The sequence below is a fragment of the Lissotriton vulgaris genome, chromosome 2_1 (genome assembly GCF_964263255.1).
Source record: "Lissotriton vulgaris chromosome 2_1, aLisVul1.2, whole genome shotgun sequence".
Classification (NCBI taxonomy): Eukaryota; Metazoa; Chordata; class Amphibia; order Caudata; family Salamandridae; genus Lissotriton; species Lissotriton vulgaris.
Genome location: NC_141687.1, coordinates 1,365,922,034 through 1,366,210,391, shown reverse-complemented (window position 1 = coordinate 1,366,210,391; position 288,358 = coordinate 1,365,922,034). Strand labels below are relative to the sequence as shown.

General features: G+C 44.3%; 1 protein-coding gene across 2 annotated transcripts; it reads right to left on the bottom strand.

Annotated features, from left to right (window-relative positions):
- Positions 1–66,507: 66,507 nt before the first annotated feature.
- On the bottom strand, positions 66,508–265,742 carry LOC147732601 (glycophorin-C-like). 2 transcript variants are annotated; one of them, XM_086957119.1, is made up of 3 exons: positions 265,482–265,742; positions 82,912–82,956; positions 66,508–71,732 (listed from the first exon to the last, which is right to left on the bottom strand). In XM_086957119.1, exons 1-3 carry the CDS (start codon positions 265,519–265,521, stop codon positions 71,536–71,538), a joined length of 282 nt encoding a protein of 93 aa, XP_086813245.1. In that variant the 5' UTR covers positions 265,522–265,742; the 3' UTR covers positions 66,508–71,535. The 2 variants fall into 2 exon arrangements, with proteins under 2 accessions (XP_086813245.1, XP_086813246.1); XM_086957120.1 differs by lacking the exons at positions 82,912–82,956; positions 265,482–265,742 and adding an exon at positions 79,736–79,973.
- Positions 265,743–288,358: the final 22,616 nt, after the last annotated feature.

Genomic DNA, 288,358 nt, shown 5'->3' with positions numbered 1-288,358 from the left:
AAAGGAAAACAACTTCCAACCCCAATTTTTCAAAGTGTCCCAAAACCAACTCCCAAGCGACCATCCTTCCTGTTCTTGGTGAACCTCTGAGGACAGTCTGTGGAGGTGTTCGATGGCTTTGTAGACCGAAGGCGAGTTGTCTGGCACGTAGGTGCAGCAGCTGGATCCGATGATGCGGCATGCTCCTCCTCGGTCGGCTAGGACCACGTCTAGGACAAGTCTATTTTGAAGGGTCACGAGGCGGACCGCCTGAAGCTCCGCAGTGTTGTTGGCGAGGATACCAGCCGTGATGTTGATCGTTGTTTCTACTGCCTGGGTCAGGTGTCGGATAGCACGGCTGTTTGCCATTGGGCCCCACAGAGGAACAAGTCCCTTTGCTGCATCCAGGAACTGTGCTCCAGTGGAGTCGGCTTGTCCAAGGTCGTCTGCACGCCTCTGCCGGTGGTGGTTGGCAGGGGCTACATATGTGGGTGGAAGAACGAAGGCAATATAACAGGTGCCCTTCCAGCCTTTCGGGAGCCAGGTGTAAGCCTTGGTGCCACACACAAAGTACATGTTTGGAGAAGCAACAAAGGAAGGGGGGTCAGCTGAGTCCAATGTTCTGGTGATTCGGCAGGCGCTGTGACCCACCAGTTGTGTTCCCTGGCCTTCGAGACACACGAGACCTGTGACATTGATGACAGACAGGGCCACAGTTAGAGTGGCGGTAGTTTGTTTTTGCAGATGAGTGAAGGTGGTTCTGGCCGGATTGTGGAGCACCTGTACTTCGACGCGTTCTTTGGCTGGAATGTCTTTGATGAAGGTGGCGCCTGCGAGCGCAGGACACAGGGCAGCTGGAGTTTTTCCTGTTTTGTTTAGCCAGAACCCAGAGTAGAAGAGTGACACTGTCCGGCTGGAGGTGGCATTGTCCCTGTGGCTTTCTTGCATAAGGATCAACCAGGCGAGGCAAGAGCCGTGAATCGAGAAGGGTGAAGGGATGAAGGGGATGGAGTGTCCAGTGGCATGCGGGAGCAACCCGCAGATCCAACAGTTCGTAGCATTTGCAGCAAGGTTGTGTTGGTGCAACAGTTGCACGAAGGAATTGTTCCAGAATTCCCTGCGCCTTTCTCGGAGCTGAGGCGACAGAGAGATCAGGTGATGCTCTTTCAGGGGTGTTGGCTGTGCAGTAGGTAGCAATGTCTCATGAGCCGGTGTGCTCTCCTCCAGGATCCAGAAGGAGGTCATGAGGAGGAGGCAGAAGAGGAAGACAATGAAGAGTGCAATTGTCTTCGATTTGTGCAGGTTGTCAGTCTTTGGATTTCTATACTGGGTATTTCCCGTTGCTTCCATCATCTTCTTATCTGGCGCTTCCATCATCTTCTTATTTGGCGCTTCCATCACCTTCAAGGGGCTCGGTAGTGGGCAGAACCACAGACTTCGTTTAGCTTCTCTCCCGGCAACCCTTGATTGTGTTTAGGTCACCGTTCTGAGATTTAACTTAGTCCGTGGCCTACTTAGCCGAGACTCCCTCCTTTCGACGCAGGAAATACCCTTCTCTGGATGGCACAGTAGGATCAGAGAATTTCGCAAGTTCGAGTGCCCCAGTATCTGGATAACAGTCCAATATCGGTCGGTCTTTGTTCAGGAGCTCTTCTTGGGCGCTGACGTTTTTCTGTCGTGACCAGGTTTGCAGAGACTTTTCGGCAATGATGCGCGTGCAGCCAGTGCCTCTTCCCCTCCACTCGGAGCGCCGTTCGGGTGGTGATCAGCACTTGCCAGGGGCCCGTCCACCGAGGTTCCAGACTCTTGGTTCGTTGGAAATTTCGTATCAATACGAAATCTCCCGGTTGGATGTCGTGACCGGGGCCCCTGGAAGCATCGGGGATGGCCTGCTGCACCTGTTGATGAATGACAGACAACGTTTTAGTCAACTTGCACAAATAATCAGATAGTAGGACGTCTGGGACGTCATGAATGGAGGTCGGTTTGGGAGCAGTCCAGAGGTTCATAGGCCGCCCAAACACGACCTCGTAGGGGGTCAAATGGTGCTTAGTGGGAGTGGAGCGCATTGATAACAAAGCCAGTGGGAGGGCATCCGGCCAGTTAAGTCCAGTGGTGGCCACTATTTTTGCCAGTTTCAGCTTGAGTGTGGCATTGTGGCGTTCCACTAGACCAGCGGATTGGGGGTGGAAGACCGCATGGAATCGTTGCTTCACCCCCAACCCTTTCAGGATTAGCTGGATAACCTCAGCTATGAAGTGGGGACCATTGTCGCTCCATAAAATTCGGCAAAGGCCATAGCGAGGGAAGAATTCCTTCAGTAGTACTTTGGCAGTAGTCATGGCAGTGTTGTCACGGGTTGGATAGGCTTCTACCCATTTGCTGAAGGCACATACGATGACTAGTACATACTTCAGGTTTTGGCATCTCTCTAGTTGGATATAATCCATTTGAAGGACCTCAAAGGGGTGATTGGGGGTCCCAAACCCTCCCCGGGGTACTACAGTCCCTTTCCCGGGGTTGTGTTGCAGACAGATAAGGCACTGCTGAACTAGGCGTCTGGCTGAGTCAGGGATTTTGTCGTTATGCCAGACTTTGGAAATGAGTTCGATCATGGGTGCAGATCCTATGTGTGCGGGGGAGTGAGCCATTGTCAGTATGGGAATCAGGTATGAGTCGGGCAGCATCCATTTGCTTGCATCCTTCGTTCGCCAACAGCCTTCCTCATCCTTCAAACCCACCCCTGCCCATTTAGTCAGCTCGTGAGGGGTGCTGGCCGATTGTATGTCTCTGATCATTGTCCTTGTGTCACTCCATGTTTCTGCTTGTGACCTGGTCACGTACATGCGTGTCACCGTCCTATTCTCAGCTGTGGTTCGTGCAGTACTGTCAGCCAATGCATTCCCTTGTCCAACTAAGTCTGTCACCTTTTTGTGTGCCTGACATTTTATCACCGCTAATCGTTTGGGGAGGAGAACTGCTTCAATCAGGGCGGAGACTAAATCTCCGTGGAGGATTGGGGTGCCGTGGGACGTCAGGAATCCCCTCTCCCTCCACAGGAGCCCAAAATGGTGGACCACTCCGAAGGCATACTGGCTGTCCGTATATACGTTCGTGGTGGTCCCTTCGGCTATGATGCATGCTCGAGTGAGGGCTATCAGCTCTGCTGCTTGGGCAGATCGTTGTGTGATGCAGGCTGTCTCAACTACTGTTCGGGCTGTTGTTACTGCATAGGCAGCTGAGGTGGTGCCATCTGGGTGTTTGATGCATGAGCCGTCTACCCATAGCTCTCCATCGGGGTCAGTAAAAGCAGTGTCTCGGAGGTCAACCCTACTCCTAGTTTGTTCGTCCGTGAGGGTCACACAGTCATGGATGGGGGGGATGTCAGGGTCATTTTCAGGCAGGGGCAACAATGTGGCAGGATTCAAAGTCGTGCACCTTTTTAGGGTGATGTGGGGTGCAAGTAGCGTCAGTTCATACCCTGTCAGTCGTGCACTAGTCAGGTGCTGGGTCTTTGTCTGATTCAAGAGGGTGTCGACTGCATGGGGTACTAGCACTGTGAGGGAGTTGGAAAGTACAATTCCCTCGCTCTGACGGATAGAGACAGCAGCGGCGGCTACTGCTCGAAGGCAGGCAGGCAAAGCTCTGGCTACAGGGTCAAGAGTGGCGGAGAAGTAGGCACAAGGGCGCTGCTTAGGACCAATCGATTGAGTTAGGACGGACAATGCACATCCCTCCCTTTCGTGGGTGAAGAGGGAGAAGGGTTTGGAGTAATCCGGCGTTCCGAGGACGGGCGCTGAGCAGAGTGCATCCCGTAATTCCTTAAAGGAGGCTTGACACTCAGCGGTCCAAGGGAACGGGGAGGGGGCATCCTTGGTCAGTAGGGCAAGTAATGGTTTCACAATGAGGCTGTAATTAGGCAACCACTGTCTGCAAAAAGAGGTTAGGCCAACCAAAGAGCGGACCTGCTTTTGTGTTTTCGGGATGGGGGTATCTAGGATGGTTTGGATTCGGTCGGGTGTAAGTTTTCTCCCTTCTTTGGACAGGAGATGGCCCAGGTAAGTCACCTGTGGCTGGCAGAACTGCAACTTCTTTTTGGAGACTTTATGGCCATTTTCTGCAAGGAAGTGTAGGAGTTGAATGGTGGCTGTCGTTGCAAGCGGGGTGGTGTCAGCCGCCAAAAGGATATCATCGACATATTGGATCAACACCACTCCCTCTGGTAGCTGGAAGGCATCCAGCTGTCTTTTGAGGGCCTGGCTATAAATGCTGGGACTTTCAGTGTACCCCTGGGGAGCTCTACAAAATCGGTACGAACGGGATTTTAAAGTGAAGCCGAAGAGATATCGGCTGTCTGGATGGATGGGGATAGAGAAAAACGCGTTCTTAAGGTCGATAACAGTGAAGGTGGTGGCAGTGGACGGGATGAGGGTTAGAATGGTGGTGATATCAGATACCACAGGGTATTGGGGTACAACTACTTTGTTAATCTCTCGCAAGTCGATGATGAAGCGGTACGCTTTCTCATCTCCTTCACCTTGCTTCTTAATAATAGGTAGGATTGGGCTGTTGCAGACGTTGCTAACCACTTCTTCAACCACTCCTGCGTCTACCAGAGACTGAATGATCGCTACCAGTGCCTTCTCACCCTCTGGCGATATCCGATACTGCGGGAGTTTCGGGAGCATAGCGTCCTGTCGTACAGTTATGTGAATAGGATCAATCATCATTCGCCCCACATCAGAGTCATTTTTGGCCCATAGGTACGGAGGCAGGGTGTCAAGCAAGGATATGTCAGCGTCAGTTATGGTGCACATGTGTCGTGGGGGACGGGATCTGGACAGGCCTGGGTTGTCGTACAGGATGACTCGTATTCCATCTGGGGAACACCTAATGGTAGCTCGAAAATGTTTCAGTAAGTCAATGCCCATAATGGCGTCAGGGGAGTTGGAGGAGAGGAGAAATGTCGCGTCAGTAGTGTTGTTTTCTAGGTCAAAGGTAATAGGTACGGACAGGGGGTTAGTGGAGGGCGTCCCATCGAAACCTATCGACGTTATGTGTGAGCCAGACAAGGGTGCCCTTGGAATCAGTCGTTTTGATAACACACTACGTGTCGCCCCAGTGTCTACCAAGAATGGAGACTCTGTACCCAAGACCTTAGCGGTGACATAAGGACCTTGCTGGTCAACACAGAGCTCGACTGGATCCCTCCCTTGCCCCTGGCAGTCCTATGCAAAGTCGGGGGCATGTTCACCTTCGGATAGCTGATATTGGTTCTGTCGGGGACGGTCAAATGTGTTCAGTTTTCCTGATCTGTCATTATTGGTGTCGTTGGGGCTCCCTCGTCCCTGTATTCTATTCCTCGGACCACCCGCCACATCCCTGGACTCCCTATTTCTGTTCATTTCTATCAGAACCGGACACTGGTGTTTCCAATGTCCAAACCCTTTGCAGAAGGCACATTGGTCATTGCTAACGTCTCTACGTCCAGTGTGGGGTGTGGGAGAGTGATCTTTAGGAGGTAGATCTCTGGGGGTGGCTGATTGGTAGTTCCCCCTTTGATGTTCCCGTCCTAGGGCTATACCCTGTATCTGTGCTATCATTACCCTTTCCTTCAAATCTTTCTTCTTTTTCTCAGACACCCTATCATTCTCATTCTTTTGGTGCTCGTAATACTGAGCCATCTGAAGGATAGCTGCAGGTTTGGAGGCTCCCCAACTACTCTCGCTCGTCTGCAGTTTTTGAGAGACCTCTTGTGTTAGGCCTTTTACGTAATTTTGTACGAACAGGTGCTGTCCGGTTGCAGTGGTCATGTCCTGGCCACTGTAGTCGGAGAACACGGTCTCGAATCGGGAGAAGTATTCTGACACATCTTCCTGGGGTTTCTGTCGACAGGCCGTGACTATCGACCAGTCTACTTTTCTCTCCGGGACCAGTGTTTTTAATTTCTGGACTATTTTATCTGGGAGTTCCAGTATGTCCTTCACTGGTTTACTCCCCGGCTCTCGCTGTCTATCTAGTTTACCGAGTTGGTCCCAGGTATGTCCAAACAGATCCGTGTGGTCGACTTTCCGGATTTGCTTCCACACATCAGCTGGCAGGCACAACCCAAAGAACAAGTCAATATCTGCTAAAGTCATTATTGTCGAGCCCAAGGCTGTGCCTAATTCAGTATAAAATGCCGTCGGGTTCTTTCTTAAGTCGGGCAAGGTTTGCTTGAAGGTTAGGATGTCTTGTCGGTCCCATGGTTGGTAAACCCAATTGTACACAACCCTTCCCTTTGCATGTTCATTATTAATATCATCGCTCGTTCCCTGGCCCCGTGGCGGGATCCAGTAAGGAGCCGCTTCTCTGATAGGCATCATAGTATTGGCTACTTCTGCCGAGGTTGTTTCAGGGGCCGTAACCTTGGTTTCTGGTTTCTGTTCTGCGAGGTGGCGGAAGACCTCAAGCATTTGTATGAAGAGCTCCGTCGCCTCACGTTCAGTCCCATCTCCGACATCAATCTTCCTATACAGTGTTGTTAGTTTAGCGGGACCCTTACTCTGGTATCTATCTTCATACGCGTTCAGGGCGTGGAAGCTGAATCGCAAAATGAAATGCCGTCTGTGGCTGTCGGCATATGAATTATACACGCTCATTGTGTATTCTTCGCTCTCCCTTCGTTCTACCAATGTCTTCGCTATTTTGTCGATCCCATCCCGCTCATCTTTGCTTAACCTATTTAACCTGGCTGATGATTGTTTGCTAGCCTCGGGGTCGTCTAACGAAGTTGTTAATGCGGCTGGTGCGGAGGCCATGAGGGCCGGTGCACTAGCACTAGGGTCACTTTCACTCACACTCGGGGCTTGCAGGTTTTGTTGGCTGGGAGCATATGGAGGGGGCATGTAGATGATTGGGGGACCTAGCAATAACTCATCGTTTGCCCGTTGTTTGGAGGGTAGTTCAGGGTAGAGCGCAGAGGGGGTCCTAACAGGACATTGGCCTGTTGACCCTGATTCTTGGTTTTGTGTAGCTTCGTTTCTTTCTTTTATTTCCTCTTCTAGTTGCTTTGCGGCTAGGTGGGCTGCCTTTCGTAATTCTTTCCCTACTTTCGCTTCTTCTCTTTTCTTTCGTTGTTCCGTTTCTTTGCGCCACATGCCGATACTATCGAGCATGGTGGGCGTGGTCTTATTTTTCTGGAGCGCTATTTCTAATGTTTTTATTTTATTTTCACTAAAGGAACCTATCAGTGGCCACTGACTTTCAGGGTTCTTTTTCGTGTATTTATGCCATAGTCTAGTGTAGGCTATAGCGACTAGTCCATACTTAGTGAACATGTCCTTATTAGGGGTGCCCTCCAGTGGAGCTGGATGGTTCATCTCTAACAAGCGGTCCGGGCTAAACAGGCTACCAACCAGTGGGGAGAAGATAGGCATGACGGTTTACACCGGGGACAAAAATCTGCACTACCTATCTTATCACAGCGGGCAAAGACTAGGCAGAGTATTTCTATTCTCCGTTGTTTGGCGGCTGTGAATACCTCAAACGAACCAATACCGAACAATCGGCCAATCAAACAATTCAGTGGGGAGAATAAGTGGGCACGAAAAGTTATCGCTACCCACTCTTTCTCTACCTGCAAAGAGAGACCTTGTTCTTCTCTGTTTACAGACAAAGAATCTCCAGACAATAATCCACGAACGACAGTTCGGGAAACAGTGGGGGAGAAAGATAGGCACGACGGATTACAATGGGGACAAAAGTCTGCGTTACCTATCCTTCACTGTTTGCAAAGAGAGAGCCTGTTTGTTTTTCCCCGTTTGCAGACAGTGAATCTCCAGAGGGTTTCAACAAAGCGTAATACTAGTATTATCTAAACAAAAACAATTTTCCTCAATTCGTCGTGTTTACACGACCTTACCCGGACCGCATGGACGGTTTCCTGTCCTCTGGATCCAGCGCCCGATCGTCCTCTCTCCTTCGTGATGTCCGTGGCACTCCTGATGGTTCCCAGTCAGGACCGTAGATCACTCGAGAGAGGTCTGTTCAGAACTAGTGAAGGTCGGATGATCGGCTGTCAGACGAGGGTCTATCGGACATGAGCTCTTCCCGATCGTTGCAGTCGTTCACTCTGTCATCGGGACCTCTCCCACTGGATCCACGTGTCGCTGATGGGCCCCACGCTTTGGGACGCCAATTTGTAGGAAAAAAGGTAGGGCTAGGACCTTTCTCAAGTTTGCCCGGCGCTAACCGCCCTTGTACCATTCAAGTTTACCAAGCAATGAGGCAGGCGCCGGAGACCAGAAGGCAGGAAACAGAAGTTTATTCCGACGGAGCAGAACACATCAGATCAGACAACAAGGTATCGTCTCGAGGTGCTCTAACAGCCACTCAGAGGCCTGGCCTCTTATACACTGGTTTATGGCATGTGACCTTCCTTCAATACAATCACAACTTTGTAGGGCATGGGAAACGACATCCCCGTAATCCTCGTGTTAATCCCACCCCCATATACATTCACAATGGAGGTCCTCAATCCGCTGATAAGAGAGAGGGTCATCACGCAGCTGAGTGTTTCGTCGAGTCTTAGGATGTGTGCGCCTGATCATGTCACAGGGGGTGGGGAGGTCTGGATCAATAGAGGGTCCTTTGAAGGAGAGCGACCTCATACAATAAGGGCAGTAAATGATATCTCTCGGCTTAGGCAATGGCCTCGGACCTGTGTGGACAGTCGGACACGGGGTGAGGGGCCATCAATGGAGTGGTATTCATACTGTGTGGACAATCCAGCGCAGAGGGGAGGTTTATCAACAGAGGGGCATTCATGGGAGGAGAGGAGGTGTTGGTCAGGCGCTGGCGTGACTCCCAAGGACAGGGTCACGCAGAAGGGTCGTGCTCATAAGGAGGAGGGAGGGGGAGCCAGGGTGCGCGGAGGATGCTTGCTAGGTCAGAGGGGCATGCTGGCGATCGATCGTGGACAGGGAGTCCATGATATCTAAAATGGCTGCCGTGCGCGTAGTACATAGGTGACCTAGAATGGCTGCCGTGCACGTAGTGCATAGGTGACAAGCTGGCGCAGATGATGTTCAGATCGCAAACTAAAATTCCACAGGGTGCTGGGGTATTTTAAGGAGTAAGCGTGGGTTAGGATTTTGGGGTGCTGGGGTATTTTAAGGGAGCAGGGTGGAATTAGTTTTTAGGGTAAAAAGAGTCATTCCAAAAATATTATATATATATATATATATATATATATATAAAAAAAATATTTGTGAAAAAAATATATATTTATATACATATGCATTAAGTATATTTATATATATATATATATATATATATATATATATATATATATATATATATATATATATATTACCTACTGGCAATAGCCAGTAGGTATATATAGTTAGGATTTTTTCTCTATGGAACTTTTGAAAATTCTATGTCTAATAACTTTGGCGTTTGTGGACGGAATTGGCTGAAATTTTCAGGAAAATGGCACATTTTGTTTCTAAGCAGCCCCTGAAAATTTGGGGGGGGGTCGTCAAGGGGGGGCCGAGAAAAAAGGGGGGTCCCAAAACACGTTTTTCCCATTCATTTTTCCATAGGGCGGTTGGCCTCACTTTTAGCTCGAACGGCTGAATGGATTTGCACGAAACTTGGCAAAATTGTAGGGACTGTTAGCCCGATGTGCCTTTGCTAGGTCTCAATATATGTGCTTCAGTGGATTTTGAGAAATTAACGTTTAAAACAAGATATATATCTGTAACAGCGCTCCGGGCAGCGCTCAAGTTCGCGTACTTTTCGCGTAACGGAACTTTGCGATGCGAAGCTGATTGGCTCTCCGGTGTCTGTCAACATTCTAAACAGTCCGGAGCGGCCGCCATCTTGTCTCTCGGTAGGATCGAGAGACAAGAGGAGGCCAAAACAAAGGGGGAAATGAAGGAAAGGGGGCAAGGTAGACCCCTTCTGACCCCCTAGGATTGATGAGGGGGATATTATAGAGCCACACGGGCCCAAAAAAGAAAAATCCGATTTTTTTCGCCATAGAGACGCGTCTTGGTACGCGAACCGGGCAGCTAACCGGGCAGCTAACCGGGAAGCTAACAGGCAGTGTAACGGGAGTCTGAGGAGTAGCTGATTGGCTGTCAACATTGTAAACAGTCCGGAGCGGCCGCCATCTTGTCTCTCTGTAGGATCGAGAGACAAGAGGAGGCCAAAACAAAGGGGGAAATGAAGGAAAGAGGGCAAGGTAGACCCCTTCTGACCCCCTAGGATTGATGAGGGGGATATTATAAAGCCACACGGGGCCAAAAAAAAATGTAAAAAAAAATCCGATTTTTTCGCCGTAGAGACGCGTCTTGGTACGCGAACCGGGCAGCTAACCGGGCAGCTAACCGGGAAGCTAACCGGCAGTGTAACGGGAGTCTGAGGAGTAGCTGATTGGCTGTCAACATTGTAAACAGTCAGGAGCGGCCGCCATCTTGGCCAAAACAAAGGGGGAAATGAAGGAAAGGGGGCGAGGTAGACCCCTTCTGACCCCCTAGGATTGATGAGGGGAATATTATAGAGCCACGCGGGGCCAAAAAAAAAAAAAAATCCAATTTTTTTCGCCGTAGAGACGCGTCTTGGTACGCAAACCGGGCAGCGAACCGGGCAGCTAACCGGGCAGCTAACCGGGAAGCTAACCGGCAGTGTAACGGGAGTCTGAGGAGAAGCTGATTGGCTGTTAACATTGTAAACAGTCTGGAGCGGCCGCCATCTTGTCTCTCTGTGGGATCGAGAGACAAGAGGTGGAAAAAAAAAAGGTGTAAATGAATGAAAGGGGTAAGGCAGACCCCTCCTGAACCCCTAGGATTGATGAGGGGGCTATTAAAGTTCCCTGCGGGGCAAAAGAAAAAAAAATGCAATTTTTCGCGGTAAAGGTGCTTCCCGGTATGTTAACCGGGCAGCTAACCGGCAGCGTAACGGGAGTCCGACATATTGTGTTTTTTGAACGTTTGTGATATGTGCACGTGTGGATTTTGTCTAATTAAGGTTAAAAAAATAAATATATATCTTTAAGCGTGCTCTGGCGCGCTTACGTTTTGGGTTTGGTTTGCGCTGCAGAGAAGATACGTCACGGTTATGCGCTGCATCATGAGGCGTCTCACGGGCTACGTGATACGTCACGTAATAAAGAATATATTTTACAGCTATAGATATTAGCTTTTAAAAAACCAATGAAATTCACAGAAAAAACCATAGGTTATAGACCATATATAGTTAGGAATTTGCATTTATAAAACCTTGAAAATTCACTGAAAAAACCATAGGTTATAGACCATATATAGTTAGAGATTAGCATTTACAAAACCTTATTTTATTTGCACAAAACCATTGAAATTCCATATATAGTTAGTTGCACTAACTATATATCGCGGACCCGCAATCCACTGCTAATGATGTCACATATTACATCATTCATGACATGGTCAGTGACATCACTGATGACATCACTGATGACATCTCAAATGGCATCACTGATGACATCACTGATGACATCTCAGATGACATCACTGATGACATCACTGACATCTCATTTGACATTACTGATTACATCACTGATGATATCATTTATGTGATAATACATCTTCAGACTCTAATATAACCTTAGATACACTCAGTGTAAACAGGCACTCACAGACTGTCACACATCCATGGAGTTACTCACACACCTAGTCAGTCATGCAAAGAATTAATCACATCTCCATTTCCTCAACTATACAGTTATACACACCTTACTTATTCAAACATATACTAACACATATTTACTCTCTTATACAATCCGTGATACAAGTTCACAATGATTCATACAGCCACTCTCACATTCACTGGCTCTTATGTTCAGTTATTTATATATGTCAACTCTCACATGGACTGTGTTTTACATATGTACTTACTTTTACATGTAGCACTGAGATATCCATTTACTCACCAATACACTCATGCACACAGTCAACTGTCCATACAGCTGTTTCTACATGCACTTTTGAACCCATACACCTAGGGAATCAACTGCTCACACATCTATGCACAGAGTTATACACCTCCCAGCCACCCACACACATACTCAGTCTCCCATACAAATACTTGGGCAACCATTCAATAACCCATATAGTTACTGATATAGCTACTGATTTAAACATGCAGCACTTTACAGAACAACATATATAATGATTGCCAAATTAAGACACTTTAATCACTAACCCATGCACTCAGTGAGACACATTTAATCATTCTCTCATACAGTCAGTCATGCACCTACTAAATCCTTCATCCAGACACTTATACATCTACTCATTCTTCAATATGTAAGACATATTTTAACTTTACAGAAACATACAGTCACTGGGTGTTGTCATCAGTGATGTCATCAGTGATGCCATTTGAGATGTCATCAGTGATGTCATCAGTGATGTCACTGACCATGTCATGAATGATGTAATATGTGACATCATTAGCAGTGGATTGCGGGTCCGCGATATATAGTTAGTGCAACTAACTATATATGGAATTTCAATGGTTTTGTGCAAATAAAATAAGGTTTTGTAAATGCTAATCCCTAACTATATATGGTCTATAACCTATGGTTTTTTCAGTGAATATATATATATATATATATATGTATATATATATATATGTGTATGTATATAGATATATATATGTATATAGATATATGTTTATAGATATATATATCATCTTTTTCTAACTGGAAAAGGAAGCCGTGGACATAATAGCTTAAGACCAATGACACGCAGAGGGGAGCCTTCCTTAAGTGGTCTTCCGGTAGTGTTTAGGGTTCATTGGCGTAACCCAGTCTACCCCGCACCCAACGGAAGCGAAGGCGTTGCTGCCAGCTGACAGTCCGTGACACACACAGAGAGAACACATTACTTTAACGATGTCTCCAAGCCGAGCCAACGGAGGAACTGCGAGGCTGGAAGTGCAGTGGCAGGAATCAACAATTACTCGACACAGTTTTACCATCCCAAGCCGACCGCCCTCCAACTCAGCCTCTCACTTTGAGAATAGAAAACACTCCGGCTGTGTGGTGAGCACTCTTCCATGCTGAGAACCAACTGCATGCTGGAGCATGCAGACTTTAACCATGAACTGGGAGGAGCGCTCAGGTACGAGATGCGGTGCAGGTGAGCTACTCACTACTTCAGAGGAGGGGCATAACGAATAAAACAAGAGAAGACACTCTTTAGAGTACAACAACGGAGGCATCTGATGAGGCTACCGCCGAAACGCGTCATGCCGTACACCAATAGAAGAATCCCGTGAAGCCCTGCCGTGGCCCCTCATGTTTTTCTAACTGGGAAAGGAAGCCTTGGAGATATATATATATATATATATATATATATATATATATATATATATATATATATATATATATATATATATATATATATATATATATATATTCACTGAAAAAACCATAGGTTTCACACCAGTTATAGTTAGGAATTAGCATTTAAAAAACCTATTAAATTCACTGACAAAACCAGTTATAGTTAGCTGGAAATTTTACTGACATAAAACCATTGAAATTCCCACGTTATAGTTAGTTGGACTCACTATAACTTGCGCGCCTGTAATGCACTGCTGATGACGTCACATATTACATCACTCATGACATGGTCAGTGACATCACTCATGACATCACTGATGACACCATCCAGTGAATGTGTGTCTTTCTGAAAAATAAATTTGTTTTATATATGTATTTGTAAAGGTCGATGGAAGAATAAATGTTTAAATAAGTGTGTAAATGGATGTTTTTTTAAAAAAAAATTGGTTGGGTAACTGGCTTATTACGTGTATCTTAGTGAATACATATATTAGCGAGTATTGTTTAAATATTTAAATGTTTGTATCAGTGTTTCTCTTTGTGTATAAGTGGCTGCAGGGCTTGGTGACTGACTCACTGTTTGTATGTGTTTTGAAGACAGCATATGTGCAGGACTGTATGGGTGGATGAGTGTGTATATGTGTGTGTTAGTGAGTGAATGACTGTCTCACTAGTGTCTTCATTAGTAACGACATATGTTTTAATCTAGTATATGTGAGTATTGATGTATATAAGTGAGTATAGTATATATAGTGAGAGATTGTAGGAGTTCCTGTTTAAATAAGTATGTGTTTCTATAAGTGATTGTTTAAGAGAGTAAGTATGGGTAAGTTTCCTTAGAAGTAAGGTGGTAGTGTGTGTATAAATGTATATGCAAATAAATGGATGTTCAATAGTTTATTTGCATGTGTGAGTATGTGTGTGAGTAACTTTTGGATGACTGCTGATGTGTAACAGGATGTATAGGTGTATCACTACATATGATGAGTGAGTATATATATGAGTGACTATATAGAACTGTTGGTGAATGAGTGGATGCGTATATAGATGGTGGAATTACTGAATTGGTTGTTGTTACTGGTTTGGGTATCTCCATTTTTTTGAAAATGTTTGTTTCTATTTTTGAACATGTGTTTCAAGTGTTACATTACACTGAAATTAGGTCTGTCACTCTGTCACAAGGATGGTGTCATCAGTGATGTCATGAGTGATGTCACTGACCATGTCATGAGTGATGTAATATGTGACGTCATCAGCAGTGCATTACAGGCGCGCAAGTTATAGTGAGTCCAACTAACTATAACGTGGGAATTTCAATGGTTTTATGTCAGTAAAATTTCCAGCTAACTATAACTGGTTTTGTCAGTGAATTTAATAGGTTTTTTAAATGCTAATTCCTAACTATAACTGGTGTGAAACCTATGGTTTTTTCAGTGAATTTCAAAGGTTTTTTAAATGCTAATTCCTAACTATAACTGGTGTGAAACCTATGGTTTTTTCAGTGAATTTCAAAGGTTTTTTTAATGCTAATTCCTAACTATATAAGACCTGAAAGCCCACCAGGAATCTCCAGTATGCGCCAGGGGACTGCATTGCAGAGAGGTGTAATGAAGCCACAACCCTTTTTACACCTCTCTGCAACGCAGCCCCCGTGCATGTTTGAAGAGGGGGAACTAATTCCCCTTGCATACTGGGGGCCCCTGGGGGCCAATTAGCCCACCTGGAACCTCCAGTATGCGCCAGGGGCTGCATTGCAGAGGTGTAATGAGACTATGCCCCTTGTTACACCTCTCTGCAACGCAGCCCACTGCCGCGTTTGCAGAGGGGGAACTAATTCCCCTTGCATACTGGGGGTCCCTGGGGTCAACTGGTCCACCAGGAGCCTCCAGTATGCGCGAGGGAGCTGCATTGCAGAGAAGTGTAATGAGGCCACACCCTTGTTACACCTCTCTGCAATGCAGGCCACTGGCGCGTTTGTAGAGGGGGGACTAATTCCCCTTGCATACTGGGGGTCCCTGGATCATATCTGCCCAAACACCGATATTCCGAACGATTGTAAATTACTTTTCTTGAGAAACATTTGGATTTGGATTATCATGTCCTATACTTTGGAATATTTGAAAGACTGACTTTGAGGATGCTATAAATTACTCAAGTCTGCCCGAATTGTGTGGGTAAAATTGATACCTAGTCACTTTGAATAAGAATATACTTATGTCTCGTCTAACATTTGGAAGAAATATCTAGTTATATGACAACTGGATACCGACATAACTTGAAGGAAATAAGAACGCCCTGAAGAAGTTCTGTTGTACAGAACGAAACCTTTCGGCTGGCTGTGGTACATAAACTTAAGGAAAATAAAAGCATTTGAATATACACCAAGATTCAGCGCTTCAATAAGGACTCTAAGTGATATGATTTGATTGGACTCATTGTGAAAGTGGTGCTGTGCCAAACTTTGGAATATTCTCCACTACTCTCTACTACTTACTCTCTCCTACTCCACTACTCTCAAATACTCACTGTCTACTACTCATTCTCTACTACTCTACTACTCTCTCTCTACTACTCACTCCCTACTACTCGCTACTCACTACTCCCTACTACTCACTATCTACTACTCTCTACTACTCACTCTCTACTACTCTCTCTACTACTCACTCTTTACTACTCACTACTACTCTCTACTACTCACTCTCTACTTCTCACTCTCTACTACTGTCTACTACTCACTCTCTACTACTCTCTCTCTACTAGTCTCTACTACTCACTCTACTACTCACTCTCTACTACTCACTACTATTCTCTCTGCTACTCATTCTCTACTACTCTCTACTACTCACTCTCTACTACTCACTCTCTACTACTCACTCTTTACTACTCTCTACTACTCACTTTCTACTGCTCTCTACTACTCACTCTACAACTTACTCTCTACTACTGTCTACTACTCACTCTCTACTACTCACTCTCTACTACTCTCTACTACTCACTCTACTATTCACTCTACTACTCTCTACTACTCACTCTCTGCTACTCTCTCTACTGCTCTCTACTACTCTCTACTACTCACTCTCTACTCTCTATTACTCACTCTCTAATCTCTACCTCTCTACCTCTCTCTTCTTCTCTCTCTACTAATCTCTACCTCTCTACCGCTACCTCTCTACCTCTCTACCTCTACACCTCTACCTCTCTACCTCTCTCTACACGCACACATATACACATATATGCATATATATATATGCATATGCATTTATATATATATGTATGTGTATGTATAAAAAAAAACAACAAAACATTTTTTTTTTAAACAGCTACTTTTAAAACTGTCATTCTTTTTCCCCATGGTACACTCCCCGGTACGCTTACCGGTGCGCGTACCGGTGCGCGCACCGGGCGCTCACCCCGCGAAAATCAAAATTTTTTTAAATTTTTTTTTTGCTCCGCGGGGCCCTTTTATGGCCCCCACATCAAACCTAGGGGGTCAAGGGGGGTCTACTCTGCCCCCTTATGGTCATTTCCCTCTTTGTTTTGGCCACCTCTCGTGTCTCGATCCTACCGAGACACAAGATGGCGGCCGCTCCGGACTGTTTAGAATGTTTACAGACATCCCAGAGCCAATCAGCTTTCTGCGCGCAAGTCGCGGTAAGCGCCCGGTGCGCGTACCGGTGCGCGTACCGGAGCGCGGCTATAGATATATATATTTTTTTGAACCTTAATTACTCAAAATCCACTGGAGCACATATCTTGAGACATAGCAAAGGCACATCGGGCTACCAGTCCCTACAATTTTGCCAAGTTTGGTGGAAATCCATTCAGCCGTTCGGGCTAAAAGTGAAATCGACCGCCCTATGGAAATTAACATGGGGAAAACGCGTTTTGGGACCCCCCTTTTATCTCGGCCCCCGCTTGACGAATCCCCCCCAAACTTTCAGGGAAGGACCGGAACGCCGCGAGGCCATTTTGAGGAAATTTTCAGGCAGATTCGTCAACCGGCGCCAAAGTTATTCCAAATAGAATTTTCAGATTTAACATTGAAAAAAATCCTAACTATAACTACCTACTGGCGACCGCCAGTAGGTAATATATATATATATATATATATATATATATATATTCACTGAAAAAACCATTGGTTATAGACCATATATAGTTAGGGATTAGCCTTTTCAAAACCTTATTTTACTCACACAAAACCATTGAAATTTCATATATAGTTAGTTCCACTAACTATATATCGCGCACCCCAATCCACTGCTGATGATGTCACATATTACATCATTCATGACATGGTTAGTGACATCACTGATAACATCACTGATGACATCTCAAATGACATCACTGATGACATCACTGATGACAACATCCAGTGACTGTATGTTTCTGTAAAGTTAAAATATGTCTTACATATTGAAGAATGAGTGGATGTATAAGTGTCTGGATGAAGGATTTAGTAGGTGCATGACTGACTGTATGAGTGAGTGTTTAAATGTGTCTCACTGAGTGCATGGGTTAGTGACTAAACTCTTTTAATTTGTGCATCATTATATCTGTTGTTCTACAAACTGCTGCATATGTTGATCAGTAGCTATATGAGTAACTGTATGGGTTATTCATTGGCTGTCCAAGTATTTGTATGGGAAACTGAGTGTGTGAGTATGGGTGGCTGGGAGGTGTGTGACTCTGTACATAGATGTGTGAGTAGTTGATTCACTATATGTATGGGTTCAAAAGTGCATGTGGAAACAGCTGTATGGGCGGTTGACTGTGCATGAGTGTATTAGTGAGTGAATGGATATCTCAGTGCTACATGTCAAAGTAAGTACATATGTAAAACACAGTACATGTGAGAGTTGACATATATAAATAATTGTGCATAAGAGCCAGTGAATGTGTGAGTGGCTGTATGGATCATTGTGAACATGTATCAGGGATTGTATAAGAGAGTAAAGTAAATATGTGTTAGTATATGTTTGAATAAGTAAGGTGTGTATAACTGTATAGTTGAGAAAATGGAGGTGTGATTGATTTTTTGCATAACTGACTAGGTGTGTGAGTAACTCCATGGATGAGTGACAGTCTGTGACTGTCTGTTTACACTGATTGTATCTAAGGTTATATTAGAGTCTGAAGAGGTTCATGGTATTATCACATGAATGATATCATCAGTGATGTGATCAGTCATGTCAAATGAGATGTTATCAGTGATTTTATCAGTGATGTCATTTGAGATGTCATCAGTGATGTCATTTGAGATGTCATCAGTGATGTCATTTGAGACATCACTGATGACATTACTGATGTCACTAACCATGTCATTAATGATGTAATATGTGACATCATCAGCAGTGGATTGCGGGTGCGCAATATATAGTTAGTGGAACTAACTATATGAAATTTCAATGGTTTTGTGTGAGTAAAATAAGGTTTTGAAAAGGCTAATCCCTAACTATATATGGTCTATAACCAATGGTTTTTTCAGTGAATTTTCAAGGTTTTGTAAATGCAAATTCCTAACTATATATGGCCTATAACCTATGGTTTTTTCAGTGAATTTCATTGGTTTTTTAATAGCAAATATCAAAAGCTGTAAAATGTCAAGTACGTGATAGGTAAAAACTTTTTCGTGTTTATGCACGCTGATGTGCTTTGAACGCTGCCCCCCTCCCCTCTTTTCTCTTAGTAGTACTCTCTCTTTGCAGATAGTGAAGAGTAGTTAACGCAGGCCTTTACCCCCGTTGTAATCCGTCGTGCCTGCTTGTCTCTCCATTTGATTGATTGTTATCCAAGCATTTACTGTTTTACAATTGATTCTCTTTGGTTCATTCTCTATTTACAAACAAGCACAAAGTCGCAATACTCTGTTTAGTCTTTGCAGATAGTGAAAAATCGTGAAAAATCGTGTAAAAAAATAAAATTAATCGAGCAAAATCAGTAGGCCACTAATTGGATCTCTTTTTGACCTCGCTAAAATAGAAATATTAGGAACAACCCTTCATGAGAAATACGAAAATAGTGAGATGAACTGAGCTCCACACCATGAGGGCTGCAAGACAGCTCGGCTCCGTCACCCACCCCGCCCAAAATAGCGACAAACCCTATGCAAATATTAAAAATATATACAACACACCAGCAAAGAAACAGGGTAAAACATTTTATTAAATAACTATTTACATAACTATTTTATACTTTTTATTGCCCGATCCGGCTAGCTCAATCGATCGAGCATGAAACTCATGCACTCTGATAGCAAGCGTTGCTACTGATGCTATGCAGACCAAAACTGGTTTTCAGTTTGTACATTTGTCTAGATTTTTCCATCCAAGGTTGGTTAAGTTTGTAGAACGATGGCTTCAGATTTTCAACATACGGTGTGGTGGCGCGGACTGGGAGGGGGCGCTTCGCTCCTGCCCCCTCCCCAAGTAAGATTTTCATACGTGAAAGTACGTTAATGGTTTTGGTCCCTGAGTTGCTTCAATGTCACTGCCATTCTCAAATGGCATAAGTTCTGGATGTTGGGTGCCATAGTTCAGAGTTCTGAGCAGCGCTTGTAACACTGTCTGAAGCTTATTTTCACCTACTGCAGCTTCACTATTCTCAAAGTAAGTGAGTGTCGTTTGTGGACCTGACTGCATTTGAAAACAATGTGATATGGTACCTCCCTAAACCGCTTGACGGAGGCCCCCGAGGGGCGGTGTGATGGCACGGACTCGGAGAAGACGCTTGGCTCCGACCCCCTCCCCAAGTCTTATAGCACCGGTTTAGCCTGAGATCGCCCCCGACATAGGCGGCCGGCTCCCGGGGTCCAGCGGAACTTTTTGCCTTTTGATGACTCTTCTATTCTGGACCTTGTCCCACAATCCGTTTGACCTGAAGACACGCTGTAGTGGGGCGCCCCTTTACCGTTTTAGTTGCCATTCCGCCCGCTTTTGCTACACTGTGCCTCTTCCGCCATTCAGCGGTTTACCGCCCGCTCTTGCGACTACAGCGTCTCGCTCACCATGTAGTTGAGTTGCTCCCACTCTTGCGATGCAACGATAAGCGACTGCCACAGGACTCTCAAAATGGCGGCCGGCTCTTCAGATTTGGGCGTGGTCCACTAAAATGGCCCTGGGACACCTTGGAACTCGGACGCTTCCCTGATAGGGCTTGGGTCCCATTCTCGAAAGCGTCCCCTCAGCCGTGAAGATTCTACAAAAGTCTTGGGGGCCCCCGACTCCTGCAGGCTTCTGGTGGGGAGCGGCTGCCATGTTTGCTCGTGGAATGGCCACGACGGACCTACGAGATGGTGGTGCTCTCATGCTGACGCCAGCTTTAGTCTGAAACATCCAGAAACACTGTAGACTACCAATTCGATCAGTTCCGGTAGCGCCCCAACATGACCCGGTAGAGAAGAACTTGCCCTCCCCTCTTTGACTGATGGTTCTTGTTGCCTGTCCCCTCTGTTGTCATTTTACAGAACTTTTTGGACTGCTGAAAGGGGTTGTGTTCCGAACGCTGGTTGGTGGAGACATTTTGACTATATTCTTGACCTACGTTGTCGCGTAATGCGTTATATGACACGCCGCGTTAGCGCACCCGGAAGTGATCCGGGGCGCGGCGCGCAGCACGTAACGTAAGCATAACAGGTCATGTGACTTGTTAATAAAACTTTTTATTGGTTCATTTTACTTTTGTTATTTTAATAATGAAAAGCTTGGTCATATGACCTAAAAAATACGCTTTTTATTGATTTTGAACTTTTTTTTAAAAAACATATATGTTATAATATTCCAGGCTAATGTACTTTCCCGGAAAATTTACAACTGTCCTGCAAGTAAAATATATTCCTTTTTCGAGAAAAAGGGCGTTTCTTCGTTCCATGACGGAGCCGTTGAGTAAAAGAGACTCGGCCTGCTGTCTTAGTCGCCGATACGCCTGATTATCAGATTCTTATCGATCACTTTATGTTGCAGGAGTGGAAAACACAACTGCCCTTGACCATTTATCTTTACTGCGTTCCTACATATTATACCTTTTATCCGTCATGTAATTGGACTGCTTTATTTCACTTGCCTTTTACTGATTCGAAAACAGTGACTAAAAGTAAAAACTTTACCAATGTAAATACTACTACCATGTTTTGTTTTAAAAACCTTTATTGTGAAAATGTCAGTATACAAATACGGGCCTATAACCACGTGGACCGGCCACGGAGCAAACTGAAATCGTATATGAGGAGACATTTACATTATAGAGGAACGTAACAAGCGAGCCATTAGGTTGCAAGAACTAAGGTGCCTAACAGTTGCGGAATCGGTGGACGTACATTTTGTAATTAACATTTTGTAATTAAAATACGACAGGGCCACTTACAAAAAAGTTATCTAGATATACATTTGCGTGCAAGTACCATGGGTGACGTTAATTCGAACTTTCAATAGTACAGTAATCAATAACACATCAGAACTTAATATCAATAGGGATGTCGAAATATTCAATCAATTCTCGTCCCCGCCCGCCATGAGCATCAAAACTGCATTCATATCTCGTGATATCAAGGTTGTTCAACCAGTACACAACAAGGAGTTACGAGTCCCATTTATACCGGCGCCATTTTGGGCGAGGCCGGGCAGGTCCAAGATATAGTCAAAATGTCTCCACCAACCATCGGCCAGACCAGAACCCCTTTCGGCCCTTTATGCTACAAGATGGTGTCTTCCATTCAGAAAATATTGTTGGCAGCATTTTGAAAGGAAAGATAAACAGCTGTTCTCCTAGTGAGTCTCACATTGTTACATTTAGGAAGAATGTTGAAGAGTAGTATGCGGAAAATCTGAAGCCATTTTTCTACAAACTCTCAATCAGCCTTGGATGGAAAAAAAAATCCTGAAGAATGTACAAACTGAAAAACAATTTTTGTCTGTATAGCATCAACAGCAACGCTTGAGTCAGCTTTGTGTCAAGCCGCCATTTTGATTCAATCAATAACGTCCCCCTGCACACATTCAGGGACCTGGTCGTGTCTTCAGATGAAACGGATTGTGGGACAAGAAGCAAAAAGGAAAAGGAAAAAAGTTCCGCCGGACCTCGGGAACCGGCCGCCTATGTCATGTGCGACCTTTGGCCACACCAGGGCAATAGTGAAGCTGCAGCAGGTGCAAATAAGCTTCAGACAGTCTTACAAGCACTGCTCAGAACTCTCAACTATGGCACTCAACATCCAGGACTTGCCATTCGGATCTTGGCGCCTTGTGCTGGTTCCGACCTATTCACACATCGGTCCACTACTGACATCACCTCATAAGCCAACGGGGCACCCCACGCCGACTTTCGGCGCAGCATTGTAGGATGGCCACACCAGTGCGGCAACTTGCTGGACACCACCTCGGTGCCATCTGGATCTCGGCGCGTTCGAGTCACTGTACCGCAAAAGTGACTGGAACTCAGCTGGACACGCCGTCTTTCGGCGCAGCATTGTAGGATGGCCACACCAGTGCGGCAATTTGCTGGACACCACCTCGGTGCCATCCGGATCTCTGCGCGTTCGAGTCACTGTATCGCAAGAGTGACCGCAACTCAGCTGGACACACCGTCTTTCGGCGCAGCATTGTAGGATGGCCACACCAGTGCGGCAACTTGCTGGACACCACCTCGGTGCCATCCAGATCTCGGCGCGTTGTGCTGCCTTCGGCCTACTGTAGCCACAAGTGCGGACGCAACTCAGTTGGACGGCGAGTGAAAAGATAAGGGGCGCAGCACTGCAGCCGAGGAGCCTCCATCTTGGGGGAGACGCACAGCCCCCACTGACTGACGCGACCTCACAGGCCAATGGGGCGCCCCATGCCGACTTTCGGCGCAGCATTGTAGGATAGCCACACCAGTGCAGCAACTTGCTGGACACTAACTCGGTGCCATCCAGATCTCGGCGCGTTGTGCTGCCTTCGGCCTATTCGCACATCGGTCCGCTACTGACGCCGCCTCACGTGCCAACGGATTTTCTACGCTTTTTGTAGCCCTATGCCGCATAACAGGTCATGTGACTTGTTTATAAAACTTTTCATTGGTTCATTTTACTTTTGGTTTCCTAAAGATGGAAGGCTTAGTCATATGACCTAAAAATAACACTTTTCATTGGCTTAGAACATTTTTTTTTCCCAAACGATGAAAGCCCCACCTTGTTTCTGGATGATTCAGACTGAAGCTGGCATCAGCCTGAGAGCACCACCATCTCGTGGCTCCGTCGTGGTCATTCCGCGAGCAATCATGGCAGCCGCTCCCCACCGGAAGCCTGCAGGAGTCGAGGGCCCCCAAGACTTTTGTAGAATCTTCACGGCTGAGGGGACGCTTTCGAGAATGGAGCCCAAGCCCTAGCAGGCAAGCGTCCGAGTTCCAAGGTGTCCCAGGGCCATTTTAGTGGACCAGGCCCAAAACCGAAGAGCCGTCCGCCATTTTAAGAGTCCTGTTGCAGCCGCCTATCGCTGCACTGCAAGAGTGGGAGCAACTCAACAACATGGTGAGCGAGACGCTGTAGCCGCAAGAGCGGGCGCAACTCAGCTGGATGGCCGCCACCTGGGGAGGCCCGTTCACGCCGCCTCCCCCACGCCCCCCCGGGCCGCCCCACGCCAATTTTCGGAGCAGCATTGTAGGATACCAAAACCAGTGCGGCAGTTTACTGGACATCACCTGGGTGCCATCCACATCTCAGCGCGTTCTGCTGCCTTGGGACTATTCGCACAACAGACCGCTACTGACGAGGCCTCCCTCCGCACCACCCGAGATGCCCCACGCTGTTTTTCTGAGCTGCATTGTAGGATCCCAAAAACCAGTGCGGCACCCAGGTGACATCACCTGGGTGCCGTCCAGAACTCAGCACGTTGTGCTGCCTTGGGACTATTCGCACAAAAGACAGCTTCTGACCATTGTTGCTTTTTTTTGTCAAAAATGTTTAAATGTTTTTACAGTTTTTGTTCCGTTCGTTATATTTAAAAGTTAATAAAGTTTTATAATCCTACTTTGTTGGAGTGCTATATATTTTTAAAAAATCGGGTGAATGGGGCCTTGAATCGGGTTATTGTCATGTGTGGGCTTTGCAAGTGTACTGCTACAGGATCGGACATTTCAAACTCAAATGCACGTTCTTTTTCTTACCTTCCTGAAGCATGGAGCGCAATAGCAGGCAGAGAAAGGGTGATGCAAGTGTTGAACACTGCCTGGCCTGGCAAGTTGCTGGCAGTCGCTCCTGAAAGAGGACACACACACACCGCCGCCCGAGTACTTCACAGATCTTTAAAAGACCATGCGCTTGTTCATGAGGCTTAAATGGTTTATCACCCCTTCTAGAACCCCTGCATCGACCCTCTGACGTTTCCTGGAAGAATTACCACGTAACACAATACCAAGCCTTGTCAGCTGAAACCCCCGAGGAATCGTGGGGCATATTATCAAGGGGGTTTATCTCCGCTTTTTTGGCTTTAAAAGCCAAGAAAGCGGAGATAAAATTATCTCCCTATTACCAAGCTGTCGCTAACACCAGTTAGTGACAGCTAAAAGGAGATAGCGACCATCTTGGGCCCCGCTTTGCATGTCAGTGATATTTATCACTAATGACATGCAAAGTGGGCGTGCCAAGATGTTAGCGACTGGAAACAGTCCCTAACATCGCTATCTCCTATTACCAACTTTTGGAGATATTCGCGCTAAGCGCGAATATCTCCAAAAGCTAACACCTGCCCTGAGCAGTTCTTAGCCATGTTATCCAATGGGAGGTGGATAACATGGCTAAGAGCATTTGCTCGATAATGCATGAATATCACTGACTTTTCAGCGATATTCATGCATTGCGGCCGTTTTTTATCGCATTTGCGATAAACCTTGCTAATAGCAAGGTTTATCTGCGATAAAAATTGCCGATGTGCGGCGATAATGTTTGTCTCTAAACAAGTTAGAGACAAAAATTATCGCTAGTTGTTGGTAATATGCCCCCGGGTTTTTGCTTGCAGAAATCGGGAGGCGGGAGACTAGCACTGAAATCAGTAGTCTCACGCCTGAATCAGGAGGGTTGGCATGTCTGGATTCTCTACAGCTGGGGCCATAAACTACATCCGCAGGGCTAGGTGATAGCCTGGGACCGGCCTGGCATCTAAAATGGCTGCCGTGCACGACAAAATTGTGGCATTGGAAAAAAGGCAAGATGGCGCAGACAATGTTTATCAATAAGGATTCATTTATACCAAAATATTTTATCGCACAGACAAATTGGCGGTCAACACTTCCTGATTTCCATCGAATCGAACGTTAACAGACGTCACGCAGCAAAAAAAAAAAAAAGCTCACGCACAGCCGCTGGAAGACATGTATCAACATATATGAGCCTCCTCAGCCACCCTCAGAAAACATCAGGGATTAGGATACGTCTCCCGCACCCCCTTATACCTAGTAATTTAATTAAAACGAAGCACAAAATGGCGAATTCCCGTTTCGCTACCAGTTTGCGGCCCAGTTCGCGGCCCGGGAAGCGCTTCTACCGTGAAAAATATATATTTTTTTTATTTTCCCCACGGGACCCTTTAATAACCCCAACAACATTCCTAGGGGGTCAAGAGGGGTATACCTTGCCCCCTTTCATTAAATTCCCCCTTCGTTTTTCACCTCTTCTTCTCTCTCGATCCTACCGAGAGATAAGATGGTGGCCGCTCCGAACTGTTTAGAATGTTGACAGACACCGGGGAGCCAATCAGCTTCGCATCGCAAAGTTCCGTTTCGCGAAAAGTAAGCGGACCGGAGCGCAGCCCGGAGCGCTGTTACAGATATATATCTTGTTTTGAACGTTAATTTCTCAAAATCCACTGGAGCACATATATTGAGACCTAGCAAAGGCACATCGGGCTAACAGTCCCTACAATTTTGCCAAGTTTCGTGCAAATCCATTCAGCCGTTCGAGCTAAAAGTGAGGCCAAAGGCCCTATGGAAATTAACATGGGAAAAACGTGTTTTGGGACCCCCCTTTTTTCTCAGCCCCCCCTTGACGAAACCCCCCCAAATTGTCAGGGGCTGCTCAGAAACAAAATGTGCCATTTTCCTGAAAATTTCAGCCGATTCCGTCCACAAACGCCAAAGTTATTAGACATAGAATTTTCAAAAGTTCCATAGACAAATAATCCTAACTATATATACCTACTGGCGAACGCCAGTAGGTAATATATATATATATATATATATATATATATATATATATATATATATATATATATATATATATATCTCCAATACCTCCGAATCTCTTTGCAGCGCCCAGCCGGAACACAGCCAAAGAAACGGATACAAACTCCAGTTTTACGTGGTATTAGCAGGTCTTTATTTCATCTCAGATTTGTCAGACGCGTTTCGAATACCTCTGTATTCTTTCTCAATCGACGATTGATATATATATACATATACACATATGTGTGGTAAGTACATTTACTAAGATTATAACTTCACCACAGATGCCTTTGCGTTGTAAAGGCATGCGTGGTAAAGTTATATGCGGGGTAAAAGATTGAGGAGTGATAGTACTGCAGAGTAATGGCTCATGCGTTGCAATAAATGCGGAGTCATGGTATGCAGGATTAAAGTTTGCGGAATAACGTCCCTTTTTCATTGACCTTTATCTTTTTGTATGCAAACTGAAATTGAAAAAAAATGTTCCATTGAAAAATATTGAGACCCTTGAGGGATCCAGACCGGACAATTGACCCGATGGATCAATTGACTGGGAGTGACGTACCAGCTTTGATATCACTTCATTATCTAGGAGGGGAATCAGAAGATGACAACATGATACAAGCAGTAGGTGACACAGAATTTCTTGAACAGATTGAAATAGTACAAACAGGAATTGCCAGTAATGTGAAGCAGAAATCAAGATTTATTCAAAGAACTGTGTTTGACATGATCGATAACTTCCATGAGATGGTAATTAAAAACTTGGATAAATTGTGAACTAACCCAAAGGAAACAAAGAAACAACATCAAAATATTTCCTTGGAAGAACGGCAAGCGATTAAGGCCCTACAAGAAGGTCTGTCAATAGTAATAAAGCGGTCAGATAAGGGCGGGAACATTGTCCTCCAGGACAGTACCTCATATGAAATGGAAGCCGTGAGACAATTAAATGATCATACTTGTTATGTAAAAATCTCTACTAAAGAATACAATCAAAGCGTTCTTGAATTGTATGGAATTATCGATTTTTGGAAAAATAAGGGGATTCTGAGTCAAGATGATTATGATTTTATAAAAGTTGCTCATCCTGTAACTCCAACCTTCTATCACATCCCAAAATAACATGAAAACAACAAAATACCTCCTGGGAGACCAATTGTCTCTTCCAGGGGTAGTGTTCTGGAGAATACCTCTGTTTTGTTGAACACTGTCCTCTGCCCTTTCGCCTTTGATTTACTATCATATATCATAGATAGTACAGATTTTATCAAGGTGATTGTGAACACTAGCTGGGAAGATTCCTTCTTGCTTGTTTCCTTAGACATCCCCAGCCTGTATATGTGTATTAATCATGGTCAGGGAGAAGTGGCCATTAACTCCTTCCTAAAAATGAGACCACTTAAATACACAGAACATAATCAAATGATTTTCCAACTTTTATCATTCTGTTTCAATAACAACATTTTTGCCTTGGGGGAACAACTGTATATCCAGAGGCAGGGTACTGCAATGAGCATGTGCTTCACCCCCAGCTACGCAAATGTATTCGTAGGCTGGTGGAAGAAGCACGTGGCATGGTCAGGCACCAATGAAATTTGGGCACAGAAAATAGTAATTTGGACCTGCTTCATTGATGATATATACTTTACCTGGGCAGGTAATAGACAAGAATTAGAGGAATATATCGATTATCTCAACAATAATGAAGTAAATCTTCATTTTACCAATACTATTAGTAAGCAAGAAGTGCCATACTTGGATCTATTAGTTTACGTTGATAATGGCACATTAAAGACCAAATTGTTTCGCAAATGTACAGCGGGTAATGCGACTCTACATTTTACTAGTCAGAATCCACAATGTTTAGTGAACAGTAATCCGTATGGCAAGTATAGTCGCTTAAAAAGAAATAATACTACAAAAGAAGACTATAAGATAGCTACAAATGAAGCTGTGGGTCGCTTTAAACAAACAGTGTATCCACAACGAGTTTTAGAGACAGCTGTTGCCAGAGCAGAAGGGCGCAGAAGAGAAGAATTTCTAAATAGGCCCCCACAAGAGAATACAGACATTATAACCAGACTCATTCTAACTTTTTCATCAGATTCAGGGCAGATTCGCTAGATCTTAAAAAATCATTGGAACATACTCCAGGCAGATGTGGTTATTGGTCAACAGATAACCAAACACCCTAGCATAACATATATGAAAAACATTTCCCTTAAAGATATGCTAGTGCATAGTCATTTCACTAAAAAGGAAGTTAATCTGCATGAGGTTAAAAGATTCTACTCATGCTTAAAATGTAAAGCATGTACGAATAGCGCAACAGTGAATAACTATAATATTCCTGGTAGTAATCAAGCCAAAGTTGTTACCAAATTATTGAATTGTAATTCAGACTTCACAGTCTACGGTCTGATGTGTCCGAGTAACCTACGGTATGTGGGAAGCACGATACATCAGACCAAAAAGAGGATTTTAGAGCACATGCGTGTTATGACCAAGAAGGATAGCAGTTATCCTGTGGCGAGGCATTTTGATGAAATACATAAAAGCAACATCAATTTATTGAAATTCTTCTGTCTGGATCGAGTTCCACCTCTCAGGAGAAGGGGGTGACTGGATAAGAACTCTCAGACAGTTAGAATCTAAATATATAATAGAGCTACGTACCACAGCACCTGCTGGTCTAAACTGTGAAGAAGAAATGTCGGTACACGTTGGCTAGATATTATGAGAAAAATAATAAAAATTCTGTACATATAAAAATAAAACAATGAAAGGAAAAGTGATTCAAATAGTTATGTAATGAAAAAGTGGAAAAAAAGAAAAACATTAAATAATGAATTTATGATAAAGTAGAATTAATGGTTATGTTTTTTATAGGGTCTAGTGAGAAAGGAGTGTATGGTTTGTAGTATTTGTTGTTTCTTTTAAAGTAACCAATATGTGGTGGACTAAGAAGGACCTTCAATCAAGGTTAGCGCTACCAATTTGTGCATAAATGTGTCTCATGCATAGAGTTTCAAATGAATGTAATCCTCTCCCTCATGAATTGATAATCTAAAGAAATGTATTTGTTTTTAATTGGTGTCTGAATCCCACATATGATAATGTTATTATTCTTTACAAAATAAGTTGAAATTGGTTATTGCCCATTTAGGGTGAGATAACAAACAAAACATAAAACAGGGTGATATAGTAGGTTGAACTATGACTATATAGTCATTGAAGATAAAGCATATGCCTTTGTATGTTTGGTTATATACAGACACACAAACTATCATCCTTTCATCCAGTCTAAAATGGCTGCTGTTAATTAATTGTGGACTGAGTATAAATTGTTGAGCAGTCCACTTTTTATTTCAACTGACAAAAACAGCGGGAAGTGATGTGTATTTAACTCAACAAACATTATAAACATCGACATTGATAAAGCATGGCCGAAACACGTTTTTCTGCCGATGGAAACAGAATCAAATAAAATAATTTAACTATAAATCGTAAGCCTGCGCCACGCTTTGTTGTTCACTTGGCGGCTGGAAAATTATATCGACAAACTCACCGGTGTCAGTGGCAACACCCACCCAGCAAGTGTGCGGCGGTTCTTCGATGTTCAATTTGGAGGAAAAAAATTATATATATATATTTCTCTTTCTCTTCCAATATCCAAGGAAAAAAGAGATACCGCACTCAAGGTAGGGGGGCTCGCTTTAGATTTTATTCGGCAGAGCGAGAAACAACAAACTTTTCAAGCTCCACGCCGAAACGTTTGTTGTTTCTCGCTCTGCCGAATAAAGTCTAAAGCGAGCCCACAGAAAAAAACATAGGTTTCACACCAGTTATAGTTAGCTGGTCATTTTACTCATACAAAACCAGTTATAGTTAGTTCAGCTAATTATAACTTGCGTGCCCGCAATGCACTGCTGATGACGTCACATATTACATCACTCATGACATGGTCAGTGACATCACTCATGACATCACTGATGACATCTCAAATGGCATCACTGATGACATCATCCTATATATATAGGTTTCAGCCACGTTATGGTTAGGAATTAGCATTAAAAAAACCTTAGAAATTCACTGAAAAAACCATAGGTTTCAGGAACATTATAGTTATGAATTAGCATTTAAAAAACCTTAGAAATTCACTGAAAAAACCATAGGTTTCACACATGTTATGGTTAGCTGGACATTTCACTCATACAAAACTATCGACATTCCCCCGTTATAGTTAGTTCAGCTAACTATAACTCGCGCGCCCGCAATGTACCGCTGATGTCATCACATATTACATCACTCATGACATGGTAAGTGACATCACTCATGACATCACTGATGACGTCATGAGTGATGTATTATGTGATTTCATCAGCAGTGCATTGCGGGCGTGCGAGTTATAGTTAGCAGGGGGATTTCAATGGTTTTGTATGAGTGAAATGTCCAGCTAGCTATAACATGTGTGAAACCTATGTTTTTTTCTGTGAATTTCTAAGGTTTTAAAATGATAATTCCTAACTATAACGTGCCTGAAACCTATGTTTTTTTCAGTGAATTTCTAAGGTTTTTTAAATTCTAATTCCTAACTATAACGTGGCTGAAACCTGTGTTTTTTTCAGTGAATTTGCAAGGTTTTCTAAATGCTAATTCTTAACTTTAACGTGCCGAGAACCTATGTTTTTTTCAGTGAATTTCATAGGCTTTGTAAATGCCAATTTATAAATGTATTGTTATATTTATTTTTTTGATACTAATTTACTACAGTTTTATATTAATTATGTTTAGCTATTTTATTTTTTAAATTACATTAAATATTTGTAATGTAAAATAATAAAAAAAATCAAAAATGTTTTGTATTTTATATTTTTTTCAATTTATTAAAACACATTTCTATATTTTTTTTGCATTTTTTTTGTGGTAAACGTAGGGTACCCGTATCATCCTCACACATTGCTGTGAAAGTACAATCGTACTGTACGCGTACCCGCACATACGTCACAGATACGTTTTGACATTACGCGTCGCATCGGCTCTTCCGCGTGATGTCATGTATGTTTGTACAGCGAATATACAGTCAGTGATACCCGTACCTTCCATGTTTGCCAAGTTGTAGAACTTCACAGATATAATGACACATTTACTTTTAAGACCCGGGTGACGTCAGCACTACAAAATGAGACACCCAAATCACTTGATTTTTCATATAGCTCACGACGGAATCATGCTCATAGCTCCGGAATAATGCTTCAGAGCCTTGCGCAGCACAAGTGTATGGCAGGCCAGCCCACTCCTCTTACGCTACCAGGAAAACACAACAACACTACATGGCCCAGATTTCCACTATAGTGATTTCTTAGTTCCAGGTCTAGTTGTCAGAATGGCACACACACTCCCGCATGGCTGGTATACACCCACACCACACCCATACAGCACATCTGTCACTACACATGTGGCCCTACCTATTAAAAAGACAGGGCGCACGTCCTCTATACCATTTTAGAGTTGCTCCCATCCCAACCGCTGTGATGGTCCGTCCTAGTTCTTCAAAAGCTTCATGTAGGCCCATACTACTGAACAAGGGGGCCTACTACCACATACATGGCCTCTTTGGTCACTGAGTTAGACATACCGCAAGTACTGAGCGGATGAAGAACCTGCGATGATGATGATATTAAATCGTGTGAGTGCATACCTCATTCGTCGAGTTCATCGAGAGCATACCTCATCTTTTTCCTGTCCTTGCAAGGTGAAAAATGTGCATTGTTTATGTAATTATCTATACTGTAACTATGTGTACTGTATTGCTTCCCGTACATCGTTGTGTATTTCTGTGTCGCATTTTTGTGCTGCGCCACGTGCCCTGTGCTTCCTTGCATGTGATGGTAGTGTAAGGTTTAATCCTAGTTCTGTGGAGGGCCAATCACTTAATCCTCCCTTGACTTTCATATTTATTCCTGAGCCGCGTGGCCGTTCCTGGCCTGTTTTTTCAAATATTATGCATGTCTCACGTTGAACTTAATGTAATGTGCTCCCTCTTAATCCTCCTGTGATTTTAATAGTAGTTGCTGCGTCATGTGGCCCTCCCAGGCTTCTATTCTTATAAATTGTGCATGCATGATTGTAGTAGGTATTGCTACGTTACATGGTCCTCCCAGGCCTCTACTCTTTTAAATCGTGCATGCATGATTATAATAGTTATTGCTGCGTCACGTGGCCCTCCCAGGCCTCTATTCTTTTAAATCGTGCTTGCATGATTATAATTGTTATTGCTGCATCACTTGCTCCTCCCAGGTGTCTATTCTTTTAAATCGTGCGTGCATGATTATAATAGTTATTGCTGCGTCGCATGCTCCTCCCAGGCCTCTATTCTTATAAATCGTGTGTGCATGTTTATAATAAATATTGCTGCATCACGTGCTCCTCCCAGGCCTTTATTCTTATAAATCATGCGTGTATGATTATAATAGTTATTGCTGCGTCACGTGGTCCTCCCAGCTCTCTATTCTTTTAAATCGTGCGTGCATGATAATCATAGTTATTGCTGCGTCACGTGCTCCTCCCAGGCCTCTATTCTTTTAAATCGTGCGTGCATGATTGTAATAGTTGTTGCTGCGTCACGTGGCCCTCCCAAGCCGCTATTCTTATAAATCGTGCGTACCATACCCCGAAGTTAATGTAAGTTTTCTGCCGCTCAGGAAATTGATTCTTGTGAATTTCTGTGTCGCATTTTTGTGCTGTGCCACATGCCCTGTGCTTCCTCGCATGTAATGGTAGTATAAGGTTTAATCCTAGTTCTGTGGTGGGCCAATCAGTTAATCCTCCCTTGACTTTCATATTTATTCCTGAGCCGCGTGGCCATTTCGGGCCTCTTTTTACAAATATCATGCATGTCTCACGCTGAACTTAATGTAATGTGCTCCCTCTTAATCCACCCATGATTGTAATAGTTGTTGCTGCGTCACGTGGCTCTCCCAGGCTTCTATTCTTATAAATTGTGCATGCATGATTGTAATAGATATTGATATGTCAAGTGTTCCTCCCAGGCCTCTATTCTTTTAAATCGTGCGTGCATGGTTGTAACAGTTATTGCTGTGTCACGTGGCCCTCCCAGACCTCTAGTCTTATAAATCATGCGGCCATAACCCCAAAGTTAATGTAAGTTTTCTCCCGCTCAGGAAATTGTTTCCTTGCATGTCATGGTAGGTAGTCCCTGTCCCTCGCTTAAAGTTCGTGGGCGGATTGAGCTGTGAAGACGGACTGACAGTTGTTTTAGTAATTGTGTATTCACACACCTTTATAGTTATTTATGTCTTTGTAATTGAATGTGAGCATGCAAAATTTGTTCCTTACATCTATCATGCAATTCTCTTCACTTTTTTCCCGTTTATCTTTATGTGAAATAGACATGGATGTCACTAAGTACCAAGAGCTTCTGGATTATGTAGCCCGTAATGTGTATCCTGATGGTTTCAGTAAAGTCCAGAAGCATGGATTGCGTAGACTTGAGTTTGTACTACCAACAGAAAGGAAATATGCAGGCATTATCACTGAAAAGAACATTAGAAAAGCAGAATTGTGGAAGCGGACAAAGCAGAATATTAAGTTTGTCCAAGAAAAGCAGATAGAAAAATATAAAAAGGGAGTTTCCAAGAAATATAAGCTGTGCACCTTCAGAGAAGGAGATTTAGTGCTTCTAAGAAATTGCAGTCGAACAACGAGGAAAGGAGGGATTTTGGAGCACACCTTTACTGGACCCTACTCTATTTCTGAAATGCAAGGAAAGCATGTAAAGTTAGCCAATGATAGCAAAATGCCTTTACGTAGGACATATAATGTCAACATGTTGAGGTCTTATGAATCGTACGTGAAAGGTAATCTATAAAAGGGTACCTTTTTTTAAGTCAAGTCAAGTCAAGTCAAAAAAATTTGTATAGCGCACTACATACCCAGAGGGTTTCAAGGCGCTTAGGAAGGGGAGGGGGATTATTTGTCGAATATCCATGTTTTAAGCTGCTTTCTGAACGCTAGGTGGTTCTGGGTGAGGCGAAGGTAGGCGGGGAGTGAGTTCCATGTTTTAGCAGCCAGGTATGAAAAGGATCTGCCTCCCATGGTGGTCTTGTTGATGCGAGGAACAGTGGCGAAGGCTTGGCTGGAAGAGCGAAGTTGGCGGGGGGGGGTGTAGAAGAACAGTCGAGAGTTGAGGCAATCTGGTCCGATGTCGTAGAGTGATTTGTGTGCGTGGGTAAGCAGTCGGAAAGTGATCCTCTTGTTGACGGGAAGCCAGTGGAGGTCTTTAAGGTGACCAGAGATGTGTTCGTTGCGTGGGATGTCTAATATCAACCTGGCTGAGGCATTTTGGATTCGTTGTAGTTTCTTCTGGAGTTTAGCGGTGGTACCTGCGTAGAGGGTGTTTCCGTAGTCCAGTCGGCTCGTGACTAGAGCGTGGGTGACTGTTTTCCTTGTTTCGGGGGGGATCCAGCGAAATGTTTTTCTGAGCATGCGAAGAATGTTAAAGCAGGAAGAGGATACGGCGCTGACTTGTCTGTTCATTGAGAGTGAAGAATCTAGGATGACGCCAAGGTTCCGTGCGTGGTCTGTTGGGATGGGTGCTTTTCCGAGGGCTTCCGGCCACCAGGAGTCGTCCCATGCAGAGGGGGATGTACCTAAGATGAGGACTTCTGTTTTGTCTGAGTTCAGTTTCAGACGGCTTTGTTTCATCCATTCGGCGACTTCTTTCATTCCTTCGTGTAGGTTAGTTTTGGCGGTGCTGGGGTCCTTGGTGAGAGAAAGGATCAGTTGAGTGTCATCCGCGTAAGAGATGATGTTGAGGTTGTGTTGGCGGGCGATGGCCGCGAGGGGGCTCATGTATACGTTGAAGAGGGTGGGACTGAGTGAGGATCCTTGAGGTACGCCGCAGATGACTTCAGAGGCCTCGGATTTGAATGGTGGGAGGCGGACTCTTTGGGTTCTTCCGGTGAGGAACGAGGTGATCCATTCAAGTGCTTTTCCTTGGATTCCGATGTTATTGAGGCGTTGTAGAAGGGTGTTGTGGCAGACTGTGTCGAATGCTGCAGAGAGGTCAAGGAGGATGAGGGCGACTGTGTCTCCATTGTCCAGTAGAGTTCGAATGTCGTCTGTTGCTGCGATGAGGGCGGTCTCAGTGCTGTGTTTGGCTCGGAAGCCAGATTGTGATGGGTCAAGGGATTTGTTGGTTTCGAGGAAGGCGGCGAGCTGGTTGTTGACGGCTTTCTCGATGACTTTGGCCGGGAATGGAAGAAGCGAGATGGGGCGGTAGTTTTTGAGTTCGGTGGGGTCTGCTGTTGGTTTTTTCAGAAGGGCGGTGAGTTCAGCATGTTTCCAGTCTTCAGGGAAGGTAGCCGAGTTGAGGGAGCCGTTGATGACGTCTCGGAGGTGCGGTGCTATGATGGAGTCAGCTTTGTTGAAGATGTGGTGGGGGCATGGGTCTGTGGGGGATCCAGAGTGGATGGAATTCATCAGGCGGATGGTGTCCTCAGTGGAGATTGGGTTCCAGGCGTTAAGGGTGTTCACGGGGGGAGGATGGTCAGCAGATGGTAGGGTGGGATGACTTCCGGGTTGGTTGTCAAAGCTGTTGTGGATGTCAGCAATCTTGTTGTGGAAAAAAGAAGCTAGGGAGTCGCAGAGGGTTTGAGAGGGGGTGATGTCGTTGGAGTTGGCCGATGGGTTGGAGAATTCCTTGACGATGTTGAAAAGTTCCTTGCTGTTGTGGGCGTTGTTGTCAAGTCGGTCCTTGAATGCTGATTTCTTGGCTTTTCGGATCAGTTGGTGGTGAGTGCGGGTGGTGCTTTTGAAGGCGTACTTGTTGCTGGTGGATGGGTCTTTTTTCCAGGCCTTTTCGAGGGAGCGGCATAGTTTCTTGGACTTCTTGAGATCATCGTTGAACCATGAGGCCTTCTTGTTTCCAAGTTTGTGTTGACGTTTTTTAAGCGGTGCTAAGGAGTCGGCGGTGTTAGATAACCAAAGGGTGAGGTTGGAGGCGGCTTCGTTGGCGTTAGAAGAGAGGGCTGGGGAGGTTCGAAGGAGTGATGCGGAGATCTGATCCGTGGTGATTTTGTTCCAGTTTCTCTGTAGGGTTGGTTGGAGGTGGATGATGGGTTTCGGCTTGTTGTAGGTGAAGTGAACGCAGCTGTGGTCAGTCCAGAGGAGATCCGTAGTGTGGCTGAAGGAGACATGGTTGCTGGAGGTGAAGATGGGGTCGAGTGTGTGACCTGCGATGTGGGTGGGGGTAGTGACAAGTTGTTTAAGTCCGAGGTTGGCGAGGTTGTCTAAGAGGGTTGCGGAGTTGCGGTCGTTGATCTTTTCGAGGTGAAAGTTGAGGTCTCCCAGAAGGATGTAGTCTTTGGAGGGGAGCGCGTGTGGGATGATGAAGTCCGTGATGTCTTCACTGAATTTTGCGCGGGGTCCTGGTGGTCTGTAGAGGAGGGTGCCTCTGAGAGTAGTCTTGGGGTCGATGTGGATTTGGAAGTGAAGGTGTTCTGAGTTGACGAGGTTGGCGTCAGAGCTGGTAGAGATGCGGATGGATTTCTTATGGACGATAGCGATTCCTCCTCCTGTGTGGTCGGTGCGGTCCTTGCGTGTGATCTTATAGTCATCAGGGATAGCGATGGTTATGTCTGGGGCGGAGGAAGCGTTCATCCATGTTTCCGTTAGGAAGGCGACGTCTGGAGTGATGGTGTCTAATAGATTCCATAGGTCGATGGCGTGTCTGTGGATCGAGCGGGTGTTGAGCAGGATGCATTGTAGGTGGTTGGGGTCAGGAATCTGTGGTGCGGTCGTAGCGGAGATGGTGTCGGTGCAGCAGAATTTGCAGGAGTAGCAGGCGAATGGTCCATGGGTGTGTCCAGGAGCGGCTTGGAAGCAGTTGAGGGAGCGGCCGGGGTTAAGGGCTGAAAGGGTGGCGGTATCGTAGGTAACGCGGGGGAGCGGGGCTGCGCGAGGGCCAGGGGGTCTGGCGCTGGGCGCGGTCCAGGCGCGGACGGGCGTAGACGGGCTTACCTTTGGCGCACCTTCGGCGCGGATAGGGCGCGGTCGCTGCGCGTGAACGCTGCGCGCGGGAACTACTGTCATATATGGTGGCGAGGGGGGAGGGGCGAGGGCGGGTCAGCTGGGAAGGCGGGAGCGGGGTGGAGACTAGGGCAGGGCGACCAAAACAACAACAGCAAAATGGCCGGTGGCCTCGTAGGGTCGGTCAGCTGCACTTTTGAACACAGTAACACGCAGCGCAGAGCGGCAGTGGGAAATGTGGTGCCAGGCAGGCAGCAGCGGCAAGGGCAAGCAGCGGAGCGGCGCAAATTAATAAATAAAATGCAAATCGGTAATTTTAAATCGGCGGAGGTATGCGGAGTTAGCGCGATGCAAATTATTCAGGCAGCAATGTAATTTGTGTACTGAAAACTTTTTATTTTAACCTTCATGTTAAGCAATCTCAGCAACAGTGTTGTCTGGAATATTCCTAGGCAAATATCACTCTTCTGCTTTTTGGGTAAATATTCATATCTGTTATATGACTTTTCAGTGTTACAGGTGCAAATTAACATTGAAGGTTAATGCTTCTTTGAATTAATGTTTGAGAGTAGAATCAACTAATGTTTAGAGACTATGACAAATGTAAGATGTTTTTCAAGGGAAGTTTGTTTATTTTGAACATATATTTTATTGATATTCACGTTTTCGAATTGTTGTAAGTCTAAACGTATGTATTTGGGTTGTAATGTAAAGTTATTCATGATTGTATTTTAACTCTACAGGTACCTTTTGAGAAAATGGACATTGTTCTTTGCTCGACAAATATTGGATACTTCTGGTAACTGCAAGTTTTTCAACATTTATCAGTCTGTTTCGAAAGTTATTGTTGGAAAATATGACTGGTTGTAATAGTTTAAAGTGACAATTTTTTTTTTCAAATAATCTAAAGGCTAATATTTTTAAATGATTTTGGAATGTATCTAGAGTAGACATCTATACCATGAAATGTAAACTCTCCATACCCAAAAACTATTTTCTGTATTTTTCTTTTTTTATAGATTTTGAAACCTGTAACCAAGACAATAATCGCTCATGGTTCACTCAGTAACAAAATTGAGACTTATCAAGAGTTTTTACTATATTGAAGGTAACTTTTCCCTAAAAAAATCTCTGTTATCTCTTTATTATTTCTTATATTGCATACATATAAAATTGTCAATATGATTTCTCTTTATGAAATAAAAAAAGCTAATATTTAATTTGTATGTCTCGAAAGGGTTTTCCTACAGTAATTGAAGTGTCCAGACTATGACTAATGGCAGTTAGTCATAGAATGTAACCAAAAGCAACAGGACGGCTACAATTCTGGTGTTTTTTGCATGCTGGTAATGATACTTCCATTATGGGTTTTTAAATCTTAATTTGTTAAAGATACTTTACTTTATCTTAATATCTTACTTTTTTACAATACTCATAAATAGCAAAAGACGGTTTTTAGGGATGACATTTGTGAACATCTACCGAACGTATCTATAAAGCCCATCGGGAGCATATTGCTATTTGCACATGATTTTGTCTGACCACTGCTATGGTCCTAACATGGTTGCTCTGAAACCTATGATTGCTTTTCAGCCCCAATCCTATTGCGAACAATAGTTACTGTTATTTTCATTATGTTTGTGAATTTTCAATTATGTTCAATGTCTACCCATTAAAATTTCTTTGGAACAGTTGTGACTGTCTCCTTTCCTTGATTTGAAAACACTTGCGAACATGTACAATATATTGCAAATTAAGTTTTCAATGGTTAGCATTGGTGTTATGATGCACTAATGTACATCTTTTTTACATTTAGAGTCTCTGCAAAAGTATTTTGGTGTCTGCAAACCAAAAGCTTCAGCAATTTATACAGAAAACTTTATGGTAAGGGTCTTTTATGAGATGCGTCTGCCATGTTGGTACACTAGCTATGCACCCTTCCTAGTGATGGACTCAACACCACTTTGCCACTGACTGATGACAGTTCACTATGTTTACTATGTAAATAAAATTAAGTTAGCATAACAAAAAGCTATTGACCTTTATACAATGCAAATAGAGTAACAAACTCATTTTCACTTTCTTCCCATGGGCTCAATGTTTAGAATGCTGCTGATAGGTCTACTTACTTTGAATGTATCAAAACGAATGCAAGATCTTACAGCCTGATTCATGAAGTGAAATTGCGCCCGCAATCGCTGCGAAAACGCAAATGCGTGCGCAATTTCCGTAATCGGCATTCAACAACAAAATAGCGAATTCGCAAACACATATTTGCGAATTCGCTAATATATTCGCAGAATCCCTGCCGCTGAGCATTAGCGATTCGGAAATAGCGACACACCACGGAATCTGCGAAAATAATAGCGAATTCACAAAACAAAATCGCAATCGGTATTCAAGAAAAATCGCAATTAGCGAAAAACCCAAAAATCGCATTTTGCACGGCGCAAAATAAGGACAACTCAAAGCAGGTGGTAACCATGAAAGCCATGGAAAAAAAACTTTCAAAAAACCGTTGTCCTATCACCAACAGGTACTAGCCTGACCAATCACACATAAGGACCATCAGCAGCAGCAGCATTAGGAGTCCCACAATGCCAGGAATGTACATGGTGGTGAGGCGTCGCAGGCTACAGCGATTAGCACCGAGGAGACGCAGGATCCAGGACAGGATATTCCGCCAGCGGGTCACCTTGCTGGGCCAAACCAGGGAGCAGATATATGCGAAATACAGGCTGAATGGGGAAATGATAATGCAGCTAATACAGGACCTTGACCCCCTGATGCAGCACCCAACAAGCCGTACCAATGCTGTGCCTACACATGTGCAGGTATTGTGTAGCCTGCACCTCCTGGCCTCCGGAAGTTTCCAGGGGGCAGTAGCGGCTGCTGGGGGAATATCCCAGCCCACCATGTCACGCTGCCTCCACACTTTTGTTGACGCCATGCTCACCCAGCTACACCGTCACATCAAATTCCCCGCCAGCCAACAGGAATTGGACATGACAAAGCTACAATTCTACAATGTAGCCCATTTTCCACATGTGCTCGGATGTATAGACTGTACCCACGTCGCCATCTGCCCACCAGCTGGCATGGAGTATATGTTCCGCAATAGAAAGTGCTACCACTCCCTCAACATCCAGATGGTCTCCAATGCCAAGACACACATCACTGACATCGTCGCACGGTACCCAGGGAGTACCCATGACTCCTTCATTTTCCGGCACAGCGGACTCTACACACGACTGGTCAGGGGAGAGTTTGGGGAAGGACACCTACTTGGTAAGTACACTTTGATTGAAATGTCACATTGCAAAGATGTAACAGCGCAGCACAGGCAATCACGATCTGCTCCTCTCATTCAGGTGACAGTGGCTACGCCCTCCGTGAATACCTCCTGACCCCATACCTCAAACCTGCTACACCCCAGCAACGGCGCTACAATATTGCACACATACGGACAAGGAATTGCATAGAAAGGACATTTGGCCTGCTCAAGAGCAGGTTCCGCATACTGCACAAGACAGGTGGGGCCATGTATTACAGTCCTGAAAAGTGCTGCCGCATAGTGGCTGTCTGCGCAATACTACATAACATTGCAACCAAGCGCCGGATACCTGTTGACATCTCTGGCAGTGAATCTGAGGGGGACAACCGGCCACCCGCACATGCGCACCATGCACAAGGGGAGAACCCAGCAGAAGGGCACAGACGTCACAACCACATCACAGTGAACAGTTTCTAGTACAACCACTTCCTTCACCCCACAAATAAACAATGCATGCAAAATGTAATGATGACACAACGCTAATGTGTGTAGGAAAATAAATGTATTTGTTAAATTCACAAAATGAAATATGAGGTACTGTCCAAATAGCAATATAAATGTACTTGTTATATTCACAAAATGAAATATAAGGTTCTGTCCAAATAGCAAAATAAATGTACTTGTTATATTCACAAAATGAAATATAAGGTTCTGTCCAAATAGCAAAATAAATGTACTTGTTATATTCACAAAATGAAATATAAGGGTTCTGTCCAAATTAGTCCTACAAACAGTATTACGCCGTACTGCTGTGCTTGAGTGCATGGCAGGCTTGACCTCAGCCTGTGCCATTGGTGAAGTACAGTTCTCTAGGTGTGCCTATTGCGTGTTCCTCCATAGCACCTCTGAGGGGCTTCCTCCTCCGGGGCTTCAGGCAATGGGGGGGTCCTGGTGCTGCGGGTGGGTAGTGGGGCCTGTGAGGCAGATTGTGAGCTCAGGCTGGACGCCCCCTCACTCGCATCATCACCCCCCACAACAGATGGAATAGGTGGAGGGTGAAGAGCAACGACGGCTGTGGTGAGGGTCTCCAGCACCCTCGTCATGTCCTCACTGCACTGGATGATAGCGTGCTGCTGGGTCAGACTGCGTCGCCCCAAAAGAGATGTCGCATTTGCCGACACATAGCTTGCCCTGCTGTAAGTGCCAAGCCGGGTCAATAGTTGGCGGTGGTGCCGGCGTTGCCCACTGCGCACTCTCAGCATGGCACGGGTGTTGGCCTCCACGGCTGCAGCAATGCGGGCCATTCCATCTCCCACACTGGCCAGGTCGGCCCTCATGCCTTCAATGTGGCCAGCAACAGATGCCACCTTGCGGCCAATATTGTGTAGTTGGAGCTGAATTGCTCCCTGCTGCTGAGCCTGGCGCTGGTGTATGCGCAGCATCCGTCTCCCGATGCTGAGCCGCGCCAGTCCATCAGCATTGGCCCGCCTGGTAGCTGCTGTGGAGCGCTGGCGTGACCTGCCACGCCTGCCCTGCTGGCCTGATTGTGAGGCTGGCCGCTGAGTGGACAGTGGCGCAGCCCCGGATGTTGAGGCGACAGCTGCTGGGGGTAAGGCCGCCGGTGTTGGAGGTGAGCTAGTCGCAGGGGGTGTGCCTGCTGGTGTGGCAGTAGCAGTTGATGCAGGGGCCACAGGAGTGACTGACCTGGCTGCGGCTCTGGGAGGAGCAGCGGTGGCAGGAGGCACAATGGGGGCTGCCATGGCAGCGGATGTGGGCGCTGCACCAGTTGCAGGGGGGACGCTGCTGGTGGTAGTTGCTGCTGGTGCAGATGCAGCGGCAGGGGCTGGTGCCTGGGTAGGTGTTGGCACCTCCACCTCCGGGACGCCCTCGTCGATCTCCAGCCTGTCACTGTCACTGGTATCGCCACCTGTGGGGGTAAGTGGTGGACCATTAGTTGCATGCATCTGGCAGACGTGCAGTTGCTACATGCATGCTGGGTGACATTCCCTGAATGGCAGTGGCTTTGTGTGCATTGGGACCTGACTGGCTGCATTGTGGTACTACAACATTGTGGCCAGACTACATCTCCCACAATGCTTCAGGACATTCCTTGATGTGCAACTATGGCATGCCTATGGGACATTGGGGGAGCCTATTTGGTCATGGACATCCATAGGGGGCAGGGTCGCAGTCGCATGCCACTTACCTTGGGTGTCTTGTGTGGGGCGGGATGAGTCCAGTGTAGTGAAACCCACACAGGCCTCCCTCTCCAGGGTGTTCTCAACCTGGTCCTCCAGGGCGGTGTTTGGTGGTACCGTTGGTCCTCCTCCTCCTGTGCCTGAGGACTCCCCAAGGCGCGCCGCCACCTTCTCCTTGGCACGGCCTCGGAGGTCGTACCACCGCTTTTTGAGTTCTTCCAGGGACCTGGCCGCCACTCCCACCGAGTTCACTGCTGAGGCTATCCCCTGCCATATGCGCCGCTTCTCCATTTCTGGGACCCTCCGTGAATTAGCGCCAAACAGTTGGTCGTGGTTGGCCACAACACCCTCGATTAGGTGTTCCAGCTCCTGCTCGGAGAATTTGAGTTTTCTCTTTCTCCCAGACGAGCTGCTGGTCCCAGGTGCAGCTTCCTCAGCCATGTTATGGGTTTTGGATCTGTGGATCAGTGTACTTGCCAAGATGTGCTGCAGCTCTCCTATGTGCTCCCTCTCTCTGTGCCTCAATGTGCAAAATGGTGGTGGGAACCAGCAGCTTCCTGGTTGTGATGTCATCACTGGGCTCGAAATGCGACTTCCCGTTTTCCCGATCTCGCGAGTTTGCGATCTCGCAAATAGCGATTTCGCAAATAGCGATATCGCTATTTGCGAGATCGCAGTCCAGGCGCGGGTAGGCGGAAATAGCGATTAATCTGCGATTAATCGCAATTTCAATCGGATCGCTATCGGATTTTGCGATCGCGTGCGAATCGCTTTTTTTAATCGCAATTATTCATGAATTCGGATTTGCGATTTCTGAATAGCGATTCGCTAATTTTCGCTATTTCAGAATCGCAAATGCCGATTTTCATGAATATGGCGGTTAGTTACCTTTTTGAGGTTACAAATGTAACAAATATATGTATTAAGAATGTAAAGATGTGATCGCATGCCAGCTGTAAAATTACATGTTCTGCATACTCCTGCCATCTAGTGTTGTGTCCGGATTATCATAAATAGTATTTCTTTGAAGAAGTCTTTCAAATTGCGAGGAAGGTCACTCATCCTCTTCTTTTTTATTCTGTGTGGGCATCTACTCCATTGTTTCTATTCACACCAAGTTTGATAATGCAGTAAGTACGTGTAAGATAGAGTTGTCAATGCGTATGTGAAATAAATAATAACATGATACAACCACAGGTGTTGGCGGGGTAGGCAGGAGGACACATGTTAATTAACATTCAAAGAATAGATGCTGACACTAATAATGTCCCAGATATTGAAACTGTTTCCAGTTTCTTACATAAGTCAACAGCACAAAGCTGATATTTTATCGATTCCAAAAACCGAGCTGAACAACAACTAAATTGTTGTACTTCTTCAATTTGATCAAATTTGATTTTCAAAAATTCAATACCATCTCTATTTAGATAATCCATGAAATCAACAAGTTTACCAATTGCTTCATTTACTAAACCTTTTTCCACATTCAAATTATGTCGTAAAATTTCCCAACAGTTTATAGATACATATAGATTATTTTCTAAACCACCAGTTTTAGATATCGATTTCTCTAAAGATTTCAATTTCCTCTTCAACTTTTCTGTCAAAATATTAGTGATTCCTTCATGCTCTATTTTATCAATAGCTTCCAATTTCATAATTTTTACATTTTCCAACTTTAAAATGTCGTCATTGAATATAGAACATTCACGCAGTGTTGGCATTAAGCAGATTACAGATTTGTTATCTGCAATTCTCATATATCTTTTCTCAGGAACAATATTTTCATTTGCAAACAAATTGGAAAGTAATTTTCTCTGTAAACCTTGTTTGCCAGGTTCAGCCACTTTTCCAATTCTTATATCTTAAAGAATAGTTCCATAATCAGCATCATTTGCCTATCGCATATTTGTAATAACCAAATGTTAATATTTCCAATGCTACCCAAAGACTTTCTGGTATCTTCATGTTCAAGAGTTTTAAATACTGGTTGTCCTTTTACAGGACTAACTTGTAGTAGATCTCAAAATCTAGAAAATATTGAATACAAGACACCTGGACAGTTGTGTTCTCTGGATCCAGTTAATGTATGCAGGTTTTTTAATCATAGATTTGAAGCTATGATGTGTTTTATCTGTAATAAAAAAACTCCTCTTGGAGAAGTTGTGGATTTCTTTTGGAGAAAGGAGTTTCAAGCAAGAGGTAGTCCTCATATACATATGCTGATACAGATCAAGGATGTCCCTAAATTCGGAACAGATTCAGATGATACTGTTTTGTCTTTTATTGAACAATATGCCACATGTGCTATGTCCAAAAGCACAGAAGAAAACAACTTAAAACAACAAGTCTTACGATTCCACACCCATCGTTGTGGGAAATACTGTCGTCAAAATTTCAAGTCAAAGGAAAAGTTTTATACCAAATTTCGTTTCGGTTTTCCACGTCCTGTAATATCCGAATGAAGAGTAAACCGTTTTATGTCACCTATGAGAATTACCTTGACAAGAAAGTGTCCAAAGAATACCTATAATTTGAGAAGAAGTGAAGAGACAAAATATATAAATGATTATAATCCCGTTATTCTGTCCATGTGGAATGCTAACATGAATATTCAATACATTGCGGACAATTCCATTGCTGTTGCTCGATATATAACATCCTATGTAACAAAATCAAAAAATACAGAATTGAAGGAAAAGTGGGAAGAGATTTCCCACTAGAAGAGTCTAAGTAAGAAATTATACAGTTACAATTTGAAGATATTATATCATCGAGGAATCGGAGCGTATGAATGCTCAGATCGCTTATCATCTGCAAGTCTATACTCCAAATCTAGAAGAATCATTTGGGTGAGTCTAGGTCTTACTGCAACATGAAATTGAAGCACGCTTTGCAGTCATTGTTACAATGGTCACGCATCATCGCAGAATGCACAAACGTATAGCTTTGTAGGTTTTTAAGGGGGAGATGACGCCAATTTGTGAAGAACTAAATGTTGAGCAAAAACAAATATATGACCAAGTGAGAGAACAGATTGACCATGGATTACTTCATGAAAAGAGTGCTCATGCACATCATTTCAACCGATCCGAATGTACGTGACTAGACAAGCTGGAACAGGAAAAAGTTTCTTAATTAAAGTAATCACCAGTTATCTACAGAAAACAACTGAGTCGCATTTGTCTTGTGTTGTCATTGCTCCAACTGGTTTGGCAGCACACAACATTAAAGGAATTACTTTACATTGTTTACTAATGCTATCAGTAGACCATTAAAACAAATTAAAATACCACAAGCTATCTGGAGAAGCTTGTTGGGAAGTTCCAAGATTCTTGAAGAAAATGAAACTTCTTTTTAATGATGAGGTAAGCATGGTATCAACCTTAATGCTTGACTCTGTGCATTATTATCTGCACATCTTAACTGCTATCATAAAAAATATTCATTTGGAACTGCCAACATGGTAAAACATGTGAAGACTCTTCATCCCCGCAATTATGCAAGAGCTGCATGTGACAGGCTGCGGGAAGACCCTCCACCAGCTGTAGCCAGCACTTCCACAGCACCATCAACTCCGCATGCGGAAATCCGTCCCGATTATGCAGACCTTATTATTTCAATAATAATTTTTTGGTAACTACGTCCCCGACAAGGCAGTGGGTAATTTGCGCATCTGCTGCCTGCGTTGATGTGGTTGCCAATTCTAATTCTAATTCTAATTACAGGCCCTCAATAGAGCCCAGTATCGTTGTTTTTGGTAACTACTTCCCCGACAAGGTAGTGGGTAATTTGCGCGTCTGCTGCCTTCGTTAGATGTGGTTGCCAATACTAATTCCAATTACAGGCCCTCGATAGAGCCCAGTATTGTTGTCTTTGGTAACTACTTCCCCGACAAGGCAGTGGGTAATTTGCGCGTCTGCTGCCTTCGTTGGATGTTGTTGCAATTCTTATTCTTATTCTAATTCTGATTACAAGCACACAATAGAGTCCAGTATTGTTGATTTTGGTAACTACTTCCCCGAAAAGGCATAAGGTAATTTGCGCGTGTGCTGCCTTCGTTGGATATGGTTTTCAATTCTTATTCTAATTCTAATTACAGGCTCTCTATAGAGCCCAGCATTGTTGTTTTTGATAACTACGTCCGCGACAAGGCAGAGGGTAATTTGCGCGTCTGCTGCCTTTGTTGGATGTGGTTGCCAATTCTTATTCTATTTCTAATTCCAATTACAGGCCCTCGATAGAGCCCAGTATTGTTGTTTTTGGTAACTACATCGCAGACAGTTGCTGCCCTCCTTGGATGTGATAGCCGTTTGTCAGGCTTCCACTGTGGACTCCAACTCACACTCTGTGTAATGGCCTGGAAAACCAAACATCCAAAAGGCCTTAGTTGGATGTGGTTGCCAATTCTAATTCTAATTCCAATTACAGGCCCTCGATATAGTCCAGTATTGTTGTTTTTGGTAAATACTTCCCCGACAAAACAGTGGGTAATTTGCACGTCTGCTGCCTTAGTTGGATGTGGTTGCCAATTGTGATTCTAATTACAGGCCCTCAATATAGTCCAGTATTGTTGTTTTTTGGTAACTATGTCCCTGACAAGACAGTGGGTAATTTGCGCGCCTGCTGCCTTCGTTGGATGTGGTTGCCAATTCTAATTACAATTACAAGCCCTCAATATACCCCAGTATTGTTATTTTTGGTAACTACGTCCCGGACAAGGAGGTGGGTAATTTGCGCGTCTGCTGCCTTCGTTGGATGTGGTTGCCAATTCTTATTCTGATTCTAATTCCAATTACAGGCCATTGATAGAGCCCAGTATTGTTGTTTTTGGTAACTACTTCTCCGACAAGGCAGTGGGTAATTTTCGCATCTGCTACCTTCGTTGGATGTGGTTATCAATTCTAATTCCAATTACAGGCTCTCGATAGAGCCCAGTATTGTTGTTTTTGGTAACTACATATCCGACAACGCAGTGGGTAATTTGCATGTCTGCTGCCTTCATTGGATGTGGTTGCCAATTGTTATTCCAATTCCAATTACAGGCCCTCGATAGAGTCCAGTATTGTTGTTTTTGGTAACTACTTCCCCGACAAGATAGTGCGCAATTTGTGCGTCTGCTGCCTTCGTTGGATATGGTTGCCAATTCTTATTCTAATTCTAATTCCAAGCCCTCAATAGAGCCTAATATTGTTTTTTTTTTGGTAACTGCTTCCCGACAAGGATGTGGGTAATGTGTGCGTCTGTTGCCTTCATTAGATATGGTTGCAAATTCTTATTCTAATTCTAATTCCAAGCCCTCAATAGACTCCAGTATTGTTGTTTTTGGTAACTACATCCCCAACAAGGCAGTGGATAATTTGCACGTCTGCTGCCTTCGTTAGATGTGGTTGCCAATTCTTATTCTAATTCCAATTACAGGCCCTCGATAGAGTCCAGTATTGTTGTTTTTGCTAACTACATCCCCGACAAGGCAGTGGGTAATTTGCACGTCTGCTGCCTTTGTTGGGTGTGGTTGCCAATTCTAATTCTAATTCCAATTATAGGCCCTTGATAGAGCCCAGTATTGTTATTTTTGGTAACTACATCCTCAACAGTTGCTGCCTTCCTTTAATGTGGTAGCAGTTTGTCAGGCACCCACTGTGGACTCCAACTCTCACTCTGTTTAATGGCCTGGAAAATCAAACATTTAAAAGGCCTTAGTTGGATGTGGTTACCAATTCTAATTCTAATTCCAATTACAGGCCCTCGAAATAGTCCAGTATTGTTCTTTTTGGTAACCACGTTACCGACAAGGCAGTGGGTAATTTGCACGTCTGCTGCCTTCGTTGGATGTGGTTGCCAATTCTTATTCCATCTCTAATTCCAATTACAGGCCCTCGATAGAGCCCAGTATTGTTGTTTCTGGTAACTACTTCCCCAACAAGGCAGTGGGTAATTTGCACGTCTGCTGACTTTGTTGGATGTGGTTGCCAATTCTTATTCTAATTCTAATTCAAAGCCTTCGATAGAGTCCAGTATTGTTGTTTTTGGTAAGTACGTTCCCGACAAGGCGGTGGGTAATTTGCACGTCTGCTGCCTTAGATGGATGTGGTTGTCAATTTTAATTCCAATTACAGGCCCTCGATAGAGCCCAGTATTGTTGTTTTTTGATACCATGGTAGGCACAGAAAGTAGCACCGAAAGTTGATAGTGGAGACATCTGAACGTTTCAAGGTCTTCAGGGAGACATGCGATGGTCCCGAGGTTATCTACAGTATAAATTTTGTATGTATTTTAATGAAACTCTTACAAATACTTTTCCATTGTAACATGCACACAACCACACACCTACATTTAAAAAGTTTTCATTTTATTAAAAAAGGCAGCACCGTTATCGGGTGTATTCTTGGCGATGGCCAAGGCGTCTTCCATCTTTTCCAAAAGTTAGAGGATATTTTATTTTTTGTTCCAGGTTGTCAACTTGCTCAAATCTTCTTTCATGTTTCCATTTTAACACACACACACACCTACATTTAAAAAGATCTAACTTTATTTAAAAAGGCAGCATACTTTACAATACCTTTTTACCTTATTTTGCATTCGTGTTCAATGAAATGCTTAACAAAATTGCAACAATATTAAAAAAGAGCCAGTATAAAAAGCCACTTTATTTTTTAAGCAACATGAAATATCATCTTGCTCATTCCAATTACAGGGACTGAAAAGAGCTTGATGTTGTCATTTTTTCATCCCTACCACCCAGAGTCGGGAGTAACTAATTTGCTCACTTGCTGTCTGCCTTGGATGTGGTAGCTGTTTCTCAGGCTCCCACTCCGGACTCCGACTCCCACTCTGTATAATGGGTTGGAAATCCAATCACCCTACAGGAAACAGACTTTATGTCATGTACCAAGTTGTCAGCTTGCTCAAGTCTTCTTCCAACTTAAGCAACAGGAAATGTCAACTTGCTCATTCCAATTACAGGGCCTCGTAAGAGCCCTGTGTTCTTATTTTTTGTAAGTACGTCACCAAGTTTGCGTGTAGTTTGTGTTTGTGCTTCTACAGCCTTCCTTGCATGTGGCTGACGTTTCTCAGTCTCCCTCTATGGACTCATACTTTACAATTCCTTTTTACCTTATTTAATGGCCTGCAAATCTAAACACCCTACAGGAATCAGACTTCATGTCTCGTTCCAAGTTGTCAACTTGCTCAAATCTTCTTTCATATTTCACCATGGTAGGCACAGAAAGTAGCATCGAAAGTTGATAGTGGAGACATCTGAACGTATGAACGTCTTCAGGGGGACGTGCGATCATCCCAAGGTTATCTAGAGTATGTATTTTGTACATATACGTATGTATTTTGCATCTACTCCTTAACACTGATCGATTAATACGTCCCATGTTGGAAACATCTGTGTAATGGCCTGAAAATCCAACAACCCTACAGGAAAGAGACTTTATTTCTTGTAACAAGTTGTCAACTTCGTCAAATCTTCCTTCATATTTCACCATGGTAGGCACAGAAAGTAGCATCGAAAGTTGATAGTGGAGATATCTGAACGTATCTTCGTCTTCAGGGGGACATGCGATCATGCCTCAGTTTGCAGATTCTTACATAACTCAACATCCAGAACCATATATTTTAATAAGTTCTAAATTTTTTGAGCATTTAACATTCAAAATTGCAGACTTTTATTCACATTGATTTACACCTTCTTCACCTTAATAGATCTTGTTCACAAATAATAGAGAAATGTTCAGTTTGTGTGTCGCTTTTTTTTGCTACGCCACGTGGCCTGTTATTCCTCGCATTTAATCGTAGTGTAAGGCATAATCGTAGCTCTATGGTGGGCCAATCCATTAATCCTCCCATGACATTCATATTTATTCCTGCACCACATGGCTGTTCCTGGACTGTTTTCTCAAAAATCATGCATCGCTAACGCTGAACTTAATATAATGTGCTCCGTCTTATTCATGGTGTGACAGCAGAAGGTGTGAGGATGATGGGAAGAAGGCAGGAAGTTGATGAGGTAGTAATAAGTATGCTAAGGTACATTAAGTGATGATTACAAAGTCTATAAGGGAACCCCATTGAGAACAAGTGGGATGGGTGAGATGCTGTTTGTATGACATTAAGTGAGGCAGCTCCCTGACAATACAGTCCATTCCCATGCACAATATAATCAAATGGAGGAGACAGCCTTACTACGTGACTAATTAGACTTCTTAAAAGAAAAACAACTTGAAAACATCCTGACACAACACAATATGGCAGGACTATGGAAACCATATGAATCTACAGCACTACATGCCAAGAAGAAATGCTTACTGTGTAAGTGACATTTTCCATCTGTAAGATGTAAGATCTATGAATACTAAAGAAACATGTTCTCAGTGAAGTGAAATGAGGTATTTCGATACATTGAAACTATTTTCACAACTTGTTTACTGTTCTATCAGTGTTTGTAGTCCTCACGTTTAATGTTTTGAGCTACAGTGCAACTATTTTTACAACTTCTTTACTGTAATATCAGTGTTTGAGGTGCTCAGTTAACATGTTTTGTATTTCATTGAAACTGTTTTAAGAACTTTTTTACTGTAATATCAGTGTTTGAGATGCTCACATAAAGTATTTTGTGATACATTGAAATTATTTTTACAACTCCTTTACTGTAATATCGGCGTATGTGGTGCTTTCAAAGAAATGTATTTAATATTTATTTTGCAAATGAAGGAACAAACTAAACTTAAGTGCAAATTATTATAAATACATTCAACAAATAAATTATATAAATAAATACAGTGTCACCATTCATTGTGTCAAGTGCTTTATTTAAGATTTGCAGGAATATGATCCCTTTGAATGTCATGATACACAAAGCCAGACAAGAATAAACAGTGCAACTCAAGCACATTACAGTCATCATGTAATTTCATGATTGGGTATTAGGATGGCAGACAGAGATCACATATAAAGTGATTCCCAAACATTCTTACTTTTTCTCTTAAAGGGTTGGTACGGTCTTTCCAAGAGGATTTGAATATTTGAAAGGAGAAAGTAGGAGGTGAAGAACAGAGGTTGAAGGTTACATCTCAGGATGCAAGAATGGATGAAAAGGGTGGTCCAAGGTCTGCATGTACAATGGCCAGTGGAGGTGTTTTGAGGTCGGGTACACTCAAGATGGTGTATAATATACAATATCTGGTAGCGGTACCACCACACACAGAGTGGGCAAGGGCAGATGAAATGATGGCTTGTATGATGACTATGAGGAGAATACATTTGAGGAGGACCAGGTCAAGTGCAGAGATGTAATAGATAAGGCATAGCAAAGGAGGTGGCAACAATGGGCAGGAGGGTCCATGAGTGGTGGAGGTGGGGTTTATTAATCCGTGTCCTACCTACTGTGTTGAAAGCTTGAGACAGTGATGACCACAGCCCCTTACTTGGTCTCCCCCCATTATGTTGTCAATTAAGGTGGAGGGAGGGAAATGGAAAAGAGTAAAGTACATGTCGACAGATATACTGGTATGTTCAAGACACTGGATCAAGCACTTGGGAAGTCAGCAAAAGAACAACAAGGCTAAGAACACTAAAACAAATGGAGGCTACACTGTGTAACTGATTGGCATGAAAGGTAAAAGAATACTGTAAAAAAAGCCAGCTTCAAATACAGAAAAAAGGAAAAATATATCATATATGATGACAAAGACACTGGGGTAACACTCTATTGTCCAACACAGAAAAGATGGTGCAGACATTATATGTTAGAATGTTTAAGGAGCTGCAAAGGGGGTACACAAATAAATAACATATACATATAATAATAAAATTAAAAAAATAGACCTCTATAAGCTCCCTTCTGATTTAGTGGTACACAGAACTACACTTTCAAGAAGCCCCGGGGGTGGCGGTCTCCGGGCTAGGGGGGTCTCAAAGTCCCCCTCAATGTTTTAAAGCCCCAAAGGTGGTAGTCCCCGGGGCTGGGACGGGGGGGCTAAGAGCTCCCCCTCCACATATACACTTACATTTACTGTGGGGAAGCTGTCAGACCCAAGCACATATATTTTTGAAAACGCCGCCGGGTGGCCATTCTGGGCCCCCCATAATAATAAACTGCATTGCCCCCAGGCTAATTAGCACTAATGCGGGCTTCAGGTTTTCTTTTTTTTCCACGCGATATGCGTATCGTATGCGCATCCCACTATTTAAAAAAAAACATTTTTATTTTGGCCTTGGGGGTCTTGTGGGACCCCCTGAGCAGGCCGAGGGGGGTCAGGTTGTTTCTACCCTGCCCCCTTTGCGTCTTTTGCGCACTTGTTTTTCAGTTTTCTTGTGCCTCGGTTCTACCGAGACACAAGATGGCTGCCAATACTTCCTGGTGTGGAGTGTTGACAGACAGTTGACAGCTAATTAGCATGCAGCTCGTGCTCGCATGGGTACGCCTATAATCCTCGGATAGTACTTTGTCCATAGATATATCTATGATTTTACTTTTGAAGAATACTGTAAAAAAAAGTCAGGTTCAAATACAGAAAAAAGGAAAAAGATATCATATATAATGACAAAGACACTGGGGTAACACTCAATTGTCCAACACAGAAAAGATTGTGCAGAAATTATATGTTAGAATGTTTAAGGAGCTGCAAAGGGGGTACACAAATAAATAACATAAATATAATAATAACATTTAAAAAGTAGGCCTGTATAAGCTCCCTTCTGATTTAGGGGGTACACAAAACTACACTTTCAAGAAGCCCCGGGGGTGGCGCTCCCCCAGCTGGGAGGGCCTCAGAGCCCCCCTCAATTTAATGTTTTAAAGCCCTGGAGGTGGTGGTCCCCAGAGATGGGGGGGCCTAAGAACCCCTCACACATATACATTTACATTTACTGCAGGGGGGCCGTGAGCCTCCCGCACATATATTTTTAAAAACTACATTTCCCCCGGGACTTGGCCCCCGAGGCCTAATTACAACTAAAGCGGGCTTCGGGTTTTCTTTTTTTTTCATGCGATACCCGTATCCTATGAGCATCCTGCAATTTAAAAAGCATTTTTTGTGCCTCTGGGATCCTTGTGGGAACCCTGAGCAGGCCTAGGGGATCGGGGGCTTCAAAAGGTAAAGCCTTTTCTCACGATTAACACTTAGAGACCAGCAATCTCTGTAGAGCATGTCAAATTGGATGGAAGTCCTATAGGTGAACACCTGCTTAATTGTCACCTAAAGAGAGTACATTTAGCTCAATCACCTGTACACAAGTATAATGTCATGTGGGTTGTTAATTTAGTATTGTGTTTGCTTATTTCAGGGCCAGACAATGCTTATTTAGCTCTCCAACATTTATTTGTAAAGATGACTATACTTTTGTGTTTGGGGTTTATCAAACTTGTCTCGGATGTTGGAGCACTAGATGATTTCTCTTTCCATTATTCTTCATTATGAGTTTATTTTCAAGTTAATAGACACACCAAAACTAATTTATCATCAGTTTATTATCCCTTCTCCCCCTCCCAACCTAAAGTATGTGTTGGTAATTGTGCAAAGTTTTATGTTTCACAAACTTCAGATCTCAGAAGTTCTTCTTCTTAACTACTTATTTGTTTTCAGGAACCCCATAAACCTGTCTCTGCTCCTACTTTGTCCCATTTGATTTGATAAGTTATGTCCTTGGATGGCATTTCTACTGTTTCCTTTGGTGCTCATTCATCCAAAGAGGCTATGGCCTCTAGGGCTTTCTGAGTAGAGCAAGTTTACATGATACTCTTAGATCCGCCGATTGGTCAAATGTTAATACGCTTAGAAGTTTTTACTGTAAACCAAATGTTCATCCATCTGACTCTGTTATATCATTGCTGTAAACAAGCATAACATTGGTGCCTGAAAGGATATATTTTATTAGAGACACAGAGGCAAGTATTATCCAACCATAGTTTGATTAACCCTCCCTGGTCTCTTTTATCTGCACTCCCAGTGCCTTCAACAAGTTTTGTTTCTTCCAATTAATTCGACTGAAGCATCTCCCCCCCTGGATTCTTCTGCATTTCCACACAAGGCTGTTTTTTCCATATGGACATCTTTAAGGATTTGATGACTGAGATTTTAACTTCATTTTGATTATAATTTTGTTCTCTGACTCTCATCTTGATTGACTCTCACAAGAAAAGAGGGCTTGTTGCTCTGGCGACTATTGGCTACACGTTGTGATGTAATGCTGTAGTTCTTTCCCTGGCTTTTTTGGGTAATAATGTTTTTACTTTGGCTGTTGTATTAATTACAGAAAGAAAAAAAGCATAATACTTGGTTCCATGTCTTTGATCAAATCTAGCCTTTTAGACTCAAAGGAAAGGAAAATATCAATTATGAGTCCATGTTAACACAAGCGATTAAACAAAGTGTATTTATAAAAACAAGGTGTGCAACAGATGTATATGAGATGAAAATGTCATGTGACCAGTCCAGTGAACAGAGCAGCCATATTAGAACTGTATGGGTGATATTCAAAGGGACAGTTCATCAGAGAAAGAGGATAGAGGAGAAAGAAAGTCTGTCATCCCTTATTAATTTTGTTTATCAGTTTTTGATTAAATATTATTAAGATTAACACAAAACGAAAATAAGAGAAAAATTATGTAAGGGAAATGGAAAGTCATGGAAAGTCTGGTAAATAATTGGAAAAGTTAGGCATCCATACTGGAAAGATATAAGTATTACGAATAACATTTATTCAGCAAGGTAAATAGGAAAAAGACAATGGGAAATACCACACCTTGTTACATTATTTCATCAGATTCACAATCTTTGCAGTTAGTGTACAGAGAACGTTAGGACATATCTTAATTCGATATGTATTTTAACGAAGGACGTGCACTCACGTTCAAGCAAAAAGACGGCCGTATTGCAATGTAAATCTAAATATGAGTTCTTGGTATGGATTTTTTTTTATAAAGATAAATCTGAGTAGACAAATGATGAAGGAGAACTATGTTAGGATACACCTAATGGTCAGAGAATAGCCAGATCTTCAAAGCCCTTCTAAAGGTCCAGTGATCCAGGATACATTTTGTGGGGAAAGGCAGGGAATTCCAGAGGGCGGGGTTCAACGCACGAATGGAGCGCCCACCTGCTCTAGCCCATCACACCCGGGGCATACGGGCAAGATGGCGGTCAGCCAAGCGCAAGGCACAGGCAGGCATATAGAGACAGAGGTTACTCAAGATCACAGGGCCTGAGCCCATAAGAATTTTGTTGGAGATACAAAGGACCTTGAAGTGAATTCTTTGCTCTAATGGCAGCCAGTGCAGCGGTGGATGAGGCTGGAGACAGAGCAGTGCTTAGGAAGCGTGAAAAGTGTCCTGGCTGTGCTTATCTGGGCTCGCTGAAGCCGTTTAAACACCGACCTGTCAACCCCGAGGAGCAGCGCATAGCAGTAGTCCAACCGGGCACGCACGTTAGATTGAACTATCATCTGACATGTGTGGGAGTCGAAGAGTTCTAAAATAGGCTTTAGGCCCTGTAAAAGTCTGCAACAGATGCCTGCTGCAGATTTAGCCTGGGTAGAAGGATAGGGTGTAGCCAATCCAGACACCCAGGTTCATAACAGATGGTTTTGGCAGCTGGGTGAGCCAAGCGCAGGAGCCACCAGTGGTTGCCCCATAGGTGGGAATCCCTTCCTAGCAGGATCATTTCTGATTTAGTAGAGTTCATTTGGAGGCAGTTGGCAGCCATCCACTTTGAGATGCTGATCAAGTCCTCTTGGAATTTCACAGGGTCCTGACTGGAATCATTGGAAAAGGAGAACACCAACTGCATAGCATCGGCATATGACACCAGGGTGATGTTGTGAGCTTTCGCTACCATTGCCGGCAGCAGTATATAAATAGTGAACAGAGTGGGGATCAATGCAGAGCCCTGGGGGACCCAACATCGTTGCGGTTGGGTGTGGGAGTGGAAAGGTGGAGAAATTACTTGAAAGGTCCTATCAGCCAAAACACTTGATGGAACTAGTAGCATCAAAATACAATATGATAATGAGAAAAGATACACGATATATCCTCCCATGTCAAGGAAGACAGTCACCAGCAGGCTGGGTTACAGAAACCCCCTCTATGCCGGCATCAACAAGTCCCTACTCCGCAGGCTCCAGACAATACAGGACACCGCAGCCAGACATGTTCTAGGTATCCCTCAACACGAGCTCATCAGCCAACACCTGGGAAAGCTCCACTGGCCCCTCATTGAGAAGAGAGTCACTTTCAAGGTACTCATCTAGGCCCCTACAAATGTCGACACAACACCGGGCCCCAATACCTCAACAACAGAATCACCCTCCTCGTACCCAAAAGAGACCTCCGATCTGCCAACCTCTTCCTCACTATAACTCCACGCATCCATAGAAGCAGGGGGAAGAGCCTTCTCCTACGTCGAGGCCAAGACCTGGAACAAGCTCCCGATCGACCTCAGATGCGCCCCCTCCCTGGATACCTTCAGGAAGGTCCTCAAGACCTAGCTCTTCGGATGAGCGGAACTGCTGAAACCCCCCCACGCCTTGAGACCCGCTCGGGTCAGTAGCGCAAGTACAATTCCTTGATTGATGGATTGAAATCAAAGGGGTTTAATGCTGTTGGGACATTGCATGTAGAAGACGTATTAAAATTTTAAGCATAAATCAATCAAGAACAATCAGAAGTACAGTCAGAAATCATTAGTATTGTGTTTGATCTATTCTGTACGTTAGTCTAAGGAAATTACTTATTGGTGTATCTGAGGTAATGGAAACGGCAGGAAAATATACACCTAAATTTTAGCGCTTTAGTTGTGGTTAAGAGAAATTGAATCTAATATATTGTAACCAGTAATGCATCTCAGCACCTTTGTTTAGAATCTTGTTGATGGTATCTAATTTGACAATCAGTTTGCTTTCTTATTTCCTCATGCGAAATTCTTGGTTGCCACCTCGTGAGTGTATTTTGATATGTTCTAATCCAAAGAAGTGGAACCTTTTGTTGTGAGGATAAAACTGATTATAGTGTTTGCTAAGGGTGGGTCCAACTCTGATTGATTAATGTTTCCGTAGTGTTCTTAAATACAAGTTGTCACCCAGGCCTGTCGATATCAAGTGATTGATTCAAAGCTAGTTTGTTGAATCTATTATTTAATTGACATAGTAAGCACTTTGGTTTTATTGTTTTCCTGGAGGTGGGGGTATCGGCAAGTGGCAATGAGGGATGTAATTCCAGAATAGGGTCTGTGATTTTTAGACTGTGCTTTGATGTGGAGTTGGGTTCTAGTGCTTTACCTCCTTTAATACATCCCACATGTTTACACTGTATAATGTAAATTCTATGAACCAGCTTCCAAATTTATGGGAAGGCGGGGAAGGTCAGAGAAAATCTTGTGGCTCCATGATATCTGGATGTGTATTTTGGCTTTGGTAATATAGATATTAATGCCATATTGCACTGTGGTTCCCTTTTGATTTGACATCAACTGCAGTTCAGTGCAAGTCACTATTTATAAATAATGTGTTGACCTCCTATGGTACACTTCCTGGGGTGGTGCCACAGTCTCCACAACCTGCCCAGTGTTGGTTAGCAGTGTTTGTCTCATAGGTAGTGGGTGACAAGCTCTAAACAAGTGAGCCTGAAATCTGAAAGTTACCCATGCCTTATCTATTGGAGGGCACAAGCTTAACACCTCAATGCCACATCTAAATGACGGCCTGCACCAGGATATCTTTTGTAGTTTTAGGGTACAGTCGTCTCTTGTTCATGTCTACTCCTGCTCCACTCTTTCTTTTATCTAACACCTGCTGCAGTGTCCAATAACAGGGGGCTTGTCACTGAGGGCATCAGTGTGCCAATCAATCTCCGAGCTGGCAAGTGGTGCAAACCTGGGGTAGTAGAAGCTGAGGGCAAGATAAGACGTGCAGACTCTGAGTGTAAGCCACACCACCTATGCTGGCTGCGTACGCATTCCAGAGGGAGGTGCCACGTCAATGCCTAGTGCACTCCTTGTTCAGTCAGCAGGCTTAACTCTCTCCACTCCCTTTACTCAGCCACAATCAGTTGCTTGCGGCAACACCACCTTACTTGCTGTATTGTTTTCTCGTAGTCTGTTGTTCACAAGCTACTATGGACTGGTGAGCTTGCAGGCTACTGTAGGCTAGGGACATGCATGCCTGAGGGCTTGTGGAGATACATGCGCAATGTCTCAAACAACACCAAATAACTCTCCTCATTACAGTAAGATGGTGGACTTGCAGGCTACAGCGAGCAGTGGGCTTGCGAGTCTCCAAATATGTGGCCCCTGAGTGTTTTTGGCATTCTCAAGCGACCCGCGCACCCGGCTCTGTACCTCACTCCTTGCTTTGCAGCTCTCCTTCCCAAGTTGAAGCCTTTGATTGTATGACGGACCAATGACTCCCTAAACCACACATTCCTTAACAACGCAGTCTTAACAACGACTGCATCTTTACCACGCATGCCTTTAGTACAATGAAATTGGTTGTAAAGGCATGATTGGGAAAGGAATATGTGACACAAAGACCACACCCCAACCCCTCCTGTCCTAAGCCCTTAAACCCGGCCCTCAGCCCTGCAATCTACCAACCCCAGCCCTGAGCCCTCAAATTGGCCCCCACCCCTGAAAACTACCCCAAACCCAGCCCCCACCCTAAAACCAACCTCCAGCAATAAATTACTACCTTAGACCTAATTACCAAGCCACATCCTGGTCCTTCCTCTCCTGATCCCTCCTTTTCCTCTGCACCACCCATCTGCTCTGCATTTAGAGCGCTGACTGCTTAAACAATTCATATGCATGGTAAAGACATATGCATGGTTAAGGCAAGCATTGTTCCGCTTGCACTGAGTTGTCACGAGTGGATAAGCCTGGATAGTAAAAGTAGTTTACGGCAGCCCTCAGCTAGGCTCCAAAGCTCCCGGACTCACTGTGCAGTTTGAATCTGCTCCATCAGCCAACAGCCTCTGCCCTCCTCGGTGTCTCAGCATTTCCTGCCATCAGTACAGCTAATGGCACGTTCCTAAATGATGTGTCTGTGATCAATTTTTAGACACTGCATGGAGCACAGGGGAAGTCAGAGTGTTTAAAATGTTGCTGTGCCACATTCAGGGTGCCAGATGGCCTGCGACTCAACAGAGCCACCAAGCATAAAAAAGTCCCTAAGTCCCTGCAGAGTAGCTCATGTAGGGCCGGATTTATTTATTGTGGGTACTCTATGCCCATGTAGTGGCCCAACTACCATATGTAAATAGGGTGGACCTCAGGGTTAATCATGAGGGAGACTACTCTGTCTCTGTCATAATTAATCCCCTCTGAGGACTTCGGCAAGTAAGGGCCACGGAGAAATGACACCGGTTTGCCCATCCAATGGAGATGTAAGGACATGTAGTCAAATTTTACTGTTCCTTACCGCTATCTAAAACCTGGTGTTAGGCAACAGTAAAACCATTCAAGTGCTCTCCTCACCATAGGAGAGCATATCTTTTTTTCTTTTCAAAACGAAAATCTAGTTTGGGTATTTTATTTTTTAAAAGAAAAAAGTATACTGTTTGCTGTAATCTACATCCTTCTGACACAGCTCTGCGGCACACAGTAAAAAGCATTGAAAGAAATCACCATGACGGCGGTCCCAGCCTATGCCTTTAGAAATGACCTCCTGCTAGGTGGTCATTTATACATTTGGCAGGCATAGTAGTCTCGGCCTGGTAGAAGGAAAGATCTCTGCCAGACCAAGGGGAATGCTCTGACCGTCATGAATTGAATCAGGCCCTTAGTCCCCATGTTTTCTGTGCATTCTGGTAGGTATAGCCCAGTGTAGCCCATCGTCAATGCAGGATTACAAGTACCAGAATGCAAAAAAAGCCTGGAGTGGATGAGATACAGATACATGGATCTTTAAAACTTGAAACCTCTCATGTTAGTGAATCAGCCTCACCAGAGCCCGGGATGGGGAAGGCAAAGCTGGACCTGATGGGGGCAGAGGACAAACGCCACCCAGAGGCAGTAAGCCCTTCCCCTCCCATTCGTGAAGCCCGCGCAAAAGGGTCGACGAGGATCGTTCGCCCCTTGGGCAAGCCACAGTCCCCCAATCTGGTGGAGAGCTGGTAAGTGGCGTGGGGTTAAAGAAAGGGCACAGGGCCCACTAACTCACATAACCACCCTCATGGAAGGTAGACAATTATCCTCCTGACGATGATGGCGATGAGTGGAGAAGCAGTGTGGACCTCCTACCTCGGACTGCGGACTTCTGGAGACACCAAATTAAGTTCCTGCTGGTTGTATTCAGGGTCATCAAGAGGAAGAAGACCGCCCCCCCTGGCGGTAGTTGCCAGTAGGAACTCAGCCGGGAAGTGAACCAGTGCCTCGGCCAGCAGGGGAAAGAAGGAGCGGCGCAGAAGCTGCTGTAACCGGCGTGAGGACTGAAGCCGATTTTCAGCGTGTTTCATCCCCCCAGGGTGCTTCGACCGACAGGGGAAAAAAGGAGTGGCGCGAAAGCGGTTGGAAACGGCGTGAGGGCTGAAGCCGGTTTCCAGCATCTTTGACCCCCCCCACGGATGCCACAAATGGGATACTGATCACCAAGTGCAGCCAGGCCTAACTCAACTAACGCAGAGGCCGGAGGCTGCACCCAAAAGAAAGCAGAGGCTGTGAAAGGCGGGCCCCCTGAGAGCAGCTTTAATGGGGCAGGAGCCCAGAGGCTGCAATTTCCTTAGCCAAGGAGGAGGCAAAGACATCGCTTTTAACCCGTTGAGAAAGGTGAAGGTGAGCGGTCAAGCAGGAGATCCCGTAACTATCTGGTGCACGATTTTGGCCGGGGAGGGCACAGACTTCACAGATTGGGTTTTTCTAACCAGTTTGAAGGATTTAGGGACAAAGACAACACGAGGAGTTTTCAGCCTTTCTTCCAGCCAATACACAGAGAACGGCAGGTTTCTCTGCAACTCCAGCAGAGCACGGACTGGGAGAGCATCGAGCAGCAGTGGCTGCATCATTGGGGCCTGATTCATCACTGGGTTTTGTGTCCATGCAGGAACCCAAAGGACCAGCAGGCAGGCAGAGGCAACAATTGGCCTGACCGGAAGGGGAAAGAAGAAAGGGTCTAGAAGGATGGCCAAAAGGCGTGGGGCAGCTGGGAGGGGCAGGTGCATCCCGAGGCCCACCAAAAGGGCCTGAAGAGGCTGAGAGGAGGTACAGGGCTGGATCTAGATGAGGATCTACAAGCTATGTTGGACAAAGCCAGGGCGCTGGTGGCCCTGAAACCAAAAGCCTGGATGGATCAGCACATCGGGGAGGGGGCCCACGGGACGGCGGAAGAAACAACGGTGGGAATCCCCCACTGCACCACCCCCCAAGAAATCAGGAAGTAGGAGGCATGCAGACAGAACGGCGGCCCCCGGGAAGATCACCAAAGCAGGTACAATAGGGGAAGGCGCATGAGGGGGAAGCATGCTGGTCCAGAAAAAGGAGGACCAGGACAAATTGTAAACTTGGGAACGCAGCTAGGAGTAAGAAATGTAGCGATGCAGGGGCTCTGGTCCCTACATCCTCCCTGGCAGGCAGGGCGGGGAAGGGACCAACTGGGTTTTGAAGGGGAGACATGGGAACAGGTACTAGCTCACCAGACGGCATGGAGGCCCTGGTGGCAATAGCCTGGGGCAGGATCCTCATTTGGTGGGCCCCCATTGAATACGGAGAGGACTGGGGGAAGCCAGGAACCAGAGCAGAGACCAGAGCGAGGGGGGGGCAAAAGGGACAACGGGAAAGGAAAGGGAAACCTTCAAGAGGCGAAGCAGAGTGAGAAAGTAAGGCCCAAGGAGACCATGCAGGGTGGGTGGAAGCCCCCGGGGTTACTACTATGGGAAGAAACGGAGCAGTAGAGAGCCCGGACTCAAATGGGAAGTCAGCCAGCGAGTACTTGCATCCCTCCCCAGGAAACCCCCCTACCACCACAAAACTCCTGGGGTTAGCCAATCTCATCCCACTGACAGTAAAAAAAAGAATATGAAGGAAAGAATTGATATACTTTTTTTCACCGCTAGAAGTGCGCCAAGCAAACTTAGACCTGAAGACGCAGGTAAAAAAAGATGATGACAGGAGGGAAAGACGCAAACCCAGCAAAAGCATGGACGGAAGGGGCTTGGCCGGCGAGCTGGCAAAGGGCAGAGCACATTGCAAACATCTCTCTACTGGAGTCGTTCCCCATTGTGGTGGCATTCCATGTTTGATCACATCAGCTGGCAAACAGACAGATAATGCTATGGTCTGACAACCACGCCGTACTGCAGGCTCTCAGCATAGGGCTAGCAAAATGTCCGGTGGTGGTCAATCTGCAGCGAAAACTAGTCGACTGTCAGTTAAAGGCAAACATCACCCTTAGGGCACAACACACTCCAGGGGTAGACAACTGAATTGCGGATGCCATTTCTCATTTTCAGTGGGCCAAATTCCGAGAGCTCACCCCGGACCGAGGGAAATCTCCGGTGCCAGAAGCGGAGTGGGCATGGTTGGACCTGGGTTAAAGATGATGCTGGACAATGCACTGGCCCCGAAAACTGAACTCCGATACCGTAAGTGCTGAGAGATGTTTGCTGACATAACAGGGGTAACAGGGGCCTGCTGGCAGGGCAAGAGGAGGTCTTTAGCTTCATAGAATAGGCTTTCTTGACAGGGAAAACAAAATCCTGAGCTCAAGCCCACCTGAATTCCACAACATACTACACAAAAATGTCAGCGGGTGAAAATCCGACAAGGGCTTTCCAATGTAGAATGGCATTAAAAGGGTGGGGAAGAGTGCAGCAATCAAAGAAGGATACTTGGCGGCCCATTCACTTTGGAATACTACAGCGAATTATAGTGGCCCTGGGTGAAATAGGCACCTCGGAGCTGGAACCCACACTCTTTCAGGCAGCGTTTGTGCTGGTGTTCTTTGGGGCATACATGGTCAGCAAGTTGGTGGCCCAAGCGCTAGATAACCCAGGAATAGCTTATATACACAGTACTGATGTAGAACTAAGGGACACATGAATATTTTGCTGCGGCGGTCAAAACCGGACCAGGCAGGCAAAGGGAGGTGGACTGGATAAATTGCATCAACGACAAATCATGCTGTACAGTGTGCTTCGTGCAAAGGTATATGCGACCCAGGAAACATAAACACGGGCCACTGTTAAGACGTGGGGACGGGTCATACTTGAGCCGGATCCAATCCACAGCAGTAATGAGGAAGGCACTAGGGAAGGTAGGGCTCCCGGCTAGGGCGCTCGGTTCCCACTTATTCAGGATTGGGACAGCCACCACAGGCGCGGAATTAGGCTTGGGCACAGTCCATATGCAGGGGATAGGGCGGTGGGAATCCAGCAAGTTTAAACGTTACATACACCCCACGATGTACTGAGTCTGATTTATTCCCCCTCCAATCCTTTAGGTCTGACCGAGCGGCTCAAGAAGGTATGGATCGTGGATCACTTTTCCATAACGCTAGTGCAACGCTGGGCGGCAGCCAGACGCAAATTCAGCGGAATCTGGCTTCGGGACACTGAAGAAATTTGGCTGGGGCAATCAGGAAGGAAATGGGACCAACTGCTCCCCGCAGTGTGGGAAGCTATGGGGCAAAGTGGCAGACCGGAAGCAGTGGTGGTCCACCTGGGAGAAAAACGACTTGGCAGCAATAGGAAGGAAGGGCCTCTAAGAAAAAATGCAAGAAGGCCTCTCAGCCATGGCAAAAATGGTATGCCCAGCCAAAGTGATTTTTTCACAAAAAAATTGTGCCTAGAGCATGGAGAGGGGCCTTGGATCTGGGGGAGGTGGAAAAGTCCAGATGTAAAGTGAATATCACCATGGCAAAAATATGTAGGGCCAAGGGCTGGGGTTTCGTGCGGCATGGTTTTATCAACTTGAGGTCCCCTAGTTATCACTTGGAGGACAGGTACATCTGATGTGGGTGAAGATGGATAGGTTCCTGCTAAACCTCATGCAGGTGCTAGAGCAGATGGGGTTTGCATAGGAAAAAAGGGAAAAGGGAGATCAGGGGGAGCACCCTCTGATTGTGAAACCGTAGGTAGCGTGGCTGAAGAAACACAAGAAAGATAGACAAAAGAGATAAATTACTAGAGATAGATGTTAGCTCACACAGTGTCCTTGGGATGCCTCACGGCAGGGGCACTGAGGGAGCTAACGAAGGCACACAGCCACTGACAGAGTAGATGTGATGCTCCCACAGGGCACAAGGGATGCCTCACGGCAAGAGTACTGAGGGAACGAGATGTCAGGATTCAGCCTCAGGCAGTATAGATGAAATGATCACACAGGGTCCTTGGGATGCCACATGGCAGGGCCCCAAAGGAGCTGGGAGGGGCCAAGAAGGAGTCCAGGGCAAGCGGATTGGCACTTGCAGACTGGGCAGGTCCTGACTGACATCCCATCCACAAGAAGCATCAGAGGGAATAAATCAGTCAGGTAGCCCCCCACTCAAAGTTCAATCAAGCACAACAAACCTGACCATTTTTAGGACATACAAAATGTCTTTGGGACCAAAGGGTTATTCAACCAAAGTCTCCCCCTAATCATTGGTATCACAAAATTACCAATCACGTCTGGTCCTAAAATGTCATATTTACAAGCAAATATGACTTTTATAAAAACATTCAATTACCAGTTAACCTCGTTACTTCCACCCCCTATATCTAAAAGGGTTTCTGTAAAGAAAAAAGATTGTGAAGGAAAGGAAGCACCTCACATAAGCATCACCAGGGGAGCTGCTAGGTACTCACCAGTTTTTGCCCACGTTTCTCATCATCAGTAACTTTCTTATCCGTGAAGAGAAAGTGTCAGTGTAAAACGTAGAAGGTGAATAAATGAGTAGAATAGAATGTGCACAGAAATGTCTTGTGTCAAAAGACCCCATCAGTGAGAAAGAGTCACCCCTTTTCTCCACTTAAAATAGAGTTATTACTCACACAATTCTGTTTTATTCCATGGTGTGAACCTACTCAAATTAAAAACCAGACTGCATGTTTCCGACCACTTTAAGATGGGCCAACATTTTCATTGCCACTTTTCTTCACAGCAATTTCATCAGGGCTCGGGCCAGCTTTCACCACACTGGATTTCACATTTTTAACCCCAGGTAACAGGTGGAAGCCATCAACACTCTTACCGGCACTCCACCATTTTGGAAAATCTTGGTTCATAGGACCCCTACAGCACAGTCCGTTGCCAATCATCAACCGAGTTTCATACGTGCAGAAAGCCATCTCTCGTCCCAGCCTCACTGACAACCACCAAATTTGGTAGCATGTTGAAGCCTGGAACCTCTGAAACAGAGGCCCGGACGATTGCCCCCCCCCCCTCCCCCTGAAAATAGACTATCTGAGAGGACATAACAACAAGGAATGTACAAAGATAGTTGCAAAGACAATGAAAGTATGTGATAACATTGATGTTTATGAATGACCATTAAAATTGCGAAATGTACAACCATGTTATATTTAAATAAACTGCGACCTTTTAAGGCACCAAAGCACTTTGTCAGTGGTGTAATTTAAAGCATAAAATGAACGCAGTTAAAGTTGAGGGAGGGGGGAGGAGGAAACACCTCTTGGGAGGGGATTTCCTGCTGCAACTCTCAGATGAACTGTCAATGTGCGATATACATCCAGTCCTTCGTTTTACTTATTCCGGTACTTGAGTCTTCAGTTTTGTAAATAAAAAGAAACTGAACAGGGAGTTTCATAAAGCGAAATAAAAATAAAACAGGTAGACAGGCCAATCCATCTTGCTGCAAAACAACTTGAGTATCAAACTGCCTCAGTTAAACAAAAGGTTTATTTGACTCCAACGCTCATAAGCATAGGCGGAACGCTGTTCCCTTCTGTTCACAGTCGAGGTTCTACAGCACTTTGACATACAGTAAATAATGAGCTGTAATTATAGTGCTGTTAATAGCAAGTGCTTACATTACCCACTTCATGGGTATTCAATTTAGGAACCGCAGAAGGAGGGGGAACTGAGTGGACTTTGGCAGGATCCAAATTCATATCCTGCATATCACACTAGTTGTCAGTACCAAACTCAGTAAGTAAAGTTCTTTTATTTTGTGTATATAAGCTGCAAAACAAATAGCCTTACTTACAGCATGTCTTTTTAAGGTCTTGCCTATGCAGCGCGCATGCGCTGTGAGGAGACCTTTAGCCATTGTGCAGCTCTTTTTCAAAGCACATATTCGTGCTTGTGGCGGCATACAGCTTACAGGAGTGCGCAGCGGTGCGCCACAAGCACGAGTATGTGCTTTGAAAAAGAGCTCTCCCCAGCACGCAACGCTGCAGCTGCTTTCACTTATGCTGCTGCGCCCGCACCACTCGCGGGACGCTGCAGACTAGTTCCTGTTCTTTCCACCAATAGTCACTCGCTAAACCTCCTCTCTTCCTCCCGCTGCAAATGCAGGTTCAGCCATTCGCCTTCCTCGTCGCTTGTTGTTTTTGATACTCTAGAGTCAGTTCTGTTTCATGTCTTGTTTTACATCCAATGCCCTCCTTGTTATTTATTGTTTCTTTTACTGCATGATATTTTATTAACTTCAGTTTTCAGATAAACTTATACTTGCAGCTTTATTAGCAAAAAATAAATGTCGGTATCCAAAGCGCTGCTCAGACAAACACGGCTGACGCTATGAAATGTCAGAGCATGAATAACATGGGTGTGCAGTCATGAGTCTACCTCAGGCCTGTTTAATTCGTTGCCAGGCACATCCTGCCCGTTTGTCTCATTCTTACATGTTTCTGGTTTCTCCCTAGGTGATGGATTTAATGTTATTCCTTTCCTCCGTCTTTTCATTTTATTCCTTTTTTTGCTCTGTTGGTCTTGGGAAATGCCTGATGGTGGGAAGTAAGTGCTGGTACCCAAAAATAAGTGCTGGTGCCCCCGCCGGCTCAAATCAAGCACTGCTTACACTTGTCAATTTCAGTTTCAACTAAATCAAAATGTATATCCGGGCATCTCCAAACGGTTTCCTTTGTGACAAATTGTTGATCGGAATTTCTAATCCTTTTTCCAGTTCATCGGCTTCCCATACCACGTTTCCATTAGGCTGCATCTGCCTGCATTTCTTTCCTCCTTTTCTTGTTTCTCTCCTTGGTTTGTTCCTTTTGTGTTACCCGTTCCCTTCATCTGATTAGATTCTGATCTAGGTTTAGTAGGCCAATTTTGTCTGAAAAAGTAAACCTGAGTGCTTTTATGTTTTTTGTGGAATATATGCCTTCATCACCCGATTACATTTTAGAGCTATCCGTGCTCACACTATCCTTGCCTAGGCTGTGCAGTCCCTCTCTTTCACACAGTGCCTCAAACCATTTGGCCAACATATATACCTGCCTATTTTCATAATCATTGTTATTCTCTATTTTCTTAGTTTAACCATTTCCTCATGTTTTTAAACTTTCCACCATTTTGTCACATTGCTATGTTTTTTAATTTTGTTTTCCATACTGTTTATTTCTTTTAGCCAGATAATTATTTTTCTAGTTTTTCATGTGCTTTTCTATTTTGAATCTAGAGCACACTGTGTTGTCATCACTCAATTATTGCAACTTCTCTGCACTCGCATCATGGTTGCTCTGCTTTAGCAAAAATATCAAAGGCTCATGGACTCTGGTTTACTTCCAAGTACTTTTTTAATTAAGTGATTTCCTAGGTTTTATTTTCTAGCTTGACAGCATGGCTGTTGTCAGCCACTTGTATGTCACCAGGGGAGGGACAGCTTTGGTTCCACCCACACGTTGGGAGCCAGGAGTACATGTTTTAGTTGTGAAGAACTTGTGCATTTCCACAAAAAAGTGCTTGCCATCCAGCTGCCTGAGCCTGACCTTTTAGGGGCACGCACATGCCATTGCAATGCTGTTAAAGATTCTTCTATAACTAGATAATTTATGGCACTTCTCTCTGGCAGCAGCATAAATGGGAGAAGAGTAGTTATTAACGTACATGGATTATAAGGTCTGGCTAGAAGCCAGACCAACTGGCAGTGCCAATGCTTGTTGACCTTGCTAATAGCTCTACTATCTGTTGTCAACTAATCTGCAATCCTTTTTTCTTTTCGTATTATCAAAGTCCTTAAATCTAATCCCTTCTGTCAGTTTTTTTTTCATCAAATAGTTCTGTTGTGGCTCGCTACCTCCCAGCCTTCCTAGTCTCCAGGTAGCCGTTTTTTAGGTGGAGCCTCGGCAGCGCATGCGCTGCTCTGACAGCCATGCTGTACTGTAGTGGTGACTTGAAGACCCGCCCACTCTATGCCCATGTCTGTAACTGACTTGTGTCATTGTCCTTGGTAAATACTGGCTTCTGATTCATTAACAGGCTTGTTAATCCCTCCAAAGCACTGCCTTGTCTTTATTTGTAACCTCCCATGAGAGCTGGCCCTTTTACTTTTGTTATTACACAATATGTCGGTAGGTCTCGCCTTAGGGACCTTATAAGTATTTAGTTACGCAGCACAATATCCTTACTGCAACAACATTAACTGTTGCATTGCTAAACATTTATAAGATACCAAAGGCGAGACCTATTGGCTATGCCAATGCTTGTTTTACGGTGGGAGAGGGGCAGGTTCCTCAGTGACACACAAGTAGTGCTGGACCCACCATGATCAATTCCACACTCGTCACTGTGTCAATCATCTAAACTCGACGCCCCCTCACCCCTATTCCATATACATAATGCTATTAAATGTACTATTCTCATGAGAATAATTTACTAATAGGGTGACAGCTGAGTTTGCATTTTGTTTAATCACTAACGTAATGCTACCACCATACCTAGTTGGAAACGTGCAACTTTCTGTGACAGCGTAATTCACTTAGGCGATGGATTGAATGAATAAATGTGTTAATCTAACCCACGAAGAGTGACACTATATAAATACAATTATAATTACAAGTACTTGGAAGAGTTGTATAAAATGACACTGTATTTAATATGTCTAATATTACACCAGAATGACAGTGTGCCTCCCAAGTGCGCAACACTGACTTCAATTTAATAAATGTACACATTAGTTTCAGGTTCCTGTCAGTGTTCTCGCTTACAGCTATACTTTTTAAGAAGTGTCTGTTTTCCAATAAATGAACTCTGGGACCCAAAAGTCTCTATTTATATGCACATAAACGGTTTTGAGGACGTTGACAGGGGTAAAAGAAGTTGCTTATATGATTGTGCAGTATATATGCTTTACATTACTCATGAATGGAAACAAACGTCCTTGGTTTAGTTCCAGGGACTAGGTTTATAATAATATTACAATCATACATTAAGCTCAATGTTGATTTGGTTTACGAACCTAATTTTAAACTCTACCAAAATATGTTATTGCTGAAAGGATTAATGTAACAAGCGCTACACATCTGGCGTGACCCTGCTGGTTTTGCTACATAGCATAGTGGAAAGAGAATAACGGTGACTGAATAATGTCTATTTTAGAGTGCATTGCACTGATTCTATGTAAACTGCTGTGATAACATGTAACTGTTGCTATGTAAAGCGCTCTGATAACCTAATCGGTTCAAGTTCGCGCTATAGAAAACTCTAAAAATAAATAATAAATAAATGCATCTAGAAGTGTCTTGGTACCATGCCACACTGCTAAAACACATGAAGTAAATGCAAACTCATGAAATAATTCCATACATAGGTCAGGCTATGCTTGAAAACTCGAATTCAAATGAAGCATCCAAGGAAAATACATTTGTTTAGTTCAGTTTTAGACAAGGATTCCAAAGAAGATACTCTGCCACTTTTTGAGCTGGTCTTCATATAAAGTTGTAAAACATACTAGTAAGTTCGTGCCCTCAACATTTGCTATCACAACTAGTTTAGATAACTAAATTGGGTTTTTGATTTGGAAATATATTTTTGTTTGGGAAACAACCGAAACTAGTTTTGCAGACAATTACATTTATAATAAATATAAAAACAATATTTCAACATGTCCATTTTGCAACTGTTACAGTTACAAGAGTCTCAGTTCCGAGTTAGAGAAGGGTGGTCATTTATCCAAAATGTAGTGTAGTTTAAAGTTCCTGCACAAGAGTAAAGTCCAATACAAGATTCTCAGAAGAATTACCATGCCCAGTACTTAGCAGTAAATGATCCACTTATCCCACTGTTCCTTTCACAGTTAATGAGCACAGCATCATATGTGAGGAGGTATTTTGAATGTTAAATTACACCCTTCAGACTAGAGGTTGCAGTGCTTTCAATCTTTATTCAATGTTCATGTGTGATTCACATTTGCCGTTGTGGACATTTAGCTTTCAAGTAATCTGATGGTTCCCTTTCATAGAGATCAAACTACCATTGAAAATCCAAACTGGTTCCATTGCTTTCCTCCTTGCATATTACAGCTTTCTTGCTCAATGTAGCGTTAGTATTGCAGAGCCTCTAGGGCACATTGGTTTCTAACTTTGCATTTCAGATAAAGTATTCTTTGTTGCGGACATCCATATCTCCAAGGAAAGAAGGGTCATTCCTCAAGGCTTCATCGGCACTCTCTGCATGCTCTGTGCCCTTGGCTTCATTGGTTTGGTAGGTGCCCTTGTTCCGATACATGTAACGCATAATGACTACCAGGAGGCAGACCAGGACCACAATCATGGCAAAAATGACACCTATGGGAGGAAGCATAGATACACCGGGTCAACTGTGTTCCACTGACTTTCATGATTAATAACAACAATTAATAGAACGACAGAGATCTGATTAGCCACACTAGCTTTAAGAAAGGTAGCAAAATGATCAGAACATCATTTTAAGGTGATCATTGGGGAGCCCCTTTAGCACTTTGAAATACACCCATCCCATGAACAGGTTTGGTTGTACTCAACATCTCATAGTCATATTTAATCACACATTTCCTGCTATCAACTGTAACACAACAGGATATAGCTTTTGGTCGGGCAGAAAAACACTAAAGCATGGGAAGCAAAGTGTGTGATAGTGCAGAGTCTGGCGTCAATAAACAGAGACTGTGACGAGGTGTGCGTGAAGGTCACAGAGAAGAAATTACCATCAGAAACGCCTATGAGTGGGCGGCGTGGCTTGGCGCCCATCGGTAATGACGGCACCCGTGTGAGGCTCGGCGGAAGCTTCAGGAGGTGCACCGCTTCCAGCCCGTCTTTTCCTGGTGGACGGACTTTTCTATACGTCGGAACACCCCTGGATGACGGCGCAACTGTTTGTTGCACGCTGCGATGTTCTGAAAAGATGAACTTTGATGCCGTGATTTTCTCCGCCTCAGGTACGGCGCAGCCACCATTTTAGGCTGACGCGCACCTCTGGCTCTCCTTGCCACCTCATGTAGCTTCATTCTTGACTGGCAACACGAACCTTTGGGGGCACACTCCTGCTGTTGCTGTTCCGGGCGGGGATCATCCTCTTACCATACCCCCCCTCAGCCGCCGCAGGTCTCCTTCGCGGCCGCCGAGCGAGGGGGGCATACCGGCCCTCACATACTCAGAGGACTACCCTACACAGGCGCCATAGCGGCGCGACACACCGCACACGGACATCTCGCACCAGGAGGCGCATTAAAGGCACTCCAGCCCCGGTGGAGTGGGGGACAACGCGAACCTTTGGGGGCACACTCGTGCTGTTGCTGTTCCGGGCGGGGATCATCCTCTTACCATACCCCCCTCAGATCCGCAGGTCTCCTTCGTGGCCGCCGAGCGAGGGGGGGCATACCGGCCCTCACAGACTCAGAGGACTACCCTACCCAGGCGCCATAGTGGTGCGACACGCCGTACACGGACATCTCGCGCCAGGAGGCACATTAAAGGCACTCCAGCCCCCGCTTCGCGGGAACGCGCGCGGGTCATCGCCTGGGGCTAAGCCCGGGCAAAGGGCGGGCCCTTTGTGGCCCTCGGAGACCCGAGGAGGACGGGACGGGGCCATCCCCCTTGTTCTCTGTCAAGATGAGGTAAAGAACACTTGCTTCTCTTTGGCGTATTATCCACTGACTTTGCCTTTGTCCTAGGACTTAAACCACAATATGACTTACAAGGGGGATCATACAACAATGCCCACTGCGACCTCACAAATAGTAGACGCAGACCAAGCGTCCTCGTGGTTAGATGAGCTAAACTTCCTATGCAAAACCACACATGTTCTAGTGGATTCACCGCTTCCTGTTGAAAGCTTATGTGCATCACCCGACACTGCCAGCTCTTTGCAACCCCTCCCATCATCTAAGCGAGATAACATTGAAAACACCCAAAGGCTTGCTATTCCTAATTCCTCATCCGCTACAAGGAAATGTAATGGGGTTAATAACATGGGGAACCAACCTAAACCCCAAAAATTGTGCTTAAGCCCTACACTTCCTGCCAGCAACCCCTCTATGATCCCTGAGACGGCTGAGAAACCACTTGTCCTAACATCTCCTATACAGGTGGATCTATTATCTCTTATTGCACACCTGGTCAGCTCTATCATAACACCACTGTTAGATAAAATAAACACACTAGGGGACAGAATGATGGTACTGGAAGAAATCATCAAGTCCACCAAGTCCACCTTGCCAGCTAACATAAGTACTGTAACACCCAAATGTTCTGACCCATCTTCTACTTTGAAAGACCCAAAGCCAACCACGCAAGACAAATGGGTCTTACCCCAACCAATAGTCTCCAATGTACCAGCCCCAATACTTCGCAGAACCTCCTCTATACCTACTCTCTCGCAACTCGCTGCTCCTAGAGCACACTATAACAAAGTTACTTCCATCCAACTCCCCCTGGAAGCTGCTCCTTTTGTGTGTGTCCTCGCGGGAGTACCAGTACTTTCTCCAGGGAAAACGGAGAGACAACACGACTTGCTGAACAAGGTCAAATTTTGGCTGAACAACAATAGACCCTTGCCACTCAACCTTGTGGGTACAATCATGAGTGTTAGAAGGGTGGGCTGGCTGGGTTCCCTCCAAAAAAATATCGTTGGTGACTTAGTTGTTGTTAGATTTAGGCAGAGATATATTGTCCCATACCTGCGTACCTGTGCACCCCAAGTGGGAAACAGCCCAATCTCCATCTGGGATTTGCACATTTTTACCCCAGAATGTCGTGGTCCCCCACATCTAGTCCAAAGGCAGGGTGCAACATGTCAATGGGCAGAGGACTTTATGCATTGAGTGGCAGAAGTTTTCCTACTCATAGTTCTAAGTACTGAAACCCCTATTAATTGTTGGTTGATCACATTTTGACCTGTGTATAGTACTCTATAACCAAAAGTTGAGAAAGAAAATAGCAAACCAATGATAATATTAATGCCCTTATTTCAACCTCATTTCAAATATTGTCTACATAGACAGCAATGATTCACTTAGACAATAATGTATGAAAAATATATGGTTATTTTATTTTTCTTGTTATTTATTTACTTTTTATGTCTTTTTTCCATTTTGGACAGAAAAATTCTATATTTCTTATAAATAGTGTATTAATTTAGTTCATAGAAAAACACTTATAGTTGATTACAGTGACAATAAATAACATGCAATACTCATTGTAAACAGAAACAAGACAGTTTACATATAGATACAAAAGGTGCTGTACGATATGTTCGGTCGATGGAAAGTTTATGAAGGCAAATGCGGTAGAATGGAACACAACGCGTTTCGGCCTGAGGCCTTCATCAGGTGACCGTCATTCGTTTTTTTACACAAAGACTGGTGTACAACAAAAACTTCAATTTATTATCATGTGGAGTTGATTCCAGTTATCTCATATAGAGGAGATTGGGTTGTTTTTAGTATTAGAAGGACTTCAACAGGAGCTATGTAGCACTGATATTTTCTGTTCCTACTTCTTATTGTTTGTCGGGTTTCTCCTGAGATATATGCTTGGGTTGAAAATGCATGTTACGGGAGGTAGAGGTTCATAGGCTTTTGTTGACAACTTATTTTGCTCCAGATTAAATAAGTTGTCAACAAAAGCCTATGAACCTCTACCTCCCGTAACGTGCATTTTCAACCCAAGCATATATCTCAGGAGAAACCCGACAAACAATAAGAAGTGGGAACAGAAAATATCAGTGCTACATAGCTCCTGTTGAAGTCCTTCTAATACTAAAAACAACCCAATCTCCTCTATATGAGATAACTGGAATCAACTCCACATGATAATAAATTGAAGTTTTTGTTGTACACCAGTCTTTGTGTAAAAAAACGAATGACGGTCACCTGATGAAGGCCTCAGGCCGAAACGCGTTGTGTTCTATTCTACCGCATTTGCCTTCATAAACTTTCCATCGACCGAACATATCGTACAGCACCTTTGTATCTATATGTAAACTGTCTTGTTTCTGTTTACAATGAGTATTGCATGTTATTTATTGTCACTGTAATGAACTATAAGTGTTTTTCTATGAACTAAATCAATACACTATTTATAAGAAATATAGAATTTTTCTGTCCAAAATGGAAAAAGACATAAAAAGTAAATAAATAACAAGAAAAATAAAATAATCATATATTTTTCATACATTATTGTCTAAGTGAATCATTGCTGTCTATGTAGACAATATTTGAAATGAGGTTGAAATAAGGGCATTAATATTATCATTGGTTTGCTATTTTCTTTCTCAACTTATGTCTATGTATTCCCTACGATTAGCAAACTAACTAGTATGTAGGGGTCCCCTTTCTTTCCAAATTGTACTCTATAACCAAGACACTTACTCCCACGGGCTGGGCAAAAGTTTTTAACTTGTAGATATTATGTATTATTGTACGTATGCTTTATTTTTATAACTGTTTTAAACTGTAATCTTTTATGATTTTTGAATCAAAATTGAATAAAGCTATATTGACTTGACTTGACTTGACTGGCATTCCTGCATGTCTGCATTTCCCTGCACAGTTGAGCTTCTTCAAAGATTTTTGTATGGCTGCACGCTATTTCATCACCACTGCTACGCCGCAAAAGACTTGCATCCTGGTATTTTCTAACCGCCATTTTGTGAGGCCTTTGCAATATCTAACATTGCTCACTGACGTGGTGTAGGAGTGCCTAGGATTATTGGTGGCTACCCTTTCTCCATACCTTGAAGCGGGGCATTGTCTTCAACCTCCTACTGTCTGGGTGATTTACTACCCTGTCCCTTATTATGCCAGCCTGCCTCTGTTCTGCTATCGTCTCCTGAATTACCTCCCTGGATGTAGAGGCAGGTCTAGGTGGGGTGTCCACCAATTTTTTCCCAGCCTTTTTACCACACCCTAGCTCACAGCTTCCAGAGCACGACGCAATATCGTCATTTCATTGTCATTTTTACTGTTCACTTTATGCCTGCGCATATACCTTACTGCTCTGCTCGGGAAAGCTTGAGTATATATGCCAATAGCCAATGCTTTTTATCTCCTCAGTCATTCCTCCTCTCCACTATGTGGCTTTCTGGGTTTGTTTGTGTATCCTCCTTTACGGACTTGTACCCAGTGATGATGCTCTCTAACTCAACATAGTGCATACACTTCAACTAGCAAGCTTAGCCTACATCGTGTCAGTCAACCTTTTTCACCTTGTGCCTGACCTATATTGCAAGTGACTTTATATACCGACCATACTGCCTCACTCTGGAGATTCCTTTTTGCAGCTTCCTTATACCTTGTTGTGTCAGTGGTCATCTTATTGCGCAAATGGTGCGCGTTGTCCAGGCTGTTCCATTTTTGCTTGCTTTTTATGGGGCGACTAAAATCTATGTTGCATATACCCTCCAAGTCCTCAACAAAGGTGGCCTTTGTGAAAAACTCCAGAGTCTTTTCTGCATTTCCTAAATTGGAGGATTCCCCTGCCTCATCAGGTTTGGATACTGTCATGGATCCTCCTCAGCTTACACCGGGGAAATCCACCATCAAACGATTGAAGAAGGATCCCCCTTCACCACCCAAGCAGTCCACACCTGTCTCCATGGAAATCTTGCTGGAAGAGATACGGTCTTTCCGCCCTTTCTTGGAAGAAATCAGGACTTTGTGTCGCTTCATGGAGGAAACCAATATCAAGCTTCAAGCTCTCACAGACAATTGGTCCCAAATTGAAACAAGAGTCTCCTCCGTCGAACAATCTGTTGTCTCATTCCAGGAAACTCGTACCACAGTTTCTCATCTCACCTCTCAGGTGGACACTCTTCAGAGGCAGGTGGAGGAGTTGGAAAATAGAAACAGGAGGAAAAACCTCCGCATTTATGGCCTGGCGGAAGGTCTTGAGGGCTCGGACTCCATCACTTTCTTCAAATCCTTCCTCCCTAAATTACTCCGCTTCCCGGAGGGTACGATTCTTAATATCCAGCGTGCCCATCGCCTAGGACGCCCATCTTCTTCTGTTACAACAGCACAACAACCCAGAGGAGTTGTTCTTTATTTTTTGGACTACACTGACCTTTTGAAAGTTCTCACGGCAGCCAAAGCTTCTCCAAAATTAACATGGTCTGGCTCTTCCCTGTTCTTCGCTCAGGATTACGCAAAGGCGACTGCAAATCGTCGGAAAGCCTTCCTAGGCATGAGAGATGACCTCCACTCCATGAGTGCTAGATATGGACTTTATCATCCTTGCCTGTTTAAAGTCACCTACAACAACAAGACCACTCCCTATGAGGATCCAGTGCGACTACAGAGCTTCATCAATGCACATAAGACTACTGCCATGGACTCATCTGGGCCTTCCTCCTCTCGTCCTGGCTGAGTTCTTGCCTTGCATGTTCTTCTAGTGTTTCTGTTTTGGTCATGTTTTCCCTTTTTGTTGCATTCTATTACCTCAAATGTCTTTCCCCTTAAGTTGCATTGTTGTTGTTGATCGTTCCTTGTTCACCTCTGATGTAGGTTTGTAATATGTTCTCGTTCTTTCCCTCTTTGCTTCCACAGGAATCATTCCCTGTCTGATGATGTCTCCCTGACTTCTTGCCTAGCCGACCTTGGATGTGTTGCCTTACCTCTGTGGTTCCTTGCCTCCCCGGCTCCTTCTTGTCTTCTTCCTTTGTAGATATGTTCTCCTTTCTTTTCTCCCTCTTATTTTGTTTTCCTTTGCTTTGTATCCTTCCTCCTTTGTTCCAAATCCCTTGTCTGTGCAAGAATCATAACTTCACTTTTTCAGGTCTTACTCACTTCTATATTTTCCTCTCTTCTCATTATGCCTCTCCTGAACTTATCTCTGGTTTCTACTTCTCTTTTTCTTCCTGCATATTCTTTCACTCTCACTAATTTCTTCCTTTTTTCTCCTCTCATCATCTCCATTCGTGTTTCTTCTCTTTTTATTAACTCTTCTTCATGGGTTTTTTATCCTACTCTCTTTTACTGCATATTTTTTGAATTATTATTTATTATATGTCATTGAATATCTTGTCGTGGAATGTTAAGGGTATTAACTCCCCAATTAAGCATCAACGCATTTTATCACACCTTGCTAAGTTGAATATTGATATTGCGTTTCATCAGGAAACCCACCTCTCGGACATAGAATCTGCCAAGCTTAAGAGAGGCTGGGTGGGTGAAGTCTTTTATTCGCAGGGTGATGGTAAACGTAATGGTGTAGCAATTCTTTGTCGTAGAACACTCCCTCTAACAATCATCACCCAAGAATCGGATTCTAATGGCAGATGGACGCATGTCAGACTGTCGCTTAGAGGTGTTCCAATTTCTCTTCTGAATGTCCATGGTCCCACTAACGGTGAACCTCTTTTTTGGGCTGAGTTTTCTCAATATATTACCCAATTCATGGATCATAATTTTATCCTTGCTGGGGATTGTAATCAACCCCTAGATCCTTTCATTGATAGGAAATCCTAAGCCACTTATGTTCCTAATAAACCGCACAAGCTTTTTACTCAAGCCATCTCCCAGCATAGGCTTGTTGACTCCTGGAGAATATGCAATCCGGCATTGCGGGAGTTCACTTTTTACTCTCTGTGTCATCGTTCCCAGTCACGGATCGATTATATTTTTGTCTCCCATAACCTTGCCCAAACACTTACAGCTGCTGAAATTGGTACGATTCTGCTTTCGATCATGCTCCTTTTATTGTCAGCGTTGAAGTATTGCCTAGGATTGATGGGCCCAAGAGGTGGCGTTTTAACAATACCCTCTTATTGGATCCCAAATTCACTAATTCCTTCCATACCTTCTTTAATGAATTTTTCCAGTTTAATGATACCCCAACTATCCCGAAGCACACCATTTGGGATGCTTTTAAAGCAGCGACGCACAACTTCATTATTGGTTATGTTGCAAATAAACGCAGGACTGCTCGACACTTTACTAAACATCTCTTTTCTGACATTAAGAAATTGGAACACGCCTACTTCACCTCGCATTCAAAAGATAGTCTGACGGCCCTTGTCGCTGCCAAGCTGAAATTCAATGAGAAATCCACAGAAGATGCCTCCTTATATCAGTTAAAGTCTAGTGCTATTTTTTATGGCGGCAGAAATAAAGCTGGGAAACTCCTTGCCAATTATTTGAAGGTCAAGCACAACAAGCTGAATATTGAATCTATTTATGACACTCATGATACCCTACAGCACAAGGACGCTGACATTCTCACTGAGTTCTCCCGTTTCTACAAGACCTTATACACCTCTGAAACTCAACCCTCTCTTCATTCTCTCACACATTTCTTCTCCACTATCCACAAACCTGCACATTTTCCTCTCGATCTTTCCTTTTTGGAGACTGACATTTCGCACAAGAAGTTGCTCACCGCGCTTCAGCGTCTCAAACTTAATAAAGCCTCTGGACCAGACGGTTTTACCGTTGAGTTTTATCTTCATTTTTCTAAGTTGTTGATTCCGAAATTGCATTCTCTCCTTCACACTTTTGCTGATCTCGGTGATTCCTCGGGGACCTTTTCTGATGCACACATTTGCTTAAAACCTAAACCTGGAAAAGATGCGAAATATTGCAAAAATTACAGGCCCATTTCCCTGGTCAACATTGACTATAAAATCTTTGCTAAGTCACTGGCGATAAGGTTGGATCATTTACTTCCTGACCTATTGGGCGAAGAGCAATCTGGTTTTGTTAAAGGTCGATACATCACCGACAACACCAGACTCTTATTCAACATCTTGTCGAAATCATCTCATCTACAACACTCCCTTGCAGCGATTGCCCTGGATGCCGAGAAGGCGTTTGATAGGGTTGAGTGGCAGTATCTTTTTCATACTCTCGGTTGGTTTGGTTTTGGCCCTAAGTTTATCTCCCTAGTTTCATTGTTGTACTCTCATCCGCGGGCTGCAGCATATGCGAATGGTCAGATCTCCTCCTATTTTAACCTCAATAGGGGTGTTCGTCAGGGATGCCCCCTTTCACCTTTCCTTTTCAATCTCGCTCTAGAGCCTTTTTTGTCCAAAATCCGCCAAAATCCCAATATTCATGGTTTTGAGGCTGGGGATTCTCCCATTAAACTTGCTGCTTATACAGATGATATTTTACTTTTTATTTCTAATCCCACAGACTCTATTCCTGCTTTCCTAGAAGAAGTGCGGAACTACTCTTTGATTTCAGGTTATAAGCTCAACCATGACAAGTGTGAGATTTTGCCCCGAACGAAATTCACTTTTAAACCTGACTTTAGTGCTTCCAACTTCACTTGGAGTTCCTCCCACATTAAGTATTTAGGCTTGCACGTCACCTCTTCTATCTCAGACAACGCCTCCCTATGTTTGACTAAGTGCACTCAAAAAATATCAGACCTTACCGCTAGGTGGCACACTCTTTATCTATCATGGTGGGGTCGTCTCGACACCAATAAGATGATGATATCCCCCATAATTCTCTAAATGATTTTAAATATCCCTGTCTCCATCCCAGCCAAATTTTTAAAGAAAATTAATTCGGTTTTGTCCTCCTTTCTATGGCACAATAAGAAGCCTAGAATGTCCCTTGCCAGACTCATTCGTCCCGCATCTGAAGGTTGAACGCTCTTTCCTTTCCCCGTTTTCCTTTGCTGAAAATATTTCTTTTTCACTCAAACCTTCTTCGATCCCCACTTCTTTTCATACCTTTACTCCAAACTCCTTCTATCTTCTACTCTTTCCCCCCTGCAACTATTGCTGACTTTCTCTCATCCACTATATGGCATAACAAATACCTATTAATTCGCCATAAGCCCTTTTATTGGAAATCTTGGAGGGCTAGAGGATTGATTTGGATTTCACAGTTATTCTCACACTCCACTTTTTTGCCCTTTCACACTCTCTGTTCCTCCTTTGATTTACCCTCGTCCTTTGCTCCTAAATACCTCCAACTCAAAGCTGCGGTCATGGAGGTTTACACGCGACTCTTACACGCACCTTCCCCTCCTGCTTCTCATTACCCTGCTCTTCAACTTCGCTCTATTCTGCGCATTACTCCTACAGCATCTTCCCTTTACAAGCACCTTAATGCCCATGAGTCTCTTAGGCCTAAATCTAAGGTGGAGGAGCAATGGGAACGAGACCTTGCCACGACATGGCCCGTACCTTTGTGGGACAAGATATGGGCAAAGGTCCGTAAAACTTCTAGAGCAGCCTCCTTGACACAATCCCTATTTTTCATACATAACAGGCTGTTACACACTCCTTTTACCCTTAACAAACGGTTTTCTACTACCCCAGACGCTTGTTGGTCTTGCTCCTTCCACCAAGCTAATTTGTTTCATATGTTATTTCATTGTAAACATGTACATGACTTTTGGTTGCAGGTTTGGGCTCAAATCAATGTAATCTTTCACACCTGCATTCCCCTTTCTCCCGCGCACCTATTTTTAGAAAGTCTCTCCACTTGCTGGGAGGGGGTTGATATGCATGTTCGTATTGTCGATTTATTGTTGGCTGTTGCATTTCAGCAGATTACCATCAGTTGGAAGAACTCTTCTAACATTTCTTTTAAAGCATGGTGGTACAATATTTGTCATAATCACAGGCTTGATACTGCTTTTGTTTTTCCTGCCCAATTGGCAGCCAAACGTGCAGACTTATGGCTTCCTGTTACGCTGTACTTAGATGAATGTACCACCCATTCCTTTTGCCCATTGCCTGCCCAGCAGGAAGTTCCCAAACCCCCTAATACCCTTTTCGTTTCCTTAATTTTTTCTACATTATTACTGTTATGTCCTCACTCGTACCTGCTATCATTGTATAACCAATGATCCTTTTATTTTTACTTTTAATGCCCATGATTAGATTCATGTTATTTCATTTCGCTCGTATAATATACCATGTTTTTTCCTTCCCTGTCTCCTCCCTTACTCCCCACATTTCTTTATCTGAACTATGTATTGATACCTTATTTTCTGACTAATAAAACGTTCTTGAACTGAAAAAAAAGAAACGCCTATGAGTGGGGCAGAGGGCCTATACGCCTCATTTAACTTGCAGATTGATGTACTTAGCTTTGTCATGAAGTGGAGACTGTACTTTCTGTAGATTTCTTGAGTTTACTCTGCAGACTTTATTTTTTTTCAAGTGGAACTTTCAAAATAATTTAGAAAGTTTATGTTTTCTAAGGATCTAGACTTCCTCTGTTTATCGCTTTCCTTAAGAAGTATCATAATGCCAGTTCACTTGCTACTTTGCTTAGATCATGGATTTCATGGTAACATGTTTCTTATAGACAATAAGCACCAATAATTCGTCGGAAGATATTTGCTCTTCTAATATCACGTTGGTACCTAAAAAACAATTCGCCATGAATACAGAGTCCTAGGAAGCCTCGCTGATGAAACAATTCTACAAGTTAATAACTGAATGAATCAGTGGTTTCCAATCACACTTTACCCTTATCGAGTACATTCCAACTTCTTAAAGACGTGTAGAAACCAAGCTACTAACCTCCAATGACAGCTGCGCCACTTCCACCAGCACTTTCTTCATCAGCTAGAAATAGACAAATGCGCATGTTAATATTAGTTAATGAAGCAAGAAAAAGCAATTAATTAGGGACAATGAGGACAAACTACAATATTTCAGCAGTTACTTAACAGCGATTACTGTATTATCAGCTAACAGCAGTGCGCTCCTGTGGTCTTCCATAATTGCGCCTGTTGTTAGAGAAATAAGCTCTCTACAGCGCATGCGTGCTCTACGGACAAAACACAACAGAAACCTGAAGAGGTATTTTTATGCGGAAGTGGTGCAGTGCATCAAGTCACCTTGCTACACTGCCTCACAATCGAAAGGGCAGCAATGTGCTGCAATTAATGGAATACAGCACATTCCTATCCTTTCCCATGCGCTGGTGCACAATGGGCTGCCTAGTGCCAACGCAGGCACCCTTGCACCATTGTGCAAGTGTATGTGCGTTGCATTCAGGATTGTTTTTTGTGCAGGAAGGGCCACCTTCCTGCACAAAAACAATCCTGGGAGGATATTCCTCTTTCTGTGTGCGCTGCAGAATGCAGCACACACAGAAAGAGGAAGGAACAAGGAGCATTAGAGATATTTCTCCTTGTTATTCCTCCCCTCGGAAGGCGTACCTCTTTGGTGCATTTCCAGGTTTACACAGTGTTGGTAAATCTGGCAATGTGTCAAAAATCATGATAGTTGTATGGAAAACACCAGTGCAATGCCCATTGAACGCCTTCCCAGAGCAGAGTAACGCAATGCAGCAATTTGCACTGCGTTGTGTTACTCCAGATTTATAAAGCGACATAGGGACACACAAGTGGCCTCGCGTGGCTTCACAAATCTTACTTAAGGTTTTCAAACAGCCTCATAATAGGCCCCAAAGCTTGTTATGAGGTTGTTATGTCCAGCTCCTATCTTCTCACTTGCTGTTGCGATGCTGGCAGTTTAATCACTGTCCATAAGAAGCTAAAAAGACAACTGGAGGTATTTTAAACAGCTGATTAATTTTCCAAACAATTTACATGGACTAAGGTGCAGGACTTGCAGGAGATGTAAGATTTTTAGATCTGTTTTCTTTTTTTTGCTAGTATTTAATAGAAACATCACTACTTTTATAGTGCACATCTGTTTACAACAACGAAGAACAGAAAACTTTGACAGGCTGACACTATAAATGCATTGCATACTGGCCAGCATTTTCTCGACAATAAGACTCTTTTTGCTTTGAATGCTGTGTAATGTGATGTGGAGGTCGACCTTTGGTCCCGCCATGAAAAACATCCTTTACCCTGCATGCGTTACCCCGCAGTGCCACTACCCCGCATTTTTTACGCCACAAAATATTTTACACACAGGACTTTACACCGCTAACTATTACAATGCATTTCCCAAAGCAACAGCACCGTGGAGTTATATTAGTAAATTGAGTTGTAATGGGGAAAGGGTTGTAATGGATTGGGATGTAAAACCCTGCGTTATAAAAGATTTTACAGCGTAAAAACTACGGGGTAATGGCACGTGGAGTAAAAGTGTGCGGAGTAAAGTGTCTTATTCTCCTGCCATACCTATTGATGCATAGTTAATTCAATACCTGCAGCAGTTTCTTCATGGGGGCAGGGAAGCCTAACCCCCGCCCGCTACAAGCCATGTCTAAAAAAATAAAATGGCAATGAAATTGCCATTTTATGTTTTACTGATGCGCACACCGCAGCCTGGGTGTCCCCGAGAGATGTGCAGGGCATGTCTTCTGCACTGTTTTGCAGCATGGAGGACTGGAGCAGTGGCTGGCTAGACCTGCAAAAGTGAATCTGTCAGTTTGGCTGGCTGTTTTCTGATGGTCAGCCTGACATGTGCACTTTGAAGCTCTCCATCCCAAACTGTCTTAGACAGCAGGGTGGCATGCAAGCACAGGCCTCCAGGGGCTGATGGAGCATCCGGCCAACCTGCTGCATCCAATCATGGTGCTTCTCTCATGTTGGTTAATAGCATGAAATCAACATCTGGGTTGGTTAGGGGAGCTCTTCTACTCTTGCCACCTCAGACTGCAGAATCAAAACACCAAGAAGGATGTACTGCCAATGGTAAATACCATTTATTTTTATTTTATTTAAATGTTAGTGTAATTGTTTTGGCTGTTGGATGGAGGGGTTGTTTTATTATGAGCTTTTGGAGGAAGATGGTGTTATATTTTAGACTTTTTGAGGGTGGGGGTGTTTTATTTTGTTTTTTGGGAGGCGGTGGTGAACTTTGCTTGCCGCTCCACGTTCAAAGGTTACCAGCTGTAACCTTATAGCTGATTGGAAAAAATATGGTATCTTAGGAACTTTATTTGAACTCTGCACTGTGAAATAACCATATGACCACCTTTTCTGCAATTGGGCAATGTGTGGGGTAAAACATTTTGTATTTGAGTAGTGGAGCATCATAATCTAGGTTCAGCCCCTTTAGATCGCAAATATACATTTTTATATTCATACATGACATTTAAATTCATAGTGTGACAATTTTATTAAGGTTTGTGATGGATTTAAACATATTACCCATGTGTAATCATAGTAGCAATCAAGGATTCATAGATAAGTGTATTTAAATTATCAATTGACCCATGTAACCAGGTTTTTGCCCAATTCCGTCTAACATTTATCTCTATTTCATATGTATGTAGATGCATAGTTGTGTAACTAAAGTTAATTTTTGTTCTCGAGTTAACTTGGCCTGACATCAGACCTTAACTGAAATGTGTCTCTTAACTTTGCCAGTAAGTTGTTTTCTTTCTTCTGCAGGTGCTTTATCATGTTTTTGTTAGTTAGAGAAAGGCTCATTGTTTGTATCAAATGACTGCAAATGAGGCCTGATGAGGAGGAAGATGTCAGCAAACTCAGAGAAATGATGGTCAAAGGAGGCTTCTGTTCTCTTCAGCAATCTGATTGGTTTTTGGTGGCGAGAAGAGAGATATGGATGTTTTTGAAGCTACTGCTATATTCAATTGGTGTTTCCAAAGGTAGTTAGGCAGACTTCCCCCTGACTCTGGGAGAGAACAGATCTCTCTTGCTGGGCTTTTTCCTAAGCATAAGGCTTTATGCTGAGTATCAAGGATGACAGTTATATTTTGCATATGTGTACAGACGTATCTGTCGTTACAGCATAGACTGTCACTGTTTTATGCTGGGAAAAACCTACTTAAATGTATGTATGTTAGTTGTGATATCATCCTTCAGTGCACGATGCATTTGTAATCATTTGTCTAACTGAATAAACTTCAATAAAAGATATTAAAAAAAAAAAAAAATAAAGCTTTATGCTGAGCACTTTTATTATTTCCTGTACTTCTACAGAAGTTCTATTCTATGCTGACACCTTAATACTCCCTGGCTAGAGATCTCCGTCTGCTGTCCGCAGCGGCCTAGTCAAAGAGTGGGGGTGTTTGCTGGTGTTTCATGCAGCCGCGACGGCCGCATGTGGTGGGGTATACGGCTGCAGGTCAGAGCGAGGGAGTTATGCTGTTTCTTACAGCCACAGGTAAGAGTGGGGGAGGGGGCCTGACACCCTCCCCAAAACTTGTGCTGCCTAGGGCAGTCCGCCCCATCGAGCTTCGCCACTGATTTGCTTTATTAGCGGTGTGGCTGTTACTATTCTGTATCTCATATTCTTACGCCCCAATTTATATGCACATTTCCACCTTCAACCTGCATTGCTGCATCTTTTGAATTTATTCTTAATCTGCATATATGCTGGCTAGACGAATATTTCAAAATAAGCCCATTAAAAAAAAATACGAATTTGTGGCCCTTATTGTGGAGTCACATTGACTTCACAAGTTGGAAATATATTTCTGATCTTATCTCTCGTACAGTGATTCAAGTCAATTTACAAAGGTCCATACAACCAACGGGGAAATATATTTGATAACCTTACAAAGAAATGAAGGTGCAGGTACCAGTGCGCCTTCAGTAGTAATCTGCCCAAAACCCAAGCTGACTCACCCACCTTAATTTCTGATTATCATACCCGTAAGTAAAACATGGTTGCTCGGATATGAATTTACATCAAAGAAATGAAAAGAAAAGTGACTTTTGGTAAAACAGGAACAAGTTGGTTTAATTAAACGCCGCAGCTGGGAAAGACTCGTCAGACCGCGTCCGACGAACGTCTCCCTGTGTACAAAGTCTTGGCTGGTTTCATAGATTTTTTGCACATATCATAAATCGATTGTTCCATTCATAAAAGACATTACAGTCATAAATAAACAAGGTTGGGCATCTTGATAAGGACACTGATGGCTTCCGATCTCAGAGAGAGCAAGTGTGGGCCAGTGGGCATGTATTCAGATGTCCTGTATGAGGGTTTTATGAGCACTACGTGTCGTGTGCTTGTCATGTCCAAATTAGCTGCGTCTTTCTATCAACATGTGGCCTCTAGCTCATTTATATTTTTGAGGAATGCCAGCCTTTGGTTGAACGTGTTTTATTGGGGCCAATTGCCATGGGCCTGTTTGTGGTGAAACTACCTATCTGTGGGATCGCCCAAGGAATTCCCTGGTTGTGTTTATCTTTTGATTAGGAGAGATCCCACCCAGTTATTTGATAGGCATGGGTGATGGGCGCAAGGTCTGTCTGACCACATATCTCTGAAACAGGGTTGATGGTAAGGGCACCTTGGGTAAATCCAACAGCAATTATCCGAGTTCAGGACGGGATAGTTCTGATATCTGTTGGGATGGAGTTCCAGATTTTTGGTGCGTTTCCAACAAATGACCTCGCAGTGGTTTTGTGTTTGCGTGTTCTCAAGGGGATGAGAAAGAGGGAGTTCAAGCTCCTGAGGTTTCTTGTCTGCCCTGTCTTCTGGAGTTTGGCGGCCAGATACTCAGTTTTTCCAGTGTGAAGGGCGTTGTGCGTGAGGCAGGCCGTTCTGAAGTTAGCTCCCTGTTCGACTGGAAGCCATTTTAGTTCTTTTAGTGCTGGAGAAATGAGGTCGTATTATCTGATTCTGGTGATCATTCTGGCTGCTGCGTTGAGGGTTGTTTTGAGGGGGGCCAGGTGGGATTTTTTGGTGCCAGTTAAGGTTGCGTTGCAATAGTCGAGTCTGGATAGTACCAGTGATTGGGTGGCTTATTTGAGGTCTTTAGTAGGGATGAATGGTTTAATTTTGTAGAGAAGCTTTAGGTTGAGGAAGGCACTCTTTGCAGAGTTTTTGATGTGTTTGGTCATGTCCAGTTTAGGGTCTAGGGTGATTCCTAGGGATTTTACGGAGTTAGCCAGTGTGAGATTGCTGTTTAGGGCATCCATGGCTTTAAGCCATTCTGCTATTTGTGGGTTCTCTTCTTTGTTGGAGATGAGGAGGATCTCCATTTGTGTTGGTTGAGTTTAAGGTGATTTAGGGTGAGCCAGTGTTGAATATCTTTTAGGGTGTTGTTTAGTCTGAGGATGTCGTCTGGGGAGGAAGTTTCCAGATAGCTCTGGGTGTCATCGGCATATAGGTGGAAGGGGATATTCGAATTTTTGAGTATGGTGGTGAGGGGTTCCATGTATATGTTGAACAGTTGTGGTGAGAGCACTGAGCCTTGGGGCACACCTCTGCTTACGGGGTGGAGTTCAGAGGAGAAGTTTTTTATTTTTATCATTTGCGAGTGGTTCTGGAGGAAGGAGGTGAACCAGTGGAGGACCTTCTCATCGGCACCTACCCTTTCTTGTAGGGCCTTGATGAGAAGTTGGTGATCTACCGTTTCAAAAGCTGCTGATAGGTCGAGGAGACTGAGAAGGCAGCAGTGATCGGAGATTAGTGACTTGTGGATGTCATCTGTGATATTGAGGATCGCCGTCTCAGTGCTGTAACCTTTTCTGAATCCTGATTGGTGGGGGTCAAGAAGGTTGATGTTGTCCATGTGTTGAGTCAGTTGTGAAAGGACTCATTTCTCGAGGATTTTGGATAGGAGGGGGAGATTGGAGACGGGTCTGAAGTTGCTCAGATCCATGTAGTCAAGGCCTGTTTTTTTTAGTAGTGACGTTACTTGTCCGACTTTAAGGCATTCAGGTATGATGCTGGATCCCAGGGAGCTGTTGATGGTTCTGCACCAGAGCGGGGCTAAGGAGAGTTTGAGTTCTTTGGTCAGTTGAGTGGGTATAGGGTCCAGGACGTGAGAGGCGGGTTTGGAGGTGGAGATTAGCTTGATAATCTCGGCTTCCGTGATGGGATTGAAGGAATTCCATGTATTTGTGTGGTGTAGGCATGTGCTTTCTATTGAAGCTGGGGACAGGCTTTCGCAGACAGGGTTGGTGTTGGTGTCTAGCGAGTGTTCAATCTTGGAGATTTTTTCTTCGAAGAAGATGGCGAAGTTTTCGCACAGTTCCTTGGAGGCCTGGGTGGGGGGTACGGGTTGCTTAGTGGTTTGCTGCTTGATGATTTTAAATAGTGCATTTGGACTGTTTTTTGCATTGTCCAGGGCGGAGCAAAAGAAGTTGTTTTTTTCGTTACGGATGTGTTTTTTGTATTTTCTCCGAGCTGCTTTGAGTTGTTCTAGGAGGCTTGCGGAGGGGTTGTTTCTCCAGAGTCTTTCTATAGCTCTAAGTTGTCTCCTTTCGATGTTGAGGTCTGTATTGAACCAGGATCTGGATGGGATGTTCCTGGTTTTTTTGTTTCAGGGGGGCTATCTGGTCTAGAATGGATGTTAGGGATGTGTTGTAGTAGTCGGTGAGTTCTGTTGTGGATAGATCATCCAAGGAGGCAGTGATGAGGGAGTTGAAAGTGTTGAGCTTTAATGGATGGAGACAACTGTTGTATTGCTTGCACAATCTTTGAGCTGTTTTGCTGATCTTACGTCCTGTATTATCGTAACAATAACAGCTTTGGCTGATCTTACAAGTGCATTCTGAAGTGTTGTGCTGCAATGGGTGGAGACAAATGTTTTATTGATTGCACAATCCATGAGCTGTTTTGCTGATCACACGTCCTGCATTTTCATAACAATAATGAATGCTTAACTATGTTTAGAATTACCCACTGATGCAATATGACTATGTGAATAAAAGGCTACACTCTTGGTTACACTACACTAATGGCATTTGTCTATCTCCTTGAGAGTTGTTTCAGTTGGGGGGCAGCGAATTGCAGGTTGTGAGCGCAGTATAAACAGGTGCTCCCTGCAAATATAAGTGGGGTGCCCTTAGTTGCTCCACAGGCCAAACTCCAAGGCCAGGAGTCCCTAGTCTGTTTTGCCATAAAGAGGAACAACCATAACTTCATCTGGGGACGTCTGGGGCGACACCATATAAGGCATCGCAAGGTGAGGTTCGGCCTCTTTTCTCTCCATCGCACGTCCAGCCAACATACATCATCAACCACCCATCTGCCCACACCTGGAAGAAGGAGGAATTGGTGGAATTTCTTGCGGCAGAAAAAGAAGACTGCCAAAAATTCGACTGATTTACTGAACTTACACTTTGGAGGGGAGATATTTTGTGCTGGCACTGGGCAGACAGGAGGGAGGACTGACCTGCTGGTGGTCCAGGACCTTTGTGCCCTACCCTGAATTGTCTGGAGTTAAAGTCAGGTTTTTAGGCATGGGGACAGGTACACTGGCAGGGACGGAGAGCAATGCTGTTCTCTGCTGTATGTGGAACTGCAGGTATTGCCCTGCCCTCTGAGTGATGGAGGGGAATGTGCCACTAAGTTAGACCCCAAATACCCTTTGTTGAGGGCATGGGCATTGGATATGGAAAAGGGGCCTGCTGGCACATTTGCATTCCAAAGTGATGTACTATAATGGAGGGAGACACCTGTTGTATTGCTTGCACATTCTTTGAACTGCTTTGCTGATGTTATGTCCTGTATTGTCTTAACCATATTGGCTTCAGCTGATCTTACAAGTCCATTCTGAAATGTGCTGGAATGGGTGGAGACAGCAGTTTTATTGCTTACACAATCCTTGAGCTGTTTTGCTGATCTTACATTTTGTATTTTCATTACTGTTAGACCTGTTAGCATTGGCGCGAGTCTTCCTTCCATTGTTCACTGTTGTCTCCTCTGTTTTTGATATGTTTTATGCTGATTTGCATGCATTGGGCACTGTGCCACTGCCATTCAGTACCACAGTGCAAGTGCTCCCTATTGTAAATTGTTGTCATGGATTAGTGACTCCATGATTGGCGTATTTGATTTACTTGTCAGACCTGAGCACAGTGCACAATGTGTGCCTAGGGCCTGTAGATCAAATGCTGCTAGTGGGCTTCCGCCACTGATTGTGCCACCCACAGAAGCAGCTTGTAAAGTGTGTCTCAGACCTGCCATTGCAGAGCCTGTGTGCAGTCTAGTACTGCCAAGCTGACTTGGTGAGTGCACCCATTTACCAGTCCCTAAATCTTCCCTTTTCTAGGTTGTATTGTAAGGAAAAGGTAGGACATGCCCTGGTGTGTGTGGCCTGTACTGATAGTGAATTGCAGTCAATTTAGTTTTTCATTATTGCAAGGCTACCTGTCCCCATAGGCCAGAATGGGCAGTTTGATTATAACATCTTATAATCCTAACTGACCCAGAGAATATGGTAGAAAAACAAATTTAGTATGCCTGAACTCAGAATGTTAAAATATTTCTTTTAGTGAAGGTGATTTTTACATTCTGTGTTTGAAAATAACACTTTCAGAAAGTAGGTATTTTCTTACCTAACCATCCAGCCTGCCTCTGCTAGGTTGTGTATTGCATGTCTGGTTTGTGAGTGACAGGAGGGCTTGGGCTTCAGCAGTCTGATGAGTCTGGGCTGGACTGAATAGGACCTTGGCTGAATAAAGAGTAGGGGGCAGAGATTTCCTGTCACTCCCCTGAGCCCTCATAGATTAGAGACTAGGGGGAGGAGATTTCCATTCAGTTACCTAGGCCAGGTTTTCTGTCAACAATGCTGTCTCCACCTCCTGCCAAGAAGCTGCAACAGTGAGGACAAAACTGGTTTTGGCCAGGTCTCTCTCTGCCATCAGAGAACAAATAAATTAGTAGTATAAATATTGGGGCCAAGACCCCAAGACTTTAGATCAATTCTGGGAATCAACACAAAACTTTGCCAAGGAGAGGAACCAAGGAAGCTGAAGGATTTGACTGCCCCTGTGCCATTGTGCTAGTTTCTGGAATTGGCCTGCAGTGGTTACTTATTTGCGAAGGAAAGGAGAAGGAACTTTAAATGAATTTTCATCATCTTGAAGAAGAATCTCCAAGGGCTTGAAGTGTGCTTGCCTCCTGCTAAAGTCTCAGGGATACAAGACTTCACTACCAGCTCCCCCCTGAATTTCCTTGCTGAGAATTCTGTTGGCATAACCTGGGTATTGTTGGGAACTGGAAGTGTGACACAACGCGAAGAAGCATGTCGCCGCCGCAGTGGTCATCGTGGTATCACAGGAGAAGCGTGTCGCCTCCACAAGGGTCGCCGTCGTATCACCGGAGAAGCGTGTTGCAGGGCCTATCGCGGCTCAGAAGTTGCTGAGACGCCGCACGGCTGTCGGGCTTGCGCGCATCACCTTCATGTCGTTGCATTGCATCAAAGACGCCATCTTGTCCCATCACACCGGATCGTCGCATCACATTGAGGTGCCATCTTGTCGCATCATAACCGGAACGCAATACGAGATCGACGCATCACCTCCTCTCCGGTAAGGAACAGATGCATCGCCTACTTTGCGCAAGCATTGAGGAACAGACGCATCGCCTCCCCCAAAGCAAGGAACCAGGGCATCAACCTCCCTGCGGACCTTTTGTTTATCTTGCATTACGCATCCAAAGGTACTTTGTGAGAAACGTGTCGCATTTACCATCAACTTTGAACTAAGCGATGTTTATCATTTAAAGTCATTTTCCTAATACGGTATGGTGGATTTTTGTCTTTTGGGTCTTGTGTTAAGTCTATATAAAGAATACTTATTTTTATAAAAACTTGTGTGGTGCCCATCTGTAGTGTTATATTACTGTATGTGTTCACAAATGCTTTACACCCTGCCTCTGAGATAAGCCTATCTGCTCGTGCCAAGCTACCACAGGGTTGAGCAGGGGTTATTTTAGGAGTGTAGCCCCCTTACCCTGACTAGAAGCAAGGGTCCCTATTTGGGAAAAGGTGCAAACTATTGCCAACTAGAGACCACCAGTTCTAACAATTACAAAAATGATTGATCTTACGTCTTGTGGTCTCATAACAATAATATATGCTTAACTATAGCTAGCATTACTCACTGATGCGATGTGACTATGTGAATAAAAGGCTATGTCCTTGGTTAAACCGCACTAATGGCATTTGTCTATCTCTTTGACAGATACAAGGAAATCTGAACCTATCCCTCCTGTCAATTCAATTTAATTTTCTTTATGATTACGGAACTCTGTGGAGGTCCACGTAAACTTGGAAAAACAACAACACAATCATAAGGGTTATATTTTGATAATAAAATGAACAAAAAAAATGTTTCTACCTGACAAGACATCGAAGAATCTTAAGCGGAATCCAACAATATAAAATAAATCTTCGGATATAATATGCGGTACAAATTTAAAAAAAATATCTTTCATGCCCTTAGTTCAAAAATCTAGGAGGTAAAAAACTTAAAATAGAAAACAAGTATTATCAGCTGCTCCCTACATATCTAATGAGCCTTATTACCTGTTAAGAAAACACTTAAAAAAGTAAAAAAATTCGATGACAGAACATTTCATTTGACGGCTCGTAAAGAGAATCAGTTAATGCGGAGGCCGAAAGAATTAATAGCTGTAGACATATTGTTCTCTTCCATTTTCGCCGACACAATACTAATGCTGGGCAAATAAATAATTAATGATTAACATCTTGCAGGCCATTATTGCACAAATTACAAATCAGTGATGAACCATACCATTTAGACTATAAAGTATTTAAAGGGAGCATACCCTGCCTCAATAATGGCAAAAAACAAAGAAAGGAATGCCCCAACAGAGCACAGGCCAGAGAGCAAACAGCACCAGCGACGCCCAAACGAAACCTACGAGGAGGTAAGCAGGGAAACAGGAGCGAGAGCCAGTTGCAGATCCAAGACGCCACAACGGCAGGAACACACCACATCTAAAAGGAACCGGAACCCGAAAGCAGGGGGACCAGCCACCCCATAGGCAGGCAAGGCACACGCCAAGAAGCGCCAGGCCACCCAACAAACCAAAACAGCCCAAACAGGCAGGCCAGGACAGCAGAAAAGCGCAACCAGGCTACCCCAAGCAGGCCGCCCCGCAGACTAGCCAAGAACAAGAGCCAACAGGGAACAGAAGCAACCGCAAGCCTGCAGACCAGGAAGACCAAAACACGGCCCTCGGAACAGGAGTACAGGGAAAGGGGAGGCACAACTCCGGCAAAAAGAACCACCAGAAACCGAAGGGACAACACCCGCCCTTACCACAGTGAGCCAAGCCAGAGAAAAAACACAGCTGGCGAAAGAGACCCAGAGGAGGCCAATCGCACCAGGGGAATCCATCCAGGCAGCAAACAAGGCCAACCCAGCAGCAACACAAACCCCAGACGAGACCCGAAGAAGCAGGAAGGAAATGCCACAAGCAGAAGCTCAGCCAAAAGCCAAGAAGCCAACACAAGACACCCCAGGGGAAGCCAAAATCCACCAAGGCACCAGAGCAGACAAGCCCCCCAGAACACCATGCAGCAGCAAGGACCAGAGAGGAGTGACCAGCACAACCCAAGCACACCGGCAAGGGAGACAGACCCCGAAAGGAGGCCAGACCAACAACACAGCGCCAGAGGAGCCCGGGGAAGGAACAAGCCCAACCGGAAGTCCAAGCGGGAGACCCCACCGAGGAGAGAAGCCAACCGCATGGAGGAAAGGTCACAGGCAACAAACCCACGGAAGCCCGGACCGCAACAGCAGGCCCAGGGCAAGGCCAAGGAGCACCAGCACCAAGCCCGAACGACAGGGCCAGAGGACAAACAGGGTGAAAATCAGCACAAACAAGCGTTACCGGAAGCACCACGCAGAAGCGCAGGCAAGGCAACTCAGAAAGGGACCAGGAGAGGCAGAACAGCAGCAGGAAGACCGAAACAACAACCTGGCATCGCCGCCCCAGGCCCCACAATCCAGAAAAGGGGGAAATATAGAGCACCCACCGGAGCAAGAAGGCCATAGTCCCCGGAACCCGGAGGGCAGGATGGGCCACCACCAAGAACAAGGCCCCCACCCGACCGATAGCCCCAGGCAGCCAAGAAGGCAACGCCAGAGCCGGTGAGAAAGAGCACAGCCCCAAAGCACAAGGAGATGATTGCAGTGCAATTCCACCAAGTAACAGTACCCCAGACAAAAAGGCACAATGAAGGCACCAGAGTCACAAACACGACCAGGGAACCAAGAGAGTCCGCACTAAAAGCGCAACCCCCCAGGTCAGCACACACGGCAACCAAGAAGCACTAAAGTGTGCAACGGAGCAAAAGTGGGAGCTACCATCGTCAGGGAGCTCACGAAGACACAGAACACCATATTGCAAGGCAGAAACATGAGAGACGCCCATAGGAAAGGTGGGGAGAACAACAAGGGACTCAAGGCTCTAAAAACCGACAGCAACAAGAAGCACAACCCCAACGGAGCGTCCAGAACACAGCGACAACCAAGCCGCACAGGAGGTCACGTCGCAATTGCAGCCCCAGCAGAGAGCAGGAAAAGTCACCCAGGAGACCCCGGGGCCAAGTCCCGGCACCCCCAGACCAATGCCACGCACATACCACAAAGAGGCACAAAAAGCAGAGAGCATCAGCGGGAGACCGAACCAGCGAACATGAAGCCAAGCCAAACACCAGCAGGGAATGCACCAGTAACCCGGTCCAGAATACTGCCAAAAACAAAGGCACCAAAGGAAAACAGCAATGGAGCCTGCGAACCACCAGCGCTGAAACCATCCACACGCACGCACCGAAGAGCGACGACCGCCAGCGCCACTGTGAAGCCCTAAAGTGTACTACAGACACCCAACTGCATGTAAGATCTGTAGCCCCCCCAACACGCAGTATGCCTCAGCAGCAGCCAGCTCCCAGTAGCACAAGTCAAGTATCAGAAGACAGGAACAAGTACCACAACAGAAGGGGACCCCCCCTTAGGTGGGAGAACACAGAGTCAAGCCGCATGAAGCCCACACCAGACGAGAGAGCCCAAAACCACAAGACAAATGAGCCTCCGGCCCTACATGAACCGGCCACCCCTCAAAGTCGGCCATACCATTCCATAAGCCACATCCAGTCAGCGCTGCCAGAGAGGCAGACCTAACACTTCTCCTTAGTGGAGAAGTGTGGCTCACTGGTTAGAGCGGCAGACTCTGAAGCAGAGATCAGGCCCGGGACCAGGTTTCAAGTCCCGACGTGGCAGGGTCTTGGGCTCAATGTCCACGGACTCAATAATTCTCACCTCAGCGCCTACTCTAATCATGGGTCCCACGCTGCAACTCTGGGCAATAGCTTGCTTAATCTCCACAACGGCCCCTACAACACTGGGATGCCTGGCTTCACCTTGGGGGTGCCCAGGAGGGGCATCTCACAGGGAGAGCCAGGAAGGGTTCCACAGCGTTATACAGCACCGGGACGCCCCGTTGGGGCAGCTGTGCGCTTTACAAATACACTACATGGGCGCGTGAACCTGCGTGTGAAGGTCTCTCCCGGTCCCAGTGGAGGATAGGCACAGGGACCCCAGATACCCCATCTACACACAAAAGGGGAGAGGGCCCCAATAGTTTAAACTCCAATACCCCAGGCCCCCTAAGGAAACCAGTTAATCACACACAGGGGTATATAGAGTACACAACTACCACAGTGGAAAATTCCCCAGTTTGGAAAAACTGCCCTCACTCACATACCGAAGTATGTGACATGCTTCATCATAGGGCCTGCTACAAACGCCCTGGTGTAGCCACATCCAGGGCGGAGCATTAGGGAGGGGGAAAACAAATAAAATCCATGTGACAAGAAGTACAACACGATCAATTAATACGTACAACGAATAACATACAAGACTGGTGAAACGTGTAAATGAACACCTCGTGAATTTGATGTAAGTGCGACGGAAAAAGTGCAGTTTAGGATGTGATTAAAACTGATTAGGGGTGCCAATAGAAAATATTGCTTTATTAAACCCAATTTTGATACCCCTATCAGGATTAAAAGTAAAAAGAAAGGATGGGATAATGTCTTACAGAGAAAATGAGGTTCCTCAAGACTACCCTCCTACCACTCCTACCCAGATACCCGACAGGGGCATCGCTGGAGGCAGAGGTACACACGTCCGAGCTGCAAGGGGACAAAAACAAGGCAGGCAGCAGAACAAATACAGGCAGGGAGAGTACAAAACCTACGCTATGCGGGACTCACCCGGAGCGCGAGCCGGATCACCCCAAGGAACAAGGCCCCCGCTCCAATCATCCGGCTCCGGAAATCCAAGAGAGATGAAGCGCAGAGCGACTTCCACACGGCCAGGCCACAGGAAGACGCGTCCAGCAACTTGGAAGAAACCCTCGTGAGGCTGCGCACCAGCCGCAAAGGGCCGGCCAACAGGATTTCCAGCCAGGAACAGGCCTGACACCCAGCAAGCCCGGCAGGCCAGGTGGCAGACCCACGACCCCCCCCCCGCGAAGCCAGGCAGTCATATGGGGGGAGATGAGAAGAAGTGCACGCCACCCCAGCCCAGCAGGAGCTAGAGCAGCACCAGCATCCAGACCAAACTGTCGACAGACAGAAAAAAAGAACAGGGAGACTGCTGGGTAAGTACCCCTTATGTACTCCCAGTGGGAGGGGCAGGGTTAGTGTCCCAGCATTCTTTTGATCGGTTTTTTCTGTTGGGAGATGGTTATCTCCACATATTTCTGAATGGGACGAGGACATAAGGGACCTGGGGGTAATGTATTTGAGGGTGTGCATCCTCAGCACATTTAAAAGGACTACTGCAGGGCAGAGTTTAGTTGTGTGAGCTGAACAGTATGCCACTCTCAGTACTCGACGAGCAGAGGTGGTACATGCAAAACATTATTGGCATATCAAGATGGCATTTGGGTATGCACATTGTTTTTTTCCAAAGTTACACTTAATTCATGACACTGCCCTGTTTTCCTGAGCAGGGCTATCTGCAGATCATGCATTAACTCAGAGGATTTCCAAGCTAACAAATGTGCTGCAGCAGGGCAATGGCAGGGCAATATCGGCAAAAGAAATGCAGAGGTCTATTCTGCACTAATGAACTGCAGTGAACAGCACAGGGACAGCTTAAGGATCTTGAGGGCTCTGGGCCAAACACATTTTGGGGGGTGGGGCTCAACAGCTTTGATTTTATGATCCAGTTTCAGCTCTTTTATGGCCTCTTTGTCCAGGCCACTGGCAGTGCGTAGGCACCCTCCTCCAAATTCTAAATGTGTTTAGATCTAATATTCGGGAATAGTGATGTGTTTTCAAAATTGTTTCAGAGCAGCACCTCACTAATATTACTACAATTAATCTCTGTGACACCATCCCACTTTTCATATGTGAGGTCCTGTTGATGATCTACCATTCTGGTGAGTGCCCCCACATTTTCTCTTGCCATTTTGCCCCTGACATGGCACCTGGTTTTTCCCTGTAATCCAGGTCTTAGATTTACTTTTTCATTTTGGCCAGGATTTCTTTGTATCTGTGGGGCTAGTCCCATACCTGTATCAGACACGATTGATTCATTAATCTCCAGCGAGGAACTACATTTATTGATAGTCCCACACATTAGTAATTGAGAGCTAGTATGATGGTTAATTTGTGGAGCTGGATTCTCGGGTGTCACTGCTAACGTTATGAGACCCAATGATGAACGCCTATTAGATAAAAGTTCTTATGATAGGTGCGTTCAGTAATAGCGATTTCTTTCTCCAACACTGATGTTGTTCGCTTAATAAACATGTCTAATGTACCAGTGCCTGACCCACCTATGGCCCCAGGGATACAGTTCCTTCCTTTCCTTGTTTTGACAGCCATTTATTCCCTTTAGTATCTCCGACCAACAACAGAACCAGGAAGGGAATATCAAGTGCTGAGATTACATCGAGTCAATGGATAAAAGGGTCTTACTTAATGTTCGATGTTAGAGGAGGGGCCCGGCCTCCTCCGGCCTATGGCGGCCTTGGACGGTCCCGCCCTTGCCCCGGGCTTCTCCCGGGACACTCCTGTGCGCTCCCGTGATGCGGGGGTGTTGCTCGGATTTAAGCCCCTCCTGGCGCGGATTCCCCGTTGGCGGCTTCCGGACGCTAGGGTAGCCAGGAGTTGTGGTCCTGCCCTCTCGGCCCCCCCACACTGCAGCCGCGCTAGATTAGAAGAAGCTGCAGCGGTAGGGGGAGACCTGGTGCGGCGGCGAGGGGCACAAGGAAGAAGCTGGCTCCAATCAATGCCCCCAGCAGGGACAGAAATGCAGGAAAGAAGCAGCAAGACTGCAGGTAAAGATCCCGCTCCACCGGGGGTGTCGCTCGCATTGGCGGCTTCTGGCCAGTAGGGTACCTGGGAGTTTTGGTCCTGCCCTTTCGTTCCCCCCCCCCAACTGCAGCCGCGCTAGATTGGGAGAAGCTGCGGGAGCAGGGGGAGACCGGGTGTGGCGGCGAGGGGCACCAGGAAGAAGCTGGCTCCAATCAATGCCCCCAGCAGGGACAGAAATGCGGGAAAGAAGCAGCAAGACTGCAGGTAAAGACCCCGCTCCACCGGGGGTGTCGCTCGGATTTAAGCGCCTCCTGGCGTGGATTCCCTGTTGGCAGCTTCCGGCCACTAGGGTAGCCAGGAGTTGTGGTCCTGCCCTCTCGGTCCCCCCCCCACTGCAGCCACGCTAGATTGGGAGAAGCTGCGGCGGCAGGAGTAGACCCGGTGCGGCGGCGAAGGGCACAAGGAAGAAGCTGGCTCCAATCAATGCCCCCAGCAGGGACAGAAATGCGGGAAAGAAGCAGCAAGACTGCAGGTGAAGACCCCGCTCGACCGGGGGTGTCACTCGGATTTAAGCGCCTCCTGGCGCGGATTCCCCTTTGGCGGCTTCCGGCTGCTAGGGTAGCCGGGAGTTGTGGTCCTGCCCTCTCGGTCCCCCCCCCCCCACTGCAGCCGCGCTAGATTGGGAGAAGCTGCGGCAGCAGGGGGAGATGGGGTGCGGCGGCGAGGGGCACAAGGAAGAAGCTGGCTCCAATCAATGCACCCAGCAGGGACAGAAATGAGGGAAAGAAGCAGCAAGACTGCAGGTAAAGACCCCGCTCCACCGGGGGGGTCGCTCGGATTTAAGCACCTCCTGGCGCGGATTCCGCGTTGGTGGCTTCTGGCCGGTAGGGTACCCGGGAGTTGTGGTCCTGCCCTTTCGGCCCCCCCCACTGCAGCCGCGCTAGATTGGGAGAAGCTGCGGCGGCAGGGGGAGACCGGGTGCGGCGGCGAGGGGCACAAGGAAGAAGCTGGCTCCAATCAATGACCCCAGCAAGGACAGAAATGCGAGAAAGAAGCAGCAAAACTGCAGGTCCTGTTTCGATCTATAAGATTTTTTTTATGGATTTTGCATAAATTATAGACACACCATTTCTCTATAAAATGTCTGTAAGAGACTTTCAAACATCACCGACAATAAAATAAAATTAAATAAAAGAATTATTCAAGGTCATCCGGGCAAGACTCTCTAAAGAACAGAGCTTGCTCTATGTGGGATCCCCCTGAATGACTCGGTCCAGGGGACGGAGCCCACTATGCCCATGCCTTAAAACGCCTCTGGAACAGCAACATGATGAGGCCCAGTGCAATGGAAGCGTGCTGATGGGTCCTGGCATTAAAGTTACTGACAGAGTCGAGCTGTGACCGAGGATGGGCATGGCACCAAAATAAATGTGCCCCCCCCATTATTGAATCAGAAAGTAAAAGAAGTGGGCCACATTTGGAACTCTAGCAGTTTTTAATGGGTACAAATATGCCACATAAATGTTTTGTAACTCATGGGGGACTGCTTGAATTTATGCTTGTTGCAGGCAATATTGGTGGTTATATCAAGAGTAAAAATAGACCCATCAGACCATAAAACAGGCCTACAAACAACCAAAAAATGCCTGACATGTTGAGTCAGAGCAGCCACTCTGGCACTGTCAGGATGCCCAATAGTCCAGTCTGAACCTGGTTACGGAGGTTGCTTTAAGGGAGGGTTGATGTGCACCATCAAAGCTGTGTGTGTAGGTTTAAGCAGGGAATTAACAGAGGATCCAGGAATCAAGGATTCATGTTTAATGATAGAGCTATGAGAGGGTACCAGTGTTAGAAGAGCAATAGAGGCACTGGCAGAGGTATGTAACTGCAAGTAAAGGAATGTTAATGCTAGCTCCAGGTTAGGGTTGAGGTGCAATGGAAGAGCACCAACGAATATTTTCAGAATGATAAAAGACTGCAACAGCACAAGATCCTGCTACCGTATGCACAAATTTGCTATTTGTTTTAGTGAAATTGCCTGTCACAGGACGCGGAGCATGCTAACACGTGTTATCCTCACAGAGTTTACATATTACAAAAACAGGTGTTAACAATGCACTACCTGTTATTTCATCATAAACAGTTTTATGCCTGTTTAATACATCTGAACAATTTATAAAGCTACCAGTCAACTATTTAGTTCCTTTAATCTCACCATAATTTTTCTATCCATCATTTACCAATCTACCCCCTTACCTAGAAATCAGTTCTAGCATTTTTCATGCACACATTCTCTGCCACCCTTTGCTAATGCATTTAGCAAACTACATCCAATATACATTTTAGCTAAAGGATATTGTGATATTACTGTGCAGTGCATAGCAATGAGAACACAATCAGGGCTGCATGTTTGTACAGGTGCGTCACAATGATCATTGTACTTGCCAGTTTTCTAGTACTGACCTTCTCTGTTACAAATTATAGTTTAAGCGTTAGTCCATTTAAAGCGCACAAAACATTACAGCCCTTAAAATGTACTGGTATGTTAAATGAAAACCCAGAACTGGACTGTTCTCCCAGGGAAAGATAATCACCTGGTCACTTTTTGCAAATGATATGATATCGTGAGGTAATCACACTCTACACTCCATCAAAGTGCAAAAGGCCATTTATTAGGACAGGGTTGCAATAAACTCAAACAATTCCTCAATGATTAACTTAAAACATCTTAAAAAAAAATAATATATCCCCACCCTACATTCTCTCTTCACCACAACTTTCACCCATCATGTTTCTTCACTCTTCCTCACAACTCTTACTCCATGAGCTTCTTCCATCCCCAGACTCATTCTCACTTCTTTTCTCCAAGCATCCTTCCATGAAAAACGTCCATGCCCTATCCCAGGGCATCCTGCACAGTATCAGCCTTCACCTGTGCCCTCGGCCTGGTCGCCCCCGCACCTCCCGCCTGCTCCTCCTTACCTGCCTGAGCCTCGCACCCAGCGACGCCCCAGCCGCCACAGGGCCGCCCAGCGACGCCCCAGCCGCCACAGGACCACCCCGCGACGCCCCAGCCGCCACAGGACCGCCCAGCGATGCCCCAGCCACCACAGGGCCGCCCAGCGACGCCCCAGCCGCCACAGGACCACCCCGCGATGCCCCAGCCGCCACAGGGCCGTCCAGCGACGCCCCAGCCACCACAGGGCTGCTCAGCGACGCCCCAGCCACCGCAGGGCCGCCGCCGAGCCCCCAGGCTTTCCCGCCGGTTCCCACGAGACCCCGACACCCCGGCCGCCGATTGGTTCCCGCGCTCCCCGCCTCCCCGCAGACCCTCCCTCCCGGCTCCCCTCTTATGACGCCCCCAGAGCGACCGCGCGCAGCGGGAGCACGGATTGAGCGCCGAAGCTGCGCCAAAGGTAAGCCCGTCTGCGCCCGTCCGCGCCTGGACCGCGCCCAGCGCCAGGACCCCTGGCCCTCGCAGACCCCTGCCCACCCGCCGGACGTACGACGCCACCACCCTCAACGCACTCAACACCGGCCGAACCCCTGGATGCTACCGAGCCACCCCGAGACGCACCCACGGACCCATCACCTGCCAGTCCTGCAAGTTCTCCTGCATCCGGACCTGCACTGCACCAGCGCCCACCAAGCCGAACACCAGCAGCAACCACCTGAAGTGCATCCTGCTCAACACCCGCTCCGTCCACAGACACGCCGTCCAGCTCTGGAACCTCCTCGACACCACAGCTCCTGACGTTGCCTTCCTCACGGAAACCTGGATGAACGCCTCCTCAGCGCCCGACATCGCCATCGCCATCCCAGAGGGCTACAAGATCATCCGGAGAGACCGCGACAAGCAGACTGGAGGAGGCATCGCCATCATCCACAGGAACAGCATCCGCATCTCGACCAACACCGACGACACCCTGACAACCGCCGAACACCTGCACTTCCAGATCCACACCGACCCCAAGACCACCCTCAGGGGCACCCTGATCTACTGACCCCCGGGACCACGCACTCAATTCAGCGAAGACATCGCTGACTTCATCAGCCCGCACGCCCTCCCCTCCGCTGACTACATCCTCCTCGGGGACATCAACTTCCACCTGGAGAACAACAACGACCGCAACACCACCACCCTGCTTGACAACCTCGCCACCCTCAGACTCAAGCAGCTGGTGACCACCCCCACCCACCTCGCCGGACACACACTCGACGCCGTCTTCTCGTCCAGCAAAGACACCGCCTTCAGCCACGCCACTGGACTCCACTGGACGGACCACAGCTGCATCCACTTCACCTTCAGAAGGACCACGGTCCACCACCACCAGCAACAGGCTGCACGAAGAAGCTGGAACAAGATCACAGCCGACCAACTCGCCGCATCCCTAAGCCAGCACCCTCCTGCCAGCTCAGCGAACCCCAGCCAAGCCGCCGACAACCTCACGAAATGGATCTGCACCTGCGCGGATGAACTCGCCCCTCTGAGGACCCCGCCCAGTAGACCCGGAAGCAAGAAGGCCCCGTGGTTCACCAACGAACTCAAGAGCTCCAAGAATAACTGCCGTGCCCTCGAGAAAGCCTGGAGAAAAGACCCTACACCGGACAACATGACTACCCTCAAGCTCGCCACCCGAAAGCACCACCAACTGATCCACGCCACCAAGAAAACAGCATTCAAGGACCGGCTGGACAACAACGCACACAACAGCAAGGAACTCTTCAACATCGTGAGAGAGCTCTCCAGCCCCAACGCCGAAACCAACGACATCACCCCATCGCAAGACCTCTGCAACTCCCTCGCCTCCTACTTCCACAACAAGATCGCTGACATACACAACAGCTTCAGCACACAAACAACGCTCCCCACGACCACACCAACGCCCCCCACCACCACCCTCAACGCCTGGACACCGATCAACCTCGAAGACACCATCAGCATGATGAACTCCATCCACTCCGGATCTCCAACCGACCCCTGCCCTCACCACGTCTTCAACAAGGCCGACGCTGTCATCGCACCCCACCTGCGGGACATCATCAACACCTCCTTCGACACTGCTACCTTCCCTGAGAGCTGGAAGCACGCCGAACTCAGCGCTCTACTAAAGAAACCAACGGCGGACCCCACTGAACTCAAGAACTACCGCCCCATCTCGCTCCTCCCGTTTCCAGCCAAAGTAATCGAGAAGACCGTCAACAAGCAACTGGCAGCCTTCCTCGAGACGACTGGATCCCTCAACCCATCTCAGTCAGGTTTCCGGGCCAACCACAGCACCGAGACCGCCCTCATTGCTGCCACTGACGACATCCGAACCCTGCTGGACAACGGAGAAAAAGCGGCCCTCATCCTCCTGGACCTCTCCGCGGCATTCGACACTGTCTGCCACCGGACCCTAGTGCAGCGCCTCAACAACGTCGGAATCAAGGAGAAGGCACTGGAATGGATGATCTCCTTCCTCGCCGGAAAGACACAGAGAGTCCGCCTCCCCCCGTTCAGATCAGGAGCCACGGAAGTCATATGCGGCGTCCCTCAGGGCTCCTCGCTCAGCCCCACCCTCTTCAATGTCTACATGAGCCCCCTTGCGGCCATCGCACGCCAACACAACCTGAACATCATCTCCTACGCCGATGACACCCAGCTGATCCTCTCCCTGACCAACGACCCCGCCAACGCCAGAGCCAACCTACACGAAGGGATGAAAGACGTGGCCGAGTGGATGACGACCAGCCGCCTGAAACTGAACACAGACAAGACGGAAGTCCTCATCCTGGGCTCCTCACCCTCCGCCTGGGACGACTCCTGGTGGCCCCCCGCCCTGGGCAACGCACCCAAACCGACAGACCACGCACGCAACCTGGGCTTCATCCTGGACTCCTCCCTCTCCATGACCAGACAAATCAACGCCGTCTCCTCGTCCTGTTTCAACATCCTGCGCATGCTACGTAAGATCTTCCGGTGGATCCCCACCGAGACCAGGAAGACGGTCACCCAGGCCCTCGTCACCAGCCGTCTGGACTACGGCAACGCCCTCTACGCCGGAACCACCGCCAAGCTCAAGAAGAGACTCCAGCGTATCCAGAACGCCTCGGCGAGACTCATCCTCGACGTCCCCAGACGAAGCCACATCTCCAGACACCTGAGAGACCTGCACTGGCTCCCGATCAACAAAAGAATCACCTTCCGGCTCCTCACCCACGCACACAAAGCCCTACACAACCAAGGCCCGACTTACCTCAACAGCCGCCTCAACTTCTACGCTCCCAAACGCCATCTCCGCTCGACCAGTCACGCCCTCGCCGCCGTCCCCCGCATCCGCAGAGCGACAACAGGAGGAAGGTCCTTCTCCCACCTGGCCGCCAAGACTTGGAACTCCCTCCCGACCGACCTACGCCTGACCCAAGACCACCTCTCCTTCAGGAAGAAGCTCAAGACCTGGCTGTTCGAGCAGTGCGGACCCCCCCCCAAGCGCCTTGAGACCCTCCGGGTGAGTAGTGCGCGGTATAAATGCCTATGATTGATTGATTGATTGACCTACATACATCCCCTTAACCTGTGGGTAGGTTAGGTCCACATCTGACTCCTACCCTCACACTACTGTCAACCATTAACCATGCAACCCATCCGAATTATGTCATCCTGCGGTCCTTGCAATGATCCCTACCCTACATTCCAACCCACCGGGTGAGTGGCACCAGGCAACTGGCCTTATCAATAGCCCAATGCCAACTTCCGTTGAATCAAAACCAAGTCCCTTTGCATGTGTTACTGTATGGTGAGTCAAGATAGCCGCACCAAACCCCTTTCCTCCAAATGGATCAGAAGCATGCCCAGACAGCCTCACTTTGGGACCACTGGTTACCCATCTTATCCCGATTTTTCCCCACTAGAGCATCTCATGCCGACTGCTGTGCAATTCCAGGTTACGTCCATAGGTCTGGCGTACCTTGTACTTTTCTTCCTAGTGGATAAAAGAGTGTCCAACCATCCAAGTGACCATTTTCTTTCTCAGTGCTGCTTATGCACCCTACAAAAAAAGAAGGTTAACAATGCATCCCGAGGCCCAAGGGTTCAATGCACCCCTCCTCCCCTTCTCAGTTATGCACGTATCTCTTGCAGCACTGAGACTTCAACCGGCCAATCTTACAAATCTGTGACCAATTCCAACTCAATCGTGCTGCCACAGTTGCTGCCCCAATCGGAAGGAATGCATACCAAAGTGAGCCAAATTCTTACCCAACCTCCTCAGAGTCAAACGAAGCACACTCAAATGCTGATAAGCCATACACCTGTAGCCATTCTCATGACAGAGCACCATAAACTGTCTGGGCCTAGGTCCGGCAGTAAAACTATACCATTCACTACCTCCCAAATGTAGCCAGACCCACTTACCCCCCCAACTGATCCATCTTTGATTTCCTCAGCTCAATACCCAACCTACCCCACTCCAAACACACCTCCCACACAAAACACACACCTCTGTCTTCACCCCAGAAGCAAATACACCTGAAAAGCACCAAAAACACATCAATACCACACACAGGCAAAACAGAGCACCCTCAAACAAATCAACACAGCACTCAGGCAAAACTCACAGAATATCAAACAGCAACTCAAAGGGAATCACTTACCTCCACTGCTTACCTCCTCCAACTTCTTTCTACCCCAACCTTTTAAAACATTCCCAATATGTCCTCCTGCGTGGGGTCAAACTCCCAATACAGCTTCACATAAAAGGATAAACCAGCCAGCTTACCTGCTATGGTTGCAAGTGGCAAACATTTGTCAATTAAGAACAATACAAACCTCATGACCCTCCTTTCCTGTTTAACTCTGCCCATACTTGACAACCTCCCTCAATGGCCCTCAAAAGACTCAAATTCATTCCAAGCCAGACGACAACTCCTTCTGGTTGACTCAGCTAAAGACTCCTTGGCCAACCTAAATGCTCTCATGCCCCCTACTCCCAGATTTCTGCAGGGGCTCATGTCTTGCAAGCCTCCGTTCCCAGTGCCAGACTCCAAAACTGCTGCTACTGTGAATGAGACAAGGAATCTGCGATAGAATTGTTTGCCCCAGGTACAGGCTTTCTATATTCAGCTGTAAGCACAACAATATGAATCTGCACAGCAAACACAACACTCTAAAGCCCCTCGCCTTCTGCTTGTTAACCAAGTCAACAACAGTCAGATTGTCCACATGGAACAGCACTACCCTGTTCGCAAATGCCTTGCCCCAAACAGCCAATACTATCAAAAGAGGGAAGAATTCCAAAAAGGCAATGATCTGCCTTTGGACCAACCAGGTCCACGCCCAGATCTCAGCACACCACCGTCCATCCCAGAAGAGACCAACACCACGTTCTCCTGCCGCGTCAGAGAAAATCTGCACCTGCCACACCGTGTCCTCCTCACGAAAATACATGGAAAGCCCATTGAAATTATGCAAGATAGATTTCCAAACCTGCTGGTCCGCCCACACCCCCTTGGAAATCCGTATCCTGTGATGCTGCAGCAGAGCCCCCAACATGGCCAAAGCTAACCTTCTGTAAAATGACCAGCCACCCCTACTACACTAACATTCAGGAAACCCAATGACTGCTGCTCAACCCTGAGCTCCAATTTCCTCACTCCCAACACCTACTCAAGGAAGGCATGAATCTCCAGCACCTTGCCCCTAGGCAGCCTGGCCATCATGTAAACCATGTCCAACTCAATGCCCACGAAAGTCCAAACTATGGAGGGGCATTCTGTGTTTTCAGGAGTCAATAGGACCCCAAAAGACACCGCCATAACCTCAAACTGTGACAGAGTCCTGAGGCAGTCTTCTGATCCAGCCTTGTCCACATACAGGTAGTCGTCTGAATAGTGAGACACCCCACAATGCCTGCTATCCTTCACAAAGACCCACTGCAGAAGGGCACTGAAGGTCTCAAAGAGAGCACAGGACATGGCACAAACCATGGGCGACTATCAACATGAGTCTCCCCATTCAATTGCATTACCAGTAAAGGGAAATCCTCAGGGTTAATAGGTAAAAGCTCCCACCACTTGCTCTGATCAATCAAATCACATCCTTGGCAGAAGCATACTCCACTCTTGTATCCTCAGTGGCAATTAAGTCATTCACCAAGGACCCATCAGGCTCTGGCAAATGATGGATTAAGTGGAATTCCCTAGCTTGTTTTTTGGGCACCACACACAAAGGGGACCCAAACAAATCAGGCAGTGGGCAGTCTTGGAAAGTGCCCACAATTCTCCCTTCAGCAATGTCCTTCTGTACCTTGTCAGCCCCCACACCATTCTGAAAGCTTCCCAAAAATCCCACTCCAATCTCAAAGCTGCTTCCCTGTCAGGATAGAGAGCCAGCCATGGCAGTAAACCTCCTAGAATAATTGTCATAGAAGCCCTGTGGTCCAGGTGGGTTTTGAGGTCCTTTTATCATGATGCCCTCCAATGCTCAGAGGTGCTTGCCAACATAAAACACTGCCTAACGGGATGTCTACCTCTGCATCATGAACACTAGTGTTTGAACTTACACTGCTGCTGAGAAACAGAACCCCTTGTTAAAATTCCAACAGGCTTCGGCATTTGTGCTCGGTACCCTTGTAGCAGAACTTGCCCCCTGCTGGGTGGGGAGGGTATGAAATGGCTTGTAAGTAATGGGCAGGCCACTCACCATGTGCGACCAGGCCATCCATTGCATCCACAACTCAGAATCAACATCCCACGGTTTCTCTGTATTAAGACTGACCCTGGCCCTAAACTCTTCATCGCAACTGAGCTAGACAAATTATGTCCATGTATTTCAATAAGGCAATGGCCCTATCTGCATACTTCTCGCAATAAATGCTGGTGAATGTCAAGAAGGCTGATGTACAATTATCCATTGTAGTAGGCACCCTAGGCCACCTAGCCAATTCCTATTCCTCCCCTTTCAACCTGTCTTTGTCCTGAATGTCCCTATGTAGTAGCTTAAACACGTACACATACTCATGTTTCCATATTCAATTCTTGGTCTTTTCTGAAGCATGAGTTCCCAGGGGCATTGCCACCCCATGTAAGGCAGCTGTTTCCTATGTGTTCCCCCTTCTTTGTCATCTTTATCCACATCTTCCACTGCTTTCTCAGTGGTCTGTGAAGTCACCCCTAACCCTCATCATCTGCACCCCTTGCTCCAAAGTGCCCTCCCTCTACCTGCAGAGCCTCCCCTACTGCTCCTCGATTGCATGGACCAGCAGACCCTGCTCTCTGATCTTTGCCTCCAAGTCCACTACCTGCCTCATGCTCACCTGACCTCTCCCCAGCACACCCTGAGCAGCTGCAGCCTGGGTGCCCACAACAACTGACCAAGCACCGATGACTCCACCTTGTGACCTGCCTGGCAGTCACCCCTATGCCTGACCCTGGGTCAGCCCCTGCCTGGGCCCCAGATATCCCCTCCACAGTGACCTTTTTTTGCCTTTGCTGGCTTTCACTACTGCCCCGTTCTGACCAGGAAGGTTCAGGGGCCCATCCTGCATCACTAAACCCCCGGAGGTGATGTTCCCCACCACCGACGCAGAGGATCTGCTGCGCTCCATGTTGGCCCATGCCCCCATGCTCCAGCTGAGTTCCAATGGACCACAATCAAAAATGGTCTGTTGGACAGCCACTAGAAAGCTAGTACGCCTCCCCTGGAGCTGCTATCACAAGGCTGCGATGGATGTACTGCGTCCCCGCTCTGCCCCACCCTTCTTTACTGCTGCTTTACCTTTCGGTGATGCGCATGCCACTGCTGTAACACCTCCCTAAGCGGCCTGGTAGGGTGAGACAAGTCGACCCAGGCCTCCTCCAACACTCCTGGCCGCAGTAAGTCAGACCTTCCAGCCATACCAAGAGTACGCAGCGTGGCCTACACCGCTTCTGAGCTCTCCGACATTGCCAGAACATGAAGGCCTCAGCAACTCCCCACTCCTCAACAGCTGACCCCTAACACAAGGGGAATAAGCCAGAGAGAGGCTGACCCCCTCTCCTTGCTCCAATATATACACCCTGAAACTATGTCTCACTGCGCCAAAAAACAGCTATGCTGCCCTTCCTTCATAATCTCCCCCACAAAAGATCCCATAGGAAGACTAATCTGTGCCCTTGCTTCCCATGGGAACCTCCATTATGCTGCAGCTTGCAGTACAGCACTGAGTATATGGGTAATGCTTTCATGTTCATTGTGCATACAACAGTGCATACAACAGACGACTCCCATACCCATTAGCTGTTTCCTGTATGGTACTATGCTAGCATACTTACAGTGGATGCAGCCAGGGTCGGACTGGGAACCCAAAGCAACCCTGGCAATTATGTTGGATCTTCCAAGGGCGGTGGTGGGGTCGAGGGAGATCGTGTAGTGTGAAGCACTGTTTATTTTGTTACTGAGGGCCAATATTGAAGAACCACTGCAAAACCAGCCCCCAGTAACAATACCAGCCCCCACCATTGCAAAACAGGTCCCCACCCTTCCAGCTTCCGAGGTAATCACCTGATGCTCGCTACTGCCAGTCCAGCCCTCTATACAGCACACCACACTCAGTAGCTGTGGTCTGTATGGTACTGGGATATTATATGTAGCTTGAAGTACAGCACCGAGTATGTGATCAGTGCTTGCATGCTTTCATGTTCACAGTGCATAAAACTCTGTATACAACAGACCTCACCCATTAGCTCTTTCTTGTACGGTACTGTGCTAGCATGCTTGCAGAGTATGGTGCAAACCACACCAAGTAACTGTGTTCTTTACGGTACTGTGATTTTATATTGTGATTTTATGTTATAGCTTGCAGTATAGCACTGAATATGTGTGCAGTGCTTGCATGCTCACAGTGTATGCAACAAACTACATCCAGTAATTATGTAGAATGTACAGTCCTGTGATGTCTGTGTGGTGGCCGAATACATAGCAGGGATTCTAATTATTCATATGGAGTGTCATAGATACGATTGAATAACTACTTCCATCTTCTATAATAGGCTTTAGAATACAGAATGGGAGCTTGGGGCATACATTCATATTGGAAATATTTCAGAGAATTGTTGAGGGCAAGGCTCTGGGTAAAGTTCACTCTTCATTGAAATAAATAAGGCTGGTATCTGTCGAGCTACACCTTTTCTGTGACCCAGCCTGTTTGCAGCAAAGTTTCCAAACAGACTATTTACCAAACTAAGGGCCCAATTACGATGTCAAACTGACCTGAGTCCGTCCGAGATCATTTGGGAACTGGGACCAACCAACCTCCTGTAGTTGCTCCCAAACTAGGATGCAACTGAACACTGTTCGGTCCAATCCTATTTGTCAACAATGGGAGCATGCATTCCGACCGGGAATAATGCTTTCATTGTGAAGAGCTGAGGTGCAGTTCATCCCTGCACCCCATGGTAGGCACCTCAAGGAGCCTGCCATGGGGTGAGGGATTTACAGGGGGGCCCCCTAGGCCGCTATGGCACAATAGGTGCCTCCTAGGCCACCATCCCGGGGCTTGAACCCAAGGGAGCCCCAAAGTCGGATTCCCACAGCCTTTCTATGCCAGAAAGGCTGACACAGAAAGGTTGTGGGAATCTGCCATCATAATCCCTTGGGCAGACAGAGCCACACTTGGAATTACAGGCCAATTTCCGAATGGCAGAAGTACTCTGAGAGCCCGTCGTAGGCCATTCGGAAATCCTGTTTGTATTATGTTCCGACCACTCCATCAAAATGGGTCGGTCATTAATACAAACCGGAGATTACGAGGCTGTTGGAACAGCTCAGACTGAGTGTAGGAGCCGTTTCCTACAGCATTGTAATCGGGCCCTAAGAATGAATATGAAAAATGTGTGGAATCGAGTCGCGCGAGCGCGTCGACAAGATGGCCGCCGCCACCAGAGCTCCGTGACAACATCAGCCTAATGAGCTGAAATACGATGATTTTTCACACAAGGTTTGCTCATTTTTGCTAGCGCTTGACTTCTACACCGGCCCCCTACCTTTCCTGTGATTTTTGGGCGGTTTCAACGCGCGAAGGTCCCTCAGTATGCTTCCTGGCTCCTCTCCCCAACCTCAGCTCAGGTTCTGCCGATTGCATCAGCTTTAGGGGCGGTACAATTCTGAGGAAAGGGCCTGGCTTGGGCCTAACCACTCCCAAGGGTCACCTTAACCCTTCAACTGCCTTTTTTCTCAACAATTTCTAGAGCTTTGTTACTCTTTTCCCTCATACTTATTAAAAATCTTGAGGTGAATTTATTTTCTACATTTTTCTGACGCAAAGAGTAATTTTTTCTCCTCAAGATGGATAATAAAAATTTACCTACCAACAAAAGGAAGCAGCAAGTGTCTCCTCCCCCAAACAAATCTAAGGTTGTTGAAACTTCTGAACCTTCACTTAACCTGATTTTGGAAGAAATTAAAGCGCTGCGTATCAATACTGATACTATTGCTAATGAAGTGAAAAATGTTTGGAAGGATATGGCGTCTATGTCTATGAAAGTTTCTGATAAATCTATCAAAATTCAGGACAATAAAGCCAAACTTGACGCTTTTAAACCTTTGATGGCTCAGATAGTACCAATGCATAACCAACTATTGGAATTGGAAAACCGTAACAGACAATATAATCTCCGCATTTTCAATTTACCGGAAGAAGTGGAAGGATCCGACTGTCGCCTGTACCTGGAATCTTTGTTGCCTGGTCTTCTAAATATCAAATTTCCAGAAAAATTTGAGGTGGACAAAGCACATAGAATTCCCTCACACAGGAATCCACGACATGCAAAACCCAGGCAAATGATTTTCAAGGTTTTACGTCATCATCACTTGGTCCTCATAAGGAAAGCAGCTAGAGACATTCCTTCGCTTCTGGTAAATGGCTCCAAAATATTTATCCATCAAGACTTTGCTAAGGAAACGGTTGCTATTCGCAAGGAATTTTCATCTTTGCGTCCACAATTGAAAAGCCTTGGTTTTAAGTATGGTCTATTTGATCCGTCTACAATGCGAGTTTGGAAGGATACCTTCTCAAAATCTTTTCATCGTCCTGAAGACTTAAGACTCTTTCTGGACCAACAAGCTTCGTCATCAATGGAGACACAACCACCTATTACCTGATCGCAATAAGTATGAGCATTCCTGGTGATTCTTCTTTCTTCATGGGCTCCAACGGTATCTGGCCATGCTTGTGGAACGGGTGTGCGTCTCTGTGTCCTTATTTATGTGTCCTGTTTGTGGCTTTTTCTTCTTTTTCTGTTTCTTCCTTTTGTGTCCTTCCTTGCCTTTTCTACCTTTCTACGTAGAGTTACTTCTCTTCCGTGGCTGTTCAATCTCTTCTCTTCCTTTATCACCTCTCTTCATTCTTTTCTTACTTCTTTATGGCTACTACACATGATATCAAAATTGTTTCTCTTAATGTTAAAGGTCTACGGCATCCTGTTAAAAGAAATAACATTTTAGACTATTTGGGTGCTTCTAAAGCTGACATATGTTTTCTCCAAGAAACTCATGTTGATGATAACATATTGCACTATATGAAGAAAAAATGGGTGGACAATATTGTTTCATCACCTGCCCTTGGTAAGAAAAATGGGGTTGCGATTTTCTTTGCTAAGAGACTACAATGTCAGATTATTAGTAAATTTACAGATACAGAAGGTAGATTTATTGTTGTCAAAGTTAAAATCCGTGATTCGACCTTCTTTTTGCTTAATATTTATGGCCCCACGGCTGATGACCCGTTGTTTTGGTCTAACTTATCTACTGAAGTTCTAAAGTTGGGACAAGTTCCTTTGATTGTTGGAGGGGATTTTAATGTGATCATTGATCCGCTACTTGATAGACTTTCTACTACCAAGTTTAGACCCCCTAAAGTTTTTCATGCTTTTAAAACTTTCCTTAGTACAACCAAATTGGCTGATGTATGGAGATTGCACTTTCCCACTGAAAAATTGTTTTCTTTTTTCTCTAATCCTCATAATTCTCATTCAAGGATTGACTATTTTTTGATTTCACCCTCCTTACTTCAGTCAGCTACAAATCCTGTCATAGGCACTATCGACATTTCAGACCATGCTTTAATATCATTTGTTTTAAATATCTCCTCTACTTTCACTAAACAAAACAGGTGGCGTATGAATTAGAGTATTGTCCTTACTGATAAGCATAAACCTAAACTATTACAAGCTATACAAGACTATTTTTTGTTCAACCCTGAGGATTCCACGTCAATTGTTACCAGATGGGATGCTTTTAAGGCTTACATCAGAGGTACCACTATTTCTATTATGGCTCATGAAAACAAACAATTCAACGCTAACATTAAGCATTTGGAAAAGCAAATTGCTAAATTTGAGCATTTGTTTATCTCTTCTAATAACCCCCAGTACAAACTTACACTTCAAAAACTCCGCTATGAATATAATGCCATCCTTAGTCAAAGAGCAGGTGTTCAACTTTCAAAGTCCAATGCTAGATTTCGTTTTAACGTCAATAGATCAGGAAAACTCCTTGCAAATTACTTACGGATTAAAAGAGATAAGACGCAGATTACCTCTATACGAAGAGCACAAGGCAATGTAGCTATTTCTCATAATGATATTGTTCAGGAATTTTTAAATTTTTATTCCACCCTTTATAGTAAACCTGACAATTGACCTGAATCTTTAATTGATTCCTTTTTAAATAAGTGTAATTTACCCCTTATTTCCGTATCAGATAAAACAGCGCTAGACTCCCCAATTACACCTGAAGAGATTTTGCTTGCTATTAAGTCACTTCCCAAAAATAAATCCCCAGGTCCGGATGGTATCCCAGCAGAATTTTACAAAGAATTTCAATCGCATCTCCTCCCTTATTTAATTACCCTCTTCTCTCATTTTGGCTCCTCTGGTACTATCTCTGGCTCTTTTACGGACGCCTTAATTATTGTTTTGCCCAAACCTGATAAAGATCCTACCTTGGTCTCTAATTATCGCCCCATTTCCCTAAATAACCAAGATTGTAAGCTTTATGCGAAAATCCTTGCTACTAGATTAGCTCCTGTACTCCACTCCATTATCCATCCAGATCAATCTGGTTTCATGAAAAATAGATATTCTGCTAATAATACTAGAACTCTTTTACACATTATTGAACAAAGCTCGCACCTGTCCTCTCCTGCGGGAGTAATGGCTTTAGATGCTGAAAAAGCATTTGATAAGATCCACTGGCAATTTTTATTCAAAACTTTATTGTCCTTTGATTTTGGTACCCCTTTTATTCGTATGATTTCTGCTTTATATTTTGCCCCTACTGCTCGTTTGTTCATTAATGGTCAAATTTCTAGTCAGTTTCCTCTTTTTAGAGAAACTAGGCAAGGTTGTCCCCTTTCTCCACTGTTATTTCTTTTAGGCATTGAACCTTTTCTTAATTATATCCGTCTTTGTGATGACATTCAGGGTATTATGATCAATGATGTAACTGTTAAAACTTTAGCATATGCAGATGATGTTTTATTATTTATTAATAACCCTCTTTCTTCTGTTCCTTCCCTTTTAGACATTATTGCTCAATACTCTAGGGGTTTAGGGTATAAATTAAATGTAAGCAAAACAGAATTTTTTCCTTTGAATGTATTTTGTACCTCAGAAATGCTCCCAAACAAATATATTCTTTGGCAACCAACCAAAATTAAGTATTTGGGTATTCTATTTGCTTCATCGCTACCAGCTGCATTAAAACTTAACTCTGATTTAATAATCGGATACATTAAAAATAAAACGTCCAAATGGTCTGCCCTTCATCTCACTTGGTGGGGTGGAATGGAATCTATAAAAATGAATATAGCGCCCAAAGTTTTCTACTCTCTAGCTATGATCCCCACCCAATTTCCTCTTAGTTTTTATAAATCTATTGACTCACTTTTATCTAAATTCCTTTGGTCTAACAAAGTCCCTCGTATTGCTTACAAAAAGTTAAAAATTCCTAAGGCCTAGGCTGGTTTTTCCCTGCCAGACTTTCACCTTTACCATAAAGCATTTATTTTAAAGCAGAGTACCCTTTGGTTTACTACTTCACATATGGTAAAACCTCCAATTTGGTTGGATATTGAAGCATCCATTGTACGGCCCTTTTCTTTGCCTTCATTGATGTCCATGTCTTCCACAGCGAAGGTTGTTCACCTTTCCTCTATCATTAAGTCCTCCAGATTGATAATTAATGATTTAGATTCTAATTTTGAATTACCCCTACTTTCCACAATCCACTTGTCTTTATGGCACAGTGCCCTACTTAAATTGAACGGAAACATTTCCTTTTGGTCCTCTTGGATTTCAAAGGGAATTTTATATCTTAAGGATGTCTTTAATGGTAATGCTTTTATTCCCTTTGAACAGATACGGTTAAAGTTTGGTCTTCCAGCTACTGACCTTTTAAAATATCAATTCTTATGTAACTCTATTTTGGATTCCTTTCCCAATGGTATTCCCTCTTCCACCACAAATGACCTATTAATTTACCTTACAGCTGCAACATCGTCCCCTAAAGCTGTCTCTGTTTTTTATAAAACAAATTCCACCTCACAGGGTTCCAATGTTCAGATTATTTCGTCTTTCTGGAACAATGAACTTTCTATTTCCCTGTCAGATGACTCATGGTCCTCTATATGGCTTGACAGTATCTCTGGCTGGCTCCCAGTGTCCCTTTATCAAACCAATGCCTATATCTTATTCAATACTTTGTGGACTCCATTGCGTTTATTTCATGCTAAACTGTTACTTTCTGATGTTTGTTGGCACTGCAATGCTAGCCCTGGTTCACTTCGCCATATGTTATTTGACTGTCCAATTGTTATGAAATTTTGGTTGGATGTATGGAGAGTACTGTTAAAAATTTTACCTTTACAGGATGATATTTCCTTTAACTTATTAATTTGCAAATCGATTGCCCTAACTTATCCCCTTTCTGAGTCAGAGGCAAAATTGTTTAATTTTCTGATAACAGCTGCCTTAAAATCCATTACCTTCTGTTGGAAAGATGCTTCATCCCTTTCAGTCCATGCTTGGTGGTCATGGATTACCTTTACGAGAAGAGGTGCGCAGCTATCTCTTAAAGGCGTTAATCATAATTCACAATCATTTCAATCGTTTTGGTCTCCTATTGATTCATATGTTTTGCAATGATATTGCTAAATTTGTTCGTATGTTCTATTTTTTACATTACAATTTTAACTGTAACTCTGTAGTTTATGAATTTTATGTACCTATGATATGTGCTTTCCTTCACCTCTCCCTCCCTTCCTCCTTCCCCTTTCTCTTTGATTGCGATTCTCTTTTAATATTGTATGTTCATATTGCGTATTTTGGTTTAATGCATTTCATATTCATTATTTGATCGCTTACGCTTGTAAATTCCTTCCTCTTTTTTGTATTGTACTTGTTATTTTTACTTTGTCTTAAAACTTAATAAAATCTTTCTGAACATAAAAAAGAAAAATGTGTGGAATATTGGTCATGTTAGATGAAATTAACCAACGAAGTGAAAACGTTAAGAAAGGGTTCCAGAAGCAATATTCTAGATGACCTTCCCATTAGGACTTTTGCCCACCTGTAGTGTCAAAATGATGCACCCTATTTATATCAACTTTAGCCTGAAGTCAGAGGTCCATCTAATTGAGGGCCTTTTTTAGCATAGTAGAAAACATTTTCGAGAAATTCAACAAATACATTATATCATGTTATCATGTGTCACTTAAGCAGCCAATATTCACCAATGGGTTTGCCTCTTGCTTTTGGAGTTCAAGCAAAAAGAAGAGCTGGGGAGTATAGAAAGAGGTAATGACTACTGAGGATAATAGAGATAGGACACATGTTCCTGTTCATGGTTACTAGATCAATAAAGTGTTTGCCACCTAAATGTTTTTCCTGCAGGATGTAATCACCTTTAAAAGGACAGATGTTTGTAGGCTTCCACTAAGACACTAGCTCTGTGTTGTACCCATACGAAATTCAAGGTCAAATCCGTGATAGATCTGGTAGAAATAAATATATTATACTTGATCAGTTTGCATACTGAAGTCAGTGTAGTCTGTGTAGAGTCTTGAGTATGTCTGTCAATGTAAGGTGGTAAAGAAAACATGCAACTGCATTCTTGATTCTACTTTCTCAACCTTACAAGATGAGGTCAATACACACACGAAGACACTGCATCACCTACTCTTGAGAGGGTCCACTAATTATACTCCTTGGAAAATTTGAAGGTGGAAAGGTCTCTTTTCGTGTTGTTTGCATGAGAACCAACTCTGAGTCTTGACTAACGATGCTACCGAGGTGTGCCACAAAATTATATATGCTAGAAAATATGCACAAGTTCTGTTTTACCACTGCGGGTTCTGGACACGTTACCTTTCAACTTGATTGGAATTCATGCTCACATCAAGCCATGGATAGCTCTAGACAGTGGACAAAGGAATTTTAAAGAGAGTTTGGGCAAGGACATATCTTAATCCAGAGCTGTGCACTTTCTGTGAAAGAACACTCAAAATTTTCAAGGGAAATAAAGTAAATGTAAAATAGGACAAGAGAGGGTATAGAAAGCCTATAGGTATACCTTAGTTGTACCACGAGACAGGGATTAAGCCTGCAATAAAATCGTAGGAGAGGGTGCTGTTGGATCTGTTCAGATGGAAAGATTCAAGCCTAATTCAGTAAGAGAGACAGTTAAGAAAATTACACCTACACTATTTACCACTTGTAAGCACAATATTAGAAAAATATTTTTGGACTGAGGCACAGAGGAAGGATGAATCAGTAGAGTAAGTTACAAGTTTGAGGAAGTTGGCATCAAGTTGAAAGTTTGGAGCAAAATCGGGAGAAAGCATTTGAGATCAATTCATCATAAGGGGCAACAGAGATAAAATAATGGAAGATATACGGATGAAAGAGGAAAATCAATTGGAGGGGAACAGCTGTAGTGAAGAGACTAGAAAATATGTGAGCATGTAACAGGCAAGGTTGGCAAAAAAAAGGGAAAATGTGATAAAAAGACTGAGCGTAGTAAAAACAGAAAATAAAAGTACAGCAAAATAAGAATACATTTTGCGGAAAGTGTTTTCACTGTGAAATGTTTGGCATACATCTTATGCAAAGCAATGTCCAGCCATGAATGTAATATGTAATGGGTGTGGAAAAAAGGTCAAATTTATAATGTGTACCAGGACTAAAAAAACAAAAAGGACACACAAAATGCTATTACGGAGTTAAATCCACCCTCAGTTAGGAACACCATCCATCACATTTATTCATAACTGAAGGAACAGAGATAAAAACAAAACTTGATTCATGCATTTAACTATAATTTCAGGGGTGATAGAGTGCCAGCTGCAAGATGGCCGCCACTTAGAAAGGCTCTGCAGGCTGGATTGCCAATCCACCAGTTATCCTGCAGTTAGGGGGCCCATCATAGCTGGTAACCTTGTGTGTGTGCTCCCTAATGACTGTGGCTGACGTTGACCCCCAGATAGCCACTTTCTGACGACTCCTGAGGTGTAGCAGAGTCGCCTGTCTGGGGACTGCTTGCAGGATGAAAATGACAGCCCCGGCCTGAGTGGAGCAAGAGCGAGAGTGCCTGACCCTGATTTTGCAGATTGCAGCTTATGTGGCTTAGGTCCCATGAGGGCCGTGGATTTATGTAGCGCCGCTCATCGGCAAAATCCACTGCAAGCCGTAGTACCGTGCACCAGGAGGAGGACCTAGGGTGCAGCCTTGACCCCCTCCATGCAGCCCGTGCAGGTGAGGTGCGAACGGCCGGGCGCTTGCCTGGCAGAGGTGCTGCGTGATCTGCTGCGAGGTGGACTGTGGGGTGCGGCCGGCCTGGGGAACTTTGTGGTGGTGACTGGGCCTGCGAGACTCGCCCTCAGCCTGACTGGGCCGGTGCACCTGCTCTTGGCAGGCACTGAGGCTGTCACAGCGCTGCTGGTGGACGGGTACTCTGGCTGTGGGAGCCGTGAGGCCTTTCCCTACTGGTGGGCTCTTGGCTTAGGGCCCAAGAGGCAGTGCGGACTATGATTTTAGTCCCCTGTGCTCAGGCCTGCCCAGCAATCTGGGAGGAGTGCAGAGGTGGAGTAATAGGATCCCTGGGGCTGCACCGATTCCATGCTAGACTGCCCTCTGTGGTATTCACTTGGCCAACATCCGGTGTGAGTCTCTCTTGTCCCTGGAGATGCATTGTCTGGTGGTGAAGAGAGGCCCGGCTTAGGCCTCACTGACCAGATCCCTGCTGATGAAAATGCCTCCCCTCCTGAAATAAGGTGAGCGGCCCCCGCATAGTAGGGAGGCTTTTGGGGGATGACATTGTCTGCTCTCAGGGAGGGGACCACTGGGGCCTGAGCACTGACTGTACTAACGCCTTGGGGCAGGTAGGAACAGTGTTGGGATGCGGTGCTTGCTCCTGGGTGGACAGTCTTTGGGTGGCTGGGAAGCGGACCGTGGTGAGAGTACAGCTGCAGGGCCAAATAGGCAATGCTGTGTAACACGAGAGACGCTGCTGATGCGCGCATGTGCTGAAAGTTGCAGTCCATGGACCCTGGCTGTTTGGTGAGTGTGGGAACTCCCACCCTAGCAAGAAGTGTCTGTGTATACCTGCAATAGTGCCATCTTGAACCTGGGTAGACGAGGACCAGACGGTTACGCTTAGGGGCTGGCCATCCCTTAATGCATTGCCGGGAAGTTCGCTATGGGAAAGACAGATGCGCTGCAGCATAAAATCTCATTTGAACAGCGGAAAAATTCAAAAGGTGCCGACCCCATGGTGGAAGAGCAAACTGAAGTGCCCATGGCCTCGGCAGCTGCCCCAGAGCCCAACATTTGCAAAATGTTTGCGGATCCGAAACATTCCCTCTCTGCCATCGACCTGAAGATCGACTCAATGTCAGACTGCCTGGACCGGCTCTGGGATAAGGTGTTGAATCATGATGAGCGTATCGTGGAGGTCGAGCAGAGCAACACCCACGCTGGAAGATGAAGGAGTGACGACAACCTGGAGAAGCTGCTCCACATGGAGAAGGTGTTGGTGGTCATCAGAAATAGGAACGAGGACCTTGAAGCAAGGTCTCAGCGCAATAATCTGTGCATTCTTGGAATACCGGAGACCACTGCGATGTCCCGAGTTGAGGACTATGTCGAGGAAATGCTGCCCTTCCTCTTTGGTGAGGCCTTCTCGGCGATGTGTTTTGTGGAGCGTGTTCATCGGTCCTTTGGCCCGAGGCCCCCGTTTTCATTGCGAGACGCTTACACTATAGGGACTGCAATACTGTGTTGTGAAAGGCCCGTGATCAGCAAGAAATTGGGTACCAGGGTAACCTGATCACCTTCTTCTGCGATTTCACCTTGTCATTACAGGATGCTCATCAAGAATTATTTGACATTTGCAGCAACAAGACATCAAGTACTCCTTGTTAAACCCAGTGAAACTCAGGATCTTCCACTCTGGCAAGACATCTTTCTTTACAGATCCCAAACTCACCACTAAATTTGCACATAGCCTCAAGCGTCCAATGTCAGAGGCTCCCGCGAATAAGGATCAAATGGCAGAGGACTCCCTTAATGAGAACGACTGAACAAATCAGTTTATGCTCAATAATGTCAAATTGAGAGAGACTTGTGCACTTGGTTGATTTGTCATATGCCCTGGAACTTCTGGGATCGGCGACAGTCAGAGCTCATGTGGCAGCTGGCGCTGAACTGGGTCACCTGACTGTCTTTCTTTGTGGCCCCAGTGAACATTTTCGATCCAGCCACCCAACTCCCAAATGTTCGGTAATGCTGTGCCCTCTGGTTCCACCCACTGGGATGAGTCCCATGTTAAAGTTTATTGTTGGCCTCTTCTGGGTTTGAGTGGGTGGGGTAGATGCTCTTCGGCCAAGTTGGGGGCCGCGGTGGGTGGATGGTGGGTTGTTAGGATGGTCGGTAAGCTACCTGGGTTGGATTGGTTCTCTCTCTGTGTGATTTCTCCTCCAACTCCCTTCCCATTCCTCTCTCTGGTCCTGAGTCTGCAACTGCTGGCTTCTGCTCCCCCCTGGGCATGCATGGATAAGCAGAGATGACTGTGCCTGCTGACAAGACCCGGACGCTAAAAGCGGTAACCTGGGATATGAGAGGCCTGAATGATGGCAGAAAGTTGCGGTTTGTGGCAGCTCTTCTAAACCGCTATGGGGCAGACCTCTGTTTCTTACAGGAGCTGAACCTGTTGGGAGCCTCCTGTTCGTGCTTGCAAATAGGTTGGATGGGTTAGTAGTTCGTAGCGAGATACTCTAACTACGCCAGTGTCACAGCCATCATTTTCAGAAAGGGCCTTCCTTGGCATATGCTCACTGCCAATAGTGAGTGGCGGGGGTTCTTGAAGGTCACCCAGTGAGACTCATATCATTATATGGCCTTAATACAGAAGACCCACAGTTTTTTAGTGAAGTATGGCGATTGGTGGACTCCCTAGGTGCTACGGGGAGGTCATTTTAGCACAGGGACACACTAGTTTAATGTAACCAAGAGCTCCACAAATGTCATTATTATTATTTATTTATTATTATGTCAATGTGGTTCTCAGCTCTGATTATGACAGGTCAGGCGGTCGTCAGCAGTCTCTCCCTCGAGCTGCAGTGCAACTGCAGGACCTAATGGAGGACCAGGATCTGATAGATGTTTGGGGCCGCCAACATCAATCCAGCCGCGAGTGGACTTGCATTTCTTCTGCGGGCCCCACGTGGTCTAGAATTGACTACTGGCTTATATCCTGTGACATGGGCTCATGGGTTAGGGACTGATTCCATCTTGCTCAAACCCTATCGGATCACGCTCCAGTATTATTAGAATTTGTCTTACCAGACGTGCCAAGCAGAGCCTTCAGCTGGAGACTCCCCACTGGTGCCCTCCGGGACCAGGTGTTCTGAGAGGAGATTGGATCCGCTATAATGGAATACTTTGACATCAACATCGACTCTGTGGACACCCTGTCCACACTATAGGAGGCGTTTAAGGCTGCCATCCGGGGCAAGTGTTTTGCCAAACAAACTGATGTACTACGTTCATTGCGGGACAATCTGCGGAGGTTACGGAGATCAATGCACTTGAATCGGAATTTTCGAGTCCAATCAGCTCACGACCATTGGGCGGATCAAGGCTAAGATAGCAGAGTTTGAGGAGGCTGCGCACAGAGAAACTCACTTCCTGGTTAGGGAGGTGCACGCTCGCCAATATGGGGAGGGCGACCGTGCTGGCAAAACCCTTGCGGGTCTCCTTAAAAAGCCTTGGGCTAATTTATTTTAAAGGTTTTATATAGCGCTGGCTAGATCCGGAGGTGTGTGAGTGCTTTACATGAGTATCAGATCATAGTTGCAGGGTACATTGTTACAAAGGTTACACAGTTGTTAGAGCATGGCAACATAGTTACATGTAAGGTCGAGATAAACAATAAGCACATATAAGTAAGGGAAAAAGCAGGCAAGGGAAGAGATACAGGGGAGGGAGGTAGGTGCAGGGGAAGTAGACAGAAAATGAAGGAGGAAAAGAGGAGGGGAGGGTGAGAGACAAAGCATGGAAAGAGGAGGGGAGGGAGATGGGGAAACAAACCGGTAGACGAGTCAAAGCTGAGTCCAAAGTCCAGTAAGCTGTGATCCCAGCTTACAGGGATCACAACTTACTGGGTTCCTGTGAGTTCCGCATGGACATGGACTTGGTAGTGGCTGGGCAGGAGGTTGTCCAGGTCGAAATGACTCAATATTACTCTTCACTGTATGCAGCACGACAATTGGAGGCGCCCACGGACAGTCTCCCATTCTTCGAGTCCATTGAGCTTGTGTGGCTCAGTGATGCCCACCGTAAATACCTGGATGAACCATACACGGAGGAGGAAGTGATAAAAGTGATTCGGGCCATGCCTGGGGATAAGGCACTGGGGTTGGACGGCCTGACCCCTGCCTTCTACAAAGAGTATGTGCTGCTTATCACATCTCACATCCTCAATATGTATGAGAACTCACTTGAGTGGGGCATTCTTCCACCCTCCCTCCGTGAAGCTCTCATTGTGACCATCCTTAAGCCAGATAAGAACACGCTACTCTGCGATTCCTACAGGCCACTATCAAGGATCCACGTAGACAATAAAATCCTTGCTAAACTGTTGGCTGTGCGGCTGCTTCCATTGCTCCCTACGATACTCAGATCGGACCAATGTACTTTAGTTCCTGGTAGGAGCACTGCTCACAATCTCCTTACTCTCTTTGCGGTGATGCAGAAGATGGATCCCTCCCTCCCAGCTGTCGCTGTTTTTTTGGACGCCACCAAAGCGTTTGATACGTTGGAGTGGCCTTATTTGTTTTCACTCCTTGTCCGCATTAGTATAAGTCCTGCTTTCCTCCGAAAGACTGCGTTACTATATACTTCCCCAACAGCCAGACTGTGGATCAACAGGTTATTTCCCCTTGAGTTGCGGTGGCCCGTGGTACGAGGCAGGGGTGTCCGCTTTCGCCCTTCTCTTTGCCATAGCCATGGAACCGCTGATGGCCAGACTGTGGCAGCATCATGCCCAGAGGGGGCTCAACTTCACACCCAGGGTAATCCTTGAGTCTGTGTATGTGGACGATGTAACTGTACGTCAACAATAAGGTAACTAAACATGACCCCCTTATACCCGAAATCACCAGATTCGGCGACCTTTCAGGTGTTAATGCCAACAGGGGCAAATCTATGATCCTTCCTCTCACTGCTGCTACCGTCATGTTTCAATCAGGATTCCTGCTTAAAAGGGTGGACTCTCCTGTGAAGTACCTCGGGATTTGAATCAGTAGGGACCGAGAGGAGCTGTGGAGGTATAACTTTGGCAGGCTCATGGACTGGTTGGAGAGCCGTTTCCCCCGCTGGAGGGTGCTTCCCGTCTCCATGACCGGCCAGATTGCAGTTGCTAAAATGGTGGTTCTGCCGAAATTTCTGTATGTTTTTGTAAATTTCCTGCTCCCCTTACATCTGAGTTCAAGAGGAGACTTCCCTCAATCTTGATATCTCTTGCATGAGTGGGTGGACATCTGGGGTGACTTGGGAAACTCTTACACTTCAGTTCAAGTAGGGCGGTCTGGGAGCGCCTGATATGGAATTGTACCATAGATGTGCGCAGGCACAATTCGGGTTCCATTGGGTATTCCCGGCCCTATTTATGGTGCATACTGCCCACGAAAATGACCTAGCAGATCCAGTTCCATTACACATGGAGCTGTTTTGCTTGCAGAATCGCCCGGGCCTGGGTTTGACACGGTCAGGGGCACGGTCTGGGTCTGGCAGCAACTCTGCCGCATGGCACACCCAGACACTCTCTTTGCCCTGTCGGTGCCGCTCACTAGACACCCAGCATTGCCTTTTACGAATGAGGCAGGTGTCTGTCAGCAACTGCGCAAGCTTCAGCTGCATACTTTGGGACACGGTTTCCCGGGTGGTGTCTTTATTGATTTGGACCCTGCACTTTGGGAAGAACATACTGGCCTCTTTGACATGCTTACTTACTTCCAACTGCGACCAAAGTTAAATAAGAGGAACCCCTTTGGAAAACCAAAGGATAGGGGTACTCAAACGGGTACAAAAAGAGTTTATCCTTTAGTTAATACTATTGAACCCACACCTCCTTCTAACAAACCGTTACACTCATTCGGCTCTCATCCTCATAAATTTCTGAAAAATTGGCCCAAACATTACATCTATAGTACACTGAAAGTAGAAATTATTACAACGTTTACTAAAAATGACTTATACCAAGCTACGTTTGTGCATATCAACAATAATTCATATGTTAAAAACAATTCATAAGTTAAAACCACCAACTATCTTGGTACTCTAATAGTACTCTAATACAACAGGATACTCAACAATTCCAATAGAGTTTATCAAAGCAGCAAGAGAGACATAATCAGACAGTGTTATTTGTCATTTAAGTTTGCACATCCATGAAAAAATGGAAACAGAGAAGCCAACTAGTGCCCGACGTCTCAATTTATGTTGGTTTTCAGCTAAGCAAGTTAGCAATAACAGATTGTGCAGAAGAAAATGCGTTGATGTGTTTCGATGGTATACATTGGTCTCAAACCTTCCGATGACGCCATATAACTGGACGATTGGTGCTGTATAAAAACCTGCAAGGTTAAAGAATGTTCACATATCTCATTCAAATATATATATCTTAGGCTTTTTGGAAAAGCTTTGTATCAGTGAACACTGTCAAAGGATCCCAGAGGACTTAGGGCCATATGTATGAAGAGCACAATTTGCGATTCAGAATTAGCGATTTGTACCGAATCGCAGATTCCGAATCGCAAATCGATATGTCTGTAACAAATCGCAAATAAATAGCGATTCGGTAAAAATCGCTATTTATTTGAGAGAATCCGAAAAGCGATTCCTTAAACCCAAAAAAATAGCTAAATTGCGATTCCTTAACGGGAAAAATCGCAATTTAGCGATTTTCGCAAATCCGCCAATCGGAAACCTGGTGCAGTTTGATGGCATCACTACCAGGAAGTGACTGACTACCCATGCTGCAACAGTGTTGCTGAGGGAGAGTCACAGATAGGGAGAGTGGGAGATTGAAAACTGCTACCGTTACACCATGGCTGAACGTGGCAACATGGAAATGGCTGGAACACAGCAGCAACAACAGCAGGAAAGAGAATGTTCCAGGAAAAGAAAAATTAAATTTTCTGAAGCAGAACTTGAGACCCTGATACAGGAGATGGTGCCAAACCACGATTTGCTGTTTGGGAAGAATTCCCTGAAGGTGCCAGAGACCAGGAAAAGGAGTATTTGGGCAGCCATACAGGCTAAAGTGAATGCGGTGGGAGAGGTACACCGGAGTGTGGACGTACTACGCAATCACTGGTACGACCTGCGCCAGCGCTCTAAAGAAAAGTTAGCTGCCAGGCTGGAGCAGTCACGGCTCACCGGTGGAGGGACCTCAACTGTGCCAGAATCCACACCTCTGGATAAACTTGTGGAGGGTACTCTGGTACCAGAGAGCGTGACCGGCGTGGCTGACCTAGACAGCTCGGAGCAACAAACACCCAGACCAGGTAAGAAGCATACCATCACACCCCAAACCCCACCCCCCAGGCCCCCTGCAGCAACCTAGAGGGTAGGGGAACCACATTTAATGCTAGAGCAGGTACAAAGGCAGTAACAGCATTGCATTATGGGAGATGTAGTTACATGTAAATTAAAGTTGCGTAAACCAGCCACGCTAGACAAATTTGGCATGTGCAGGTCAGGAAAGGGAAATGAAAAAGTAATGTAAACCCAAACTGTGAAATAATTTATTTTCACATTGCAAATGAGTAAAATAAATAAATGTGTGCTGTTCTGTCCACAGTACCAGCAACTACACAGCCAACAGGCAGTGGAAGAGTGAGGGAACATCCAGACTCTGGAGACGCAGGGCAGGAGACCGAATCAGATGGGGAGGATAGCCCTATCAATCCTCCGAAGAGACAGAGGCGGCACATAGTGAGGCCACTGCCACCCGTGGAGGACGAGGCAGAGGACAGCAACAACAATTTGCAGTCCGAAGACACATGGCCACAGCAGGAGTCCAGGCCTCAAAACAGCCAATGTCTACAGGGCACAGCCAGGGGCAGAAACAGCATGGCCAGCAGCTTTGAGGATCAGGCAGATGATTCAGTGTTTGCAGGCTTGGAATTGAACATGCTCCAGGTGCAGCGCCTGCAAGCAAAAAACATAAAGGCGTTACAGCAAAAGGTGAGGGCAGGGCTCAAGGGCATACAAGGGGAAGTGAGGGGTGCCATGCAAGCGCTTTGTGGAGAGCTGCGCGCAGAACGTGCTGCAAGGCGCAGAGAGCTGGAGCGCATGGACCGTTATACACGGGCAATCAATAGATTGGCCTCTGCTACCAACGTCTAGACCAGGCGCAGCATCCTAATGCAGCGTGAGTTCTCACATGGCAAGCAGGATATCGCCACTGCAGTTGTGCAGGCAACATCTGCTCTGGACAAGCTGCGGGCCCTCCGTACTGCAGGCCCTGGAGTACTTACTCGCAGTGAGGAAGACGAACAGTCAGTGCGGAGGACCAGCATCCCCCCACCCATCATGGAGATGCGCCATAGTGGCAGGAGCAATAAGCCTGCTACGCACAATTAGAATGACTTTGCAGTCACACCGGTTTATTTGTTGCACTGTGACTTTAACATGTGCATGTTATTAGGAGTGTGAGTAGTTGCCATGGAGGATATGTGGCATTGTTTCTCCTGCTATTAAAACACAGTTACACACATTAGAGTTGCCATTGTGTGATTATTTCATACCTAGAAGTAGTTGCGCATGATCTCATCACGCCTCTGGTGGCCAGCAGCAGCAAAAGCGACACCAGCTGCCATGCCACCCGGTCCAGGCCCCTCCACGTCAGAGGATTCAGATTCGCTCAACTCCACTGATGTGCCTTGCCTTGTGGCGATGTTGTGCAGCATGGCACATGCTACCACCATTTTGCAACATGTTTCTGGGCTGTATTGGAGTGCTGCTCCGCTTTTATGAAGGCATCGGAATCGGCTCTTCAGTATGCCAAAGGTTTGTTCAATGTTGCCTCTTGTGGAAATGTGTGCGCAATTGAATCGCTGCTCCCCAGCAGTAGCAAGATTGAGGTAGGGTGTCATGATGAAGTCCCGGACTGCATAGGCACAGTCACCTGTGGTTTGAAATGTAAATGGTTAGTCACTGAAATGCACATGGTAGTCAGTAGAAATGTGCCCTATGTTTAAATGCATTTACCTAGTAAGTATCCCTTCACCAAAATCACCTCTTGAGAGACTACGGTATAGTCCATTGTGACGGAAGATGAACGAGTCATGTGTGCTGCCTGGATACTTTGCTACTATGTCAGTGATGATGTTTTTAGCATCACACACCACCTATATGTTAAGTGAATGGTAGCATTTCCGGTTCCTGAATATGTACTCATTGTTTGAGGGGGTGATATTGCGACATGTGTTCCATCGATACATCCTATGATGTGGGGGAATTGGGCAATATTGTAAAAGTCCTGCTTGGTCTGGGCTAGTTCCTGTGGGGTGCTTGGGAAGTGAATGTGGTGTTGCATCCTCTGTGTCATGGCATCGAGGAACGCATAGAAAAAGCGCAACAGGGCACTTTGTGACACCCCTCCTGCTGTGGCTATCACCCCCTGAAAACTACCTGAGGCCAGCAGGTGTAGTGAACACAGGACCTGGATGTGAGTGGGGAGGGCTTGTGTCCTGCGTGTGGGGTGTTCAAGATAGGGTCTGAGTTCTTCAATTAATTCTAGTATACTGTCTTCCTCCAGTCTGCAGTGAGTGTAGATGTCCTCCTCTGTGCGCTGGTAGATGTTGATGCACGCACGGACTATCCTCTCCTGGCGTCTCCTCCTCAGCGCAGCAGCTCTAAGTCTTCGCCTCCTCGCAATGACATACAGCCCAGACATTGTGGAAAAGAGTCTGTTGCATTGTGGGCTTCCTTATATACTTTGTATCTGGTTACCACCTGCTCCCATTTGGTGGTAATTGCGATATCTTAAATTGCGAATTTCGGTAATTCGCAAATTGCGATTTTTTTGATACATTCCATTGCGATTCCTTATTTGCGATTTCTGCTTTTGCAATTATCGCTAACTGGATGGTCGCAAAATAAGGAATCGCTCAGGGAATCGCAGAATTCAGACTCATGCAATTTAAGGGATCGCTATTTTAGCGATTCCTTAGATTGCGATGTGATTTTTGCTTCATACATTGGAAATTGCTAATTTTTATTCACAAATGCTATTTTTAGCGAATCGCAGCGTTTGCGAGGCAAACTTAGCTTCATACATATGGCCCATAGTCACGCAGGTCTCTGAGAATCCCCCACAATACTAAAGAATACTTTAAAAACGAACATTATATTGAAACACAGCCTCCCGTAATACAACGAACAAGGTATAGTACTGGACTCTAAAATGATTAACGTCATTTGAGCCCAACAGAGTAGATCAAAATATGTCAAGAATAAAAGCAATATATTAAAAGGTCGAAAATATGTAATAAGTAAAACACAAAAATCCTTAAACGATAGAAATCCATTAACTATTGCTTTGATTGAACAAACTAAATTATGAAATATTAAAAATACATACATATGTCGCTAGAGATCAATAAATATTACATGATGTGGTGCAAGTTATAGTTAGCTAGCTAAACTATAACTGGTCTATGTCAGTGTTTTTTTAAGTGAGCACATTTCTTAATCCAACATTTATGTATAGCGTCACTTGACCCTTTGTGTTTTTTTCCAGTGACGTAAGTTAAGGTCATTAGAACCTACCCTTACTGTAACATACTTGAACTCTTTTTCAGTGAATATTCAATAAGCTTGAAGAACGTGGAGCACCCTGACTTTTATTTGGTCCCACACTTCAGTTATGAGTCAATAGGCTGTTAGAAATCATGAAAATTAGAATGACTCCTGTCACCACAGATAGTGAAGTGCATTTGTGTGCATCTAATTGAACCTGATTACAGCACATGTCAAAGGTTTTGACACGTTTTCTCTGAAGGATTTTAACTTATGTGCTGTGAAAGGAAAACCCAATGCTTTAAGAATAATGGGGCCCTCTGGGGACTGACCTCAGATAGGATTTAAATGTGGCGATTTGAGACCCCCCAAACACGAGTAGATTTCCCCACTCCTTTTACAGACAGGTCATCCAATCCAATTAAGAATTGTGGTGAGAGGAGAAAAAGAGAAATTGGCATCTGTGATGTCTGCTGGCCGTCTGCCACAGTTTGTGTTCAACCACAGAAACCGATCAGAAGAGCGATGCAATAATTCAGGGATTGCATTTCAGTAGTTAGTATATTCAAACTCACTGGGGCAGATGTACAAGCCCCTTGCAATACTTTTGCACCACTATTGCGTCACTTTTGTGATGCAGCGGTGGCGTACAAAATGCAGCCAATTTACAACTTGACGCATCTATGGAGATGCGTCATGTTGTAAAGCTCTGCGTCACATTATACCTGCGTCAGGTATAATGTAGGCAGGGTGGGTTTTCCCATGCAGAGAAGCCTTGTTAAAGTGACGTAGTAAAATCTACAAGATTTCACTGCTCACTTCCAGGACACCACTGTGTCAAAGCTTTAGACCTGTTAAAGCAGGCGTAAGGGGTGCTGCAGTGTAGCAAGAATAGGTCTCAATATGCTTTGCTGGAATGCGTCGTGCTTGCGACACAACTCCAGCAATGAATGACTTGTGCCCTAACAGATGCATCAGAATTTCTGACACATCTGTCAATCCTTGCGGCATTGGGTGTCGTATTGTAAATACGGCGTATCCATGGTGGCACAAGGGTTTCTCAGGGTGGAGTAGGGAAAGTGACGCATCTCTACAGATGCATCACTTTCTGGTAAATCTGCCCCACAAGACTCGCAAATGAAGTGAAGAGAAGTGAACCTCTTACCGGATCAGTCGCACAATGTGATGCATTGTAGGAATCCGAATGGCTCAAACAACAACCCCCAAATTGATTTTTGACGTTCCTTTTCAGAGTACCTCCTTTCTGAATAAAGGCACATACTTTGATGTTCAGGAAAAGAACTGCAGTTAATGTCTGTTTACAACTGTCATTGGTGAGCCACAAAAGAAGTTGCCATGAGCTTCCAGTAAAATAAAACAGCCATGGAAGATGGTTCAAGAATTTTTTTGTTTAACAAGATACAATGCGTGAAATGTTTCGCTTTTTAAATTTCAGGCAGACAGTAAACTGTGGTGTCCACTCTCACCTTATTGGACATCTTGATTAAATCTATCTAAAGTCAATAGGTATGATTGTAAATAAATGTTGTATGGTAATGTGAAGCATTACAAGTAAGTAGGACAGGAAAGGATGTGTATTTGTGTAGAAGCAAAGAACTGTAGAATAATATTGATGTAGGTGAAAATGTCAGGTGGCAGTTGCACTGTCAAACCAAACCTAAACATAAATGTAGGTTAATTATTGCCCTCCTCCTAGAGAAAAACTCCATGAACCATCTAGCTGTCTAAGACACTTCAACAGCATTACAATGTCATGTGTGTGTTTCCATGAAAGTTCTAGCTCAGGTAGCCTAATACATAAATAGAATGATCACAGATGTGATGGCAAATACGTTTTTTGTGAAAGCCCTCAACTTCTGCCCAGTCCAAACATGTACTCCTGCCTGACGTGTGGGCGGAGGAAAGGCCTCTCTCGAGTGATGCACACATAATTAACCGGCAACAGCTGCGCTGTCAAGGCAGACCATAAAAATATTGAAGCTAAAGGCTTACAGGACCACTCCATTGCTGTCCACACATAGATTTATCTTCATTTCAATGGACCTCAGGATGATTTTCGGAATCTGAAAGAATGGCTAGATGAAATAGACAACTGAATGAACTCCAATGGGCTTTAACCAACAGAGCCAATATTGAAGTATTATTCATTCGATTAAACTGTAACACCTGACAGCACCAACAGAGTAACCCACTGGAACCCCTCCCCGCCAAGTGAGACATGGGCAACTCGAACTCACTGGTCAATAGATGGCACTTGCACCCGGAGGAAGGGTGGGGACAGGACAGGCGGGGGGAGGAGGGAACAGTTTTGTTTCTCATGTCTAAAAGTTGCTATGATTGACAGTGGGGCCCTAATGTTGATGCCCCTACGGCTGCTGCTTATTATGTCCCCTTAGCTTTGGATGCAACAACAATAAAAAAAAATTAAACATAAACTCTACCCTGTTCACTCTACCAAAACCCATAGAACTGTTTGAGCTGCCATTCTCCTTTGCAAAATAAGGTAGAAATCTGTATGTCATCTGAGCTGTCAAACATTGGTTTGATGGTGTACTTCAGATCAAGAAAACAAGTACATAACTGTGTGACCTCCCACCCTAGCAAGCAACGAATCTGGGAAAAACCAAACCCTGTGATAGTGGGGATGCCCCATGAGGTATCTCACTAGCATAATCAGAACGAGGGCCTGAAAGTGGTAGATGATTTCATACCTTCTAAAACAATCTTTGGGTGGAAATTACTCTCTCAGTTCGAATGGTTGCTATCACTGCTTCCTTATAGTACATGAAGTACTCATTGATGACAACTATCAAATACTGACTTTTGGGAAAAGAAAGGAAATCTGGTCATAGCTCATAGTCTTGGTCATAGTTTAGACACCTAGGGTGTGAATTAAAGAATAGCGACTTAGAACAGAATACATGATGTAATTATTTCTTCAACCATAGCATCAAATCATGGTCAGGGTTTTGACTTCACCTTCCCATAGTTACTTTTGAGTGCCAACTTCAAAAGCAATCTCTTCAGTTCCTCCAGAGTAAGGAGTTTATGCTTTTTTTAGAATCTGATTTGACGTTAGCAAATGAGCTCATGGTAACTACCACTGCAAGGAATTGTGATATTAAGCTCCTCAGTAAAGTGTTCCATAATTTTGCTTGTAATGCAAATTGCACGCAATCATCAGGCAATGTCTTCTCAAATATTATGATTAAAAGGTCATGACTTTGGCTATGGTTTGTTCAAATGATGACTCCAATGTCTAACTCAGTATAACCATCTTCCTTTGCATTAGAGAGAGTGGCAGCCTTTGGGGGGTGTAACAGAAGATTAGTAGGATTTCTGCGCCTGGGCTTGTAAATTATGTGCAAGGTCATGTACCACAGTCAGGGACTCTTAAATGCATACCGAAGAGAGCACTGTTGAGTTGATGAAGATGGGGATGCGTGAGTTGGGATTCATAAGCCCTGTGAATGCATGGCCATATATGTGAAGTGAGAAGTGACAGCACCGCCATAAGATTGAAATTTCACCATGGCCAATTTATGATTACTGCTCCTTAGAGTGTTTTGGCATACATCGATCAACCTCACGAACAGAGATTTGGGTCAGCACTTCTCTGATTTCACATGGCCTGGTGTTCAAATTGATAGGCATATTCTTTGAACATTCAAAGTATACTTTTGCAGGGATTCTGCACATACACAGAACTATGCGCAGGATTATGAGACCTCGGTGTGTAGGGGCTAAGCCTTCCCACCACCTTAGTGTTCAGGAGCACAGAACCGACTAGCTAAAGTGTCTCACTCGCTCTCCTACACACTCACAGAGAAGCAAATGATTAGACACCCCAGAACACAACACTCCTGACTCTCTCAGGAATCACAGTAACAAGGCATAACCCTTTTTCCCACACTCCTGTTTTTGTCCACAGTAAAGTCTGACAGAAACATGGAATAGTTTAGAATATTTATTTGAACTATTGTGCCATATAATGCAGCATACTTGCCACAACAAGCAAAAATATGCATAATACAAATATTGTCAGCATAGCAACAAGGACATATAACATGAAACAAGATGTCATAATGAAAAGACAATAGAGAGAAGACAGTTCAGCCTAACCTCCCTCCTCTTGCTAGGAATTGGTATTATTATTATGTAACAGAAGTTCTCTAGGTTTTGTCGGCAGACCCTATACCTTAGTGCCTAGATGGTATATCTACATCATAGGAACCACATGGCTCTTCTCTCTGGAAAAGTCCCTCTCCAAGAGTGTGTTTTTCATGCGTGCATCCCCGTAATATCAAAATGTTAGTCTCCCACCAGCTGGCTTGGTATGTTGAGTCTAAGTGCTAGGGCCTGACCAGAACAGAAGAACAATGGGCATTGTTTATCGACCTTGCTCACAATGTTCAGACTAAACTCCAGGAACAGTTCCTGTGTGAAAGTCATGGACAGAGCTGTTGCTAAATAAAAGCAGCTAGTAACGTGTGCAAAGCTGAATCATGGCTGAAGTGCTCATGCTAACTTAGTGATGTTTTAAATGTCCCCACCTACCACGTGACAATACCAGCATTGGTCAGCCGGGACCACCCTTTTTTCCTTTGAACTGCTGTCATTGCGAGTTTGAAGATAAAGTATGTTAAGAACTTTGCCACCCACAGGAAATTGCAAAGCTCTGAATCCAGTGATGGTGCATCAGCAGTCTTCATATGCTTCATGCTCTGTTACTGGGCATTGATGTTTACTGTCCTGAACACATGTCCAAAACATTGTAAAACCTGTCTCATCTACTTTCACCATGACCTATCCCTTTTATATCCTCAGAATGCTCTCTTTTAGCCTCTAGAATATCACCCACTGCATTAAATTGTGTTCATGGACGTTCACATGATAACCCAGTTTCTGACCCTCATGTCAAGCAGCCTTTTCATCCCTGACAGTTTTTCAACAATAGTTTTCTGAAGCACTGAAGCAGAGGTGTAGGCATCTTGCCTATATCAGTAAAGTCATGATGTTTTGTCACTCAGAATGCAGGTACAGTTCCAGTTGATTGCAATCAATTGTTGTGGCAAGCGTTCAAAAAATATGCAGTCGCCCCTCATACCTGCAATATTATCGAGTTTTATTCTTAGGCGATGTTGGCTATTTGTCGCAGCATTAGCTCTTGGTTATTTCAGATATCTCCTTGGCTAACAGTTTATGCAACCGACTTTGGAGTTTGGTGTGTTGGTGGAAAGGGTCTTTCAATGGCAGTGAGGAAATAGTTACACATGCTTCTCAATATTAAGGGTGATCTTGCATGATTTGTGGGGATGAAGCTCTCAGAAAATCTGATGCCACTCAAAAACACAAATTACTTCCTCAAATATCGAGGGACATAAATTTCGCCGCTAAAATATCGTGGAGAAGAAATATCAACAGCAAAAATATAGCTGACTAGAATATCAACTGACAAGTAAGTAATATCGATTTAAAAAATATCGATGTCTTAAATATGGTTTACAAAAATATAGTTGACAAAAATATAGAATTATTAATAATGTTATGTATTTTAGTGCTTTTAATGAGAATAGTTTTTTATTTTATCATATGTTTCAAACTTTAACTAGTTATTAATGTATTTAAAGTTTAATTTTGTGTGTTTAGTTCCATAGTGGGTTGTGGGTTTATAGGGGAATAGAGTGGGAAGTAATGTAATTATAAAGATTTCGATAATTATTTATAGAAGTTAATATATTTTTTTAATAGATTTTTGTGTTTTTAGTTCTGTAGCGGGATGTGGGTTTGCAGTGGAATAGGGTGGGAAGTAATTTAATTATATAAAATGCATTGAATAATTAATGTGTTAATTGATTAATTAATACTTGTTAGTTAACTCATTTCAATTAATTAAGTAATAATGAATTATGTTAATTGTTTAATTAATTTTAGGTGTGTTGTGGTGTTTATATGTGTAAATGGTGTGAAGGGTGGTAAGTAATTCATTATTTATTGATTATTGTTAAATATTTTAAAATTACTTTCCATTAATTAAATAGTACTTTTTAATTGTAATTGTGTAATTAATTTTAGGTGTTTGTTGTGGATATTGTGGTGTTAATTAATGTGCAAATAATGATTTTGTATTATCTTTGCTAATAATAATATATTTTAATTTATATATTAATTATGTTACTATTGGAAATTAAATGTAATAAACATTTTGATGTTTTTGTGTTTTTTTGTTGTGGGATCCAGCACTTTCACTCACTGGAGTGGGAGTAGTAATTTTTACCCCTCCACTATCCAGCGCTTTCCCTACTGTTGCAGTCACTGTAGTGGGTATAGTCATTTTTACTCAATAATGGTATGATGTTCCTCATAGAGTGATGCCTAATCAAATAAAAAGTCAGAGGACCAACTGCTATCATAGATATTGATAGTTAAGCTGTAACCTGATGTAGGAGAGGGATAGGAGGGGATCCCGCTCTATCAGAACTAGGGTCCTCACACACCCAGCAAGCTAGGTGTCATGCTACATCATCCGGACCTCTTCCTCGTTGGGTCGGTGCTGCAATACCCAACGGGCACCTGTAAAGGGTTTTTTTTATCAGAGATCTTTTGTTCCTTGCTGTATGATGAAGTGGGTGTGTGTGGTCCGTGAAGTGTAGATATAGTGAAGTGAGTGAGTTAAAATAGGTAGGATAATCGAAACAATATTTTTATTCAGGCTGGTTATCCACCTTGTTAAAAAAGTAAAGAGTGGCAGATTTATTGACGTCAAGGTTCAGTAAAAACTATACTCATCTCTTAAGGTCAATATGTTTCTTGCCTAGTGGTTACAGCAATCCGTGGCAATTCTTCAGGACCTACTCTGTTTACAGTGAATCTAGCTACACTCAGTGGTGGGGCTATTAGCTACCTACCACATGTAAGAACTGCGATAAAGGTATTCAATAGTGTGGTTTAGTAACCTGTAGAGAGGGATATATAAATACTTCAGTAAACACCCATTTTGTCATCACATAGTGTTCTTTATAAGCTCTTGAATACTTCCTAGTACTCTCCATTTTCCCCATTTTATGGGAAAATGCAACAAAGATCTAGGCACATTGAAACACAGTTTACAAGGTGTACGTGATATTGGGCATAGCTTTCATCCCCTAGTGCATGCATCAAAATATAGTTGGACACTATCCAGCTATACTGAGAATACTGACTTTTCCCTAGGAGGGCGGATGGTTGTGAGGTGAAATATTCTTCATAAAAACTGTGGTGAAAATGCACAGAACTGTAGAATTTTTACCCCTCTACTATCCAACGCTTTCCCTACTGTTCCAACTACTGGAGTGGGAGTAGTAATTTTTACCCCTCCGCTATCGCGCGCTTTCCCTACTGTTGCATGTACTTTGACAAATTCAATATTGCTCATGGCCCGGGTTAAGCGAACAATATATTGTTAAATAACTAATGTGCTGCTTTGCTGATATCAGTTATTCTCAGTATAGGAAAGTGTTATTTAATTAGCATTTTATAAATTAAGGCACAGGAGGCTCAGCCACATTAACATACGCCACTGCCAAATCAAGTATTTGGCTATATCTCTTCTAATTGCTTCTTATGAACCCGAGTCATGCCTGAAACATCTTGGGCCATTCCTCCAAACAAACACTTTGTGGTCTTTCCTCATTTATCATTCCAAAGAAAGTACTTCCACACCAAGTATACAGGTGTTCTACATATTTAGACCCTGATTATGAGTCAGAGTAGAATTATGTGTAGAAATCTGCCTAAGCCAGTCTCGATTGGCCCAGTGTTCCACATCCAGTCATCCCAGCAAGTGCAACTCCTAGAGGCTTTGGCTTCAACTTTAGTCATGCTTCCGAACCCATCCCTATCTATGCTTTTTCTTTGCCCAGAGGTAGGGTACAATGATCCTCCTGCCAGAACAATTCTTCCCCTTCTCTTCCTTCTTTTATCCTCGTCCTCCATACCACACCACACAGAAGCCCCTGAGCAGGTGGGAAGTATATGTGTTTACCCCTCAAGAGTGAGGAATGCTGTGCAAAATAATGCATGGTAAATCAGTGTCTGCACTTATTTCCCATTAAAAGAGGATTAACTCGTAACTGCACAGTACTTGCAGCGTTTTTATGCACAGTAACAGTAAATATATCCATGGAGTTTGCACCCTGCCAATAAAGTGCAACTCACAACCAATGCCTAGGAAGACAATGAAGGCTCTTAACCATATCTTGCTCCTACATTAACTTCTTTCCAGTTAATACTTCAGTTGTGCCCCTTCATGAATGAAAGTCTCATGTCTACATGCAGGAGGATCTTTACCAAGGCATGACAAAAGTGGGGGTCTTCAGGCTCAGAACACACTCCCCATAACATTTATGTTGAGATTGCTGACTCATTACATATTGCTTGCTGTTAAGGTCTGTGAGAAAAGGAGTTGTCGGTTGACTGTGGTGAGAGCCCTGGTCAAGCAGCAACCTTGATCCTTGTCAGGATGAGACACAAGCCACCCCTAAATCTACTTGTGTGCCATCCTCAGGTAGCTTGGCACTGAGCAGTTAGGCTTAACTTAAAGACAATGTGTAAAATATTTGTGCAACCTTTCAAAGAGTAAAAGAGTAAAAGATCCCACACCAGGTTAGAAAAATAGAGCAAAATTTAATAAATAAAAGAGGACCAAAACAACAGGAAATCCAACCAGAGTTATGAATTATTGAAGATTTCAATTTAAAATAGCATCTAAAAGCATAAAGCACCAACTGGGGATATCTGGTTGCAAGGTACAGGGTCAAAGTCATACATATTTGGCTATGGAGCGCAGGTCGTATACTGTCATCAAGTTAGGCTGGTTCAAGTTTACCTTCTAAAGTTCGTGCCAAGAGTCCCTTTTGCTTTGGAGAACTGCGAGGAGCAGAGAGAGTGCCACTGGATGCTGTCGGCAAGGAGCGAGGAGCGAGGAGGCAGCCGGCGTCGGGGGCGGGCTTGCTGAAGCTTCACAGTGGCAGTTCCCGCAAGCGGTCGATGCTGAAGTGTCAGGCTGACGGAGCTTCGTTCTGATGTGCAGTGCAAGCAGCAGCAAATCTGTGTAGGCCCTTGGTGTGAAGGCAGAACACAGGCTATTCAGTTGTGTGTGGGACTGTGCTGACCTCCACCCCCATCCTGTAAGCAGATGGCCCATCCAGGCACACCTAATCGCTTTGTTGTGTGACTCTCTGGGGGGAATTCATAAAGTCTGTCAGCTATACCTAGTCATGTGACCCAAGATAGGTAACAGGCACAAACCATCTAAAGGCAGGAAAATGGCAACTTTCTTAAAGTTTAATTTAAAAATGCTAATGAAAAATCTGACTTTATCATGAAAGAGGGTTCATCACTGCAATTTCATAGACACCGAAGATGATACACCCACCAGCTCCCATTTGGAAATTACTGATTATTAAATGTAATGGGAATCTCCAAGTTTATCCTCTGGGATGGGTAGGCCTCACTGTAATGAAAATATAATTAAGGAGTTTTTCAACAACCAAGACCTAGAAAACCTAACAGTACATGTCCAACCTTTTAATTACACAGCACCCTACTTTATGGGCTAGCTAGGGCCAGGGTCAAACTGGTACAAAAAATAAGCCTGGGCACCGAAATAAAAGTGGCCAATGTTAACAAACCGGATAGCTAAAAATGTTTGGAAATTGTGCCAGTTTTTAACTTGTAATGACACGTATAAGTATTTTGCAAGGTATGGGAGACTACATGCACTTGTCTTTGCAGCAGGCAATGGTTGTTTTAATATCTGAGAAATCAACAAGCAAATCAGCCCACCTGCCCATTAACCAGGCCCACAACTGCTAAAAAACCAGCCCACAAACTGATCTATTGGACCAGCCCACCTGGCATTGTTGGTTGCCCCATAGGGCAGTCTGACCCTGCCTTGGACCAACATTATACATGACGTCTTTGTAATAAAGGGTGAGTTTAAGGCTTGGCAAGGGGTTTTAATGCCAAGTAGATATGGCAATTTAAAAGTGCATTCAGGCTATAGTGGCAGACCTGTGACAGGTCTTAAGGTGCTACTTAATTGGGTGGCACAATATGTGCTGCAGGCTCACTGGTAGCATTTAATTTACAGGACCTGGCTATATGGCTTACCACTCTATATGCTTTCTAGTTATTCTAATATGCCAATTTGATATAAGCCAATGTGACCATGTTATAGGAGAGAGAAAAGCACTGTAGCCCTGGTTAGCAGTGGGAAAGTGCATAGAGTACTAAGGCCAATAAAAATGAATTAAGCAAATAGATGAGGGAAAAGGTATGGGAAAAGGTATGGGAGTGACCCTGCAGAGAGAGACACATGTAACAAAGTCACAGATATTATACATGGCAAATTTGGTATAGAAGTATTGACCTTCTTAAACAAAATATTTTTTAAGGATTTCCAATAATCCTTTCAGTTACCTAAAATGCTTTTCGGCAATATTTAAAATTAAAACGTGCTATATCGGCTGCAATTCCTTCTCGGGTGTTTTTTCAACACCTAACTCTTCTGTTTTCCAGCAAAAAGAATAAACATGTATTGCGAGGGAGATGCTATCCACGAAGCTCCATTTATTTATAAAAATGTTACACCATTGTATCTCCTCAAGAACTAAAATTTTCTATTGAAGTATAAAAGGAGACAGATTTATTTACATGTTTGCCTATGATTTATAAGATAAATGGACTAAATTTCATGAAATGTTCAAGCCAGCAAGTAGTAACACTAAGATACTTGTTGTATCAGTCCAAAAATTACAGTGAAAACTGTATATCTCAATTGGTATAAATGTCAAATGAAAATAAGAGTTAAAAAGTACTGAACATATATATATGTTCAGATCTATGATAAAAAAACTTGCTATACTCAGAAGACTAACACTTTGTAAACTCCATCTAAATATGTAATTAGTCTTATAATTGCACTATTATCTTTGATTCTAAAACAATATCTAAATGCCTCTAGATTAGTTCTTATTTTTGCCTTCTTTAAAATAGTTCGTAGGTACATTTTTCTTAGATACAAAAGTTTGGGTCAAATACATAAAATGTGCAAGAGGGATTCAGTTGTGATTCCGTAAAGTCAATAGGCAGATTTTCCTTTAACCACTGGATTACATTTCTCCTCCAATTCCTAAATTAGGAATTTTATTTTAACATAACCGGACAGATTTGACCCTATATATTATCAGTTCTATGAGGCGAGGTTTTCAGAAACTAAATACATGTGGTTGTGTTTTTGTATCTTGGCCAAGTAATTCTCTCTCTGTCTGCTGGTTAAAATCCCTTGAAGTAGACATTTTCGGGGCCAGTCGATGCAACTTTGCCAGCGGCTCTAGATCAGGTAGATTATATGTTTCTAGAGACTTTTTTGAAGGCACAGCATTCAGCTCCATATCATTGTGTGATGTTTTCTTTAGGTTCTAATGAATTACGTTTTTTAAGGTTGATTGATCACCCCCTGCAAAATCACAAGAATATTTCAAACTGCTTCTGTAGTGAAATGGTGCTAGAGTTTCTAGATTTAGTTCTAGCCTGATGACACTGAATAGAATAGCTGTGCGATGATGCAAAAGATTACGTACACACTGCATATAAGTTTTATCGAGACTGGCTATGACCTTGTTATTCAACACAGGTGATGGATAAAGTAGGCAAGGGATAAGTTTTATGTTTAGTGCTTTCATTGGTAATTTGAATGTTCTGCCTGTGAACAAGTTGCAAAATCTTTTATTAGATTTTGTGATCATAGTTGACTTTAGCTGTCTTGTGAATAGGTGGTTAGTCCCCGATAGCGTACTCTCAAATGTAACTCCAAGGTACTCGTATTGATTGACTATTTCGATCACGGCATCTCCTAACACTCACAATATGGATTTGGTTTTCTTTGCAAAGGTCGTGATTTTGGTTTTTGACTGGTTTACAATTAGTCCATTCTCCAAATGAAATTCATGTAGATGATTTAATAACAAAAGTAGTCCCCAAATTTGTTTTCATCCATAATATAATATTTTGCACAGTAGTTAAATTACATAAGGTTATGGATACAGTTCATTATTTATGTAGGTCGTGTTATGAAAAGAATGCAGACTTATGTCATATACTGTTTTCTTATCATAAGGTTTTGATTTCTGTAACCTAATGTTGTAAAAAAAGCTTATATTCTAAAACAAATGTACCCTTCACTCTTTCAAGTTTTTTTTTCAGTACAGTTTAGCTTCTGAACAATACTAATGGTAATAATGAATAAAAACAGTGCAGGGTTTTATATCTATTGCTTTTCAGCAAACCACATCATGTTGGAGATAATTTTCTAAGTGGTCCGAGTTATTCCTGTGGATGGAAAATCCCAGAATTGATAACCTGGATGTATTTCCACTCATGGCCTTATTAAAAGGGATGTTGTTGTTACCACTGATTAACATTTTATCACAAACGTTTATCTAGATTGCCGTGTAGCCGGTGTTCTGTCACAGCTCTCTCAGTATGAGAATGGGCTGATCTCTGACCTCTAATTAGGAGCATGTAGTTCTGACTGGTTCACTGATAGAATATCAATGCTTAAAACATTAATGTAAAAAACATCACAAAACAAATATAGAATGCGAAAAAATCGACTCCCTATACTTAAACAGGTAAGTCAAAAATATTGAATTAAAAAAGTGAAGTTAAAAATATAGATGTAAAAAATATTGAATTAAAAATATAAATAAAATAGAATTATATATATATATATATATATATAATATAAAATATTAGTACTATGTTTAACAAAATTAAATGTAATATACATTTTAACTAAATATAAAAAATGAACTTAATTTAAAACAAACAGGCAAACATAATAGTTTATACATATACATATATTTAGTTTAAAATAATTTATTACCTTTCATCTTTATTTAATTTTTAAACTTTTAAATTATATAAAAATAAAATATATATACATATATCAATAATTCAAAAAACATTGTATAATTAATTAAAACATTAACCTAATCAAATAAAAGCAAAACATACATTTTGCAATACAATAAATAAAACAGTAGGGAAAATGGTGGATAGTGAAATAATTATATTTACTATTACAACTCCAGTGAGTGAAAAAGTAGGGGAAGTGTTGGATAGCGGAGGGGTAACATTGAATATTCCCACTCCAGTGAGTGCAAAAGTAGGGTAAATGTTGGATAGTGGAAGAATTAAATTTACTATTCCAACTCCAGTGAGTGCAACAGTAGAGAATATCAATGCTAAAACATTAATGTAAAAAACATCACAAACCAAATATATAGAATGCAAAAAAATCGACTCCCTATACTTAAACAGGTAAGTACAAAAATATTGAATCAAAAATAGTGAAGTTAAAAATATAGATGTAAAAAATATTGATTTAAAAATATAAATAAAATAGAATAATATATATTAAATATATACAATATTAGTACTATGTTTAACAAAATTAAATTTAATATACATTTTAACTAAATATAAAAAATGAACTTAATTTAAAACATATAAACATGCAAACATAATAGTTTATACATATACATATATTTAGTTTAAAATAAGTTATTACTTTCATCTTCACTTAATTTTTAAACTTTTAAATTATATAAAAATAAAATAGATACATATATCAATAATTTAAAAAAAACATTGTATAATTAATTAAAACATTAAACTAATAAAATAAAAGTAAAACATACATTTTGCAATATAATAAACAAAACAGTAGGGAAAATGTTGGACAGGAAAATAATTAAATTTACTATTACAACTCCAGTGAGTGCAACAGTAGAGAAATGGTTAGGTAGCGGAGTGGTAAAAATTGCTATTCCCACTCCAGTGAGTGCAACAGTATGGAAAGTGTTGGATAGCAGAGGGGCAAAAATTAGTATTCCCACAACAAAGAGTTCAAGAGTAGGGAAAGTGTTAGATAGCGGAAGGGTAAAAATTACTATTCGCACAACAGTGATTGCAACAGCAGGGAAAGTGCTGGATAGCGAAGTGGTAAAAATTACTATTCCCACTACAGAGAGTGCAACAGTAGGGAAAGTGTTGGATAGCGGAGGGGTAAAAATTACTATTGCCACTCCAGTGAGTGCAACAGTAGGGAAAGTTCTGGATAGCGGAGGGGTAAAAATTGCTATTCCCACTCCAGTGAGTGTTGCAGTAGGAAAAGTGCTGGATGTTGGAGGGGTAAAAATGACTATTCCCACTCCAGTGAGTGCAACAATAGGGAAGGTATTGGATAGCGGAGGGGTTAAAATTACTATTCCCTCTCCAAAAAATGCAACTGTAGGAAAAGGGATAGCAAAGGGTAACATTTCCTATTCCCACTCCAGTGAGTGCAAAAGTAGGGTAAATGTTGGATAAATGTTGGACCCTATTTTTGAAGCCTCACAGTGACCAACATTGCAATTTTTACAGACTTTGCCTCCTACTCAGAAGATTCTATTTTGACCAATTTCGGGCAAGATAATGACTCTTAACACACTTATTTTCGTTGAAAAAGTGATCATTCATATGCAATAGTCATTTACAGGCAAAAGATTAAACATTAAAAAATCACCATTGCTGACCATATGGAGAAAGTTTGACAGGTCTAGGGCCATCGTTTTTCATCAGAAAATTGATTTTTTGAACTGTACAAAAAAAATTCTAAATGTCAATTGGATAGTATTTATTTAAAGGGAGCAAATATTACCAAACAAGCAAATTATTTAAAACATAAATGTATTTTTTTAATCCTACACTATAACACCAGACCAACAAAAAAAGACCAACATTTGTATTTACATTTATTTCCATAGCTAACATAATTAGGAAAGAATTTAAAACAAATTACTAATAAAAACAGATAATAAACATTCATTGAGTACACATTCTTTAACACTATAATATTCACAAAACATAACTAAAATTAATTAGTCAATTGCCATAATTAAGTACTAATAAATGAATTTAAATTAATTAACTAATTAATAATGTATCAATACAAACTAAATCACGTCCCACCCTTTCCACCATTTACACCTATAAACACCACAACACACACCTACAATTAATTAGATAATAACCATAATCAATTACTAATTAATTAATTTAAATTACGTAAAAACTAATTAATAATTAATCAACAAAAAATAAATTACTTCCCACCCTTCCGACCATTTACACCTATGAACACCACAGCACTCACCTAAAATGAATTACACAATTACCATCATTAATTACTATTTAATTTATTTACATTAATTAACGTCCAATTATTAAATAATTAATCATGAATTAATTTACACATGTAACACTATAACATCACAATTAAACAAGTATTAATAAATAAAAATGATTCAATAGATTTTATACAATTAAATTACTTCCCACCCTATTCCCCCTATAAACCCAAAACCCGCTACAGAACTAAAAATGCAAATTTCAAATATTTTTTGTTTATAACTACCAAAAATAATCAATACATTTTATATAAATAAATTACTTTCCACCCTATTCCCCTATAAACCCACAACCCACTACAGAACTAAAAACGCAAATTTTAATAAAAAAGAAAGAGAATAACAACTGAAATTTTAACACATATAATAAAAATGCAAAAAAACAAACATCACACACTTATACAATATATACTAAAATATATAACTATGTATTTATCTTAATACCTTATTTGCCATCCTGATATAGGTGTTTTTTGAGCCTTGGTGCTTTAGTATTCTCTAACTTAAACAAGCTAATATGTGCGTATTTGTTAGCGAATCTCTTGTTACATCTAATTATGGTTTTACTCTTTCGTCATGTCTTTATTTGTCTTTGATGATAAAAGTCCTTCTATATGTATTTGAAATTAGATATGGAAATGGATTTTATTGAGCTTTATCCTCTGATATTTTATATATTTCATTAAGACAGATTTGGGTTTTTAATGTTTGTATATGCGTCTTTTATGATTGTTCATAATTGAATATAGGCTAACTGAAACTATATAACATTAATATAAAATCGATATTTTTGACATTTTCACTAGAGAGACTTGGTCTACTATTGTCAGAGGTAAAAGCGACCATTTCTCCAAAAAGATTTTTTATTTTATTGAGCTTTTTTATGTACTTTAAATGAAACATTTGGGAAGTATTTGCTTTGAAAAATAGGCCCAGATATTGAATAGGTCTTAATGGCGTAACTTTTAGCCCTTCAGGAAGATTGACCTTTGGTAAATTAAATAGGAGAAGCTCCATTTCAGATTGATTGACCTTATTTCCTCCTAATTCTGTAAATGCTTGAATTTCCCCAAGCTCCAACAGGGTATTTGCCCTCTCTGCATTTAAATATAAAATCAGATCATAAACAAATAGCTGGAGTTTTGTCATTCTGGTATGGAAGCCACAATTGACTTATTATCTTTGTTGCCAGTGCCTCGATTAAAAGCGAAAATAATAAGGGGGGAATGGGGCAGCCCTGCCTGGCCCCCTGTCTTATCAGTACTTCACCCACCTGTTCTGCATTAATAATTATTTTTGCAGATGCTGCCATATAGATTCTCATTAGCATCTCCATTAGGCAGGATGGAAAGCCAAACTTCTGAAGAATAAAAAAAGGGCCGGCCAATTCACCAGATAGAATGCCTTTTCCGCATCCATCACTAAAATAGCTGCACTGTCCTTCCTGGCTGAAAAATAGTCAATGGCTTGAGTAAGATAGAAAGTATTTTCCGCCATTGATCTAACAGGTAAGAACCCTGTTTGGTCCGAATGTATCACTTGTTGGGGACATCCTGAGATCCTCTTCACCCAAGTTTTCATAAAAAGATTGTAGTCCATGTTTAATAGACTGATTGGATGATAGGAACATGGATCCCTTGGATATTTATCCTTCTTAAGGATAGTGATCACTACTGCTTTCTTAAATCTATCAGGAACAGGCAAGACATCCATGATTTGATTATACAAAGACACTAAAATGGGGGAAAGGTAATCGATGAACACCTTATATATCTTGATTGGTATCTGGTTGTTACCACTGGCCTTTGCACTAGCCATTTCTTTTATAGTATCCCTGAGTTCTATAGATGTGATTGCTTCGGCCAGAACCTTACACTCATCCTCAGTAACCCTAGGTAGCTGGACTGAGCTGAAATAGTCCTCGAGGGCCTGGGTGCTAACTAGCTGAGTCACTGCATAAATGTTCTCAACATGTGCCACAAAGATCTCGGCAATTCTATCTTTGTTGGTAATCAGATTGGTGGTACTGGGGTCCTTTATTTGTGAAATTAGTTGCTTCCTCTGTTGTGTTTTCGTTGACCAGGCTAAGAATGTGCCTATGTGCAGGCTTTCTTTGTACACCTGCTGTTTAAACGCATTACTTCCTGAGATCTCTACCAGGGTAAAATAAAAATTAAGGGGTCCATTAGGATATCGGGCGGATTGCCTCCGCCAGGGTGGTGGTGGCCACCGCCACCCTGGCGGAGGCAATCCGCCCGACAACCACTCTCGTTTACCCCTCTGCCAAATTAGTATGGCGGAGGGGACAGCGGTGGACGGAAAGACCATCCGCCACTTTACCGCCGCGGACGCCTTATTGATGTATATGGTGGCGGTGTCCAATGGACACCGCCAGCCATATTACAATGGCAAAATGAGTGGGCCTGTCCGCGGCGGCAATGCCGCCACAGAAAGGCATGTGGTGATTGCTGCGGGGGCCCCCTGCAGGGCCCCCAGGTTGGAGCCACTGTCGGGGGGGCACATGGGGGGTACCTATGGTACCCCCCCACATATACATATGCTAAGTGGCAGGCACCGCGCGGTGCCTGCCGCTTTGCATGTCTGAATGCTGCAACTTATGTTTTGCATTGCGGCGGGCAGTGCAGAGAGCACCGCCCGCCACAATGTAAAACATATAGGATGTGCCCGATCTCCATTAGGGTGGAGGGCGGACAAAGTCCGCCCGCCATCCTAATGGACCCCTTAGTTGCTCCTTTGCATTTGTCAAATTCTGCCATGGAATTTCTTCCTCAGAGTTTCCTGAGGGCTTAGACATAAGTTCTGACCTTGCTTGCTCTACGACATTCTGAAGTCCTTGGATCTTCTGCTGTCTAATTTTATAAAGATTTGCCCAGTATGAAATCACCCTAGCCTTAAAAGTTCCCCATACCATAAAACCTGATGCTGTGTTGATGTTTTCCCCCAAAAATCCATTGTATGAATTCCTGAGTTTCAGTGATCCAGTTTTGATACGAAAGCAAAGCTTTATCAAAATACCATCAACTATTATGTTTTTTTGTGGAAGGTAAATATGTAACCAGAGAGACTAATTATTGATCTGAAAAAGAATTAGAAAAAAATATTAGACTCGCCTCTCTCCAGCTGTTTATCTATAAAAAAAAAGTCCAAGCAGGAGGCTGTTTTATATCTAGCTGAGAAGCAAGTAAACTGAGCAAGCCTGGATGATCAAAGCGCCATGGATCAACTAAGGCGAAATCTTCTTTAATAGTTCTTAAAAGTCTAGCTGTCTTTGGTTTTAGTTGTTTCTTACCTTTATTTGAGGTATCCAGACCCAGGTCTTGGATACATTTAAAATCTCCTCCTATTAATAGAATACCCTGGGCATTTATTAACAGATCATATATCTTATTCAGAGGCCCAGTATAATCAGAAATTGGCCCATAGTCATTCAGCAGCACCAAGTATACCGCAGTATCTGAAACCTCATTCCAAATCCGCCTTGTACCTACATCACGAATAACTTTTCCAAGCTACCAATCAAGAGCGAAAGAGAGTAAAATCGCCACCCCCCGAACCGCAAAATGTGTTGAGGCAAAGTATGCATGAGCATATTTCTTGGGAAGTGTAAAATTAGGGAAATTAGATTTTAGGTGGGTTTCTTGCAGAAAGATCACCAGCAGGGAAAAAGAGGCCTTCCAGTTTAGCATTGCTCCTCTTTTCCGTGCATACGAAAAACCGTTTACATTACATGTAATTACTTTCATTGGTTGGGACATCGCTCTAACTAGCGCATGACACTTGACGCAGCCCACAAAAAACACATTATGCTCCCTCCTTTGCCATACATCTTTTCACAACACAGCACTCTTATTGGAATTGCCTGGCCCTGCCTAGTGGCATAACATCCCCCACATCTTCCCTGCACACCGATCTTGATTACATTCCTAACTTGCTTCTGATTCTTATTCTAACTTTTTACTTGCCTGCTACTACTGTGCCTATTTTTTCATGCTTCAACCCCCAACCCCGCCATCCCTGCCATTCCTAAACTACCTGAGGGAGGAGGTAGCCTTACCTTACCTCCTCAGTCCACCCTTAGTGCTAGGGCGCCTTGACTTGGCACCTGGTTGCATGTCTATCCTCCCTTCCCTTCGCAGCGACCTATAAAAAGAAAAATTCCCTTTGCTGGCCCCCGGGGTAGCTCTTAAACAGTGTCCTGTGTTTAAAGTGCATGAAGTGTTAGCCTTCTCAAAAAATGGGAAGTACATGAGCCTTAAATCTATGTTTGAGCTGACTTGCACTGGTTCTTCTGGCTATGATCTATAATACTTACAAAAACTAAAAATTCCAGAGACTACCCGTTTTAGTCATACGAGAGAAAGTAGGGATCAGATTTGTGGAGTTCAATAGCTATTCAGAAATTGGTTACCACAAGCTTATACTGCCTGCCACTACAGATTGCCATGGCTCTATCTAGCAAAGATTAAACTAAAGTGCCATAGTAAAAGTGAACACCATGCATAAAAGTGCATAAAGTGCAAATAAGATAGGATTACCCCCTTGAAAATAGGGAATCCTTAAAACACAGAGAGATGGTGTAGCAACATATTCATGACCCCTGTAGAAGAGAGCAGAATACAATCATAAAGTGCAAAAAGTGAAGTGTACAAAGTGTGTAAAGTGCCTAAAGCGCTGGCGAAAAAGAGGCCACAAACTCTGAGAAATTTCTCAAGTTTACATTGCTATTATAGTCCCAGAGTTCGGAAGTCCTGAGGGTCATGCTCTGCTCCGATAGCGACCCTTTCCCCTATTTGCCACACGCTTGGGTAATCGTTTGTAGTAGTTCTTGTGCTTCCTCCAGAAAAGAGCAGAGATTTAACTTTTCTTTCCATAAGACTATTATCGATATTTTTAACAACTATATTTTTGCAAACGATATTAAACACTTCGATATTTTTTAGATTGATATTACTAACCTAAAATCGATATTCTTGAACACAAGAATTTGTCTGTCGATATTCCTGACCCACAATATTTTTGCTACGATATTTGTGCACTTCGATACTTTTTACTTGATATTCTGTCTCTGCACTGGTCTGACTTGCAAGAGGTGAGATCGGCTTGAATCTGTAGAAAAAAGATTTTATTAAACAAACAGACGTCCAGTGCGATCATGACTGCCGGGGCCCTAGTGTTCGCGGTATGGTTGATTAGGTGGCATAGTAGTCGCGTATTGTCATTGGCCATCCTGTTCTTGAGGAACCCAACCTGCGTGCTGTGGATCAGGTTAGGGAGCTGCGTGTTTAGCCTTGTCGCTAGTACTTTTGCATAGATCTTACAGTCTACGTTGATTAGGGAGATTGGGCGGTATTTTTGTGAGTGCAGTGGGTCTTTAGGGTGGTAGTCAAAGGAGGCACGTCTGACCCACTGACACTAGGTAGAGTAACCAGGCAGGGGTAACCACTGTCCCCGTCCCTCTTTCTACTGGCTCTCGAACCACTGCTGACCATGATTAGGGACAATTCGGAAATGAAAGGCATTCCAATACGTGACACCACGGTCAAGCTGGCAGCATACGCAGATGACATACTAATCACAACAGACGACCCTGGCCCATCCATAGCAGCCCTAATGACCACCATTGAGGAATATGCGCAAGTCTCAGAATACAAGCTGAACAAGGACAAGTCTGAATGCAAGCCCATGAATATCCATACTACCAAATCAGTCCTAGGGTACTCTGGGCTCGCCTGGCAAACGAAATTCCTGAAGTACCACGGCCTGTACTTTGGCAGAGACCTCAAATCCACGCTGGACCACAATAAAAGCACCCTACTGAAGAAACTAAAAGGGAAATTAGACACTTGGTCGCAGAGGTTCATTAGCTGGTGGGGAAGGGTAGAGTCAATAAAAATGATGATAACCCCCATGGTCAATTACATGCTCAGTATGCTCCCGCTCACGCCAACGGTCGACTTTCATAAACAGCTGGATAAGATGATTAACAAATTCATATGGAGGGATAAAAGGCCCAGGATAAGCCTGCAGAAACTCAGACTCAACAAGAATCTAGGGGGACTCAACCTCACCAACTTTAAAACTTTCCACACTGCATGCCTGGCCAAACAAGGAATCTACTGGGTGGCTCCGGAGCAAGAATACACGCCGGTCTGGCTGGCACTAGAGAGAGCATCCCTAGAAGGCCTTGACCCCATAGCTATGCTAACGGCAAACAGACCATTCTCAAGAACACAAGGGCCGCCCTCCTCAAGGTAGACAAGAAAATGGAGAAAAGCATCAGGCTCAAGGGATGGGAATCCATCTGGCATAACACTGGGGTAAAATATAAATATAGGACACTAGACATGAAGGCCTGGTACAGTCCGGGGGTCTCCACCCCCCAACAGCTAGAGAAACAAGGCACACCACTTTCTTTCGACACACTCAAGCACCTGCATGACCTTCCAGACATGGAGTTCTACGCATTGCTAAAAATCAAAGCTGCAGTATCTAGGGCAAACCGTAGTAAACATTCCCCATCCATCTTAGAATACATGGCCAACCGAAACAAGACTGGCCATCAGACAGCCCACCTTTACAAACTACTCAGCCCCATAAAAACGAGACTGACTGCTAAAGCCCTCGAATCCTGGGAAACAATGCTAGGCAGAGGCTTCAGCGATAGAGAAATAATCTCCCTATGGAACTCAGCAGTCAAAAATAAAGTCACCCCCCAACTGGCACAAACCAAATACTAGATAATTCAAATAGCGTTCTGGACCACGGCCCGACTAGCTGCGGCCGGGATTCGTGAGAACAATACATGCTGTAACTGCCACAAAGAGAAGGGGGATCTAGCGGACCTAATCCTCAAATGCTCTAAAGTCAAGGCATTCTGGGCCAAGGTCAGGGAGTTCATAGGTAACATAGTGGGCTACCCCATACAAGATAACTTCATAGGGTTGATACTGCATTCATGGATCCTGAACCCCAAACAAAGGAGGACAGAGACCTGATCGTCCTCCTACTCACCTCTGCAGTGAAAACATTCTCACAAACTGGAAAGACACCGGGAAGGCAACCTTCAAAGGTTGGCTCAACTGGGTCACCTTCCTCATGGGGCAGACAATATAACAGCGAACTACTCACCCAACCATTCAGCAAGAGGTGACATGTGGAGCGCCCTGGATAAACACCTGGTTTCTTTCAAACCCCCTTAGACAAGCCATACCGTCCCAGCACAAAGCCCGGACGCCCGGCTTACAAAGACGAACCACAGGTCCTATCCCCCCTCCCCACCACCTTTCTTTCTTCTTACTATCTTTCATCCTCCTTTACCTGAGGGTAGTACTGTAGCTCGCCATAGCTAGCCCTGTCAGCATGTCGCGCAGAGGCGCAAACACAGACCTATACCATGCTCCTACTACACGTCTATTGTAACCCCAACGTCGTTGAATGCACAGCTGTATTACACTAACTTTATAGACACTGTACTGTAAATATAATAATCTTTTAAATAAAAATTGTTGAAATTAAAAAAAAAAAACAGACGTAAAACATATCTCAGAGAGAGTGGAAAGGAGATTGCCCTGTCAAATCAGAAAAAAAGTTTCCAATAAACTATAGTTACTCTGAAGTCTTCCTAATGCTCAGTTCCCCATAACTGTACATGGGCCAAAAATAAATGTGCGCTTCCCTCCAACAAGTGAAGTATGACAGATGAGGGTTTATTTAAACCTCTCAGGGAATGAAAAAAGGTCACACAAAATTTGCAGTGAACAGTTAATTTATTTTTTAATCAACTTTTGCATTTCATGCCATCTAATGATGTGAGCAGGAACTGTGCATAGCTAAAAAAATGTCCATTAATTAGGCTCCTCCCCACTAAGGTCATGCATCTCCAGGTAATTCAAGGTGTTTTTGGAAGCCCTGCTACCGGAGAATGCTGGTGCAATTACCAGCGGGGACGACTTTTCACCTGTTACTCCCCAAATCACCCACCCAATATATCGGCAAACCAAAGGCTGCCCCTAATGACAACACAGGCTAGTGTCTTTTCACCGTATTTGCCAGCCAGAAAAAAATCGGGCCCCTAAAGCGATGTAATGTTTGAACGACAAACGTAAAAAACTCGTGTCAAGTTTGTATCTCAAAATGCAAATGATTCTCGGAAATGATGTTTCAGAACGCTAGTCCCCTTCCAGATAAATTAACTGTAATGTCAATTCCAGTGTTCCTATGCAATTACCGAACGAGCGACTAGCGTGACATTATGGAAGAAGTCCAAATGAGGGCCGCAAAGGGCAACCACACCGGTGAACAGTCAATGAACGGAATGAAGCCGATCACATATCGCACACATTAATGGACCCTGCAACAGGTGGACCCATCCCTTTCCTGAAATAAAACGTCCTTTAAACTCAATCAGCTCATGCGGTGATACAAAATGCATTTAGTGGACACACACAGCTAAATTTCTTAGCACTGCGTGAGCTGATGGCTCTTTCAGCACAGAGCAGTCATGGGAAGTAGACATGCTCGCTGCAATGCATGTTAAGTATTGCATTATGAGCGTTCATTTTTCTTCGCACAGCATCACTCACAAGAGCTCAGTGTGCCAATGCACTACGAATTCCTTTCTACATCTGGGTTCATGTTTCTAGAGAGAAATGAACCCTCAAGCTGCTTATTTGTAACTGATTTAGAAAAGATGCTACATCCAAAAGGGGATGTGTGCTTTGTCCTTTATGAAAGCGAAAGGTCGCTGAGGAGTTGCACATTTTTAAAGGAAAAGTAAACTGTGTTGAAAACAATAGGGAAAGCTTAAGTTGATGTTAGTATAAGGGGTGCCAGAGACCTGAAACTCAGACACACTTTAAGGCTAATCAGGATGTAGCTCGGAGACGAGTTTTGGATCATTTGCTTGCCATTTGGACCCTGCTGGGGAACCTGCCATAAGCGAGGAGAAGCTGCATCTGGGGCAAAACAGCTGAACGCGAGGACGGGACTGCGAGGCCCACCAGGCTGTGCGCAGGTACACCGTGCACACCTGCCGACTCTTCCCGCGACTCCTCCCCTCTGTCAAGCCTTGATAACGCCTCGCGGCCCCCGCTTCGCGGGGCCGCTCGGAGACGAGTTTTGGATCGTTTGCTTGCCGTTTGGACCCTGCTGGGGAACCTGCCATAAGCGAGGAGAAGCTGCATCTGGGGCAAAACAGCTGAACGCGAGGACGGGACTGCGAGGCCCACCAGGCTGTGCGCAGGAACACCGTGCACACCTGCCGCCTCTTCCCGCGACTCCTCCCCTTTCAACAGCTTCCCGTATATAACCAGGTGCAGCAACGCGTGAGCGCAACGCGTGAGCGGGACGCGTGTGCGGGACATATCCTGGGACAAAGCCCGGACTAAGGGCGGATCCTCTGAGACCCTCAGAGAACCGAGGAGCCTGGACTGGGCTCATTCCCTTGACCCTCAGGTACTTTATCGTCACTGAAATCGACTATTAACAGGTTTTCACTGTTTGATTTGTTGGGCTACTCTTTACAAATGTCTTCTACAAACATAGAGCAGCCCATGCCAGATAAACAGGGTGTATTGTTAAATAGAACTCTTGACAACTATTTTACAAAATCTTCCCCTGACATCACAAAGGAAACTGCCTTGGCGGAGCGGCGGGCGGAACGCCGCCGTTCCGTGGAAAGTATAAAGAACAGGTCAGTGTCACTGGCATCGCTTCCCGTTAATAGTACTATCGACACTGATCTAACTGTTAATGAGTCGGTATACATATTGGATAGCCAGCCTCTGGTAGTGAGTGATACTATGCCCATATTAAATATTTCCCCAAAGATGGACACGAATGGTTTATCTACAAAAATTAACGCAAGTACTCCAAGCATATCGAAGGTAAATGCTCCGGCTCCTGCGAAAATATCCCGCAATAGGGCCAAAAAACCGATGCCCTTGTCTAAAAACTATGGCCCACCGCCGAATAAAAAACGGCGGAAAAGGGGGGATTCGCTACAACCCAAGCTGAGTTGCTCTGACTTTGGGAAAAAGGCTAACACTATTGCAAAAAAAACTAGTACTCTACAAGCAGTCACAGAGGGAACCCATACTTCATCTTCATCCTTACCAAATTTGCTAGTAGATAAAGAGAACAATATGGACCCTAGTGTGGTTGTTAATGTGCCCAACGAGGATAAGGGCCTTGCTACATTATTCAACATAGAGAGTCTAATCAAATCTTACTCAGCATCCATTTTAGAGAGACTAATGGAAGTAGAATGTAGATTGTGCAAAATTGAGAATGCACTGGGAAGCAAGGATGTTGTAACTAATACTGTATTAAATAATGCAACTAGCTTAGTACCAAATAATGCATCACAAAATACACTATTACCATCTCAACCACCCCTAACCGTCCCTACCTCTATTCCTTCACCAAAAGCATCTACATCCAAGACCACAGGAACTCAGTGACAGTGATTGCCCAACACAATCCACCCCCTAAACCGCCCCAACAAAAAACACGAGACCAGCCATCGGCTATTGCTGTAAGTAAAACCACCAATAATATGGCCAATACAATCTTGGAGAGACCGACAAGGGAGGTGGGGGACAGCAGGTATACCTGGGGAAAACCTAGAAGGACTCCATTGCCTGAACTCCCGCCAGAGGCGGTACCCTATGTGGTCGTCCTAACAGGGGTGCCTGTGTTGGAACAAAACAAGAGAGAGGGTTTCGCCCAATTGAAGAACAAGATTATGCATTGGCTGAGCCTATACAGGCCAATTGCAAATCATATCAATGGCGAAATTGTTCATGTTCGTCGTCTCCAATGGTTGGGGGGCAGACCTAAAGATATTGATGGCGATGCGGTGGTCGTGGTCTGTTGAACACAAGAATGGGTCTTTCCGGGACTGTTCTCAAGTGGTTCACCTGCTTTCTACACAACAGGTCACAGAAATTCAAGAGTAACAACCTGCTATCCTCTCCAATACCTGTTTCGTTAGGTGTCCCCCAAGGATCCTCCCTTTCACCAACATTGTTCAACTTAGTTATGGAACTTCTCACCACCTTGCTTCAAGCATCTAATGTACTTTTTCACATGTACGCAGATGACACTCAACTATATCTCAAATTACAATCCCCCAATGACATCTTACTCCTGAACTCTACGATCAGAAGCACCCAATCCTGGCTTGCTGATAATCATCTCAAACTCAATGCTCTGAAAACAGAAATCCTGCTGATCTCACCTCCAGCGAAGATCTCTACCACTCAAACCTGGCTTAAACAGCTAACTGCACTCAATGTCCGACCCACCATAGCGGATTCAGCGAAATCCCTAGGCATAACTCTCGACTCCAATCTCAACATGCAGCATCATATCAGCAAGGCTACTAAGGGGTCAAACTTCCAAATCAATACCCTAAGGAAACTTAAACCCTTCCTACCAGCCAAAGACTTCCAAACTGCAGTACAAGCACTAGTCATCCCGCGAATTGAATACGGCAGCACCGCCCTCTGCGGTCTCCTGTTAACCACTACTGCACCCCTAAGAGCCTCTCTAAACGCTGCAGCGAGACTCATCACTGGATCAAAAAAGCACTCTCATATCTCCCCTGACCTGAAATCACTAGACTGGTTGCCTTTTGAAGCCAGAATGCATCTGAAAATCGCCTGCATGACACACAAGGCTCTACACCTGAGCTCTCCCGGATACCTCACTCAGAAGCTGTCAATCTCTGGTGGCTCTAGAAACACTAGAGGCACAAACAATCTTCTGCTAAAACCTCGAAGCTTCCGGAAGGAAAAAACTTATAAACGCTCTTTCTCAGGAATGGCACCCAGGATCTGGAACTCACTCCCTCCTGAAACTAGGCTCATCTCCTCCACTACACTTTTTAAGAAAGAAGTGAAAGCTATTTTTATGGCCAAATACACCTGACCTATGAGCATAGATCTAGAAAGACTCTACACCGACCTGTATTATTATGTTCGATCTCTATGACTATGTATTTCACCTGTATTATTGATGCTACTGACTATCTATGCACACTTTTAACTGTTATATTTATATTATTGATTTGCTGTACTAATTTGCTCCCTCACGTACCTACCCTTCCCACGTATTATGTTTAAATTCACTCTCTTGTTGGTATTCCCGGCTTTGTAAAGCGCTCTGATATCTGCAAAGATCTTGTTCGCGCTATATAAAACTTTCAAAATAAAAATAGGGACCCGAATGCTGTCCAATTTATATTAAACTGGCAGATAGGCAGCTGTAACAACACTATAATCCCTAGACCTCTAAAGTATTTTTACCCAAGGTCAGTGGTGTTTCCATCCCAGCACCACCCACCACAGTACATAACCCAATCCAAGCCTATTAACCATTCCAGTGCTCAGAATGTTGGGAATAATCAATATGCTCTGTGCCCTCCGATCATACAGAACGCCAGGAATTTACACTTTGTACCCTGCCCTGTGACAGCCCCAGATCCCATTGGATGGAACTATGCACCAGTTAGAACACATAACGCCCAGAATAGAAGGATGGATCATCTAAAACCTTTCACACCTCTAGAGACTTCAAATAGATTCGATATTTTTAGCGGTCTAGATGATTGCGATTGATGTTTCTTGTACCGGGGGTGGTGAGGAAAGAGGATCAAGGAGTCCTACTCCTGTGGGTGTTATTAATGAACCTGAAGTATTGGTGAATCCTGAGCTTTGTCTATTGGACAAAACAGTAACTAATGACATAAACAACTCAGGAGAATGCTGTATTGAACCAAAAGAATTGGTAATACCCACAAATATTTTGAGTAAAATGCCACCTCTAGAGGAAATACCCTTGGTAATACAATCTGTGGTTCGCATTAATTGCGGAGAGGCACCAAGGGTTTTCCCCGAGATGTCATTTGCACTTGGGGAGCCGGTAAAATTAGTATGCTGGAACATAGCCGGAATTGCAAAAAACTTGAGGGACCCGGAGTGGGCAAGCTTTATAGAATCCTTTGATTTCTGTATATTACAGGAAACTTGGGCAGTGGATACACCACACAGAGTAGGGTATAAGACCTATGGAATTGGCGCGATTCCTTCCAGAAGCGGAAGGCCTTCGGGGGGACTTTTGATCTGGGTGAAAATAAAACTAAGGGTAAATATTGAGGTGGTAGATACAAACTCCGTGGATATATTAGCAATAAAAGTTACAACTTGCAATGGGAAAAAACTATTTTTAATAAACATCTATAATAGGCCTTTACCCTCTTCAAATGAATCACCGACCCTCTCTAAATTAGATTGCTTCCTGAGTAGATTGGACCCCAGGGAGGATTTTGTTATTCTGGCTGGTGATTTAAATTGCAACTTTGAGCCAGTCTTGGGCCTTAGTGATATTTTCGTTGAGGAAGATCAGGCGTCCAAAATCCCTATTTTGGAGAATATTAAACCGGTTAAATGTTCAACCTTGGTTCTCCAATTGACTAAATTATGCACGGAGTACTGTCTTAGGGCTTGTAACGGAAGGTTACCATCCGACAGATCTTAGAAACCAACCTTTAGAAGGAATAACTACAAAAGCAACTTAGATTTTGTGATTGCTTCTATACCCCTTTGGTCGCATCTTTTGGACCTCGATGTAATAGAGAGGCTCGAAAGCGACCATTTTCCCTTAAATTTGACATTAGATGTTTCACTGTTTAATGATATAGTTCAACCCTCCCTATCTGATGAAAGTAGTGGTGATAATTTCGAGATCCATATTAGTAACAATAGGAGATCACTTAAATGGCCTTTTATATTAGATCACAGTGACATCCTTAGTGAAATATATTCACTTTTTGCTGGGACCTTTGGACCCTATTTAGGTCTAACATCTGAGGAGGAAACCAAAACCCCCTTTTTGACAATACATCAGAAAGTTTTTACTGACCTAAAATTACTAGTTACAAAAATGCCCAAAAAGAATCAGCAAAAGATGCAGAATCTGTCCCATAGTAAGCCCTGGTATGATAGATCCTGTAGAGAGTCTAAAAGGGAACTATTATTGGCGATCAAGTCTAAGTCTCCCTTAGATATCCAAAAAGCAAGGAATAATTATAAGTCCGTTCAAAGGGCCTCTAAAATAGCATGGGAGGAAGACAAATGGACTGAATTGCTGCTAGCCGCCAGATCGCGTGACAATGTGGCCTTCTGGAGGCTAGTAGCAAATGGGAACCATGTAGGTAGAGTGGCTAAGGATGTTTTCCTGGACGAGCAAACTTAGGTCACCCATTTTATCAATTTATATAAAATATATGATGATCCCCACATGGATACAAATATTGCAAGCTATGAAACACCAACAGATTATCTTGTCTTTACTCTAGGGGAAACAGAGTTGGCAATAAGCCAAATAAAATCCGGCAAAGCCCCAGGTCTTGACAAAATCCCGGGGGATTTATACAAGCATGATTTAAAAGTATGGGTACCATACATTAATTATTTGTGCAATAAACTATCCCGCACCTTAGAATTTCCTGAAAGTTGGAAGGGAGCTGAAATTGTTTTAATTTTTAAAAAAGGAGATAGGATGGACCCCTGCAACTATCGGCCAATCAGCTTAATGGACATCCTCCAGAAAATCTACTCACAACACATTTTATTACGCGTGAGTGATTGGTTGGAGGAAAACACAATCTTAACCAAATTCCAAGCTGGGTTCAGATCAAAAATCAGTACAATTGATCTGATTTTCAGATTTTGCTGCCTTAACTGGAAATATGTAAAGATTAAAAGGGGTCATCTATATGTTGCCTTTGTTGATTTAGGGGCAGAATTTGATCTAGTGCCACGCAATCTTTTATGGAAAACCCTGAGTGCAGCAGGTCTGCCAAATAATTTAGTAGTTCAGATTAAAGAGTTACATGAGGGGAACTTTGCGAGAATCAGATGGGGCCTAAATGGCGAATTAACACAAAAAATCCCAATTGAGCGTGGAGTTCGCCAGGCCTGCGTTCTGGCCCCTACGCTCTTTTCCCTTTTTGTGAACGACATCCCCTCATACCTAGAGGGATGTAATAATGATTCCCCTAAACTGAACGGTGAAAGGGTAACATCCCTATTATTTTCTGACGACACTATCTTGATTTCCCAAACCAAAAATGGCCTACAGACACTATTGAACACTTTTAGTGATTATTGTAGTAAGAAGGGGAGGGAGATTAATGGGAAAAAGACTAAATCCATGGCCATAAATCCGACTAAACCAGATAAGGGCTGCTTAACATTGAAAGGTGTAAAATTGGAAACGGTGCCCCATTTTTCATATCTAGGGGTGACACTAGATTCCAATTTTACATGGAGAGCCCAAATAGAAAAAAGCAAGTTGATATATGCCCAGAATGTAAAACCAATTCTCAGGGAACAAAGCCTGAGTACCAGTAAAGCGGTGTCCCCAGTGATGGAATTATTTAAATTTAAAGTCCAACCATCAGTCCTTTATGGCGCAGAAATTTGGGGGCCTTGGTCCAAAGATACTTTCAGTGTCCTGGACAACAATTTTATGCGAAGTATGGTAAGGGTCCCGAGAGGCACCCCACTAGTACCATTGCAACTGGACCTAAATTTTAAAAGAACTGATCACCAAGTCATGATTCGACCTCTAATGCTATGGGTTAGACTATGGCATGTTCCCGAACTTCAAGATTATAGAGACAGGTTAAAAGAAATCATGGCGCTTGATAGTCTGAAAGCTATCCCATAACTTAGGCATGTTAAGGCTTGGTTCAGTAATATAGGTCTGAAACATTTCTGGGAGAACCCTGAGCAATTACCCCCATTCCCAAATTAACTCTAAAAAGGGCCTTCTGGATCTTTATAGCAAATAGGACTGCAAGTATTACAACTGGTGGGACTCTAGTCTCGAATTTCTTAAACTTTAAGGATGAACCACTTTATGAGACCTTTATGGACGAAATAAAACCCCCGCTTTTCAAAACATTATTTTTAAAACTTAGATATGGAAATCTTTTATTAAAAACAACTTTGGCACGCTGGGCTGGAAATTGCGATCCGTCATCCCCAGCAATGGACGAAATTTGCCCTATGTGTGAACATAACCAGATAGAAAATGAGCAACACATCCTCCTTTTCTGCCCTTTGTATGCTCAGGCCAGAAAGAGATGGATTAAACCAATATGCCTATTGTTAGGTCTGAGGTCATGTTCACAGGCTCTGAGAATTCTAACAACAAATACATCGCAACCGATAACATTTAGTGTTAGCAGATTTTTACTCTCTATTTTCTTTCAAAGGAAAAAAATGGGGCATCAACTGTAATTGAGCTTTTTCAAGGAACATAACTGATTTGTTTACTGGAACTAACGAGGTGGTCCATCCTAGGATTTTATGTATGTTTTTTATGTGCTCTGATTGTCTTCCAACATGAATTGTATTGTTTTAATTAATGTTTTGAATATCCTAAGTGGAATGTTCATCTTTTTATATATTGAATTGTAATGTACGCATTGTTCTTTTATGGCTCCAAGCCGAAATAAAGAATTTTGAAATGAAATGAAATAATCAGGATGTAGTATAGGTCAAGAAAACTCGAACAATTTGTCCTGGTCAGCAGTTTTGCCTTCCAGCTTAGGTCTCGATTTGGAGTTTGGTAGAGAGGTTACTCTGTTAAAAATGTGCCAGATATCCCAGTCGCCTTATTGCAAGCGCTTTATATACTATAGCACTTAAAAAAAAGGAGGATGGGATTCCCGTCACGTTTGTAATGGAATAACCCATCTGACAAACTCTAAATCAGGACATCAGTTGTTCAAAGGAGAAATAAATCTTCAAGCAAGGCATTTCAGGGTGCTGTGGCAGTCAATGGCGTCACAGGGTCCAATACAATAAATCCAGATGAAGCGTTCTTTGTTTGGCACCAAAAGCTCTGTCCTTTTTTTAACCCCCCCAAACCAACTTTTCTATGGCTTTTCTGTGCACCTATGGAAATGCTTGAACTCCCCGATCTGTTATAGTATGCGCACAACATGGCATTCACCCTTTCCAACATTTTTACCCAGCTATCGCCCAATAACTCTCAGAGTCGGAGTATGTTGTTTAGGGCGTAGCCTTTTTATTCACATCAAACCAGGTAATTCATCACAGACCAATAGGAGAAAACCATTCTATTTGGATATAAACATTATTCACAGCTTCACGCTTTAGCCGCATCAACCTGTCAAAGGCATTAAGTAAATCAGACATGACATTACTTGAACTTCAGTTTTGGCTGTACACTTTAGCGGCAACAATATGTCAAGGGTAGTAAGAACATTAGGCACAACATTTCACCAGCATTTGAGCTTGGCCTTACAAAGGAACTTGACCGACTTATCCCGCCATGCTTTCCACTCAGCTGCGCACATTGCGCCGGCAGGCCCCAATGCGCGACAGCAAACCGTTGCATTACTTGAAATCCAGGGCACCGCATAACGCACCGGCCCACCGGGGTGCCTGAACACAAGCATCCTCCCCAAGGTTTTTACTCAGACAATACATTGTGTGTTAGTGCAGTAAAGTCCAGGATCGCCATCAGGCCGGTCCTCCTTTTCCACCTACCCTCTGCACTTTGTGGATCCTACGCCCTCCTGGGGTCCATCCAGCTGCTGAACTTTCCTTGTTGTGCATCCCCTTTTGTTAACTGCCAGTGCTGCGCTACTCCGCAATGCAACGTTCTTCGGCCGGGTGGGTGGGTTTGGGTGGTCGGTGCCGCACCTCTGCAGCTTGCTGGAGGTCTGAGGGGACAAAGAGGCCAACTATTCCAGGGCGCAGCCTTAAATAACTCTCCCTGCGCACCCTGATGACATCACAACCCGTCCTGCCAAGCCGGTAAGCCCCCACGTGCTACAGCAAACTGTATTACCTGAATTCCAGGGTACCGCATACCGCACTGGCCCACCGGGGTGCCTGAAAACTGGGCAACTTCCCCCAGGTTGTATTCAGGGCAGGTACCCTCAGTGTAAATGGATTCCCGGACTCCCACTATGCTTGACAATTTAGTAAAGACACCCAATTATTGAAATGTTACCCAGCAATCCCTATTGCCTGTGTAGTACGCCTGAGATAACTCACCACCTATTGCTAGGATCTGGGCCCCACCCATTGCTGAGACGAGCGTTACACGCGTATTTGGTGCCAAAAGGGTCACATTATGCTAAGAGTGCTGCACACCACAAATCCGTGGTGAATTCTGCTGAAAATGATAAGAAGAGTAAGTAATAGGCAATTATGTTTCGTCCCATAACTGAACCTGTTATTGCGATGTGCTTATACAATGAATTTACTTCATAAGGGCCAATCTTTAGTAATTGTGTTGCATACCAACAGACCTCCTATATTATGATGTATGGCCTTCCTGCGGCCCACTACTTGTTACCCTGTTGTTACTAAGAACTACCGACCCGGTAACAGAAAACGGAAAGTGATCACATCCCAATTAAGGAAAGCCCTATTTAGTAGCAGATATATTGTAATTATTATGCGCAATGTATTTCCTTCCTAAGGCACCTTATGGGTCCTTACCAAGAACTGTTGACAATTCCCCCCCCCCCCAAAACCTGTGGTTTATGACCCAAATAAATTGCTACCTGTCATTATGATGAAACCTTAAAGTGCATCCCTTCCCGAATGTTCCATATAGCAGCGTTACTTCTCTCTGGGTGATAAAGCTCTTATACAACTGCATCACCCAACGTCTCACTATATACTGCCCTCTCTTTAAATGCGTCTCCTGGAGTATGTGCAGCCCACCTTGGGCTGAAGTGAGATTGAAAACCACGAACACCATCCCAACCGGCAAAGTGTTACTACCAATTTTCAGCCGTAAATGGTTACTACTAATTTGCAGCAGCCCCTCCATATTTTGAAACATAGCATGCTTAGTATTTGTCGTGATATGTTTCCCCGCCCGAAAGAGGCATCTTGGCAATGAATAATAAATGCTTGTTTTGCTAACTGGATATTGCTTAGTTGTCCACCCCCTGTAGACGAAAAGTTAAACATACCCACTGTGAATTGAAGTATGTAAGCATGATGTTGCAAGCTGACCCGTGTAATGCATGGGTTATTACACCATACAACCATCTGTGGACGCCACCACATATCAAAGAAAATTGTGTCTCAGGGCTGCGACCCCCATCCCAACAGTCAAGGAGTCACTCCAAATTTACTGCCACGCTGAATAATAGATGCTTTTTATCTAATAGTATCATGTTTGTTTGTTATCTTTATGAGAACATATGAATTGGGATCTAAACACCTGTTGGTGTAGCCTTTGAACCCTAAATGCTTATGTGGCGAAAGAAACACAAACCTTTCCAAAGGAACGCGTTTAGTACACTGGAACACCAACCAAACTGAGGAATGTACCAGAGAGACTTGCTGCTGTAAGGACTTGCCAGCGTTTTTCGAAACCCTAATTGCCGTTGCTGCAGGAGCAGCCTTCCTGTGCCAAACCTGCCGGAGACCCTGTGAGTGGAGACGCGAGGCCGCAGCGGAGGCGAGAGGCGCGGCCCGGGGACTGCGAGGGACAGCGTCAGTAACATCAGCTGTTCCCTCTTCCCGCGTGAGCCGCGCCCCCTCCCAGTGCCCCGCCCCCTACAGGGTGTTTAAAACCTCTCACGGCCCCCGCTCCGCGGGAGCCGCTCGCCAGAGAGACTTGCTGCTGTAAGGACTTGCCAGCGTTTTTCGAAACCCTAATTGCCGTTGCTGCAGGAGCAGCCTTCCTGTGCCAAACCTGCCGGAGACCCTGTGAGTGGAGATGCGAGGCCGCAGCGGAGGCGAGAGGCGCGGCCCGGGGACTGCGAGGGACAGCGTCAGTAACATCAGCTGTTCCCTCTTCCCGCGTGAGCCGCGCCCCCTCCCAGTGCCCCGCCCCCTACAGGGTGTTTAAAACCTCTCGCGGCCCCCGCTCCGCGGGAGCCGCTCGCCAGAGAGACTTGCTGCTGTAAGGACTTGCCAGCGTTTTTCGAAACCCTAATTGCCGTTGCTGCAGGAGCAGCCTTCCTGTGCCAAACCTGCCGGAGACCCTGTGAGTGGAGACGCGAGGCCGCAGCGGAGGCGAGAGGCGCGGCCCGGGGACTGCGAGGGACAGCGTCAGTAACATCAGCTGTTACCTCTTCCCGCGTGAGCCGCGCCCCCTCCCAGTGCCCCGCCCCTTCCCTATACCTACTTAAACAGGGCCTATCACGCGCATCGCGGGACGCGCGCGGGCGAAGCCCGGGCCAAGGGCGGGCCCGTTGTTGCCCGTTAGTGCCCGATAGAGACCTGACCGGGCCATCCCTCTTTCATCGACGACCCAGCAACAAACAAGCATGCCGCCAAAAACTAGAAGTGCCTCCAAACCCAAATCCAAACATGCACAGGAGGTAGCACAAGTAACTGGCCCTATCGACCTTTTTATATCACGGGTTAACGAAACGATAAACCAAAGCATAGCTTTAATGGAAAAGAGAGTCTCAATGGATCTTATGAGCGCAAATGCCAAGCGCTCATCACTTGGTGCCATAGCGAACGCTGCATCCCCAATTAATCTGACCTCCCAAAACAGCTCACTTCCAGTGCCTCTTCCAATCACAGAACTTAACACCGTCCCTTCAGTAGTCGACCTGTCAGTCACGCATTCCGAGTCGGATCCCTCAATAACATCGGAAGACTTGGAAGCAACCCCCGACCTAGCTGGATGTCAAACCCAAGGAGATATCCAAACCACCGACAACCTGCCCCAGCATGGCGGGAGGGAAAGGGCAACATCGGAGACCCGACTATCACTCAGTGAAAAAACACAAAGCTCACCCATGACCCATTCAAACTCCCCATGCTCCAATAGCATATTGCACATTCCTGACTCCACTCTTCCACATAAGGCAATCTCCAATAATAACGCATCTGAGCAATGTAAGACCTGCAGAATTACATCACAAGTGCTCACCACTACCAAAGATCTACTCTACCAATACCTAAAGCCTATCCAGTTGAGCATCAGAAATCTCGAAGCCCAACTGTCAATAATATCGGCCACTCTTCTAGATACAAATACTAGGATAGACGTAAAGGGCCAGCGAAACACCTCACACCCTCCAAAAAAGCAAAACCAAAAACACATTCAGAAAACAGTCAATCCTTCAAACGCAACATCCGCAGCACAGAAGAACACAAATCCACCGTCTACCACACCCAAACCAATAGCAAATACGCCTCATCCCCAGCAGGAGAAACCACCACAACAAAAAGCACAGCAGGCAACTACCAAAGGCAATACCAAGGCACACACCCCATGTCCAGCACAAAACCCAGACTCCAGTAGAATCCCTACAAAGAAACCCGATTCCCAGCCTACGAATCCACTACCTCCCCAAAAAACATCCAAGAACACATCGGAAACCACCCCGAAAAAACTCCCCACAGTTAGACGTCCAGCCCACTTGCCCCCTGAAGCTACTCCATACACAATAGTTTTAACAGGAGTACCCGAGTTAGCAGAAGACACCCCAGAAACTGCATGGTCACTTAAAAATAAGGCCATGCAGTGGCTCAGCATAAATAGACCTCTCGAATCACACCTATCAGGAGGGATTATGTCAGCACGTAGGGTAGCCTGGATAGGCAAAACCAAGAAAACAATACGCGGTGACTGCATCATTGTAACATGCAGAGATCCCGCAACGGTAGACTACATCTGTGCCTGGCCACAACTCGAGAAAAAAGGGGGAATAGACGCCCGCCACCTTTCTCTTTTTTACCCCCCAGTGAAACAACATCACAACCTACCACCCTGGGAATGGCACCATCATCCCAAAGACCCACAAAACCAGGACCCATGGCGTCAAACACCATGGAGTCGGAGGGATTACCCATGCGAGTACCTAGACAGGGGGGGGCCAAGAGAAAGGTACGTTGATGGCCAAGTTCCATATTGGCAGGATAGACCCTACCCAGCATATGAAGGTTGGCAGGGCTTCCCGACCCAAAATCGATACGAGTGCCTCGATATGGTCGATTGACCACCTATGGTCGATCTTAGCCAACACACAGTTGCCGTCTTACATCACCCAGTCTCTGAGAAGCATCCGACAGTCCCACCAAAACAGCCTGACACACCAGAGACACCAACGATCCAACTAAACAACCCTTTGACCCACACTCCCCTTAAAAAACCGGACACGAGCGAAAGATCATTCACCGACCAAGTTTTAGCCGCTGAAATCCCTACCACCCACAAAACAGTACCCGCCACCTCGACAGACAACGAGGCCATGAGTATAGGCATAGCTTTCTGGAACGTCGCAGGTCTAACCGGAAAAATAACATGCCCTCAATGGCTGGAAATAGCAGGAAGCCACCAAATCTTGTGCCTACAAGAGACCTGGCGTACATCCCCCCTCCATCTAGCGGGATATAAGACATTCTTCACCAAAGCAACCCCTAGCACAATGGGAAGACCAAAAGGTGGACTCATGATCTATTTCTCCAACACCATAGCAGTCACGGTAAAACTAACGAAAGAAACACCTACCTTTCAAATCATCCAAATTACCCACCAGACTACCGCATCGAGGAATATATATATACTCATAAATTATTATAATAACGCAGGTACTCTGGACTGCTGTACAAATCTAGACGAAATGGTGGCTCACATATCCACACTACAAAGCGCGAACCTAAGCGCGACAATAAAATACATCTGGGGAGGCGATTTCAACCACCCATTATGCCCAAACCACAAAATCGGAATTTGTGGCTTACAATCTGAATCCGGAAATCCCATTCCCCATTTCGCACACACTGAAAGCGGAAATAAGCTAAATGAAATCCTATTCACCTTGGACCTAGACTTTGTAAACGAACTAGTGGACCCGGCCCAGGAATTTCTACCCACCTTCCATGGACGAGGCTGCACGTCCACCATTGACTTTATCTTAGCCTCTAATACGTGTAAAAGATCGCTAAAAAACTACAAAGTAGGGTCCAGTCCGATTAGTGATCACTATCCGCTGAGTGTGGAGCTCACGATGGAGAAAGCGGGCTCCTCCACAACAAAAACCAGTTCTCTTGACCAACAATCAATAACAATAAAGAAGAAGAACGGGTACGCCATCAAATGGGCGAAAGTCGACCCTGAAGTGACCTCGCAAAGGATACTTGAAAAAACGCACCCCTGGTTAAGGGACTGTTTGTCCGCAGAGGCCTCCCCCGAACTAATCATCACCTCTTTCCACAACATTCAAGGGGCAATAAGAGACGAGTTATTCAAACACACGGCAAACAAACCTAAACCCCAAACTAAAAGATGGTTTAACTCAGACTGCAGAAAGGCCCTCACGTCCTTAAAAGAAGCCCTCCGGCAGAAACCAAGAGATGCTCAATTAATTTCACTTCGGAGGAAAACGTACAACGAAGCTAGGAAAAACCGAAGGCGGCAGATAAAGAGAGACCTTTGGTGCCAACTACACGAAAGCGCACTAAAAAAGGACAGCATCACATTTTGGCAGACCACAGATCACCTTTTTTAGATAACAATACTGATCCATACCACCTCGATGTAGCAGTAACCGAGAACGACTGGGTTCACCACTTCACAAAAATCTTTGGCTCGCCATCTGACATACCTCAAATAGAACGCGAGGATGAAGCAGAGAAAAATTTTCTTCCCATTGATCTACGCTTCACTGTCACTGAGGTCGGAAAGGCAATCAAAGCGTCAAAAACTGGCAAGGCTCCTGGCCCAGACGGGGTACCCATGGACTTGTTTTTATACAATAGTGACTATTGGTCGCTAATAATAACCCGGGTAATGACTGCAGTCGCTGAAATTGGTCTCCTTCCATCATGGTCATCATCCACCCTCTTGCCAATATTTAAGAAAGGGGACCGCAACGATCCCGCGTGCTACCGGCCGATCTCCCTTCTGGATTCCACTGGCAAAATTGCAGGCCGACTACTCCTGGACCGATTACAATCTTGGGCCCAGGTAAACAACATCTTCACAGACCTGCAATATGGCTTCCAGAAGGGGCTCGGAACGGTGGAGCAGGCCCTAAACCTGACCCTCCTGGCCGGAAAATACGCTCACGCAAAAGAAGGAAAAATCTACCTGGTCTACGTAGACCTGAGCGCAGCTTTTGACTGCGTTCAGCATGCAAAGCTGTGGGATATTATGTCCAATCTTGGAGTAGACCCACCGATATTGGCCTTCCTCAGGGGTCTATATACCAACGCAGAAGGCCGAGTGCGTTATGGCATCGGCGGCGAACTATCACGTCCCTTTAAAATCACACGAGGAGTAAGGCAAGGGTGTGTACTGGCTCCCTTCTTATTCAATCCATACACCAACGGGATCGAAAAAGCTATGTTGGCAGGGAGCCAGGACCTCCCACAGATAGCACGCCGCCCTATACCCATCCTCCTCTATGCCGACGACTCGGTCATCCTGGCCCGAACAGCTAACCAACTTCAACGACAGTTGAACAAATACGTGACGTTTATGGACTCTCTGGGTCTAAAAGTAAATACAAAGAAAACATTTACAATGATCATAGGACCCAAACACGGAACTTCAAAATCCATACACATAAATAACACCAAGCTGGAAAAAACAACAGTATACCCCTATCTGGGTATACTCGTGGACGATTCAATGACCTGGCGTAAAGCCATTGAAGCCAGAAACCTCAACTTCCGTCGAGCAACATCAGCACTTTGTGCCTTTTCCAGGAAACTTGGAAAACCAGCTCCTTCCGAACTGTTAACGCTATACTATGCAAAGTGCCACAGCGTGGCTAGTTACGGAGCAGGCATCTGGGGATACAGAAGCATTAACCAACTACAGGTAACGGAGAACGCCTTTATTAAGTATATTCTGGCCCTTCCCCAAAGCTCTCCGATTCTAGCATCACATCGAGAGCTAGGGATGGAATTTGTGACAGACACCATACGCTGCCAGCCTCTTATTCTATGGCACCGCATATGGTGCAATCCAGAAAGCCATATAACACGCTCCCTCATCGCGGATTGCCTTAGCCTAGCTCACTGGAGGAAAATCCCCTGGCTCAACTACATTTTTAAATTTTTTCAAGATCTAGATCGGGAGCAATACTTTCTCGATCCACCTTCAATAGAAGACATTTCAAAGAAACAGCTTAAAGAACTATGTATGCGCCACTTAAGAGAACTCCGCAATCAGGCTGAGATTGTAAAAACACAAAACGGAAAAATCTGCCTATTGCAACCAGAGAAACGGATACAGCCCTACCTGACGTTCTTTCTTTCGAACTACGAAAAGTTTCTATTGACAAGACTCCGGTTCGATCTTTTCTTCCACTTGGTCTCATTTCCGGAACAGAACAACTGGTCTCGGAACCTGATTTGCTGTCCATGTGACGGGGCCTCCAAGCAATCAACGGTCCATGTCACACTGTTCTGCAAATACTACAGCGTAGCCAGGAAAAAATGGATTTTTCCCCTTCTTCGTTCAAGCGGCCTTAGAAGCACATATCCAGCGCTTGTTTATCTCCAGTCACCGGTAAACCCGCACGAAGCCAAAATGATATCGACCTTTTTAAAAAAAGTAATGAAAACCCGTCAGGGTATTGTTTTATAAACTATAACACGTGAATCTCTGTACAAAACCGATGATTTTTATAAATTGTACTTTTTATGATTATGCAAATTTTTATAATCGAATAAAAGTTTATGAAATGAAATGAAATGAACTAAAATGCGAAGCCAACACACCTCCCCTTTGAAAATGTTGCATACAGCAGCTTTTGCACTGTCTCCCCAATTGTTAGGGTGGCGCACTGCATCCATATATACCAAGCATGAATTGTATATAACTGAGCTCTGTAACAACAAAATAGGTGGAGTCAGGGTCGCAGGGAATCTAATTTATAGACCATCGAGGAGAAACTTCCCCTTAATAATAATGGCAACACACTATCACCTCGGGTCTAGAAAAAACGCACTACAGAAGCCTTTACTAGGCAAAGAAGTATGATCTATGTCCCAACTCTCTCACTGGAATTATTTTATATTTGTTTTATAGTGAAGCCTAAAGGAAAAAGGTGGGGTAATTTATCCCTTAAGGACTAGAACCCTCACTCATCCGAAGGTGACATGCTTCATCATATGGGTTCATCCTTACCAATAGGAAATCCTAGTCCTACTGGGAGCTACAACTTCATCACTGTGAGGAAGGAGCTCAGAGATGTTTTCATTGATGTTTAACTATTGAGGTAGGATGCTAAAATCCCATATGTAAGGCTTATGGTGTAGCGAGGGTGCAGCACAAAAGATGTGATGTGATTGAAAAAATAGTGAATGTTGAAACTGCCTAGGTCGGTGGACAAATCTTATTTAATTAATTCATCAGGCAGGTGTGTTCTCTCAGGAGGCTTCTCCCCTCTGTTTGCTTCCATGATGAACCTCCACAGGTCTTCGGTCTCTTCAGCATGGGGGTTGAAGCCTTCTAGCTGTGGCTGGGTGAACCAGCATTAGAGCATGCCTCCTGGTGCTAGGGTACATGCTGCTCTGGGGTCGTATTACAATAAGTGCCCCAGGGGTGCAACAGGCATTTGCACCCACTTTGCGTGCTCCCGGGGCACTTTGGTATTACAGAAGGGAGTGCAGATGCTTGCGCGTCCCCTTCTATAATACCGATAGGGCTGGTGTACTTAAGCGCTAGCGCTGCCTTCAGATAGGGTTCCCTCATTAACATAGGGGCGTGCCCTATGCAAATGAGGGAATTCCTTTGACTCTGCACCTGCGCCCTACTACAGAAGCAGGCGGAGAGTGAAAACAGCCCTCAGGAAGCGCACTGACAGTGCGCCATTTAAAAGGTGGTGCACTGTCAGTGCGCCTCCTGAGAGCAGCCCTCTGCAGGTGGTTTAGGGGGTCCGTGGCCCCCCAGACATCCCCTTGCAGGCGGGTGCAGTCACTGACTGCACCCGCCTGTAAGGGGATCTATATTACCCTGTAAATATATACCATTGAGTTAGGTAACAATAAAAATCTGTTATTTAGCGCCAATATACCTCCTGGTGAAAGTGCGCTTTACAAATACACATGTTCTGTTATGTTATTTATGTTATGTTATGTAAAAGTGAAGGTGGCTGCTACCTGCACAGGGAAAACATGGAGCAGCTACTACATGTTTTCACATAAATGCGCTTCCCTGGGGGCAGCACCAGTTTGCGTCTGCCCTGGGGGCAGCCCATACATCATAATAGGGTGCATTGTGATTTTTTTGTGCCCGGCGCACCTTTCAAAAGGTTCTTCGGGCGCAAACAATCACAGTGCATAATTTGTCCCCTGGAGAAGTTCAGTCAGATGCAGGGCTTCATCAAGCCAACCCTAGTTTCTATCCCTTCCTCAGTCTGTGGTGAAAGCCGGGAAATGGCTGAGGGGCACGGGCTGGCACAGCAACTTGTGCTGAAATGTAAGCAAGACTCGTAGAGCACTGGCAATTTACTGAGCACTTGGTGGCTGCATTGCATATACCCCGAATGGATGCTTGTCTGTGCAGACACTTCCTCACAGAGGGGCATATTTGCAAGAGAAGCGGGAGAGTGAGGCATTAGCCTTCCTGGTTTAACGCCTCAATCTGCCACTTCAGAAATGCAGGGCTGCACCATATTTACAAGAATATGGTCCAACCCTGCGTTTCACCCTCTGCTGGCGCTACACTGAGTAGCCTAACGCCAACGCAGGATTCCTTGCACTGGGTGCCTGCGTGCAGGGGAAGATTGTTTATGTGCAGGAAGGTCCCTCTTCCTGCACACAAACAATTCTTTAAATGGTGTGTTGTAACTTCTATGTGTGCTGCTTAATGCAGCACGCATAAAAGTTATAAAACAGCATTTTTTTTAAAAAAGATTGCTTATGTGCAGGAAGGGGGACCTTCCTGTACAAAAACAATGCATGGCCTCTTGCTGTTTTAATGTGTGCTACACAACGTAGCTCACATGAACACAACAAAAACAAGTGGAAATGAATCATTGCTCCAAGTTGCGCCAGGGAAAGACCAGGTATTCCCTGGTTTTAATTCTGTAGCTGCCTCCTATTTACACCTCCCTTGTAAATAGGGGGCGGCATCGGAATCAATGGATGTTGTGGTCGAACGCCCACAGCAACACCCACTGCTCTCCCTTTTTACGCTAAGCATAGTGTGAAAGGGGACCTTATTTACAAGGCAACGATAAGCCACGTTCACACTGAAAAGCCGCACGCTGATACAGCTCACGCTCTGCCCTTGGACCCGGTTATCAAGGAAAACTACGCCTCGCCGGACCCGCTTCGCGGGTCCCGCAGCACCGTCACAAACCTGGGACAGGACCACTGAAAAGGGGGCAGTAACTCCTCGACCAGCAGGGCTGCGAGCAACAGCAGGGACTCAGAGGACTAGGAGTCCCTGCGCGCCCCATTGAACCAGCTGGGCTGCTCTCCCTGCCGGCCCCGCCCGCCCGCCCACGGTGCTAAAAGCCTGCCGCACCTGGGAGTGAGTGGATTTCACACTGAAAAGCTGCACGCCGATACAGCTCACGCTCTGCCCTTGGACCCGGTTATCAAGGAAAGCTACGCCTCGCCGGACCCGCTTCGTGGGTCCCGCAGCGCCTTCACAAACCTGGGACAGGACCACTGAAAAGGGGGCAGTAACTCCTCGACCGGCAGGGCTGCGAGCAACAGCAGGGACTCCGAGGACCAGGAGTCCCTGCGCGCCCCATTGGACCAGCTGGGCTGCTCTCCCTGCCGGCCCCGCCCACCCGCTAGTTAAACCAATAGCCATTTAAAGGTTGACGTGATCCCGCTGCGCGGGAGTGCGCCGGGAGAAGCCCGGGACAAGGGCGGGACCGTCTGTGGCCGTCCGGGGCCGAAGGAGGCCGTGCTGGGCCAACTCCCTTTCATCGTAAAAGCGGTCCTACGGTACTGACACTACCTTTTGACTTTGACCACAGATTCATATGCCTAGTACCATACATGTTTCCTTCAATAATTGTTTTTGCCTCGTATTACTCCTGCTCTAGTAGTGTTTGTCATTGATTTTATCCCTAGGCATCTTTTACCTTGTCATTTTGAACTGTTTGTATGCTCAAAATGTCATCACTTGAAGTGAATTCCCTGTCGGGTACGGCTGGGTCTCCCATTTTAGGCCCACTGGATAAATATTTTGCCAAAATAAAGAGTGAAGTCGATAGGGAGCTCACGCTCGCTGAGAAGTGAGCCGGGCGACTCCTTTCCATCGAGTTGCTAAAACAAAGACCACTCCCCGTCCAGAATGTAGATACAGGTATTCTGACAGATTTAACTAAATCCAAAGAACCTGATAGTGAGCCTCTTAGTACAAAGGATATCCCACTCATATTCAAGACCAACTACCCTGCCCAAAACGACATCATAGTCATCCCTGGCCCTACCCCCTCTGAGTCTACTGAAAATCAGATAATTGACCTAAGTACTCCCCTACCTAATGATTTATCCCCTCTCCATGACATAAATATACCTTACCCTATATTCACACCCTTGGGGCCTGATCATCATTCCCTCAGTGTATCTGATAGAAAGTCTAAAAAATCTCCCACTAAGGAAATCAATAAGGGTCCCAACAGTGCCTCTGGTTCACCACCGAGGAAGAGAAGAAGGAAGGGAGCATTTAAAAAGGGGAATAGACCTTCTATCAATCCATTGTACACTCCGCACACGATTCCCCAAGAAGCAGGGAAAGCAGAATCAACAGGGCACTTGATTGCTAAATCTATATCTGTTCCAAGTTATGAAGGTCTATTAAATGATATTGACTGCCTTATCAAGGCACTGATACTTCCACTTACCGAAAGGGTCATAAGGTTAGGGGAAAAAATGGACCAGATTCTCCAAGGGCAAAAGGTAGTCCCTTGTTACAAACCTGATAAACGAAGAAATGTAAACCAGTCAGTTAAACAACCATATATTGAACCATCTAAGCAACTAACCGGTACTCCTACATTAATTAAAAAGCCCGCCGCAGGGAGTTCCAATCCAGTGGCGGATACTAAATCCTCCAACAAATCCTCTTCAGCTATTGACAATGCAAATAAAGAAATGTCCCATTCTAACACAGGGACACAAAAAAGATGCCCCACTATAAAAGATCCCTTGAGTAGGTCAACCCTTGCAACTAAAACAAGAACAAGAAATGTCGCTGATTTGCCCCCGGAATCCCTAAATTATGTCATCGTTCTTACAGGAGTCCCGCCCATGCCAGATGGTAACCCAGAACATTATTCTAGCCTCAAAAACAAGGTCATCTACTGGCTGCGAAAAAATAGACCACTCCCAACACACCTAAATGGTGACATAGTCTCGGTTAGGCGATGCAAGTGGGTGGGATCTAGACCAAAGGATATTGAAGGGGATGTGATTATCGTCAATTTTAAAGACCACAGACTGGTCACATATATTAGTGATTGGTTACCTGGGAAAGGTGAGGGGGGGATTGCTACGCATAACCTGAGCTAATTCTATCCGGAAGCTCTCATGAAGCCCCCACTCTATAATAACCTACCAATGAGGAAGAGAAATCATCGCCCCTTAAATAACTGGAGACCTGAAGGCTTATATAGACCCACTTTAACCTTGAACCCAGCTCAAAGATATCATAATGGAAATGACTCTCCCTTTTTTCAACCGATGCCTACCCCCTACCCTCCTAAGAGTTATAGACCTCACGTATGACACAGACCAGATTCTTTGATGAACCCAATGGCCCATGACTTTTACCATAGGAATAATGATCTTTGTTTCCCATTTTTGTACCCAAACCAATCTTTGCCTAATAACAACAATCCCTTTGCCGATAATCCCAGGGATCATTTCCAAACCTATAATCCCAAGGATACTTGGAACATACCGCTGTCTAACTTATTCCATCCTTTCTCCGGATTGGATGAGAATGAATGACCTAATGTGACAGGTATAAGGGAAAAGTCGCCTGATAGGTACTTGATGTATGGATGTACCATCGTTCAAACTGATTTACCTAGCACGCTAAAGGAGCAACGGGTCAACAAGATAGTTGGGAAAAATGTATTAAGATCTACTTCGGACTCTAACTTTGTCCCTTATCATCCCCAACTACCCTCTAATGACTGTAGCTCTGTCACTTCCACGATTACTGTGGCCACACCAACTATACCTCCCCCGCATCCCCCGAACCCCGTAGAGAATGTTGGAAGTAAACAAGGGCACTCTAGTAAGGTATTTCACTCACTGCTCTCGTAGAATGTGGCGGGTCTTGGAAGCAAAGTTGCCAATAACCTTTGGTTAGATGTTATCCAAAAACACGGTATACTCTGCTTCCAAGAAACATGGCTTCTAGAAGAAGCACACCTGCTAGGCTATCAGACCTTTCATTCCCCGGCTATGCCATCAGCACAGGGACATAATAAGGGTGGCCTCTGCATTTATGTCTCAACTACTGCGGATGTAAAGGTACACACATTTTTCTCTAGTCAATATTTCCAACTATTATCATTTAAATGGGGCCTCAATGAGAATATTGTATTAGTGAATTTTTATAATAATATGTCTAATAGTGAAATGGAGCCCATAATGGCAAACATGATGAGTTTTATTACCCGATTTGCTGATGACCGTGTGGGGGCAAAAAAGATTGTCTGGGTGGGGGATTTTAATTGCACCATCTGCTCGCCTACTGAAACAGATTTGTGCGGTCTGTCAGATTATGGGGAGAAGGGTCCAATACATTTCTCTCACACCAAGATGGGGTCCCTTCTTAATGGTATTGTTTTTAATTTTGATTTTTCATTTGCCAACCAGATCTGTTCACCACCAGCCCCATTCGAGCCAACCTTTAATGGCAGAGGTTATAATTCGACAATTGATTTTGCCTTAATCACCCCTGCCAACCCAGGGTTTATAACCTCCTGGGAAGTTGGAAAGGATCTATCGAGTGACCACTACCCACTGATAATCGGAGTAAATGTTACTGGGCTCCACGGCAAAAAGGGGACTGTCCGCACTTACCCATATAAGATCAATTTAACCAGAACCAACGGATACGTTGTCAAATGGAACAAAATTGTGCCCCGAGTGTTCCTACAGAATGTGCTTACCCAATGTGCTGATGATGTTGTTGTCTGTCTGGAGGAACATAGCGCTCCTAAGAACGTTATGTCCGCCTTTGCAAACATACAACGTCACATTAAAAATATGCTGGTCCGAGTGCCTAAAGGAAATCCAACAAGTCCTGAAGGGTGGTTTAATGGAAAGTGCACTAAGGCGCTGAAAGACCTAAAAAGAGCCTTGTCCTTAAAACCGAGAAATCCACCCTTAATACGCGAGACTAGGAAACTATATAAATCAGCTATTAAAGAAAGAAAACTGGCCTTGAAAAATGAAGCATGGGAATCACTGATTGTGGCTTCTAGACAGAAGAATAGTTCTCTCTTCTGGAGGGCGGTAAAAACCTTATACCAGCCAAGGGACAATGTTAATACCATGGATCTAGCCATAACAGGTGAAAGATGGTTAACCCATTTCAGACAATTGTATAACCACACAATGATTGGAGACACTATATTATCATTAGGGGTGTGTCCACTCACAGAAAATGGAGCACACAATAGTGGCCTTGAACACCCCTCAATCCACCCATTTCCCATAGACTTATTCTATACTATAGAGGAAGTTCATGATGCCATAAGGGAAAGTGCATCAGGCAAAGCTGCAGGACCTGACTGTACCCCGGTAGATGTTTACAAAGCAGAACCAGACTTCTGGGCCCCCCTGCTTACAAATGTTTTAACCCTTTCGCTGCGGCGGCTATTCCGCCGCAGCGCTAAAGGGGCGGGGCGGCCGCGCGGCCGCCGCATGCTGGTGACAGAACCGCTCCGTCACCAGCTACAGTTGAGCTGTGCTGGTGATGGAGCGGTTCCGTCATGACCCGCCCCGCTCATTAAACCTGCCGCGCAGGCGCGAAATCAGCGCCGCGCAGGCGCGGCGGCCGGGCCATGACGGAACCGCTCCGTCATCAGCACAGCTCAACTGTAGCTGATGACGGAGCGGTTCCGTCATCAGCAGGGGAGGGGTTAAACAAGGGAAACCAAAGCGGGTTCATTGAAACCTGGATGGATGCTATTGTGGTCCCTATATTTAAAAAGGGTAGCAGGGATGACCCTACCTGCTATAGGCCGATATCCTTATTGGATGGTCTAATGAAAGTGGCAGGAAGAATTATTTTAAAGAGAATACAACTCTGGGAGGAAGACCATAATGTTGTTTCCCATCTACAGTATGGGTTCAGAAAAGGAATAGGGACAATTGAACAGTGTCTAAATTTGTCCCTCCTTATTTCTAAGTATACTCAGGTCAAGAGTGGAGCCCTTTTTATAACTTTTATCGACCTAAGCTCCGCGTTTGACTGCGTCGATCATTCACTGTTCTGGGCAACACTGGGTGAACTGGTCATTGATAACCGCATTATAATTTTTATCAAAGAGCTCTATAAAGACGCAGGGGCAAGAGTGAGGTTTGGTAAACAGGGGGAATGTACTGAGAAATTCCCGATTACTAGAGGGGTGAGACAAGGCTGTATTCTGGCCCCGCGGCTTTTTACATATTACATAAATTCAATCGGACAGCACCTTTCAACCCTACCAAACGACTACCCAACCGTCAAAGGCTTACCTGTTCCAATTTTACTGTATGCCGACGATGCGGCCATAATGTCCCAGACCCAAGTCGGTTTACAAAGGGCGGTAACTAATTTTGCATGTTACATGAGGGACAGAGGCCTCAGAGTTAACATCTCGAAAACATTTACTATGCCATGTACCCGAAAGCTTAATAGAGCCCCCTGCACAATATTTCTAGACAAACAAAAAATTGCACTTACAGATAAATTTTGTTATCTAGGAGTTCTGTTTGACAGACGGTGCCGCTGGCAGGCAGCGATAGCAGCTAGAAAGCTGGCGTATAGCCGCACAATAGGCGCCTTGCGCGTTTTTTCTGATAGAATTGGCGGTAAGCCTATTAAGGAGCTGGTCCAGATCTATCAGGCTAAATGCGTTTCAACAGCTACCTATGGTGCGGGCTTATGGGGTATTGAGAAAGACCACTCCCTGCAGGGTTGTGAAAACCAATTTATTTGTTATCTATTGGGAGTGGCCAAAAGTACCTCCACGTACATGTCACATATCGAGGTAGGAGTTAAATATCTCAGTGACATCATTAAGATGTCCCCAATCTTGCTCTGGCATAAAGTGTGGGTTACACATGAAGCTAGGTTTAATAGACATCTCATCGAAGACTGTTTGGCCTTAGATGGGGTAGCCAATGTTAGATGGTTATCGTATGTGAGATCTATGTTTACTGATCTGGGTCACCCAGAGTACTTTGATAACCCTAGAACCCTGGATGGCATCTCAAGATCAGTTTTAAAAAAAATGATAACCACCTATCTAGAAACTGTTAGATGGACCCATGAAAAATCAAGGCACACAGTTTTAAATTATCAGGAAATCACACCTAATGAGGGTCTGCAAACTTACCTGGTTGTGGTACATAGCCCATATCTTCGAATGCTTTTGTCCCGTTTGCGCCTGGGGATTTTCTTTCGCATGGTTACCCTACCAAACATCAATGACTGGTCTTCTAACAAATTAATCTGCCCCTGTGATAACATCTCGGTGCAATCTAACATACATATTATGTTTTTTTGCAAACTATACACAAATCCCAGACAACAATTTCTGAAGCCGTTTCTAAAACGATGGGGGCTACGTAAATGCAGACCAGCTTACCTAAAAATGTTACAGTTAGAAGGTGACCATGTCATTTATGCCGTCTCATGTTTCTTAAAATCGGTAATAAGTTACAGAAAATCTTTGTGTTAAAACTTTTTCGTCTCTTGGCACATTGCTGTCTGTTAATATTGAATTTCTTGTAAACATGGTGTTTTATTCTGTTTTCCAAATGATCCTTTTCCAAATATTAAAGTAAGCGCCTATTTGTATCAATCATGCACATGATACTTTTAATCGTTGTATATATAAATTTTTTCATAGTGCTTTTATGATTTTATCTGAAAAATCGAATAAAGCTTACTTTACTTTTACTTACTTTACTAAAGATGCTTTGTAAATAAAGCGAAACCCCTATCGCCAAAGGAACATGGTAAAAAGGGATGTTTCCATGGTGATAGGGGCTTGTAAATATGCCCCAAAGTCTCTTGTGAATTTGGGGACAGAGTGTGACTGAAGAGCATTGGCTGGTTGGAAAAAGCATGCTGAATCTTGATCAGACGGGTGCATAGCTCAAGTAATTGCGCTCTTTAACCATGCTAAGGGCCAGATGTACGGCCATTGTGATATGCGAGTCGCGAGTTGCAATTTGCGAGTCGCAAATCACAATGTACAACAGTGTCTCAGACACAGTTTGCGATTCCCAATATGGTCTCAAATTGTATGCCTCATGAATATGAGGCACTCGCAAGTTGCAACCCTATTGGGAATTGCTGGCCCTCCCAGGTATGGTGGCCTGCTGGGCTCAGCAGCCCTCCATGTCTGGGACTGCTTTTAAATATAACAGTGTTATTTTTTAAAAGCAGCCCGTTTTCCTTAAAGGTCCCTGGGACCTCTGCCTGCCCCTAAACAATATTTTCCCATGCATTCACAAAGGGGAAGGGGTCCTCTGGGGACCCCTTCCCTTTTGCGAGTGCTTTACCACCCTTCTGAGAAGGGTGGTAAACTGCAATTGGTTTGCGACTGCAATTGCGGTTGCAAAACAGTCATACATAGGCTCAGACTCGCTATTAGGAAGGGACGCCCTCAGAACGCCCCTTCCAAATAGCGAGCAGCTAACCCTATTTAGCGAGTCGCAAATGAATTACGACTTGCTAAATAGGGTTAGTACATGACACTTTTCTATTTTGCATGCGCAAAAAGGTCGCAAACCCGTTTGCACGTGCAAAATAGGGTTGTACATCTGGTCCTAAGTCCCTGTGAGCAAGCTGAAAGAAAAACACCATACCAAACAGAGGATTCGTATGAAACTCCACACTCATCATTGTACGGTTAGATGGGACGCCATTTGTGTGTTTGTTGTGGGTCTTTGAAGGTACAGGGTTCCGAAAATATCAGAGGAACCGCAGAACACCCCTGCCTGCTCTTTGGCTTTGAGTGTGCAAGCATGCACTTAAGAAGGATGTGTTAGGGAGTTATGATCACTGTGCGCATTTAAGAAATTAGATGGAACTCTTCACGCGTCTATATCCGATGGCCCTAAATGCGTCTGTAATGTTTACCCAATTTCCCCAATTTTGCGAACCCTGAATGAAAATATCCGCTTTGTACAACTGGCAGCAGGTGTATTTTAATCTCTGCGCATACATTACACAGTACTCTTATTACAGGGCAAGAGAGACCTAGGGGTACCAATCCCGTGGAATGATCCAGACCAGTCAGTATTAGAAAAAAACATGCTGACAAACTCAAAAGGCATGAAGGATTCCGGTAAAGCCGTTGTTTTATCCTTGTTAGGAAGTAACAACAAATATGATATTTAACCTACAAAAACTCAATTTTATGTAGTCACCCCCCACTGCTTGAGGAGAACATCTGCCGGATAGCATTCTTGAGTAAAATTTATTTTGCCCTTCATTTTCCCCATATAACTTAACTTAAACACGGTGCAGCCTGATAAAGAAGCATGCTTCCTTCTTTGGGGTGAATAATTAGTCACTCATCCCTCCGGACGATGCACACGGTGCCATCTTTAATAAGGTGAACCTGTGCACGAAATACTGCAGGGAAGGGCTTAAAATGGTCAGATTTGCAGGAATCTTATTACTGCACAGGGCTGCCTGCTAGCAGGTATGACAGAATGCAGTCTGTTATTAAAGACTCCTTACTACATTCCAGTTTTTCCCTCTCCAAACCAATGGAATCTAAAACATTTGTCAATTTCCTTTATTTGAGTGAAACAGTACAAAAGTTGACAGAACGATTTAGGTAATTCACTAAAGACCAAGGACAGGAACATAGAGTTATATTGTGGGGCATGGTAACATAGTGCGACATTACAAAATATGGCATTGTTACCTTGCGAAGGTTGCCAGAAAGTACATCTGTCTGCACATAGGGCTAAATGTGTTAAGGACTGACTTTTTGTAGCCCGCCTTCAGCATATGGCCGTCAGAGATCAAGGGCAGCAGATTCCAAAGCTGTCTACATGGCTGTAAGAAGAGAACAGGGCAGCCTTAATGCAGATTTGTAATTAGCATGCCTGTCTGTGCTAAACGTTGCCCTTAGGGCTACTGAAGCGTGTAGCTAGTAGTCCTAAAGGTGGGATCACAGACAGAATATCGACAGTCAAAATATCGACTTGCCAAAATATCGAGGTAAAACATATAGAATATCGACTTCCTATCTACAAACAGGTAAGTACAAAAATATTGCCTCCAAAATATCGATAGGAAAAAATATAGACAGTCAAAATATCGAATTTTTTAAATATCTTAAAAGTAATTTAAAAGTAATATAATAATACATATAATTAATTTAAACATACTTAAAATACTTAACTAAACTTAAAATCTATACTACTATTATAAAGGAAGAACTTTGAGGCTTTGAGGCGGGTAAACTCGGAAACCACAGCACCAATCCACACACCCGATACATCGTTGTAATCCTCAGGGTGTGCAGATGGACATAGGCTATATAAATTAAAAATAAAAACTTTAATAAAAAATATAAGTTAAAAAAAAGTAGTCCCTTCAAAGTAGCGCCGGCCGCACCATGCGTGCTGACATCAGGAGTGGCGTACACGCGAGCGGCGACGTACAGGAGCGGCGGAGATCAGCGCGGGGAGGAGCAGTGATGAGAAGCGGCGGAGATCAGGGGAGCAGCGGACATGACCGGCGGACAGGCGGTGAGGATCGACGGGCAGACAGTCAGGGGCTGCAGAGATTGAATATTCACTGTACTGTACGGCTCTAATAATTTAGTGAGAGCTGGTACCGGGGCCTATCGGAGGAGCTGCATTTGCTCTCCTATTAAAAGGGCCCGCACCGGGGTTTAAAAGGCTGAAAACACTGCGAGCTCTTACGCTTTCTTCCCCAAGGCAACCACTGTACCACTGCCATCTTTTCAGCCCCCCGCTGCAGCCGTCCGGACATTGCCACCAGTGCTGGGAAGGTACAAGCATGCCATCTCTGCATTGTTTTGGTATGCTGTTTTATGTTAAGGTAGAGGCTGTTTGTATAGCACCTGTGGCAGCCATGGATTGCTTCTAACCGCTGAAAATCATGTTGAATCATCAGGTGTGCACCAGAGTGGAGCAGCTGCCGTGTTCTTCTCGGATGAGAGCGTAAGGCGCTGATAACATGGAATTGTGAAATGCGCAGAGCACTGCTATCAGGCCCATGAGCACAGTGAATATAAAGCGTGTCTGCTGTTCAGAAAAGGCATTTCCTTAGAAATTGAATCAATTAGTTGTCGGGGGAAGTGACGGGACAGTACAGGAACTTCTGAGGGGCAAGCAGGTACTCTGTGACGCCAACTACCTGCACTTTTCCATTAAGGAGACAAAGGAGGCTTAATAAAAAGAGCATTTATAAAAAAACAAAATAATAAGCTAAGAATGTATAAAGAAAGAAAGAGAAAGCACACATAGACAATCTGTTCTGTTATGTTAATCACTGGCAGGTGGATGGGTAACGTTCAACACAATGAAAATAGAGGGGATTAAAAATATAAAAAGGTAGTGGAGACCGCCTGTGCGTCACGCAGAGCACCAAGGTCACCCTTCCGCGGAGAACAGTCAACAAGTCCTAATAATGTGTCTCGTGGGCAGGTACCAAACGGGGCTGTACAGCAGGAAAAAGTGGCGTGAGCAGGTTACACAACGTCAGGGCGGGCGGGGGCCCTGAGCCATGATTGCTCCCGGACAACGTCGGGATGGGCTGCTAGTTATTAAATAATTTATGTAAATTTAAAAACAAAATGTTATTTTAAACATATATATATATATATATATATATATCTATATATATATATATATATATATGTATATATATATATATATATCCTCCAAAGTATGCTGCCGACGGGGACCCCCAACCCTGCAGGGCGGTCATGGCATAATGCGGGAGACAGCAATTCCCGCAACTAACATCCAACCAAAGAAATGCGCCATAACCCGGTTCCTGGACAAAGATGCTTTATTCCAATTGGCGCAGGTAATCACGTGTCAGAGGCACCTGACGCGTTTCAGCATATTGCCTTTCTCAAAGGTGTGTCCTCTTGTGTGCAGTGTCCCAGTATGGTGCTTGATCACACGCCCCGCCGTTGGCCACACTCCAACTCCCAAGATGCAGTTCGTGAGACAGCGTCTTTATCGTGCAATCTTCGTGATGTTCGCTGTTAGCTGTCTCAGAGTTTCAAGGTGACCAGGTGAGTATGGCACTGCGGGGGTAAAGAACTGGTGCACATCCAAAGCACGCTCTTGCCACACAATTTAAATTCAGCGCGGAGTCCAGGACCTGCTTGACAAGGCGATGAGCCTCGCTCTGCTCCCTTTCTCGTCCCGAAACACATGAATCGCCGGCATTCCTCAGGCTTGTGTTGGGGAGAGCGGGTCATGTCCCCCAAATTTACATCCTCCAAAGTATGCTGCCGACGGGGACCCCCAACCCTGCAGGGCGGTCATGGCATAATGCGGGAGACAGCAATTCCCGCAACTAACATCCAACCAAAGAAATGCGCCATAACCCGGTTCCTGGACAAAGATGCTTTATTCCAATTGGCGCAGGTAATCACGTGTCAGAGGCACCTGACGCGTTTCAGCATATTGCCTTTCTCAAAGGTGTGTCCTCTTGTGTGCAGTGTCCCAGTATGGTGCTTGATCACACGCCCCGCCGTTGGCCACACTCCAACTCCCAAGATGCAGTTCGTGAGACAGCGTCTTTATCGTGCAATCTTCGTGATGTTCGCTGTTAGCTGTCTCAGAGTTTCAAGGTGACCAGGTGAGTATGGCACTGCGGGGGTAAAGAACTGGTGCACATCCAAAGCACGCTCTTGCCACACAATTTAAATTCAGCGCGGAGTCCAGGACCTGCTTGACAAGGCGATGAGCCTCGCTCTGCTCCCTTTCTCGTCCCGAAACACATGAATCGCCGGCATTCCTCAGGCTTGTGTTGGGGAGAGCGGGTCATGTCCCCCAAATTTACATCCTCCAAAGTATGCTGCCGACGGGGACCCCCAACCCTGCAGGGCGGTCATGGCATAATGCGGGAGACAGCAATTCCCGCAACTAACATCCAACCAAAGAAATGCGCCATAACCCGGTTCCTGGACAAAGATGCTTTATTCCAATTGGCGCAGGTAATCACGTGTCAGAGGCACCTGACGCGTTTCAGCATATTGCCTTTCTCAAAGGTGTGTCCTCTTGTGTGCAGTGTCCCAGTAAGGTGCTTGATCACACGCCCCGCCGTTGGCCACACTCCAACTCCCAAGATGCAGTTCGTGAGACAGCGTCTTTATCGTGCAATCTTCGTGGTGTTCGCTGTTAGCTGTCTCAGAGTTTCAAGGTGACCAGGTGAGTATGGCACTGCGGGGGTAAAGAACTGGTGCACATCCAAAGCACGCTCTTGCCACACAATTTAAATTCAGCGCGGAGTCCAGGACCTGCTTGACAAGGCGATGAGCCTCGCTCTGCTCCCTTTCTCGTCCCATGTGTTTCGGGACGAGAAAGGGAGCAGAGCGAGGCTCATCGCCTTGTCAAGCAGGTCCTGGACTCCGCGCTGAATTTAAATTGTGTGGCAAGAGCGTGCTTTGGATGTGCACCAGTTCTTTACCCCCGCAGTGCCATACTCACCTGGTCACCTTGAAACTCTGAGACAGCTAACAGCGAACATCACGAAGATTGCACGATAAAGACGCTGTCTCACGAACTGCATCTTGGGAGTTGGAGTGTGGCCAACGGCGGGGCGTGTGATCAAGCACCATACTGGGACACTGCACACAAGAGGACACACCTTTGAGAAAGGCAATATGCTGAAACGCGTCAGGTGCCTCTGACACGTGATTACCTGCGCCAATTGGAATAAAGCATCTTTGTCCAGGAACCGGGTTATGGCGCATTTCTTTGGTTGGATATATATATATATATATATATATATATATATATATATATATATATATATATATATATATATATATAGATATATATATATATATCTATATATATAGATATATATCTATATATATATATATATATATATATATATATATATGTATACATATTATTAACAAAACATATACAATATTTTTTCTGTAGGATAGCGAGAGGGTTACATTTACTATTCCCACTACATAGAGTGCAACAGTAGGGAAAGCGTTGGATAGAGTAGGGGTAACAATTACTATTCCCACTCCAGTGAGTGCAACAGTATTAAAAGCATTGGATAGCATAGGGGTAAAAATTACTATTCCAACTCCAGAGAGTGCAACAGTAGGGCAAGCGTTGGATAGTGAGAGGGTTAAAATTACTATTACCACTCCAGAGAGAACAATAGTAGGGAAAGCGTTGGATAGCGTAGGGGTAAAAATTACTATTCCCACTCCAGAGAGCGCAACAGTAGGGAGAGCATTGGATAGCGTAGGGGAAAAAATAACTATTCCCACTCCAGAGAGTGCAACAGTAAGGAAAGCGTTGGATAGCGTCTGAGTATAAATTACTATTCCCACTCCAGTGAGTGCAACAGTAGGGAAAGCGTTGGATAGCGTAGGGATAAAATTACTATTACTACTCCAGTGACTACAACAGTAGGGAAAGCGTTGGATAGTGTAGGGCGAAAAAATACTATTCCCACTCCAGTAAGTGCAACAGTAGGGAAAGTGTTGGATAGTGTAGGGGTGAAAATTACTATTCAAACTCCAGAGACTGCATCAGTAGGGAAAGCGCTGGATAGCGTAGGTGTAAAAATTACTATTCCCACTCTAGTGAGCGCAACAGTAGGGGAAGCGTTGGATAGTGTAGGGATAAAAATACTATTCCTACTCCAGAGAGTGCAACAGTAGGGAAAGCGTTGGATAGCGTAAGGATAAAAATTACTATTCCGACTCCAGTGAGTGCAACAGTAGGGAAAGCGTTGGATAGCGTAGGGGTACAAATTACTATGCCAACTCCAGAGAGTGCATCAGTAGGGAAAGCGTTGGATAGCATGGAGATAAAAATTACTATTCCCACTCCAGTGAATGGAACAGTAGGGAAAGCGTTGGATAGCGTAGGGGTAAAAATTACTATTCCTACTCCGGAGAGGAAAACAGTAGGGAAAGCGTTGGATAGCGTAGGGGTAAAAATTACTATGCCAACTCCAGAGAGTGCAACAGTAGGGAAAGTGTTGGGGTAAAAATTACTATTCCCACTCCAGTGAGTGCAACAGTAGGGAAAGCGTTGGATAGCGTAGGGGAAAAAATAACTATTCCCACTCCAGAGAATGCAACAGTAAGGAAAGTGTTGGATAGCGTAGGAGTAAAAACTACTATTCCCAATCCAGTGAGTGCAATAGTAGGGAAAGTAAATACTTCATATATAAATATAACTAACATAAATATTAATACCAATTACAAAATAATTAAAATATTCTACAATTTTATCAAAAATATTAATTATTCAATTAAAATTACAAATACAAATTACCTAATAATAAAAATTACCTACTAATACTAATTATTTACCAATTACCAATGAATTAATTTACAATATAAAAATTTAAAAAAATTAGACACACTATTTAAAAATATAATTACTTACAATTAAATTACTTCCCATGCTATTCCCCTATACACGCACAACCCACTACAGAAAATAAGGTAATAAAAGTAACATATGTACCAATTAATCAATTACAATAAATTACAAATTATATTTTAATTAATTACCAATTAATAATGAATTAACAATTAATTCTAAATAAATAACAATAAATAAAATAACATATTTAATTAATTATAATTAAATTACTTCCCACCCTATTCCTCTATAAACCCACAACCCGCTATAGAATTATATTACACAAAAATTAAAAATTAATATTAACTTACCTTAAATTCGATATTTTTGTTGTCTATATCATGTCTAGTCGATATTATGTCCATTCTATATATTTGATTCGAAATTATGTCCATTCTATATTTTTGATTCGATATTATGTCCATTCTTTTCGATATAAAAATTTTCTAGTCGATATTTTGGTAGCCTATATTATGTCTAGTCGATATTATGTCTATTCTATATTTTTTACTCGATATTATGTATAGTCGATAATAAAAACTCGATATTTTGACTCTATACCCACTGTAAGCGTGCAGGACAACATTTGCACATTACTGCCTATGGAAAATATTGCCTATGTGCAAGGCGACCCACACATGGCTCTCTCTGCACATACTGCTGTACGTGTGCCTGTATGTGTAACGTGTATTCATGTTTGGAACCTGGCTGCATGGAGAGGAAAAGTCAGGGGTGGAAGATGGCTGATCTTTGCGCAGTTCCGTGAAAGACTGCACTGCTTCTTACTATATGAGTTGCATAACAGATCAGAGCCTGGCATTTCTGTGCAGTGGAATTATGTAGAGACTGGGGGCAGCCTTGTTTGCCAAGGTGATACCTCGTAAGTGGCTTTCTGCCTCTACCCGCTTTCTGGGGCCTGCAAACTCCTGTTTCTGCCATCAGAGTGCTTTGCACCACTGCGGTCTCTAGCTGCAGTAGCTTGAAAACTGCCACTGCTCGTGCTACCTTCCGCAAGCAAGACAGACTAAGTAACCCTTCACCTGGACAGCAAGACAAGATGCTTCGTAAGTAGAATTGCCTTGTTTAGCCCCAGACACTTTATATTGCACTTACCTAGTTCATAGGAACCTGCAGGGCTGGTCCTAGAACTTCAGGGGCCCCAGACGAAAGGGAAGATGTGAGACCCCTCTACTTTGCATGAAACATCCAGTCACGGCCGGAATGACTCTAGGTTGGGGGGTCTCGCGGGTGACGGTCTCGTGGGGGTTCGCGCGCAGGGGGGGTTATAATTTAAAAATAAAATAAACGTACCTTACCGGGACTCGCGCCATCTCTGCTCCTGACCTGCTCTCCTGCTTTCCTGCCTCTGGCAGGAACAGGAACAGGAAGCAGGCAGTCTCCCTCACCTAAGCCAATCACAACGCTGCAATGGCAGCTTTTTGATTGGTCAAGGCGCCGACCAGCAAGGCGCCTATGAATAGAGCATTGTCTCCATTAGGCTCCATTTCAGTCTACATGGAGATAGGCCAGAGTGTGCACGACTGGTTTGGTCGGCCCCAGTGGGCCGACCAAACAGTCAGCACCCTTAGCAGTGGGCAAGGCACTCCTCCCCTGCCCTAAAGCAGACCCACCTGCCCCCCAACCAAACATTTCTGTTTTCTCGCAGTGCGAGAAGCAGAAACATACAACTAGTGGTTTTAGCATTTTGTATTTCTGCTTTTCGCACTGAGAGAAAGCAGTGGAGCGACATTCCTCCCCGCTAGGAGCGCTAGGAGCCGCCCTTGGTAACATGACAGGAAGTGACATCACAGGACTATTGATCTTATTTGGCATCACTGAAGAGACCTCACATGGCTATCAGTAACATGGATAAAAAGAAAAATATACAAATGAAATAAGTTCATATATTTTAAAAATGTATTAAATGGATTACATTTCTCACATTGGATGGAAAAGCTAGGAGCAGGTCTCACAAAGGTGTATATTATTTACTCCTTGTTAACTGATTGTTTCCAGATGAGTGCATGATACAATTTCCAGTTCTGCCTCATAAAGGGGGGAAATCCTGTTGAGGTAATGAGGGGCGGGATGATTCAAAATATAAAATGACAGAAGAGAAAACCTTTCACACCAAGAAAATAATTGCAAATTTCGATAGGCTCCCTTATCTTTCTGTGCCATTACTGTGCTACCTTAGATTGACATTAATACGTTGTCATTTGTTTTAACGTAAATCCTTTCACCAGTATCCCACTCCACATGCTAAGAGACGTAGGACAATCTTTTTTGTGTGCAGGCTCTTTACTCGCCAGAATTATGTTAAGTGCAAAAAACAAAACACATATAGTTCAACATTACAAGACACCATTGCAAACAAATAAAGATTGTACATAAATAAAAAAGACTTGGAAAAACCAAGACCATTGCTAAATCATACATTGACTTGAAGGTATGCTTCAGATTCAAGGGGTTTTTAAATCAACGTTTTTGATTTGGTGTTAGACCTGCAGGAAGTAGAAGTGGCCGCCTTTGTCGTTGGTGTAGTGCTGTGCGACAATGTTGGTGCCCTCCAATGACTTGCTCTGCCACGGATTCCCTCACTACCATCCTTCAACAGTGTCCCTCAAGTCTCCATAACCACATTCTCGCTCACATGCATTTAGTTTGATTTACAGCGCCACTGATACCAGTGTAGGATGTCAGAGAACTTTATATCACACATTACACAGAGACAATCAATCATATGTGTATAAATCACAATAGGTAATGTTACATAAGACAAAGGACTAGGAGTCACATAACAATCATACTTGTAGGCAGTATAGTTTAATAGTGATTGTTAAGGAGATACACAACCTCTGAATTTAGAACGCAATACCATGGTTAGGGTTCTCTTTAATAACCAGAATTGTTTTTTGTCCAAATGAACCATTTTTGCAACATTAGGAAAATCAAAGGCTGGGGAAAAACCATAATGTTGTAATTTATATCTTGCCGTTTGCATGCAGCTGTTAGATGACAGTTAATAGCTCATTGTTCTATGATAGTATTTTGACTTATAAACTGCAAGTAACAATAGGATCTCTCTGACAAAAGCAGTAACCCACTGGCCTATTTACATTATGTGGGTGGACTTGGTGATCTGCATGGTACATGTTCTTTGCAGCAGGCACATTAACCCTCTGCGCTACCTTTCCACAAGTCAAAACTTCCACTTGGCAAAACTCCATCTCTCTCTAAGAGGAACATTAATCACCAGAGTTATCATGACATTTTTATTGTTGCTGAAAATTGCTGGAGGCCAGGAAGGAGGCAGCAAGTTCTTTTAGAAACATAATATACTCGCAAACATGATGCCCCTACCCAAAGTCAGCGCTCAGGGTGATCTCATCGGTCACACCGCCCTAGAGCTTTCCTGCTCAAGGGTCCTGTGACCTCAGTGACAGAGTCACTGTTGCTCTAGGGTCTGCTGCTTCGTAGGCCTGCCCAAAAGACTTGAGGTGAGCAACAATAGGGGTTGTAGTGGACAGGCCTTCAAGGTTAACCCACACTTGCCACCGCTATGGTCCACCTGCTGGGACCAGTTTCAATGTCCATTGCTTATACCCTTACAAAACGTAAGCATTCATGAATACAGAGCTGCGGTTTGCATTTTGTTTTTGAATCCGCACATCAAGCAGGTATTGCAGTACATCCAGGAATGATGCATTTCCCCATCCGGGGAAAACCATGCTGTTCAGAGAAAGACAAGAAAACAAAAGTAGCGCTTCACTGACAAACTGTAAAGTGGCACTAATGTGTTTTGGGTGTGAATAAAATCAATCTGGCCCCTTTTTGACCCACTCTGTCTTGCTATTAGTCATTTTTTATATTTTGAACATTTTATTTCTCTCCATCCCAAGGCTGCACTTTGGAAGTGAAAAATGTCAGACAAAAGACGACATTTCAAGCAAAAGCGTTTTAATATTTTGGATTAATTTCAGAGGGGAACAAATAAAGGAAAGGAAAGAGGGATTACTGGCTACAAGACCTTGAAGTGGGCCACCACACCTGGACCTTGCAGATTGCTCTAGTGCTTGGAGGCCCAGGGAAAGGGGCCCATCCCCAGGGCCTTCGAATCAGTAATGAGGCCTTTCGTAAAACACTGCCCCAGCACTGATGCAAAAGTTAACAAAACCCAGTTGATCTGACCACTTCCTCCTCCCCTCACCCACCTCACCCTACCTGTATCTGGCTGGTTCTGTCACCTAGCAAAAAATGCCGAAAGGGAATGGCCGGTATTTAAGAGAAGTGCTGCCCCGCCCCTGACACTCTGAGCCATAATTGCTGGCCTGGCTGCTGTGCCTTCCCCACTCTGTTTGTACCTTCCCCCACCCATGCACCCCCAGGAATGCCACAACAACGCCCTGACCAGCAAGGTCGACTCGAGACATCTAGCATGTGTATTGTGATAGTGTGGGGCAGGGGGCCTCAGAGGAGCAGGTGGGCTAACTGTGAAAGTGTGGCCTTTCACGGGGCCTCCTGTCTTTGAGCTGAGCACGAGGCCCTGGGCAGCCGCCCACGCTGCCCATGCCTAGACCTGGCCTTGAGAACCTGCCTGTGAAAGCACTGAAAATCTGGCCAGACCGAGGCAGCCGCTATGTTTAATCCAAACAGGCTGTTTGAGGGCCAGTTTTCTACGAAAAACTAATCTGCTGCTGTGACGGTCCACCCGCCCTATCAGATAATAATGGGAGCATAGGCAAAAGACTGCAACATTTTCCGCCGCCACACCAAAAATCACCATTTGCGTCAACAGCATCACAGGAAAAAGCGGCTGGCTGCAGGAGGCCAGCACCTATTGCAGCCGAGCCAATCACGATGTGTATCCCGGTTGACGCAACTGTGGTGGCTTAACCTCACACACCTGAGTTAGCAGATTGGGAAGGATAACCAGAATAAACTCACCTTTTTATTCTTCCCATGTTTCCTGCCACCATGAACCTGCTCATACCAGACCTGTTGTTGCTACTGGGCCAGGTCTAAGATGGAAATCAACCCGGTCGGCACCGGGGCAGAAGGTAATTCAGTCATTCCGGTTATCCTCAGAGTTGTTGCTTCACAGGAGTACAGGACTCATGCATGTGTAAATATATTTTGCCAAACATCACCATAATGATTCACAATGATTAAGGGCCAGATGTATGAAGCTGAAATGGGTTCGCAAACGCCAAAATTTGAGCAAAATGGTATGTATGTAGCAAATTTCAGTGCAAAATAAGGAATCACAAATTTGCGATTCCTTATTTTGCGATTACATTTAAGGAATCTTAAGATTTGCGATTCCTTAAATGCAATGTATGAAGCAAAAAAAAATTGCTAATTGTCCTTAAGAAATCGCAAATTACCACCAACTTCAAGTTGGTGGTAATTTGCTAATTTCTTGAAAAATTGCCATTTTTGCATTTTTCAAAGTGCCATGTGATGCACATACATGCCCTTAGGGCACGTATGTGCACCACATGTGCACCCATGCTTATTTCAGGAATAATTATTCTCAATTTGCGGAATTTTAAGAAATCGCAAAAAAATTGTGAATTTCTACATACATACAATTTTGCAATTCTCAAAAAGCGATTCCTCAAAAATCGCTATTTGAGAATCGCTAAAGTGTATCTTGATACATCTGGCCCTATGTGTGCAACGTTGCATTTAGAAAATGTATCAGAATACACCTCAAGTTATAAGTAGCACCCACAAGTGTGGTACGAACCGCCTTCATGGCAATAGACACCTACATAAAGAGGCACAGCAATCACAGAAAGGAATGGGTCCGCACAAGTGTGTGCAATCATTCCCCAAAAATATTGAAAGCATTGAAACAGTATACCCAATCTGGAGCAAACAATCCCATAATAATGTAGCAATTCCACTGCAACTTGCTACAAGTGGGTGTAAACAGAATGTACTACCAATCTTACAGCTAAACGGCAAACATTGTAGAGATGTATGAAGGTCACATGCCCCTTTGGTGTGTGCATCATATCACAAAAAATAGATGTCACAACTGTAAAGTACCAGGTTCTCTGTGTGATGCATGTATCACTGACATAATATAGAATACCAAAATATAGACTTACCATAATATCGTTGAAAAAATATAGAATGCAAAAAGATCAAATTCCTATCTAAAAACAGGTAAGTAAAAAAATATCGAATCAAAAATAACGTTGTTAAAAAATATAGCTAGTCAAAATATCGATTTATTTTAAATGTCTTAAAAGTAATTTAAAATTATTGCAATATTAAATATAGTTAACTAAAACATACTTAAAAATACTTAAATAACCTTAAAATTAATAAATAATTAATTTAAGTTGAAAAAATAATAAACATACAATTTTATTTTTAATACACATATATATAAATATATATATATATTGACGTAATATTATAAAAAATATACAACATTTTTACCGTAGGATAGCGGGAGGGTGAAAATGTACTATTGCCACTCCAGTGAGTGCAACAGTAGGGAAAATGTTTGATAGCGTAGGGGTAAAAATTACTATCCCCACTCCAGGGAGTGCAACAGTAGGGAAAGAGTTGATTAGCGTAGGGGTAAAAATTACTATTCCCACTCCAGTGAGTGCAACAGTAGGAAAAGTGTTAGATAGCGGGAGGGTAAAAATTACTATTACCACTCCAGAGAGTGCAACAGTAGGGAAAGCGTTGGATAGCGTAGGGGTAAAAATTACTATTTCCACTCCAGTGAGTGCAACAGTAGGGAAAGCGTTGGATGGCGGGAGGGTAAAAATTACTATTCCCACTCCAGAAAGTGCAACAGTAGGGAAAGCGTTGGATAGCTTAGGAGTAAAAATTACTATTCCCACTCCAGAGAGTGCAATGTTAGGGAAAGTGTTGGATAGCGTAGGGGTAAAAATTACTATTCCCACTCCAGTGAGTGCAACAGTAGGGAAAGCGTTGGAAAGCGGGAGGGTAAAAATCACTATTCTCACTCCAGAGAGTGCAACAGTAGGGAAAGCCTTGGATAGTGTAGGGGTAAAAATTACTATTCCCACTCCAGGGAGTGCAACAGAAGGGAAAGCTTTGGATAGCGGGAGGGTAAAAATTACTATTCCCTCTCCAGAGATTGCAACAGTAAGGAAAGCATTGGATAGCGTAGGGGAAAAAAATTACTATTCCCACTCAAGAGAGTGCAACAGTAGGGAAAGGGTTGGATAGCGTAGGGGTAAAAATTACTATTCCCACTCCAGAGAGTGCAACAGTAGGGAAAGTGTTGGATAGCGTAGGAGTAAAAATTACTATTCACACTCCAAAGAGTGCAACAGTAGAAAAAGCGTTGGATAGCATAGGGGTTAAAATTTCTATTCCCACTCCAGAAAGAGCAACAGTAGGGAAAGCGTTGGATAGCGTAGGGGTAAAAATTACTTTTCCCACTCCAGAGAGTGCAACAGTAGGGAAAGCGTTGGATAGCGTAGGGGTAAAATTTACTATTCCTACTGCAGAGAGTGCAACAGTATGGAAAACGTTGGATAGCGTAGGGGTACAAATTACTATTCCCACTCCAAACAGTGCAACATTAGGGAAAGGGTTGGACAGCGTAGGGGTAAAATTTACTATTCCCACTCCAGAGAGTGCAACAGTAGGGAAAACGTTGGATAGCGTAGGGGTACAAATTACTATTCCCACTCCAAACAGTGCAACATTAGGGAAAGGGTTGGATAGCGTAGGGGTAAAAATTACTATTCCCACTCCAAAGAGTGCAACAGTAGGGAAAGTAGATACTTCATATATTATTTAAAAATATATATGTATTAATATCTATAAAAAAATTAATTAAAAGTAATTACCAATTTAATATAATATAAAAATTAATTAATTCCAAATACTACTTTAATTTAATCATTACAATTAGTTATAAAGTAATACTAATTAATTACAAATTAACAATTAATTAATTTGTAATTAAAAACTTACTTAACAATTAAAATCTAATAAATACCCAATAAAATTAACATATGTAATTAGTTATAATTAAATTACTTCCCACCCTATTCTCCTATAAACCCACCGCCCACTACATAAAATAAATTAGTTAAATTAACATAATTATCAATTAATCAATTAAATAAAATTAATTGTCAATTAAAATGTAATTAATTACAAAATAAAAATTAATTATGAACAAATACCAATAAATAAATTTACATATTTAATAATTATAATTAAATTACTTCCCACCCTATTCCCCTATAAACCCACAACCCGCTACAAAAATTAAATTAATTAAATTGACATAATTATCAATTAAAAAAAATGAATTGTCAATTAAAATGTAATTAATTACAAAATAAAAATTAATTAACAATTAATTATAAACAAATATCAATAAATAAATTTACATATTTAATTAATTATAATTAAAATACTTCCCACCCTATTCCCCTATAAACCCACAACCCGCTACAGAATTAAATTACGCAAAATTTAAATGACATTAAATTCATTAATTAAATTACATTATAACATAAATAAACTAATTTAACACATAAAATACACTATAAAAAATCGATATTATTAAATTTTCGATATTTTTATTAACCTATATTATGTACTTCGATATTTTGACTATCTATATTTTAAATTTCGATATTACATTACTTACCTTCAAAACAATATTTTTGATGTCTATATTCTGTCCATTCGATATTCTGTCCAGCCTATATTTTGTACTCGATATTATGTCCATTCGATATTTCGTAGTCGATATTTTGTCTGTTTACCGTTTACAACAAATAGGTGCATGCTTTGACCACACTCCACATCTAGGTATCACAAAATGCCATCTTCGAGTGAATGCTTCCCTTCCTTTTGCTGCATTCAGCATAATTGTTTGGTTTTCTTGTCTATTGAGTTTGCTTGCTACTTAATCTAGAGCTTTTCTTCCTGAAGAATGCTTTCTTTACCATTTTTATGGCTGGATGACTTATAACATTCCACAGCATGTGTTTGCCTGCTATGTTCCCCATGTGCTGATTCCCTGACCACAGGCTATTTTTGTTGCTCTTCCCCCACTACCAGCTTATCTGTTTCTTTCAGCTCAAACCTTTCCCACTCAGCTCCTTTTAAGAAGCTCAACTAGTTATTCCAGTGCTCCCCACCTACTACATACTTAGTAATGCCCAATTGCTCACCTGCTTAGCCCTGCTCCTGTTGGTCTGGATCCTTCACACTCCATTCTTCACACTTTTAAACTCTTTCAAAGTACCAGACCTCCCAAGTGCCATGCATCACGGGCCAGGGTATCACATGTTGATGTTAGTCACTGTATTATTGCACTAAAATGTAAAGTAATGCATTATAAAAGCTCCTCTCTGAGCAAATTGCTCCTAGTGGGTAAATATCCTTTACAACAACTGTGTTACAATGCAGTCCATTACGCCGTATTTTTTACTCCACAAAATCTTTCACAACCCAGGGCTTTACACCGCAAACCATTACAACGCATTCTTCACTACAACGCCCCGGTGGAGTTAGATTTGTAAATTGCGTTGTAATATATAATGCGTTGTAATGGAATGCGTTGTAAAGCCCTGCATTGTAAAAGATTTTGCGGGGTAAAACATGCGGGGTAATGGCATGCATTGTAAACACGCGCTAAGTAAAATGACATATTTCTCCTAGTGCTTTAGCTTGCACTGCATTATACAGTCAGAAAGGCTTCTCTGTTGTGTGTTCCAGGCTGTGTGAGCTGGGGTCGAGGAGCGCTGACCGGTTGCTTTGGGTACCAATCATCGTAGCCCAGCTTCTTTACTTTGCCTCTCATTCCCAGCCCAGTCCCCGCTCCGATGTAAGCACAGAAGGTGCTAATGATCACACCTTCTCCAATCTTTGGCCAAAATCTACAACACCTGCAAAATATCAGCTACAATAATCAAGTATTTGTGTGCATTGCTATTATACTATTTATGTGTCAACCCCCCACAAGAAGCAGCAGGATATTGGTGGGTCATTTTACTGTGTCATGAGCATTGATCACATGACAGCTTTGAAAATGTCAGAGCATATCATTAGGGTTGAAGAAAAAAGAGTAATATAGAAAGAGAAACTGCACTAATATTCTTAAAATGCAAAGCACTTACAACAGTCACATTTTTCATATTAAGAATACGTATTTTATACTGGTAGATGTGTCCATTCACAAACAATATTTTTAAAAATAGTTTTGAAATCTTCTAAATATTTTCAATTCACTTTTATCATTTATAGCTCATACTAGCAGCCCGTCCCGACGTTGTCCGGGAGCAATCATGGCTCAGGGACCCCGCCCGCCCTGACGTTGTGTAACCTGCTCACGTCACTTTTTCCTGCTGTAATGCCCCATTTGGTACCTGCCCACGAGACACATTATTAGGACTTGTTGACTGTTCTCCGCAGAAGGGTGACCCGGGTGCTCTGCGTGACGCACAGGTGGTCTCCACTACCTTTTTATATTTTTATTCCCCTCTATTTTCATTGTGTTGAACGTTACCCATCCACCTGCCAGTGATTAACATAACAGAATAGATTGTCTACGTGTGCTTTCTCTTTCTTTCTTTATACATTCTTAGCTTATTATTTTGTTTTTTATAAATGCTCTTTTTATTGAGCCTCCTTTGTCTCCTTAATGGAAAAGTCCAGGTAGTTAGCGTCACAGAGTACATGCTTGCCCCTCAGAAGTTCCTGTACTGTCCCGTCACTTCCCCGACAACTAATTGATTCAATTTCTAAGGAAATGCCTTTTCTGAACAGCAGACACGCTTTATATTCACTGTGCTCATGGGCCTGATAGCAGTGCTCTGCGCATTTCACAATTCCATGTTATCAGCACCTTACGCTCTCATCCGAGAAGAACACTGCAGCTGCTCCACTCTGGCGCACACCTGACGATTCGACATGATTTTCAGCGGTTAGAAGCAATCCATGGCTGCCACAGGTGCTATACAAACAGCCTCTACCTTAACATAAAACAGCATACCAAAACAATGCAGAGATGGCATGCTTGTACCTTCCCAGCACTGGTGGCGATGTCAGGACGGCTGCAGCGGGGGGCTGAAGAGATGGCAGTGGTACAGTGGTTGCCATGGGGAAGAAAGCGTAAGAGCTCGCAGTGTTTGCAGCCTTATAAACTCCGGTGCGGGCCCTTTAATAGGAGAGCAAATGCAGCTCCTCCGATAGGCCCCGGTACCAGCTCTCACTAAATTATTAGAGCCGTACAGTACAGTGAATATTCAATCTCTGCAGCCCCTGACTGTCTGCCCGCCGATCCTCACCGCCTGTCCGCCGATCATGTCCGCTGATCCCCTGATCTCCGCCGTTCCTCGTCACTGCTCCTCCCCGCGCTGATCTCCGCTGCTCCTGTACGCCGCTCCTCACGTGTACGCCACTACTGATGTCAGCACGCACATTGCGGCCGGCGCTACTTTGAAGGGACTACTTTTTTTTTACTTATATTTTTTAATAAAGTTTTTATTTTTAATTTATATAGCCTATGTCCATCTGCACACCCTGAGGATTACAACAATGTATCGGGTGTGTGGATTGGCGCTGTGGTTTCTGAGTTTACCCGCCGTTTAGCCTCAAAGTTCTTCCTTTATAATAGTAGTATAGATATACATGTATTTGGTGTATGTGGTCAAAGGAACAGTATGAACAAGAGGCCATGCGACATTTGAATAATACAAATTGTTATAAAAAATCTTCTATGAAAGCATACAATAAAACAAAAGATGGCCTAAAAAAAGAATTGCTGTATTGGAAACGAGAAGAGTTAATATCGACAGAGGAATACCATTTTATGTTCAATGAACACCTGGTTTTACCCTTCTTATATTTGTTACCAAAAATTCACAAAAGAACGTTTCCAATCCCGAGCCGTCCTATAATTTCAAATAACAAAAGGGGGGGGGTGCCAGTGCTGATACTAAAGACTTTGGTTTAGAATTAATCCTCCACAAACAGAAAATTAGATTCCAGAAAGGGAACTGCTTTTTAGTCTCAATTTTATTTGTAGAAAATCAACAATATGTTAAAAATTCATCTTTACATTAGAGAAGAAAAAACATTGGAAGAAAATCAAGATGAAAAACGGACACATAGAAGTACATTCAGTTAAAGTAATCCACCATTCACAACTGCAATCATGTCACATTCACAACACATTCAACACAATCAGATTTGACTCAAGCATACCACATAATACTACTCAAAAGAGGAAAGGTACAAAACTAGGTCTGCGTCAATTAAGCAAAAAATTCAGAATAATTATTTGAACAATAGTACAAAACCAAGAATTTTTACAGTTTTAACATTCATTGGGGATAAATGTGAATAGGTAATGTACAAGGGATTGTGAAGAGTCTACTATTAAATGTGACTCTTATACACATAGGCAGACTAGTGGGATAATAGGCCTACGCGTTTCGAATCCCCTTTCAATTCGTCGGAGATTCTCATCAGGGCCTCAGGCAACTGAAAAAAGAAAAGAGAACATACGACAGCTTTTTTAAAAAAAAGAGGAATAGTGACATATGAAAAAGAGGCAAAAATGCAAATAAGGTGAACACTGTTAAAAATAACATTAGTTAAAGTACATACTGCAGAAGGTAATTACACATCAGAAGTCTCGAAAACTCAGTGAATACCCAGTATAAGAGAACCCTAACCACAGGGACACTAATGCGGGACGTCAGGTCGAAAAAGGACTACGTACTGATCTCTAAATGGCACAAGGACCCCTGCACAGAACTGGTGATACTACCTGCACCAGGGAAACAAAAAGGATTGGGATTACTTACCACCAATGTGGCTAAAGTGAAAGCCAGTGGTGGTCCGGATTTTGGAAGGCTTCTCTAAAGTAAAAAGCCTGTGAATAGACATAAACGTCTAGTGAGTCAGTGAGGATTATAATTTAAAGGACTGCTGAAATGGTGCTCACAGACCTGAAAAAATGCCTTACCGCTTAGTGGAAGTCGATAAACCTAGGCGGCAAGGGAAAGGATCCAGTTGTGAAATCTGTAAATACAGTAAAAAACGGAGAGCCTATTAAAAAACCTCAAGCAAACAAGGAGGGGGCAGAAAAGCCTGGAGTGAACTAAGCCGGCTACCTGGAGAAGGAATGTTCCACAGCCGTTTGGACCAGGACATTAACACGTCGATTTGAGGGTGGAATGGAGTCAACTCAGTAGATTACTGATGGCGTGTCTTATTGGCTGGCAGCCACTCAGGGTCCTGTGAAGGATTGACAAACAAAATAGAAAAATTATGGGGGATGAGAGTTAAAACGAGTGGGAACAACTGAAAAGTGAAGGTGAGCATCACCTGTAGCAAGCGGTCAAGACGTAACGCTACTGCCGGTTTGATTCAGGCAGCCAACAACGGGGCGGCAGCGTCAGCACAAGCTGGCGGAATTCGCGAGTGCTGCAAGAGACGGGGAAACGGCAAATAAATGAAGAGAAGGGAGGTGGAAAAAGGTCTTTAACAGGCTCTGTGACGCCCGTTTCTAAAAGCCAGGAAGTCCGGCAGGGTTGGAACGGGCTCTTACCATGTTTGCTGAGTCCGAAGGTTTCATCCAGCGCTGCAGCCGGGCGGCGTCGAGGTGGACACTAGTCACTCGCGCAGGCGCATTACCCTGCCGAGTGAGAGCATTCATTTTATAGCAAGAGGCGCACCGCGTCATCGGAGGGGGGGCGGTTCTGCGGGATAGAACTGGCTCGGGCTTGGGAGCCCAACGAAAAGCATGCAAAGTATCATATGCTTGGTTACAAATACTGGAGAGACAAAAAACTATAAGACAAGTGGGATCTCTGGTGCTAAAGGAAGGTGTAGCCTATGTGCCTGGCAACCGAGGCATTGCAAGTCGAGGCTGGCTAGGAAAATTGAACAAAGGGGTTCTCTGGTGCTGGAGGAAGGTGTAGCCTAAGTGCATAGTAGCCCAGGCATTACAGGGGGGTTCATAACTTAAATATTTCTGAAAGTTCATTTAGACCTGACACAGCCGTGTTGAATTTCACAATTAGCATTGCTTCCCTTTTGGATAATAGAAGGCTCCGGTCGCCTCCTCAGGGGTCCTTTTCTATCCTGGAAATGACCGTCCATTTAAAATCATTGAGTCCATGTTGCATTCTATTCCAATGATTTACTAGCGGTGCATTTTCGACCTTTCTCTTCAGCCTCGACTTGTGTTGCGATATGCGTTGTCGCACTTCTTGCTCTGTTTTGCCGATGTACAGGCAATCGCAAGGGCATTTTATGCCATAGACCACGAATTTTGATTTACAGTTGCTAAATACCTCATGTTTCCAGAATATGCCCTTATGTTGGAAAACAGAGCCCTGTATAGTAGTGTCGCAGCAAAGGCAAGTTCCACACTTGTGATGACCTAGTATGGGTGTCAGACCCATCATTTGGCGGAGGGATGGTTGGGTTTGGGTTGGCATGGCAGCTCTTACCAGATGGTTCGCGATACTGTTCTCTCTTTTGAATGCGAACAGGGGTGGATCTTTCAGGCTCTCATCTATATTTTTAACCAGATGCCAGTTTTGCCCAATGATGCGTTTCAACTGATTGGCATTTGGGCAGAAGGTGGTGACACAGACCTGGCGTTTCTGTTCTTGTTTCTTTTTTCGCTCCAGTAGTGTTTCGCGGGGGGTCCACCTTGCTCTTTTCATACAATCCTTCACCAATTTTTTGGGGTACCCTCTATCGCAGAGTTTGGAGACAAGTTTTTCCGCATGGTGGGAGAAGTCATCATCATATGTGCAGTTTCTGCGCACCCGTAGAAACTGCCCATAGGGCAGATTTTCTCTTAAGCTTCTCGGGTGATTACTTTGGAAAAGTAGTGCCTTATTGCGGTCTGTAGGTTTAGTAAACAGGGTCGTAGCCAACTCGCCAGCTCTGGGAAACACCTCAACGTCTAAAAAGGCGATTTTGGTTTTGGAATGAGAAAGGCTGAATTGAATGTCAGTTGTTCTGTTGTTTAGCCATTGATGGAACTGGGTCAGATTGTTGATTCCTCCAGTCCATACCATAAAGACATCATCAATAAAACGATACCATTTGCCAATGTATGCTCCATAAGGGTTATTGCTATGTATGTGCCTGTCCTCGTACATCGACATAAACAACACAGCCAACTCTGGGGCAAAGGGACAACCCATTGCCACCCCCTTTACTTGGTAATAGAATTCTTTGTCAAAACAAAAATAGTTCTTCTTCAAAGCAAATGAAGCCAAGTCTACCAGACACTTAGTGGGGACTTGCATAGGTCTGGGACGTGAATCTAAAAAGAAGGAGAGGACTGCCACTGCCTCATCCTGGGGGATTTGCGTGTATAATGATGTCACATCTAAGGTGACTAGCAAATCTATCCCTTCACGGAAGGTTATGGTTTCCAGCTTGTTTATGAAGTCGGTTGTATCTTGTAGATATGACACGACTTGGTTCATAAATTGTTTAAGGAAACAATCAACGTACTTAGCAATCGGTTCCAGGAGAGAACCACATCCTGCCACGATGGGTCCTATAATTTCGGCAATAAAGAGCATGACGGAACAAGTGGGGCAATATATAGATTTTTATGTATAGGAACTAGTAAAAACGTTGCCCTCATATCTGAAAGACACTGGAGATTTTTAAAATAAATTAAAAAACATTGCATGGACAGATGATACGATTTTAATGACTCTGGACATAGAGTCATTATACACGAGTATTGAACACATGTGCGGCATACAGGCAATCGAACATTTTCTTAATTCTGGGCCAGCGGAATATGTTTTGCACAATAAATTGTTGTCATCATTGGTCACTTGGTGCTTAGATAACATATTTTTTTCATTTGGCAAAGACATTTTTAGGCAAAAACAGGGAGTTGTCATGGGGGCCTGCTTTGCCCCGAGCTACGTGTGTTTACACATGGGGTTCTGGGAGGAGCAGGTCCTCAGGACGCAATACAAAGAAATTTGTGACAATAGGATTATGCACTGGTTACGTTTTATTGATGATGTTTTTATTCTTTGGAAGGGAGATGTAGAGAGTGCGGAGGATTTTATTAAGAACATCAATGTTAATGGTTTTAATTTGCATTTTACTTCGCATCTCAGTCCTACCTCAATTGAATTTTTAGGTGTGTGCATTTATGTAAAGAATAATAAACTATCTACAACTGCGTTTAGAAAACCTACCGCAGGAAACGCAACACTTCACGCAATGAGTGCACACCCTAAACATCTGATTGCTAGCATCCCTTATGGTGAGATCTTAAGATTGAAGCGTGTCTGCAGCACACCAGAGGATTTTATTAAATGTCAAACTGAAGCCCTGGTTAGAATGAAATAAGAGGATATACAGAGAAAATGTTAGCAGATGCAGTATTAAAAGTAAGCACAAGATCAAGAACATCACTACTGCCACAAGAGGTAGAGGCAGGAGATGATGTCAGAGAAGTGGAAGATACACCTAGATTAATCACCACATTCAGTTGCCAAGAACGTAAGATCAGAGCTATAATAAATAGAAATTGGCCCATTGTCTTAACAGATAATATTTTAAATGACAGATTGCCAGAGAAACCCTTGATTACATTTAGGAAATCCCAAACAATGGTCACCCTGTTATCCAAGAACAATACTGAGGGGGAACCGATGAAAACATGGTTAACACCTAAAAAGGGTTACTTTCAATGTATAACGTGCCGCGCATGTAAGTTTGGAGTAAATACAACCAAATATACTACTCCATTAAGGGGAAATGAAGTTGACATTAAGGGCAACTACAATTGCTGTACGGAGTTTGCAATATATGTCCTCACGTGCACCTGTGGGCTTAGATATGTGGGAAGTACCAAGCTCCAGGTGCACGTGAGAATATTGCAACACATTAGAGCCATCATGAATTGTGATCCGACCTACCCAGTCCCAAGACACTTTAAAGCTGTCCATAATAAGGATATCAATTGTTTATCCTATTACATGATTGATTCCATCTCTATGCCATGGAGAGGTGGCAATAGAGAAAAGTTATTGAGACAATTTGAAACAAGGTATATCTTAAATTTGGATAGTAAACACCCGAATGGTCTCAATAACCATGAGGACATGCACACTTTCCTGTAAACAATCGCTGAAGATTAATCTTTTGAGAACAAGTTAAGATTTAGGAGACTTCTTGAGTAATAATTTTAGACCCTCACAGGCTTGTGAGTGGTCGGGTCTCCAAATCTACACATAATAATGAAACACCGCAAAAGGTTAGGGTAATTAACATCATTTAAACCCAACCAATAGGCCTCAGTTCTCAAATAAGATTATTGGTTTTAATAATTGTTGTTTGCGCACATGACTAGCACTTGACACTTTGTATTCTTGTTGGGAATTATATTGTCTATGACTATAAAATATGACTAGTATGGATGGGGGGCCATTTTCTCGTAGACCTAAACATAATTTTACAGGATTCTATATGTCATTTCTCATGTTAATTTTAGAATTAGATAAATAGGTATGGATACTATTTTTGGTTACGGTGTGTAAATACATATTAGGGGTCTAATAAGATCCTTTTGATACAATCAATGCATTTAGGCAGCTAGTGTTCACATTCATCTTTGCAGAATTTGCAAAAATGTTTCTGCATTTAAGCAGTGATTTGTACTCAGGTTTGCAATGTTTGCACAAGCCATATTTGCGTATTTTGCACATAATCAGTGTTTTTTAGATGATGTGTATTTTAATTGCGGAATTTGCACATAATATTAGCGAAATTTGCACATTTTTGGGCATTTATGCTGCAATTTGCAACCAACATCCAATAATGAGAAAGAAAATTAACTTGAGATAATGTCTTATCATACTCTGTCATGTATAAATGCCTAGAGTTATGAGCCTCGCAATACCAGAGTTCTATGAATATTTGTTGCACTAAGTATTTCTTCACTGGTTTCGGTCACATGGTATAGCATTTCAAAAAAACATTTGTATATAAAAACTACACCGTACTGCGGACTCACTATGTGATCAAGGGCACTTGTTGCCCGAAACGCGTCATGCGAGGAGTGAGGAGAAAAGGTCAATAAACTTACCTGTGATTTCTAAGCTGTCTGGTGGTCCACTGATTTCCGTGTTCGCCGAAAGGAGGTACAGGAAGGAGCTGTATATATATATATATATATATATATATATATATATATATATATATATATATATATTACAGGAACTTTGTTGTATCCCTCGCTGTAGTCAGGATAAAAAACGAACCGGACCCAGTCAGGTAATTTTGCCAGATATTTATTTGTGCATTTCTCTCTCCTCCATGACGCGTTTCGGGCCCTTGAGCCCTTGATCACATGACGTAGTTAGCCAATCACCAGATTTTTAAAGTGCATTGTCAGGTCATCTGACCACCGGGCCTGAGGACATAGAAAACATACTGCTGCCTAATTTCAGTATAGTCAGCTACAAGGGTTAGCACACCAATTAATTATTTACACAAACAATGTTGTTTAAAAAACTGTTGCCACTCATAAAATCTCACCACCAATCCCACCCCCCACATAAAACCACATCGTTTATGCTATTTCAACTGGGTTCATCTGTATACAGCAACACAATATGTGCAAATATCCGCAAATAAATAAATATCATTAAAAACAATAAATATTCATATATCTAAAATTTAAGATACTTATTTTATATTTTATATTTAATTCATTATTTGTGCAAATCTGCTTCTATGTGCAAACTTCGCATTGAGATAAGTGCATGCGTGTTCAAAGGATGTGGGGTTGTGGGTGGTAGTTTCAATTCTGCCCAATGGGCTCTCTTCATACGATATCAAAATAACTGCGTCCTGACTGTCCTTACAACTTGGTAGAACCCTAGTGCAATTTAATCGGAGTAAACAAAAATTGGAGGAAAAAAAACCAAAATTGTGTTTTTCCTACCACCTCGTGAGCGATCTTAAAGATCCTACATATTTATATTTTTTGTTTTAAAAAGATAATCTCATGCTCCAATGACTCCCTTTCTCAGTTTCTTGCCTCTTATTTCTCGAACCTTATCTACTCGCGTTGCTCAGCTTGGTCCCTTAAAGGCACGTGTACAAGTCTTCAGTGGCGTTTAAACCATTCGGTATCTTGGAATTAAGCTTGATGATGTGTTTGGTCTCTAGTACTCATAGACGGGCCTCCCTCTCCAGGAACTTCTCTTTGCTACTGTTTTGAGCTTGGGAACATGACTCTTCCGTGCTACAGATTCTCCTGATCCTCAGCATCTCCCCATAGGGGATGCTTTGGATCAGGTGGGCTGGGTGATGGCTTGACGCGTGTAAGACTGTGTTGCCCGCTGTCTCCTTGTGGTGCAACCTAGTCTCCAACTTGCCTGCCTCAATGTACACCTCAACATCCAAGAAATTAACCATGTTTTTGCTAATCTGACTAGTGAAGCTTAAATTAAAATTATTAACATTTACATCAGAAATGAATTTCTCTGCCTCAATTTTCGACCCACTCCACACTATGAAGAGGTTGTCAATGAACCTGTGCCATGTTATTATGTTGTTTAACATCACATCCGCGAAGGCGGTCCCTAGGACCTGCTCCTCCCACAGCCCCATGTGCAAGCACGCGTAGCTAGGGGAGAAGCAGGCCCCCATCGTCACTCCTCTCAACTGCTGGAATATTTGACTTTGAAACAGAAAATAATTGTTGGTAAGGCAAAACTCTATCATTTCACTGATCATTGCATTATGCTCTAACATAGAAGCCGGTCTGCTGCGCAGTAAGTGTCCCATTGCCGCAACCCATCACCATGGTTAATACTGGTATATAGTGCGGTCACATTGAGTGTGATCAATAAATAGTTGTCCTGCCACACTACTGTTTTGATCTTCTCCAGAAAGTCCCCCGTGTCCCTCAAATATGAGGGTAAAGCTTTTACATGTTCCTGAAGAAAATGGTCGATGTACCGGGAAGTATTTTCCAACATCCCCTGGCTGGCCGAAATGATCGGCCTCCCCGGTGGTTTGGTCAGATCTTTATGTACTTTGGGGATCAAGTAAAATACCGGGATCACCGGGTAATTGGTTTTCAGGAACTTGAGCTCATCCCCACTCAGAAGCCCTTTGCTCTTCCAAGCATGTAATTTGGAGTTGAAATTAATCCATGCTAACTTTACGGTTGGCCAATCACTCCTGCCATAACACTGTCTATCGGTTAGGTGTTTTAAAGCCTCCTCGATATATAGGTGCCTGGGCCAAAGGACAATGTTGCCCCCTTTGTCCGATTGTCTGATGATCACCTTGCTCTCACTCTGTAGTTTTTTCATCAGACTCCCATAGGCACTATTCCGCTTCTGGTTCTTATTGTCATTGGTCATTAATACCCTGTGTAGATTCTTAATTTCTGACGTTACCAATTCATTAAAAACATCAATGTTGTCATGAACTAGCACTGGATTAAACGTTGACTTTGGTCTGAAGTGCGTTGCCCCCGGGGCGTCAGTTCTCGAAGGTATATCAGCATCAATGGTGTCATCCGTGCCAATTTCCCTGTATAGTTCCCGTAGGTCACAGTGGAGCTCATATTCCCCCACTGATGTTATCTGCGAGTCGGCTCCCTCTGTGCCGCTATTAGTGGGTGTTTTTCGAGTTTTGTTTTTATTCAGAGGGTAATGTTTTCTCAATTTTAATTTTCTAATGTACTTAAACAGATCCATCCTTGTTCGCGCATAATTGAAATTACTGGGTGGGCAGTATGTTAAACCAAGTGACAGTGTGTTAATTTGCCCCGGGCTCAAATGCATCTCTGTTAAATTAATAACTGTCATTGCATTTCTTACTTGTCTATTTACCGGCGGTTGCACCTCTTCTGATTTTTCTTTTTCGGCGCCTGGTTTTCCGCGTTGCTTGGCTTTCCTGCATTGCCTGTGCCTCCTGTGCTTGAGGTTGTGCCTTTGGTTTGTTTGGAGCCTGTGGTATGGGATCTTAGCATTTGTCTGCGGTCGTGTCGCAGGCATTCCACCTCCTGGGCCAACGACCGTTTTGTAAACCCCAATTGCTCACTCACCGCTCACTGTTCATTCTCTGAGTCGCTTCCAGGCACAGAACTGAGATCTGATTGCGACGTAGAAGACGCGGTTGATTCCCCTATAATTGAGGCCGCATTTGCCATTTGAGGAGTTGGTTTTTCTTTGGGGGGATCATACTTCCTTGCAAACGTAAAAATGCGCCAATTTTGATAATCTAGCTTTTCCCGCTGGAATTTTAATGTTTTACGTTTCTTAATAACATCCTCCTCCTTGGCCAGTCTCATCATCATTTCTTCTCTGTGTTTCTTCTCCTGTGCCAGTTCACTCAGTACTGTGATCTGTTCATTCAAGTCCATTATTTTCCTCTGTCGACTCACACCATCACTCTCCGCGTATTTTATCAAAATTCTCAATAGTCGGCTGGAAGAGTCCAGGTTACATTGTGCCCACTCTGACAACATGTTAGGGTCCGGATTTTCGAAGCTCGGGGCTAGCAAGATCCGCAAGCCGCGTGGGATGTGTCCCACCTCTAGGTAACGGGAGAGGGACTTCTGCTCCCACCACTTGGCTTGCTTTTATATATATTTACATATTTAAATGCCTTCTTACATGTTTCAAATATTTCTTTGTCATTAAAATGTTTTTCTTTTGTTGAGGGAACTTCGTTTTACAGTGCAGAAAGTGTTTTCAAAATAACATTTATTTCAAGAGGGTACTTAGGGTACTGAAAATCCCAAACATTTTACCTCTCTTTTTAATGTTTGATGACTTGAATCTTGCAGGATCTCAAAGAAACAAACACTTACTTATTTGTAATGTGCAAACATGTTCTTGGCATTAGAGGCTGTTTCCTATTGAAAGAATTGCTTCAAGAGGCCCATAATGTGAACCCCGAGTAAAAGACTAGGTCTCAAAGATATCTGTGAAAAAAGAATGAAAGAAAAAAGAGGCATGCCATTTATTACATGAAATGTGAACTAGCATGCGTTCTTTCTCCAAAGTGCAACAATGTGTGTTTTACATAATACAATCTGGGAGTCAGAAAGGACCTTGTTATTAAAATTGTGTGTCTATAATTCCATGCAACAAAATTCATTATTCATTGCTGAAAGGCATTTTCATTAGGATCTGGTGAATGTGCATGCCTTTTTGTAAAGAAATCTTTGTATTTTGCATACTGATGTAATCCTTTCAATATCAATATGTATGAAAACATAAATTATACTGCGAAAATAGTGCCAAAGAAAGAGCTGCATAATGCAGCATAATTGCTTATTCATACAGCAGAATTTGGTCTCCCCTCTGTCTCATCATTCCAGAGACTCTATCAATGCTAAGTCTCCCAGTATAAGAGCAAGTGGCACTGAAAATGGGCCTGATTTTTGTGTTTGTGTACTCTATCACAAAAGTGTCAGATATCCTGTCTGCCTTATCACAAGTGCATTATGATATAATCAGGCCTTTGTCCCAGACCTTTATTAAGCAGGGGTTAGGGAGCAGAGAAAGAGGGATGTCATATGTACCAATGATCTTAAACGATGCGCCAAGAGGTGGGCCATTTCCTTCCAACTGAAGAATCAGTAACACTGCTTTATTATGTGTGATTTATATCAACATACATACTTTATATTTGGATTCATAATCTGAAGAGATACTTTAGTAAAACTGTTGACAACTGACCTTTAATTCCACTCGCAGAAGGCAGGCTACCACTGTTGGAGCACAATATTCCATATGGAACACACATTCAGCATCTTGCACAACACCTTAAAATAGAGGATTGAGTCCTCACATTGAAAGTGCTACAAAATGAAGATGTCTAAATATATGCTTATTAATTGATGTCTAGGGGGCTTATTTACAAGCCTCTTGCGCCGCCTGTGCATCACTTTTTTGGATGAACCAGCGGCGCAGAGGGCCTGCCCATATATACAAGGCCACATAATTGTACCCTGTGTGGATTTTCATAGCTTTGTAAATATGGCCCCCTTTCATGTATTACTGTATATGAAAGGGGTGTCCCATGGTTGTGCTGTGGGTGTTCTTATGGATTCTGACGCATTCCCAGATTTAGAAGGTTTTTGCAAACCTGGGAATCCGTCAGATTTCTTACGCCTCCCCAGGGGAGGTGCAAAGATGCGCAATTAGGGGAAATACCTTTATTTCTCCTTGTTTTTCCTTTTTCTATGTGTGCCACATTCTGCACCACGCATAGAAAAAGAAAAATACCTCTTCTGATTTGCTTTGTGCAGGAAAGTGTCTTCCTGCACAGAAGCAATCATACCTACAATGTAGACACCCTTCCACCATGGTGCAAGGGTGCCTATGTTGGTGCAAGGCAGCCAATTGTGTGTCAGCGCAGGGGAGAAGGACAGGAATGTGCTGCATCTTATGGAAATGGCGCGTTCCTGCCTTTTTTTTAAGCACAGCAGCACTGTAGGAAGGCTTGCTGTGCAGCTGTGCACCGAAATATTGTTAGTGAAGCCCAGATGTCTCAGGAACATAGGAGCTTTTTCACAAGCCCATTGCGTCGCCAGTGCAGACTTTTTGTGATGCACCAGCGGAGCAGTGTGCCTGCCCATATTTACAAGGCCACGTAAAGTCACCCTGCATGGCTTTTCATGGCCTTTTAAATTCCATGGGTATTGCTGTGGGTACTCCCATGCAACATCCATGGAACCTGACGTATTTCCAGATTAACAAGGTTTTGTAAACCTGGGAATGGGTCAGATTCCTACGCTGCCCAGAGGAGGTGTAAGGGATGTGTAACAAGGAGAAATACCATTATTTCTCCTTGTTTTTCCTTGCTCTGTGTGTGCTGAATTCTACAGCACACATAGAAAGAGGAAAACATCTCTTGTGATTGTTCTGTGAAGGAGCAATCACCCCTACAACATGGACATCTCTGCACCATGGCACAAGGATTCCTGCGTTGGCGCATGAAAGCCCATTGTGCACCAGCGTCAGGGAAAAAAAGGAATGCCCTGTATCTTGCACATTCCTGCCTTTTTCTTTTGACATATTGCAGCACAGCAGGAAGGCTTGCTGTGCTGCTGTGTGTCAAAATATTGTAAATGAGGCCTCCAGTGTCCCTGGCGGTGTCCGCAGGAGATCTCACATATACCTTTGAGGATAACAGTTGATCTTTGCCTTTGAATAGTTGGATGCCTATTGATTATGCATCTGTCACTTTCATATCCTTCCTGCCCTTTATTTTATGTTTGTCCCTTGCCAGCAAGTCGATTGGAAAAATCATGAATCCCTCAGCATGGCTTCCTGCTTTGTATACAACGTACGGTTAAGCAGTGTGACTGTGTGATAATGAAAGCTACTTTCATAAGAAGGTGGAATTCGTGTCTGTGGCTCCTGAATTCCTCTTCAAAAATGCAAAAGTAAACCACTTTTTTCTATATGGAGAAATGTAAAACTCTATTGTCCAATACTCATCTGAGATGAGCAGGCAAAAGGTTTCAGCACCAAGGGCCGTATTACGATAAGTGCCTTGGGAGAGCAACAGGCGTATGTGCCCGCTTTGCGCACCCCCAATGTATTTTGGTATTATAGAAGAGGTAGCAGACGCTTGTGTGTCCCCTTCTATAATACCGATAGCGCTGGCGCACTTAAAGCACCAGTGCTACCTTCAGAGGGTGTTCCCTCATTTGCATAGGGGCGTGCCCTATGCAAATGAGGAAATTCCTTTGACTCTGCACCCACACCATATTACAGAAGCAGGCGCAGTGTGAAAACAGCCCTCAGGAGGCGCACTGACAGTGTGCCTTTTAATAGGTGGAAGCAATAGGAGTGAACCCTTCAACCACGTTGGGATTGGGGTAGAGAGTATGCAATTAACATATAGTATCCCAACTGGTCTAACTTAGAGACAATTAGAGAAGATATGTATAAAACATTATCAAAAGGAGATAAGGAGTCTCTTTTGGTATTTCATTTAAGTGCACACGGCATCATATTTATTACATATATAACAAGCATTAGAAATGCAATAGGTCTCTGGTTTTTTTGAGTTAGAGAAAATGGCCTTGTAAATGGCAATGTATTTTATGCATGTGTCTTGGAGTGTGAGCATGTGGTGTGTGTTGGAAAAATGTGTTTTGCATTTGAATATTAGCAATGGTGGTGTGCTGTGCTTTAACGCATTATCTTGAAAAGGTAAAGTGTAGCATAGAGCGATTGCTACAATATTTTATGGTGGATGCATTAACAATTGATAGGTGCATTGATGGGTGGTGGATGTGTGTGCCTGTAGGAATTGTGCAGTGATGGCTGGTGGTGTGTGTGCTTGTGTGGCTGTGAAGCGTACAGAGATGGATGGTAATGTGTGTGCTTTGTAAAAGAGTGCACTGACAGCTGTTGATGAGTGTACTTACTGAAAGAGTGAACTTTGGTGGTGTTGTGTGTGACTGATGAAAGTGTCCAGTGACAGCTACTGGTGTGTGTGTGTGTGTGTGTGTGTTTGGTGAAAGCATGTACTGACATTGTGTGTTGTGTGTGGAGTGGATTTGCGGCACTGATGCATTGTCGCGTTTGTGTTTGGTGAAAGCGTACATTGATGGCTGTTGGTATTTGTGCCTGGTGAAAGTATGCACTGACGGCTGGAGGTGTGTTGTTTTGTGTGTTTTTTGTGTGTAGTGATGAGTGTGTGCTGGTGAGAGGCTGGTGTGTGTTTAGTGTGTGTGGATGTGGTATGTGTGTGTGATGTATGTGTATGTGGTGTGTGGGTTTGTGTGTGGTCCTATGTATGTGTGTGGTGAACTTAGTTTTAGTGTTTGTCTCCCGCACACTCAGACAGTGTCCCTACACACATACACTGCTCACTCTGCACACCCACACTGTTCATTCGTATAGTCACACACTGTTCATCCTGGACACTCACACACTTTGCACCCTGCACACTTACACACTGTTCACCCTGCATACTCACATACTCACACACTGTTTACCTTGCACACTCACAGCTGCAGTCACTGTCACTCTGCAGTCACTGTTACTCTGCAGTCACACTCACTCTGCAGTCACTCGGCAGTCACTCTGCAGTGACATTCATGCTGCAGTAACTCTGGAGTCACACTTACTCTGCAGTCATTCTGCACTCGCACTCACTCTGCACTCACTCTGTACCTGATCTCACTCTGCACTCACTTTGCACCTGCAATCACTCTACACTCAATCTCCAATCACACTCACTCTGCAGTCACTATGCAGTCACACTCACTGCAGTCACTCTGCAGTCACACTCACTCTGCAGTCATTCTGCACTTGCACTCACTCTACACTCACTCTTTCTGCACTCACTTTCTCTGCACTCTGCACCTGCTCTCACTTTGCACTCACTCACTGTGCACCTGCACTCACCCTGCACTCACTCTGCAACTGCATTCACTTTGCCCCTGCACTCACTGTGCACTCAGCATTCTGCACTCACTGCCACTCTGCACTCATTCTGTACTGACTGTTGGTACTTATCTACACACAGCACTCTACAGCACACATCACTCTACAGCACACAGCACTCTACAGCACACAGCAGTCTTCGGCACACAGCACTCTACAGCACACAGTACTCTACAGCACACAGCACTCTACAGCACACAGGACTCTACAGCACACATCACTCTGCACTCAACTGCACACAACACTCTGGAATCAACAGCACACAAGCACACAGCACTCTGCACTCTACAGCACACAGCACTCTACAGCACCTCTCAGTACACAGCACTTCTCAGCACACAGCACTTCTCAGCACACAGCACTCTACAGCACACACCACTCTATAGCACACAGCACACAGCACTTCTCATGACACAGCACTCTACAGCACACAGCACTCTTCAGCAAACAGCACTCTACAGCACACAGCACTCTTCAGCACACAGCACTCTACAGCACACAGCACTCTACAGCACACACCACTCTGCACTCAACTGCACACAGCACTCTGGAATCAACAGCACACAGCACTCTGCACTCTACAGCACACAGCACTCTACAGCACACAGCACACAGCACTCTTCAGCACACAGCACACAGCACTCTTCAGCACACAGCACTCTACAGCACACAGCACTCTACAGCATGCAGCATTCTACAGCACACAACACTCTACAGCACACATCACTTTGCACTCAACTGCACACAGCACTCTGGAATCAACAGCACCCAGCACTCTGCACTCTACAGCACACAGCACTCTACAGCACACTGCACTCTACAGCACACAGCACTCTACAGCACACATCACTCTGCACTCAACTGCACACAGCACTCTGGAATCAACAGCACACAGCACTCTGCACTGTACAGCACACAGCACTCTACAGCACACCACACTCTACAGCACACAGCACTCTACAGCACTCTTCAGCACACAGCACTCTACAGCACACAGCACTCTACAGTACACATCGCTCTGCACTCAACTGCACACCACACTCTGGAATCAACAGCACACAGCACTCTGCACTCTACAGCACACAGCACTCTACAGCACACAGCACTCTAAAGCACTTCTCAGTACACAGCACTTCTCAGCACACAGCACTTCTCAGCACACAGCACTTCTCGGCACACAGCACTCTACAGCACACAGCACTCTATAGCACACAGCACTCTACAGCACACAGCACTTCTCAGGAACTCTACAGCACACAGCATTCTACAGCACACAGCACTCTACAGCACACAGCACTCTACAGCACACAGCTGCACACAGCACTAAATGGGAAAAGAATGCACACGTTTTTAGTGTAAAATGTAAACAAATTGTCAACTGTTATATTCCCTAAAGGAAAAACCGAGCACCATTTTGTCGACATTGTGTAGCAATATGCCGTGTTTGCCTAAGCAGAGGAAATGCATCTGCGCATTTTGGTCATTAAATCGACTGGAGTGTGCACTGTTTTATTCTGTACCTAAACGGAACCAGCACTGATTTACTCAGTAGGGGAAATAATCTTGCACTGCTTTGCCCAGAATTGAAAGTGCTCTGTTTATTCCTGGACGTAACGGAGTGTGGCCTGTTGTGCTTCTGTAACCGACAGAAACGTGCTGAGGTTTACTTCCGAAATAGACTTGAATGGGGACCCTTTATTCACTAATGCAAAGGAGTGTGGACCTTTTATACTTCAATAAGGAAAGTGCACTGAGAAGCGAGCATCATTGGCCGTCTCTCTCTCCAAAATACATCATCATATTTCATAGATTGTTTGAAATTGTATATTTTTGGGTGGGAGTTGGTGGGGTAAGGTTGGACCCAGTGACCATCCCATTGAGTTTTGGCAGCACAACAGTGCGTTTCATTTGATGTTAACATCTACCCTTAAAAATCCTGTACTTGCCAATTGATGTTGAACATCAGTGGCATTCAGTCGAATTTAAATAGGTTTATTTTTTTTTAAAGGCTGGTCTTGATTGCTGTCAAATAAGGTGTATATTGGCGAAAGCAGTAAACAGTGCTGCAACTACAGCGCAAAATGTTTTCATTGGTGGTAATATTTGGTCGGACTTTAAAATTATTGTATGGATGCTGTTAATAATGTGCTAGAGTAACCTTTTAAATATGAAGACAGTGTTTGTGAGGAATTTTTACTTCACTATTCTGAGCCCCTTAACAATACGGCTCGGAGCTCCGCCCCACTGCTGACGCAGTGGTGACGTAGGCCGAGCCCTAAAAAGGGAAACACACAGTAAGAAAGAGAAATAATTTAGCAGTTATTGCAGCACTGCAAAGGGCAATTTAATACATTCAAGAAAACCCAAATTGTACTTGGTGCTCAGTGCAAGTGAGTGAACGACACTGACACTGTAGCAACACAAGTGACAATCAGCGACGGCGGCGCAGGTGACTGGTGATAGTTATGTACAGTGAGTAAAAGACAGCAAAAATTGTTCCTCATTAGTTTAAAATAAACTTCAGTGATACAGTTATTGTATTAGGAACCATATAGTCTGGGGCGCCTATGTTCGCGCTGGACAGTCTACGGCGTTTCGATCCTTTTCAAATCAGGATCATCATCAGGACTTGGGTAAGGTGCAGTGCTTGGGCAGCGCGGGTCTAGCATCAGGTCTGGGGTAGGTATGAATCAGACGATCAGGAGCCTGGGGGGTCCAGGGTTGGTTAGAATCTGACGAATAGAAGCCAATGACGATGGTAATCCACGCGGCGGGGAAGGCGATCCGGTAGTGAATCCGGAATAGGGTTTTACTATATCGATCCACGGTGGGATCGACAATCTGCCATCAGGGAATGAGCGGCGAGGTATCTGCCGGGGAATGAGTCCGAGCTTGTGTTGCCTCCTTATCTCCTTTTAATAATGTTTTATACATATCTTTTCTAATTGTCTCTAAGTTAGACCAGTTGGGATACTATATGTTAATTGCAATCGTTAATTGCTTTTAAAAGGTGGTGCACTGTCAGTGCGCCTCCTGAGAGCAGCCCTCGTTGGGGGTAAAGGAGGTCCTGTACCCTGTACAAGTGCAGGAGGGTGCCACCTGCACTGTGAAAACACAGAAGCAGCTGCTCCGTGTTTTCACATGTATGCTCTACCCTGGGGGCAAATGGGTGTGACCTACAGTAAATAACAATGTTCACTTGCTGGCCTTTGGCTGACACTTACGTGCACTTGCTTCATAGTGGCTTAAAGCTTCTAAAAGCTTCACAAGGCTCTATGTCAACTAAATGACCCAGGCTTGGAAATAAAAAATGATCACTCTGTGAGCAGGATTCATGAGATGAAGAATAATACTTGTATTGTATGGGATAATAATGCATTTATGTTAAGCATGGAAAGGCATTCACACTGTTCACCACCTAATTACACATGCTGGGCATTTAATACAATCCTTTTTAATGATAGTCAGTATGTAGACTACTTAAAAAAATAATAGATGAGTTTTTGGATACAAATTGAGATGCTGTTCCTTTGAATATTATTTTAGGTTGCATGAAAGCAGTGGTTCGAGCAGCTACACTCGCATAAGCAATAACAAAAAAGAAAAAAAAAGAAGGCTCATTGTTCCATGAGTTGAAAAAGCTGTTACTAGGACTGGAGAGCAAATTGGCCTGGTCATTAGCATCGTGACAGGCAAGTGCTATACAGAATTTTTTTTTGTAACTCAACTTAATAATACCAAAATGCTCATCAACAAACAATTATGGGACAGACAGCCTCTCGACACTAGCAATATCAATTGAATTACTTTGAAAATAGTGAGAATAAGGGCAAAATTAATGCACTGAAATTTATGAACAGGCAGAGTAAGAATTATATTCATGGTATTTACAATGCATGGGGGAAATATCATTCAGGAAAAGGTTAAAATCTTATCTGTGTTTTGCAGCTACTATGAACAGCTTTATAAGGAGGAACTTAGGGCCATATGTATCATCATCCAGTTTTTCGATTCCCAAATAGCAATTTTTAAGAAATCGCTATTTGAGAATCCCAAATAGGTATGTATGTACAAAAACGCATTTTTTTGCAATTTCTTAAAATTCCTTAATTGCGATTAACAAATTGCGAATCGCAATTAAGGAATACTTTCCCATTCATTTCCATGGGCCAGGAGGCCCATAGCAATGAATGGGAAGTTATTCTCAATTGTCGATACGCAATTTGCTAATCGCAAATTGAGAATAATTTCAAGGGTGCAGGGGTGTCCAAAGGACACCCTGTTGCACCCCTGAAATATGCATGGGTGCATATGTGACGCACATACATGCCCTAAGGGGATGTATGTGCGTCACATGGCACTTTGAAAAATGCAAAAATTTGCATTTTTCATGGAATTTGCAATTTACCACCAACTAGAAATTGGTGGTAATTTGCGATTCCTTAAGGATATTTTGCAAACTTTTTTAGCATCATACATTGCATTTAAGGAATCGCAAAATTTGCGATTCCTTAAATGCAATTGCAAAATAAGGAATCGCAAATTTTGCGATTCCTTGTTTTGCACCATATTTTGGTTTATACATACCATTTAGCAAATTCGCATTCGCAAAGGCCGAAATTCGGCGAATTTCAGCCTTTGCGAATGCAAATTTGCTTGATACATATGGCCCTTTGACTCCTGTTCTTGCAAACACTAAAAGGTTATCATCAGGGAAGGCTTCCCACTATACCCGCTGTGTTTTATAAAATATTTACATCAGTTGTATTACCGCTCATTTTGCAGCTGGCTAATGCAGTCGGTCATAGTGAATGCCAAATTCATGGAACGAGACTCATATTGCAATCTATTTTTAAAGAAATATTAGCATCTGCAAAGATGTGGTACGCATTGGCCCATACCCTTAATCAACTTTGACTCCATGATTTATACAAACATTTTTGCTAATCGGATTTCCTCCAGGATTGTAAACTGGGTGGATCCCACTCAAAACTAATCACAAAGCTGCATTACAGCAATTGTGATTGGTTAGTGGGGCCTGGTTGTGCTTCCGTCTGGAGATGAGCAGCACGAAAGACGTGGAACCCAGCGCAACAGTAAGATTATTTATTTATTTATTTATTTTTTAAATATGTGTGATTCTTCCATCCTCTGTCCCCCTCATGCGACCCCCCCACCTGCACGAACCACTGGCCCCGCCCCCCTTGCCAGTCGCGACTGCAACTGAGTCCAGAGCTCTCAGGTTGTTCTGTGAGCAGGGAAAGTAACATATCTGGCCTACATTCATTCTTCTGCAATCTGGTGCTGTACAAGCCCTTTCCTCTTTCTAAATGTAGGCATACATGTCCAAAAATAAAAGAAAGGGGACTGGATGAGCTGAGCTGTTTGCTCTGAGCACTCCTCTTTTGGACTAGTAAGCGCTATACAATTAAGTTCTCCAACACACCATACTATGCCATGCTTGGGGGCTGCAGATCTCCGCCCGTGCTCTCCACTGTGTTACCCTGTGCACATCAAAGTTATTCACAAAGTCATACTGGACACTGGCACTTGCATACAATAGTGTCTTGTGCATAAATACTGAAACAGTTTGTAAATTACGACTGATATTCGCAGAACTTCAGACCTACCCTGGGTAATATGCCTGAGTTGTAAACTGCACGCATCCAGTGAGATCTAACTTATTATGCACACAAAATCACTTTGCAGAGCTAATCATTCCCATGTCTAAGCTAATCTGGACACCATCGACTTGTGCAAAAAATTGAAAAAAGAACTTCTGTAGATCCCAGGTCTTCCTGCGCAGCAAACATTCTGCACAGTAAGTAATTCCTAACTTTATTCGTTGCATACGAGGCAGAATTCAGTGATTGACATGTTCTAAACACAAACAAAGCATATTCTGAACACCAGCACTCTAACATCCTTCAGAAATGAATGGCACAGCCAAGGAGTCGTATGTTGCACTTGATACTCAGGAGGAATCTGCCGTTCATTATTTATAGGCTTGTAGTTAAAAGGTAGATACCGGCCCCCAGCTTTTCAAGCTAACACTTGATAGCACATCCCAATGGTGCAAGTACAGAGTAGACGTTAAATATAAACTTGTAGGCAGTCCGTATATCAATATGCAGTGAACAAAGATGTATTTTTATAGTGCAAACGTGGCCCAAGGTGTTTTACAACAGAACCGACTGCTGCCCTTTTCAGTACAGAGAAACTCCGTGATTTACCCGGAATGGTGGAATGTTGTGCTGTGACAGGGATTTGAACCTCTTCCACTGCCAGTCAGTCGAAAATGTGTTCAGAATAAATGCCCATCCAATCCTTGGCCTCTCTGCAGGGAGCACAGGGCAGTGGTCATGTACCCCTGTTGTAATTCTGTGCAAATGTGTGTGATAAACTGGTCAGAGGTCATAATACTGATATACTAATGTTAAATCCATGGCGTGGCATGGACCTGCCCATCAGATGTGAATTTGTATTGTGTGCTTGTGTGAGTGGCAGAACAGGGTTGAGGGGTGTGAGTGGGAATTGGATAAAAAACATTCCTTTTTAAACTGACCGTCTTCGCCGCTGCCCGTTGCACGCCTCTTCTCAGTCCTCACTCTGCAGCATCTGAAGCACCAATTCTCCCAACCTCTTCCAGCCAATCACGGCACTGCATGAGCAGCGGCGTGATTGCTCTGAGCGGCCTGTCCGCTCAGGCAGTACCTGGGAGCCTGGGTAGGTTCTCCTCAAACATGCTAGGGGCAAGTGATTGTTTGACCAGCCTAAGAGGGCCGGCCAATCATGCACACTTTGTGAGTGCAAAAACCACTCCTCACTGTGCTCAGCCCTACCCCGACCTGGCTCCAATCCCTCGCAGAAAAATAGAAGGATAATAACGACTTGCTCTTATCGTTTTCTTTTTTACGCTGCTCAAATAGTAGTGGGGCGAAGCTCCTCCGCCCCAGTGGCGGGCCCACCACGGGTTTGCATACTCATTGCTTTTCATGCCCAAAGTCAAACAAGATGTGTGTTTTGTCTGTGAGCATAGTGCACTGATCCACGGCGGAATTGCATGGTGTTTCCTAACCCTCTGCTTGTCAAGCTGTGGCAAGTTATTTCATTGAATAAATAGCTCCTACTTTAACATACAGCAGCGACGTGAAGGAAGTGTACAAGTGATTTCTCTCGTTTCTTTTTAAGAGAACTGACATTTCTTCACACTACCCAGCTTGGTCAAATTGTCAATGCACAATTATCTGACTGGAATGTAACGGTTAACTAAACACTGTTACAAATGTATCCGGTAGTGGATACTTCTATTAAGATTCTGACCTAACAGCACAGATATACAGCAGAGACCATTAACTGCCCTGATTTCAGCTATTTATTATCATTTTTCCGCAGCAAAAATATTAAAGGTATTTTACAGCGATTGCTATCAGCGTCATAGAATATAAATAAAGCTCATATTGCACTATGTACACACGCGTAACATATAAGCATGCTCTATTTGCTACACATTTGTGAATATTTTCTCTAAATGATTTAGCAATGTAACTACAGAGCAGAACTCTGCACACACTACAAAATACAATATTTCATTGATTTTGAGCTCATAATGTATGTGTTCTGAAAGAAGGTAGACCTCTCCCCCTGCAGCTGTGACCCCCTTTGAGGCCCGATGAAGCTTCCCTCCCTCCTTTGAGGTCTTCCCGGCAGCCACAGCAAACTCTGTATCTTGCGAGGACCCCTGCAGCTCACTGCATGCCTCTGACACCATTCTCCACTCATCTTTACAGTGAACGCAAACCTCAATGTAAGGACTTTTTAATGCTGGAGACCGCATTCTCCCTTGACTTACACCATATTTCCTTCTGTGCTTCTACGGTTCTCCCAGATCAGTATAACTCTGGACTATTATAAAGTATCTTCCTAGTCGGAGTGCAATTAATTTAGACACACTTTATCAAACATGGAAATGGACAGAATGGCCCACTCAGTCCAATTGCAAATGTATTTAAATGAAAAAGAACTGCCTCAATAACTACACATAGGAAGCAAGTAGCATGGTTTTGCGAGCAGTGTTCATAAAATAAACCATGCACTACTTGAAATATGTTTACATTATGAAATTGATAGAGAAAATTCCCATTGCCTGCATTACATTGCTTTTTCTGCTTTTTTGGTGACTTGGCGGCAGGCACTTAGTGAAGAGCAGATATGGAAAAATCAACTGAATCTTTCATTTGTAATGTCTTTGAATGTCAGACCAATCTCACTGCTTCCCGTTTTTTCAAAGATCCGGGAAAGGCATATTAATACTCAATTAGCCCATCTCGTTGGAGAGCGCAGGATTTTTACATCCGTCCCAGTCGGGCTTTAGAGCACATCATTCGACCAAAACCACACTTCTAGGAGTTACCGAGAGTCTGCGACACAGTGTCGATCGCGGGGAGACATCCGCTCTTATTCTTCTCGATTTGAGCGCGGAGTTCGACACTATGTCTCATTCCATTCTTCTTGCGACTCTTCGGTCCCTGGGAGTGGAGGGCGTTGCTCTAGCCTGGATAGCCTCTTTTTTAAGAGGTCGCACTTTTCAGGTCTTTTCTGCCTCTGCCTCCTCTACAATTTGTCCATCGGCGTACGGCGTTCCCCAGGGATCTATACTCAGTCCTCTATTATTTAACATTTATGTGAGACCCCTGGCCACTATTGTGGAGGAAGCCGGTCTTACCTTATACTCTTACGCCGACGATACACAAATAATTTTTTCTCTCTCTAATAAAAAATGCAATGATACCTCTGCTCTGAAAGAAGGTCTGACTCGAGTCTCCGACTGGATGAAGAATAATTTTTTGAAATTGAACGGTGACATACCCGAGGTTGTGATACTGGGCAAGGGTAAGGATCTTTGGGGCCCCCACCATTGGCCATGGATATGGGATCTACCCCTCAGCCTGCCACTGTAGTACGCAATCTCGGGTTCCTCATCGATGACGAACTTTCAATGAGACAGCAGGCTGTGAAGGTGGCTTCTATTTTCTTTGCCACTTTGAGATGGCTTCAAAAAATCCTGTGGATGTTGCCCCCTTCTACTCAAAGAACCGTAGTCCAGGTGTTGGTTATTTCACGCTTGGATTATGGCAACGTCCTTTACCTTGGAGCCGATCTGACAAATATAAAACATCTCCAGGTTGTTCAGAATGCGGCTGCCCGGCTCCTCCGAAATGTTCCCAGGAGAACATCTGCCTCCCTTGCACTTTGTGACCTTCACTAGCTCAAAATCTCGAGCCGAATTAAATTCAAAGCCCTCTGTCACGTCTTCAAAATCAAACAAGGCTCAGCCCCCAAATATCTTCAGGGCCTCATCCAGGCCTATAAGCCAAGCCAAACTCTGCGATCCTCAGGGAATGGTGATTTCTCCTTTCCCAGATTCAAGCTAGCAAAAATGTGAGGCCGCTCCTTTGCCTATTTGGGTCCTAAATTCTGGAATGCCCTTCCTGTCACCCTGAAGACGGAAACTAATCTTTTTCGTTTCCGCAAGGGACTTAAAACTTGGCTTTTTCAGCAGTAAATTTAAGTTTCTTATCAGTAACATTAGCATGCAAGCACTTCTTCTTTAGTCTGTACCTGAGCGCCGGGAAACCCACTGCGGGTAGCTGCTCGCTTTATAAGTTTAAATAAATAAAAATAAATAAATAAAATATGATAACATGTTACCCCTTATTTGAAAGTGATGATGTATAAATGCATACACACTACCTTCTTTGCAGGCCTTTTCTTAATGGCATCAAATGCAGATACCTTTCAACAATATGCAGACTGTACACAACTTTACTGGAAAGTATCCTCTGCTCTAGATATTAACCCCTTCGCTGCGGGGTGTTTTCCCTCCGCTGTGCGGGGGGAGGGGGGCGACGCTCTGCATCACTGTGCTCATGACGAGCTGAGCTCGTCATGAGGCACAGTGCAGCTGCACTCATGATGAGCTGAGCTCGTCACAGCCACACCCATTTTCGAACATTCAGCACAGTGGGGAAATTTTCCCCGCGTGCGAAAGTTCAAACGGCCGTTACGAGCTCAGCTCGTCATGAGTGCAGCTGCACTGTGCCTCATGTTGAGCTGAGCTCGTCATGAGCATAGAAGAGGTTAAATGCCTCAGACACTGCCTCCACCTCATCCAGACTTGCATATCCAATGCAAAAAGCAACCGTAACTCAAAGAAAGAATTCCTGGTATTTGCATGCACAACAAGCAAGAAACAGTACATACCTGACTCAAAAGAATGAACCTTGATTTCTTTAAGCCCCAACATTCACCCACTGCCATGTCACTCGGATTCACAATGGATACCAACCTAACCCTTGAGGCCCACACTGACAAAAAAACAAAGACAACCTCGTACCAACTCTCTTCTAAAAATAAGTGAAATCATCTGTTCCTGAAAGCGACCTCATACTCCTGTATTCCCTCCACACTAGCACCCCTGAAGGACATCCTACAAGGCTCAGCATGGCCTTCTAAGTTCGTAACAAATATGATCACAGTGCCTCCATCCTGATGGAACTCCAGTGGCTCCCTTTGCTGGTCCATACCATCTTCAAAACCAGCTACATCTTTTAAAAAGCCGTCATGACCAGCACCACTGATTATCTTGCAAACACGCTCACCATCTCTGGTGCCTTTTGGCACACTCGCAGCCAGGCCATTATCAGACTGGATTTTAATATGTGTACACAAGTGTACACAGCCATTGCTATGTTTACATCCAAGATGTGGAACAACATCTCCGCAACCATAACAACTGGTCTGATGCTGTTCCAGTTAAGGACACAGTTGAAGACTTAACTCTTTGAAAAACACTACATCATAACACTAACCTCATCAGCAGTCAGGGGTCGCACCTATGACATCTAGCTTTGCTCCCTGATACTCCTGGCACTTCTTTTGTGACCCCTGGCCTCAGAGGAGACAAATGTTTTGCCCACTCTGAGCCCAGGTGTCTCAAATGAAGTGCTGGGGGTAGCTTGGAGCAAGCTAGAGATCACAGTTGAGGCCCCCGGACTACTCCCAAATGACATCCATGTATCATAATGCAGTAATAATTCACTAACCAGCTTTCTCTCCTACCACTCGTTGACTGTTTGCTCTGTACAGCCCCTACTACATTTTTGGCTTGCTTCACACTATACAAATGATAAATACATACATATACACATTTAGGAGACAATAGCAAAACCCACATATTGTTTTTGTAAGTAATAAGTTGTGTTTTGATTCATTCCTTCATTTGAATATCTAAGTAAGTGCTTTGTGCAAATGTACAGTTATGTTAACTTAGTGGGACAGTTGTTTGTCTACATAATTTAAAATATCTGTGTGTAGCATGTTATCTAATCAGCTAGATGGTTGGGGGCTTGACATGGGAATATTGAGTGCCTTACAACTGCTAAAGTACAATATGTTATCTCACATGCAAATATTATAGTCACAGTTTACATCATTAGATTGCATGCTATCTCAATAGTTTCTAACCACAATACTCTTAATATTCTGCATGAAAGAATCGACCATGACTTTAAATTAGCAATTGCTCTTACTTTCCTTTTTATCAAATGTCTCTCCTAACCCCGGTTAATTTTTCACCAGCCCAGGCATCAGCATGTGCGTCCCCTGCTGAAGACCCTCCATTGGCTCCCGGTAGCAGAACGCTGGTTTTTCAAACTAGGCTGTATCATCTTCAAAGCCCTAGCTGGTCTTGGCCCGTCATTCATCTCTTCTTTACTTCACCATTATGCTCCGTCCCGCAACCTTCGTTCTTCCCACCTGGCCCTACTTAAGACCTCTGCTTTTAAACGCAAGAAACATGGAGGGCTTAGATTCTCCTTTCAAGCCCCATCCTTTTGGAATGCACTCCCCTCAGAATTTAGGTTTACTGTCTCCTACACCCACTTTAGGTCCCTTCTTAAAACCCACCTGTTCCGTAAAGCATACAACTGAGCCCCCTCCTGATCTTCTATCTCATGCTCACAGCGCCAAGAAAGCGTCAGGTGTTAGTTGCGCTTAATAAATATTTTTACATAACATAACATAACCCCCACCCTCTGCATGCCTTACTCTCACTGACTATAGCCTATAGTTAAATAACTTGCATGTCATACTACTCTGCTATTGAATTTCTGCAAATTGCCCTACTATCACCTCATAGACCACAACCTCTCCTTCTTTGAAATCATATCCCCGCCACAGAACAATAGCTAATCTCCCCTAGCCTGTCTACTGATCCAGAAATCATTTACATGAACTCACAAATAATCATGTCTTACTACTATTATTTTAATCTGTCACAAAACACAAGAGAAAATGCATGAATGGTTTTCTTAAGAGCACATGACATCTCAATTTTCAACATTACACAGTAATATAATAATAATTAATAAATACTGGATTAACCACTAATCTTGGTTTCCGGAGTATTGTGCTGCCAGTTTTAAAGAATTTCAATCCCTCATTATGGATAGTAAGGGCTACATGAATGCAATTGCAATAGAATACAAGATAAGGGTTGTAAGAATTTGAATTATTAATAGAGTTGGGTGAGAGCCCCACCCAAGTAACACACAAATCCTTGTCAGGGTGAACCACAAAAGTCACAAAATAAAACTGTGCTTAACCCACTGGTAGCTTGGCACAAAAGCAATGAGGCTTAACATAGAGGCAATGTTTAAAGTATGTATGCAGCAATCAAACAGTAATGAAGTGAAAAGCATCACAAAAGAAGAATCCCAAATCAACTTAGAAATAAAGAGGACATTATAATAAATCAAGTCACATCAAAAGGACAAAATCTAATCAGTAGAACCGGAGTTAAGAGTTGTCAAAGCTTAATGTGAGAAAATAGCACCACTAGGTGCTAGGCTCCAACTGTGGGTATGTGGTCATGCCAGACATGGGCAAAGTCACAAGTTCACGCTGACCATGATGGAGATCCAGTCGGGTACGGGACCAGGTTATGTTCCCTGGGACCTGTACCTTTTGTCGTTGGTGCAGGGGCTACACTGTGTTGTGAGGCTCTGCGTGGTGCAGCGCCAGGTCCATAAAGCAGCCAATCAGGAGCCGCGTAGTGCTGTGATTCGAGGCTCAGTGTAAAATCTGGTGTAGCCGTCAATTAGGAGCTGATCGGAGCTGCAATGCAAGGTTCTGCATCGCTCTGCGTAGAATCCTATGAAGCCACCAATTACGGATTGTGCTGTTCTGCGATGCAAGGCCCTGCTTCATCCTGTGCCATTTTGCATTGGGTACAGTGAAACCTTAGTTGAGGAGGGAGGAGTACACTGTGACACCAGCCAAATGCCCAGGACCTTCAGGACAGTACTTGAGGGGAAGAGGGGTCAGGAGTCACTCCCACCGAAGCCAGTAGAGGAGACCAGGTCAGGTAAGTGGTGTTCGGCAAGCGGGAAAGCAGGAGAGGCCTCTGGAAGTTTGTTTTGCTCAAACAGGAGGTCAGTCAACTAACCCTTGGAATCATTTCCTAAACCCTGGGTTCAAGGCAAGCAAGTCAGTCCTTTCTTCAGAGAGGAGGGCAGCCATTCTTCTGAATCTTCTTAGGTCAAGGAGTGCTTTGAGATTAGGCTCTGAGGATACCACTATTATGATAAGCGGCAACCTGTGGGTGGGGACAACCCCCAAGGCCATTCTGCTCAGGAGAGGAACATTCTTCCCCACACCCAATGCGGTATTGTCCACTGTCTGGAAGGAATACACATCATACCACAGGAGAGCCATTAACAGTCATGTGACCCTGGACACTGTCAGAAAGGGACATTTGGTTTAGGCAGGAAAATGCCAAGTTTCAAGATAGCGATAAGGGTATTCTAAATTCTGGAAATATGATGCAAAAGTCCAATGTTGTTGTATAAAAATGTATTTGTATATAAGTATTTCATGCACTGTCTATTTTGAATTGTCATAAGTATTTTTCATGTTTTGTATGTTAATTTGAAAAATGCGTGTCTCTTTCCTTCTCATGCAGCTAAACTCTTTTAGGTAAAATACAAACAATTGCAAAGAAAGGAATGGCTTAATCAAAATTCCATTCAAACAGAAAAGATAGTGGTCTGTTTGTTGCTCAAAAATAATGAGAGCATAATGTCAAACGGGGCAATGTTCCTCTTTTTGTATTCAAGGTTCTAAAAGTGGCATTTTCAAAATAGTAATTTTAAAATATGACTTTACCATTAAAGAGGATTTTAAATTACAATTAAAATGAGTGTAAGAAGTATTTTTCTAGCTGCTCCCATGCACAATGTTATCACCTATAAATGTAATACGGTAGACCTAGTATTAGTCTATGGGAGGCTGGCCCTGCCACAGTGAAAAACAAATTTTTGTTTTATTTAGTGCCAGGACATGTAAAACTTAAGTACGCATGTCCTACTTTTTAAATACCATGCACCCTGCCCTTTGAGCCTGTAGAGCCTAACTTTGTGGTGAGTTATAAGTATTAAAAAGGCCTGCCAAAAGGTTTATTTTGCACGGTCAAAATGGCTGTTTTAAAGCTGCACCCACAGGCTGCAATAGCAGGCCTGAGACATGTTATACACTGCTACTTTAGTGGCTGGCACAGTCTGCGCTACAGCCTGCTAGTAGAATTTAATTTACAGGTCCTAGGTACCAGGGGCGGTTTCTCCATTAGGGCTAAGGGGCTGTGCCCCTCTGAAAATTCCTACACATTTACATTAAAAATATCAAATACATTTATTTATTTAGAGGTACGATCGTATCTCTAAAGAAATTGATGTATTTAAATCTGGGTTGTCTGTTTCAGGCTGCCTGTGCCGCCTCGCTCTGAAGCAGAAGATGGAAAACAGGCAGTAAATCAACTTTCTTAACGTGATGTACGACGCAGGGCTTTCTATTTTAAAGCCCTTCATTGCCATTGGGGTCTCTGTTTGTGTGCACACTGTAGGCCAGTGACACAATAAGAGTCACGGTTCGGGTGTAGGAAACTTCATCCCTGCGTGATTTCAGACGTCCGTCATTCAAAGACGTAGATCTCACCCTTTTGTCATATATGAGAGTGGATGCAAGCACTTCTAATCTGGTGCCTTGTTCTCTGTAATGGTAAGTGATTGCAAGCTAATGCTGTGTTCTGTATATTGTGCCGAGACCCCTCATTATTCTAACATCCCCCACTGTGATACCCCAGGCCCTCGCTGCCCATTGCTCGCTCCTTTAGAAGGGGAGCTGCGGCATTTGATCCCTTGTGAAATAGATCCAAATAAGGAACAGGATTTGCTCTTGTTCCCTTGTGAAATGGATCCAAATATCCGAGTCAGGCCCAAAGCGAGAGATATGGGCTTACTGTGTAACATGTGCTTATAGTGGCCAGTTGTCTGATGTGTGGCATTAAAACTTGCCCTGTGTACATGTCCTAAGTTAACACTGATGCTAAAAGCATGGATTGACTTGCAAACAATGAATGTTAGAAAATGTTGAGGGAATGCATTGCAGTGATTTAGTTACTCTCTTATTTTACATGCTTTACGAAAATCTTGCATTCCCCGCGAGTTAGCTATGTTATAATGTTGTTGTTTATCTGTATTTTATTCTGTGCATACCTTGACGCTTGAGCCATGATAGGTGTTTATGAGGGGGTTTGATTGGGCACTCAGGCACTAGGACAAAAGCCAAGTAAAGTGCCTGTTAGTGGGTTGGCCTCTCTGCAGAGCACACAGAACAATGTTTGTGTATTCCATTTTCAACCCAAATTCTGTGGATGTGTGTGTGAAGGGACTCATGTCAAAATATTTGCAAGGCAAACATAAGAGAAATAAAGTACATACATTTGAGGAAGTGCAGTGCATGTTGGGGGCAGTGAAGTGACAGATGCGAGGAAGGGTATTCAGGGAAGAGTGAAAAGAGGATGCTGAAGAGGAAAGAGAGGGGGTTGAAGATGTGCAAATGGACAAGATATGCAGAGAAAAAGATGATACATATCTAACATAAAGTACACATAATTGAAGGCCAAAACTCCTTCCACAGGCCTCAATGCTATTTAATTCACAGACTCACTATTTCAGACTTTAAACTTTAGTTATAAGAATTCATTGTTGTTAATCATTTATCTTAAACAGCTAACACCCGGTGACAAAGCCAATCATACTGACAGGCTTTAGGAGTACCTCAGCTGCTGTGCCATTTATCTTGATAAAATTACATCTCAGAGAGAAACCAAAATAATGGGCTGATGGCACACTATGGGAATCACAGAAATGTATTTGGAATGTTCCTTTATAAAGACCACCCACATTTTCATCTCACTTAAAGCCCTGTCTGTAAATATTTATATATGACTGGTTACAGCTAGCATCTGTGGGTGCTTCTCGAAGTCTGGTTAGAGCATATTTTTCCAAAGTTAATGCTGCATGCAGTACGAGACACTGGGCAAAGATATATTTTAAAGGGCTAAAGTTGTCACGCAGAACAATTTACACATTACACTAACTGTTGACCAAATTAATGCAAGAAGATTTGGGGCAGTTTTTGATGTGTTTAATATTTTAAGACTATATGTTCCCACTGATTAATTAGCCTATCTTTATCGCTACATTAATTAGCTTTAAAATGCATCATTTGCCAATATTATTTTTCATTTCTTTCTCAGGAGAGTAACTCCTCCTGTACTTCAGGTTTGTCCATAGTACTTGTTCACATTGCTTGCTATATAAAACTCATGCCCAACGTTTATGGTCATCACTTTCAAATGTCACCAGCCGACTCTGCTAAGTACATATATTACCATATACTAGGGACTTCTAAGTAAATTAAATGTGGTGATTCAGTGTATGCCTAATGTTCCATGGTCGGAAAGGACAGCACAATCACTTTACCACTTGTTAGCAGGAGTACAGTGTGCAGAGTTCTAGAGCCAACAAAAATGGTTTCAGCAAAATTAGGGTGGTGAAGGCAAACATATGGGGGATACGATGCAAAAGATGCTGATTTCCAACTAGGGCTTTGCAGCAGCTGAGATAGCTGATTTACATGGGGCTGCTTACTGGATGTCGGGTCTCACTCTTCTGATCTTCTGATGAGAGACTCCTGTAAGACTGCTGCTGAGCACTACATCGGTATGGATGACAACTGAAGATGACCACTAAAGGCCTAAGCATGGCTTATGATGCTCAAAATTCACATAGGACACTATTTTTGGTTTGAGCTGGGTCAATTGTGCAAATTGAGTTGCAAAAGACTTTTGTGTCCTTTTTGCAACTTTACACACTACAAGTACAGCCAAAGAGAAATACCTGATGCAGATTCTGTGGTCCATTGGCCGATGGTGACCCATTGTCACTTTTTGAACATACATTAATCTGCATTTCATATATGTACACACAGTGTGATTTTCACATTAAGTTGGCTATAGTTAGTGATACTCTCTTTAAGTTAGCCATAGTTCATGTAGGCATCAGTTAAAATGACTTGCGCTGGTATAACATTGTACTTTTGGCTGCTGTGTTTGCTGTTTCTTTTTCTCAATTCAGGAGCCAAGCTACAGTTGAGCTCATTAAATGTTGATAATGTTTTTGTATCTGTGAGAAATGTTATCAGTATTGCTCCATAGAGAGTGAATAGTGAATTTCCACACCTGTGCCCGGGACAACCTTACGCAATGTATTGTCCTGCTACAAGATGTTGCTTGAAGGGCACGTAACTGTAACTTCCTTTATGCAATGGCTGGGAAGAGGGTTGCCCCCAAGATATCTCTAAATGTTCAAACTTGATTGGTCACCTCTCCATGAGAACTGTGGTGAGTGTTGCATACTGCAAACAAATGTATGTTTTAATTGTGCATTGTTAGGTAGTTAGATTTAGATGACCCTTTCCACTCAACTGAGACTTAGGGGCATATTTAACGAATAATTGTGCAACAATTCAACTTGCTGCGCTGCATGATAGGGAAAGGGCAGGAATGTGGCATAATTAACAATATATGGCGCATTCCTATCATTTCCCAGTGCTTGCGCACAATGTACTGCCTAATTCCATCGCAGTCTCCCTTACACCATGGTTCTAGGGTTCCATTGTTGTAAACAGGATTGTTTTTGTGCAGGAAGAAACACCTTCCTACACAAAAACATACTTGAGAAGCATTTTCCTCTTTCCATGTGTGTTGCAGAATGCAGCACACACAGAAGGTCGAAGTAACCAGGAGAAACAAATATATTTCTCCTTGTTACGTCTCACCTGGGCAGCTGTTGCATTTTTGCGCATTCCAAGGTTTACTAGTGTTGGTAAATATGAGAATGTGCCAAAACCCATGAGTAGATGTGTAGAAACACCCACGCTCCCCACATGGAACGCCTCCCTGGGGCAGAGTAACGTAATACAGCTATTTGTGCTGGGTTGCGTTACTCTAGATTTATCAATCCACGCAAGGTGGTCTTGCGTGACTTGATAAATCAAATTTAAGAGTTGCATCGCTCTTGCGCCCAGTTGTGTGACTCAAGGACGACACAAGCCTTTGTTAAATTTGGGACTGGATGTCTTATTTTACTCCTGAAGAAAGAGTTAACTCCTGAACAAATAACTTCTCACTAATCTGTTCAAATCCTCATTATTCTGCAGGGGCATTATTTGCTGACACTTCAACTTCTTTCCCCCATTCTTCTGCCATATCATCTTAGTATATTAGAGAATCTTCTGTTCATGGAAAATTGAATTTCCTTGATTTCTTAAAGACTTATTATTTATCTTTGTACCCGCTATTAAAATACACTTTGGATTATACTAATTATCATCACTTACTTGAAGATTTTAGATTTTTGACTATTTTGGAATATTTGAATTTACAACTTTGCAAATCTGTTAATAAACCTTCATGGTTTGCATATCTACTGCTCTCTGCCATCCTTGTGGGGCATTGTTAGACCTGTCATCCTTAGGGTGGACTTCCCCCAACCTTTTGCCTACTTACCTGCACTTTTTGCTGTATCTTGCTGTTGGCCTTCAAACTCAAAGCACTTTAACACTGCTGACCAGAGCATGTGCTCTCCTTTAAACATGGTGACATTGGTATATACCAGTTTGGCATATTAGTTTACTTGTAAGTCCCTTGTAAAGTGGTATACCATATACTCAGGGCATGTAATCTAAATGGTACTAGTGGGTCCGCAGCCCTGATTGTGCTTCCCAAATAAGTAGCTGTTCAATTCTGTCTGAGGCCTGCTATTGCAGGGCCAGTGGGTGCAGTCTACTGCCAGTTTGACTTGGCATTTAAACCCACGGGCGAAGTCTTAATCTCCCCCTTTATTACACAGAGGTCACCCCTAAGGTAGACCTTAGGTAGCCCTATGGGCAGGGTGCTGTGAAACTAAAAGGTAGGACATGTACTTTTAAGTTTTACATGAACTTGTTGTGACAAACTGCTAAATGTGTTTTTCACTGCTGTGAGGCCTACTCATCTCTAAGGCTAGCATTGGGAATTCCTTAAAATGCCGTTAATCTGCAACTCCTGATTAGATACCTGATTAGGTAGCCCTATGGGCAGGGTGCTGTGAAACTAAAAGGTAGGACATGTACTTTTAAGTTTTACATGAACTTGTTGTGACAAACTGCTAAATGTGTTTTTCACTGCTGTGAGGCCTACTCATCTCTAAGGCTAGCATTGGGAATTCCTTAAAATGCCGTTAATCTGCAACTCCTGATTAGAAAGAAGTAGATAACTTATGTTTCATATCTTTGGAGCGGTAATGACATATCCTCTTTAGTGGTAATGTTGGATTTGATATTCCTATTTTAGAAATGCCACTTTTACAAAGTGATGTAACCAAACCACAGGAGGATAGCCGTAAACCCAGTTGAGACCTGTGTGAATAGTGTATATAACAAGCATTTCTCTGCTCTTACTGCTCTATGTGCTTTGCAGCCTGTCTCCAATACACATCTGGGTAGGCTGACAGCTGCACTTTGTGCATTCCCTCTGGACAGCCACAAACACAGGAAGAACTGGGTGTGACAGAGTGCTCATCTATATCCATCCATAGCCTTCCTGGGCAGGAGGAGGGAGAGGTGTCACACATACATCTGAATAGGATGTGTCCTGCCCTCACACAAAGGGATGATATACCCTCCCACTGGTAGTCTGGAGCCAGGTTTGGCTTGAAAGGAACCCTTGTGCACTACAGATAACTCTTTTAAAGTTCCCCCTACATCAAAGACACTTTTGTGTATGAGTACCAGGGCTCTGACCCTACCTAACTGGACCTGTGAAAAACTCTGCTGGAGTAAAGACTGCTGTGCTGTAAGGGTTGCCACTCTCCGGGACAGACTGTTCTGAGGAACTGCTTCTCTGTTTTGCTGAGCTCCCCTGCTGACTGTTGATCTGTGCCCGCTGAGAACAAGGACTAGAGTTATCTCACTCAAACCCAGTGTTACTCCAAGGGCTTGCTGGCTTCCCTCCTGTTTTCTGAAGTCTCAGGGACACCGAAGACGTCCTGCAGTCTGGCTTATGTGCCTTCTCCAGTCCTGGGCCTCAGAAGTGGGCTCTGCAGCTGATTTCTGCAAAAACGGACGCATCACCCCGACTGATAGAGAAATTCAACTGCATAGCCTGCACAGCTCGACGATGATGCTATGCGCGGCCTGGCATTGACATATTGCATTCACTTCAACAGAGCTCAAACATGACATGGGACACCTTTGTGCGGCTCAACGACGACGCAGTAGACTCTCGAAGTCAACACTTAATCCAATCAAGGGATTTCTTCGGCAGGACCTGTCTGGGTCTATTAGATGGTCTTCTCTCCATCGTGGTCAGGCTGAACTTTGAAAGTGCACCAGTGCCTAATGACCTTAAGTAACCTTTTGACCTATAGTCTCTTCTAAGGACTGTTTTAGCATTTCATCTTTACAAATTCATATCTTGACTTCTTCTGAATGGATTTTTGTCATTTTGGTCTTCTTTTATTCAGACAGATATTCTCTATTATTCTAAAATGGTAAACTGGTGTGGGGTCTTTTTTGCTGTGTTTTCGTTGCGCTACTGTGTGTGTGTGTGTGTGTGTGTTGCACAAATACTTTACACATTGCCTCTTAAGTTAAGCCTGCTTCCTCTGTGCCAAGCTACCAGAGGTTGACCACAGGTTACTTTAAAGTGGGTAAATAGCTTACCATAACTAGAATGGTGGCCCCTACCGGGACAGGGGGCAAACGTCTGCCAAATAGAGACCCCATTTCTAACAGGCCTAATGTACTTCCCTATCATTGATATATTTTGTGAATTATTGATGTTAAGCCTCAACTGGGGATGAAAGGTCCATCTGATCAAGTGCAGGTTGTACTTGAGTTTGCACCAACTATCTGCTTGGTGAATATCACATTTAGGCAGTAACAGCAGTCATAAAAAAAGAAGCAAAAATAAATGTGCACCCATATGTCTAATTTTACACATTAAACCCTAAATGAAGTGCAAAATATCATAGGGAACTAGATGCAACGATTAATCAAATCCGAGAGTTTTTTCTCCGCATTCAGCACATTACACTGTGTGAGGCCATATGTACCCAATTGTGCCATCTTCCAAAACCAGATAGTAATGTATATTGTCACTCTGCGCTGAACTTGGGGGTTCCTTTGCCCTGTTATGCATGCTCTTTGCTAACTCCCTTGATACTTGTTTTTGTTCATTTTGTTTTAATGCTAATAAAGATATATTAAAAGTCTATGTACCACATTTTTATTAGATCTTTAAAATTACACCTCATGAGTTATACTTCCAATCTCTTCCTCTCGTGATGTGTTTCCTGCGAGTAAAGTACCTGCACCGCGCTTTCTCAAAACCTGTAATGCAGGGCATTCACAGAACAATTAGACTTTTTGGCGCCGCAGCTCTAATTAAAGACTGTCCATTAAACTGAATCGCAAAATGCTAATGGGCTTTTAAAGGGTGACAGCACATTAGTTTTAGTGCCCTCTGGTTTTATCTATTCAAATGAAACTTTTTCTGAATTTTAACTGTCTCTGCTTCGTCCGATTGAGCTGACATGGAATAGGTGTGATTTCCCCCTCCCAGACAAAGATTAGAACAAATGTACTGCATAATTTATTTATACTTGATTCACTGTTCGATCTGGTAGTGATTTCCTGCCTTCATTTTCCCACTTGTAGCATTAATGCGTTAACACAATGAAGCAGTCTTATTATAACCACTGCTCCCTCCGTAATGTACCGCGTAGCTCTGCACAATACAGGTCTTAAATTACCCATTCAAATGTTTTTTCTCATATTGACCCATAGAACTCCCCTCATTCCAAACCCTTTATTCCTGCTTAGTCTACACCATTACTTTACCAACGCAACTCAATTACAGTGTGTGCAACTATTTTAAAATTAGAAACAAAGAACTCATGAACAAAAACTCTCCTCTCAGGTGCCATTAAAATACCAAGAGGGTTTACTTGGAATATGTGAAAATTTATACGCAATATCTATTATGGAGACAACCGACTCAGATGGATTACAGCTAAACTATTTCTTCTGGATACTCAATTTTCACCTTATTGAAATATTCTTATGTAGAAATCCCTAAAGGTAGTCGACACTGCTCATAAAAGTCAATAATGAACACTAAGACCAAGTGTGGCAACACCTAACATTCAATAACACGTACAACCTTTGTTCGGTGACTCACAATATTGGTAAGACAATGAGCATGTGTAAGGTGGATACAAGGGTAAGATTAGAATATGAGCCAGAGGGGTCTTGCGTTCGGAAGCCTCTCACAGTATTACCCTCTTAACAACAAACAAGGTCCTATGGAACAATATGGCGGAGCTCTCCCTTCCAATTGTATCCAAAGTCAGCTGGTTACCAACGGATAGTGAGTCAATTATAAAAGAAAGTATTCATGGCCTTTCAAGTCTTTGAGGATCCTTTACCTTAGACTTACATGGAAATAAGGAATTAGGTTGCCATGACGCTTGACATGGGGGCAATATTTTATATCTGTAGCATCTTCCCAGACTGGATATCCGCCAATGACCATACCACACACGGAGTTTAGTATTGCACGTCTTTATTCTGCTGCGTGTAACTGTGAACTCAACATAATAAAACAAGCTTTCATGACATTGATCTCTAACACCTACCTCACAGGTCTACAGAGTCCAATAGCAGTCAAAAGGGCTACGTCATAAAATATTGCAAGACACTACATCCCCCCTCTGTTAAATAAATGTTTTTATTGTTTACAAATCACATATATATGTATATATATATATATATATATATATATATATATATATATATATATATATATATATATATATATATATATAGAAAATGAATGTATATATGCATACATATATGTATATATATATATAAATACATACATATATGTGTGTGTATATATATATATATATATATATATATATATATATATATATATATATATATATATATATATATATATATATATGAAAACCAAGTCCTAGGAGAGCACGAAGTAGGGCAAAACTCCACCCAGCGCTTCTCAAACAGGAACGGACTGCAACAAAAGGTAAGTTCTTAAAGTGCAATTTTATTCTCCTCCAACATGACGCGTTTCAACCAGGTTGCCCCGGCTTTGATCACATAACATGCTTAGAGAACCCGCGCCCTTAAATACCACATGGCTCCTTTCAAATCACTCCCCAACAATTCATAAAAATGAAAAACAGACTTCACAAATGACGTGCTAGAAAAAATAACACACAATATTATTTGAGCTCATAAATATAGTGGCAACTCCAGGGCTAGTGCCCATATTACCAATAATAACAGCAAGTAAATATCTCATATTAACGAATTTCTTCAGGTGATAAAAGAAGAGCCACAATTAAGGTACACCCAAGTGTAGTGACAAAGTATACATAAACTACTCCTATACTTGTCAAAAATCAGATGATTCATGTTAACAGATGTGAGTCTATAGCAAAACAGCAAAACAGGATGTCATAATATTTGTGCAATTTTAGAATTCTTTAGAAATTATTAGGCAGATCTTAAGCAGCGTTTTAAAATTTACAGTGCAATAATCATATGTGAAAACAAAGGTCACGATAGTTCACTTATAATTGGAGATTTCATTATACCCATGCCAGAGAAAACTACTAGTAAAACTAAGAACCTAGTTAAACCAATAAAACTCTACAATATCAGGTAAAATTCATAAGACCAATTAAAATACAATAAATATCTCGTCATAATACCTAAAATTCATCATTGATATATATGCACTCTCAGATGTTAAGAACCCCAAATTTATATATACAATTTCATATTATCTGCAACATTGCCAAAAAGAGTTTGTTTGTCATCATAATGGCCAACATATTTCCCAATTCATGTTTAAAAAAGCAGACTAAATTTAACACTTAAAGAAAATTTACCAGATCCTCCCCAGTGTTGAGACCATTCGGCATCTTAGTATTCAACCGTACAATGTATTGACTCTCAAGTTGACGTAATTTTTTCTCCCGATTCCCACCCCTTATGGATCTGGGAACAGAGTCAATAACATAGTATTTAAGATCCTGAAGATTGTTTTGATGCACTAGTTTAAAATGTCGGGCAACCGATAGGAAGGGTCCGAATTTACGATTGCCCGCAAGTGCTGCAGAATATGATTGAACACAGGAAGTTTAGTACTGCTGACATAGGAGAGCTGGCATTTACATTCAAGAATATAAACTGCAAACTCAGTTTTACATGTAAAATAGCCTGCAATTTGATTAGACATATGAGAGAACGGATCGATAAAAGTCTGTTTGTTATTCCCAAATTTACATGCACGGCATGAGCTGCACTTAAAAAAGTCTTTCTTATTTGTTAACCAGTTCACAGGGTTAACTGTCTCAGGACTTGTTCTAACCAACGCATCCCTCATAGAGGGTGCTCTCCTGAAAGTAATTGTTGGTTGTGCTGTAAGTTCGGGAGCTAATGTCAAATCCGTTCTCAAAATAGGCCAATGTTTACTGACAATTTTTCTTCTTTCCCTATCTTGGCTACTGAACATAGTAATGAGTCTCACCACAGGTTTAGTTGAGACAACTGGATGTTTCATCGTCTCGTCTATGTTTGGTGCCTCATCCGATGCTTTCTCTTTCTTCATCTTAGCCAAAGCAGTTTGTAAATCCTTAGGGTCAAACCCTTGGGCAAGAAACCTATCCATAGACTCAGTGAGACAAATGTCCAAGTCATCTTTTCTGCTGCAGATTCTCTGAATTCGTAAAAACTCCCCATAGGGGATACTTTTAATAAGGTGCTTATTATATGTATGTATAGGGAAACATCCTTAACAACGCGGGCATTACCCCGCGCTGCTATTATGACGACTTGCGCTGGAGGGCGCTATTGGATAGGAAATAGTTAATTTTCTATTCCAACACCTTCCCTATTGTAACGTGGGCTGGAGTTGGAAACGAAAATTAAACTATTCCACTATCCAGCCCTTACAGCGCAAGTCGTTGTAAAAACAGCGTTGTAACGGCACGCGGTGTAAAAGCCCACGTTGTAATGCCGTACATCCTATGTATATGAATATATGAATATGGGGACTGATGTTTTGAATGTGGCAGTACATGAACTACTCACATGAGGAAGATAGCCAAGCACTACAGGGACCAAGAGGCAGTGCAACTGTCTACCCCCACAATGGCCAGGTCTCATGAATGAAATACAGGTGTTGGAAGTGATGTGACTGTTTATTGACTTTGCCTAAGACTAAGTGCATGGAAGCACGGAACGTGGCTGGCGTTTAAGATTACAGGGGGATATGTCCTGTCCTCCAGTTTGCAGCTTTCACCAAAGGGGACATCTTTTTGGTTGGATTATGATACTGCTAGTCCTGCCGCGAGGAGGCCCTGCCACGGTGATGCGGATCCCAGCTGGCGCTTGGCGGCGTGCAGCAGTGCAGTGGACAAGAGGGACGCTGTGAAAGTCCTACGGTGCAACCCGGAGTGAACGGGATATGTTTGCCAACCCACTGGGTACTGATGTTTTGAATGTGGCAGCGCAAGCACTACTCACACGAGGAAGATAGCCAATCACTACAGGGACCAAGAGGCAGTGCGACTGTCTACGCCATATGGGCGGGTTTCATGAATGAAATACAGGCACTGGATGTGATGTGACTGTTAATTGACTTTGCCCAAGACTAAGTGCGTGGAAGCACTAAACGCGTCGGGCGTTTAAGATTACAGGGGGATATGTCCTGTCCTCCAGTTTGCAGCTTTCACCAATAAAAGCGTGAAGATTTACCTTCGTGTGTGCGGCTTCCTTGAGGGGACACCTTCTTTGTTGAATATATATATATATATATATAATCACATTTCTTCAATCAATCTTCTTGGCACTTTAATTATTAAAAACTTTGAGGAAACTCGCCCCCAGTCACAGATCTGGGTTGAATCCTTCATCGCTCTTTAGCTCACTTCGCCACTCCAGTTCAGACCCAGCCATATGCAAATCAGTCTTGACCCTGTTCCTCATGGGACAACCCAGTGAGTTTCTGAAAAGTTTCAGCACTCCGTCCATCATCTCCTTGTATTTGCTTTGTTTTCCCAAAGCTGGCAGGGTATGCCCAGACGTGGGTCCCTTGCTCACTTTCCCTCTGAATTCAAGCTAGCCTGGCTGATGAGGGGTGTAACGCCAAAACAGGTCCAAGGATGCTTGTTTCCGGTCCAGGGAAGACCTGGCTTCGCAGTTTGGGCTGGACTGTTCCCATGAGGAACAGGGTCAATACTTGTTTGCAAATGGCTCGATCTGAACTGGGGGGCGAAGTGAGCCCAAGAACGATGATCGATTCAAACCAAATCTGCAACTGGGGGTGAGTGTCTGAAAATTTTCATCGCTCCTCCTTCCATCAACTCTTTGTGTTTGCTTTGTTCACCCTAAGTTGGCAGGGTATGCCCAGACGTGGGTCCCTTGTTCACTTTACCACTGGATTCAAGCTAGCCTCGTTTATGAGGGGTGTTACCCCAAAACTGGTCCCAGGAAGCTTGTTTCCGGTCTAGGGAAAACATGGCTTGGCAGTTCAGGCTGGACTGTTCCCATTAGGAACAGGGTCAAGACTGATTTGCATATGGCTGGATCTGAACTGGGGGGCGAAGTGAGCTAAAGAACGATGATGGATTCAACCCAGATCTGTGACTGTAGGTGAGTGTCTGAAAGGTTTCAGCGCTCTGCCCATCATCTACTTGTGTTTGCTTTGCCCCACTTTAAATATTCAACCTGGTCTGGTTACTGGAAGCTGAGAGCTGTCATCTTCACTGTCAGAAATCATCGAAGACAGTTAAGAAGTAACAGTGGTCACTAGGTTTTCAGGTTCAGTCTTTCTCTCACAATCTTGATCTGAAGACTGATGAATCAAATGCTGAAAATGAAAAGAGTCTCTGGTAACAGACTTCCCAGGAGGCTGGGCAGTCAATAATATGTACCTTGGTGGACACAACGTTTAAAGGTGCAGCATGAAAGGAGCAAGAGGGCTCTGCAGCGCTGAGCTGCAATCATCCAGAGGAGATCCTGTCATGGGGATTCCCCCTGCTGGAGGGAAGAGGAGCGGGTGCCCACCCTGCGCTTCTGCCTCATTTGATTTAATATTTTTTGTTATGGCTGTGGGTGCCCACCCCGTGTTGTCTGCCCTAGCGGGTGCTCACCCCGCTTTATATGGTTTTGAGAAGAGGGAGCCTACCACTCATTGCCGCTGAGGAACAAGATCTCCGCCACGGCCCGCCTGGTTGTGGGCGGGGCCTGACGGACAGAAACGGATGATGGAGAGCCATAAACATGGCGGCGTTGAGCAGGGCTCCCGTATGCCGGTGAGAGCCCTGCCTGATGTGTAATAAAGTCCAGGGCCCCAGGAGGGGGCCCGGGTGAAGAGAAAAGGCTGCAGAGGTCGCCGACAGCAGCGCAGGGCTCCCAGGAGTGAAGGGAAGCCCAGCGTCATGAGAGAAGTGCTGCTGGTCCCGCCTGCTGAGGAGAGGAGACCCAGAGCGGCGCCAGTGAGCCCGGTGCGTGGGGACTCAAGTTGTGTAGTGCTTGCTGGACGCACAGATGCTGAGCGGCCCGTCTGGCAGCGGGCAGCTCCAACATTGGGCGAGCAGTTTCTTTGTTGGGTACGAGAGCCCAGTGGGCCCCAGAGTGTAGGGGCAACATCGAGGCGCATTGTTGAAGCCTGGGTGGTCCTGCCAGAGAGCGGGCTGCCCCAAAGATGGGGGCATGTGTTTAGTGCCACGTGGGGGTCCAGAGGGCACAGAGGTGCTGGGCCCCCTTTATGAGAAGTGCCACAGCTGCACCGGCAGCTGCAACGTTTTGGGCATGAGGTTAAGAAGTCCCTGAGAGGGACACAGGAGGCACAGTGTTGCCAGGCCTTCACTTGCTTAACAGTTGCGCAGCACTTAGTGCCAGCTGCAACGTTTAGGTCAGCACAATGGCGCATTTTTGGATTCCGCTGCATAGGCAGCAGTCCTGACATTCTGGACACAGGGCGTTTGAGACCCTTTGAAAAGGCCAGTTGGCCAGGGGGTCAGTGATTTCTGCAATGTTAGGAAATGTGATGCTTTACTGTGATTCATGCCTCTAAATGCATTTAGGGATGAGATAGTGTGCATAATGTGTTTATGCTAGTGAGATTCTTTCCTAATGTGAGCTTTTACCCCTAATGTGAGTTATCCGTAGGAGGTTAGGGTCTAAGAGGTTAGACTGATGAGGTTGGTGTACAATGTGTTTAGCGCCTAATGTGATACTGTGCATAATGTGGTTTATGTTACAGGTGGATGCTAAGTACAGTGGTTACCAGTGATTACTGGTTGTACGTTTATGATATGTTTTACTTTTACTAAATTCACTTTGTGATGGTTCTGACAGTGGTCCAGTGGGCCCTGTCAGGTGTATATAATCCAGTGTAGATATCACCTAGTGCCAGGTGGCACAACGCATATTATGTGAGTACTATTCTAATGTGTTATGAGAATGCACAGGCTATTTTTGATATAGCCTTGTGTGGAGTTCCTTTTGTGGTGTGCCTGGGATGTTGTTGCTGTGTGCGTGCACAAACGCTTTACACATGGCATCCGAGATAAGCCTGACTTGCTCGTGCCAAGCTACCAAGAGAGTGAGCAAGAGTTATCTTTGGCGTGTAACTCCCTTACCCTGACTAGAATGGTGGTTTCTGCCTGGCTTTAGTGCAAGCCTTAGCCAACCAGAAATTTATTTCTAACACAGCACTTTGTGTCCTTCAGATTTTTACTTTGGCTTACTTTTAATACTCATGACAGATTAACTCCGGGCACCTCTGGCCTCCGTGTCAGCAGCTTGTCTTTCAGCACACTCCTCAGCTATGGCAGCTATCAACACTCTTTTCATTCATTCAAAATATCTTTATTTCGGTAAAGTTTTACCATAAAAGATGTTCATAGCATACATTTAAAACTGGTTTTGATAAAATAATTTGTACAATAAATTGTAAAATTAATAGAAAAAACAACTTTTACAAAGTCTCAAGTAGTGCACTGTTGACCTGTGTGCGGAAAAGTCAGTTAACAGCCCTATGGCATTTCCTTCTGATGGACCAGAGGGCGCCCAGGTACTTAGCCACAGCAAACACGATGTGGTCGGACAGGTCAGTTTTTAGGACTGTAAAAGCGGCCATGCACTTTACAAATCCCAAATTCCTTCATAAGGGAACAATCCAGTACCTGCGGATCTCTCGATAGGCGGGGCAAAAAAAGAGGATGTGAAGTTCGGTTTCATCCGAGATACTACATGCTGGGCAGATACTGCTTACGTCGTCACTCCATTTAGATGTAAATGATCTGATAGGAAGGGAGCCGTGTCTCCACTGTAGGTATAATTTCCTGAGTAGGGAAGGATATACTTTGTCCAGAAACGGTTCCAAGTTATAATTGGCCTTGAAGGACATGAAGGAGACTGTCAAAGTCCCAAGGTTTTGTTGGTTGAATAGCATGGATAATTTGCTATCACGGTATAACTTGGCTAGCTCCTTTTTAGAAATGAGTTGACACGTACTCATGGGATCGGACCACATTTTAGAAAGACTCAAACCCTCCAGTTCCAATTTGATGAAATTGAGCCATTTGATTTTTCCAGCGCCCGGGATTGCAAGCACCTCCTGAAGTCTTTGTCTGTAGCTGGTCAATTCTGGGGTTGTCCATAATCTGCGCCAGAAGGCCAGCGGGCGGAGGGCCAGATCTTCGTCGAGCGGGCATAAGCCTAAATCCATCCTGAGGGGAACAAGGGGAGTGCTCGGTGGTAGTCCAACAAGATTTCGGATACATTTGTTTTCCACTTTCAAGAGGGCTGATGTTCCAGCATGGCCCCAAAGTTCAGACCCGTAAATAACAGCACCCTTGGCCTGGGATTTGTAGATCTGCATTGGAGGGCCGATGGGCCTGATTGTGGATTTATTGTTTGCCATGAGCTTCATAATGCCCCCCGAGTGTTGAGTCAGTTTGAGTGCTGCCTTCTCCAAGTGCGTAGTCCAGGTAAGTTTGTCATTTAGCATGATGCCCAGATATTCGAAGGTTTTCACTCTCTCAAGCCTGGTATGTGCAATGCAGGGGCTAAAATGGAATTTCTGTGGGGGATTGAGGACCATGAATTTTGTTTTGATAGCATTAATTTCCAATCCATGGGCCACACAGAAGTCCACGAAGCCATCAAGGATGCGCTGGATGCCCGCTGCCGACTTTGATAACAACAGAGTGTCGTCGGCAAACATGATGGCTGGCACCCTTTCAGCGGCTAATTTCGGGGCATCAGAATTGGGTACCCCCTCTAAGTGGGAGATAACCCCGTTGACATAGAGGCAAAACAGGGTCGGTGCGAGCACACAACCCTGTCTTACCCCCCTGCCAACGGGGAACCTCTCGGACAATGTACCCATCCTGCCACATCTCACCTGGGCGAAGTTAGTGCTATGGAGGCGGATTAGGATTTTCAGCAGGCCTTCAGGAACCCCCAATTTGGCAAGGACCTCCCACAGTTTGTTCCGGGGGACCAGGTCGAACGCTGCCCTCAGGTTCACGAATACAGTGTAGAGACTGCCACCCTCCAACTGCACCGTTTTCCAATAAATGAGGACAAGTCGAAAGACCTGGTCAATGGTGGAGACCTTTTCTCTGAAACCCGCTTGAAAGGGGCTCAGAATATTGAAATCCCTGATCCACTCGTGGAGGCGATTTAGCAGCAGTTTTGCAAAAAGTTTTTGGGACACGTCAATCAAACTTATTGGCCTGTAATTGGCCGGGAGCAGAGGGGACCCCTTCTTAAAGATTGGGACTATCTCAGCCCCCGGCCAAGTCGTAGGGATTGGCATGCCGTTCAGAATAGAATTAAATAACACCCTGAGATAGGGAGCCCATATCTTAGGTTCATGTTTGTAAAGGTCGCCTGGAAGCCTGTCCAGGCCCGGCGCCTTACCAGCAGCCAGGGACATGATTGACAAGGTGATTTCCTCTACACTAAATCCATCCATGTCAATTACACTGTTGTTAGGAGAGTGAGACACCTCAACGGGGTCGTTCGTCACCTGATCACTGCTATGTGGTTCATACAGATTTTTTAAATGTTCCTCCCAGACAGAGGGTGCTATATTGGCCTCTACCGCTACAAGTGGTTCAGCTGAATGTAAATGTAAATGTAAATGTAAATGTAAATGCTAATCGTTTCTCCCTGATTACGCTTGAAGTGTCTCGCGCTTTAAGTGATTTCAATAGTGCAGCTTTTGCTGCCCCGCAGGAGGCATTGTACCAAGTGGCTCTTTTCTGCTTGAACTTATGAGGCCTGGCCACTGGGTTCAGCACCTCTACGAGGTTAGTGCATAACTCGGAGTGAATGTTACCAAGTTCGGTCATTTGTGCCAGCTTGTATGAGGGGGATCGGGTTCCCCAGGATTACCTGTAAGGTCAAATTCAGATTCACTGACTGAGTGATACAAGCAGTGCTCTACCTTTTCCAAAGTGGGAACGACTAAAGCATAAAGTCTCCGGATATTACTTTGGTTTTCCAGCAGTTTGGCCCATTTGATTCTGCGCCTATTGCTGGATAGTGCAAGGTCTGTCTATGGTACAGGATTACCATCAACCTTATCTATTTGTCGGCCATGGATCTCAAATTTTAGTGAGAGCAAGTTGTGATCGCTATCAGATCTGGGAATTACGCCAAAATCTTTCACGTTCCCCCAGTCCCTATTTGAAACCATTATGTAGTCAATTCGTGACTCATAACCCAGTCTGTTAAAGGTATTTTTAGGCGGGATGTCACCTTTAATCCGGCCATTGCAGGCCCTCAGCGAGTGACTAAGAGTGAGGGACATTATTTGGGTAGCAAGTGGGGAGCAAACCCTGATCGGTGAGCCTGTCGGGGTAGGGATGTTCCACAATTCATCCTCCTCAGAAGATATACCCACCAGGTGGTCAGGGAGCGGTTCGTACTGCTGATTAAAGTCTCCACCTACAATTAATGGGGAGAAGAGATTAAGTGTGTCGAGGAACTGCGCTAAGTCCTCGACTGGTCCCGAAGTCGCTGCAACCCCAACTGGTCTTGAGTATATGTTGATCAGTGTGACTTTTCCTACGCCTGGCCAATCGAGGGAGACACACTGGAAGTCCAAGGAATTGGTTTCCAAGTGTGTGGCCCTACATCCCAGGTGGGACCCAACCCAGGTCGAGAGTCCTCCTGATGGTCGGCCCTTTCCTCCCCATTTTGCTTCGATGTCAAAGGTAGCAAAACCCGGCCGAGAATATTTTTCTCTTGCCCATGTCTCTTGGAAGAGACATACATCGTACCCTTCAATGAGATCCCCCCAAGCAGGCGTATCTACTTTATTGGCTAGCCCTGCGACGTTCCAGGAGAGAATGGAAATTACTCCCGGGGCCTCTGATCTGCTTTTGGTGGCTGGTGACTGTGAACGATCATGTGCGGGGAGTTTACCATATTGTTCGGGTGGGGAGACGTCCAGTAGAACGCTGTTCAGTTTAGGGCTGTGCGATATGGGGGGACTATCTTTGTCAATCATATGGGTTTCAGTATTTAATGGCTTTGATGGACTGGTGTCACGCCTGCCTGGCCCTACTCTAGATTTGTGAGCCTTCGCCTGATTTGGTGTTGGAGGAAGAGTTAGACCACCTGTGTGAACATTTAATGCAGTGGGAGTTAATGATTGGGCCATTGAATGTGACTGAGAGCTTGGTGGAATGGGTTTTGAGGGAGCGATGATTAACAAGTGTGGACGTCAATCCACCTCATCGAGGCACCCATATCTATTGGAAATCGGTGCTCCATTCCAGCCGCCCGGAGCATCTGCCCAGTGGTTACTTTGCCCTCCCCATGTACAGTTCCTGTCCGGGATCCTTCTCCAGTTCCCCCCATAGTTTGAGTGGGACTGGGGTGGGTAAAAGAAAGTGAGGGGTCTGCCTACTATAGTTGAATTTGAACTATGGTTGGTCCAGGAGTAGATGGCGTGTGCGGTATTTGGATCCTCAAAGGAGACAATCACGCAATCGCCACTGCTGGACTTTTGCGAGGTGCCTACCCAAGGTACCCTGCGCACCATGAGGATTTTGCTCCTAAGGTGGTTAGGTATTGGCTTATTGACGTCGAACCAGTGGGTCACCTTGTTCTTTAGGGAGGCAAAGTTTTCCTGCTGGTTGTACGTCAATTCTGTAACCCCTGTCAGCACTACAACATAGGAACTAACCTCAGGGGGAAGATCTACATAACCCCTTGAGCGTATGTAACTAGTGCTAGCTCTCTGAGATGTGAGATGGTTAGGGTTCTGGCCATGTTCCCTCGGATTTTGCTGACCAGTCGAAGATGGTACCCTTTGGCCAGGCGTAACTGATGGGGTTGGCGGAGGATTTGCAACCGCCGGTTGAGTGGTGGTCATCGTTACCCTATTTGCAGAAATATTAGTGTTAACCTTGCTCCTAGGTTTTGGAATTGGTTTTGCCTTAAAAGTAGCGGTGGAACTGGTAGATGAAGGTACAGAAGGGGAGGGAAGTAAGGTGGCATTGGAGGGTCCCAGGGACTTAACCTTCGTAGGCGCCAGCGAGTTGACAGCAGCTGGGGTTACAGGGACAGGTAGTGCTATGAGAGGCGGAGTTCCCCGCGGGCAGGTTATTTTGTTGTTCTGCACGGTTATGGTTGCCAAATTTAAAATACTTTTTTCAATTTCCAGGAGCTGTGTTTCTATATGGGTAAATCTCACTTCCAGGGGAGAGAGAAGTTTTTAAGTGTTTCCCAAACGATGGTCAGAAACTCAACGTCCTTTCCTTTGATAGTGCAGAGCGGAGCTCCGGTGGTGTCACTTTCTATTGTAAGATCGTTATTTTCTTGAATGACTACAGAATGTGGGGGAATATTTTCTGGGCTCGTTTCCGAGGGAAAGATGGTGGTTGTTGGGGAGGAAGCTGGGGGAACCTGCGATGGTGCCTTGGTTAGTAGCTGGGCCTTAGCTATTTTGGCCTTTTTCCTAGAGTATGCCGAGGTGTTTTTACGCTTCCTTTTGTTATGTAGTCCATTTTGTGGCGTGGGGGAATTACCACCTTTTGGTAGCGTGGCATAATTGATTACCGCTTTTGGGGGTAGACCCCCTCTGCTTCCTTCTTTTGCTCATCAATTTTGCCCGGAGGGACTTGTGGAGAAAGGGTGGATTTTGGTGTGGTTCCCTTCTGTAATGAGGGTATACTAGCCGTTTGCGGTTGGTGGATGTCGACTTGTGTAACGATCAAGGTAGGAGCAGTGCCTTGTGGGCGCTCAGGTGTTTTGGCCCATGCAATGTGCCCAAGGGAGGATTTTTTGGCAGCAGTTAGCTCTACAGACAGTCTTCTAGCGGCTTCTAGTTCTAAGGAGACCCTATGTTGCATTTTAGTTATCTCATTGTCAATTGCAGTGTGGGTCCTAGTAATAAAAACGTCCAAAGTGCCATTTTTCATTTTGGATTTGGCCGCTCTGTCTCTGAACTCTTGGGTTGCCATGGTGGACATAGAAGGGAATCCTCACAGAGGGTAAGTGTAGGGGTGAGCGGTAGGATAAAATGGTCCGGCCCAGTCCAGTCTCTACCTGCCTCTAACGGCCTCAACGGCCCGCTCTTTGCCCGGTCTTCGCCCCGGGCTGCGTCCCGCGTGCGTCCCGCTGTGCGGTATGGGCCTCTCTTCGTTTATACAAGAAGGTTGGGGGCGTGGCCGCCTGGGGAAGAGGCACCAGCTGTGTGGAACTAAGGCTGCTGGTCCTCGCAGTCCCCCGGTAGGCTCACCGCGCTGTGAAAGACCCGTTTAACTTGACCTGGGAGCGAGATTGCCTTACCACCGACTGTGGACGCTCACACCAGGGAGGACAAGGTCGGGCTGGCAGTGAGCGGCACCCGCGAAGCGGGTGTCGCGAAAAGTTGCTTCTCAAGCAGGAGCAGGCAGCAGGAAATCCACTTGCAGGTATGGCCAGGGGACACCCACTCAGGCAGGAAACGACGGCGCTGAAATCGCCGAAGGCTGGGGGCGTGGCCGCCGGGAGAAAAAGAGGCACCAGCTGTGTGGAACTAAGGCTGCTGGTCCTCGCAGAACCCCCGGTAGGCTCGCCGCGCTGTGAAAGACCCGTTTAACTCGACTTGGGAGCGAGATTGCCTTACCACCGACTGTGGACGCTCACACCAGGGAGGACGAGGTCGGGCTGGCAGTGAGCGGCACCCGCGAAGCGGGTGTCGCGAAAAGTTGCTTCTCAAGCAGGAGCAGGCAGCAGGAAATCCACTTGCAGGTATGGCCAGGGGACACTCTTTTCAGATTAAGAGTTTCTCTCAGCATTCGTCGTCTGAACAAATCTAACAAGCATCAAGCACAGAAATTTGTGTGTGTTTTTACACATATTCAGAAATATAGAATTTATCATTCTATTTTTTTATTGGACTGTTATCTATTTCACCAATATGCAATCTGTAAATCCGCCTCCATAATTTTTCGATACACCTGGCGATCCACCCATTAAATGGAGGCAGTGGCATGATGCCTTTGAAAAGTATTTGGGAACGATAGGTGCATCTAGATACAGGCCAGAGAGGAAAAAATATTTGCTTCTACACTCGTTAGGATTTGAGGGCAGGTCAACTTTTAAGCATTTACCTGAGATTCAGGTTGAAGGAGGGCTTGAACTAGATGTTTATGAAGAAGCTGTAAAGAAACTTGTCAACAGATTTGAGGTTGCTCCCAGCTTAGGTATTTCCAGGCATACGTTTTTCAAAAGAGCAGAAACAAAGTGAAGATGTTGACACTTATATTTCTGCTCTGCGCAAATTAGCTGCGGAATGCCAGTTTGAAAGATTTGGAGAGCAGCTCATTCGTGACCAGTTCAATTGCCACTGTACTGACAAGTCTATCAAGCAGAAATTACTTTTGTTAGGTAATCCCTCTTTAGCAGAAAGCATCAGGATTGCAAAAAGTATTGAGACTTCTTTTAAATCAGCCACAGAATTAGAGGACAAAACTGATGATCACATTAATGCTGTTTAAACAAAGAATGCCAAGGAAAAAATAGGTAAAATGCCTTTTTCATCGTCCTCAAATTCACGAACGTCGTTTGCCAATCCTAAACAACAAAACTCTTTTTTTAAGAAAAGAAATTTCTGTTCCAAATGTGGTTTTCCTTAACATCAAAAAGGGAATTGGGTGTGCCCTGGCAGAAATGCACAATGTAGAGGGTGTGGAAAATTTGGGCATTTTTCAAACGTTTGCCTAACCAGCAATAGCAAAAACACTAGGGTTTCTGTTGTAGGTGAGGACTCTGAAGTTGATGTTGAAAATTTGTTGTCTGAAGTATGTGGCATGGTTGTGGTGGTGGGCCAGTAGAGAGATACAGGGTGGTAAGGCCGAAGTTACTACCAAGCCAGAGAGGTATAACCAAGGACAGTAGCCAGAAAGAGAAAAAAAAGGGAGGGGGACGGCTTGGGGAGGAGGAGCCAGGGCGCAGAATGGCCAGTTTGTCCAATGGAGTGCGTGGGGAATGTTTCAAGGGGGAGCTCAGTCAGGATATGCAGAGGATCTTTCAAGAACAGGAAGATATACAGTGTCCTCAAAGAAGCGTAGGGCCCGAATATTTGGAGGTTGAAGACGGGCGTGTTCCATTTTACAGAGGTAGGTGACTAGTGGCTGCCATAATTTGGTGAGGTGGGTGTCACAGGATTGCAAGCGTGCGGTAAGCAACTCCATAGTCACAGTATGCCACATACGTGTGAAACAGACATTAATTGGAGGAGTCTCTGCTATCCTTCAGTATAGGGCAATAAGTTGATTAGCAGCGCCTAGCATGCGGAGGGCCATGTGCTAATCACTGCAGGTTAGTGCATGCAAATTGTCAGGTTTAATGCCTAAGAGTACTGTAACTGGAGTTTCAGGCAGGGGGAAGCCATGCACCATTTTGATATGACTTAGGACCTCTTTCCAGTATAGGGTCAAGAGCGGAAAAGCTCACCAGATATGTAGAAAGTCACCTGGGGAGTACGAGCATCTCAAACACAGAGGGGAGGTGGTGGGAAATATCTTATGCAGTCTAAGGGGGGTAATGCCAATGAGTCATAATCTTGTACGCAGTTTCCCATTGGGAGATGCATCGATAGACTTTCGGGATGTCTTTCCACAGGCAGTTCCATTGGGCGGGGGCGATTTCAGAAGAGGAGGCCGATTGCCATTGACGCTGATAAGGGTGGAGGGGTGTTGCAAAGCATGATAAGTCTGGAATATTAGCCCTTTAGAGTCGTCAAAGGAGCTTACTAAACGTTCAAAAGGGGTGATCGCTCGAATGGCGGCCTGTTGCAAAGAAGATGTGTACCCAATGACGGAGCTGTATGTATTGTAGTCTGGCTCCCTCCGAGAGTGTGAACTCTTCTTTCCAGCGATCAAAGGATTTAAATGTATTGCCCAGAAACAGATCTCTAATCGTTCTGCATCCACCATCCATCCAGTCAGAGAAAACTTGGGGTTTGATAGCAGGCCAGAATTGTGAGTTCCCAGCGATGGGGGTGTGAGGGGACGGGAAAGTGGTAAAGCCCTTAGAAACTGCTACTTTGTCCCAAATGTCAAGTACTGTCTAGGTGGGGAGGGGAATGTGGGCCCTACGGAAGCGTGAGGTCCGGGGCAGCCAGGGGAGGTCCCAAATGGATCTCCCAGTCACTGCTCTGTCCATATGGAACCAGACCTTCTCACTCTCCCACGCCGACCATTCAGAGATGAAGCGGAGATGGGAGACCCAGTAGTACTCCAGCTACAATTCAATTTTGAGGTAGTTCATATTTCGCGAGGATGAAATGTGAGAGCAGACTATTTGTCAAGAAATCCTATTGTTGAGAAGGATGAGTTGAATGATGAAAGTGATGATGAGTGCTGTTTTATTGCTGCATTAGATGTAGAGAATTGTTGTGAGTTCACGGAAGAAGCGTGGAGAGGAAGTCTGAAATGTGATGTTGTCTTAAATAAAGTCATGGAAAAGGTCATCTCTGGTTGGCCTAGAGAAAAAAAGTTAGAATTTAATCTTCAACCTTTTTTCAAAGTGTCGGAGGAGTTAACCATAGAAGATGGTCTTTTATTAAGAAGTGATAAGTAAATTCCTCCTTCTGAGCTGAGGTGCAGTATCTTAAACAAAGTGCATTAAGGTCATTTGGGTTCTTCTTTGACCAAGAGGAGGGTGAGAGAGTCATTTTGGTGGCCGCAGATGACGGTGAATTTGATAAGTTGGTCAAGAATTGTTGTGTGTGTTCTACTTCTGATAAGTCTTTTAAAATGTGTAACGACCGTTGACACCCATTGATTGTCCTTCTGGGCCTTGGAAAAAGTTAGGAATTGATCTAGTGGGGCCATTCAACATTCTTTCACATAATTCTCGCTTTGCTTTGGTCCTCATAGATTACTATTCCAAATGGCTGTTTGTAAAATTTGTTGGAGAGCCAGATTCCAAAGCCGTCATCCTTTTCCTCAAAAATGCCTTTATGAGTGAAGGTTTACCTTAAGAGATCATCTCAGACAATGGTGCCCAATTTGTCTCTGGTAAAGTTGAGACATTTTTACGTGAAAGTTCCATTCGCCATCTTAAGAGTTCCCTTTACAACCCAAAAAACTAATGGAGTCTTGGAACGTTTTTATAGAGTGTTGGGTAAGTGTATACGGTGGGCTTTGGCCAATAAGTGCAATGTCCATAATGCCACTCAGTCCATGTTGTGGTTTTATAGAACCACTCCGCATTCCACAACAGGTTTCTCTCATTTTAAGGCCCTCAAGGGAAGGAAACCTGCTTCGCAAATAAGACCAGCTTGGATGAGTAGGTTTTTAAAATCGAGTTTACCTTTTCAAAGTCGTAATGATCAGCTTCTTCGCAATGTTGAGTGTGCTCAGCAAAAACAGAAAATGCATTATGATAGAAGAAAACATGTTACTGTATGTCCGTTTAATTTAGGTGATCTTGTACAGATTAAAACTCCTACTTTTGTGAAGATGGTGAGGCAAGGTTTTCCGACCCTGTGGTGATTGACAAAGTGTGTGGCAACGCTGTAAGGGTTCAAGGTCGAAATTGGTGGAATTCCTCTCGAATTGTTAAAGTTTAAAAAAATGATGCTTTTGTCCCTCAGTATGTTGGTGGTGATCCTGTAAAATCTGCAGATTCAATGGTGAATGCTAGACATCCTGTAGTTGTTCCCAACACGTCTCGTGGTGTTTGTGTTAGACACGATGAACGTGCTTTGATTCCTGAGGAGTCCCCACGGAGGAGTTTTAGAGTTTGGAAAATTCCAAACAGGTACCACTAGTACTGCTCATCATTTATTTTCTATATTTTTAGTTTGCTGTTACCTTCATTGGAAAGACATGTTCATTGTATATTTAACATAAAGTTATATTTATCATATTTGTATTGCTTATGCTATGCTTTAATTCGGGAATACATGTTTATTGCATATTTAGCATAAAGTGATATATATTATGTTTTTCATGCTTATGTTTGGCTGTCTTCTATTTATGTTCTTTGTCATTCCACCTTTATTTGTTTTTGTTTGTTTTTGTTTTTTAATTTCTTTCATTATATGTATTTTATGACAAGGGTCTTGACTTTTAAAAAAAGGGTAAACTCAATGTAGTAATGTTTTATTTCCTGTTGTCTCTTTAGTATTAGATTGTTCACGTTCTCTTGGAACACCGATATATTAGGGTTCCAGAGAACGATGGTTGGTGGGATTGCGGTCTGCCTGAAGCAGTCAGGGGTACTGCATGTTGTCTTCATTAAAGCTACTTTCCTTACCACAATGTTGTAAGCCACTTATTTCAAATTCCATACATATTATCTACATAAATTGATGACTGCATACATTTCCTTTTTAAAGATTGATCGTAGGAGCTGCATTTACAGTATCCAGATTGAAAGGTATGTTAGAAAGTATTTCTGGAGTTTGGGGAGATGTGAGCTATCTGGTACAGCCTGCACAACTCTACTTGCCCTTTGCCTTCAAAAACATTGAGATTTTTTTCATGAAACTGTTGTATGGTTGGCTTGTGATAGAGAGGGGTTTATTAAGTCTTAATCTCTTGGTAAAGTCCTTTTAAAAAATCCCCTTCGGTCGTATGGACCTTTGATTGTCGACATGAAGAGTAAGAAAGGAGATAACATCAGAAATACATTGCAAGTACAGTGACACCAATATGGCTCCACAAAAACGATAGAGGGGATGATGTCCATAACTTTAGGGTGTTAATAACAAATTTAGTTAAGGTTACAAATGTAGTCAATCAGCACCATTGATAGATAAATATGGTAAGAGCTTTTATATTTGAATGCTCATGCAGTCTGAATTTATATATGATCAGAAAGAATATGCAAAACAGAATAACATATATCAAGAAAAATATGACCCAAGCAGGCTCCATCAAAGAACAATCCTATTCTAAATAAAGTATTGAACGTTTCAAGGGGAAGGTCTATGAGGAAGGTGGCGAATCAGATAAACCTGATTTAAGGTTCAATGGAAAAAATGTCATGAAGCTTAGCATCCTGCGCAGGGGAAATCAGCAGAGTTGAAAACAAGTCTTCACTCAGCAAAGTCAGGATAGTGTTTGATCCATTTTTTTCAAAAAGAACACATTGAAAGCATGAAATAAGTTTACAGAAAGCTTCTCCTTATCATCATCCACCAAACAAACGAATCAAAAGACACTGTTCTTGGGGAACACGTTGACTCCCTAATGTTCACAGATTCCAACATAGAAGCAATCACCTGGTCGACCTTGGATGTAACATCAGTCCAGTCTATTTGGTACAGGGTGGTGTCTCCCACCATTTTAGTCTCCATATCTGAGGCCAAACATTAATTAAAAAAGATCAATAGTCTACTAACCTCATACAATGAACAATGAGCCTATTCTAAGCTAATGAGAACGTAGATATGACACCTGCAAAGAATAGAAAAGCAACACTTTTGCTAAACACTTTATAAAATATAAAGTGTGCACTGAGGCCTGGAACCAGGTTAGGCATCATTTGATTTAAACAGCTTCTAAATGAATAAAGTTAACATAAGTGTTTATATCAAATAGAAATTAAAAAATGCAGAAATGTCTTTCATGTGGTGTACATTTATTACAATTCATCTAAATATATACACGCGGTTCTCATTAAACGGAATATACAGCCACGTACTACAATTGATTATTAAAATGCACGCATATTAACACAGTTAAACATATGATAAGCATATATGTTGCATATAAAGGGACTGGACATTAAATTGTGCTACTCCACTTGCAAACATTAAAACTTGTAACCTGTAGATTGCATACAGATCTCTGCAGCTACCACATTAGCTTGTACTTTCTAGTGCAGTGATATCTGGTTAAACAACTATCTGAAGCTGATGCATTAACCTGCTGAAACACTTTATCAGTAATCCAACATGTGACCTGCTTGGCCCACACATGCATTAAGAGCCTAGTCCATTTTAGGAGCCGATATAATTGGTCAGAGAAGCTTGGCAGGGAAGATATAGGTAATTAGTTAATTTAGCCTTTGGAGTAATATGGGGGCAAACTAAAAACCAGGGCACTGAATCCCATTTTTGCCAACTCACCCTCCTGCTCCCAGCTGTCCCTGGGACACCATCACAGACTCCACATCCAATCCCTGTGCTGCTCTCATGCTATTACCAAGCATGAAAGCAGTGCAGTGATTAACTTGAGCAGGCTGGTTTGATGCTCGCTCGCTCACGCGTAGGGAGTCTGTGCCCTACGTCCACCCGGCTGTGGAATACAGCTTGGTTGGAGAAACCTAACAGCGCACGTCTGTTTGGCTGGCCTAAGATGGCCGGATAAACAGACATGTGCACTTATAAGTGCTCTCCACTCCACTCCTCCTCTCTGTCAAGGCTCGCCCCTGCCCTCCCTGCAGGCGCGCAACACCCATTGGGCTCACGGGGCTTGACAGGTCTTTAAAAGACCATTTACTTGTAAATGAGGCTTTTGTTGTGTGTCAACCCCTTCTTACAGTCACTCTGTCTATGGTTGGAAGAATTAGTCCCCCGAAATATTTTTCAGCCCCTCCGCCAACCCCCCCCCTCCCCTTCTGAAATGTGGCTCTAGTTGCCTGCCTGCCTCCCTGCACACGCTTGGCTCAGGCAGTTCCCGAAAAATAAAATTATTTATTTTTCATCTGCCTGTTCAGAAGCAGAGGGGCGAAGTTCTTCCTCCATTGCGGAGGAGCTGTGGCTACATTTTAAATGGCATTCAACATTTTTCAGTGCTGAGCACCAGGACCATATTTTGAGCACCGAAAATTTGCTTTTGGAGCTGAAATAAAATAAAAATTCAGCAACAGCATACAAATGGAGATCATCTACTCGGACTGACATTGATTGCACAGGAATTTTAGAGGTTTTTGTACCTGAAAAGTACTAATTAGAGGTTTAAAAAAATGTGCACACCTGTAATGTGGTTAAAATATGATGTTTTTACTCCATTTTCTGGAAAAATCTGAATGCAGCATTCAATCAGGACCCTATTGCTTACAGCGAAACGAATCTGTAAGAGTATGGTTGTATATATATATAAAACACAACAACGCGTATTTGTAACTACACATATTTTTGTGCAGGGCATGCAATAAATAGTAAAGCAAGAAAGTGTATTACTTTCTCACACTGGCAGGGGTGTCTGCACATTATCTTTAACAAGGCTGTAAAGCTGACATTGGTACGCATTATCGCAAATGCGAGCCACAGTAGGGGGCTTAGGAGACGTCGCCATAACCCGGTGGCAAGCCCCCAGTGCAGCTAGGCGGGGGCAGGAGACAGCACAGGAGTCGCCAATTTGGCGCGAAAACGGGGTCGCCCCAGCAAGCAGGGAAACCCCGAAAGGTGTCCGGCTCCTCCCACTCCCCCCTTCTCGCATCGCGGCCAATGTGGGGGGCTGGGCGACATTCAAACCCCCCAATAAGGGGAGAGTCTCGTAGCACGAGTACAGTCTGGGGGGCATATAAGCGCCGCTACCCCGGGTATGCTCCTATCTACAGGAGCGGGGGAAGCAGCACAGCGCACGGAGAATCTTGTCCCACCCACCCACACCTAAGGAACAGCAATGTCGCAGGGCTGAGATAGGGAAGGCGCGTGGCGAAGGGGGTTAATGAACATTGCACATATGGAAGTAGTTTTTGCATGTCCCCTGCACAACAATTAAATCGGCATTTATCTGAAATCATGACACCCAAACCTGAATATTGTTTCTACGCTGCCAAGCTCTCATGGCCATCTGCCCTGCAGTGGCAGCCGTATGCTATTAGAAGAGAGTCTGCATAGCTTCTTCTATGATACTGAATGCATCCCATTCATGAAAATAGTTAGCATACCTGCATGTGTCTGGAGAATTGTCCCATGCACATGTAGGAACCTCTTTGACCTCTGTATGCCATTCTTGTTAGCAAGAAGAGACTAAGAAAGCGCTGTATGCATTCCCACCAAGTTGGGCTGCATGGGAACAGTTCCCACTCACAAGGAATGGAGTGGCCCGCATTGTCAGTATCTGCATATGGACAATGTTCAGTCAGATATTTCACACAGCCTGTAAATCACTTTGGAATGATGCAATCACACAGTATTCAGGCCGTGCTACAAGGAAGACCATCACACATGATGTGTTAGATGGCTTCACACTCTATAGCACCAAAGTCCCCTTTTATTTTCCCGCACAGATGCCCAGCTGCGGGGTTCAAAGCGGTACAAAAGGGGGTGGTAATGGACGGAGCATAGCCGTCTTCAGCCAGGCTTGTTTGAATCCAGTGGCAAAGTGAGCAAGGGACTCACGTCTGAGCACACCCCCTTTTGTAAAGCTGTGGGGGTGGCAGTGGGTGGTGTGGTGTGACGGGGCCTGATGGTAAATGTAAAACACCCTTGTGTATTTGCAGAACACAAGAGGCACCATGAACCTGGCCTTTGAGGGAGCAGTGAGAATGCACCACCCTTGTGCGGATCTTCATTTCACCCTTCGAGTGTCAGGTAGCGTTCCAACAAACAGCCAGGGAGATGCATAATGCAGTGCACATCAGTGTACATATTAAATTTGACATGTGCAGATGACTAAATAGTAATGTTAAACATGGGTCTGCATCTGTGGTGGCTCATTTATTATGGGTGCACGTATGTGCCAGCAGAGGTCATGCATTCCCTCTCTACTCCACAAAGACTCTTCAAAGTAACTCCTCCATGAGTTGTTGCTCCACCAACCAACGGGAAAACTGATATGTTCTAAATGGAAATATAAAGGTGCAGGTACCAACTATCCAGCAATGCTAGTTTACTGCTGAAAATGGAAATTTAAGGGCGCAGCTAATTACTATCCAAGAACACTTTCTTTATTTCTATTAAGAAGTGCCAGTATTCTCCCATTGAAAAGACTGCAGTTCTGCTGGAAGTGCTGGTGAACTCCCTTTCAAATGAAAGAAGGGCAGGTACCCAGTACCTGATAGCAGTGCTTAATTTGAGCTGGTGGCTTCTGGTTCTTGGCACTGACACTTAATGCCAACACTGGCACTTATTGCAACTTACACATGGTGGCGGTGTTTGCCTAATTTACAGATGAACACAAAAACAGTTGTTTATTAATGCAATATACATGAAAATGATAAGTAGCTGCACCCCAAACTATTAATACAGCTTTTGGGGCCTGAAATATTCTCATTTGTCACACATGTAGGAGTGTGATGGTTAGTAGTTGTGTTGGTGCTGTCATTGGCAGCGATGTTAGTCAATGGGCGGTGCAAGCAGCAGCGGCCTCCTGACAAGGGTCCTGTCACTAATTTCTATATGAATTGAGCACTGCCTGACAGTACCTGTCAATTTAAAGCACTGTTGATACACCTGTTACTCACTCAAAGCCAACAAAGGAACAGCAAAGCATCTTTCAAAGATGCAAGACGGCTCCACCTGCAGCAGATTCCCCACGGATGACACAGCTGCATGAAATCATTGTTTGTGGATTTAGTCCACTGGCGTCAATACTCACTGTTATTTCAGAAAACCTCTCTGTTCCAACAAAGACTAAAGACTCTACAATGTGAGCAGCACTACTGAACTTGCCCTGAAGGCAGAGACGTCGCGCAGATGGTTTTGGCTTTATTAGGAAGCGGTTTGTTAGATGTAGTGTATCTTTTATTTCAAGGCCTTTCAGGCCCTCCGGCTCTGCGTCATCCGCCATTAGACATTGCAAAGTGGTGTGTGTTTAAAGAAATACAACAGCGTTAGAAAAAGAAGCTTTTAAATAGGCTTCACTGAGATGTTATTTCGAAAACCAGCGACCAGTCGTGGGAGCGGGATGGAGCTGACATCGAACAAAACTATCAGTTTTGTCACAACATATTAGTTCTAAAAACATGAAAGTCCTGTTGGGTGTTCTGAAAACCAGATTTATTTGCACCTTTAGGCCAGGTGTTATACTGTTATGCACACAAACACTCCAATTCGCAAAATCGGAATGTTTCTGACAGCAAAACCGGTATTTCTTAAGTACAAAACTCCTTTTAGAAGTCAGCAAACGTTGAACAACTACTAAAATGGGTTTCGGAATGGTACTGATTCGTAATTTGCTAGTGGCTTCTTGAGGTAGTCCTTTCTAAATTGGGATATGGCAACACACGTATCAAATGTTTGCGACCGGAATTCCAGTCACAAACCACTAAAAAGTTATGGACTACCAAATTTGGGTGATAACGCCTTCGCAAAAAAGAAGGGAGTCTCTTTAGGTATTACTTCCCCTTTATGAATTAGGGTGAGCGTTTTAGGGGAATTAGACAAGTGTTTCAAGGGACCACTGTCAGCGCCCACAGATTATTTTTTTTAACATTTTTTTAAGAAGCCCAGTTTCTGCCAAGGAAAACTGCCTGTCTTATAAAAAGTGTCCTTTAATTAAAATCAAACATGCACATGATAATCTGCTGACCCTTAAGGGCACCATCCATGTGCTTCTAACCAATTGTTATGAGTCGGCTATTGCTCCCAACCTAAATAACAAACATTAGGTGAGTCAAACTGAACCGTCTCTGATTCCTTATTTTGTGTGATCAACCTATTAGCACATAGGTATGTTTGAAAATATGTTTGTGGCATGGTTTTTCAACTGAAATAAAGCATGAGTACAAGTACCAGAAAGCACAGAGCTAAATAAAAGACTAGAACTTGAATGATGCAAACTTGTGAAATGGAGGTTCATTGTACACCTGATGCAAAAAAACAAATATATGTCCTCCTTAAAACCAGCATGATATTACAGAAATCAAATTTTTGATGTTTACAGCAGTTAGTAACAGCAACACTGCAATAGCAAGTGGTATAAACGAGCCCTGAAAAGCCAATAGCTTTGCTTTTGGCCTAGAGGAAATGTTTCTCTTTCACACAGACACACGGGCGTGCGAGACAGCTGAAGGAAAGGGACAGAAGAACAAGCCCTGAGGGGAGGGAGGTTTCACTAGGAAAGGGACAATGTTACTGCCAAACATATGCTGCTTATTAAGGGCCTTCTGCCTGTTCCCAACAGTTTTCACTTTTAAAGATAAACTAACTTGGCCACGGGACGATGAAGTCATACTCTTCGTGGGAGCACCTCTTGGAATTGAGAGGCACTTGCTGATTTTGAACCTCTATGGATTGGAAACAATATTCCCTAACATTTCATCAAAGCAAAGGGATGGAGGCCTTATATAGTGTGTGTTCGAAATGAAATACACTGGCCGAGTAGTATTCTTAGCCATTACCAAGTCATTTGTCATGTGCATGGCCCATGTGTACCTGTAATCGAAATACATTAGTCATTAGTGGTTAACTACTTATGCATGGCTATTCCAGAAGAGTCACAGCCATCTTCTCCTAAAAGTGAAGCACAATCTGATGGCCAATGTAAGGCATATTTACTATTAATTGTCCTATTACAGCTGAGCATATTTGACAGTACCGCTGAAATGAGCAGAGAGATTTCTTGGGAGCAGTGTAACAAATACAAACCCCCTTTTGTAGTCAAAGATGATGGAAATACGTTGTTCGCCATTTCTTTGGGTGATGAATAATATTTCATTGCATAGGACTACTTTTGAGTTGTGAGCTTTATCCTCAGGGTTTGGTGGGGGCCCCTCTTTGGTAGGCCAGGGAAAAGGGAAGAGTGAGGGTTGACATGCCCCAGCCATAGAAACTCTGTTTTCTCAAATCTGAAGCATATCTAGTTGTCCTTTATCCACCTGTAGACATGGAGAGGAACTGAAAGAAAGTAAGTAATTTGCCAAGTTTGTTGTCCAGTCCGAAGTAAAGCTGTGCTAATGGTGGTGCTGGTATCAGTGCAGGTCAGCGTGCTATTGGGGTGTGGCATTGGTGTTGTCATGTTGGCGTGATTGGGTGGCTATTGACAATTGCAATACACTTGTGGTGGTATTTGTAGTGGTGTTAATTGTGGTGACGATATTGTAGTATTTTTATGGATGTTATTAGTGGGGATTCTTTTGATGGACATATCGCATGCATGAGTTAAAGAATTGAATGTAACAAAAAGAGTGATTGCTGAATGTGCATTTTAGATGTAAAAAAGCCCCTTGGGTACTGCTGTGCATGTTTTCCATAGGTGGAAAAACGATACAGCAAACAGCCGACAGCATGGGGTGAGAAAGAAGTACTCCCCAGGATAGAGCCAAAAACCACTCTATGTATATTTTAATGAATTGATAACAAAAAGGTCTAGAAGACAGATGGTAGACCTTCTGTCTTCTAACCCATTGGGTATAACACATTTTAAAAACATAGTCAAATGCTAAAAAATGCAATATGCTCTATGTAAGTAATATAAAAACTATTATTCATCACATATATGTCCTCACTACTACCTTATCTATAAGATTCTATTTTCATCCAATACTCGTTCATCTTTTCCCTTACCACGCTCTCTGTCAAACTTCCCCAAAGCTATCTCCCTCACTCTTACTTTTCTTCTCTGAAGAAGCTAGTCCAACACAAAGAGCCACTTGGAACAGCCATTCCAGTCCTTTGGAAACAGATTATTGTAATCGCTCTTGTTTCTTATAAGCTTTTGATATGTTCATTTTTCCTAAGGATGCCATTTGACATGCTTTTACCAATATCTTACTGTCAATTCTGCTTTGTGTCAACTAACCAATTATATGATTTTTCTCAGTTTAGGAGTCCTAAAGTAACTTTACCACTCTTAAACTGAGCAAAATCATAACTTTAAGACTTTCAGTATTCACAGAAGGCATTTAGGAGTCCTAAAGTTAGGAGTCCTAACTTTACTACTCCTAAACTGAGAAAAATCCTAACTTTAATACTTTCAGTATTCACAGAAGGCATTTAGGAGTCCTAAAGTTAGGACTCCTAACTTCTGTGAATACCAAAAGGAGTAAGTGCCTTCTGTGAATACCAAAATGGTAGTAAGTTTAGGATTTTGTCTTGTTAGTTCTGTGAATCGGGCCAATTGTTAATTAATATGATTTAATTGTGCAGCAGTTCAACAACTTTCTAAAACACAGGGACCACTTCCACTTTAAACTGTTGGAACAAAACTGCCTGCTTCTTGCTACAGTAGAAGATGTACTTTAATATAATAGGCATATGAAGTTGTCCTTTGTCGTGTCTGTGCTGAAGCATATTTACTGTTGTTTCGGATCTGAGAGCTGGGTTCCCTTAAGAGAGAGATTATATCGCTGTGTGTGTTATTGAAAGTTCACACGGCAGTGCAGTTTTCAGAGCAGGCTGACTGCTTCCTCTCCGCACCCCCCTCTCCTCCCTCTCTCCCACCCTCCCTTCCTCTTCAGCGTTAGTGTCATGTTGCACAGCTCCCCTGCTGCTGATGCAGTCTTTCCCTACAAAACTGCTTTCATAAACCCTGGGTTGACATTTTGGAAACAGGACAAACTTTCCTGCCTGCATGCAGGGCCCTGCCTGTCTGTGCACGCGGATTCACGTCTGCTCCCACCCCCATCGCTTGAGACTAAAGCAGAAAACATCAAAGCACATCTTTGCATTTCCCCTAATTTCAGTTCTATAACGAGGGCCATACAAATATGCAAAACAAAGATAACTTCAATTGAATGTGCGCTACATGCAATGTGTACCGGAGAAGAAACTCGCGTGGTGATATATTAGTACAATCCACACCCATGGACTCATGCACTCAAAGATGCTTGTGACAGTTCCTGACTTAAAGCAAAAGATGAAAGGAGGCCAACTGTTCTCTGTTATCTCCCAACCTCCCTCCTTTTCACTGCCTGTCACATTTATTAAAAAGCATCACAATTCAGTAACCCTACTAATTCGTGACTTATTTTTAACCAGGCCAGCACTGAAGCGCCGAGAGGGCTATCTTATTCATCTGCGCTTTACAGGTATCACCATATTTAACAATAACATTAAAAAAACGCTGAGCTGGAAAACGACGCATAAGACATTTCACAAATATTTTAGAGGTAAACTACTCATAATTCTACGGAAACAAAAATAGCCACTGGTCCTGCACATAAGCGCGCTGTGCAAACCACAAAAGCTTCTAGTCGTCCCCGCCAGATGGCCTTTAGCAAGCTTTGACCTAGAGGCGCTTCAGATGCTGTTTTGGCATTAATTGGCATTGCCGCCGTCACTCAGACAATAAACAGTGCATAGTCGGTTACTCACACGGGCTGGTTTCCACATCACTGCCGTTTGCAGAGGCCATTTTTGCCCCCTTCCTGCGGGAATCTCTCGCGCGAGCTGACAGTCACGCTACGGTAACCGAGAGAGAAGGTGTGGAAAGGGAAGCAGTTCTGCCCCGGAGTTTGGGGTCGTCCTCCGTTTTCCCTCCGCTCGTCTGTCTCTCTTCTCGGCCCTACATAACCGTGAGTGTAAACACAGCTCCTGTCATCTCCCGTGAGGAGGAGGGGCCTGCTTCCCAGACAGCTGCACACCGAGTTTAACTTTTACAGCTGCGTTGAACTTTACGGTGCAGTATTCTCGGTTTTCCCTCAAGACAGAATCCCAAACTTCCACGTATGTCAGAATTCAAGAGTTCTGTTTTGGCAAGTCGCCATCTGCTAAATAATGTTACAGAAAGTTCAGTCAGCCAGGCACACACACACACACACACACACACACTCTCTCTCTCAAGCTTTAAAAATATGTATATTAGTTATTTGTTTCACAGTTAGAAAACAGAATAATATAATTGGCTGTTTCTCCTTTCCGCCTGTAATTAGCTCAGTACTCAGTCCCGCTGGCAAATAAAGGTTGAACGTTCGAAAATCTAGCAGAAGGCGACCCCCACTATTAGGGCGAACAGCTGGCATGAAGGCAAATTCTGACAGTGCTGTAAAAAATTAGGACAAAGGGTCAAAAAATGCAGGACACAATGGCTAGTTTTAGGGACACATCTGAGAAGGTCATTCTCAGCTCTTTTATCATTGCGTTTATTACTATATTTTTATATTTAACTATGTATTCACTGTGCTCTGTATGTAATTGCCCTGGTGTGTTACACACAAGCTACACATTATGTCTTTGTTCAGTACCTAACTCGATGCCCTTGAGCACAGTGTCAAGAACAAAACCCCTATCAGATTCTACCCAATCTTTCTTGGAGAGAAAGTAACAGCATCATTTAAAATATATTGCTAAAAATATAAAAACCTATGGTAAAAAGGTTTGGAATCATTAAAGTAAGTAACTTTTTCAACTTACGCTAGTTAAGACTAGTTGAACATTAATTGCTGGCTCACCCCGCATTCTAAACATCAAAGAAAACAATGAAAAACAGAAAAGGAATACAGGCAATAATTTTAAAATTCTATCATTTACTCTGGGATACTGTGACCATGGATATACCAAACAGTGGACCACCATATGCTGCACTGTGCAGCATAACCCGAGGAAGGGCATAGTGTACCACATCGACCAACAATGCCTTGTTCCTCTGTGCTAATTAATGTAATCTCAGAAACCCCCCACTTTTCTTCTAACTTCTTCCACTCATACCTGCACTCTCCTATCACACTACAAACCCTGTTTTTTGCAAAAATGATATCCACCTTTATTAAAAATTGTTACTTGTATATTTATATAACACTAAAATACAATTTAAAACAGCTATCTACACATTAAACCACAGGGATTACTTACTATGGGCCAGATGTAGGTAATTTCCATTTACTGAATGATAAATACCGACTCACACCGAATTGGTATTCCTGATTCGGTAAATGGTATGTAGGTAAAAAATCGGTAAAAGTTACCGATTCGGTATGACTCGGTAAGCCAAATCGGTAATTACCGATTCGGAAATAACAGAGTCGGTAAAATCCGAGTCGGTGAAACCCAAGCAATCCTATGGGCCACATTGCCCATAGGAATGAATGGGATTCACCGAATCGGAAATCTCCGAATCGGATTCAACCGAATCGGAATTTACAGATTCGGTAATTACCGAATCGGGAGTTTGAAACACGCCATGTGAGCCTGTCAACCAATCAGGGACAGCCTACACCCCGCACAGCCAAGGCCCTGTGAATCCAACCAATGAGAGAGAAGCACCCCACCCCAGTACCTGGGAGTGGCTACACCCATGCAGGTGGAAACCAACTGAACAAACAAATCTGCAGAGGAGAGAGGAGCAGAGCATCCACAGGGAAGCAGGCTGACAGAATGGAGGCACAGGAAGGACAGAAGGATGTTGGTAAGAGGAAAAGGAAGCTGAAGTTCAGCCCAGAGGAACTACAGGTGGCTGTGGATGAAATAGTCAGCCACTACAGCCAAATATTTGGGAGGCAGTCTCTGCATGTTGCAGAGACTATGAAGAGAAACATCTGGCTAGCCATTCAGGGCAAAGTGAATGCCATAGGAGTCACCCACCAGGACATTGAGGACATCAAAAAGAGGTGGTATGTCCTACGCATAGTGACCAAGAAGAAGATTGCTGCACTGAAAAAGGATGCAGGTGTGACTGGAGGTGGCAGGAACAGAGCCCCAAAACTGACACCAATAGAGGAGCAAGTTGCATCCACCATGGAGCCTGAATGCATCCATGGGATAGGGGACCTGGATAGAACAGCGAAAGCAGACAAGAAACAAGGTAAGAGGCATGTACCCACATGCACCCCCAGCTATCCCAACCCTGCACCCCACTGTGCACACACATCACACTGCAGGAGAGCTCAGGTTTTGTGCCAGCAATGCATCATGGTAGACGTAGTGATGTACACTCAGATGCAAAGTACACCACACATGACTCAGCAAGGCATGCCACACACATCCCCAAACAAGCAATGTGGACTGTGCAAAGGTGTGCAGACCATTTAATTAATAAACACACACAGACAAACAACAACATTGACCCTATGTCAATTTGATTCCACAGGAGAGTCGTCACGCAGTTCTGCACTGCCGAGGGAGGAGAGGGCAGCACCAACTAAAAGAGGGGAGAAAGAAAAGAAGAAAAGTCGTCACAGCGCAGGAGAAGGTGGAGACAACCCCACCCAGGACCCCTCATCACCAGACCCACCCACTACACCTATCCCAATGTCCCCTCTGTTGTTTAGGTCTCCTGACCTCACTAACACGCCAATGCCGGGAAGGAAAAGTAGCCAGGCAGAGCCCCCGCAGAGGATCCTGCAGACCTCTGATTCAGAGGATGAGGAAGATGTCCCCCAGAAGAGTGCGCCAGTGGCTGACAGGCCAAGACCAACTATGTCTGCAGGCTCAGCGCGCACTACTGTCCTTGGCAGGAGGGCATGTGATGGTGGGGAGGGCCAGGATGGGGAGAGCGTGTTCTGTGGGCTGGAGGGCACAATGGTGAAAGTTCAACGCCAGCAGGCCAAATCACTGCAAGCCATGCATCGGCAGGTGCGCAGTATGAGCGCCAAAATGTCCAACATGGACAAGGGCATCAGCCAAATGGCATCTAGCCTGGACCTGATAGCACAAGGAATCTCTGATGTCTCAACGTGCATGGGAGTCCTCTCCGACAAGCTTGACAGGGAACAGCTCCAGCGTGCCAGGGAACGGCAGTACATGCGCCAACAGACCAAGGCCATGAATAGGTTCGCTGCCAACACAGCTCTCCTCTGCAGACGCTCCATCTCAATGCAGGAAGCAATGGAGCACTGCTGCACTGACTTAACACGTGGCATGGGTAGGGTGACCTCTGCAATGGAGCAGATGTTGACCTCAACACTGGCAATGCTGGTGACACGGGTGTGGAGGAGACTGAGGGGTCAACCAGCAGGAGTGGCTCCAGTACACCTGTCCAGGAGGTGCGCAGGAGCGGCAGGCACACCCATGCAGAGTCAGGCACCAGCAGGGAACCTGAAGGTCAGACACCTAAATCCCGCAATGTAGTGCGAGGACTCAAGCACTGAACTATGCAGGAGACTGACTGTACTGCACAGAGTGACAGCAACTGAGTATGTGCAGCCAGTGACATTGACGTACATTCATGTGACAATCATGAAGTAGTGCAGATTAAACTACTCATGTCCTGAAGTATACCTGTGTGTGTGTCATACTTTACCTAGAAATATCATTGTGTCATTTCTGTCCGTCTCAATCTGCCATCTAGTGCGGCTGGGCTTGTTGCCTGGGGCTCTGCATGTTCTTGGTCCTCATCTATGTTCTCATGATGTGTCAACTCCACCTCTGTGCCTTCCTGGGTAGCAAGATTGTGCAATATGGCACAGGTCACTATTATTTTGCAACACAGGATGGGGGTGTACTGTCACGCACCTCCACTTTTGTGGAGGCAACGGAACCTGCTCTTCAGGAGTCCAAAGGTTCTCTCCACAACGTTGCGGGTGGACCTGTGTGCCACATTGTATCGCCTTTCTGCCCTGTTGGTTGGGTTCAGGTACGGTGTCAGCACAAAGAAACGCAGGGCATATGCACTATCACCTGGGAGAGAACGAGAGGTACATGAGTTTCATACACATTTCACATTGGGCTGAGATCCATTTCAGGGTGTGTACTACATATTTACCTAGAAGATAACCATCTCCAAAATCTCCATTCAGTAGCCGTGTGTATATTCCACTGTTCTGGAACATGTAGGAGTCGTGCGTGCTCCCTGGAAATTTGGCAACTATGTCGGTGATGATGTTCCCTGCATTGCATATCACCTGCATGTTGATGGAGTGCGTAGACTTGCGGTTTCTGTATATGTGTTTGGTGGCTGCAGGTGGGCATAGGGGAATGTGGGTGCCATCAATGCAGCCTATCACATGGGGAAAGCGAGCCAGTCCATAGAAGTCTGTTTTTGTTTTGGCAAGTTCCGCAGGTGTGTCAGGGAACTGTATGTAATGTCCCATTCTCTGAGTCATGACATCCAGGAACTTCCTGAAGAAACGGGACAGACAGCTCTGGGATACACCTCCTACTGCAGCTATCACACTCTGGTAGCTCCCAGAGGCAAGCAGGTGTATGCTACACAGCACCTGGACATGGGGAGGAATGGCGTGGGCCCTGGGTGTTGGATGATCCAGGTATGGGTGGAGGTCCCTTATTAGGTCCATGCTGGTATTGGGGTGCAGCCTGTACCTCTGGAGTATCTCAGGCTCAGTCAATTGGAACAGAGTGATCCTCTGCCTGTTTACCTGCTTCTCCCTTTGCCATTCCCTCAGTCCTGCTGCCTGTAGCCTTCGCCTCCTCGCAACCACATAGAGTGCGGCCATTTTGACAGGAGGGTTGCATTTTGGGTCCTTTTTTATAGCACCCACATGGTTACCCCCACCTTTCAGTCCATGGTAAATACCGACTGCTAAATACCGAATTTCAATGAATTCGGTATTTTTGGCCGTTCCTACATCTCGATGGGCATGTTTTCCGATTCCTTCTTTACCGAATCGGTTTATGCTGACTCGGTAATTTTGCGATCGGTGAATACCGATTCGGTAAATATGTACTCGGAGATTTCTGAGTCGGAATTTTTCCGATTGATATTTAGCGAATCGGTATATTTTTGGCTCCTACATCTCCTTCTCGCTATACCGGTCGGTAACGGCCGATTTTACCGATTTTGGCCCGTTACCGACCGGTATTTGGCGACCTACATCTGGCCCTATATGTAGTCTAAATACTTATAGACAATCCATTGATCAAAATATATTGTAACCTAAGGCCCTCTTGCGAAGGCAAGCAGACTTTGTCTGCCTGCCCCCGTAACGGCAAAAGGGACCGACCACCAGAGGTGCAGCGGTCCCGCTAGGCCCATTAGGATGCGACCGCTACCCTGGCGGTCGCTTCACGCATATTTTACATTGTGGCGGGTGGTGCTGTAAGCAGCACCAGCCGCAATGTAAAATATGCATTTTGTGCATTGGCATGCACAACGTGACTGGCACCGTGCGGTGCCTGCCAACTTGTGTGTGCCAATGAAGAGGGTACCATAGGTACCCCCGAAGTGCAGCACCCCTCCCCCCCGGGGGCCCATGATGGGCCCCCAAAGCATTTTCTGCCAGCCTTTCCATGGCCATGCAAAAGGCCTTTAACACTGCACATGATAATATGGATGGCAGTGCCTGCAAGGCACCTCCACCATATTGTCTGCCTTTTCCGCCCGGCCGGCAATCGGAACGGAGGAAAAGCGGCGGACGGACTTTCTGTCCGCTGCGGTAGCCCCTGCCATAATAATATGGCAAGGGAAATTGTGCCGTGATGTTGTGCGGATTGCCACCACCTCCCGCCGGGCGGTGGCAATCTCCACGACATCTGAATAGACCCCCTTAGTGTTTTAAAGACTTGTACACTTGTCAGATTATTTTTGTTGTAAATCTCTATACACACATTGCATTTAATACATATATCAAATATAAACAAATTCCATATGAGCAATTTTTTAAAATTAATGTATATATCAAAACCAATACAGTAAAAGCAAGTTGTCAACGCAGTGTTTCGGTGAACTTGTCTTGATTTACAGCACCTTCTTCAGGACAAGCTTTATTTAAAAACAAGCATTTTTATTCTAAAAATAAATATATATAAAATACATTAGAAATCTTTACTGGAGGACCATCTCAATGTACACAAACAGGGAAATACAAAACCCCACAAGCAGCCCTCTACATCAAGCCTTAAAATAGCACACTCTTTTACATTGATAAAGTTGTCATAAAACCGCTCAAGACACAGTTTATGTTACATTCTCAATATACTGTATGCCAGGTATCAACCCCGAATGTTTTATCTATTGTACCACACACATAGCACAATGCTCCATTGCCCCGAGAACAGTGCATCACCACTTCCTGCTAAGTGCCCCTACTGCTTAGTCTTTGCTAGTTGTTAGTATAGTGTTACAGCAGAGGCCTAACCATTATAGTATTTCACCTCTCTCAGGCAAGCTGTAGGGTTTTGGAGAGGGCTGGCCCAGTAGAGGTTATTACTAAATGAAAATAGATAGGTAGGATGTACGAGTGCAAACAGGCTGCCCTGAGCTGCCATTCCCAGAGCAAGGGATATTAAGCTAGGTTCTCAGTGGCGAACAATGCCCCCCCCATTGAATGATATACGGGGCCCCTGAGTCTCCTGTATCCCAGATATTCATTGACCATGGCCAGGGGCGTAACACAAGCCCCCGCAGGCCCCGCATTGCGGGGGGGCCTCGCGCTGGCTGGGGGCCCCCAGCCGGCAGGGCCCTCCTCACGCCATACAAGAAAACAGTTGTGGTGGGTAGCGGCTCTAAAATGTTGCGCAGCGCGGGCCCCGGGCCGGCCGGGGCCCCTGCGACTGAAATGGTGCGGGCCACGGGCCCCTGGCCGGGGCCCCTGTGAGACTACTAGTGGTGACGAGTGTTTGTCTGTTTGAAAATGGTGGTGCGGGGCCCCGGCCGCCGCCGGCGGGGCCCCCCTGGGGGACTGGGAGAGAGAGAGGCAGTCTTCAAAATGGTGCGGGCAGACAGGCCATGCCCGGCCCCGGCCCGGGGCCCCGAGACAGTCTTCAAAATGGTGCGGGGGCCCCCGAGAGCAAGTCCAAAATGGTGCAATAACATTTATTACACTCTGAGCCGCCAGCCACTCGAATCTTATGAAATGGCGACCGCAGGACAGAGTAGACTTTCTTTCAATTTCGGTCTTTCATTCCGCCGCTGCGTATGCGCTGCCGTGTCACCGTGGGGGGGGGGGGCGGGCTGCTGGTGAGTGGTGACCAATGCCAGGCAGGCGGCCCCGGGCCCAGGGGTACAACACTGTCGGCGGCCCAATAAGCAGTAGGACGGTCATGTCAGGTGTGAGGTGTGGTCACGTCACGTCACGTCACATGTGCGTGTGGGCAGGGGGCGCGCTCGCAGCATGGCCATAGTGAAGAAGAAGGAGGAACAACAACAACACTTCGATCAATTCGAATTGAAGTGGACGAAGACAAAAATCCCTCGCTCAGGACTCGAGTGTGGCTGAACAGAACTCCGAAGTAAGTCTGTCACGGTTACGGTCACCGGCGGGGGCCTGCAGGGTCCACTCGCACTCTTCTTCCACACACTTTTTTTTTAAGCACAGGGATATTGCAGGTGTAACGACACTTGAGGGGGCCACCCTACAAGGTACAGCTGGACTTGATGGGGTCAATGACGAGGTAGGAAATGCTGTCCACCAGGATGTGGGTTCTGTGTGCCCTCACAGCACTTGAGACGCAATGCAATTTTTTGGTAGTATGTCTTGGCTGAGTGAGCTGTGGGTCACGAGCCCATCTTCATTAAGATAAGCCACACGTTTATTGCATCTTTTTCTGGGATCTGCGTGTAAGCTGCGGGTCACTATCCTCAGTAAAAGTAGAACAGCTCATTTAGTTAATGCACTTGTTCCCAAAAATTGTCCATATTGGCGGGTCACGGAATCCAGCCCTCTAATGCAAATTATGTGGTTGTCTCTCCTGCTTCTCTAATCTTTTGTAACCTGCCTGGGCTGCTTTCTTTCCCAGTATGCCTGGCCAGAGTTTGTAAGCCAAAAACTGCCATACACCACTGCTATAGAAATAGGACTACTACATAAGTAATGAATATATGGGACCCTGCTGCCGCTGCACCAGAGGTGGCCTGTCTGTTAAATACTAAATCCAGGAGGGCGCCTTGCCTGTTTGTTTTCCGGTTGCGGCACCTAGTGCCACCTCTCAATGGTGAAGTGTCTGACACTGACCTGTCTGTGGCGGGCATGTCTCTGATGCAGATGGGCATCTGTTTATTCAAGTTCGGTGCCCTGGCTGCAGCATCAATTCTAGCTGGCTAGGGACTCACTAAAGGATCCAGTCGGTGCGCCAGGTGGCAGGATGTTTTCATTTCAAAATCCTGCTGCCAGGTGGGGCCCCCAGAAATTGCCGCTGCAAGCTGGCAGCTGCCCCCCCGTTGACTGGAATTAAATACATTAAGGGCAACTCGTGTTCTCCTGACCTCCTCGACCCTGTGTATCTTGGGGGGGGGGGTGCCAAGGGGTTGTGGATAGCTCAGTGTGTTACTGCTTTTGCCACAGACATCATTTTGTTACTTGAGGTTCAGCTGCACTTGGCACCTGGGTGTGGGGGTTGATGTGCTTATTATTAGCGTATGGGTTTAAAAGCACTTGCTGCAGAGTGACTTGTGTGTCCAGCAGTTTTTAGGAAACCATTTTTTCCCCCGAAGTTAACTGATGATTAATGATCTTGCTGGAGAGAGATTGTAGTTTTCACACACCATACAGTAGTGCAGAGTTAATATGCCATGTGCAAAGATCCGGTGCTTTGCAGCCATTTCAAGGTCTTCTTGGGGGTTCTCATTGCTCAAATGGGTTTAATTTCTGATCTTTATCTGTTTCAAGGACTTTATTGATTTTATTTGCTAAAAAGTGTAACTCGAAGTGTCACACACATGGTCCTTGAACGTCACTCATGAGTACACTGAAACCATGAAAATGTTCCGCATAAGAAATATGAACCCTTGGCAGCCATGCGTGACAGTACACCATACCCACTGGACACTTAAAATTCGGCAGGTTATGTTTTTTCTCTGTGAAATAAGGGAAGCACGAGTTTCCGATGTCGATCTTGTGTGTCTAATATTTCTTAGTGCCCCAAATGCCTGCTGCCCATTGAGCGCAAAGGAGGCAGTTTGAGGCAAAGCCTGGAAGGGAAGTTTCTGTTCTTCTCAGGTCGAAGTCACAAACAACTACGTCACATGTAATAAAGCTCCTGTGTTCACAATTGGGTGGTTTGCCGAGGGTCATGGGATGTTGGGCCAACGCGGAGACTCGAGTGTGATTTCCCTCTCCCCCTCCCCCCCCCGCAGTTCCAGGACCGGCATCTCTGGCAGTTGTGCCACATTTAATTTCTATCAGGGGTCTTCCCAGTTGCAGAGGAGGGGAGAGCATGACTGTAGTTGTTGCACACTTTGGAGCGACGTTTGGGACCAGGTGCGGGACTGTCTTGGGCCTTCAGAAAAAATCAATTTTGTGTTTATTGCTCCCTCCTTGGAGTAGATTGGTGGTGTTTGATGCTTTTGGTGTCAATTTGGCGCTGTCTGGTGCTGGCATCATAGGCACCTGCCTAGTTCTGTTGACTCACTTTGTCATCGGCCCTTTGTTTAATTTTGGACTCTGGCCATGGGTGTGGATGCCAATGGTGCAGCATGTGCAGTGGCATCGGAGCCTGGGAATGGGAGGGGCACCCTGACTGTGGTGGTCTTTCTCTAACCGGGCAGAAGCCAGGGGGCCATTTTCACCTCATTAAATGAGGGCATGTGGGGCTCGTGCTACACCACTGACTCCAGCTTGGCTGAGAGGCTCACATTTTGGGGGCCTCCGGAGTGCTATGGAGTTGGGGAGGGTCGTTCCCGGGTTCCACAGCACAGAGCCTTCATTTTCTCTTTTTTTGAATGCATTTTGGGTACTCGGTTTGCGCCCATGCTGTGCACTTTATGTTTTGCTTGTTTTCCTATGAATTGTATTTCTTGTTGTTCACATTGGTAATGTTTTTTGTTGAGGAATCCAATAGAGAGCATGTTATGGATTGGTGGTTAAAGTCTAGTGGGGCGTGGAGTGAGCCCCCAGAGCAGCAACAGTGTGCCAAGAATGATAGAGATATTTTCGGGGAAGTGGATGGGACTGGAGTGTAGCAAACTGACGCCAGAGTCATATGGGAGAGAGTGGGACACACATGGGAAGGGAAGGACATTGTGGGTCGGAAGGGGAGGATCCATGTGGGATGTCATATCTAATAAGTATTGGCAAAGCCAATGGGTCTGATGTTGGTTGCAGAGCTATTGGCTGTGCCAAAGTATGTTTCTTTTGCTGTAGCTTATTGTGACTTTGTTGTTCCAAGATGGCTAGTGGATGCTGAGAGAAGCGAGACATGAAGACATCATTGAAATACGAAGGGGTGTAAATGCAGTGGGTGGACAGTGGTGTATGAGACACTGCAGGGTATGCATGCAGCGGGTGGACAGTTGTGTATGAGAGACAATGAGATGCAGGGTGTGGGTGCAGTGGGTGAACAGTGGTGTATGAGAGGCAATGGAGTGCTGCATGGTGTGGCTGCATGGTGTGGACAGTGGTGTATGAGAGACAATGAAATGCAGGGTGTGAGTGTAGTGTGTGGACAGTTGTGTATGAGAGACAATTGGTTGCTGTAGGGTATAGATGCAGTGGGTGGACAGCGGTGTGTGAGAGACAATGGGGTGCTACAGGGTATAGATGCAGTGGGTGGACAGCGGTGTGTGAGAGACAATGGGGTGCTATAGGGTATATACATGTAGTGGGTGGACAGCAGTGTGTGTGAGACAATGAAGTGCAGGGTGTAAATTCAGTGGGTGGGCGGTGGTGTATGAGACAGTGAGGTGTAGGTACAGTGGGTGGACGGTGGTGGATGAGAGACAGTGAGGTGGTGTGGATACAGTGGGTGGGCAGCAGTGTACGAGAGACAAAGAAATAGATTGTAAATACAGTGGGTGGACAGTGGTAAATGGGAGACAATGAAATACGACAGGGCGTAGATGGGGTTGCACGACATAGGCCATGAAGTGGCACGAGGCAGGGAGTAAACGCGGTGGGCTCTGAAGTCGTGACCCTCGGCTGTCCTGCGGGGAGCTGTGTGCCAGTGCCCCATAGCCTATTTCAGACCCTGCATCGCGCATATGGGTCAAGCTGTTTTTGTTCTCTGGGATGTCTTCCTTACTTTCCTAGGTGGGTAGCCATTCCAGGATAGTTGATATGCATTTGACCTGTGGAGAGGTACAGGGGACATGTGGGTGTCCTTGTGTACTGTGGGGGGGGCTGTGAAGGGAGTGGGTGGACTGTTAGAGTCAGGCAAGGAAGCCGTTCATGTTTTGTTCTCTCTTTTCCATAGTGCCTACGACATGCCTTTGTGTGCAGAGGGCTATCACTGGGTAGAGAGGGGAGCTTGTAGCGGCCGCTAGTGAGATTCTGCAGAGCTGCACCATTTCAACACCGGCGATGTTCCATGATTGTGTACTTGATAGATGGAATGACATTACATAGTGTTGGCCCTGCCATGGCGGTGGTACATGTCGGCACAATGTGTTCACCCATGGTATGGTGGTGCCGAGGCTGGGTGAAATGCGGGCCCTGGCATAATAGTGGTGGTTCCTGTCTGATTGCGTGATGGTGCACAGCCCCCGTGCTAGCTTCGGCTTGATAGTGGTGGTTCTTGGCATGGGATTGTCGCATATGACATGCGGCTATGACACATGGATGTTCAGGGCAGAGTCTATCCATGTGTTGCAGTGGTTCATGACAGTGGTTGAACTTTTTCACAGAGGAGATGACTTCTTGATTTAGGGAATTTGGGTTGTTTTTCAAAAATGCAAAGCTAGTGTTTGGTGGCAGGGCGTGTCTGCTTTCAAGCGCCAACGGGCTGATGTTTTGGAGACAAATGACTGAATTTGTTTGGAGCTGAGATTTGAGTGGTTGGGGGGCCGACTTGGGAAGGACAGCCTGGGCACACTTCTTTCACTTTGATGTGCTTGCTCCTTCGGCTTGGACCACAGCTTTTCGTTGCACCATTTTTGGGATCTACCGGCCGCCACTGGTGCACACGCAGCAGGCCCCTGACCTGAGAGCTCCTGACTGAATCCGGAGCATGGGGGGGCCCCCTCCATATTCTTTGCAGGGGGGCCCCCTCAAGTTTCGTTACACCACTGACCATGGCCTGTATAGGACTGAGGAGTTGAGGGGCTTCTGCATGCTTCGGCCTCCCTGCACCTTAGGGGCATTTTTATTACACCCCTGTTACTCTTGTTGCAAAGTGTGAAAATACAACCATATGAAGGAGAGCATTGAAATGTAATATGAAACACGTCCTTCTGTTCAGAAGGGTAGTCCTATTTGTGTGACAGGAAGAGTAGACATGGACCTTATAAGGCTTTGTGCCAGGTACCAAACTGGACTACAGGTTTCTATCCATGGTTGAAATTTCAGTCAACAAGCATAACGTTTGGAATTTTCTAACATGATATTGCACAGAGAACAATGATACTCTGCAGGTATGATAGTGCTATGTGAAAATGGAGGTACTGGTAGATTGCATGGTGTGGGGAGACCAGTAGCCATGCATGTGTCACCGCATCATCGGGGGCAGGGTGCCCGATCCCCTGCATAGCCTTATCACTCCTTATAGACCTGAGCGGATGCTCAGATCCTCTGGCACGGACTGGTAATGGTCCCGAAAATTTACAAAGCTCGTATGGGGGCAGATCTTTTAGGCTGCTCGCAGCCAAGAGCTGGAAAATGCTTCCGATGGAGCTGCATCTCGAACCTTCTGAGGCCAAGTTCCGCAGACCTCTCAAAACTCACCTGTTCTGGTCAGTACTATTGTAACCTCCCTGTCTGGCCATCTCATACTCTCTCACCTTGCGCGGGGACACGCCGGGGCGCGTAACCAGGCGCTTTACAAACTTCCATAATAATAATAAAGTAGCTTTGATAAACAAGTCCAGTCAAAGTCAAAGATAGCTTTATTCGATTTCATAAAAATCATATAAGCACAATATAAAAACACACATAATTTAAAAATTCAATTATGGTTAAATACAGAGCAGATTATGTATAAAAAGTATAAAAAGTATAGACAGATATTATAAAAATGTGCAAATGTAAGCAATGCGTATAAGTGTTTTCTCTATAGTGCATATGAATACATCAATCCAGATTCATTGCCTCAGTACATTACAATTCGCTTATGCACAAAGTGCAGTTAACAGTGCAAAAGTTCATTCAAACCATAGAAGATCTACATCTAATAATGAATTTTAGGAACTTAGATACAGCACTTATAGTCATTTCGTCCTGAAGCAAGAGGATCTTAAAAAGGGCCGGTCTACACTGTCTTAAGCCCCAAAGCTTTAACAGGGGACTTAAATATCTTTTTCTTCCCCACCCAAAATATTTACAAAAAAGAATGCAATGAATTGTAGACTGCACAGAATGGTTATTGCATGGGCAGTTAATTAGGTTTTTAGAACAGTCGTTTATGGCTTGGAAGGTGACCATCCTAAAAAAGATACCCATTCTCAACCGTGCCAAAAGCATTCTATCATAGCTGGCCAACTCGGGGGACAAGTAAAGCTGCAAGCCAAAATCCTGAAATAGTGAATAATGATGCAGAACAGAAGCCTTCTTCCCCTCAATGGACCAACGTTGGTCAGCCAAAAAGACAGAGCATTGTTCCTTTAGCATTTTTTTGGATATGGTGGATAAAGATACAGGCGTATTGAAAAATTCCGGATGCCCTATGTTTATTAAAAATTCCTTGACATAAGAGAGCCACTGTATGTTTTTAGACCCCTCATTGTGCAGGCAGTCTATATTAATCGCCCTATTAAAATCAGTTTCTGTAGAGGTCCAGATCTTGTGCCAAAGCATCACAGGGCTGATCCTGATTATATCAGAAATATATGCCGTGGCAAGTTCCATGTGACAAGCATAGGTTGAAGTAGATCTGGGGACAGCTATCAAGTATCTAAAAAAGCTGTTTTCCTTCAACTGGATTTCCTGGCAATCTGAGATGCCTCAGATGCCAGCCCCGTAAGTGGCAGTCGACACGCATTTAGCTTTATAAATGTCAAGCAAAATGCGTGCAGGCCTGCCACCCAACTTGTTGGCGAACTGTGTAAGTGCCCCAATAGCACGTGAAAAAGCTAAACATCTAGTAGTTTTTGCTGTAGACCATGTACCTTTTTTTATTAAAAACAACCCCCAAGTAGGAAAATGTACTAGTTTTTGCTATCTTTGACAGTTCTAAAAAAGTGTTACAAGCGACCTTATTTTTCGATGTGCAGCACATGGTAAAGGTTTTCCCAATATTGATTCCAGGCCCCTAGAACCCATATATGCTGAAAAGCTGGCTAGCGCCTTCTGGAGGCCTAATTGGGTTCTTGCCATGATGACCGCATCATCTGCGTAGAGAAGAATAGGGACTGCGGCACCATCAATTTGGGGGTAATCCACAGCCAATTTTGTTAAATGCTCTGCTACACTATTGATATAAAGGTTAAAAAAAAGGCTGCAAGGATACATCCTTGACGTACACCCTTCATTATAATTTTTTTTAGTGCATTCACCTTTCTTACCATAATGCACCTTTGCCCCTGCCCCTCTGTATAATTCCATAAGAAAATTTTGAATGTTTACATCAACGCCCAGGCTTGTCAAGGTATCCCACAAGACATCGTGACTCAGACAGTCAAACGCTGAGCTGAGATCAACGAATGTCATAAATAAGTTACCCTTTTTGGCCGTCTTATATTTTCCTATCAGCATTGCCAGATTAAGTCCTTGTTCGATAGTACCCAGACTGGACTTAAACCCATATTGGAATTTAGATAAAATACCTTCTTCCCTGGCCCATACCTGTAGCCTATTTAAAATGACTCGACCTGCTATTTCCATTAGGGAGTCAAGCAGTGAGATAGGGCGGTAACATTTTGGATCATTTGGATCGCCCTTTTTAAATATTGGCACTACTATCGCATCCTGCCAAGTGCAAGGAAACCCACTTTTGTTATAACTGTTTAACACATTTGTCAGGAGTGGGCCCATAGATCAATATTAGCCTTGTAGATATCAATAGGAATCCCATCTGGACCTGGGGCTTTACAGTTAGAGCTTTCAGTGATGGCCAATTCCACCTCTGAAAAAAAGAAAAGACTATGTCCATTGGGAAAGAATCTTGGAAGATGGGCTCTCGGGTTACAGGCTGAACAGTACTGATACTACCCAATCTGACCAAATCATCTTTATTATAAAGCTCAGTGAAATAGTTAACCCAGACAGTGTCCTCAATGGCGATCTCCATCATATCACATTTCCTTTCTGCAAAAAAGGGAGCATTTACTGAGCGCCAGAAAGCAGTGTTATCCCTTAATGTGCACGCCTTAAGCAAGGCTCCCCAAGCGGTCTCTTTCAGTTAATTTTTTCGTTTCTGCAGAGCAAATTTATAAGTTGCTCTTGCAGACTTTATATCCATGGGTTTTCTAGGCACGACCGTCAGGGTTTTCTTTAAATGAGAGTGCGCCTTACTACAGTCGGAGTCAAACCAGCCCTCAACCTTGAGGTTATCCCCCCCCTTGTGGTCCCTCTTAATTTACTGCTGATCTGTAGGGTAATTTTTTGGAAAGCTGCAGTATCCTCGTATGGATTAAGGTTTTCCCTGAGACAGTCCATGAAGTCAGAGAAATGGTCTGCCACCAAGCTTTGAAGACAAACTATTGGGTCAACCTTGCTCCATTTTATTGAATAGCCATTAGTTCTATTCAAGGAAATCCCTTGGCTGTATAGGTTTTCTACTACATTGGGTGCTTGACCACAGCACAGACTCCTACTAAAAGTTGAGCTGATAGGAAAGTGATCGCTAAGAGCAATGTCCTCTGTTTTAAACGATAGGACATTGCAATGATAACTTGTAGTGACCAGGGTATAGTCAATCACAGACTTTGTTCCCCTCCCTTTAAAGGTTGGTTGAAACTTGACCTGGGGGATGCAAAGCTCGTTAACAAAACCTATGTTTTGCTCGAATACTAAATTATTCAGTAAATTCCCCATCGTAGAATGCTCAAAGTGAGAACAGGGGTCTCCCTTAAGGTTGACCATACCACATATGTCTAAGTTACCGTGAGGACAGAGATGACAATTAAAGTCTCCTGTCACAATAGCACACCTTCCGTCTTTCTCTAGGCCAGTTTCCCCACATAGATCTTCTTTTAGTTCGTCTAAAACCCTTTTTCGATCGTCCCCGGGGATGTTGTTGTACAAGTTAATCAATGTGATATGCTGGTTACCTCCCACCTTAAGTGTAAGTGCCTGATAATACTGTTTTTTCCCTTGCTCGGTAACCATTTGGCTGATAGGTTAGCAGTATTAGATATAAAGGAACATAACCCACCTGAACATCTACCCCTACTGGACTGCTGCGCTGGGAAAAAAAGGTACGATAACCATTTAGATGGATCTCAGACTGTTCCCAGCATTCCTGAAGACAAATTACATCAAATTTATCTATGAATGCTAGGAAGTTAGGGTCATTTACTTTACTAGACAGGCCCGCTATATTCCAAGATGACAGAGTCAGCCTGTCCGTGTGCTCTGCTAGTGGAGGATCTACTGCTACTGATGAATAGACATCCATCATAGCTGTAGTTTCTAAAGTATCTCCTACTGTGGCTCCAACATCCCCTTCTAGTGCACCTGGGTGATTATGACTGGCCAAAATGTTTCCATCAGTAACCCTAGTGAAGTTGGTCGCTAAATCAACAGTGCTATCTGACCCTGTTGGTATTGGGCCAGGAGAGGTAGAGGCTACAGGTTTATCTTTATCCATTTGAGCAGTTGGAACATTTAAGCGGACGTGAGTAGACCCACTAGCCCTTCTACTAGGCTTAGTAGTATGCACTCTTTTACTTTTTGGAAGACTATTAGTTGGTGATTGTCAATCGACCATATCCAGGCAGCTGAACCGATTTGTAATCAGAAATCCACCCCAGTTTTCCCCATAGAATAGGTCCCTGATGGACTGCCCCCCCACACCCCACGGTCTTCCCCCCACTCTCACTGCCATACTCTATACCAATTCCCATCATAATTACAATCACGATTAGTGTGACTCCTCTGGGGGTAAAAGAAGGAGAGTCGTTTAGTTTCAATTCCCTCAAACCTATCTTGCGTATTACATGAGCATATGTGGTCGGCCGCATGAGGATCCTCAAAATTAATCAGGACACAATCGCCCTGGATGGTTTTCCTCTCGTGTCCCACCCACGGCACCCTCCGCGCCATCAAGATCTTACTCGACCGGTGGGGAGGTAGTGGCCGATTTAAATTGAGCCAATGTTGGACCTTATTTTTTAGGGACCAGCTAGCTTCCTCTGCGGAATCGGTCAGTTCCGGAACCCCAGTCATGACCACCACATAGGGGCTAGCCTCAGGGGGCAAATTCACAACTCGTCTCATGTCTAATGCACCCTTGTTCCTAATCTCTTTGGGTTGCAGAGTATGCGCCTTAAGAGGGATAGTCCCCTTTAACAAGGGGGTGGCACAAACTTTAGATTTATCTACAGCTATCTTCTCTTGGGCAGGTGCAGTCTTTGGTTTGGTGCTAACCACTGAGGCTAGCGAATTTTTAACTACTGGGCCTGCAGGTTTAGTATTACTTGGTTTATTCCCCCCTACTTTTGGTGCCACCTGTGGTTTTGTGTTTTTAGACAGAGCATACAAATCGGCCATCTGTTTTTCAATGTGAGATAGTCTTGTCTCAATCAGGGAGAAGTAAGTTTTAAAGAGCTCCCCTATTTTTAGTAGGAGTATACTATCAGACTCATCACCATTAACACTTTTCTCAACCAGGCTAATTGGAGCCTCTGCGTTTACCAAATTGAAGCCCTCCTTTGGGGCAGCAGTACGTGATTGGTCATGTTTCGCCTGTGAGGTTTGGGCAAGATCCCCCTTATTCTTATTAAGTGGATTGCCCCTACCCCTTGGTTTTTTTAACTTAGGTAGTTTAGGGATTTTAGGGATAGCCCCCTCCCTCCTTCACCTCGACTGACTGGGGCTTATGTTATCTTGTGTGATATTCACAACTAAGTCCGGGGTTTTTTCAAGTTCCAAGCTAATTTGGGAATCAGATAATAAATGAGACGCTGACAGGCGGGAGGGCTACTAAAAATAGGTGACAGGTCCACCGTATTGGGCAGGCTGTACCGTTCAGCGTGAGTATCTATTTGAACCACTACCCTGGGCTGTTCAGGGGTTTTAGCTGAGGCGAAGTGACCCAAAGACGATCTTTTCGCCAGAGCTAGATCTTGGGACACCCTGCGCTCCATTAGGGAAATCCCTTGGTCAATAAATGTATTTGCCCTTATAATAAAGTTGTCAAGTGTGCCCGGTAAAGAAGCACCCCCTGCAGCCGTTTTGCTTCTATTCCCGCGTGTACTCATAATGAACAACAAGGTCCACTGTCACTAATACAGAATTTAAAATATAACAGAATTAGGAATACACATATGAGCAGTTCACTCGGGCTGAGATGTTAGATGGGGGGCCCAGCCCAGCCTCACACGGTCTCTAAACAGGCTTAAAACTGGCCTAACCTTGGCCCGGGCTTTGCCCGGCGCTCCCGCGCAGCGGAGGCTTCGGTCTACTATGTAAGGAGCGCGATGAGCAGTAGGCAGGGCCGAGATGCGAACGCAGCCCAGGTGTTGCAGGTCGCGCAGGGACTCCTGGATGATGGAGTCCCTGCAGCGTTCTGAGTAGCCGGCTCTGCCCCCTTCCACAGCCCACAGCACAGCCCCCGGTCACAAGAGGCACACACCACTTCCCCAGGTGTCTTGAACTATGAAGCGGCACCCGCGAAGCGGGTGCTGCGAAATATGGGCTCAGTCCCGATGAAGTCCTCCGGCAGAATCCTCCTGATTGAAGGGTCCACGGCAAGTGAAAAGTACAAAAGCTTCCCGCATAGGTCCAGGAAACACAGGGATTTTAAGAGCGCGATGAGCAGTGGGCGGGGCCGAGCTGCGAACGCAGACCAGGTGTTGCAGGTCACGCAGGGACTCCTGGATGATGGAGTCCCTGCAGCGTTCTGAGTAGCTGGCTCTGCACCCTTCCACAGCCCACAGCACAGCGCTCGGTCACAAGAGGCACACACCACTTCCCCAGGTGTCTTGAACTATGAAGCGGCACCCCCGAAATATGGGCTCATTCCCGATGAAGTCCTCCGGCAGAATCCTCCTGAATCGAGGGTCCACGGCAAGTGAAAAGTACAAAAGCTTCCCAGTGGCGAACAATTCCCCCCTTAGAATGATATACGGGGCCCCCGAGTCTCCTGTATCCCAGATATTCATTGACCATGGCCTGTATAGGACTGAGGAGTTGAGGGGCTTCTGAATGCTTCGGCCTCCCTGCACCGTAGGGGCATTTTTATTACACCCCTGTTACTCTTGTTGCAAAGTGTGAAAATACAACCATATGAAGGAGAGCATTGAAATGTACTATGAAACACGTCCTTCTGTTCAGAAGGGTAGTCATATTTGTGTGACAGGAAGAGTAGACATGGACCTTATAAGGCTTTGTGCCAGGTACCAAACTGGACTGCAGGTTTCTATCCATGGTTGAAATTTCAGTCAACAAGCATAACGTTTGGAATTTTCTAACATGATATTGCACAGAGAACAATGATACTCTGCAGGTATGATAGTGCTATGTGAAAATGGAGGTACTAGTAGATTGCATGGTGTGGGGAGACCAGTAGCTTTGATAAACATATTTCGTACTCATATACTATAGAATAGAACATTGTACTCAGAGCTTTGACATAAGCTTAATCAAAACAGCTCTGTGGATATTGCCCAAGTTGGATAGGTGTATTTGTACCTTGCAAGTCAAAGGAGCACATCTTGGCAGGGTCAACCCAGCCTTTAATTTGTTTCTAGAAAAAGAAATCAGTGGGGTTGAGTTGTGTTATACTGACTTGAAGCAGTTATCGGTGGGTGTGCCAGTTAAAGGGCCAGTATGATGCAATGCATCATCTTCCACTCTGATATTTTGGTGACAACACAGATAATTCTTTGGGGATGGGCATTTTTCCATGCATGTCTTTGGGCATGTTCGCCTGCCCTGAGTGCTCAACTGTTTGCTTATCTGGTATCTTGCCTTTTTATTTCAATCCTGGCTTGTCCCTCACATGGTAGACCCTGGACCTCTATTATGACTTGGAGGAGTGCACCAAGCATGCATTCATAGCTGTGGACTTCTCTCCCAGTCCTTGGTACAGCACATAGAGCAGTGTTGCCAGCACACTATGGTTAGGAGAAATCATTACTTTGACCAGACCTTTTAATCTAGGTTACTCGGGATGAGGCCTACTGGCCCACATGGGTAAAGTGAAGCTTCTGTGTGTATGATCAAATCCTTGAACTGATACCCAGAGTGAGTGTTAAGTATGTTAGTACATGTGGCAGATGTAGCACATGCATGACCTGTGAGTAAGCTGGAGCAATGCAGGACAAAAGGATCATTTCTGGATCCCCCTATCCTCAACTAGCACACGATGGATGGTGAGGACTGTGCTCTCAGACAGTGGAAATGTATTGCTCACAGTTGTCTAGCTGGAGGGAGAAGACCCAGACACTGATGTAAGTGAAGTGGTAACAATGCTGTCTATAGAAATTCTATAAGGCCTTTTGGTTACCAAGGTACTGCTCATTAATCGTCCAGAGTACTGCAATTTGTTGGATGGTAAAGTTGAAGGGCAGAACTGTAGGCTCTTTTGTCAAAGGTAAAGTCTCTAGAAGAAGTTTGCCTTTTTGCCTTTCTCTGATTACTCATTCAGTTGGGTTTAGGAGATGCAGGTACAGAAAGTGCACACCTCTTTGTGCTTCTATAGTGGGTGCTCCAGGACTGAGAGAACCCCTCTGCTACCTAGTGTGAGAAGCATCACTCTACACATATGCAATGTCTGGATAAGAGCCACTTTAAAGGAGAATCACCCAAACCAGTTCTGCAGTTTGGAACAATGGATCTGCATTCCCTATTCAGAATTTGTCTATAACATTGGGGCCCAAACCACCTGACTTGTTTACAGCTTCAAATACATTATAACCAAGTAAGGGAGTACTCTGAAGATTACTGACTGGACTGTTGTGCAGCTGCTGCTGGTGTCGGCCTCAAAGCTAGTTTTCCAGACAAGAGGAGACTTCACATGAAGTCTGGCTTTCTAGTGGAGGAGCACTGTACCTGCCCCGAAGCACGTTGAAGCCAGCCTGCCTGCTGAGAGAGGGGAAGAGCCTACTTAACCCTTCAGAGGGAGAGACTGTTCAGTTCATCCTCAGTAGCTGTGCGGCATCCTGAAGGAAGCAGACAACCCAAGAGAGATCTAGGAAGAACCCTGGTGCCTGGGGTCCACTAGTGTCTCACTGTGATTCCTGGAGGTTATATGACACTTAAACTGTGTGATTGCGAAGGCCTAGCTGGAACTGCAACTCCTTGACTCCTGATTGCCTGGCCAGTGTTCCAACTGTGTTATTGCTGAATGCCTAATGGGGCTGCATCTTCCTTACTGCCATAGGTACAGTTGGGTAATACTTGCATGATTAATATAGGCCAGAATGCAGGGTGATCCTGTGTGATTGCTGTTGGCCCTGCTCGGCTTCACCTACCTTCTTTCCGCACTAGATTGCATCATTCCAAAAACAAAAATGTCATCCACCTGATCCACAGGCTGTACCTCTCCAGTGGAGCCACATCACGAAGACATTCACTGCTGGATGCACAACCTCATCTACACAGGACCTGGTACTGCTGCTTCTGCATTAATGCATGGTGGGGAAGAATGCCAAACAGAGCCAGTGCCTGGCTTAGTTGAACACTAACAAACTTGACTGTTCTCCACAGCTCTTATTGAGTGCACCAGAGAATCTTTCTAGTAAATGGCAGAATTGAAAACAACTCAGGAGATATTGCCTTTCACAAGGAGGGTTACAAAGGTACCCACAGTGCACTACATAGTGCATTTGAACTCAAGGGACCAAACTTATAATGCAGCTAAGCCTGATTCACGCTATTCCTGCTTCCTCTACACAGGGGAACACAGAACCATGGAGAATGCCTGGGATGTACAGCAGGAGTATGGCAGGTGTTACTCCTACCTGAGATCAGGATCACTGATTTGTGTGAGTTCAGTAAAGTGGGTAGTATTTAGTTCAACTGTTTGATTAAACCATTTATATTTTTGCCAAGGTAAGTGCTGAGCTAGATATCAAGGGTTAGATCTTCAATGAGAACTAGCATCTGCAAACAGGTTTGCGAGCTATTTGCATATGCTAATTCTGATAGGTCCATATGCAAACACTATTTTGCGACTCGCAAATAATTTGCGACTTGCAAAATTGTGTTTTGTGACTCGCTATTAGGAAGGGGCATTCCCTTCCTAATAGCTATTTACAAGCCCTGTACCAATGTTTTGCAAATTACCACCCTCTTCAAGAGGGTGGTAATGCAGTCGCAAATAGGAAGGGGTCCCCAGCGAACCCGTTCCCCTTTGTGACTGGCTCTGAAATATTTTTTAAGGGCAGA

Coding starts and splice junctions, on each gene's coding strand:
- LOC147732601 (XM_086957119.1), bottom strand. CDS start 265,521: ATGGCCTCTGCAAACGGCAGTGATGTGGAAACCAGCCCGT. Junction 82,957..265,481: donor TGATGTGGAAACCAGCCCGT/GTGAGTAACCGA, acceptor GTCTATTTCTAG/CTGATGAAGAAAGTGCTGGT. Junction 71,733..82,911: donor TGGCGCAGCTGTCATTGGAG/GTTAGTAGCTTG, acceptor TTCCTCCCATAG/GTGTCATTTTTGCCATGATT.